This window comes from Paralichthys olivaceus, chromosome 23, assembly GCF_024713975.1.
Source record: "Paralichthys olivaceus isolate ysfri-2021 chromosome 23, ASM2471397v2, whole genome shotgun sequence".
Taxonomy (NCBI): domain Eukaryota; kingdom Metazoa; phylum Chordata; class Actinopteri; order Pleuronectiformes; family Paralichthyidae; genus Paralichthys; species Paralichthys olivaceus.
Genome location: NC_091115.1, coordinates 8,911,293 through 9,199,650, shown reverse-complemented (window position 1 = coordinate 9,199,650; position 288,358 = coordinate 8,911,293). Strand labels below are relative to the sequence as shown.

The window sequence follows — 288,358 nt, the reverse complement described above, 5'->3', positions numbered from 1 at the left end:
ATAAGCATTTGAAATGGGAAGACAGGTTATGTGGGGTGAGGCAGACGGGCCCCTTGTGATACAGTGCTTTCACTTTGGCTGCCAAAGTGGAGGTTTACTGGGTGAAGGTGACGCTGGGACGGGACGATCCAGTAAGAAGATAAGATGGAGGGAAGGAGAAAGAACTGTGTGTCGCCATGGATCGATGAAACTTGTTGCCAAATACAGAAACTCTGATATTAGAGAGAGACGTTAAAAGGAACACGAGCATGCTTGCATACTCAGGTGTGTGTCAAGCTTCTACAACACAGAGACACACACACACACACTGACACACAACTTGCAAAACCAACCCTCCCTGATTCCTAATGAAAGCTTTCATTATGTGTATATGGCCACTACTTAGAGCGTCTCGCACACTAATGATACCTATTTCCACAACTCTAAACTCTGACACCAAAGACTGGTTGTAAATCACTCGCTACTCATTGCGCTAATTAATAAAGCCGTGCCAGACTTTGTGACTCTGGGGGAAATTTAATGTTCACAGGAAAAAAAGAAAAGAAAACCTTCAAAGTCAAACTTGATTATTGAAACGAGGCAGTTTTGTTTTTGCAGACTCAGCATCTGTGGAGCACAGGAGCTCGGCAGGTATTTAAAATGGGGCTGCGTGTGTGTGAATGTGTGCGCATATGTTTGTGTTTGTGGCCTTGGGGGGGTTGCAGGTCTTCAACCCTCTCAGTGGGAATGCACCCTTGTAACTGCTGGGGTCAGCGCGTGGTAACCTCAAGGCTACCACAGGGTCAAAGGTCACCCGTCCTCAGGAGAACCAGTGGCGACACACCAGACCTACAGGCTTGACTCAACTGTTTGAACACCGCATCGAACTTGACAGCCCAACCAAGGAAGGGGGGGGGAAATATAATCTGATTCGTCTCAACAGATTTATTAATTGCATAAATTGCATTGTGAAAGAACAAGCGTGCTAATTAATCAGCTCTTTGGATGGACTCTTGGCCTCTGTGCAACTCACCCGGCTCATTTAGCCCACTATTAGCCCGAGGACATGACACAGACCTGACCTCAGTCCACCACAACCAAAACAAAGACATTCACAAGGTCACGTGTGTTAACATTAAACGGTTCTGAAATGATTTGGAGCAGAACAGAAATGACAGAAATTACTGAGGTGGCACTTTCCTGTTTTCCTGTCCACAGTTCTCAGTAAAAGAAGAGATTTAAAGGTATTTCTCCAACACAAAACAAAAGAGTTTGTATTGGTCTTTTATTTAAAAGGCAAGAAAGGGTTCTGAAAGTAATGCACTTTAAGTTATATGACAAAATTATTACAATACAGTTTTATACTAAGCTAGTGATGGTTATCCTTTTATTCTACAATAGCCAGTGATGTATTTTCATTCAGTAATTATCTCTCTGTATATTTTATTTTTATATCAGTTCATCATTACTGCACTACATTCAGTTTGCACAGACAATTCACAAGAAAACAAGCACGCATGTATTTCAGCACAAGTTACTTTATTGATTGATTATCAGCCTGATGGTTCACTACTCTCTGTATCTGGGATGTATCAATTACTACTAATGACACAAAAATAGTAAATGATTGCATTTTATTGTTAAGCAGCAACAGGAAATGTCTATTTTGACTTTTTAGTTTGGTCCATGTCCCATCAATTAACATGGAGGATGTGGGGTTTAACACCTATACAGCAGCCAGCCAGGAGGTGGAGACACTTTGGCTTCATGTTTGTGGAGCTGTCATATCGTCCATCACAGCCTATGGTTTGCACTGGAAAGAGAAACATCCGTTAGCATCAGTGGTAGTGGCTCAGTGCCTGTTTACTGATATAAGTAATTGAGCAGTAATTGACCAGGACTGAAATTTTATGCATTACAATTAACAGTTAGATTTATATCTCAACCAGCAGTGCAGCCTTAAAGTGGCTCATTTTAAATGACCTTCAACTGTCCAAATGCAGAAAACAAAGCAGGGCTACTTAATTGCCATCATTCCAAATTCGGTTTGGAAACGCTCCTATTGCAAAAGTCAATCAAATTACGCACCGTTTAAAGTGTTCTGTCGGACACTAAATGGGTTGGCTGTTGGTTTGATGGATGTGCATTTCCTGCCAACCAGCTCCCATTCAAACAGAAAACCATACATCATGTTTGATTAAGTGCCTTAAGGCTCTGACACCTCCGCTACTTAAACTGATTGCGACCAAAAAGTGTCACAATCATAGAACTGCTGCTTTTTAAAGTTCCATTTATGCACCGACCAAGAGTCTGGTAATCGCATCACAGCCTCCTAATGTTGTTACTGAGCCCCCTCCAAATCTGGTTTTTGAAGCAACTCGAAACAAGTTTTATGCATAGCTAATCTTGTCATTTTGAGTAAAAGGACAAGGTTTCAGTGAGTAATTCACTTCTGCTCCAGTCGGAGCTTAAACCAAGACCACCTAGGAGACATATTTCGAGTAGATGCTGCAGCCAATCCAAGTGGAATAAAGACACTATTCATTGACTTACTGGCCCCAATTTCTGTTGACTTAGGCAGTGGGGGCAGAAAACACCAAAACACATGCTGGTTTAGACTGCCTGACAACCTACAGCCTCTCGGAATTCATTTAAATCTGAGCCCTGGATAAGCTAAATAATGCAATTTGTCAATGCTATCCGAGTTAAATCAAAAAGCACAAACGACGCTTTCCTCAATGAGAAGATGTTGTTGAAGAGTGGTTTCTGTGTGTAATCCTCTTGTCTTTGACCTGCCCACTGTATGTTGTGATCGCTCCACTCCAGCACAGTTTGTCCTTCACACACTCTGAGCCGTTATTTACTGCAGATCATCACTTAATGCTCAGCTGTGTCCTGCAGAAAGCCCATGTTTGTTACTCACACCCCATTGATTCACAATGGATCAAATGTTGGGCTAAGCACAAGCAGCACATAGCATATAGCAGCACAGCCACTCTACAGGCCGGGGTAGGGGGGTTAGATATAGAAAGGAGGGAGGAAAATGACCATAAGGTACGGCCTGAATCTTTTTGCCCCCCGTAGCTCCGCATTATCATGTCATGTCCTGTCAGCTGGCACAACTTGAAGGAAGGAAGGTGACTTTGTAAAATAGTGTCACAACTTGCAGTACAGGTCACAGAAAAGATCTAAATGTAAAAAACGTTATGTTCCAATTTTGCTCTCGAATAATAATTCAGCAACACTAAACAACATCCTGGAATATTGCAATGATCTGTCAATATTTACTAAACTTTCCCTCTTGACAAACAAGAGTAGAATGATGGACTAACTTCCTCCCGTTGAATGAAGCCAAACTATCCCAGATACGGGTGCCTCCATCTTGTGCTTTTGATGTCATTTTGGAGCCAGAGTCAGGGAGGGAGTGATCGAGCTGTGGGATGAGGTTCCAGCGAAACATGCATACTGACATGGAGGAAGCAGGGTTTATGACCTATAGTGGAGTTAGTGATCAAAGTATAGTATATACTATATAGTGTATAGAGCATAGTAACAGTGGCCTCAGTTTCCCTGTTTAAAGCATATTTATACTTCAGCAACCCCAGATAAATCTGTTAACTGAAACAATAAAACACAATAGGTTAGTCTTCATCACCAAGTTACCTGACTATTGTAAATATGGACGTACATTTTTTTTTTTTACCTTTTTATTGATTGTCCAAGATATTGGGCTGTTATCCCATCTCATATTATCATATGAGAATTGTCAATATGCCAGGTGTTTTAGCTGTATTACATCTGTAGCCAGGGCCACAGTGTCCAGTAAAAGTAAACCACCATTTTCGTCTCACAGCTATTGTTCGCTTAATTAGCTAGGCAGAAAAACTATTTCAGTGGCAATATCATCCAATAAAATGTAGGGTTGCCAGCTAGAAGTGATAATCCTGCTTTTGTCCACACAAATTCCAGAAAACAAGAACCCATTGTGCTAAATATACTGAGAGTTTCGAGGGATAAATTAGCCACACTTGCAGTAAACTGCTTTACGAGACGTCGTAGTAAATGTAACTGAGGGGGGTAAGTTGTCACTGTATGAGAAGCAGCTAATTGTTTAAAGCACAAAGCTTTGTCAAAATGGTAGAGCGCAAGAGGAGGACACTCAACGACTGGAGCAAGTGAGGGGGGGGCGGAATCATGCGAGCTTGATTAACCCTGATTGTTTGATTGACTGTGACTGTGTGCACGCTCACATGGGCTCTCTCTTTGTGCGGAGCCCATGTATGCTGTCTTTTGTGTGCATGCATGTGTGTGCCTATGTGTGTAACTGCCTGCTGTTGCAGCAGCGTTTATTAAAGTGGAGCGGCCCCCTGCAGCTCAAAGCTCAACGTAAATATAAGAGTCCAGGCACTAACAGGCCTGTTTTACACCCGAAGACTTGAAGCTCCTCAGAAGTCTGCTGGGCTGAAACCGATGACGCTAACCGCACATCTATCACATCACGTGAATTTCTTTAGAAAGCATTTTTAAATCAAACAGGTTAATTATAAGGGCGCTGCAGATGATATCACCCTGCAGCCCGAAGGTACGTCAGCCAACATCAACCACAAAAAGTCATGTGGCTGAAGTGAGGCACAGTTCAAAGACAGTTTTATTACAGTGCAGCTCATTAACACAAAGAGCTGCTGCACATTAACAAGTGATGCTCCAAATAAAGCGCCCCAGGATTAGTCAACCCTTTGTTTTATAATCTGTGTATTCAGGATTAAGGCTGCTGTCCGTTATGTGGATCCTCTGTACGTTGAGTGATTAATCGGAGGGCAAGAACGCACAAAGACCTGAGCTGTTATGATGTTATTATTCCTGTAGTACAAACAAGAGCATGTGCAGTTTTCCCACCAGAAATATGGGTCACCACCACCACCGTGAGCGTTTAAATCGCTTTTAGGAAAGTGGATGACAATATAAATCACACAAGCAGCTTCCTTCTTTTCCTTAATACATTTAAAAAGTGTTAGGTGAGCTGGATTTCTTAAATGAGAAACCTGGGAAATCAGGGTTGGGGATTAAGAGAAAGTTGACACTCCTGATTTCCTGGTCATGTTTACCCAGGATTGTGAAAGGGGTTAATCTACATGACTTAAATAAAGTATGTCAATTAAAAGTAATTTTAGTGGTGCTGAATGATGATTCCCAAAGAAACAACTGAAAAGACAAGAAGTCGGGAAAATGTCCAGAAAAAAGGGTGCAGACATTTTCCAGAGTTTGTCTTTTACACATGCAGAAGGAGTGTCCTCATCAGTTGAATCCATCCCGTCACATGTTTATCGAGGTTAGATAATATCACCATGAGCACGATAAGACCAATCGATCCAACAGGATGTTGTTGATGACTCTCTCTCTTACACACAACACATCAACCCCAGAAGAGTCATTTTAAACTTACTTTTAAAATGTAGATTTCATTTCTAACAAATCAAAGCCCCACACCAAAGCTAAAGACGACTGGAAAGTTTTTAAGCCCCGTTGTTGGTTTTGGTAATACCTCCGATGTTTATGGAGACGGACAGATTGTTCTAAAAGACTGTATCTGTTTTACATTCTAGTGAGTTCGCCTAACCTTTTTAATTTGTGTGACCTTAGTGGCACTCGAATGCCAAAAAACCACTACAGTGTGGTCGTTCACTTTCAGCGGTGCCCTTTTCTTCATGACTCCACTGAGGTTTCATCATTATGCGGGAAAACACATCGATCATCTCCGAGCGAGACACGCAGTCAGCGAAACAGACAGATGTGTCTGAACTCTGCATGACTTTACCTTCTTCATCCTGAAGCGAAAGCCCATCAGTCTCAGCTTGTTACTGTCAAACTGCAGCTTCACTCAACCCCTGACATGTTGAAATACACGTGCACCTGTAGCAATGATGGTTTATTTTGACATACTTCAACCCGTTTCACTCCTCTAACCTCAGGCCGTAGATATTCTTAAGATATAATGTGATTTATGCTGAAATACACACCTGCTGTTATTAAAATGAGTAATTCTTCCACACGAGAGACACAGAGGATGTTTTCTATGTTTCTCATCCTCGCTGATTTATTGTGCTGACTGTGCATAGATGGGCCCCAGGGTTAATGCCATTTGATATATAATGAAATTAAAAATTCAAGAATACATTTTTCTTTTATTGCGTTTGACCTCGTTTCTGTGAATAGACATCTTGCATTAAGATAATGCGCAGACTCGTCTGACGACAGCGGCCTTTAAACAAATCATTTGTGACGGGTTCACCGGCCTCAGCGGTACGGATTAGTCATCTCATTACCATGTCCTGTGTAACAAAGGCTGAAATAACTGAATCTGGCTTTATTGGAAATGACAAAAATGACCAGGACCATGTCAGCTGCCCTCCTGCAGCTCTGCATCTGGGTTGTAAGAGACAGAAATGACAAATCACGTAGAGGTAGATGTAATTAAAGTACAAGAATGACACAGTTATGACATAAGAAGATGATGTCCGATCATAGTGACCGATAGATATCACCAGGGTGATGACTCCTCAGGTTCACGTCACCATGGAGACCGATCAATTATGTATGTTGCAGCGTGTTTGTGTTGCTTATTGACACTTTGGCAACAGGACACGGGAGGAACAGGCTGGCGGCAGGGATCAGAGATGTGAAAGCAATTATAGGTTTATGTGAAACTGCATATACACAAGCACAGCCCACACACACACACACACACACAATCCCAATGTTCGCATGACTCTGTGATACAAACCAAAAGAATGTTTATATTTCAACCAGCGCAGCTTTTCAAGCCTCTGCGGCACAGGAAACTCACAGACCAATTGCACGTTATACTGCTCAGCCAATTAAATCTGTGAATTCCAATAAATGTTCTGGCCAGTGAGTGAGGGAGAAACGAGAGAGATGAGAGAATAGAAGAGTCAAAGAAAAATAAGAAAAGTGAAGCTGTTCAGTTGGAAAACTGGTTGAGACTGTTAAGTCTTTTTCATTATTTAATACTTTTTCTAAAATGTAGCACCATATAAAGACTCACAATTAAAACTGTATTCATAATAAATCCATTCTATCTGGACGTCTGGATTTAGAAACTATTACATTATCACATCAAAGGTGAAGCTATTATGTGAAAATATATAAAGGTGTCATTAAAGGGTTCAGAGCCTGTTCTGATGCCGCTGTGGTTACTGTCAATCTGATGAACTGCTTTTATTCTTAGTGCGAGCCATAAAAGTTTTAAGGGGTAAACACTAAAAAATAGTGGGCACAGTCAATAACTCTTCCACAAGGTGGGGGAAGTTTCTTGAACTTAATTCCCATTTCCTTTTTACATGCACAGAGAAGATTTTCTATGAGTCCCTGGAGCTTTGCTGTCAGACATGGTGGGTCAAACAAAAAAAAAAAAGCCCATATCCCCCAGACCAACATGTGCTGGGCCCCACAGAACAGTTTTATCTCATGATGAGGGATCCACCAAGGACAGAAATGTAAAACCCCGTCTTCTCTAAATGACACACACTGTCACTATACAGTCAGTCTGGGAGTTCTCTAAATTCCTGATATACGTCTGGAGCATGAATTACCCAGGCAGATTCAGAAAAAAAGGAACTCCGCTTATTCATTTCCACTAATGGAGATAAATTGATGGAATAGTCTGTGTCCCATATACAGGAGCTTTGTTTTTCCTCACAATCACAGATTAGACAAAGAAAATGATCAGCCAGCGAGCGAGGACCCATCCTAACCCCCCCTCCCCACCCTCAATATCTTATATCTGTAATGCTGCGTCCGACTATAACTGATGGGCCACATCTTTACTACCTCATCTTATATTTTTCAGATTTTTCGACCTTTTTACTGACTTTTATCTAAAATTACTTGACTTCGCTCCAAATCGCAAAACTCCATATACATTAAGGCCGTCTATCTAATAACCAAACAGCCCCTCCCCATCCCTCCATCATTATCTTCCCTCATCCTAATAATATACAGACCGAGCCTTAGCCTTAATTTGACCCCACGTCGCACCCCAGCCCCCCTCCTCACCTCCGTCTGTACAAGTCCATACGATGTGGGACAGCTTGAGAAACAATAGAGAAGTTGTTTTTTTCCTGGCTCTGTCCGCGCTGTCTCTATTTGTTTACGCCCTCACTAGTTATGCAACGTGCGATAGGTCATATCTCAGTGTCAGAACAAATAAAGGTTCTATGATGCTGCTGTCAGCGAGTTTCTTAAAATGCCTTGACTCAAAAACATGATCATGTCAATGTTTTAATCAAAGTAAAGTCCAAAGACATCATAAGTATATTTAGGTCATTGTAGTTGTGACTAAAAATCTACTTCTGGATCCTGAGCCGTTCTAAATGTGGGCGGTCACTGTTTTCGCTGATAATTTATTTTAAAACTTCCACACAGAACTGTCAAACCTGGACTCAGAGTTAAAACATATCAAGTTAATTTCCCACTTTCCAGATAATATTCTTCCTAAATCCTTGAGAATGATTTATGTCGGACAAACGGATAACTTTGGTGGCTGCGTTCTCTCTCTGTAACACGGACATATATCTCTGCAGCCTCTCTGAGGACCCGCAGATTAACGAGGAGAGAGGCTGAGCTGGAGACGTTCTGGTGACAGCGCTCTCCGTCTCTGTCTCTCTCTACTCGGCCCCCTGGAGTCTCACAAAACTCAGAAGGGCCCCAGTTGGAAGCAGGAACTCTCTCTGCTGGAAGCCCATATCGCACACATGACACAGACATGCACGCCTTCTCTTTTCCTCTATCACACACACACTCCTCTTGAGACAAGTATATAAAATATTTAATTGCGGGCTGTTCTACACAGGGGGATTAGTCTTGAGCGCATCTGCCCAGCGAGGACATGTTTTGTGGACAGCTGGGGGATGAATCACAGGAGAGTGGAAAACTAATATGACAGGACAAAGAGAAAAAAAGTGTCAAGACAGGGGTCTCCTACATGTACGGATTAGCGGAGGGTAGAAGGTGAGACAGTTTTGTGAATGAATATAGAAGAGCTTCGTGTGTTTAGTTCGACTTGAGGCCACTTTGCCCTGACTGGAGTTCCTGCTCTAGACAATGTTCTTATCTGGGTCTATGTGGACAACTTTGGTGCAGATTGAAATATCATTGGAATGCAATGAAATTCAGAGATTCATTAGGTTACTGGAAACAAATGTAGCAGTAATAGATTAAACAATCTCAAACAAGTCATGAATGTGCAGTGACTATGTTTACAAGCATGCATGTGATTGAGTCTGAAGCAGGTAAATGCACATATGTGCCATAAATGCTTGGATACAGAGGGGGGGGGGGTGTTCTCAGGCCCCTGTCCCTCCCCATTCCTCTACAAGTCCACATGTGTTTTATTAGCAGGCAGGCCCATCGGTCTGTAAATTCCAATGGCGGGCTGGCCTGGGGATACGCACAGCCCCAGGGTTGAGATGGAAAGACTGCAGGGAAAAAAAGGGACACGCATGGGAGGATTCATCACTCTCTTGTCACTGTGTATTTTGCTTCTTTTCCTCTCAGCTCTTCTTTCACCTTGCTTTTGGGAAGTCTCTGCCCTTTGTTGCATGTGGATCCTCCCTCTTTTTTCTGATATCTGTCTCTCATTTCTCTCCTACAGTTCCCCTGCCAAGGAGGTTATGTTTTCATTTGTGCATTATACATTTGTATCGACATTTTATGCAGACTCATGACCTTTGAAATCGAATCAAATCATTTGAGTTTGAATGACACCTGGTCAAAATTTGAAGAAATTCCCTGAAGACTGAAAATATCCTATATTTGAGGTCACCGTGACCTTGACCTTTGACCTCTCAGACTCATGGATTAACTGATGTGAGTGAACATTTGTGCCAAATTTAAAAGGTTTCTCTGGTAACATTCCTAAGATAACACATTCACTGTGAGGTCACAGTAACCTTGACCTTTGAACTCCAAATTCTAATCAGTCCATCCTTAAGTCTAAGTGAACATTTGCACAACATTTTAAGAAATTCACTCAAAGTATTTTTCAGATATCGTGTTCACAAGAACGGGATGTAGAGACAGACGACCTGAAAACATGATGCCTCGGTATTTTTTAAGGGACAAATATTTGTGAGTTTGTTCAATCTGGTGCAGATCAAGTGAATTTAAATGTGGTTTAAGGAGAAGACTGTTGGGCCTTGGTGGATGTTTGTGCCAATCTGGTTTATTTAGTTTCGAGCTCTGGTTTGCAGGCAAATTCTCTCTGGCTCTTTGTCTTTCTGTCTCTCATTGTGTATGTGTTGTTCTCATATTGTCTCCCCTCTCTGCACTTCTCCCTCTCTTGCTCTCCACTTCCCTCCATCTGCCTTGCTGTGCTCCTCACTCTGAGTCTGTTTCTGTTAGCATCACTCTATGTTCTTGTTCTGTGACTCCAGAACCGCAGCATTCCCACAACAGCAAACACTTAGGAGACAAGAGTTGTGGCTTAAACAATGGTTTCCGTTTTCCTGGGGACGAAATAACTCACTCTTCTCCGCCCCTATGCACACACATTCTCTTTCTATCTCACACACACACAAACACACACACACCCACATCCTCGTACCTATCGTTAAAATGTATGTAAGATTGCTAATTTTCCAGTCTCTTTCCTCTCCATCAACATGACAATCACAATTAGAGCGTGACACGGCAGGTCGTGACCCGCACCCCTCCGATGCCCCCTGAACCCTGACACCCACCCTAGGGTGATTGGCTTACACATACACGGAGCCTCTGGGTGCAATGGAGGCCCTTCACGTTGAGAGTGTGTGTGAGGGAGGAAAGTGGAAGTGATATGGTTTAATCAGTGGGAGCAATGGTATTAAGTGTCACTTTCATCCAAGGGTAGCAAGATACAGCTTAACACTTATATTTACTATATAATATAACTTCAAGGGAAAACAAAGGAATGTGCTGACTTGCTTGTCAAGATACAAGTCAGCGATGAACATATGTTGAGTTGGGTGATAGCTGGGTTTGTAATGAGTGGGTGAAACCTTCCACGTTCCAAACTGACTCTTCTAAGGATATTGCTGTGTGAATCTTAATGTAAAACATAAGAAAGACTTGATTTAACATAGCTCACAGGGATTTTTGAGTTGGTATGTGCTTGTAAATGTTTGTGAATATCATAAATCTGAATTGTTACAACACCCAGTTAAGTGTTACACTGCTGCTGGAGCCCCCTGGAACATAACTGGCTGTTGTAGGCCGACATACTCTGCAAGACATGCAGTTGCTGGGCTCTGCCTCCCAAAACTAAATTGCAAGAACAGATATAGAAAATAAACACCATTTATGAGTCTGTCTGACGAGAAAATATGAAAAACAGTAACTTTATGAGGAACCAATCTATGCTGGCAGGGATTTTGTTGGTTCAATAACATAAATAAATTCTTGGCAGTGAAAAGTTTAATTCTTTAGTGTTCTGTATTTTAAATGATAGTTTTCAAGGGTTCTCATGAGGACGATAATAACCATTGACAAGAAACTAGAAGATGTTAAATTGAATCAACAGCAAAAGTGGTCAATGCACTTAATTCCTGCATTTTTCGGTGAACCTTAGGACGTTAATCTTTATCCAGGGACTTCCTGGGCATTACACTTCTTTTTCCACCCATGCACTCCGTCACCAGACTAAATTTAATCCCATTTTACAGATACACAGGAATTGATTGGAAAAGTAGGAAGAGTTAGGAGGTAAAAACTTCTCTTGAAGACTTTACAAGTGGTGACGCCATTGTGCTGTGCAGTTTAATCACCTCTCGACCAGCAGGTCTGGTTCCCATTATATCCTCTAACAGCCAGCTCTCCTCTGCACCGCTCTCCTCCCCGCTGGCTTGTCCTCAGTTGGCATCTCTGTTGCCACAAAAAAAAAAACTAATCTCAACAAGTATTGCACTCTGGCATTACTTACTTACAGTCCTAATGCTAAATGTCAGCCACAATGGGATACCTGCGTCGTGCAGCACCATAAACAACATTAATCGGAACCGTGATGCTGGCTCATGAGCGTTTTTCCATAAGACAAACTTGGCGCCGGGAGAGGTATTGCATACGTCGATGATGTGTTTGAAGCTTTAATTTTGACAGCGCCCTGGCGCGAACCCAGACGATGTTGAAGATGGACAGTGTCTGGTTCCAGCACACATGCAAGAGAACCAAACAACATATGCATGTCCTTTCTCTGTGTTTTTCTTTTTTTCCCTGCCTCCCGGCTTCAAAGACAGGATGTGGACTGAGTGTTGTACCGCTAAGCTAAAGACAAACAGCGATGAGGAGAGAAATCTAACCGAGGGGATGTGACACAGGCCGTTACTGAGAGAGAGGATGTGGTTGCTGCATTGCTGCTCTGAAACAAAATAGTATTATTCCGTACAATATTCGAATGACGCATTTATTGGCGTTTGCAACACTGCACTCTGGAAAATATGCTTTTGTTTGAAGAGTTTGGACGTTTGAGACAATGGAGAGACAATGGACATTTGTTTTACTTTTGAATGCATCGACCGATGTTGAGTTAGCATGATGTTACTGTGCTGAGAATGTGTCCGCAGCTGGTCACCCATTTCAAATGAGATTACAACAACTTTCAGATGGGTTGCCATTAAGTATTCAGTTTTCAAGTCCTAAGCTGCTCGCAAGGCAAACTCCAGAAAATGTCCGTACCCAATTATCCAAACTTTATCTGTGCTTAATTTCTGGAAAGGGCTCCACTGTGTTTGGTGAGACACAGATTGCTCTTGTAGTGCCACCTTGAGGCTGACATTTGTGGCCTTGATTAAAAGCTCTCAACAACTGTTGGTGGATTTCCAAGAATCTGTGTTTGTGATCCCCTCAGGATGTTTTTTAATGTGCATTTCTGATCCCTGAACTTCTGATGCTGAGTTTGATGACAAGGATTTTAACATCTGTGATCACACACATGCACATACCTCTGTTTCCCATTACATAGTCCGCTGGGGGGATTCTACCCAAGCAAACAATAAAATACTGTAATACAAAACTTTTATACAAAATGTTCCCATTGGTTAATACACAGGTTAACTGGCTAAAATAAAGCCGCAAGTTAATATGCTGAACAGTAAAATGTGAATAAAAACCCAGTCTTTCCAATTTAGCGATCCTTTTTGCACCATCAGCCAGAAAAAATGTCTTTAGGTAGTAGGAAGGGCTGGTTGCCAGTGAATCTTATTTGCCTATGTCATCTCCTGTTGCTGCTTTAAGAGGTAACACCACCCCTGTCTTATTACCTGCAGGGCTTAAGGATGAAGAGGATGTGGTCTGCTTAGCCAGGATTTACTTAATGTTTCCCCCCAACAAAGTGTGCAGACTCCAGCTTGGGGCACATGTGCTTTAGCATGTATGTACACACACACACACACATGCAGAATCACATGTGTGTGTTTCGCTCGTAGAATCACACACAGCCGTGCTGACCCAGCAGCAGTGTAAAGAAACAACTTGTTCACGGCAGGAAAACTCTGGGGAATATTCTGAGCCAAAATGTATGTTCACTTCAGTTCAGTGCATGTCATATTACAAGAACATTTTGTAATTTTGTGAGAATAAATGTGTAATTTTGCAAAGAATAGCTGTAATTTTGGAGGATTTGGAGGAAATTGCCCCTTATTTGGAGGATGAAAGGTTTGACTAAAATCATGTAATATTGCAATATATTAATATATAATTCAGTGTGACATGGCTCTTTTTCAGCTGAACTAAGTGGGAGAAAGACACAAAACACATGAAGAGAAATGAGGGAGGGCCGTGTGGGAAAGAAAGCCAAAGAAGAAAAGACAGAGATATGATTAGTGTGTAGCCGTAGTTCTTTTTGTGTCTTGTCCAGGGCTTCTTCTTCTTATCTGGATTATTTGTGCCACATTCCAGACAAATGCAGAGCTTTGTCTCCTCTGTCTCTGAGAGGCTGCTAATGTGGCCATTATCTCTCTGATTTGGTGATAGAGGACATCCAGCAACTCCCCTTCCAGTGAATTACAGGCTGGCCAACTTCAGCCAGGTCATGTGAAAAATTTAAAAGTTACTTCCTTTGCTATCAGTCATCAAATATTTCAGTACATATATATTTTGAGAGTAGAAGAGTCTAACGTCCAAGTAAATGCAATTCAGTAAAGAAAAAGCAGCACTCGATGGTATAAATTCCCTGGATCTGAATTATCAGCTGCAATTTGTCTGAGTTAGCCACAATGATGCTAAATTATGAAAAAAGGTCAGACATGCCTCGTGATGAATTTTGAAATAATTGACTGGGAGCTGAGTGGGAAATAGCATGAATACAATTACACTGGAGAGCTCAGCACTCATTCCCAGGAGGTAAAATGTAGCCATGGGTAGAAGGACCAACTTGACCCTGAAGTCGTCTGAGTAATTACCCAAGTGAGAAATGTCTGGTTTGATACTCGGGATGGAGGGAGAGGGGACTGACGATGAGAGAGGCAGAGTCAGATAGGTGGAGGCATACAAATTATCCACCATATGAAAATGATTAATGTGAAGGAGACGCTTAGAGAAAAAGAATGAGAGACAGAGAGAGAGATAAAGGACTAATGGACTTAGATGGGCTGTATAATAAGTCCGCAGGTAGGGCTGATACTATCTCTCTGTCAGGCATTTTCCTCACAACAGTACATCACTCACACTGACTGAGAAATGCCTGAGGACACTGGCCTTTCACAAATGCTAAATCTCATTACAATGTGTGTACAGGATAGTAACACGTACAGTGTGAGAGAGTGTGTGCTTAGCTGCGTATAAAGTTTTGAGTTTTGAGGAGGAGATTGATAACACGCTCACGTTTGTGCCACAAGTATGGAGGTGAAGCCTTGAGTCGGTTAGCTCAGCTTAGAACAAAGACAATCAAAAGGGCTAACATCAAACTGAGCTCTTCCCAAAGTAGTCAAATGTTTAGCTGGGCTAACTGCACGCTACCTGGAGATAGGCTCTGCATAAAGATGGATGCCATGAATGCTCCCAAAAAGGGAAGGCAAAATGTCTTAAGTAGCTGTCGCACCATAGGTCATAAAGCTTATATCAACCATGTTAGCGTAAAGGACATGGATCAACCAACAAAAAGTACATGTCAAATACATTTCCTCGAAGGCCATGTCTCAATTAAGAGTCTGCATCCTTAAGAGGAGGCATTCTACCCAGCCCTTGAAGACCTTTTTGGGCTGCATAGGCTGCGAAGGACGATTTGAAATGAGACGCTCTGATCTTTGGGGGACTTTTGTGATTCGCAACATCAGCTTGTCCCCCGTGTGAGACTCAAACATTGGATATCTCAGTGCTTGGTGGTTCCATTATCTCTTTGAAAAGTGGTTCCCCACTAAAGTGCCAGCCTGGAATAGGTTGGACAAGGAAGAGTCCACCCATTGGACCCTTCTTTTCTCTGGGATGGAAGGACGCAATTGTTAATGCTACTCCATCTGCCAATCGCTACTTCTCAGACTTGTCTCTGGCTCCAATTTCTGGATAGTGGGACGAAGTGCAGACACGTTGTCCATCTTTAGATAAAGTTTATGAGGCAAAATATTTCTGGGACAGGCACGAGAGTGATGACATGTTCACTAGATGAGTGTATTTTGCCAGAAAGATCACTTTACCTCTTTAATGGTTTGTTTTCACAAGAGCCACATCCAACATGGCATAGTTACATTTTGGAGTTCGTACAAATAAATAAAATGGTCTAAATGTTGATATACTCACTGATTCAGAAGTGTCCTCTAAATTTTAATTACAGTGCATTGTCAGTAACATTGTTTTCTGTTGTAAAAAGGCCAAAGCCTCAAATGGCTTCAATAAAATGTTTAACTGTTTTCCACTAGCTGAATGAAAGTTCCAGAGACAAATATCAAAAAAAGTCTAAAATCAAACCGGCTGCTGATGGGTGATTATCGTGAAAAGTTCAGTTTGTACATCCTGTTTCTTTCTGCAGTAACAAGCTTGTTAATGGTCCACACATTGGCTGAGTTTCCCCCGGTCACTCATCAAAAGGAAGTGAATGGACTTTGGCTGAATTAGTGTTGGTGTTGCTTGCAGTGAGAAGATGAAGTCCGGCCTTGTGGACACCAGCTGCCTCCTTTTTTTTTTTTTCTTGGCTTTAAAGCACTTTGATTTGCCTTGTGCCTGAGTGGAGCTATATTCATAAAGTTGCCTCACCTTGCTTGTTGGAAGTGACAGGAAATCAGTTTCAAGAGCAAATACATGGGAAAATATCATACATAACTCTTTTTATTGGCGATCTGAGGTGTTTGGACTGTCAGAACAACCAAAAATGAGTAAGTTTCCTCAATAAACAGAAAAACTTGGGCACTGCATAGAGATTCCTGTAATCGTCTCACTTGGGGTCATCCCACCACAAGCTCCTGGCTACACGTGAACACATAAGTTAATAAGGACCCAATTGGGTGTCCAGTGTTTTTTCACGACTTTTAGAAAATCACTGTGAAAATGTTTTTCACAGTGGCCCGGACCTCCTGCTGGTTTTCTGAGTAAGTGCGGAGAGGCTCATTGCAGAACACTTTGGAAGGCAGTATTTCTTCCCTTCAGTCGGCTGTGAAAGCGTCACTTTTCTGCCCAGAAACATTCTGGCTTTGTGTGCAAAATGAATTAATATGGAGGAGGTAGGTGGATGAAGACGAGTTGATTTTGACCAAGAAAAGGAGGGAGATGTTGACAAGAGAGAAATTTAAGTGAAAAATGCAAAAAAGAAGACAGTGAACTTTTCATTGCTTTGATTTAAGAGGCGGTTATCCGTCCAATGGGAGGAGGATGTGGTATTTAAAAGACGGAGCAGTAAAAGTGAGCTGGATACCCGAGAGCACTTTAAATCAATGAAGAGTTGTTTGTTACAGAGTACGGAAGATGCGGATGATAGGGCTGAGGACACGAACCTGCAGGATCATGAAAGTGGAGCCGACTGATTAACGCGTTCTAATTTTCCACAAACTGAGGCTTCACTTCGCACTTTTTACTTTGAAACTTCATCCTGTCAAATTCATCAGCAAAAGGTCATGATGCACAAAAAACAAAACTGTCTAGAAGAAATGAGGCGGTAAAACGCAGAACCATAAACATTGCAGACTGATAGTGGCACAACAGAAAAACACCATCTGATTCATGGAACATGGCAGCAGGCACGTAGCAGGGTAAGACATACTGTACAATGTCAGCTGCGCTCTCTCTCTCTCTGCACTTTACAGCTTCGCCATTCATCTTCCCATTCACACAACTATGCACGACCATTTGTCTTTGTTATGCTGGAGGATGTCATAAATCTGACCACTGAGAGTGCTGTGTGTGTGTATGTGCGCGTTTGCATCCTTGGCTTAAGTTACAAAACAGACACGAAAAGACTAAGTGTGTTTTCTCCGGTGTTTGGGGATCCTGTTTTCTCCACTTGCATTAGCTCTATCGACAGGTTGCCTGGCAACACCTTGGCAAAAAGCAGGATTATGCTCATTTGTCCTTTCACACACAAGTTTGCTTTAATGAAGCTGAGCCCATAATTGTTTTAAGATGCTCTTGTGCTTTAGCGGACATCTTGAGGAGCTTAACAACAAGGATCCTGCGACTTTTAAGGAGCACAGAGGGATTTGAGGATGGAGCTTTTTTTTCTGGAAATTAGAGAGAAACCAAATAAAGTGCTGCAGATCAGATGGATTAGTAACATGACACAAAAACAGATATTGGAATCTCAAGCCCAAGCTTGACAAAACTGCAGAACATCATTGATACTAAAAAGTAGTCATTTTCAGACATGAACTGAGATGAGACTGAAATGAGTTTGCCTTTCATATATGAAGAACGCAGCAGGACGAGTGTGACGCGTTCAAAACAACATGAGAACGTGCGGAACATACAGGCGACAGGTGGTGTCTGGGCAGAGCATGTGGGCGGCAGGACATAATGTACATGTGACATTGGTTTTGGCCAAAAGCTCTTGAACTTTTCAAGTCTTTGTTGACGTCGAGCATTCTTCCAGTTTCACACCAGTCACGTGTTTTAATGACATCATCAACATGCCCATTCGCTCACTGTGAAATTTCTTGCTGTATTTTCATATGAGCTCACTTGGACATATTTACTCGGGGTGGGCTGTAAAGGTTCTGCCAACCCCCAATTTTTAATTTTTTCCCTTAACTTTCTTTTCTCTCTCATTTGTTCCTGTAAAACATTTTCTGAATTGTATCTTTGTCTACATTTGCATATACTTACTTTCATTCAAAGAAAGAGGCAAGGAAACAGGATGGCAGGGATTCAATTTGACTTGGAGTTGATCTCACTCTCCCTTCTCTTGTTTGGTTTTACCTTCGCCTCTCTCTCTCTCACACACACACACACACACACACACACACACAGAGTATCTCTCTCCTAATCTGCGTGATCGTCTGGTATGGCAGGAATGTCACACATCACACACACACAGACTGAGTCGCAGCAGCCTTCACTGCGACCACACACTATCAAGTGTACTGTCAGTTGACAAGTGGATTATCAGACCTTGAGCTACAAGGACACTGGGCACACACACACACACACACACACACACACACACACACACACACACACACACACACACACACACACACACACAAAGCTATCTATTTGGAACATGAGATGAGAGGAAAATTGAGCTCCTTCCCCTTTGCTACCATAAGTGCAAAAATGAGACACCCTAGTGGGGGGGAAAAAAAGAACCAATCCCTCCTCCAGTCACTTCAGATGAGAACTGTCTCACTCTCAGGGCGCTTGTTGGCTCACTGTTACACCCCAGACACACAACCCTCGGAGCGGGTCAGCAGACAGGGGTCAAAGGTCAGTCTGTGTACCTAATGAGAGGCGAAGAGCGATGGAGTCACCGCGCCAGAGAGAGATAATCTGTATCGGTATGACATCGGAGAAACATGTCTCGGGGAAAGAATCTTTGATCTTAAAATCCAGTTTGTGAGACTTCAAGTCTCATCCATAATATTTAACGGAAACATGGACTTTTGTCTTTTTGTTTCTGTGTCTAAAAGGCCACCCAGGTAGAAGACAGATTTATTTTGTCGACATCATGGGGCTGATCGCAGCGTAGATATGTTGATCTTGGACTCAGCTGGAGGAAATGTCATCATGCTTATTTAACAGTTCACCTCCCTCGTGATGAGGTGCATACAGCCTCATACATGAGATTAATGTCATTTCAAGAGCTGCTTTAATAATATGGGTGTGGACAGAAGGGTCACGACTCCTTTGTAGCACTTGAGAAGGAGGAAAGAAAAAAGATACAAGAGAAAAAAAAGACAGTGAGCTAGGGGAGAAAAAACAAAAGACAAAGTGGAAAAAAGATTTAGCGACATGAAATGAATTGAGTGGGACAGTCACAGGCTTCATTCGAATGACAAACTGTGGCCGAGGCCACAACGTGACATTTAAACGAGACCATGAAAATGTTTTCCTCATTCAAAACTGACTTTATGGCTTTGTTTAATATTGCATTGCATATTTCCAAACTGCCCTTCTCTTTTTCCGCTGCACACCAACGACTTCATGTTTTTCACATCAGATGCATTCCTGTGAGCCGTGGGAGCATCATTTGCTCTTCACATTTTCCATTGTTGCTGTATCTGTTTAAAGGAACCCGACTGTGCTTTGACGAAGAGAATACACAAAGCATCTTACGGCTCTTAACAAACCACTCCACTGGTGATGAGGCTGACTTTAAGTGCATCAAGTGTACGACGACGTTGGATGTAGGTGTTGTTTTTGTATTTGTTTGTTTTTATCCTTTATTATAGTAATTGATTACAAACCTGTGAGGCAGCAGCAACATTTCTCTAAAGTTTGTGAGTGATAAGTATAAGATTTTGTATCTTATTCCAATAAGAATCTTGCTGATCACAGAATCATTATATGCATTGACTTCGTAGATAAAGGCCTTTATTTTGTAATTCATATAGCAGCCGAAAGAGAAACTGCTTAAAGATTTATTGCATGTGTTTTCACTGCATAGATATTTTTCATGCATTTGTCTCAACTCTGAAAACCAAACACACTCCGAACTCGCAGGAAGTGAAGTAGTTATTTCCTGATTTATCACTAAAAGAGCTTTGAAGTTGCAAAGCTTAGGAAAGAAAACAGTTTCATGTCTTCATAACCATTAACGTCAATGATATTATCAGTCATTAGAGCAATCCTGCTGCTACATGGTTATTGTGTCTGCCACTGACATAATATCCAAGGCCTCGCTCTCTGGCGGATTTATTACGATGGAGAGAAGGAGCGGAGTGCAGATTGAAAACATTCACACAAATATATATATATATATACACTATGGGCCTCTTTTCAGGGAGATCCCTGCAGTCTGTCTGTCATAAAGGAATGAGTTTAGACTGATAAAAGAGGAAGAGAGAGAGTCACATTAGAAGTCTTGTCATTATATCACTGGAGAGGAGCAGAGACGAGTCGTCGTGGGGGAAACAGGGGAAGGCCTGGGGAGCGGAGCCTGCAGAGGCCATGGGGCATATTCCTCAAACATCCATCAAGGCAGCAGCGTATGATTCATAGCATTTCCAAGAGTCTCTCTCCCACTTTAAACTACCACCCCACCAGCAGCAACAGGCAGACGGGCCAAAACCAGTCTCCCCATGTCTGTCTGTCTGTCTTACTGTCTGCTGTGGCATGGAAGAGCTTGACGGACAGAAACGGGTCGGAGGAAGAAAATAAAGAGTGGCGGTGGTTAACAACTGTACTGACAAGCTGAGTGACAGGGAGAGAGGTCAGACAAACAGAGAGCGTCACGGAGACATTTACGCTTGAAATCATGACTGATGAGATGACAGTTTAAACAGGCGAGGGTGCAAAAGGTGATTCAAAATGTGATTGTTTGTTAAAATACACAAAATGATAGTTCTTCTTCGTTTCAGTGTATTTTCTTTTCTGCCACTGAAATGTGTTTTTCCTGCAGAGGACAACCTCCACCATCTCGCAGTATTTTATTGAAGCCATATATTGAAATGTATATGCGGCTGTATTGAGTCTAAAGTAAGTAAATGTGTGTTCTAATCGAGGGGTTACGAGCTACATTTTCTCTATTTAAAAAACATCTGTTCCACTTGAAATTACATATGAATTCAACGAAGGCCCAGATGTCCCAGTTTTCCAGCAGTACTTAAACACAGCATGTATTTGTGGATGAGTGGAGCTGGAGACCAAGAAAAAAGTCTTGAAACTCCACATATTAATGTCACTTGACCCGCGTGAATGTTGAACATTTTACATTATTCAGTATTTACATAAATGTTTGCTCCTTTATTGTATTTCTACTTAATAATTATACTTTGTTGAAATTGTATAATATATATTCTCCTTCATTGCCTTTAAAGATGCATTGTTAAACAATAAAAACATTGCTCTATTTTATCTATTTTTAAATCCATGACGAATCTTCATGTACAGGAATGTTACAGTGACCACTGACTATTCCAAACTAAAACAAAACCTTGCTAACTCCTGCCAGTTTCTTCATTAGGCTTCTTATCCACTGCAAGACTGTGCAACTTTGCATTTGTCCTATAAATATTTATATCTTGGGCGTCTCCCTCACAAAGTGACCTACAGTAAGAGCGTCGATGGGGGGAGCATCATTTCTCACACGTCCCAACTTCTGTGGGCGGCCAGAGAGCCGAGAGTTCACAGAATAAATATTTCCTGCAAGATGGAGAACAAGAAACGAGCTCAATCAACGGCCCGATTTTTCTCCGAGTGACAGACGCCAAAAGATGGGGGGATGCAGAAGAAAAGAAAAGAAACACAAGAAGGGAGAGTTAAAGCGGGGGCGAAGCCACAGTCAACACAAACATGTTGAAATGATCAGATAGATCTCAGCAGACATCTTATCAATCAGGGACAGGAGACCGCAGCATGTGTGTGTGTGTGTCAGAAAGAGAGAGCATGTGATGTGATCTGCCAAGAGATGTTTGTCTTAAGGCTGAGCACAAAGAAATGCTAACAAATGCTGTGGCAGAGGTCCGAGTTGAGTGAACACAGACTGAAGCTCAGAGCACACACACACACACACACACACGTGCATGTACAATCACACTGAGAGACTGCTCTCTGCAGACTGCAAATTTGATAGAGATCTTGCAGATTCAGGGCACTTAGCATTGGCAGCTGAACAGACAGAGTGATTGCATCTGTGTGTGTGTGTGTGTCCATATGTGCATGTGTGACACAATGAAGAAAGAGAAATATGAATGCTCGCAGTGATCTCACCTCTGGGATCGTGCACGAAGCTTTTTTGTTTCACCTCCTGCTAAAGTTGTTCCTTTACTTCCACTAAATGCGTCGTCTGCCTCTCTCTTCAGAAACCAAACACACATCACTCAGAGGTGATCCCTCTGAAAGGATTTGTCGTCCGCTGGATCCTGCCAAGTGCTCTTTCTGGGAATCAATCACTCACAGCAAGAAGAGAGATATTTAATCCTCACCATCCATGGCTTTCATTTAGTTTGGAGTAGCATTTGGCCCAGCCTCTCAACCAGGAGTCCATTCTTCACGAATGGAAGCAGTTTTTAGGAGTGGATGTCTGAAAACGCACTGCAAGAAAACTCATCCACCTGAATGTCGTCGCTCACATAAAAGATCGAGATCACAGTGACCCTGAAACCGGAACAGCTAAATGAAAATAAGCCTTCATTCATTTTAATACTTATTCATACCAGACAACCGAATATTATATCACCATAAACATTTTGATATCAGTTGATATTGATTGAATTATCATGATAAGTGTCACGTTATTATTTTTTTCAGTTTAGTGACAGTTGTGGTTTAAAAACAAAACATTTAACAAATATGAGTTTGGGAATTATTTATTATAAGGGAGAAAGTGGCCATGAAAACTTAAGTCACTTGATTTAACTCAAACTTTTACCTGCATCTGTAGGATTTTTTATTTCTCAAGGTTAGATTTACATAAATTGCTGGTGAACAGTTTTTTTTTACCTTGAGATAATTTGTTCCAGCATTTGACGAATTGAGCTAATTAAATCTTTTTTTCTCACCCAGCATTTTTTGCCTGCATGTCGGACCATGTCTTATTGACGCTGCTGCTGCTTTGATAGATTTATTTATATATATGTCATTGTGGCATCCATACTGAGTAGATGGACTTAATCTCACACATGGCCTCTTGATATATTAGTTACGGAGACAAGCGGTCATCAAGGAGAAATGGAATAAAATTGCGACCTAGGAGGCAGACTAAAAAAATGAACCAGGGCTGTGTTTGTGCCGAGTTACAAATGTGCAGAGAATTCCAGCCCGGATGCCACAGTTTATTGAGGCCCGAGCTGTTGACACGATGCAGGACTGTGATCCGACCATCTGCAGACGGGGACCATCTTTATTTCTCAGCGCTCACGTGGATCCATGCACAGTTCTCTGCACACAGCTAAATGCACCCTCAAGAAAAACCCTGAACCCCACCACGTTGTCTGTCTCTCTCCCCCGTCTGCTGCTTGTTCCCCGATACTTCAGAAATTGCAGCCATATGTCTTGAGGGGGGACCCCAGGTTCAAACACACTTTGAGAAACAACACTATTATCCACAATTGACTTTAAAGTTTTGGAGAGGGAGCAATCGTTCAGGGAGAGGAGAGGTGGCGGAGGGTGGAAGGAGATAGAGATTAAAAGAGAGAGACAGACAAGGTTAAGAGGGGTGAGGTGTGTGTGTGTGTGTGTGTTTGTGTGTGTTTGTGTGTGTCTGTGTGTGTTTGTGTGTGTGCATTAGCCCCCTCCTGCAGTCGTCTAAATCCTGGGGAAGATTGATTGCCTTCCATGGATAATCTGTCCCAGACACTTGAAGGCAACCCCCTTCCTCGTTTTTTTCCTCCCATCCACTTGGTACTTCTCCTTCGCTTTCTCGCTGTCTACCTTCCCTGCCCTTTGCTCCCCCGGTCGCTGTAACCTCTCCATCCTGTCTCAGCACCCTGAGACTCTCCGCCCTCCCTTTAGTATCCCCTCTTGCCTCCCTTGTGATTTGTTGTCTTCATTTGCACATGCAACATAAGAGGAGGAAGCAGGAAAAGCATTAACCAGATCCTACATTTTTCCCTAAATCTTTACATGAAGCGTTCACATGTCCAAAAAGGAAATGTATCAACCTCCATCTTTGACTTTCTCACAGTCTGTTCTGCTGTCTCAAAAGAAAGATATCCAACTCTTTCCATGGTCAGTGTCTGTCTAATAACCCTCGATTTGCTCCGTGTCCAACCCTGAACCTATGTCTTAAGAATTTGTAGGACAGGCTGCGTAACAAAGTTCTTCCATCTGGATGTAAGATGGAGGATGAATAAAACATCTGACAGACAGAGAGGCACCTTCACGCCCCTTTGTCCTCTTCACCCTGCCACCAAGAAAGAACTGAAAGCAAGAGAGCACCTTAGGGTGATGCATAAAGTCAAGGTAGCAACTGATTCGTTGGGGGAAACAACACTAACATTCACACTTGCCATTTCAAGGCTCTTGTATCCAGATGAAACCCAGATGTGATTTTCAAGGCCATTTCATTTGCATTTAGTTACATATATTCTGATCTTGTTGGCTGAATCACAAATCCAGCTGCAATCGCAGGCTACATGCAATCAATCAATCGTTCCTCCAGTCCATGATGTTCCTGAAGCAAATGTCGAAAAGGCCAGAAAAATAATTTCTATGCTTGAGCAGTATTTCTTAACTCCGAGATACACTGTATTTGTTCTAAACTGATCATGGATCAGATTGCATATGCATTGTATATGATCGTATGTATAGAGTCAGGTTCGGGATTGTTTCTGTCTGAGCCTGAGGGAACATTAACTGGACCTAACCCAAACTTGACATGCATTCTGTTTTGTCCAAACCCGACCCAGTGGTTTCCGCAATTAAAGTCAGATGTATCTCAAACTACATCCACAGGTGTTTTAAACAACTAGATACTTTATTTAGCTCAGATAGTTACAGTATCTGCTCAAGCACAAGATGCATGGAGTGATTAAGTTAATATCTGAAAGTGTACAACCAAGCTAGCTACTCTATCAGGCTGCTGTACAAGCAGTGGTCCAGTGAGCTTAATGCTTATGTCAGCATGCTAATGATGACAAGTTTAACATGTTGGTGTACTGCCTATCATTTTCGCAACCTTTGTTTAGTGTGTTGCATGCAAGCAAATTAATGAAAACAGTCTATTTGTGGTTTATTTAATTGAAAAGTTAAAATGTATCTCTGCAAATGCATGTAAGCACACCCATCACCTGCAGACAGAAACAACAAACTAACAGAAACTGGTCGAACCAGCTCTCATTCAGGCACAATGGTATAAACACAGAGCTCTAACCCAAAAGCCTCTATCACAGCAAATAGCGTCAGCACTTTGAACACGGCTAATTATGAAAATGACACCCTGCTTCCCTTGAACTGCTCCTGAACCTGCTCACAGCGATCAAATGATGCCCCCGTGTTTATGTGTGACCCTTGCGTGGAAACAGCCTCCCCAGTTATCCTTGGAAAATTGCAGGGTAAGAGCAGAGCGCATGTGGCTATCGGCTGCCAAGGCGTCTGTGGGGAGAGAAAAAAAAACACATTGTTGCCATTAGCGTGTGACTCTGACTTTTAACAAACGGCTGATCTGTTGTGACACGCTCTTCCTTTTCCCCAGGAGATCAGTGACAGGGTTGCTGCAGGGATGAGCCGCTGTTGGCTCAGCACAGCGACTGTTGATGATGAGATTTATTAAGTTAATTTAAACTTATTTGATTAAGTGTAAGCTTCATGTTTTGCGCGACAACATTGCAGTCACAGGCTTGAGGCTTCAACTTCAAAAAGTGGAAGAACATGAGTGATTTTTTTCTCCCTTAACCTCTGAGTGTTTTATTTTTAAAACGTGGCACAATAATTATAACGGTATTTGTTTCTTATTTTGCAGTACCAATATGTACAAATACCCATTACTTTTGAACAATAACATTAAGCATGACTTATTAGTGGAATGTACAGCAGATACAACAGTAAAAAGTTGAGTTAGAAAACATGAGTATCAGAGAGCTCTTTGCTCGCGGTGCATTAAACTCCACATTCCTGGTTTGCAGGATGAGACACATGGAATGTATCTGTTGTTGATTTTGCTTCAAGATAAAAAAATTAATCCATCACTCAAATAAAAAAAAAATATGGTGACAGCCGAGCTTACAAACTGATTCATACCGAGGCACAAAATGAAAGCGCACTGAGGTGACTCGAGTTGACAAAGCAGAAGTTTTTATAGGCTGATGATAAACCGATTGACTAAGGTTTTCCTGAGCGTGTTAACTCTCACATGTGTTTTCAATCTTCCAGGAGATGTAGCACATTAAACTTAAATTAAATTACGCTGACGGATGTTTCCGTCCTTATCTCGTGTGTCAGGTGCCTTCAACTACACTGTTTGCTAATTCTGTTAAAGCACCTACTTTAATCCCGCAGAGTATTTTTGAGTGCAAGTGTCCGTCTTGTCAGATGCAGGATATCCCTTGGTATGTTGGCGGTATCTGGGTTTTGTCTAAAGTATGCAGCTTTGAACCAGGAGTCTGATCGCAAGATAAAGCCTTGTTTTGGCTCCAGTATGGAAAGCCTGCAGTCAGGATTCAATGTAAAAAAAAAAATGTGTAGAGAGCAAATTCACTCAATTTTAAAAGTGAAATAAATAATATTTATGTTGTTAGTGGACCAAACATATGAGATGTGTCAATTAATATTGATGAATGGAGAAATGTTCAGATTCAGATACCAGCATCGGAAATGTCTCGAATTCTGTCAAAAATGTCAAAACAGCGACGTGTCCTGTATGTAATACTTCGGTTTGGATGAATGTAGAAGTGTGGAAGTGTTCAAGTGTCTTTCAGCCCATTGTTTTTGTTTCCTGGTACAAACATGTACTGTTTTGGTTCACTCTATTCTTTCTTTCTTTTCAAATTAAAAGTATATACAGACTACAGAACAACAGAGACGTGTAAGAACAAAATGCTTCACTCTCTATATACTGTAAGGTATACAGCAATAAGCTTTGGCCCATCCCAATTCCCCAACACATGACAGAGCTTGGCAATGAATTCTCATATTACTGAACAATAACATCCATTAGTGATGGAACAATTAACGTGATACAGTTTGCATTGGCTGGCTGTGGCTTTCACATGGCCAGGGAATAAAAAAATGTCTAAGGGTAAAGAAGGAATAAGTCAGAGGCATTAAGGCACTATCACACGCTAATTTAGACGCATTTCACTAAATCCTGTCGTATGGAGTTAAGTCTGGGACATTGCTCAGGTTCTTTAAGGAGATTTAATCCAGGCTGAGAGTGATGGCCTGTGACACTAATAACAAGCCACCCAGTGACACGGACCACTACTTTGAAAAAAAAAAAAATCCTTGCACTCTTACCCGTTAAATTCAGATTGAATTTTTGCACCGGTGAGATGTTTGCCAGAAAGTGAGATCATTTCATTTGTTTTCCAGCGCAATTTGATATTTAAACTGTGGTTTTCCTCAGTTATTAGCGACCACCACCTAACTGCTCCGAGATGGAGTCACGGGTGGAGGTGAGCAATCAGGGTCATGGTCCCTCTGAGTTCACCAAGGGTCTGGTCACCAGCAATAAGAAAGTAATATTCTTTTTTATAAAATAGTTTCCATCAGATTTATCCCGACTTCGCAAGAGGGATTCCACGCCTCAAGACTGTGCAATACAATCAGTGACATATCAGTAACATACAGCATAACCAGCTTCTTGACTGTATTCCCCACAAAAACCAGGACCTTTGTGCTTTTTGGACTCTTTTTTTTTTCGTTAAACCCTGTCTATTGTTACAAACAGATCTGCCTGTGATCAACACTGTGCTCCGAGGGGTGGCTCAGCAGTACTTTTCATGATGAAATTCTATGCTCAATGGTAAAACCTCAAGCCAGAAACAATTAACATCACAAACACATGTTTGTTTACTTGCCAGCCAGCGCCGAACATGTGGATGTGGTGTCGTAAACCGGTGGTACAGAGACGTTAGTGAGCCTGATGCTTGTGGGAAATGGATTAGTTGCAGATTTAGTGTAAGTCCTTTTTTTTTTTTTCTTTCGCTCACACACACACGCAGTGACTAAAAGCCTCTACAATCTGCCCTCAAAGGCGTCTGTGAAGCCGTTCTTTCCGACTGTAAAATGGCCTTTTTCAGTCCGTTCACATGACAGTGGTGAACTTTGACGCTCATTTCTCACCCTTTACTCCGTCGACCTGTGGAACATGAGTCTCATGGGGGTGTTGTAAAAGCACGGGGGCATTTTTTTTTTTTTTACCACAAAGTTCGCAGCAGGAGCGTTCACATCACACAGGACCCCACAGCAGTGTGATCAGACATGTCGTCTGGCACCGAAGCTTTAGTGTCTGACATGTCAAAGACTGTTTACACTGTGTAAAAGGCTGAGGGTTATAGTTTAAGAAAATATGCCTATTTTCTTGCACGTTATATCTTGTTTGTTTCAGATTCACTGGATTATTTCTTAGGTGGTAGCAGTAACATATTTACACATTCACCTTTTGCAGAAGTTGAACAAAAAGGTTATTGTACTTTGTTAATAATCAAGATTTAGAGGTGCTTGTTACATTGAATCGAGCTAGGCTAGGTGTTTCCCCTGTTTTGAGTCATTGCACTAGGCTAACTACCTGCCATCAAACTTCATATATGTGAACTGCAGACAACAGTATCAAACTTAGTACTACTGTGTGAAATATTACTGTGTTAATATTTGAGCTTGAGCCAGAATTGTATCAATGGTATCAATCGTCAAAAGTCTCAACAAGGAGAACAAATATGCATTTTTCCCAGAATGTCAAACTATTTCTAAACAGTTTAAGATTGTTTTCATCAGTTTTTCTTGTTATTCTATTTCTTCCATTTTCTGCTTAGAAACCTTTTGCCCTTTTCCTCACAAGGATCTGATAAGCATCTTAATCAGGTCGACAGACTGAGCTGAGTCTTCTTTCTTATCTCGGCGTTCATGTGCGTATGTGTGCATGCTTTTTTTCATTTCTTGCGTATTTCACATGCTGCACACTCTTACAGTTCTGCACAATGACATTGCTGTGGATAATCTGCAGAGGTGCCTGCATCTCTATCTATGTGGGCCAGTTCTGACAGATGCAGAGAGGCAAGTGTTGGGCCAGATCATATGTTTCATCTCACCCACCCTAACCCAGCTCTCCGATGCCTGACTGGGAGTGTGGGAGTGTGTCATTCAATCCCATACCTCCAACAGGACCTGTGGGGACAGAGAAGGTAATGCAGCAGGATGGGGGGGGTGACACATCAACACAGATGGGAGGAAAGCTCAAGGAGTCATATTTTATAGGGTTATACGACAGTATACCTTTATGATGCAATGCATTGTAGTTCACAGCCTGAAAGTGAAGTTGGGTCATGTTTTAACAAGCTGAAACCAAAGATCCCCAACAGACGCAAGAACTTGGACTACGCATCAATTTAAATTCTTTATGAGGGGGTAACAGCTGCTCAGGTGCTGCAACCTGCCTCCTCAGCCTCAGTGGAAACACCGTCATGGCTGTCCCTGACATCAACCCAAATAAACACCACTGGGATCCTTTAAACCACTGTCACAAACTTTATTTGGAATCGAGGCCAAAGCATACTGAAGCTGTTTTGGCAGTTTGTCACAGCGCAGCACTCTATCAAGACACATATGTAAGTGTTTCCTTCAATTTAGGGATTTCCTTTTGTCCTGATCAGAAGGTCACACAGTTATAGTTTTTCCAGGGTGTAAGTGATGCAAACATAAAGCAATACAAGGTAATGGAAAGGCCTCTGTTTTAAAGGGTCTTCTATAAACCATTTGGTACAGGGTAGCATACAGTGGGTCAGTGGCGGATGGGAACAGTGGCAATGAGATCTGAGAGAATCAATTAAAACTGTAAAGTTATTGACCATAAAACCAAAACAATGAGCTGACAGACACTAAAATGCTTTATAGAGCGAACTGCAGAGTTAGACGATGGGTTTCTGTGGGGTTGTCCCTGAAAATAATCCATTTCACATGAGTCATTATATCCATTCCTCACAAAATAAATTGACTATAGCAACTTTAAGTATTGGATAAATGTCCATTGTGCATCAGAGCAAAGCAGATGGACAAAAAATTAGGCAGAGCTCAAATACTAGTTTTTCCAGACTTGATTAATATCTACATTAAAAAGAATCAGTTTGTTCAAGGTACCCCTCTGTGGATTCATTATGAAGTCAGACTTTCCCTCGTAGATGTCTTAGAGGAGTAATAATATCCACTTTGTAGTTCCGTAATGCAGATGTGTGACTGCACCTCAAAACCAGCTTTCCTGACCATCACATAGTGTCCAAACCACAGAGGTTTAGCTTTAAAAAAAAAAGAGAAGCCATTCATAGTCTATTAAGTCATTCACTTAGATTTAGACGGAGGAGAAAAGGAGGGAGAGCGGTGGGAAAGAAACAGAATGATAATACACAAAGAATAAAACAGACATGGATGTGAGTAAAACTGCACAAGCGCAAAAATAGACAGACACAATTGTGAAATAAAATCCATGATTCATGTTTAAAGTTATGACAACAAGTATTTTTGTATTTATGAAGTAAGCCAATCCCAATGAGCTGTTCACGGGAGAGAACAGGAATTAAGCAGAATTAAAGAGAGGAGTTACGTAATTGCTCGTAAGCACATTGTTTTTCTCTCTGTCTTACTGGCCACACCGATGAGATAATGTTCCTGTAACCGATGCATCTAAATATACCCAAGTAGGGCAGTTTCCCTTTCTCTCCTCCTCTGCCTTTGCTCCCAGCAGAGTTGCAAGAAAACACAAGAAAGGTTGATGCAGTGAGCCAGATGTGACAGTTGTGAGCAAACCTTTTATTATCGAGTACGTACAGTATGTACCCCAGCAGATGTTCACATGTATTAACTGTTGGTTCGAATTTTCCTCGAATGTCCGATATTCCTACAGAAGAATGTTTCTTTTTTTTGTACATTGAACTCTCAAAATCTGAGTAAATCCTGAGAGGCAACCTCAACTCCTGTAGAAAACCAACTATGTTACTCAGCCCTTATCTTGATAAATCACGTAGACTTGACAAGTGAGCGTCAGAGTCAACAGATTCAGCCCTGACTCGTTTCTGCTGTTTCCACCTCCTTACACGTGATTCAAAGCAGCATAATCTGAGGGGAATTTTTAAAATAGACATTAAATAAAGTAGTTAAACAATACATTTCACACCATGGTCTGTTGCTGCTATGACCAAAAATAAGACATTGACATTTCACTGGATATGTTAGAAGTTTAACAGGAAGCCATGGCGGGGAAAACTTAACTCTTTCTCCTCAGTCAATTATCCAGTCAAAAGACGACCCAGCGCCCTGTCCATGACACCCAAGGGACCTGCTTTTAGACAGGTTGAATACGTTGATGTAGGAGATTAAATCCATTTAGGATAAATTGGCTGTGACGGATGTTCTTGTGTCTCCCTGAGATGATTATTGAGACATGCAGGCTTTGTGCTTCTCCAAAGAACCATGTCAGTGACTAAAAAAGGAGGCCATGGCGGTCCATTGAGGCTGTGTATTTACTCAAATCATAGCAAGGAGCTGATGAGAAAGTTCAACATGGTGCTATGCATCAGTCACGGCTTGGTTGTGTATCTTGTAGCTGCAGAGCTGTGTTGTTTTATCATTCCATGCATCTAAACGCAATTTCATGTCTCTATCCTTGTGTGGCCCATTTTTTGCAGTTTTTATTCTAAAATCAACCACATATCATGGCATCTGTTGTGCTTGTTCTCAACAGAGCGCCACCAATTTAATGTTTTCATGTTCATTTATAATGATGAATGTCTTTGCTCATTCAATTTTTTTTCCTCCTAGCTGCACCAAATCCATTTCCTCTGCAAGAACAATGGCCTTTAAAGAACCACACGCACACATGCATGTCAGGTTTTTCCAGATGCCCCAAAACAATGTCTCCATTCTTGGCAAATTCCCCCCATAGTAAATTTAATTAGACATTGAACCGCTGCATGCTCCGTACTTTCTGTTCTGGCTCCGCGAGCCCTTTTGTTGTATGGCGTCTCTTCCCCATTTACTGGCAGTTTGTGTCATTTGGGTTCACAGACGAGCCATGTGATGCTCCGTTTGTCTGGAGAGCACATTTAGTAATAAAAGACTATTTATCAACTTCACAGATGAGGAGGTTGACAAGAAAGACAAGTTTCGATGCTGAATGTAACGTGGTTTGAGTCTGTAAGTCTGGATAGAATTGCAGTCCATCTTGAATGGATTCTTGAAGAAAAATAGTGGCTGCCTTCTTTGTTTGAACAAATTAAAAACATATTAAATCACACTCTTAAACCATTTTCTACCATTTCCCCTTCCAGGAGTGTTGGGTTCCATTTGTGCCACATTTCTAAACAATTTCGGTACATTCAAGTTCTCAATGAGGAAAACATGGACATCTGAGACCTAATAGCTGAAACTCCAAAGGCACAGGGAGAATCAACATTAATTACTTTTGAAACACATTGCAAAATAAAAGAATCGAGTTACTGAAAGCCCACAGAGCAAGAGACAAATATATCATATGAGGCTTATGAAGGTGTAAGATCAGGGCTGTTCCTCAGGCAGTATTAGGATTGATTTTCCAGCAACAGCACAAGACCTGCTTGCATTTAGATTACCATGTCTAAAACCAAACAAAATAAAGATGATTTAATGTTTTTTTTTGATGGATTCCTGATTTCAATCCATAGTTTCAGATTTGTGCAAGTTAATACTTTCCTTAAAATGAGCTTAAACCAATAAGGTTTGCCTGGAAGGTAGGAAGTCGATTTAAAACCCTTTGGTATGCATTGGCAGGCATTCAAAGTATACATGCTTTGTGGTTAATGGGCTAATAGAAGCTCACAGTACTCAGGGTATAATACTGAAATGTTGCCTTTCTCAAATGTAAAATATGATAATGGAGTTAGGATGCAGATTTGAGTTTCAAATAGTAAGTATCACATTTTATTATATTTCTTATTAATAGTAATAGTTTTTATCTTTTTTTAAGTAAAGAGTTGGACATTTATTTTGGCCGAGAATCAGTCTTCCGTTTGTCGTACCCAATTCACGGTTTTTCAGTTCTGTAAAAGTGTTCTGCCTCTTTTGCCCTCAACACAAACCATTTAGTAGGCGACCAACACCTTCTCAAAGCCAGTTTGATTGGTCGGACCCAAAGGCTTGCCCCTCACCTATAGATTCTGCAGAATCACAGGCATGTGTTCATAGAGAAAGGCAAACTTGCAAACTGTCCAGAACCAATTTTCCAGACATTTTCTTGACTTCACGTCTTCGTTCAGTTGTAGACCTGTGGCAGAAATGAAAAAAATGTGGGGTGAGAACAGAGGATAAACTGAGAGTACAGAGTAAGGGAGTGGACAAACAGAGGTAGAGATATATGTGCCACAAGCCTGAATGTTTGTACAGACACAGAGAGAGAATAACAGTATATATTTGCCATAGCCAATTTTAGCCAGCTATAATGGGCCTGTTAGCCTACATCTATGATAAATAGTGTTTTTACTTTCTTCAATGCATTATCTAATGGTCTAAGCATGGCTGGATGTGAGATACGGTGCAGATAATTTGGTGTATGGAGATATCAGCAGGCCGTACGTAAAACAATATCTGTCATTCCCTTGTAAAACAAGGGGGAGAGGGAGGGAAATGGGGCAGGGCGCTTCGTAGAGGAGAAGAGGGTGAAGGGATGGAGAGAATGAAACAAAATGCAGTCAGGGAGAGTTGGGGCAGATCGGAGCAGGGTATTTTAGAGCATCAGGAAATAACCATGGTCCCTCAGAGCTCCTCAATAACCTCCACCAGGACAGGAAGCTGTTCCATCAATCACCATGAGGACAGCTCTCCCTCTCTGCTCCTCAGGCTCTGAACCCAGCAGACGCACATCGGTGCAGCTGCTCCCACAGCGGCCTGCCCCCTATTTTCATTCCTATCTGTCTATGAGCACACACATACACATAGTTTGCAAATGCACACACACACACACACACACACACACACACACACACACACACAGCTGGGATTTAGTCTACAAGGTAATTACAGGGCTGCAGTCAGACCCCAAACCCAACAACACCACTGAGACACTGACTGATGTAAAAGAGAGAGGCTGATGGCAACGAAAGGCTAGAGGAAACCAAACCCCAGCAATGTGCTTCATGAGGTGTGTGTGTGTGCGTAGGAGAGAGAGAGTGAAACTGAAAAAGACAAACTTTTATTCTTGTTAGTAACACAAGACCATTCAACTCTGGTGGCTCGATGCATTCTTGGTAAATTGTTGGCTCCTCTTTTTTTTCCATCCCTCATTTCATTCAGCTCAATTTTATTTTATTTGCGTAGCTCCAAATCACAACATACTTTATCTCTAGGCACTTTACATATAAGTCGAGGCTTTACAGTATTTTAGAGAAACCCAACAGTTGCTACAACGAGCAAGCACAGGTCGCTTGTTTTGTTCAAAGTTTGAATTTGTCCAAATCGCACCATATTCAACTGTGCTCCTTCTGGGGCCCTTAATAATACACCTGCCAAGTGTGAAGGCAATAAGACAAATGGTTCTTGGGATAAGCGAGTCACATACAGACAGACAGAGATTTGTGGCATTCGTAGATGATATTTATCATAGTTACTTGAGGAGCTTATCTTGAGTGAACAATATTGTGTTTGGACTTTGTTCTAATTTAGCCCTGTAAAGTTATTACTCTTTCTTGTTGATATCTCCCCCATGTCTGTGTGCTAAAATCAGCACAGCCCCGTTCACACTGGACGAAAAACCCAACAATGTGAAAGGGTAGCGTCTGCATTCATTCCCAGGTCAAATGACTCAGTCGTAGTCATAGGTTTGTATCAGGAGAGACATAGGAGTCCTTGGGAGATAAACCCCTTCAAGAGTTCTGAGTAGAATAGTCAACAATTCCAAAGACAGTGGTTTTATGACACAGCTCCTCTCTGAAACAGCCGGTCTTCTGCTAAATAGGAAAAAACAACAAAGTCATCGTGGTGACTGGGACAAAGTTTTGAAGTAGTCTACGTATGTCTGTATGTGTGTAGTTTTTATGTTCTACTGGCCACTGAAGGTCAATGATTGAGCAAAGCTAGCCGAGCATTGCTGTTTGACATAACTTCAGGATACAGCAGATACTTAAAAAAGGTGTCTCAAGGCATTTCTGAGTTTCTGACTCTGTGATCTCCTTTTGATAACTTATGTAATATTTTTTCCCATCTGCTCACTGAGCCTCCTGTGAAACCGTTTCTAGCCCCTCTGGCGAAGGAGCGCCTCCCACCCAAAACATCTGGTCGAAGCAATTCAGGGTATATCATTACTGTGTAGGTTTCCCCTGAAATACTTTTCATCTAATGAGATAAAATCCTTAAAAAATCCTGGAAATGTATTTTAAATATTTGTTTTGCCAGCGGAGAAATGATGGCAATAATAACCCACTGCACGATCATGTTTCTTTGGCCTTTATATGACAGCACGGGGTCGGTGCGTGCATATGCGTCAACAAGGTCTCAGTGTTGTAGCCTGGAGCCAGCTAAGGTGGTATTATAGTTCATCTCGCTCTCTGCTTCTCTCTCCATCAGTGGAGAGACGCCATTAAAAATAATGAGCTTTCGTCCACCTCCCTCTTTGCAGCCAGTCAACAGATTCTTCCACTCGGCACAGAGTGCTCACTGTGCCCAGGCAGAGGGTTAACTGTTTTTTTCTCTAAACTTTTACAGTGTGAGAAAAATTCCCAGTTATAGCGAGGAATCCATTAATGGCTCACGTGCAGGCAGTTTACCTGGTGTTGGGCCTGAGTGTGTAAAAAAAAAAATTGGGTCACAAACGGGGCAGGAAATTGAGTTTTCCACTGACTGGACATTGTGACTGGTCCGACCACTTTTTATATTTTAGCAGCCAGATGTTTTATGATTTTTAGTTTATTCTACAAAAAAGGCTGTGTTGGATCCGTGCTACATTCATACTCAGAGATATAATTAACACTTAGTTTATGACTGTATCATAAAGTTTCCACACTGAATTGACTGTTTGCACCAAACTTGACAATGTTAATGACACAAAATTTGATGTATCCTTAACCTTTAATTGGGGCTCAAGCACCTGACATGAACTTGTCATGTTACGATTCCAAATCCTTGATCATGAACTTTGGAGGGAAGTTACACTGGCATCATAACAAACACTATGAAAGTTAATATACATTTTGAAGGATTTGTCAACTGTATAAAAGCTAAAAACATATCAGCCGTTATATTCTGTTTGATTGAATAAATACCAATAACATTTAGTTGTCTTGTGAATGTGACATCTCACAAACATCTTGAGGAAATCCTAACAAATATGGTACAAAACTTCAGGAACCCCATCTCAGTAGCTTTTATTTTTGAGGTTAACAATTGCATATTATATTTCTGGATAAAAAATTATGCTGACTGAAATTGCACTGGTTGGCGGAGGCATACAAACACAGGATTTGTATCTGAATAGGATGAATTTAAATGATGTGTTGAACGGGTTCATGGTAGATTGTGGTAAAATTCCTAATCCACTGTCACCAAACACTGTATTTATTCAAATATCAAAAATATTTTAACAAACGCTGATATTTTGTTCCAACCCTCGGACATTTTAGCTCTGCTGCGCTTTTCTTGTGTAGTTATTTTGTCATCATCTGTCGTGATTTGTTTGCATATTGTTGTATTGTTCTTACATGCAGATACTTATTGGCTTTATATGCATATGGGACTTACTTATTTAAGGTTTTATCACAACCTGCATTACAGATGTTTTAATTGTAAAATAAAAGGCTGCAAGTGTTGTACATTTGATTTGATGTTCTTATTATTTAAATACAGAACTTGGTGAGATTACTTTAGTTTGTGTATGAGTACTTTCTAAACATTTGCAACACATTGGTCACTATAATCATGATGCAACATTTTCCCAGTTTCATCTCTACACTCTGAAATCATGGGAACATTATGTCCAACTTTCACACGCTCTCTCTTTGTCTTCTGCTCTACATGCGCAGGATGTGGTGATGCTCCCAAAGCGCTGCAGCATTACTTCCATCTATTAATCAATCTCATTTCACATAGGCATTGCTTTTTTTTCCTCTCTTTTCCGCTCGTCGATCGCTGCGCTGCAGTTACCAGGTCAATGTATTTTCCACGTGCAGGCCTCTCAAATGTGGGACACTAGACTGGAGTACGCTAAGTGGGTGACAGAGCAGCCTCTGGGCAGCAGAAAGGTCCCCTGGTTTTATTGCTGAACGACACTGTCCCACAACGAATGGTTCACAGGTTAAGTCTCACACGTGTCTTGTGGGTTCAGCCTCGTGCACTTTTTGAGATTTACTTGTTCTTTTATACTTTCGTTTTTACAAGTAAGCTCCATTTCGATTTACAATCACTGTGAGCATTCGTAAAAAACCTGTGTGAGCAAATGTTTTCCAGCAGCAGAATCATCTATGGGTGAAATATGACATATGAAACATGTGGTAGAACCATTTCCGAATTATTCAAGATTTGAGTTTAAGTTTTACTTTCCAACAACTGTATCTTTGTTGGCCTAATTTGTTGCAATCAAAATGTCAGAATCCAACCCAGCGGCCTTTGTGCTTCTGAACTCTGAAAACCTTCACTGTCACTTCAGTGTGACAGTTAAATAAATCATGGCTCGGGTTGGTAACCCTGGAAAAGACAGCAAGTGCAGGCTACACTCTGGAAAATATGCAACCTACGCATCCGTCCCTCTCTGATCGTCACCCCCAAAACACATGAACTGAAAAACATGTGCACTGACTAACAACTGCTAGAAGACGACTTTTCTAAGTTGTTAAGGTTATCTCTGCTCTCTGTTTGAATCCTCTCCACCTCTTTGGCATGTGAAGACTCTGGTCAGGATGACGTTGGTTGGTGAAAGTCAGTCCTGCAAGGGCCAAAAACACCATCTGTTTTCTTTTTATCTTTTCCAGGCGACTTTATTTGTTGATGACTATCAGGACGTGAAATGGATAAAAAAGTGTTTCAGAAAACAACTTACCAAATCTTTCTTTGTGCCATTGTCAGACAAGACTGTGTCACACACTCCTGCTGTATTCTCACATGAGGTCATTTGGACATTTTACCCAGTTGCTGGAGAGCTCTGGAAAATGTCCAATGCCAATTTTGAGTTCTCACCTTAGGCCCCTCTGGAAAATTTCTAAAAAATGTTCAGACTTCAGAGCCTCTGTGAAAGCAGCTTTAGCTAAACACCTGCAATGTACGTGTATGAGCTCTAAAGAAAAGGAGGAAAGATTTGTCTGTTTAAAATGTTCAAACTTTACAGTGAAGGGTTGTTTTCTTTTCCTGATAAGTCAAAATACATTTGACGTTCTAACATCATGATTGATTGTGCTTATCCAACCCCTCTTGACCGTGCTCAGCCAACTTGTGCACACAGACTGTCACGTCTGGACAACGCTCGGCGGCGGCGGCAGCTCCTGCAGCAGCACGGTTGACAGGAGACCAGAAAACACACAGATACATACACTCTTTCAGTTTCTTTTCACAGGCACAGACAAGCTCATAAACACGCAACCACACAAAATGTCCACACACGTTCCCATATCACTGCAATAAAAACACAGTGAACTTGTACAGTCACTTGACAATTAAAAACAATACAAAACTAACCAGAAAATGAAAACTCGGACATGAATCAAACATAAACAGCTACCCTAACTGACAGAAACCATCTTTGACATCTACCTTGGCTTTTTTAGTTTCCCATCCACTAACATTGAGCAGGCAGGATTTTTGACCTATACTGCAGCCAGCCACCAGATGGTGCTCAAGACACTTTGGCTTCACTTTTGAGCAGCTGTCATGTCGTCCATCTTTATATACAATCTATAGCAGCAACATCGTGGCCACAAATCCTCAGTTTTTCTTGCAAACATTACAAATATTCATGACAAAATAATAATTATCATAATATGCTTGTCATAGTTTTCAGTGCACTGCACTGTGCTGCTTCCCTACTTCACGCTGCTTCATGGCCTTTCATTACTTTCATCTCCCTCCTCAACCCTTCCACCCCAGGAGAAATAACTGTTCATCCATGCTACATGTCTTTCATAACCCTTTACTTCGCTCTCACTCTACACCCTTCGCTCTGCGTCTCATCGAGGCGAGACGTGTCGTAAAGTTGTCATCTTTGACAACATTTATCTACGGCCGGCTGGAGCGGGGATGAGCCAGAGGATGAGGACGAGCCAGTCACCCAGGCACAGAGGAATCATATATATGAGAACTCCAGTTCTGACTATCTGCAATTGGAGAATCAGGCCAATTACTCCAACTACTGAACTGCAAGTGAACTGGGCCTCAGACACACAAGAACATTATAACTTGTCTTATATTTTGTGCAGTGGCAAAGGGAATGTTGATCATGAACAAATCTATATTTGGTGATGGATCATATTCACATTTTTATGACAAAACCAGCCAAAGATTAAAATTCTCAGCATATTATAAAGTCAGCATGGATTAGCGGAGGGAGACAGAAACGGGACCATTTAAAGATCTGAAATAAGATCTGGCTGAGATGAGATAAAGGCAATTTCTCAGGAGCTAAATTTAAAATGTCCTATTGATTTTTAACTGAGCTCCGTTAAGACAAAGACGAGAACTTAATTATTCTCCAAGATGCAGCACAGGACTCTTAAAGGTTCAGTGTGTAGAATCTAGTGACATCTAGTGGTAAAGTTGAAATGTATTAGCCTTCAGTTGCCTTCAGGGGTCCTCTCTACGGCCTCCGTAGAGAGGACCCCCCCCCCCAATTTTAATATAAAGGGCTCATTCTAGGGTTAAAGAAAACAGCAATTCATACATGCAGGTGATTATACACGAATGAAAACATCATTGTATTCCATTTCTGCCAATAGATCCCTCTCACCTAAATCTTACACACTGGACCTTTAATGTGAATATGTGAGAACAACTTCACCCTATTCAAGAATTTGTACATGTGATGATTAAGTTTAACTCCCTGAGGCGAGAATCATAAAAACGACTTTAACACAAAGTATAGGAATCAAACTGTAAGTGTTTCAATCTGGTGTCAGCTGGATATATGGTGTCGTTTTGTAACTAAATTCTTGAAACTCGTTACTGCTAATGCGTTTCTTCTGGTAGACAGTTTAGCTCACAGGCAGCCACTTTATCACACGGTGCTATGGCTCGATGACAGACTGCGAGTCAGAACCCACTTCCAGACTATCCTCAGTCACTTCTTCTTCTTCACGTTGCTCAAGGTGACGGATTATTGAAAACATCCCAGAGGTATCCAGTGTGAATTATTAATGAGGTGAAGTTTTATTATGCAGGTCTTTTAAAGTTCTCATCAAAAATGAGCAGATTTGTCACTGGAGGCAAAGCTGGCTCAGTTTTCAATGCTGCCCCTTTCATGCTTGATTATATTACATATACACATATATATATATATATATGTTCTTTAAATTGCTTTCTCACAAGGATGCAACTGTTTTTCACATCAGAGTTTATTACATGAACCAGCACAATGGATTTAGTCTCGGATTAAAATTTGTGAGTCATGTTCTGCTTTCCCTCAGATTCAGAACGTTAAATCTTAAAACCTTGACTATTATTAAAGTTATGGACAATTATGCAGCTAAACACTGGTCAGTTTAAACTATTTTACATTGGATTAGGAAATATGTGCCTGACAAATATTGTCATAGGTCTCTATCTAGTGGTGAAAAGTGAGACTACAAGTGCTGAGTGTTTTAATCCTGTTGTCATCAAAATTAATCAAACTACTAAACAGATTGCCATGAAATTCTGTGGAGGGGTGGAGCATGACCACAGAAAGAAGATTTTTTTTTTACTTCATTAACATTTTCGAGGAAGGGTAAAGACAAAATTTCATGGAAATCGGTTGAGTAATTTTTGGCGTAATCCTGCTAATAAATAAACATAGACGGCGACATAAGCTCCTTGGCGGTGGCAATAATTAAAAGTACAATGGTTTCTTATAATCAGAAACTTTTACTCATAACACAAAACACAAATACTGTTTTCATGCTTTAACATTTAGATTTCTTCACATTTGGCAGTGGCTCCTCGTCGTTGAAAGTTTTTATCATGGTATTATTCTATGTGTGGCCACAGTCGTCTGCTCAGTACAACAACAAACTAAAGGTCTACTCATATCATGTGACATTAAGGTCGAGTGAAGTTATAAAACGTTATTGGTTAGAAAAGCTGCCTCTTCTTCCTCACACACGGACGCACAACTTCTACACATCACACTTCATGATCTCTCTGAGGCAGATGGTTGCGTAGCAGGAGGCGTCCAGGTCGAAGTTTAAGGTGAGCGACGTCGTGTCCTGCTTCTTTTCTCCCATCACCTCTCCTCCTCCTCTCTGCAGCTGGTAGCTGAGGTTGCGTGGCAAGGCCAGCAGGGGGCGGTAGCAGCCAGGAAGGTTCAGTTTGAGGCTGCCCACTCGGAAGCGACAGTCGCCCAGTCCGTCTCTGGCCAGTCTCTCCTGGTACCAGGTCCCCATGGCGTTCTCTGGATATTTCACTGTGTTTCCTGGCATCGGCAGCAACACCTGAATAAAATAATTTTAAAAAACAGTTGTGAATTGTGTTGAAACATTTTAAATAAATATTTTCCACACACAACGTACTTGTCCGAGAGTGTAGACTCCACTTTGCTCCTCTTGGTCTGTCACCACATGGATCTGGGAAAGCAAAGAAGGAAAGGACGGTGGGAAATGGGAATTACACGTTACTTTAGCAGCTTGTTTTCTGCTAAGGGGCTTTGTATAGTTTCTAAACACAAGACATTTCCTTTGCACATCCTGACAGATGTTTTTCTATTTTCTGTCCCGTTACCTGAGTGGAGCTGCTCTCTCCTGCCTCTTCTGCTTTGCTTTGTCCTTCCTGCGTCCACACCAGGTCTCCTCGTCTGGCACTGTGGCCCAGAGTGCTCAACCTGTGAGCCACCGCCTCGTTCCACACCCTGACGACCACAAACAAACTCATTAGAGAAATGAATATTAAAGAATTAAAGCACTGGGATCTGGCTTTAATTTATTTTTAATTATTTAATGAAAGTTTTAGGGGGGCAATCCATTACATGTGAATCCCAAATCCAGCATCCCATTTTTGTTCAATACAGTAAATGTGTTCTACGACGTGTCATTTTTCAACCGTAACAGTCTCAATTTGGGAAATGGGTTAAAAAAATTCATTGTGCAGCAAACTTAATTATTTATAATATTTTTTAGAAGATGCTGAAAAGCAGTAACTGTTAAACACTGGGGAATTATATTTTTATTTTTTTATTTAATCGGATGAAAAATTTGTGATGCAAAAACTCGGACATGGTTAAACCCTGAAATCTGAACAGAGGAATCTAGCAGTGGAAAATAAATAAATAAACCAAATATTTATATTGGTTTCAGCTGACCTGCTGCAGTAAGCGTGTGGATAGAAGACTCTCATGCTGTGGGGCAGGCTGAGCCAGGCCTGAGCGCAACCGTCAGCGTTCGTACCGTAGCGGTTCAGTGCGCGCAGCATTAGCCGCTCCCTGGCCTTCGACAACGGCATCAAAGCCAAAGACTCCTTGGCGTTATCTAGTGTGGAGGAGCGGTAAAAACAAAGGTGAAGAAAAAGGTTTATATATCCAAAACTCACTTTTATGAAATAAATATTCTGCATTAGCTGTTCTCGAACACAATGAATGCATGAAGGACCTCAGTAGAAATTACTTGAGAAACTGGACTGCAACATGAACAGATATTCATAGTTTCTACAAACCTAGTTTAAAACAAATTATATTTGTGAATTTTTGAGGAAAAATCGGAACAGTCAGTTATCGTCCCAGCGTTCACCTGTCTGGAGGAAGTGTCTCTTCGCGTTGCTCTGAGGATCATTGACGTCCTCCGGAGTAAAGAAGAGACGCACAGCGCTCACCTGACACACACAAGAATATACTATTTAGAACCACAGCAATAAAAGGCCGACTGAAAGGACACATAGCTTCACTTGTCTTTTTGACTTATGTCTTTTACTTTATTTGTCTCTTCTACATATTTTAATTGAATCCATATTTGGCTTGACTCCTGTTGTTTTTGCTGTGTGATATAAGGACATCTGACTTGAATTTGCTGGGGTCAGTGGCAGCTCACATTCATTTAACAGTATTGGGTAACACTCACCATGTCTTCTTTAAGTAAAGCCAGTCCCACTCGGTCAGACTGAACGCTCTGTCCACTCCCAAACCTCTGTGGTCCGTAGTAGTTGACGAAACCTCTGTCCTGCAGCAACAGAAAGTAGCAGTTTGATCATACTGTTAGTGTTCTCTGGTATTTGATGGATCATCGATGTAGACTTTATCGTGTGGAAACGAAGGGGTTAAAATTCCTTAATAAAGTATCTGCAGCAGTGTCAGACAAAGCCTGAGTAAACTCTTTGTTCACATGTGTATTTCCAGCACAAAGAAAAGGACTAATACCTTGACGTTCTCCACAGCTTCCTTCACCAGCGCTGCCAGTCGAGTGTGTCTCTCTGCATCAGACGTGTGTGCGTCGCTGGAGCCGTGCGGTCTCAGGTCGCGCACCACCAGGTCAAAGTGGTTCCCCTGCAGTCGTCCCAGCCTGAGGGGCTCGCTGACAGAGCGGACTTGAGTCAGACGCATCCCCCTCTTCTCAAACTCTGCCCTCTTCTCTTTCAGCCTTGACATCAAATACATAAATTCAGATTTATGACATTAATTACTCAGTTGCAACCTGTTTTGGTTTAACCAGAAAAGAAACGCAGCACTACCTTTGAGGTGACACCTTCTTCACCACCATGGTCTGGTAGGTGATGGCTCTCTTATCCTTGATCCCAGCATAGGTGAAGTCCGACGGCAAGACGCCAAGAGCTGCAGCCATGTAGCTGATGGCCTCCAGGGTCTCCAGGTTCTCCTTGTGCAGAGTGAACGCTGACACAAGAGGACACACACAGCATCACACATCGCTGTTTCTTTATTTCATTAAACATATTTAAAGATATGAATTGGTATGTGAGTTTGATTGAGCATTCAGGGTCATCTTTTTTTACCATCCTACAACTTACCAGTGTAAACCTCTTCTTCCTTCCGTTCCTCTGAGCTCCTCTTCTTCGGCCTACCCCGCTCCCTCAGTCTCACTGAGATCGCTGTGCTCCCCTGGTCGCTGAAGCTCTTGGTCTCAACCAGCTTCCCGAACCTGCGGCTCAGAAAGTGGTGGACCGCCGTCCTGTGGTCCTTGTCGTCGTCAGGCCCAAAGGTGTAGGACGAGCCCCGCACTTTGGCGTCTATGAACCTGAAGAAGTCCTCCGCCTCGTCCTCTGTGACCAGCTGGGAGAGCTCCCTGTAGTCTGGGTCCTCCCTCACCCGGATTTCTGGCTGAATGGTGACGGTCATGAGGAAGGGGAAGCGGTGCCTGACAGCCCGGTGGACGTTTGCTCTGTGGTGCTTGTCGGCAAAAGATCCCAGTGACAGCTCCTGCTGCGTCGGCTTTTCATCTTTCAGGGTCAAAACAAACTGCTCAAGCTCATCGCTCACCGACTGGCCCAAAATCACACCAAGATCGAAACTGCCTGGACTCGGCAGAGCTACATCTATTCCACAATCAGCCGATACATACGTATTGTGTGAGACGAAGGAATGATTATTCTGCGGAAATCTTGCCGTGGTCTCACTGGGTTTATATGCAGAGGCACAACCTGCTGCGGCCTCTTGATTCACCTGCTGTCCATTAATATCTATCTCTGTCACAACAAAGTCTTTGATAAAGTTTTTGATGCTTCCCAGAAAACCTTCATGGCTGGAAATGAAGCACGCAGGGACGTTCACAGCATCACCGTCCTGCCTCATGGTCACTTCATCCAAACTCTGCAGGGAGTCGGCTCAAAGCTGAGAAACACAGAGGCGACATGTTGGAAAACAAAAAATGAAACAAAAGAAAATGGATATAAGTTATGCAGAACAATTTATACAATTTTAAGCTAAGAGAGAAAATATATATACAACGGTGACACAGGTATGAGGTGATAGGTGGGTGGATGACAGATGGATGGATAGATGATGGATGGATAAATGGGTGAATAGATGATAGATGGATGGACAGACGGATTGGTAGATGGATGGATAAATGGATGATAAGATGGACAGACAGATCGATGGATAGCTGTATGAATAAATGGATGAATAGACGGATGGATGGTTAGATGCTTTATTAATCCCAAACTGGGAAAATCCTGTGTTACAGCAGCCAGGTATCAGACACATAACACACTATATATGTTCAAATTATTTGTACAAATGTAAAGTAAAACTACAAGAAATAAGAATATATAAATGTATAAAATCAATACACAGAGATAAACACAGAGAGCAAGCACAGTATTAGGAAGATGCAAAGATATTTGTTGAAAAGTTAAACACAAAGACACAACATAACATTTAACGGAAAAAGAAGAAAATACGGTGTTGAATCTACACAAACGGGAAATAAGAGTCGGTACGAAACTAATAAATAATTTGAACATTCTTATACCGATGACATGATTTGTATTTCTGCTTATTTCTTCCTATTTACAGTGATTTCCGTCTCCTACAAATGAACCCTACCTCGACTGCCGCAGACAAAGAGCTGCGGCTGCTTTAGCGAGGACATTACAGAGCATCTCTGCCTGTGAGCGGGGAAATAAACGCGTTATTCACGAATGGCGACTGTTTGTTTACTCTACGAACCTGCATGTGCCGCGTAAACCAGGAGCTGTTGATGTAAACACAAGCACGCCGAGGCGAGTCCGGCCACTTCCGCACCACGTGACGCGTCAGGTGACGTTTCTTAAAGGGACAGGAGCAGGCGAGCGATCATGTTGGAAAACTGACTTTTCAAGAGGAGCTGTGTTGCCTTAAATAAGTTTAAACTAGGAATAAACTAGTCCTAATATTGAGCATGAGGTCAAATAATCAGAAGGGTAATAGCTTTATTTGTCTATACTTGTGCAGTGCCAGTTTAAAACCTGTTTGTTTACTCGTGTTTATGATCCGGAGCAGAATTTGCTTCATTTCTGTTCATGTGTGGTTTATATAGAAGTTTAAATATTCAATCCAATACTCTGCTGTTATGGTTTCATAGATTGTGTGTCGGCTATTTCTGTTGAGAAATCGACACAGTCTTTTCTAGTCGCTTTGAGCAACATCTGAGATTTTATTTCATAAAGGTAAAGACACAATTACAATGAGTAAATGATTCTGTGCCATTCTCTCAGACGATGTATGTTTTACACACACACACACACACACACACACACACACACATCAGGCCATGTATGTTTTATTTGTGTATAAATAAACACAAACACACAAACACACACACACTCATCAGGCCATGTATGTTTTATTTGTGTATAAATAAACACAAACACACAAACACACACACACTCATCAGGCCATGTATGTTTTATTTGTGTATAAATAAACACAAACACACACACACACAAACACACACACACACACACACACACACACATCAGGCCATGTATGTTCTTTTTGTGTATAAATAAACACAAACACACACACACACACATATCAGGCCATTTATGTTTTATTTGTGTATAAACACAAACACACAAACACACACACACTCATCAGGCCATGTATGTTTTACAAAAGAAAATAAAAACCCTACAGCCTTGACTGGAAATGATTCGTCGGGTTAACAGGAACACACATCTTGAGACTAAAGGAGAGTTACATAACTTCCTGCAAACTTTCCCTCCAGTGACTCTGGACTCTTAAAAACCACTCCAATAACAGTGCAACCAGTGTAATGATATATACAATATAAACATATGACTTAAAATACATATGACATTCTAAACTATGCCTGACCTTTCTTTAAAGATCCATAAATTATTCTCTCAGAATTCAAGGAAAATGTTGAGAAACGCTCACAATGTTAAAAAAGTGGAAAAGGAACTATTCGGGGATCTGCCCCCTGATCTAGATCTGCACAAAGATTACAATGGAAACTTTCCAGACACAGACTGCATTATTCCACTAGGTTTCATGTAACTGGTTCAGTAGTTTTTGCGTAAACCTGCTGAATACCTAACAAACAAACAAGCACTGATGGAAGCATTACTTCCTGGGCAGAGGTAGCTATGTCCTATAATGTTTTTTTTATGTAATTTTATTACGTCTGAATAATAGCTCACCATCGACCTAAATTGTATTGGATTCTGCTGCAAAAAAGTTTACCCCTGATACTCCTGAAGTGTTTTGTGGACTGAAACACTTCATCTATCCCTCCGTTGGCATAGTGGTGAGTAGATGATGAGTGCATTGTCATGTCTGGGTGAACTATCCCTTTAAAGTTTGGGCTTCTGGCCATCACTTCAAGATTCAAGATTCAAAGATTTTATTGTCAAATACACACGAGAACACACGTTTCCCTGGGAATTAAAAGTAAGACAAAAACAAAGGCGAAAGAGGTGAATAAGGTGAGGATAGTGCAAAACTGAGCAGTGCAAATTGAACATTAACATTAACAAATTAAATAAAATGTATGCAATATAAATGGAAACAGTACAAACGGAAATACTCTCTCAGATATAATCACAAACAGATGCAACGGGGCAGGGAAGAGGAGGGTCTCAGTCAGTAAAGCCTTCAATGAGATCACAGTGCTCAGTGGATGATACACACACTCACTCACACACACTCACACACACTCCCTCACACACACTCACTCACTCACACACACTCACACACACTCACTCACACACACCAGCCAGAGCTTTTCGTCAAAACAACTTGGGGCTCCTCCCTCATTTACCATTTAACATCAAGCCAGATTTGAAGTTTCTGCAGGAATCTTCTTCTTCTTCTCTCTCCATATATATTTTATACGTACAGCACCTTGGGGAAAATGGGGAAAGTGAACATCTGTTTGTATCGGAGTTACATCACCGTGGTTAGCTTCATCGCGGTAAGTGTTTTTTTTTTTTTATTCTTTGCCAAGTACAGAATAGATATTAAGATGATTACATTTCTTTTTTAATAAAATGAATAACGCCCTGTGTGCATTGCTGGTGTTGCAGATCATCAGTGTCATACTGTTGTCAGTGCTTCTGTTCGTCCACGGATTCCTCATCGAAACAGAAGAGGTATCACCCAAACATCCACGTGTTGCACAATAGAGTTAAGTGGGGTTTGGGGTCTGATGTGGCGCCCTGGTGAAAAGATGCCATGTGAAACTTTAGCTGCTATTGCCCTCAGCGTATTGTGTCACTTCCGGTGTTAGCTGGCGTCTGTTGTATCGATCTCTTCTTCGTCTCTCCCTTTTCTGTTTCTATTAATGAATCATCTGTTCGCTCATTCACTGTCTTACACACAAGGCCTGCTCGTGTCATCTAACGATGGCTTCTCCCTCTCTCTCTCCTGCTCAGTGTGCTCGATGTTTAGTTACTCCTCTGCCTCCTTTAGCGATCACGGGATGTGTATGTGCGAAATAATAATAATAATTCTTTGAAAATGTGCATAATTTGGTCTTCACAAACATTAATGACATGTTTATTTGCGTGGGAGGGCGTGAACAGACAGACAGCTGATCACTCTTGAGTGGATCCATTAGGACGGACTCTAACACCAGGTCAAAAAGTGAATCCACTCCAACCATATCATGCAATGTCGTATTTCATATCACCAGACAGGATAAAGTGAAGCTGCAATCAGTGAAAGTACTGGGATAACTCTGCTCTGTGTGAAGTGGGTGTTTATGTAACCTGACCTCGGCATTTCCACTGGTCCAGTTCTCTAAACTGCAGCTCCATACATGGCAGCATTCTGATATTGGATGATTTATATATTCTAATATAACACTAACTCAAACTCAAGTATTTTCCTTCTTAGTTTTCTCCACAGATGCGTGCCGGCTTCTTTATCCTGTATGTTATTTCCATTGTCCCTCTGCTGTTGGCCATTTTTGGTCTGGTTGGTGTCTGCCAAAAGAAGATGTGGGCGCTAATATTGGTGGGTAATCAAGTAGTAGTAGTGGTAAACAGCTCTAAAGTGTTGTTAACTGTTTTCCAGAATTTGATTGCTTATGCCTGTATGTTTGTGTGCCAGTTCACAGTTGGAATGATGCTGATTAGTCTGTTGATGTCTGTATCTGAAGTTGCTGCGCTGGTCTATCATTCTGAGGTAATACAACATTGACTTTAAAGTCTCTCTTTAGATTCATGAAAACAACCCTCCTATATAAACGAGGAGTTGAAGTTGCCCCCTTAGAAGAGATTCACATTGGCCCCGGATCTCTCTCCAGGCAGACTGCAGTGCTTGTATTGATGCTGAACTTTTTGTTCCTTTCACATCATTGCAACCCCAAAATACAACACTACAAACCGCATAAGCTAGCAGGGTGCATCAAAACTGCATTTCCATTGAAACTAACACAGAAACATAAAGAGGAAAAGATGAACGACATGACTTCTTGCCACCAGTGAAGCCAAAGCACCTCACCTGGTTCTTATCACACTGATGGAGTGTTTCATTTTTATGGTAACTTTGGTTTTAATCACTTATTTGGTGCTATAAATGCAGGCTGAAACACCATGATTGACAGCTGTGACTGATTCCCGATTGTCTTTGTTTTGTTGTGCAGATGGCTGGAGACATCGAGGACGAGCACTTGGCTATGGGACCACTGGTTAATACTAGTGACAGTTTTCAAGACATCTACAAAGAAGCACAGACAGAAGTATGTTTACATGTTCCTCATGCAAACACTAGTCATACGAACAGATATATTCTTAAAAAACTGAGATTCATTTCATTAAACTATCACAATAACAAACTTAACACAAAATGTACTTTAGCGATGCAACAATTTCCATTTTGGGGCTTCTAAGTTGTAGTGGAATTACAGCAACTCTTCGAAACTTAGATCAGGGACAAAAATCTGACTTTCAAATGATTTGCCAAACTCAAAAGATTTGTCATGTGACGTTTCACTTGGTTCTCTCAGGGTTTGACTTTTCTTCTTGTTTGTCTTATTTTTCCACATCTCATGTGGTTGTAATGTTTAAGAATGTTGTATTACTGTCTCTCAATTTATGGGCTACATTTTCTGTTAATAATTTCTAATACATAATTTTCTAAAACTTAAGAAAAAATATTTGAAGTCTGTATGAATGTGTATGTATGAGTTATCATGAATTTAATTGTCATAAATTATATATTTAATATGTTTATCCAAGTTTTTCCATCAACCCCAAAATATTTTGTACCTTATTTTGAATAGCAGACATTCCGTGTAAAGTCTGGCATGGGTGGCTAAAAGTGTTGGGACCTATACTATTTGTGAATCATGGTTGGGCCTACATGTGACAAAAGCCTGACCACACGTCTCTGTTGCTCTGAAGACAAAGGAGAGCTTCCAGAACTCATCTTCACACATACAGTAGGTGTTAAAACTGCTCCTGGAGACAACTCTCAACCACTACTGGAGTTTCCTCTCTCCTTTTTTTTTTTTTCCGACTGACCTCTCCCGGGGGAGTAGGTACCTCTCCTGTTCACCCAGCCAGGGAGACTTCCTCCCTACCCAATCAGAGTGACAAATTTGTTGTCAGTAATGTCATGAAACTTAATCAATAAACTGGCTATCCTTTCCCTTACACTTACCTTTGGAAAGTTATATCAATAACAGAATATTGATCGTCATTAATTCATGCATTTAAAAATGATTCCTCTCCCCTAGTATCAGTGTTGTGGAATGGACCAGGGCTACGTGGACTGGGGCTACAACATCCCAGAATCTTGCCTGTGCACTGACCAGTCTATGAAACCCTGTGTAAGCCTGAACTCAAACTCACTCAAGTTACAGCATCGCCTGTTTGCATTCAGCTAATATTTCCTACCTGTGTATTCCAGGTGGCAGCTCCTCCTGACAGCATCCTCTTTGACTACAGGACCAATGACCAGCCCATCATGGTATATGAAGAGGTAATGAGGAAAGTCTTTATTTTATACATGTACAGGTTGATGCATGGTTTTTAACTGTTGCCAAAGTGAAAACTGCATTTCAACAGTAGTCAAGGAAAAGTCTGCCGATGCTAAAGAAGGATAATAATAGAATAGTGAATGATTTTTTTCCTATGATGGAGCATTACAGCCACTTAAAGGGAACATAAATCTGAGATTTCAAGGATAGAATCATTCATTTTGGAGACTGAAGTAGTACTTTTTAAGATAATAAAGTTGTAATTTTATAAGAGTAAAGTTGGAATATTGTAAATTAAAAAAAAGGTTCAGTACTTTGGATCCAGAAGGAGTGGAACTCAGGTGAGCAGAGGTCCATGCAAATTTTTCTTTATTCTCGTAATGTAATGACTTTTTCTCATTTAATTGCAACTTTATTCTAATAATTTAACGCCATTTTCCTTATTAAATTAAGACTTTATTTTTGTAATGTCACAACGCTTTTCTCATTAATTTGCGATTTTATTTCTCATCAAATTACGACTTTCCCTTTGTAATCTCCTATTATTCTGACCAACAAACCTATTTTATGGTGATGATACCATATAATTTCTCTCTTTCAGCCATGCCTTCCATACCTGGTTGCTGAGGAATTAAATTTGATTTTTATTGTGTCGAGTGTGCTGATTGCTTTCACACTAATCTGGGTATGTACTGTCCATTTTGTGCTCATGACCTGCCCTCCTGTTTTAATTTATTCTCACTTCACCATCCTGACCCCAAGCTCTCTCTTCTTAAGACATTTCTGTCTCTAGTACTCCTCCGCCTCACATATCAATGTACCTTGTTCATAGCAGACCTGTGATGGTGAGAAATATAGATGTTTAACAGTATTAATGATGCTCTGTAGTCAAATGGAATTAATTAATGATTGATTTCTGTCTTTATTTCTGTTTTCAAACCTATTACCAAATTCCTGTTGTCTGTTGTTTCTGCCCCCTTCAGTCTCTTTTGAAGACTACAGCTTCCAAACAAACTATTGAATATGGAATAAATAAGCATGTCTGTCTCACTGTCCTTCAGGTTTTGTCGATAGTGTTGTGTATTTTCATCTTGTGTCGGATGAATCGGAGGGAGGACACCACTGTGATGTTCTACACCCCGGAGGTGAACTACTAAATGGGGGCGGATTTCTTCAGTTTTTATCTGTAGCTGATACTCTGATGAACGTGTATCATCATGTCAGCATATTCAGCTAAACAATAACACATTCAGCTAAAGAAAAAACATTGATAGCATGCAGTATTTGATATATGACAAGCTGCCTGTTACATACACAAGTATTTTTGCAGTATTACTTTCATTTCTAAGATGTCATTACTACATGCACAATGTATATGCATGTATTATAGTGTAGTGTATTATGTGTTATAGCATGAGAAAAAAAAACAAAGATAATGTGAAAAAGAAATAAAAAATTTCAAATTTTTTTGTAAGATTTTAATTTTTTCATAAACAAGAAAGAGAGATAACATTAAACAACTTTTTTTAACATATTAAACAAATGAAAATAAAAAGAGACGTGGAATATAGTGGCATGGTGCCACCAAAGACAATATATAAAGATGGCTGGCAGGACAGCTCCCCATAGTGACCTGGTGGATGGCTGCAGTACATGTCACAAGGTCTCTAGTTTCATTAATTCAAATTTAACATGGACGGAAATAAACTAAAGTGCTAAAATATGTCAAAATTAACAGGGAAAAAAAAGGAATTTAATCAAAACCTATATGTCAAATAAATGTTTCTCAAATATGGTTTCTGTCCGTTCAGGTAGTGTGTTCAAGTGTTAATTTTTTCAGTAGGTTTAATTGGTTATTTGATGCTATAAAAACGGAGTCAAATGTCATAATCGACTGCTGAGACTGACTTGTGATAGGTAGAGCGTGTGTATTGGTGGGAACTCCAATAGCTACTGCAATTAGGGGTTGGATGTCTCTGTCTCCAAATCTGCAAGATGGAACAGATCTGGAACATTTTGGCTTCATTTCTGGATTGTGGGAGACCGTGGAGACTACAGTATTTAAGGTTTCAAAATAAAAGCCAAGACATCAACGAAACAAGAATCACATTGTTTATTCCTATTTACAAAATATTACACGACTTCATTCCATAAATCAGAAAAACAGTGTACGACAGAAACAAAAATACCATAGTTTACAGAACATATACTGTATATTAGGCATTAATGGTTAAAGTGCACAGGTAGACATCGGATCCGCTGTATCTGATGAAACTCGTTTGACAGTATTTAAGTTGAGAGACGACATTTCGACTGCAGCCGGTTGTATTGGGGGCGATGTGGCGTAACGGTGTCATCAGTCGGGACCTCTGCAAATACAATGACGACACGTTTTCCCACAGGAGCCTCTCGCGTCAGAAATAACTGAGGATTTCCAGGCCTGTCTACTGAATGTGCGACCACACTGACTCCCCTCTCTGCTCACATATCATTTACTCACTACATGTGCTTTAAGGAAAAACAAATGGAATTAAGTAATGGAAGTTTTCAGATATATAATGCACAAGGCATCGAGACATTCTGGCATCCCAACGAGAGCGTGGACTCATTCCTTTTGTCTGACCTGATTATTTACCCGAGAAAATACATTGCTCCGTAATAAATAAATCATCATATATTTCAATCAAAGCACTTTTGTAAACACTGTTTTAAGAAAGATGCTACATTAGGATTATTAATATCAGATATTGGTTTGTTGCTCAAGTGCTGGAAATTCAATGCGTGTGCTTAAGACGAGTTGGAGACGTACGTTTGAAAGAATTGGTCCGGTTGACAAACATAAATGTTTTCCGTGCACATGGTACAGTAGATCTGATCGGATTTATATCTGGCTTTACAAAGACACACAGATGTGTCCAAATGCGAAGGCAATGCATATAGAACGTATATTATCAAGATGAGATGATGCTTAAGCAGCATTCAGAGGTGCAGTGAACTCCGGATATTCTCAGGACTTTCTCCAGAGGGGCTGTACGTGAGAACACAAATGAATGGGAACATAGCAGGAGATCCTCCACAGGATTCACCACGAGCGAGTGGGCATGTTGGTGAAGTTTCTAACACGCGATGGACACAAACATTTTGAAAACGAAAGGAATACAAATATCTCAGGATGAAATAGCGCCGCCATACACTGACAAAGATGCCAAGAGAGTTTTTGGTAAAAGGAGCAGACGCTGTAAACAAAAACACGTGATCTCCACAGTGGAGTTAATACGTTACGCCCTGTGTCTGAGCGGAGAATCTCCTACTGCGTAGAAAGTCCGGACCCATTTCTGTGGACATTCGTGTCTGAAAACAACTTAACTGTAAAAAATGAAATGCCAGAAAAACAAATGGTTGGATATTCATCGAGAACTGAATCTTAAGAGAAAGCATGTGACGATTATTAAAGATTAGATAATTTAATTAAACTGCATTGTTTTCACAGCAGTAAGGCAATAAAAACTCATTTGAAAACCATCTTATGCATGTAGATTATTTATCCATATTGCATACATGCATTAACACTATGAAAATCATAATTTAACATATGTTGCTATAGCATAAAATATAGCCAGGTTATGATATACAGCGTAATTTGTTTACATGTGCAAATTCAAACAAGATAATAATTGTAAATACGTATTGAAAGGTACGAGGTTACTAGAAGGCACCGGGGACGTATCTGTTAGAATAGAGGAGAGCCATGAACTCCTGTTTTCTCTTGATCTGCCCCATCAGCTTGATGCTCATGACAAGTAAAACCATCTGCAGGACGGAGAATGGAAGCACAGGTTGGATCGAGGTGAACGACAGGCACAGGCAAATATATGAATATGTGAAGGGGAAAAATGAAAACGTACCCAAAACACTCCGCTTCCAAACTGTATGGCCATCGTCAACGAGAACGCGAGCTTCAGTTCCGAGACGTAAATCGGCAGACAAGGCTGAGGGGAATAAAAAGAGAGGTTTGTAAGGTTTTTATAATTTTTTTTCTGCTCTGTGATATATTTCGTTTTCTTTTTTTGTAATTTGTTGTTTTGTAAGTTGTCCCTGTGTTTTGCACCACTCTATTCAAGCCTCTGTAATTTTCTAAAAGATTTATTTACCTCTTGGTAAACATACTGGTTCTTTGGCGCCCCGAGTGTGGCGCTGCCCCGTAGTCGAATCTGGTGAAGATTCACAAAATCCCATCACACAACATGACGAAAATAAAATATCACAACTAGAGGGACCTAACTGCTTACTCATTTTCTGTTTATATAAAGAGAGAAACTCACACATTTTCCTGGATACTGACAGTTACAGGAGGCAGGGATGAAGGAGCCCCAGTCTTTGTAGCCTTCAATGAGACCGCAGCACTCGAACTGGAGGTGACACACACACAGACAAACACACTAAATGCATTATACAATACAATGTCCGGACAATAATCTGTATCTTGGACGAACGTATACTGGACAAAATGACATATCCTCGAAGCCAAATCATCCTGATCTCCCCTGGCTGGCTGCAGTATAGGTCATACATTTTGCCTCCTCCATGTTAGTGGATGTTACCCATCAAATAAATGTTAATATCAATTTTCCCCATTAAGTTTGGTTTAAATTTGTTAGTTGATGCTATAAAAACAAGGAGAAACATGATGATTGACCGTTGAGAATTACTTGCGATTGGTCACAGTGCATTTATCTACAGGACCGTTACCACAGCCCGACCAGCTTTAACCGTATCCAAGATATTTTAGTCAAATGTTTGTCCAACAAGAAGTGGAGAGGCATTGTCCATCTGTATAAGCGCTCTATGTTCTGTACCCACATATGATGCATCCTCTCTTGAGCAGGTAATAAGAAGAATAAATAATACATTTTATTTCACCGCGCCTTTCTAGGCACCAAAGGACACCTTACAATGTGTCATAAATGAACACATGAATCATTTCAGTAAAACTAAGATCAGGTTAAAAGACACCCTCACAGTACATGTGTGAACACAAGTAAAACCCAAGGTCATGAATCTGCCACAGCAGCAGTGTGATGTCCCTTTAAACTAAACCACGCCCATTTGGCTAACCACACCCCAAATCCTATATAATCTGCAGGTGTGGCTTCATTCAGGTTTGATTGCCTGATTGTTGAGTGTGTTTGTCTGTGTTGAGGGTTACAGCTTCTAGAGAATTCAGCAAAATGTGTGTAGTACAGTGTGTGTCGATGTTCTTCTCCCGGCAGCCTCCTCAGATTTCTCTTCCATCTGTCCTCTTGTCTTTTTTGGGCAACTCTCCATCTTAGAACTGTGGGAGTTTGTCTCTTTCTGCCTCAGGAGGCTGAGACAAAGCCTGAGCAGCCACCTGCGTCAGAATGAATGCTCCTCATAGGCATCAGAACTCAAGTCAAATCCAAACACACATGTGTGATGCACATGTTTTTAGATTTGGTGTGATTTGCACACTCAGAGGAATTCATCATCTTCACTGTCAATTGAAAACATGTGCTTGGAAAACACTGGAAGAAAAGCTGCTACACAAAGCAACAAAACCTCACCGAGATCCTCATGTTTTTAAGTTGTCTTCAGTATCACAGTCTCCCAGTGATACTTGTCTGTATATGCATGATTATACTGTGTACAACAACTACTAGTAGCTAATTTGACAGACTTTTAGCGGTGCCTGGTGGCTCTGATTTAAACATGCTTGAAATAAGATGACTATACAGACAAGAAAGGATGTGTGACTTGAATATTATACAACATGTGGTAATCCTGCTCTCCAACACACAGAGGAAAGCTGACTAAAAACAACCTCCATGACTGAGGTTATGATGAAAATATGTTTATGATGTGGAGTTGGTGTGAAACAGTCATTTTCTAAAGGCCACATTTTGTGATATCTCATTATTCGAGATATATGTTGATGTTGTAAAAAGGATGTATGATGTATGTATAGATTTTATAGACACACCATTTAACTGGGTGGTGAAGAGAAGTTCTACTTATTTCTCAGCTGTAATTTTGAAGAAATATCGATTCATATTAAATATCATAAAACCAAACCCCATGTAAATAGCTGCTTACCTCTTCCTGAATACTGTACAGAAGAGTCCTGTTGGCTTTGCTTGTTGCACTGAGCGGCATCATGGACAGCAGCTTGGTCTCTTCACGGACCACCCGCTTCTGACGAGGGAGAAATCACACTGAATACAACTGTACTGTTTCAATAGTACACACTGTAAAAATACTGTGTTTCAGTACTGTACCTCATAAAGATCTTGGTAACTTAGTGCAGTTCTAACAATTATTGTTTGACTGGCTGCGGCCATCCCAGTCGCATACTGCAGAAAGTAAGAGAAAGAGAAGTAGAACACACATTTAAACACAGACACACACTTTTGTAAATACATCTAAGAAACAGTAAGGTGTTAAAATTGTGAGCACACACAGAAGTAACAAACCATAGACTGTATACACAGTTTGACAAGATGACAGCCACCTAAAAAGTCTTGACCGCCACCTGGTGGCTGGCTGCAGTGCAGGCAGTGTAACCCTGTCTTTTTCCATGTAAGGGGGTGAAAAAGTCAAATACATTTTTCTCAAAGATGGTTTCTGTAAATTCAGGTAGTTCTTATCACACAAATTTTTGTTTAAATTAGTTGTGGTGAAATGTCATGATTGACAGCTGAGACTGACTTGTGATTGGTCGAGCTTGTGTATCATAGACTCTGGCTCAAAATGCACAACAGCTTTTGTATGCAGGATATTTTAGCTTAATTTCTGGATAGCTGGAGGAATTGGAGACACGTCGTCCATCTTTATTTACAGTCTACATGCAGAAAAGGTCTTTCTGTTTTTTTTACCAGAATCAAACACCATCTCTTTCCTTTACAAGCTCCGAACACGCCGAGCACTGACAGCAGCAGGCAGCCGATCTCGATGACGTACATCAACACCACAGAGACACTGGACACCAGCTGTGGAGAAAAATTACATAAATATGAGCAAATGTTTTTCTTAATAAATTGTGGATCAGGGTTCACAAATAAAAATCTAAGACAAAAGGATCCTCGTCTTAGATATTCACTTACACTTTAATATAATGTTGTTGTCATGGACGTGTTGCTGAGATAGCATGGCTACAAAAAGGGTCAAAGGTCAGGGTTGGCTACAGAATGTTATATACCCTTAGCACGTGAAGATAATTCACTGTCTTGCCCAAGGACATTTGGAGGCAGAAGCTCGTTGACATGAGGGCTTGAGTTCAGCTCTTACACAGTAAATACAATAATATATAAGAAAAACAGACGCTAGAGCTTGTTCAGGTAATATTGATAGATGGAAGAGTGAGAAGGCCCATGCATTAATAATTTGCTGTTTTTGGATAATCCCTTTGCTCCGTTTTGACAGCACAGAGTTTATTTCTGGCCCCAGTGAATAATAATATCTGCTTTGGGAGTTATTCTTTTTATCCAATCAGAAGACAGTCTCTTACTTTGCCGGTTTGTACGAGGTCTCTGTGCCAAGCGACCGTCATTGTCAGCATGAAGAAGCACAGCGCCTTTGGGAGGAAGACGTGAAAGTGTTTAAGGTTACACACACAGTAGGCAGGAATATATACATACGTATTTTTAAACTCTTATTATCCAAATCGGTAATGTTATTTAATCAGGCCTCGAAAAATTATCCCCTCAAAATGTGGGAGCGGCCTTTTGGTGAACTCGTATGTGTACCGATCCAGGATTAGGGCTGGTAAATAAAACAATATCCTTCACAAAGGCCCAACAGTCCACTTACGAAACCACATTCAAATTCACTAGATCTGGAATTTATACGGATCAGCACCAAATTACACAAACGCATAAATATCAGTACCCTGAACATCTGATCCATGAATTACTCGTGGAGAAATCCACAAAAATGTAGAAAAACATCCCATAACCTTATCCACACCAAAATTGAATGGGTTCTTCCTCGGGTCACCCCTCGAAAAAAGTTCATGGAAATCGGTTGAGTAGTTTTAGCAAACAACAAAACGCAGACGAAAACCAAACTGCGTATCGGAGGTAATCATCCCAATATAAGTTTAATCAATAGAAATATAACAAAAGTCCAATATATACTGATGGAATGCTAATACATTCTTTGAGGAGGTGTAACATAAGTGCCTCATTTAATTATCTGCCCATAAAGAAGAGATTAAAACCTCAACACCATCAAAAATGAGTCTCTAAACTTAAAAATATAACAATGTGATAATTACTGATTAATAAGTGATATGAACATTTTTACTGAAATGATGTTCAGCCCTATAATCCAGGATACCTTTTTCCTACAGGGCTGTAGCATCACAACCAAAACGAGGCCTACACAGCACGACTCTCAACTCACGAACACACTGTAAACATGAGCATTCTGGGAAAAAACAGCTGGAGATGCATTGTGGGATAGAGAATGATGCTCATTCTGTGTGAATGCAAATACCAAATGATGCACATGGCGTGTTTTTCCTGCTCTGATATTCATTTGTGTGCAACCTTTCTAAATAAAGTGGCATAAATGATGCTCTGCAGACATCACAGCCCAGTGATGGAATGGAGGCGCTGCAGCATCCTCTCTGAGACGCACATCCTGTGCTTGGGTTAGTTCTAAACCGGGCTGATGATTTAGCAGCGATGTAAACATGTATATAAATAAACACGAGCTGTAAAAATCCATCCACAGGCCTGGAGGTTGTGCAGGTTGAACGCGCCGGGGGGATGCACCTACCATATGCACAGCGTTGGCGAAGATGAACGGCCTCTTCAGGGTGGTTTTGTCCGCCACCACGACCACCGCGCTCCGCTGCATGTCTCCGGGTCTCTGCAGCATCAACAGGGATCACGGATCTGAGGTGTTTAAAAGCTCGGTAAAGGACGAGTGTGGTGATGGAGCCGCACAGGACGTCACTGTGACGTCACCGCGATGTCCTGGATAACGATGGAGCCCTGCTGCCTTCAGGTGCATGCGGAAATATCGCACTCAATGGGTAGCTGCCATAATTTAAAAAAAAAACCCAACAACCTCGTAGAATCGTTAAAGGTGCAGTGGTTGGGATCATGATGGTCACTTTGATTATAAGTTTCCTATCTAGAAGGTTTAAATGTCATTTCTCATTCTTTAGTTTGGAGAACTCACACATTTACGTTGGTGGAGCATAATTTGAATATAAAGATGGACGACAGGGAAGCTCCCCAAAAAGTGAAGCCGAAGCATCTAGATCACCACCTGATGGCTGGTTGCTGCATAGGTCACTAATCCCACCTCCTCCATATCAATGGATGGGATATGGACCAAGCTAAGTAGTAGTACACATCAATTAAAGATTGTTTCATACCATGGCTCCTTATGACATCTCCAGTCTCATGGTAAGAACTCATACCAAGAACATATATTCTTATTTAATTTTAATGGGAAACCAGCTGCTGTAAGTCTATAGCATAACAGACTATATTTAGCTATAATTTATCCAACATGTTTTATTCATTTATTGGATTAAAAACAAGTTCATTCACTAAACATATTGAAAATATACAGTTATAAGTTTTTACCACGCCTATATTTCCTTTTTGGTGTTGTCCCTCAAGTAAACGATACTGGAAAAAAGCTCTCACCTGGTTTATCTCTACCTCTTCTCTTCATGAAATAACAAAGCTGACATCTCTCACTCAATATGTGAAAATATACTCAACATATGTAGTTCAGCTCAACAAATTAATCATCTTCTGTAAATCTTGTCATAAAGATCAGAATTTAAAGTTCTACTGTGTGAGATTCAACAGAAACTGCTAAACAGAGGCTCTGCCACAATGACTACATTTCCCAGGATCCACCTGTGACACTGGGGCTGGGCTACTGGCAGGACAGGTAGGGCAGGTTTCTATTGTTACCACAGGTGCTGGGAGGAAACACAGAGGAGGCTGTAAGACTGCGAGAACAGGAAAAGCGGATGAGAGGACGGCATAAAGAGAGAGAGAACAGGAAAGAAAACTGACGTTTGACAGGGAGCAGCAGGTGGATCAGACAGCTGGAGATTTTGTATTCTTTCAGTTCCTGTTTTATCTGAAGGAAGTTCATTTTTTTCTCCCTGAACAACACAAGGATGGGATGTTTGTTCTTGCTTTCTTTTGCAAAGTGGGTCAACCCCTGAGAAGGAGCACAACAGGAGAAAGGCCCAGAGGTGGATACAATGCTGGACTACAAGACAGAGGTGTTAGTATTTTAAAAAAGGAAAGGTTTTCAAATTTAAATTAATACTCAGGTGATGTCTGACCTGTGAACTGCAGCGTTTTTGCATCTCGGCAAACAAAGTCAAACCAGTTTTACAAATTCAACGAAATTCTGCGACTAGAAATTTAGCCTTGAAGGAGAAGAAGTGGGGTTTTCTACATTGCCTTTCCAAAAACCCAGCATTTTAAAATCCTAACCCAGCAAGTGCTTCTACACAGCACATAGGAAGGATCACCCCTTTCTTCCAGCATCACCCCTCTGTAACCTCCACCATGCAGACCCTAGGGTCCGAGCACGATGACTCCTTCGACTTCCTGTTCAAGATCATCCTCATCGGAGACTCCAACGTGGGCAAGACCTGCGTGGTGCAGAATTTCAAGTCAGGGATTTACGCAGAGAGGCAGCAGAACACCATCGGTGTGGACTTCACCGTGCGCACTGTGGACATCGATGGGAAGAAAGTGAAGGTCAGTTCTTCTGTGTGTAAAGTGGATCACGAAGGAGTTAAGTTTCACAAACACAGCAGCTGGGATATAAACAGCGTTAATGATTCATGCTTCAAAACTACAGGAAGTAAATGTTTGGTATAGGAAGTTACTAAAGTTAATTACAACAAGTCAGTTATGCAAATGACGGTCATATCAGCAGACCCTAAAAAAGCCATAAAAAGTCACTATCCATAGTCTGAACTATAAAAGCATTAAGTTTGGTTATAGACTGATTTCATGTATAACTGAGGGCTGTCACAGATGCTAGCTGCTACAGCTTATGAAGCTCACAGACTTTATAATAGGGAATTGTCAGCTTTTGCTGAACTTCAATGAATTTGAAGGGAGCAAACACATTGCTCCAGTCAAACATAATGATTTATCTATGTCTCTAAGAACTACAGTGAGTCTTCCTTCGCTATTTAAATTGGTTAAACATAGTCCAAGACAGGTCAGACGAGGTGCTCACATGAACAACTTGTCTGTCAGGTTTCTGTGCTGGAGCTTTTGTATGTGTATAAATAAAACGTCTCTCTGTGGTGTCATTACACGACATATAGCTTCAGGCCCTGAACGTTCTTGTGCCCTAAACAAAATGTATGTGAGCTCCAAGTGGCCCAAATATCCCAAAACAGATGTGGGCCTCTTTTGGCAAAAATGCGATGCTCTAGTCAAGGCGTAATCTGGATGTGAACCTGAATGGTCCATGTGGTAAATGGTGAATATGGCCCAAATAGCACAAATCAAATTCAGACCACCTTTCGTTGACATGCAGTATTTCTTTGGTTTACTTGTGGCCCAGATGTGGCCAACAAGAATGGTATGTGGACCAGACGTGGGACAAATCTGGGCCAAAACAATACACAAAGATATTTGACTATTCATATGAGAACAACAGAGCCCCTAGAGACGTTTTAATCTTCACCAAAGACCCACTTCTTCTCTCTGGCTTTCAATTCATGTCGAGTTTGAGACTTTGATTTCATCTGCTACAATGCAGTATTGTAACTCTCAGTTATTTAAGATAATCATTTCTATTTATTTCTAGTTTTTGAATATTCTATTTTTTCATTTTAAGCCTGTGCAGCACTTAAAAACTATTTAAATGGAAAATGAACAGTTAAATGAAGGCGTACACTTTCCCTTTCATCCCCAACTCACTGATAATGCATTTGCAAACTTATCTCTACTGATCAATGTGTTGTCAGTGTAGCTTCTGCCCCAAATTAGGCAGAAACTACAGGTAAGGAAGCCCAGAAAGGTCAAATATAATAAATCACTTTCTGTTTTCATAGTGCCATTTTTTAAATCATTTTTCTCTCTGTTTTATATCACTGTCTTTCTGGCAGTGATTTGTTTGTAGATTGCACCTGCATATAAACACACCTACAGCAACTGAATTGGTTTGTGGACAAGCCAGTTCGGTGACTGGAGGTTAAAAAAAAATAGTGCTCGGCATGTGTAATCTTCCAAACAAACATGATCAGCTGAACTTTAACACACCAGGAAATACTTAAATAGTCTGCGTCATAAACTGTGTCCAAGGTTACCGCCCCTGAATTATAATTCACCCAAAGATAAATTCTTTGATTTACTGGTCTCATTTAATGTAGCTCAAATACCTTTCTTTATTTTCTGTCAATTATTAATCCACAACACAGCGTCTCCATTAAGTTGTAAAAGTAACACCAGTAAAATGAATGACATGCGTGTTATTGACAGTGAAGCGTTCAAGAATCCAAACAATGATGAGCTGCAGGTTTTCCCTTTCACCTCAACTCTAACGAACGTTTTGAAGCCTGAGGCTGTGAAAAAGTGAACCACCTGAGACAGAGAGCGTTCACCTCTATTTCTGAGTATCCATGGTTACCTGTGGCTCTAGCTGTGTTGTTTAACTACTGCTAGTACTGTTACTTGTATTACTATTACAACTGCTGCAAGGACTATTACTTCTACTACCATTACTATTAATACTACTACAATTACAAATACTGCTATTACCGTTATTTGTATTAATATTACAACTGCTGCTTGGACTTTTACTTCTACTACCACTACAATTGCTATTACAACTACTACTACTACTACTACTACTTTTACACTGTTAGGTCATTTGTATGAGTCCATGTAGAAAAGAGATTATTACTTGGCAGAAGGAGTTATTTTTGTTATTTCTTTGTGTGTGTCTGTGTCTGTGTCTGTGTGTGTGTGGCTTTAGCCCATCATCTCATTTTGTTGTGTATGATCCATACAATATACACACATCTTTGTGTATATACAGTATATATTCATGGGTTTGTTTAAGTTGATTCACAGTTTGTCTGTGTGTGACAGATCCAGGTGTGGGACACGGCAGGTCAGGAGAGGTTTCGTACCATCACCCAGAGCTACTACCGCAGCGCTCACGGCGCCATGATCGCCTATGACATCACACGACGCTCGACCTTTGATTCTGTGACACACTGGATCAAGGAGGTGGAGCTGTACGGGGCAAATAATGTGGTGCTAGTACTCATAGGTAAGTGTGATGTGAACTTTTGAGAATATAGTGAAAGTTGGAAATAAAATACCTATAATCTAATTTTCTAACTTTAAACAGAGTTTATTATTTTGGTTGTGAGTATGTATGGAAAAATACTATCAAGAGAGTGAATTTAGACATACACACCAGTATGTGGATTCAAAAATTCCTAGATCGGCCTCATGACGCAGATCCACACCTACAATTTAAAGTGTCGCCCCACCCCTCCACAACATTTCATGGCAGCAGTTTTTGCTTAATCCTGCTAACAAACAAAGATGATGAACTTTCGTGATACAGCCCTCTGTTAGGTGCGAAGAAGAATCTTGAGTTTCCACCTCTCTGTGCTCTGATTGTCTCTATCTAGGTAACAAATGTGACATGGAGGAGGAGCGTCAGGTTCAGTTTGAAGATGCGTGCAATCTGGCAAAGGAGCGAGGTATCCTCGCTGCTCTAGAAACATCGGCAAAGGTAACGAGTGTTCATGCACACACATAAAACACAGAGGTGACGCTTGGAAGTTATTATATTTTTGTCGATCTTTTGTGTCCAGGAGAGTCAGAACGTGGCGGAGGCCTTCATGATGATGGCCAGAGAGCTGCTCTATCGTAATGGCCTTAACGTCCATCAGGAGGACGTGAATAGCACAAGTCATGTTCTCCTCCGGTCCGACTCCCGGCCGGTTAATGGCATAGTCGGTGCCTACTCACCACCAGAGACAGAGAAGAAGTCCTGTTGCTGATTTCGGACGTGGACATAACAGGGAAGATAGGGTTAAAGGACATTTGTAGTTGTGAATGTTGGAAAAGAGGAATGGAAGAAGATACGATGATGAGCGAGATGTGGACTCATGGACGCCAAGGTCTCCAAGAATTAGACAAATATTGGAAAGTATTGAACAATAAATTCAGTGTACTTTTCTGTGACGTGAAGAGAATAATTGAAGAGTGTCAATGTTACGATGAGGCATGTTTGCCATTGAGAGAATAAGAGACAGTGGTGAGTGGATGCAATTAGTGTGACATTTTCATTTACATCAACTGCATCTAGACTGTTTTATCTCCTCCAGTTTTTCATATATGCAGATCATGCTGTGAGACTGGCACTTGCTTTTTGTTGTATTAAGTTTGCACTAACGTCTGGAATCAAAATATCGGAATGTAAAAGAGTTAATACGCCACTTTCCACCAAAAGCATCGGCTCCACCTGCTGGCTGACCTTTAACCCTGTTACCTCTTACAAAGCTGTGCTGCAAGAACACACAGAATTCCATATCGACTGTGTTTTCTCACATCTACCATCCAAATATCATCTCCATCCTTCACTGAGCTGATACGTCTTTTCAGGGTCCCCCACCCCCGAACCCCCATTGCTGCTGCACTCTGGGTGAGAACGTCCTGGAGAACCTGCCACAAACCAGGAGACCGTGAATGGAAACACCTGTGTTTGACTATGACAGTTGTTTTACATCTTCACAAATATGTGTATTACACTCTGAATGTACTTTAATTTGGATCCTTATCAATTTGCATCATGATGCAGTAGGAAATAAGAATTTTTACAAGGAACAAAGAAACAATCCCAGTGCATCTTGGGTTGGTATCTACGATTCTCTTGCACTCTCCTGGAAGGTTTTACATAAAGATGCTTTTTAGTTTTGTGTGTTGATGACTGTGGGGGGGAGTGTTACCAGTCCAAACATCTCCTGTACTGCAGATCTGGTGACTGTGAAGGCCACAGTATATGATTCACTTTTATTCCTACTAATAAAAGCATTCAGTGACCTCTCTGCTGTATGTAGGCATCTGCATTTGTTGTGTTTTCCCACTCAACTACAACCCCCTCTACCTCCTGAGCCACACCCCACCTCACTTATGCAGGTTTTCTTTTAAAGGATCATGAGCCCTGGCTTAAAGGGAGGTTTGTTTGTTTTTTTTAAATCATCCTTGAGGACTACCTCATCCTGAAAACTAGGGGGCACTGTGTCCACACAAAAACATAACTACAGCTTGGGTACTCATTGCCCAACACAGTAAAGATCAACTTAATGTAAAACACATGTGGCTGCACTAAGGAACATAAATGCATCTCAGTAAACAGGGCTCAACTATGTCAAGGTCAGTTCCTACAAACCCAATGGCCAAACTTAATGTAAGCCGACAGGGCTCCCGTCCAGGATATAACCTTTTATTTGTGTTCAGTGCCAGGTTGGCTGTTCCTATTTAAACCAACCTGGAAGTCATGGAAGTCATGTAGCACTGATGCAGCCAATCTGGCTTGATTCTTTTATCCATTTCATCATGAGGGGAACAATCCAGATGGGGCCTTCATCCAAAACTAAAAATTCCAGTGTTAAAGCAATAAATGATCAATCAGTGACTGTGAAACCTTTTTTCTTTCTCTTGAGAAACAAACTTTATTTGAGTATGAATGAGTTCTGCTACAACTGTGTTTAACTCCTTCAGTGACTGCAGGAAATGATGGACCATGTTTAAGCACCTGGGACTTGGGAGTTTAATTAAGGGAACACACTAGGTGGCGCTAATCCACTTCGCAAAACTTCACGTTCAACTGCAAAATCGAAATCTCTGTCATTCCTTATCATTCAGATGTCAAATTAAATAAAGACTATGACGGCCCCAAGAGACACAGCTTGAGTTTATTCTTCTCCTGCTGCATTACCGCCATCATCTGAACTGGAGTGAACTCGAGTCTAGCCTCCATCCTGTCTTTTCCAATTATGTGAATAAAGCTTTATACCCCACATGCTCATGATCAATTTTAACAGTCCTCAATTTTTCTATAAACTCTCTTTTCAAATCTGAGATCAGATCATTTTTTACAATCCGGTATGTTTCTATGTAGTTATCATGTGGTGAATACCCAGTATATCTTTCATGTCCTCATTAAAGTTTCCAGTCATTTTGGTTGTCAACTGGTGTCGCGGTGGGTAACCAAGTTCTGTTTTTACATGCCTACTTTTGCTCTCCATCATGTCTGTGCAACATTTAGTAAAAACACATGTTCAGAAAAAATAAACACAATTTTATTCCCAGAAAACAGGTCAACAATATCATACATTAATTAATACAGGAAAGAGACAGAAAGAGAATTTTTAAATCAAAATTACTGTAACAGAAAAGAAGAGAGCACCTGCAATTTCATTGTGTTTGTAATTGAGAGTTGTTGTTTTCTTTGTTGGGGTTATTAGACCAGATACAGACTGGACTAAGAATGTTCTGCAAAAAGATAAAACAAAAGTTCAAACAGCATTTTCCAACACCTTTTGTTTAAAGGTAAACGTAGCAAGAAGACTTCATATCTAAAAATCTTAAGAAAAAGCCCAAATTCTGGATTTTATCCCAAAATTGTATTTCTGCTCATCATATTTTTATTTGAACATCAAATCTCATTGCCTTTAACAATCCGTCTTCCAGCCTGTCCACAGACCACTCTGTGGCCTCCTCTGTAAATTTCCCTCCATTCTAAACCACACCAGTCCACTGATCCACCTCCACTTTAACTCAGCCTGATGATCTCAAACCTCTTTCGCTTCTTCTCCCTCAGGTGCTGGAGCAGATGCTCAGCCTGCCCCTCGGCTGTCTCCCCCATCACCTCTTGTGCTTCATTGTCTGACCTTCCCTGTTCTGTCTGTCCCGTGTCCATCCCCTCTGTTTGTTTATCCTTGGGACACTCCCCGTTGTAGGTCTTGACGTAGTCCTCGACACGCCAGCCCCTGAACTCCCGTGGCTCGGCGCAGAACAGGCCAGTGTAAGAGACGCCGGGGTGGTGCTTCAGCCAGTAGATCAGGTAGTGGATGTTGTAGTCGCAGATCCACGGGTTGTTGGCCAGTGAGAGCTTCCGTAGGAAGTAGAGGTCCTCGAGTACACCGTACTGGAAGTAATGGAGGCTGTTGTTGGACAGGTCAAGCTCACGGAGGTACAGCAGGCCTGCAAATGCCGCTGGGAGAGGAAGCAAAACATCAATAATTAATTTATGTCATACTGCCTCTTAAGACTGTCCTCCAGACTCCAGCCCATCTTCTGATTTTAACAGAGAGGAAGACAGGATGGAAGGAGAAAAGGAGAGTGAACATATGATAATAGACATATAGCGAGAGTAAAGACGTCGCTGAGATAGAGACGTGAAGGAAAAAGAGAATCAGAGTGACCCTAAAGCCACTATGACGACAAAGCTCAATGTGGTCGGCAGTCACAGCAGGTTATTTAAAGAAGGCTTATTCTGAGACTGTTGGACTCTTCAGTCGCATGAGATGAGGTCTGCTCACATTATTTTAAGTATTTCTTTACGCTCCCTTTAACATTTCAACAACATCCCTATTCCAGCACTTCTAACATTCCTTACTAGTAAATTTAATTGTATAATTTGTTGAAAAACACAAGTCTAAATAGGTTGAGCCGAGCCAGGCAGACCGGCTGTTTTCTACTTTTCAGTCTTTTCCCTGAGCCTTGTGCTAAGCTAGGCTAACCAGCTGCTGTCTCCATAAATGTTTTTCCATCTGTTCCTTGTTCTAAACCTTGATGATCTCACCGTCCTTGACTACTGAAATAAAATGATGGAATAAATGAATGCAAGCAAAGAGACAACTAATCTCCGAGTATTTTAATCAGCCCTCTCTCCAGGATTGTGGCTGCAACAGATGCTTTAAACCGTGACATTACATTTTTCCAGCCTAAATGATAGATACATACATCATAATCACCACAGAGGAGATAAATTAATGCTACGACCCCCCAGGTTTCCCGTAATCTGGGTTGATCTTGCCAACAAAGCTCCATGACAAATTAAACACAGTTTTAATCTCTGAAGTCACCATAGTTACAAACATCAGTGTTGCATCTGTCCAACTATTACATAATTACATGCTCCTTCATCGTTGCCTCACTCACAGTAACAAAAAACGTTTTAGAGTATCTAGAATCTTTATTTTTTTCCTGCAGTGTTTCGGTTACAGAAAGATGGAGACCCCGCATTGTGACAATTCCTTAAATGTCAGCTTATTAGTCACAGGACTCTGCACCAAATTGACCTTCAAATAAACCACACTTCTCTGTAACTGTCTAAATTATCGTTTTGTCAATTTCAACTGTTGTCTTGCCAGGAAAGAAAAAAACCCACAACAACCTGGCATAAGACTGCGCCAAAACCAACAATGAAAGACTGTTCCAAAAAAACAGTGCATTTAAAGTATTAATAATAATCCAAGTGTGCCAGAGCCGTTTCATTCATGTTTCTTTCCCTCTCTGGTCATCGTCTCAATTAAAAAGCCTAAATAAACAAACCTTTTTGAAAACGATACTAAACATTTTTTTATTTATTTTTTATTTTTTACAAGAATAAAAGGAGAGATCATGATTGAGACAATATGTCTGTGGCTATCATGAGCCCTCAGAGCGTTTTCTAACTTTCCAAAAGTTTTCAACTAGTTTCCAAATAGTTGTGGGGCTGGAGCTGCGGATGATTGTTTACATATGTTGCAGGATAATAGGTGAGGTTTTGTAAAGGATTCCCCCTTGGACAGGAAGACGTGAGCACAAACATCATTAGTCTGGGAAGAATAATGAGTCTGCACTTTTTTATTATGGTGCCCCTGCTGAGGTGGAACCAGTACACTCCAGTAAAAAAACAAAAAGAGAAATATATACATGTGTTCAGGTGTATGTGAGGTAATTTAAAGCAGCTGTCTGTAAATGTATGCATCCTCTGTCGTAAGGCTTGACATATTATACTATCAAAATATATATATAAATGTTTTTCATTCTCCGTCCATAAAGAACATTTTTAAACGTTAAATATAAATAATAACAATGTGACATTAATTGTGAAAATTAACTGATACAAACATTTTCATCATGATAAGTGTTTAGCATATTGATTGTTTTTTGGCCACATGTTTAAAAAAATGTTCATTTTACGTTCATCACGTATCTTTATGGTCTTGCTTTTAATTAATTCAGCTGTCTTTTCCTTTATTGTCATCTTAACATTGCTTTAACCCTTTTTATATGTATCTTCTTCTAGCTTCTGTTCTTTTGTGTAAAGCACCTTGGCTGCATTTTATGCTTTAAAAGTGTTATATGAATCAATTTTATCATTACCACAGCCCAGGATGTTACATCTGCGTTTGGTTTGTGTGTGTACATTAGAAGGATAAGACAAAATCTTCTGGACGGATTACCACAGATCTTGGTGGAAGGATGTGGTATTATTTTAATTTAGGGAGGTATGCGCTCTACTGAGTTCCATTTTGGATATTACTTATTATTATGGAGGGTGGCTCCGGCCCCCCTGTGACCCTTAAAAGGATAAGTGGTGTAGATAGTAGACGGAGGGATTATGGAGGGTGGCACTGCAGTGTTACCTGTGTCTATATGGTGCAGGCTGTTGCTGCTAAGGTTGAGCAGCTTGAGGTCTTTGGACAGCAGGAACTGTTTGGGCCTGAGATGTTTGATGCTGTTACTGGACAACTCCATCTTAACGATGTCAGACGGCAGGTCAGACGGGATGTGATCCAAACCTGCGGAGGAAGAGAAACAGATAAACCAACATGAGGTCTTCAGAGGAGAGAAGAAAGATTAGTGAAAGTGTAAAAGGTTAAACTCATTCCCTCTATATATGACCACAAACAACACAGATACATGATAGGTTTACAGGATGGAGGCAGATGTGCTCAACAACTGAAATCAGTCGAATGCAGAGGAGATGTGGAAATCCAATCTGTCTGCATCTTTATCCATTTTCAAGATGTTGTGTGGGCCGTGTGCAACATTTAACATTTTCAAGATGACGGCGTGTATAACACTGTTGTGTGTTTCCTCCAGCTTCTGCACACACACACACCTCTGAAGACTCTAATGTATTAAACAGTGATTTCCCCACATATTCCCACGTCAAAGCAGATCTTCTGCTGAGCTTTAAATCAAATGTCCCACACTGAAGCAATTTTGAGATCATCCCTACAGTGTTGGGACGTTAAAATAAAGAGTCTTCACTTCCAAAAACTAAAGAGCTGAATATGTGGAGCTTCTATGCAGACGATAAATACATCCAGATTCCTGTTCGGACTGTTGTTGCACCAGTTTCTGAGATGAATACGTTTTGAAGACAATTTGAAGTCATTCATCTTTAAAAATCGTCTGCTCTGAGGGTCACATCTGTAACGTATTGATTTCTTGCATTGTTCTGAGTAGGTGGTCCGTTCAACCTGTATCACCAAAGTGAACAGGGGTGATTGTTTTTGAAGCGGTTTGCAAAATGGTTGCAGATGAAAGGAAACAAGTGACTGAGCCGATAACAAGCAAAGTTTTCTTCAATATGAAATAACTCCTGAGGTCGAGTGTTCACGTGGACCAGTTTCCTGCATACATTTATTTACACAGACGGTTTAATTTGTTCAGAAAAGAATGCAAACAGGCTCTTTTTACAATGCAGATGTTGCAGTCTTTACTGCCACAGAGGTTGTGGCCAGTTATCATGGAGGTATGTTACTGTACACGTACACACACATGTGCACATACAGTGTGCACACATACAGCCAGTACACTCAGGAAATGTATTTATAATTGTTCAATGATGCGATACAGAGCGAGCAGCGGGCAGAGACTTTTGCAAAAGCATGAACGGACTGTGGAGACCTTTAAGTTCCACGTTACAAGCCGTCAGTCGTCCACATCAAGAATGTCTCAAGAATGGCTGCATCCATACAATGTTTTTTTTCAAATTGATTTCTGTCCATGTAATTTTTGGCGTCCTTATCAGTGATTCCCGTGCATACAGCTGAGAACACATATCAGGGTGAGCGACGCTTGAGATAGATTATCCATGTTGCATTCTACACTGGGAGCTGAGGCTGATGCTGGTTGTTCTTGTTCTTCCAGTGTTGTGACCTAAAAAAAACAATCAGCAAGCGGTTGTAGGAGTCTACATCATCGTTTCCAATCGTTCCAACACATGAAAATGTGAAGCGGATATTGTGAGTCACCAGATTTGAACTCCAAGTGAAGCCATGCTGTGATTCGTTGCACCACAGGAGGCAAATGTTTGTTTTTATCACCAGAACGGATTGGAAGTGAACAGGAAGCAAAGGTTTCGAGTGATATATATTTATATATGTGTGACAGGCCCAAAGATACCTTAAATGGGGACAGCAGCATTTCCAATCTAATCTGTTTTAGCAACTTTAAAGCTCTGGTGTAGTGTTGACTGGAGGCGCATCTGTAGCAGAGTTTTCAAATGAAAAGGTAGCAGTGTGGATGTACGAACAGAGGTCTGAAGAGAATCCCATCCTGTCAAGATTTAGGTGTACATGTGTCTGCAACTTAGAAAAGCTGGGGGGGGGGGGGGGGGGGGTGTGGCGAGATTTCAGCTGCACTCAAAGACTCAAATTCCCAGGCTCCCTTTGGAGAAATCAAACTTCTGCTTTTAAAGCCAAATACAAGGCCCCTCTGTCCAACACAGATCCATCTGTGGTTTAGTGTGTTTTATAGTCTAATGAGGATAATCTCCCACTGTGTATTCAGCACTGACTATGGATGAGTGATGTCCACAACCTGAAAGTCCGAAACAGTATTTCTCTCGGGGTAAGAAAGAAAGAAAAAGGGTGGGCCAAAGATAGAAAGAGAGCGATTATCTTGTTCATTATCTTGATTTGCGATGTGAAGCCTTCAATCGCGTTGCTTCCTAGAGCTAAACGGGGCTGTCAGGAAGTCAGAGACTTTATCAGGGGCCGGGAGGCATCTTGTGATTCTTAACGTTTATTTAGAAGAGTGAGGCTCTTTCTTACTCTAACATCTGTTGAGTGCCTCTACTGCTGAATGAAGAAACATGCAGAGAGAGGGTGAAAGAGCAGGAACATGTCAGCAGAAGTGAAAGTCACTTGTTCATAACCTGGCTTTTTTTTTTTTTTTGCTGAATCTGCAGGAGTCATTACTTTGCTGTACACATCTGTCTCTCTCAGCGAGGGGGAGCGGGGGAAAAAGAGGGCTTTGTGCTATGTTTGGAAAACAGACTACATCGTATAGATTTAATTTGGTTGTTGAGCTGTTTAATTTCTGTAGAATTTCATAATTTATTCTTCAAAGTCTAAATTATTGTCCCTGCTTTACATTGAAGTGCCCGCCTGGACTCACTTAATGCAGCAATTAAGCTACTTTGCCAAAACATCCTATGGAAGTTAAACATGACGATGCATTAGTAAAACACACACTGCAGTAAATATACAGCAGTAATTACATGTTTGCATGATGTATTACTATGAATGTGCAGAACTTTAATCTGGACGTTTATCTATATGTCGTACCACTCCAGATGGTTTATGTTATGATGTATTTGAACACATAAGTTCCGAGTTTAAAAGTGGCCCTCCTTTCTCCCCCATGTACTGTTTTCCATTTATTTTTCCTGTAATATAAAGCCTCAGCTGCATGATATTGAATCTGTGTATATGGTTCATGATGTTTGGACAGTAAAACAGGAAGCAGTTAATGTTTTTAAAAGCGCAGACGACACTGAGGTCAGCTGTGTGCATTGCAGTGAATTTTGTGGTTTGGATTCACACCACAGACTTGAGAGGAGGAGTCTTTTCTCAAAGTGTTTTCTTCCTAATTTAACAGCTAAATGTGCTGCATAGTTGCAATTAAGTAAATTCTGTGTTATTTAACACGGGTGATACTTTCCTCTCTTTCTTTTATGCTCTCTATACCTCTGTCTCCCTCTCAAGTTACAATATTGAACATTTGTTTTCTGCTGACTTACTGGCCACTCTCTGCGAGCCAGGACATCCAAGGGAGAGCATGACATAATATCATGCATGAGGGCATGTGTGTGTTACTTGGAAGCAGCCAACACACCGTATACATGAATCTATTTTTGGCTGCCAACTCAAATGGCTCGGAGTTTATATGGAGGATTTATGGTACTTCTGAAACCTATGATTTTTTAACCTTGAGAGCACGGTCTTGTAGGCAAAGTCTAGAACTACAGGCCAAAAGAATGTGACGGTGTGGTTTGGGTTTCTGAGCAACATCATGAGATGAGTGCAAGCCCAAACAGGGTGCAGGGTTGACCTGGGCACACCTGGGGGCGTCACATCTGGGACACCAGAGGAGCAAAACAGCAGCAAACATGGTTGGCAACCAAAGGACCACCAGTCAAGTCGGAGCAAACAGTAGCCCATACGACGGACTCCACTTCACTTCCTCTGTGATGTCACTCTTGAACTAAGCACATACTGACCTGGGGGGCTTGGGGGGACACCCAACATACCTTGTTGTGCTTCACAGCCTGGCTAATGAAAGACATTGATAAGTTCGGACTCATAAATATGCGTTGGAGGCTTCAATCAAAATCCTGCTCCTTCCCTTTAAATAGGGTGACGTCTTGAATTGTCAGACTGCATTGTGGTTCCGTTGCTTCACTTTGCTTGCACTGCGCATGGAAGAAGTTGAGCTCAACTTTTCACGTGGCAACATAAGACCTAGCCAATCATTTGTGTTTGACTCTGAGCCATCCAATCCTTTATCCAAGTATCTTGTTTCCCACAGTGATATGTTGTGGTTTAATGGGGCTGCGCTGTTTGTTGTGTGATATCTATCTTTGTATTAAACTTCTTCTGTAGCTCCTGGCTGTATTAATCACTTTGAGTCAAAGCAGTGAGGCAGTAAACCTTTATATATTTTTTTTATGTATCATGATTAATCCCAGTAGATTATCAGTGTAAGGAGGTCATGACTACTAGCGCCAATCTGGTAGTTGTAATGGTGATATCATATAAACAAAGATGTCAGCATGTTTAGAAAGGGCTTCACGTCTGTCTCCATATCTTTAGCCAGAGTGATGACAGAGACTTTATACTTCATCAATTCCAAACAGGCCACATGCAAAATCCAGAGCCGAGAAAAACAAGAGAAGTTAATGCACTTCTTGGAAAACATCCCACATGGATAATGTGTGTGTTTTAAACAACATCTTGACTCATCTTTCCGATATTTGCAAAGTAGGAGATCAAAAAAAGATCAGGTGTAACAGGCATATGAGTAATTCATATTGTTACGAGAGTAAAAAAAAAACTTTTACTGTTATTATATGTGCAGACAATAGTCAATCAAATGTCATTAATATGTAAAAGGAGGCTGACACAGCTGTTGTGGGTCTGAGTTCCTCTAGTTGTGGATTTGAAGTGTAGTTGTTTTGGAAATAGCGAGCCAGGTAGAGGGTTGTTCTTCTCGCAACACTTACTCTTTATCCTAACATTACTTGTGTAAGTGGACTTTCTGGGCTGTTTGTTGATAGACTGGAACGCCACGTCTCGTCCTTGAGAAACGCAGCCTGAAGAGCTCCCATATTAACTCTGACCGCTCTGCGTAGCACTGAGCACAACGTGGAGCCTGAAATCTGCTGTGGTTCACCTCAGAGAAACAGTCTTGAAACCAGAGGGAGGGAGACGTGGAGAGAAAAACAAGAAGAAGGAAATCAACAAGAGGAAAATACTGGTTTCATAGAACCAAGAGATGTTTCCACTCCGTTCTGGGTTTTCTGCTCGTTGCTCTCAGTTCTATTTCATTCCACCCCCAGAACTCTGGTTCCTTTCAGTCTTAATCTTTTAGATCTTTCTTATATTATATTTTTCAATGTCAAACATAATTTCTTTAGTTTTAAAGCTGCCAGTCCTGGATGTATGTTGGACTAGATTACCAACCAGGTTTTCATACCTGTGAGGACTTTCTGTAAGATTGGAAGATATTTTTGACATTTTCACTGATTTTGCAGGGGAACAATTCATGGATCTTGAATAAAAAAGGCTTATTTAGTGAACTTAAATCTAAAAGTGATTGGTTTGTCCAGATCTACTGAATTCAAATGTTGATGTACATACCTGTAACTGCCATGTTTAGCTGAAATAATATGAATGAGGAATCAACATTTAATATGTCGTTTGGGGGTCGAGAAATATTTAATAAAAGTTCACGTAAAGGAGAGAAATTATTATTATACAGTTTCTTTCCTCTAGTGTGTAGAGATAGAGGGTGGAGGCTGACATTATCTTCACACACTGGAAGTGGTTGACTGATTATAACAGTGGGCCAAGACTGGGCTTTATCAAGGGGGGGCCTTAAAGAAACAGGAGCTGAAAGCGTTTCAGACAGAGGCTGAAAAGAGGAGCTGCAGCACTGGACAGTATTGAAAGTGATGTCTATACTGAACTTTGAGAAGTTATAAAGCTTAAGTAATAACACAAATTCAAATTATGAATTTGAATATTAGCCGAATGTGTCTCCTTTAAAGTAGATTTTTATATTCCATGTGTTGCCCCAATGCTTTGGAGGCCACATCACTGCCACAGCAAACTAAACTCTGCCAACATCTGTGAGCGATCACTGAACAGGCAAAAGGGAAGTAGAGAAAAAACATAATTATATAATCTACCTGTGATTAGATTTCAAGGTGATTGACAGCTAATACGACTAATAAAAACATTGCTGATAGAATCCAGCACAGTGAAAACCACAAAATTAAAAGCTGCCAATTGTCCAGCTGGTATCAACTTCTCACAACATGGGCGTCCTTGCAAATCAAAAAACCATGCACGACAGCTGTAATATATCAAGCGACATTCACACATCACATATTGCTTTCATGGTGGGGCATATATGGAGAGAATTATATATAATAAAAAAAAGAAGAATTGAATGATGATGAATGGGAGAAAAAGCCAGTGAGACAACAGAGGAACCTTGTAGTGGTTCAGATAAAGAAAAGATTCAAACGTCTTTCTGTAGAAAAAAACTAGGAAAATATGCAAAAAGCTTCCTCGTGCATTTTACACAACACAGACGCTGCATTGTGTGGCTTTGGCTTGTTGATTCTCCATGAAAGATTTCTCTGAAAGGCATTAGCTCCCATTTATAGCTGCGTTCAACTGCTCCGTTAAATCTGGGTGAAGACTTGAATTGACTAGCAGACAATCTTTCAGTTCATTGTGTTGACAGTGGGATGCTTTTTGGGCATCATTAAGAGTCGTGTTTATTGCTTTGAAGAAGACAGAGATAAATTAGTTTAATGAACGTCAAGATGAGGATGAAAGGGACAAGCAGAAGTAGAAAGAATGATGTGACTTTAGAGTGGAGTTTTTACACAGATGTGAAATCTGGAGGAACAAATTTGGCGGGTGCTTGTTTCAGTCTTTTTTTTCTGCAGCTCTCGACCCATGCTGACTCAGTGGTACTACTTAAAACACAAAGCGCCTTCTAAAATCTCCAGGAGAGCGCGAAATCTGCAGGAAATGAATGAATGCATGATTCAGATTAGCACTCGACAGAACACGGTGCTGTATTTGCAAAAGACCACACAAGGACACAAAATGCAGCTCATCAAATTACGTGATATGCAAAAGCCGTCACTTTGGGGGGTAAGGAGCAATAAACCACAACCAGCTCCAGATCCTGGTCCTACCCTCCCCCATTAGGCTGAGACGCCCCACGTGGCAAAGCTAATAAAACAAACACAACTCTGCTCAGCTCAGCCCGTTTGGAATCAAAACATTAGACGGCAAAAGTAATCCACATGCCCAGTTTCACCGGTTATGCAAGCATAATTCTCATCAAGAGAGTGCAGCGCGAAAAAATGAACAAATGCACCTTTTTATACGAGACGTTCCTCTGCCAGGGTCGGTCCATTTGTAAGTTGGTATGGTTATTGTTTCTGGCTGCATATGAAGAAATTTCTGCTGCAGGAAAAATTAACCGAGTCCTTGTGTGAGTGGATGCTTTCCCTGGTGTTCAGTTTCCCTCAAGTTAACCTACTTGTGTGAATACAGTAGCTACTGGATTTTTCTCTAGACTCGGTCCAGGAGAGGCAAAGGGTGAGGGGCTAAGAGTGTAGTGCTGTTATCAGAATATCCAATTGTTGAGAAAGTAGAAGTGATATTTCATTAAAAATCTAAAATGTTTGTTTCAAAAAACATTGTATTACTTCAGGGAACCATTCATCTTACTGGCTTCCCCCTCGGCATGTGTATTGTTATTGGTTCAAGAAAGTCTTTGTGCAGCAGCGGTGCAGGATTCAGGATTCTGTGGACTGAGTCCTGCAGCCGGATGTTACTCGCCATGGCTCAATTACTGCAGGTCACTTCTACAGTTTCAGAAACAAAAGCTGCAAACACCATTAACGCAGGCCAAACAAACAGCCCACTTCAAACAGGCAGGTTACGAGCGAGCGGTGCACTAGTTGTCTGAAAATAAAGGATGCATGTATTCTGATTTGATTGCTAAAGTTTGATTTCATGAGCTTTCATGTTCTTTCTTATTGGCCAATAAAGACTGAGATTGTGAAAACGTAGAAGATCGCCAAAGTTAGTAGGACTCCTATTCTTGTAAACATAAATATTTGTCATTATATTTTACTGCATTAATTGTGTACTAATCTAATTATGTGCTGGTCAGAAATACCATCCAAAATGTATTTATTTATTATATTTATATAGAATATTTATTCTAAAATGTATTGAATTCTTGCATTTTAGCATTTAATGACACAAATAAACAGAGCTTGACATCCTCTCACCTTTCTTGCTGCAGTCCAGCAGAGGTTTCGGGAACATGTAGGTGTGACACATGGACGTGGCCTCCGGCTTCAATTTAATAACCCCCCTTTCCTTGCCCCCCGTACTCCCGTGCACTTGGTTGTCGTCGGCACACAGCGAGTCCACCATCAGCTTCTTCAGCTTCTGGCCCTTCAGCGAATGAGGCTCTGCACATTTGGCGAAGTTGCCCAAGTTGCGGCTGCTGGGCACCTGCAGCTTCCTGACCAGGCTGTCCAGGGAGCAGTGGCAGCTCCAAGGGTTGTCGTAGAGACGGAGGTAGGTGAGGCGGGGCAGGGGCAGCAGGACCTCCTCTGAGGCTGTTTTCAGTCTGTTGTGCTGGAGAAGCAGGGTGGTGAGCTGCGAGAGGCCGCTGAACGCATCATCCTCCACCATGGAGATGTCGTTCTGCTGGAGGTCCAGGCTCTTTAGCTGGGTGAACTGGAAGAACATGTTGTCCCGCAAAACCTAAATGGTGAGATAAAAACGGTTAGAACTACCAGCAAAAAAAAATCCACATCTGAAAATAGTCCTCAACAAAAGCATCATTTCCTGTTCCTGAAACATTTGTTCAAAACTACAGCATCTGACTTTTCACTGAAAGTTTGAAGCACTTGTGACTCCTTTTTAAAGATTTACATTTTGAGAAGGAACTAGAATGGCAGTCAGTAGGGTGCGTACCTCAACAGCCCCCTTATGAAACCATATTTAAATTCACCAGATCTATATATGCATTTGAATCTGCACCAAATTGCACCCGTATCGCATTCTTCCACCAAGTTTCCCAGTAAACCGTCCTGTATTTTTTGAGTAATCCTGGTAAAAAAACACAAATGTAGATGAAACTGTAACCTCTTTTGCAGAGGTAACAAAAGTGCTGAGCATCACACAAGCTAGTAGATTGGAAGGAGGGGGTTTCACGTGGTTTTGACAATAATGTTTAATGTGAATAGAACATTCTTTCATTCAGTGGTTCATTAAGTGATCTTTAATGAAGATCTAAAAATAAAACTATTCACATTTTCCCTCACCGATCATTCAACAGAGCTTTGAACTTGGATGAACTTAATTAAACCAGTTTTTCATCAATCTCACTTGCATTTCCTTGGTATAAAGCATTTTGTTTTATTCTTCTCAGCACCTGTGACACACATCCTGTGTGCTCACTCACACACACACACACACACAGCAGAAATGTCTGTTTGATCTCCGGACCAAATGAATGGTGCCCAGATGCTTGTGGTATCAACAGGCTGCCTGCATTTAGCTGCAGTGTTAGAAACTTGAGACATTAACTGTTGCGTAAAACTTTACTAGATCTTTCTTAGAAGCCATTAATTATATTTTGGTGTTTTATCTGTTTTATCTCTGCCTGTATAGCAGGTGGTCCACATCTTGTTTCTTGTCTGTACACATACCTGAATCTTGTTTCTCGCTAGCAGCAAGTGGTGAATGTCTTTGGGCCAGTCTTGCATCACCATGGTCAGCTGCCTGTCCTGACAGTCGAAGTACTTCTCCCCTGCCTCCATGTACTCCTTGCACTCCTGAGTTTGCCGCCTCATGACCCCCGCCCTGCCTCTGCCTCGCACGTTGCCTATGCTACCCCTCTCCGCAGCCCCTGACCGAGGGCCTCTCCTGGGCTCGGCGGTTCGTAGGACCAGCAAGAGGAGGACGGTGGTGAGGAGATGCATGATGGAAAGAGGAAAGGGGAGGCCTCTCGGTAAACAGGTTGACCTCGAGTTGACGGTTGTTGGGTGATTTGTGTGACAGGACACAGGAGGCCGGTCACAGCTGTGTGTATCAGGAGACAAACAAAGAGGACAGGAAGAGGGAGGTGAATTTTTCAATGGTCTTCAGTGGCTGGTTCACACAAACGGACTCCCAATTAAACTAATTATAGATGACACTTGAGTCGTTGCAGGGGAGGTGCTGTAGAAAAAAACTATTTAAACCTTGTGCAAATTATGCAGCTTGCCCAGATGGATACATTTATGTGCAATAGAAAGGAAATGAGTAGAAAAAATAAGCATATTGGTCAAAAACAAACCAGAATGGCTATGGATTTATCCCCTGGTCCAGATCCAGCACCAAAATTTCATGGGTTTGTCCCTGACCCCCAATGCATCTGTCCACCAAGTTTTGCTGTAATCGGTTAAGAGGTTTTTTTCTTTTCTTGCCCACAACAAACCAACCATGAAACAAACAGACAACATAACCTCCTTGGTGTGTTGTGCTATATATATTCTGAGAGACAAAAAAAACAAATAATTTTTATGCACAGACACAATAAACTCTTTGGGCATTTGTCTTGGTGGCACATTCAGACATGCTGACAACTAAAACAGGGAACACTGCAGATGGTGAAAGATTTTGCCAAGAGGTAGGGCAAGAGGAAAGTTGGGAGAAGAAAAGGGAAAAGAGGTTTGAAGGAAAGAGTAAAAAAAACGTACGGGTTAAAATGTGGTTGTGGTATAAAGTGCTTTGGTTTAGGTATATTTAAACTTTTGGACTGTTCCTCTCTAAGAAAGAGTGCAGCACTTAACCTGCTATAAAATGAGAAATTATCAATTTTTTAATATGCAGCGAGACTGTAAAGCCAGTTAGCCGATAGATTTAAGTCACTGTGTTCTGCTGCTTTTGTTCTCCATGCAAACGCTTTGCATGCGGGCAAACAAACATGATTGGTAAAACTGAAAAAGGAAACAAGAAATCTTCCCCAATTCTGCTTATTCACATGCAGAATGTGGTTTCGAGATTATCTCTCCACCAAAAAGCAAATAAGCGAATTTTCAAAAATGTCAATCTATTCTTCTTAAAATCATCATGTGGCTTTTCTTTCCTGCCTTTCTGTCTCCTTCTTGCAGCCAAGCTCACTTACAATTTGTTCTGCCAAGCTGAAACTATCATGAGCCACAAATATAAAAATGCCTGCAAAGATTAATATTTATAGCCTAATAATAATGGGATGTTGGGGATTCTGTCCTTCTATCCGCCACACAGCAACTTGTTCTGGACTCCCTACTCCTGATTATGTGAATATGTATGTGGGTGTGTGCACACATTGTTTGGTCGAATACGTGAGTCATGGGTCCCTTGTGTGATCAGATGTTAAAAAAGGTAAAGCCCTCAGGTTTGACTAGAAGGACTGCACACACACATTCACACAGATACAAAACACACATGTGCAGGCAGACTCATTCCAACTGTACCAAACCACAGCCCCCTCACAGTCTTCCAGCCTCTCAACACAGTGGAACAAGCCCGTCAATGCAGATGTTGTAGCTCCATTGTGAGTAACAGACCGGGCATGTTACTGCAGTTACAGACAGAAACAGCTGAGAATGTATGTTTCCAGTCCGTTGAGCGGTCTTCACTGTCCCAACTATCAATCGTCTCAAATGAAGCAGACTTCAAACTTTGATTTCCAGAGAGCTTCTGCTCCAAACTCAACACAAACTGAATGAACTGGTCATTTTCAGCCACCAGCTGTTAATTTTTCTATGATCGAGTCTGTCTTTCATCCATCTTTATATTTACTCACATACATCAAACATACCCTCGTGGATTTGTGTTTGTCTTCGAACAAGCTTGGATGCTTTCAGCTGCAAACACATGTTCCTCTGTCTGTCCAGCGTGATTGCGCTGCTGATGAAAGACATATTTTGATGCAAGACGAGACTCGTGCCAGACCAAACAGAAGACTAGACGAGACTGAGGTGAAAGCCCAGTACTCCCAGGTTAGTCATTGGGTCTTGTTCAGGTTTTTGTTATGCACTACTGTGATCCAACCATAGACTGTAAATAAAAATGGACGAGATCTGGAAAGTGGAGCCAATACAGAAGTGCCTGATACCTGTATTCTTTCAAATGACCAGCAGAGGGTGACACCATTATTTGCAAAAATAAGTTTCTATAGAACTTCTTAATTTTTTATACAGAGTTAATGGTTTTGATTACTGGTTTCAAGTCTGATTCAACTCAGCATATTCATTTTGCAAAGACTATAAAGCACAGTATGTATTGGGGCATGCATGCCGTGTGATTGGCAGGTAGAACTGTTCTATGGGTGCAGATCGCAGATGTAGGTGTCCTTATAAAAAAACAGGGCTGCACTAGCCGAAATGCCAAACCTTCATATCGTTAGGTCAGCAGAGCAACATCCTCCTAAGCACACATCATTTAAAAAAGTGACAAACTAAAGGAAAAACCAACAGTCTAACACGCTGCAAACTCCGAACTCTGTCACACGTCTTTGGCAGGACCAGGCTCCAGAACTCAGGCGAAAGTGCTCTCTCTATTCTCTCTACTCATACACCCACCTCTTCAGAGCATGTGTGATTACTGATGTATTTTACGTTTGTAGTTACTTGCATGTATTTGCTTTAACCCATGTTAAGTGTTGCCTTGTTAAAAGTTCTACATTAATAATATGTGTTATTATTGCTAGGTTGGTGGAGATTGTGAATCTAAATGAGTTGAATCTTCTTTTTCTCCTCTTCCCTCTATAATTAAGAGCTGTCTCCAAACCATTTGGACCGGTGCTGGTTCTGCTCTGATCTTTTCCACATCACATCTGTTCTGCAGGAAAAGTCCGTCCCCTTCTCAGAAAACTACAGCCATGGTCAGACAGCAGTTACCAACACACATTCCCGCTGGGACCTCGACAAAACCCACTCGGCCAATCCCGTCCCTGCGGTTCACCTCATGTCCATACCAGCTTCTGAATTAGCTCCTTCGAGTCTTGTATTATTTTCCCGCCCCAGCTCCTGCTGGTCGGTCCATGCCAACTGAAAGAAAAACTGACTCCCTCTCTCGCTCTCTCTCCGTCAGATGTTTCCTCAGGGGCACTGCTCTAAATCTGTCAGTTTCTGCTGCCACCCTCATCTGTCCTGAACCAGAACAAAGTTTGGTCTGGACATAAAATGTGGCAGCAACGTGTCTCAAGCTTGAGGGAGGAATTAGGGGCCTTTATTTTTGGAGGAATAGAAAGTGGTAGATGATTGGTCCACATTGTGATTTTTTCTATTTCTTTCTATTGAATGAGTTGTGTGTTGTTGTGTTTTAGTTTGTTTGTCTTTTTCATTCTCCCTCTCCCTTACCTTGGCGCTGACCAAACCTGTGAATCATCTCAATCGAGCACCCCTGGGTGTCCTCCCTCTACAAGAAGCCTGCTCCCACTGCCAGTCTCCATTTGATTGTTGTTCCCTAGCTACTCTTGCTCACTCCAGTTAAAGTTTGTGTCTGTTATGTACCTTTCCTAAGGAAGCCATTCAGCCTGCCAGCCACCACACTCCTTTTTCTGACTTGTTTCCATCAAAAAAACTGAACTAATCTGACCTCATTGCTGCTCTGCTACTGGGATTCTGCCTAACATGTGACACTGTGAGCTGTGAATATGGAGAGCTGTCAAAGATGAAGCATTTCCTTGATCAATGTTAGGGAAATGTCAGTTGCCACTCTGCTGCATGTCTTCTAGTCACTTGACTAGTTTGGTGAACCCTTAATTTTGTTTTTATCTAGTGCCACCATAAGCTAACATGAAAAAGTTACTGTGATCACTGCAAACATTATCATTCCTGCAAATCAGCATGTTGTTTTGTCTTAATGAGCATGTTGGCATGCGAAAATTAACATTTGGCCTAAAGCCCTGCCACACCTGAGGGGGTGGCATCACTGTAATCCATAGACTGTATATAAAAATGGAGGGTGTGACCTGCTCCATTACGGGGTCATGAATCCTGCATCTTCCAGGTTAACAAATGGAACAGGGACCAAACTAAAGTTTAAAATTACTCACTTTTATTTTAGGTAGCTCTCATCAGGATCTGGCTCCTTATTTAATACTGTAACTCACAGTTTATCTTTGAAGGTCTTAATTCATTATAGCATTTGCAAAATGCACTTTTTATGTGTGAAAACCAAATGAAACAGACAAAGTGAAAATTACTTCTGTACAGATAATCTCATTAATCCAAAGGAGCCTTCAGTGCATGTTTGACCGACAGTTTTATTAGGTTGTTCACAGTTTAGAAAAGATGCTACTTGCTAACAGGAGGGTAGTGTAATGGCCTCAGGCTCACCCTGTCAGCAGTCATGTTGTTTGCTCTTTATATTTGCTGCTAATCATCAAGCATTGCAGCTCAGTTTTCAATACTTGCACTTTTTAACCACAGTAGGTGTTTTTTACAGAGAGACTTCAGAGCACTGCCAGAGAGAAATGTGTTACAGAGAGAGCGTGATTATGTCATCGTAAGCTCGAGCTCCAGTTACCAGTGTTCGCTGTGCAGACTCTAACTGTACCATCGTGTCTGAAGCTGCAGAACAAATGGAAAAATAATTAATTTGGTCGTTTGCTTTCGAATAGTCTTTGTAATCAAAACAGTTTAACGGATCCAGGACAGTGAGTGCTCTCTATCAAAACAAACCACAGAATAAATGCTTAAAGTCGGACTGGGAGTTGTTTTGGGAACAGAGTGGACTCATATCAAGCGTCTCCCTGTTGCGCCAGCTTTCGTTTGATTCTCTTATTCCTTACATAATGTTGATTCAGTGCCTGCACATACAGTAGGACTTCACAGACATTGCATTTATATAATGCAAAGTGGTTTGGGCTGCACAGTGCAGTGGAACGTGTACTTGAACCAGGTGGTTTGGCAGGGGTTCAGTGGCGACATTAGCAACTGTGAAAGGACGTTAAACCGCTCTGCCAAAGAAGCAGAGGTCAAAGTGCAAATGTGTGAATGAAAGAGTGGAAACCTCTACATAACACACATGCACATTTGAAACAGTAGAATTTCTGCTATGTGGTTGTATGCCTCTGCTGGCCAGTGCAGTTCCATCCCCTCCATGTGTTCCTGACATATTGTATTCACTACTCAGTACTAATGATAATATTCAGTCACCATGACCTTTGACCACTTAAATCTAATCAGTTAATCTTAAGGTTCATGTGACAACCTGTCAAAATGAGAAATTGAAGCCGGCGGGATATCATGTTCAAGTGGCCAAAAACATGTTTTGTGACCTTTGACCACCCGAAGCTAATCAGTTCCTCCCTGAGTCTAAGTGAACATTTGTGCCCAATTTGAAGAGTTTCCCTTGAAATGTTGTTACGATAACGCCTTGACAAGGATATAAGGGGTTTCGTGAGGTCACAGTGACATTTCATCCTTGAGTCAAACTGATTAGTTTGTGCCAAATGTGAAGAAAATCGTGTTGACAAGAATGTAGTGAAACAATGGACAACCCAACAGGATGTTGCTGGCACAGCAGTAAAATAAATCAACACAAATTCATGAAGATGGAAACAAAGTGAGGCACATAAATTGTAGCAGCCCCAGAGGAGACACCTGCGAGCCAGCCTTGTCTTTGTTTTGTGAACAGTCTCTCGGTTCAAATGGGTCATTTGGCCTCAGCAGACCAGAGGAAACACAAACTGGTTACATCGTCCACCTACATCAGGAAAGGGGGTGGGAGAGACAGTAAGAGAAATACAGATGGAGGCAGGTATCACATTTAAAAAACATTTCCAAAAAGTGTTTGAGGGAAGAGCAACAATTGGGGAGAAAGTGAAAGACAGAATGGAAAACAGGAAAACCAGTCTCAACGCACAATATTGATGTTAGAAGTGAACGTTGGAGGGGACACGGATTATCAAGATGTCAGCATGAGGGAAATTCCCTTTGGCAAAGAAGGTGTTTAGTGTCAAAAGATACTACGCTGCTTCTGTTAATCCAAGAAAAGACCAGAACACAATAACAATCCATAGAGACAACAGTACATGTATTTCCTGATGTAAATTTATGGATCAAATTATAGGATCTCGAGCGACATAATCGCCGAATGGATCCGTACCATGCCCCTACTTTTTTTCCCTGGGGATCATTTTCAGTTTTGTGCAGATTCCAGGCATAAAACCCAAATATTTATCCTGAAGGTTTTGGCTGTGACTGGTCTCAAGCTCGATTCAGTCATGAATCTCCTTTATGCGTACTTCAATTGTGAAAGACAAACTCTGAAAGATCTATTTTTGTCTGAAAACATCTATTTCAGGTTAGAAAATACTGCATGTGCTCCTGGCTTATCATATGCTCGATAACATGAGGACAGGGGAAGCAAGACTCACTCGCAGGCTGAGCAATAAGCAAGATCTGCATTGAACAATCATGTCATGATCATCCCTGTCTCTGCCTCCCACCTCCAAAGCTTCAAGGCTGCACAGTCTCTTCTTCCCTCAGAGGCCCTTAATGCTCCAGCAAAATTTGACAGGCCGCATGGGGATGGAAAGAGTTCAGACCTCTAGAGGAAACAGCTCAGAAAACACAAGGGCCACTGTGTTACAGGGAGAGAGTGAGAACAAGAAGGGGCGGCTGCAAAAACAAGAATAAGCCACTAGAATGGAACAGGCAGAAAGTCCATCCATTAGAGACCAGGGGGAAGCTTATAGGTGTTTGAAAAATTCTTTCTCCGCCAGTTAGCTTCACAGTAAGCGGAGCATTCCTTGTTTCCTTTGGGTTGAGTTTCCTTCGTGTGTGTGTGTGTGCGCCTCCAAAGGTCTGTGGTCTATGTAGCCCCACCACCATGCTAAGACGGGTATAAGGAAGGAATGATGGTAGAGGATGTAAAATAGGAGACGATGGAAAAATGAAGTCTAACCACAAACCCTATATCTTAAACCGGAGGACGAGACAGAGACGGATGTATATATGCCGTGTGTATTGAGAGCAAACACAAGAGGGAACGCTTACACATCCCTGAGAGCCTAATTGAAACCAGACAAGTTCATTTTCTGCCGGAGAGGAAAAGACAACTGGGACAGAGGAAGTGAAGAGATAAAGGTTGACATTTTGGGGTTTTCAGACTTCAGGGTCAGTCGTGGTGATCTCATGAAAACTGATGGAAACCAGCCAACAACAGTTACTGTTGTTTGTCCATGTGAATTATCTTTGTGTGGTTCAAACGTTCACAGAGGAAAAGCAACTGCACGCACTGACAAAGGTCATTGTCTCATGCATATGCATTTGTGTGTCCATCCAGCTCATGTGTTTTTGACTCGCAATCAGCTTTTAGATAACATGAGCATGCAGTGGTGTGGTCTCCCCTGCATGGTCCTCTGACTACTCCTAATCACACAAATCTGAAACAGCAAACTATGACACAATCGCCTCCGTCTGAAATACATTAAACAAGGGATTACAGGGGTTTATAAATTCTGTGACAGAAAAGCCAGGGGATTTATTTTACTGCGATTCAATAGTCTTAACTGTTTCCTTATCTGTTCTATTCTGTCACTTTCTATAAAGAGATCTCAAGTGTCTGGAAAAGGCTTCATTAGAATGAGGGCGTTAGAAAACTTGTCATGAGATGTTTCACAGAGCTTTAACACCGACACACACACACACGTCTTCCCCCTGCCAGCCAGCTATGTTGATTAGTTTGGTTTGGCGCCAGACACATCTGCACTTAACACACACACACACTTGGAGAGAGAGAGTGAGTGAGAGAGAGAGAGCGCTCTACTTACTGTATGTGTAACTGTGGCGAGCTGAAACAGCAGAAATCCAACATAAAGGGTCTCACACACTTTGTGATTAGAGTAGACTTGCAAGTCAGCACAGAATTCCAGAGTGAAACCACACGACACTGGAATTTTACTGAAACTTAAACAGGGGGCATGTAACTCCCCGTGTAGATGTCCACACACTAAACTTATAGTTTTTAATGAACCATGCAGCAGCTCCGACGTCCTTTTGAGTATTAAGTCATCTCACATTTTTATTTTCATTTCACAGCCAACACCAACTTCTCCAAACCCCCCACTGTATTTTATTTTTAACTGCCTGTATCCATTGAACATGAGTCATTCTGTACAAACACGGCCATCCAGTACAAAGAGGGTCCAAGTGGGTAAATCAACCCCTCACGCTGACACAAGTGTTTCTCCCCTATAGACTCTATCCACCGAGCCTCATGTACAGGATGTGATTATTGCATTAAAGTTACAGTGAACTCACAGGACTGGCACCTGTAGTTTCATGTCAAAAGCATCAAAACCTAAGTGAGTGCAATGACTCCCCATAAACATGAGCAGCTACAACTCAGTTTCAAAATAGACCTTGTATAAACTGGAGCTTAATCATGTTAAATAAATAAAAGATAAAAAACATGCTTCCCATCCCTGTGAGAAGCTCACTTCTGTCCTCTCACATCTGCATTGCAATGCATTCAAGCTCCTTCAGACACAAGCTGCACATATTTTAAGCAATGTTTGATACCGGACACGTGTGCAAATGTTGTGCTGCTGCAGTTTTTCTTTGAAAGCAAAGTTTTCTGCATGTTTACATTCATTCTTCATCTCTGCAGTGGATATGAGCGCATGTCAAGAAACAAAGGAATCACTCAAGAGAAGGAGGGACTCCCAATAATCCTTTGATTTTATCACATATTGTGAAACCTAATAACCAGTTCACATCAAGATTAGAATAATATGCTGTGTTGTGGAAGGCCAGCGTGAATCTCTGTTGCCAAACTATCCTCGCCAGAAAACTTTCTTGCATATTGAGAATTGTATCAGAAAGGATTGGGGGGGGGGGGGGGGTTGCAGGATTCTTTGCAGATACACTAATGTGATGGTACAGTGTTGAAGGTTTTAGTCCTACCTGTGCTGGGAGAGAGTCTGGCTCGGGCTCTTCCACTAGGACCTGTAGATCTCCGGTTGGTCCCGCGTCCCCGGCTCCTAATCCTGTCATGAGAGCTGTGTCCAAGCCAAAAAAAAACAGATCCTGCCGGGCCGCCTGTAAACTTAGAGCCTGGAGTGAGGCAGGAATGACTGGCTGCTCCTCCACTCTCTCTCTCTCTCTCTCTCTCCCTTGCACTCCCCTTCTCTCTCTCTCTCTCCTTCTCTCTCTCTTTCACTCCCTTGCTTTTCACCCACTCAGCTGGATTGCACTCTTTACAGTGTGAGCAGAGACAGAGAGAGAGCCTGTGAGCAAGAGAAGCAAAAAGAAAAACTGAATCTCAAAGGAGCCACAAGCACGAGGCTGTGTCTGGTTACACACACAAACACACACACACACACACACACACATGTAGGGGGCTGCAGATTTGCACTGTTACATCAATGGCTGACCACTCGGATATGATCACTAATTGTCCTCATGGACCAAAAGAGGATCCAGGTGGCACAGAGGTAAATCACTCTAGCCCCTCACTGTTGTGCTCCCTGCAGAGGGGAGGGCAGGCTTGTTCCAAAATAGCCAGAGTCCACATCCAACATCCAACATCTGCATTTGATCGATGTTACAGTGGAAGATCTCTCCTTTTGTTGTTAGGCCTTGGAAGACATTACTCTACATGTTGCACCAACAATTTGGCGGTTTCAGTTTTTTTGCTCAGTTTGCAACTCATCATTTGTGTTACATTGATTTCCAGTTGTGCAGGAGATGAAACCAACTACTTTTATTCATAGTCATTTATTTCTGTCCTGTTTAGTGTCTATGTAATGCCAACAGTGTGGCTCTAGAGTTGGCAATGTCATCCACTTTGGTCCAGACTAAAATATAGCAACGTTTGCATAAATGATCATCAATGTTTGTACGGACAACCACAGAGGGGTGCGGCCCAGGATGGATTTTTCTGTCCGAACCCAACAGAGCCTGATTAAAAACTAACCGATCCCGAACCTGACAGAAACTGATGTTTATGTTAACGTGCATGTGCAGCTTAAAAAATCAAGTAGATACCTCCTCCACCGTGACCACACCAGATTCAAAACCAGATATTTGGATCCGAACATGGACCAAACAGGTCCCAACAAGCTCAGCTTGGGTATTCACACCCTGATCCACAGCCCTGTTCAGAATGAATGGAATACATGTTTACTATCATTGCTGTATCATTTCAAAAGGCATGATTTAACTAGTTGTGAATGTGAATGGTAATTTGGCTCTATATGTCAGCCCTGTGATACGTTGGCAACTTGTACAGGGAATATTCCGTGTAAGATGTAAGATGTGTGTACAGATGAGATAAGATATAAGGTATAGATGATGAATGGATGAAGCCAGGTACATGAGGCTAACTGATAACTTGCTGGTTTTTGGTTATCATGATGAAGTGCTCCAATTTTTCAAAATAACTATTTTTTTGACCCAGATTATTTAAATCTGTTTCATCTGCTTCATTTCTTTTACACATGCAGTAAATCCAGTGCAGATCCTACTGTCTCTGCGGTGGTAAATTGTAGCGTAATTTTTTTCCAGTTGCATTGCATTTTGCACATTTACTCATTAGAAAGGGAAGAGTCCCACATTGGCTGGACATACGTCATCACTTGTTGCTAACATAAACCAGACAGCCTCTCTAACATGAAACAGCTCCTGCAGGAGTGGACTAGTGAAGGGCGTTCAGCGTAATCCTGCGGTGCCAGGGGACAGTGATCCCCTGATAACCAACATACTGCTGCTGCTCCTCTGGATCTACTGGGAGAGACACAGTTCCATATTAGGAACGCCACGCTGCACTGTCCTAAAGGGATTGTTTACTGCCAAACACTTCAAAAACCTTGAGGGCACTTGCAGCAGAGCAACTGTCCTCACTGAGGAAGAGGAGGAGCTGGGAGGTTTTCTTCAAAGGCTGTAAAACAGTCAGGCTGCCTGTTAACCAGTGGATGTACAGTTGCCTCCAGCACTTCACAAACATGCATGCATCACCTTTACACTCACATCTGCAAAAAGCATGCGTGCACATGCAGGATACTTGAGTGTATATTTGTGTGTGTGATCATACCCGGGCATGAGGAGGGACTGTAATCAATGTGCCAGGCCAGCTGCGGAGATGAAGGACGTTCGTCTTGTTAAAATGCTTCAAACACATTCTTTTCAAGGATCTGAGTGATCTTTGAACCCTTTGCATCCTGTTTAAGAGGTTTTTATAGCATCTCTTATCTTAATAAATGTATTAATAAATCTTTAATGAAAGGGAAACGTGTCTAATCTATACAGATAAAATTGTTTCAAGGCATATTTATGCTTTGTTATAACATTAACAATTCAATTTCTGCGCTAGACAAATCACACAGTATCTAAAGCAAGTGCATTGGAATGAATGAAAGCCATTGACTCCCTGTGAGCTAGTAAATCTAAATGTCTATATAATTTATATGCTTGGAGACTCCTTGTCAGTTATATAACGTAAACACAACAACTGCCCTCTAATTAGGCTAAAGTTGCATTTCCTCCACGGCTTCCATCCGCCGCCACAGGGAAAAACCATGTTGTGAATGGTGGCCGCAGTGATTTCCTGCCCATAGATCAAAAGAACGACTCCCCAGATCCCGTTAGACAAACCACACACGTCTTCATTCCTCTACTATCTCTGCCTCGGTCGTCAAGGCCAATGAAATGTGAGCAGACGGGGGGGGGTGCAGACCAAAGCGAGCAGATTTGGTGTCGGAGATGAACACCATCCAAAAAGTTTCTAATTTTATATCTAACCATATTTAAAGCTGCTTAAATGTAATATTTAGCTCATTGAGAACACAGATTTAAATCAACTGTTTCTTTCGGTTCCACAGATTCAAGCATCTTCCAACTCTTTCTAAAAAGTGTTAAGGTCTTGACCTTCTATGTAAAATGCCTTGAGATAATGAATATTATGATTTGGAGCTGGCTCCTCCATGTTAGTAGATGGGACATGGAATAGGCTAGTGAAAGTGATTATGATCATGTTTTAATGATGATAGTTTTGATAGGAAACTTCTCTATTATCAAACTATGTGTTGATTTTGCGCGTGGCATGTAGTTGCCACCAGGCTACTGTTGGGGGCAGGTTGTATGTAGCCTGAGAGACAAAACCAAAGGGTAAAAAGAATTGAATAGGAATCATGAACAAGCTGCAGAACCTTGTTGGTTTAAATGCACTTTAACAACTGAGGCTGAGAGCTTCTCTAATCTGTTGTGAAGGTCGGCTAGTAACCCTGCAAAATAAGGACTATGAAAAGGAAGGAGCGAAGTGAAGGAACATGATTTTTGTTGTTTGAAACCCACTCTTTAATTTAGTGCATCAATGTTTAATCCGTTATCTCAGCTCCTCTACGTCTGCTTTGCTTCTTATTTTCCATGTCCTTCACTGTTTGGCTTTCTTTCTCAACTTCTGTCCAATGACCTTCACGTCCCTCTTCTCCCTCAGTCAGTGTCCCTGTGCTTCTCAGTCTGGCCACACTCCAATACAGACTGGAAACACATCAGAGGAACACATGTACACACAAACACAGATGTTATGCTGTTATGCTATTTAGACAACCCAGATGACCCCATACGTCTATCTGCGAAGGCTGTAAACTTAAATCTGCTGAATCAAGCCCCATACACTGAATTCTTCCTGTTGAAGTCTGTAGCACTGATTCAGTCATCACACACATCAAGACTCTCTTGTATTTTTCCCTTTCCCTTGTCATCTATTTTTTATCTTTTCGTGTGTGTGTGTGTGTGTGTGTGTTTGTGTGTGTGTGTGTGTTTGTTCCCTTTCTACCCTCTTTCCACTTCATTTGGTGATTTATTTGTTTTGCATAATTCCCCCCTCTCTGGCTTCCTCTCTTTATTATTTTCTTCAACACTTCTCTGAGCCTGACAGGGGAGAAATGAAGGAAATTGGAGGAAGGGAATAAAAAGATTTATCATCCGACCGTGTCACAATCTGTCAACCCCTGGTGTCGCGTTGCATCGCTTTGCACAAATGAACTTTGCAATAAATAAATAATTAAGAAACACAGCCAATAAATCATTTTTGCAGGATCGGTCTTGCTTTACATAATAAACCGGGTGTTTGTTACAGTCTGTCACTGGGTGTCATGGCGGATTAGAGGATCATAACATATCACAACAAAGAGCTGCACAGACAAATGAAGGCTGGGTGAAGAAAGACTAAACAGAGAGAGATATTACAGACATTAAATAAGTGTCGAAGAAGAGAGTTCACGCATCTGTGCTGCGATGACGAGAAAATGACTTAACTGTAACTTTTTGAGAAATAACAGTTGTTATTCTTAAACGGGAGTAGTTGGAAGGAAGGTTGTTTGGACACATTTATCATCGACCAGTGTAATGATTTGTCATCTCGAGTGTTAGGACATATGAATGACTCCTATCATATAATTTACTGTAGGTCATCTGTCTGAAATTACTTTTGTGAACACAAGAGGATTTTCAAATCTGAACTGATTTTGAAAACACAGGAGACCAGAGACGTAACGACAGATGTAACCGGTTTTTAATGTTTTAATTGTTACACTACACTTTGGGAGCTTGCGTGATTTAAAGAAAGAGAATAAAAACAATCATGGAGGCGGACTGCTAGTGTCGTCAGCTGGTTGTGGTTGTTTGTCCCACATCAGTAGAGCACATACCTCCCAATCAAGCTGCACCAAATTGAACACACTTAGTAATCAGTGAAAAACATCCAGTCTCACAATGTTAAAAAAAATTGCTCAGTCTGCCACTTTGCCCCGATCCACACCAAAATGTATTGAGTTCTTCCTCAGCACATCTGTCTACCAAGTTTCCGGAAAATCAGATCAGTGGATTTTGCATAATCCTGCTGACAAACACATGCTATGAAATCATTACCTCAAGCTCTATTTTAGCCCCTTTCAGCTCATTGTTTTGGTCCTACAACTAACTTCTCATGTTGACTGTGATGGATGTGCTGATAGCAGCTGTATTTACAAACTGTAAACTCAATGCTTTCTCTCGCCTCTAATGACCATCTCCTGTTTCTGAGTTATCAGCATCACTGCTCAAAGCTTCTCTCCCTAATGTGATAAAACAACAACCCAGTGCAAATGTCTTATCTGTCTCCCTATGTAGGGAGAGGCTTCTCTCTCAGGACCCAAAGGGATAAAATTACACTTCACAGAAACAAGCTTTTTATTACAGAAACAGCTTTTGGGGATTAGAGGAGGAAAAGAGGATTAAATGTTTAGAAATGTCACCGAAGGAACATCACACCCCTGCCCTGTTCTTTGCTGCAGTACATAACATTTACCACCAACATTTTTTTTATGATTAGAATTGACCTCTATGAACCTGAACAAACAACCTGTAGGTCAAAGCCCTGCCTGCGTAACCCTTAGCAGACCATATGAAAGCTTAAACTCAAGTTATTTAGCCCACAGGCTATGTGGCTCCTCCCTGTGAGGGGTGCACCGTGAGGTCACCAGGACAAGTTATCCACCACCGGACATTATCCTGGGCCAACATTAGTCCAAGTGTTTTCAGTGCCTGGAAGGAAATACACACGCACTCATGTAAAACTCATTTGCATAGAAGAGTTTGGCTGCTTCTGCAACCTTGTGTTCAGCTGCCGAGTCACGTAACAGCTCCCTTAAAGCACAGTCGTCCGGATATTAAGAGTTTGTTACATGGTTGGTTTCACGTGACAGATACCAAACAAAGTAAAATTGAGAAAATGGATGGTTTTCCATTTGTTGCAGAACAATCATCTGTCTTCAGTAACTGTATCTTTCACCCGTCAGAGATGAAGGCTGATCAAACAGGAACATTGAGTACAAATCATATTTACAATGTAATCCAATCATTATTAACTGCAAATGTGTCTCTCACTGGAACCAATTTGTATTTATTATCCTCTACATTTTCTATTTGTGACTTTAAAAATAAGAACCAAATACTCAAAGTAATAATGCATTTAAGAAAGTGGAGTTTTTAATAATTCACATTTTCTGAAGATACAAGGACACTAAGGCCAATTGCTTAGTTAAATTGGTAGCTGTGTGGTAAGGTGTTGTTTTAGTGTGTTCAATTCAAGAATCCTTAAAAGATCACAGTTAGGTTAAGGCTAAGACAAATGGATTATGTCAGGGTTCAAATAGGTGCAGCCTTAAGTTTAGAGGAACTTTGTAGTGATGATGGTCGATATGATGATAATTAAAACATGGTTAAGGTTATGGATGTAAAGAAACAATGCTGAGTATCAGGGACACACAGGAAAATGAAAAGCAGCGGTCCAGGGCGATGCAATCAGGTGATGCTTTTAATATGTCCATTTCATAAAGACATCAGTACGGCGTAATTCGTCACAAATGACTGGTTAATCTAGAAAAGCTGTAGATTGTCTCTGCAATGTTATTGGTTGCAAAAGTTAATGTATTACTGCACTGTATGATGTCATCTTCTGACTTCTTAACAATGTCACATGTCAATGCTGTCAATAATCTTCCAACCGATATAGAGTTTACTTTGCGAAAATATTTTTGATAAAATTGATTAACCCTGACCTTTCAACAATCAGCTCCAAAAGTGAATCATCTGGAAATACTCTTCCAAATCATACTCTTACCAAGTCTGGTAAAAATCCATCCATGTTCTATAATATTGTACACAAACTAATAGATAGGGGCAAAAACAATACCCAGCCAGGAAGCTATGTCAGCACGCAAGGTAATAAAAGATGGTCTTGTGTGTTTCATTGACAAATCATTCAGCCTAGCCTCCTCTTACCACAGACTTTGTTGCGATATAGAGGTCACCTGACAACAGAGCGTAGTCACAGAACATGATGAACTTCTTGCACACTTGTTACAGGAGGAAAGTTGTGATCGTTTCTGCAGCTCCGCCTAAGGGGACGTGTGCGATCGCTAATATCTAATCAGCCTCTATTGCTTCAGTACACCTCTGTACGCTGAGTAAACCCATATGACAACATGCTGGAAAGAGAAAAAGTGAAATGAACCTCTTGGCAACTTCCCCCAAGCATAATTGCATTGACTGAGGAATCTTTACCCCCCTTTGCTGCAGACTGGATTCAATTAAAAATTTGAAAAACTTTCCAGTACCTCAAATTGTTTTCATCCCACTATACAGAGCCAATTTATATTTATCATAGATGTATCAAAGAACTGTTTCAGTTTTGAAAATGTGTGCGATGACATCTGTCCCCTGCTGGCTGAACCTATGTATTGCTAAGGTATTCAATGCAGGAACTGTTTTAAACTATAGCCAAAGGTGACCTGCAGGGTTTGGCTCAATCTGTATTTACTACATACAGATGTGTTCTCTGGCACTGACCTGTCTTTTATTTGAGATAGTTTCACCTCAAGGATCCTAAACTTGTGTTAGCCCAAGAACAATAATAAATACCCCGTGTGGTAAATATACGGTTCCACTGTTTCCACCCTTGCTTTCTGATGTAATGGCCTGTCCATAACAGGAATCAGCCATGAAATGGAAATCCTCAACTTGGCCGCTTCAAACAGTTGATTTAATTTAGTTAATGAAAAACAAATTAGTTGTGAAACCTTATGTGAGGATCCAGTAGAACACAAACCTAAACTGTCTGTTTGGCCTAATGTGGCACAGTGGATGGAAAATTATATCACTTTTTTCACTAATAAATCCAAAGGTTGGGGGCTAGGGTCTCAAAACTGAAACACAGTGGGTCAAACCAAACTGTGTCCTATGAGGGAGGAACTACTCATTAACAAATCTAAACAAATCTAAGGTGTAAAGTCAGGGAAAAACATTAGACCGTCAACAACAATGGCTGATCCTGAAGAGCTGAGCATAGATGCTGATATAGCATCAGTTACATTTAAAATGAAGAGTCTATCTTCACTAAAGGAAGACGAAGAAACAGCAATGGAGGATGCTTTAAACCATCTTTGGCAGTCGTCATAGACAGATGGCTTCAATTACCTGCCAAGTACTTTTCGAAAGCTTCTGTCTTTTGTCCAAACAGACAGTTTCCAAAAAAGCTTTCCATGGTGTTTTTGTGTGACAAACCATCTGGTGCGTCAGGTGCTTATCCATCCTTATCCATCAGAAGACTCGTTAGATGTCCCTGTCATTGATAGACAGATGGAGAAAGAAAAGTGCATACTGATATGAAGGAAGTGTGGAGAATAAATCAGAAGTTCCTCAGGGCCCAATACTGGGTTCCTTGTTTTTTCATATCTTTTCATCATTTGCTTCTTCTTCTTAAGGTTTCTTTTAGTTCTTCACCCATTAATTAGTAATGACTGAGCTCATGCTTCCTTTCTCTGGTTGTTTCATGTCGATGACCATCTGGTCTACTTCAGTGCTTGTCTTTTGACGGCTGTCATCTTCCAGGCCCTTTTAGGTGTGGAAATCATTTTTTATTTTGGAAGAAAATCCATTCATGTGTGGATTGCTCATTGCATTTTTGCCTGTGAGGGTGAGCAAGACTTTGATGTGTTTTTCTGTCTCTACTTGCTGCCAATTGGAAATAATGTAATTAGATCTTTCCCAGCAGCTGCCACCATTACCAGCACTTTTCCATCGTACTTTCACTCAATATATAAAACCAATATCTGATTTGGTCCGCTACATTTTCCAACCTCAATGTTTAAGTTATGTTGCTCAAGTTTGGCTTCATCTTATTTCTATATTTTGTGACAATTAATTCATTTCAACTTGCCTTTCAAAATTTTTGCATAAACCCTTTTACAGTCTGTCTAAAAGTCTTTAACTATGGACAACGGAGCAATGTGGTTTTTATCAAAAACACTAAACTCTGGCTAGAATCATCATTGGCCATTTATCACCATATTACGTGTAATAAAATAAGGTGCTGTAGCAGAAATCCCATATAACAGAGAGAAAAAAACCTGGACAAGACCATTCATCTGGATCTGCTCCAACATTTTTTGGGTTCTTCCTCAAGTCATTTCCCCCCTGTCCACAAATTTTAATGGCTCAGGTTCGCAAACAAACAAGCTGCAATATAAAATAACAACCTCTTTAGCAAAGGTAAGGAAACAACTGTCTCCTTGTCAAAGGGATTAAATATTCTTTGATGCAGCCCCAGTTCATTTTAAACTTATAATAATTATTGCTTTATGCCTTTTTACCACCAGACACCAGACTTCAAATTCAGTTCTCTCCCAGTTTTAGAACTGATACAGATATAGAAGGGTTGTGGTGACCTATAGTTATAGAAGGTTAGTTGTCAAGTTCTCTTTCCAGGAACATAATCTATTCTTAGTTACTCCACTGAAAGTCTACCCTCAGTCTCCTGATCTCTTCTGCAGCGTTGTGCTGGCTTTGCAACATTTACCATCTGTGTAACTGCATGTTTCTTTAATTGGATCTTTAATTTGATCTTTTATTGAGTCTCTAGTTTCTCAAACGGGTTCAATCTGTGATTTTTAATAGGACAACGGCACAGTAAACCTCAGCCTCTAATAGGGGCTGTGGTGAGTGTGTCACAGCGCTCTGATGCTGTGCCACTCTGTTAATGTCGCCAGCTGTTTACAGCATCTGTCAGACAATAGTGCACTGACGCATAAACACAAACTCGTGCAGGTATAGTGGAATGCTCTCAGCTGAGATGAGGATGTTCCCCCCTCGCTGTTATGAGTACTTTTAGCTGCTCAACATTAATCACACTTTAAATTCAATTTAGTTGCATACATGCATATTGGTTAATTTGCTGATTCATTTAAATTAAAAATTGCAACTAGCTAAAAACAAACTGCAGGAGGCTATTCATGTGATTTTACAGTCAACAAATCACCCACCTCTGCTGTGAATAGAAGCGTGACATTTTTAATATGCAAGTGCTTGAATTAACTTAAAGCTGACTGTGTCGTCAAAAATGGAGTTGGTAGATTTGAGATGCAGACCCATGCTGTTACTGCGAGCATGTCTAATTGCTCACTGGATTAAAATTTTAGGCCCACATTAATTTAATTTAATGGACCAACATTACATTGTGCCGAAGTGTTGCATTTTTTCCAAATAAATTTAATCCACTTAAACTTTCAGAGCATTATAGACTCTGCGGTCCATAAGAGCTGGGTTTGTCTGATTTGTAATCCAAAAACAATCATGTGTAAAGGGTTGAAGTGTAATACTCAAGTGTTGGACGTCTTGTAACTTGCCGGCGCCATCATGTCTTTGAAAAACAGGGTCACTGGAGGGCAATGAATTCTGGGATAGGGTGGGTCAGGAAGGATTCACCTGTTGTAGCTTTTGTTTCTCGGGGATGGAAGGACACATTTGAAGGAGCTTTCCAAATGGTCATGTCGCTGTTATACAATCGGAAGACACACTGCTTATGACTCCCACCCCCAACTCCCAGAATCCCTCACTGAAACCTCAGAAAGAAGCCCCTCCTCCCTGTTGCTGGATCAGCTCATCTAACCTGTTCTGACGCTGCTGTCCTCCTTAATTCACTCCTGCTCCCTCCTCAGCTTCCTGATCTTGCCGTGAGGAATTTTATCAGCCCGTAGATAGTGAAGTCTGCTGGGGCGGCTCCTCCTCCAGCTTCCCGAAAAGTCGTCCATCTTCTCTTCTTGTCATCCTTCCTATGGTTTTCAATGGCTTTCTTGTTAATTTTCTTTTTGCATGAAGAAGCTAATGAATCTGAAACTGACGTCCTGGGAGTTTTGAATAGTTCCTCAGGTTTCACCTCCTCCCTGCTGCAGGGACTTGACAAATGGATTTAGAGACAAGAGCTCCTCTTATCTGCTCTGAGCCTCCAACACCTTTCTCCACATTGAGGAGAATCCACTTTGTCCACTTGTATTTATATCAGATGCTTGTATCATATGTGTGTTATAATATTACACAAAATCATATTTGGAAGTTATCCTTGCACATTATTCTTTTCTTGCTTGATTTAAACTTGTGTTCTTTCCTGCTCAGTCCTCCTGCTACAGCTCAGTAAAGAACAAAGATGATATTTTTTTAGATTTATATCTTGTTGGCAGTTTTGCGTCATTTACTTCAATGAAATATGTCCCATTGTAATTCAAATTTTATAGCTTCAATCCGGTGTCTTTACAAGGTCAAATGAATGACTGATTATTTGTAAGGCTATCTATCAAAGCTGCTGCGTAACACAAAATCTCCTGTTTTAATTTATGTAACGTTACATTCATCATCTGCAGTAAAGCTGCGTGGCCTCGATGATCATTCTGAGCTTCATCAATCCAAGATTTTTGGACTTTTATTTAATAATCCAAAATGCATTTTTCTCCAATAAATAACGTCATGTCATATTTTTCTTATTTATTTATTAATATCTATCATATTTGGCAGTAAAGGAAATATGTGAATGACACTATAATATAGATGTGCTCCAGCAAATATTTGTCATCACTAACAATCTTATCCCACTGGATACGTATGTAAAACAAACAAAAGTTGCCCATCCTTGACATCCTCCATTGTCCCTCATTTAAGGACAAGAGAAATTCTAAGACCTTTGAAATTTAAGCACTAAGTAAATGTATTGTGGAGCTGGCAAATGTCCCTGTTTCGTAGCTAAAAATCCATCTTCTCTCTTCAATTCTTGGTCCAAATCTTGGTGATCGATGCTGCACTCTACAGTGCAGGTTTTTGTGAGTGTTATTTTGATGTGAACACGTCCATTGTGTTTCTAAAGATGATTTCCCTTGAAGGTTATGATCTCCCTGGAACATCTGCTTGCCAGCAGTGACTGGCTGAGACGATCACATGGATGTAGACATATGTGTGTGTTGTCGACCCTGAAGAGGCGCCAGCTTCACGTCTCGCTGTCTGTTTCGTCTATAAAGGAAGTTTCCATCTTTTGTTAACTGTCTGACAGCTCGTGTTTCTTGTGCTGTGAGAAATCTTTGCAACTTGAACGCACACCTCCAAGGCCCAACAGTCCCCTTATAAAACCGCATTAAATTCACTGGATCTGGATTTTGCATCAAATTTCACACACTCATAAATATCAGTCCTCTAAACGTGCCTGATTTTTTCTCATCAAGATCCATGAATCATTCACTGTGAAAATTTCAGGGCAAAAAAAACCAAAAACATCTTGCAATGTTAAATAAAAAAATAATAGATTTTTGGAGCCATCCCCTGATCCAGATCCACACAAAAGATTTATGGGATTTCTCTGTTTTGTGGATTTTGCATAATCCTGCATGTTGACAATCAAATGCCAGTGAAAACATAACCTTCTTGCCGGATACAATCAATCTTGTAGCTGAAAAGCTCAGAGCTGAAACAATAGATTAATCAATAGTGGAGCCACAGAAGTTATGCAACTGTTTTGATAAGTGATCACCTGATGAAGTCATTCAAGAACCAAAAATGCCAATCGTTCTGTGGCTCCAGATTCTGAAAAGAGAAGATTTAGTGTTTTCGATTTTTATATATTATTTTTATTCCATATCAATATTTTTCTTGTTGGTTGCTTTCTACAGACTGAATGACTAATCCCACTACTACACCCGACTGACTGGAATGGCTGTGCTCTGCTCGGCTCAAACCCAAACAGCAGGAAGTCTGTAAGGAGCTCCCTGCAGGGTCTCATCACAGCTACTCCACAGAAGAGAAGCTGATTGGTCAAAAGGTTACGATGATGTCCGAGCACAAGTTGTGTAATGAGGAGAGAGGTAGATCTAGGCAGAGGATAAAAGAGAAGGAATCTACAGTTGTTCTGCAAATATCATTTTCTCATTATGATATAACGGAGGCGTGTGTCCCATCATCTGAAGATCTGTCACTTATTTTAAAAATAATGTTTGAATGACAGAAATATCACAGAAAGTGCCTGAAAGGGGTTTTTTTTTTGCAGCACCTATAAAAATGGACGTCATACAATGAGACACAAACGTCTGCCCACAGAGAACTACAGTGTTTTTATAAAGTCCTTTATTTGAGCCTAGAAGCCAAAACAAAGCTCAATAAAAGTTCCTGTGATAGAAAAGTTGGACTCTCTGCAGGGTACATGTGTTTTTACAGGAGATCGACTTATAAAGATAAAAAAACAAAAAGAACTGGTCCCACGCTCTGATGAATCTCTGGTTCCAAACTCATGTTCTCTAATAGGATTAAATCAGAAATAAGTTAAGTTTGCAAAAAACACACACAGTAAAATCTTCTGGAATCCCGATCACAAAGATCAAACATAAGCTGAATAAACTTTCTGCAGGTGGGAAACATTCAGTTCATTGATTTGAAATATAACTTTGAGAGTCAATTACAGATATAATATGAATATGTTTTAATTATGATTTATTTTAAATTTAGACAGTAAGAGTATTTTCTTCACTAAATGGTCCCATTAAGCAAAGCTAAGATGTAAGTGCATGGTAAAATGTTTATATGGAATTTTCTACACAAACACATGCTGTCTGTAATGTGGTCTGCTGCTTGTGTACTAAAAGGGAATGTACACAATCCAAAGCCACTACATGTTTGGGCACTGACCGACATACCACACAGCTGAACGAGGGTTCAAAGGTCGTGAGGGCTGCACCCAAGAGCGGCTTATTTTCATTCCAGGATCTCGGCATCTGCTCCCCTTCACTCTTGAACTGAATGTGTCAGTACTACAGAGTATTAGGGTGTGTGAGAATATTACAAGAGTAAAGCCAAGTCATTGAGTTAAAAGTCATAATATTATGAGAACAAAGTTGTAATTTGAGAAGAAAGCTGTAATATTAAAAAAAAAAGGCAGAAGTGACAAAATAAATCATTACATTGCACAAAGAAAGTCGTAATGTAATGAGAATACAGTCATTTGTTTCACAATCTTTTCAAAAGGGTTTTTGCTATTTTTGAAACTAGTACATAAAGATAACGAAACAAAAATGCTCAACATTCCTCGTTTCAACACTGCTATCTTCTCATACCCCCTTAAAGTGGCCCTAAAACTCATGCATCCTTCAGTAGCTACATTTTTAAACATCCTCAAACATTATTCACATTTGGTTAAGTTGTAGGTCTACACCCTGTGTTTCCTTTTTCATCTCTCTGTGAGTTTTTAAGAGCTCATTAAACTGACCACTGGATAGAGGAGGATTTTTTAGATTTTGGGAAAGAGGACTGGGTCGGTGTGGGGGGTTGGTTTCCAGCTCCAGACTGAAATGACTTCACTGAGACAGACAAAGTGAGTCATGACCTCTTTAAGAAGAGAAGTATATGAACAGATGTAGACAAACACATACATTTTTCTTTAGTTTGTTCTTTTAACCCTTTTCTCTCACTTACAATAGAAAGGGGGCCAATCAGATCAGGTCTTTCGTGAATTTAAAAGGTTTAAAAGCAGCTTCGTTTTCCTTTAAGGGCACAGACATTTCCTCCACCTCAGTCGGAGCTCTCTCTCTCTCCACTCTGTAATTTTGGTTTCTTGGGTGTAGGCTACTCCCCGAGGACCCAAACCGAAAAAGTCTCCATACTGCAGAGAAGCATTTCCAGCCTGGTGCTGACCACAAACAGGGAAAAACACAGACACACAAAATAATTTATGGATGTAGCATATCATGCAATAAAAGCGAAATGGGCCTTCTTCAAGAGGGCACCACCAACCATGGAAAATTATAGTCTACTTCTGCGGTTTAAGTCAAACAGAAAACAAAACAAAGGAGAGACGTAGGGATTTTTGTATGGATTGGTTTGAATTCGGCAGAATGTTGTCTGATCAGGATCCGGAAAACTTGAAAGGGTTTAAATGTTAGATTACTGCATATTGTCGCAATGACTGTCTGAAAGATCTGAAACTTGGTTATATTCTTGTTCAAAATATGTTATTTATTTATATATTTCAAGGTATAATGTGTAAAAATTCTGCCTGACAAAATCGCTATCACTATCAATGATTTATCAACGATATTGGTTTTCTTTCTCTGCAAGATCTGATTGGATGTGATGTGGGAATACAAAACAGAAAAACAAGATGCTGTGATTTAATACTTTCTATAATAATCATTTGAAGGTATTGATGTTGTTATTCCTTCCTTTAAATGTCTATCCTAGATGTTCTGGGTCCGAGCTAATTGATACTCTTTTGAAAAACCCCATCATTTAGTTTTACCAGGAGTTATTACTGTATCACTGTGTGGCCACAGAGCTACACAGACTTATTTCCACAACACTGAACACTAGTTTTCCAGGAGGAAAGATCAGACATGGGGTTTTATAAATGAGCCTGAAAAATAAAATGTCGAATTTTCCCCTCTGAGATTTTTCTAGTAATCATTTATAAGTGGTGACATGTGACAACAGTGTGTGTGCGTGTGTGCGTGCGTGCGTGTGTGTTAGTGTGTGTGTGTTAGTGTGTGAGTGTGAGTGTGTGTGTGTGTGTGTGTGAGAGAGAGAGAAAGAGACACAGACAAATGGCATGCAGAGAAATATAAGGTAGACATCAGACTAGAAGTAAAATGACACAGAGTAAGTTTGACGTGGGAGATGATTTGTTTCTGTCGCCCCGACCATCGTTACCAGGGAGGGCAGCGTTTGCGAGGATGTGGCTGTCTGTGGAGCACTGTGGCTGGGATGAAAGGGAAGGAAGCCAGGCGGCCCTGGAGGATCCCTTCCTGGATCTGTGGGGAACACACACACACACACAGACACACAGACACACACAAAGCAAGCAAGCATGTATGTAAATGAGAGGCTATCCTCTCGATCTGGTGAACAGATGAAGTTAATTGTTTCCATCCTTCTCAGCAGGCGATGCAGCTCTCAGAGAAATTAAAAACATTTCTTTCTTGATTCTAGTAAATTGTTTTTATCCTGACCAAACTTGTAAAGTAGCTTTGTACTGAACAAATAAAGTTTGTCATTATATTCTTGGAGTTAGACAGAACAAAAAAACGATTAATATTAATTTAGAGAGGATTTTTTCATCTTTGCGTTTTGGATAGTCATCACAGAAGCCAAATATTTGGGGACAAGTGTTTTCATTTCAAAAAATGCATATTATTCTATTAAGTTTTTGGTTTTAAATATAAAATCATAACCTAAAACATATAACTATAGTTGCAGTTGAGTAAAATGTGAAATGGAAGTTCAGACATTTGGGATTTGGATGGCCCGAGGAGGATCCACCTGTTGGAGCCTTGATTGCTCGGGAATGAAACTATTAAGGACTATTAATTATTTCTACTATAAGATTTTTTATATTTTTACGAAATGATTGAGAGAATGACAACTGAGAGGAAGATTAAAGCAGAGGACAAAGGTTTCATATGAGCTTCAAACCTCAGGTATTGTGAGTGCATCATACTGACAGGGATTAGTTTAAATCCCACAGTGATATGAACAAAATGTGGAGGTTAAGTAAATCTTCTTTGAAACGATAGTAGCACTTAGATTAACTCTGGTAAAGTCTGTATCAAGTCAAACTGATCCTTTGTTTGTTTGGATCCGACATTTACTCCAATAAGCTCATGTGACCCGCGTGACCTCTCTGCGGTTCTGTGATGTCGACCATGAGATCCACACAGCTGTGGGACACAGTAAAACCAGATACAGGACCATCTCTTCTTTCCTCAGTGGAAACAGCACAGCAGTGGTTATTACTTCACTCTAATCCCCCCTGGACGTTTGCAGGGTGTCCTTGGATGAATTCCACCTCAGAGGTCAGGGGGGGTCACGTACCTGCGATCAATTAACTGGCTGCTCCGCTATGTTTTCTGGCTTTTCAAAACACAAACCTGGATTTTTACACATTTGAATTTATAAACTGCTTCTTGTTTGTGGCTCCACTTTGTTTTACTGGTTATAATCTAAAACCATTCATGTGAACAAAGACAGTGATTCAGGGGGTTCCAGTAAACTATAATTAGACTGGGCATTTAAGGTGAAAGGCAAAGTTGATTTAGGCTTTTTTGTTGAGCATTTAGCCTGTAACTTGTTTTTCTCCTCTTGTGATTTGTAATTGCTCTTTAAAGAGTATTTCCCTATTTATTTCATTCTTGAGAATTAAGATTTATATGAATTGAGTCTCAACGCCGAACCCTGCCATCTTGCCCATTTAGAAATTCAGTCTGCACGATCAGGCAATGTAGCCGTGGTGTCAAGGTCTGGCAGATACATGTGCTCGGCCAATCGTGAGTCAGCCTCAGCTGTCAATCATGATGTTTCATCCAATTTTGATAGCATCATATAACTAATAAAAACCAAAATTGGAGAAACCAGAAAAGGAAGACTCGAAGATACATCAAGAACTAACTGAAATGACAGAAACCATTTTAAGAAACATCTATTTGACATGTACTTTTTAATCTTTTCCCTGTCCCGTCCACTGACATGGAGAATGCAGAATCAATGACCTTGACTGCAGCCAGCCACCAGGGGGAGATCAATGACGATTTGGCTTCACTTTTGCAAATCTGTCATGTCGTCAATCTTTATATTCTATCCGTGTTGTATCCATGCAACAGTTGGTCATTTGTTTCATGTTACTGAACATGAGTCTGGTGAACAGGCTCGCCTCACATAATTAGTTACATACATGAGCAGCAGCACATTCGCTCAGAAGTGTCGAAGGCCGTATGAGCAACATGCTGCAGCAAAGACCACATCAAAGTTAAAGAGAGGATGAGATGCTTTTAAATACTGAGACCATGGTGAATCCATATGTGTCTACTTATACTGCACAAACAAGTACTTATAAACTCTATCAGAGAACGTGCTTCTTAACCACCAGAGACTACAAGAAGAATAGCTTCAAAATGACCAGAAAATGCGATAAAACCAACATGTTTCTTATAGCTCCCCTTTCTCACAAACCTCCCGAAGAAGGAAAGATACGAAACGCATTACTTCATCCCAGAAGCCTGCACTGGCAAATCTGAACAATGTGAGGTTTCAACTGTCAAACTTCAGCCAAAGAATTTGCTCCTAAAAAAACATGTTTCTTAGAAAAACACGCACAGACACACCCACTATATTTAAACAAGGTGTTGCTAGCATTGTGCTTAAAGAGATGTCATCATATAAAAATTCAAAAAATATTTTGATCCAATATTTTGATCTGTGTTGTACATTTCACAATTCTGTGTCTTTTTAATATGATGCAAACAATATATACATACTTAATGTGTTACAATTTAAAGAGACAGTGTGACTATGTGCGATGTGATCCAACGCAAAATGACACAACGTGCTGAAATGTTTTTATGAACATTTTAAATATGCAGAATAAATATATAGTGATAAACAGTGCAACATGTATATAACATTCTACAACATTCATTGGGTATATAAAGATGGACGACATGACAGCTTCCCAAAAGTGAAGCCAAATCTTCTTGATGTCCGCCCGGTGGCTGGCTGCCGTGAATGGTGAAACGTCATGATTGACAGCTGAGAATGATTCACGATTGGTCGAATATCCAGGATATTTTTGGATAATGGGAGGAACTTGAGATGTGTCGTCCATCTTTGTTTACAGTCCATGGTTCAAACCACATGTTGCTCATCCATCTGATCCAGATCTCTGCAAGATTCATTTATCAATCCCTGATAAATTGACTACAAACAAGTTTTTTTGGTGGGTTCAAAGATCAGCATTCGTTCCATATGAGTCAACACATCCTTCAGAAACAGTGCTCAGTTGTTAGGGGCTTGCACATATGGCTTCGGTTCACATTTCTGAGACTTGCTGTAGACACTGAAACAACAGGCACTGCTGCATATGGTTTTCGGAGTTCAAGCTGCAGGGGGCCCTACAGTCTGACAGTCGTGCCCAAGGGCCCCCACGTCTGCCCATTGAAACACAGTGAAACAATGCCCTGGACTCTCCGCAGAGAATGACATCAGAGCCACGGTTTCCCAAAAGCTCTATAAAAGATGAGTGATTTATGTTTTAGATATAGTCCAATAAACTTTGAAATAATTATACAGAATATAAATTCAGCAGGATTGAAGTTTGATCCAACTTTGATGAAGTTTCATGTCTGGTGAAACTATTTAATTACATGTCTTATAGTTATAAGAACCCATTCATTCTATTTTAGAACACTGTATACGGTAAAGATCTCTCCAAGATTTTATTCTAAGTGCACGGATGATTCAATCTGAGCTTCTATAAAAGTTGGTTTCAAGGTTTTAAGAGACTTTAAACATCCATTTATAAACTGTCGTCTGAGGCTTTGTCTGAAGGACACAGTGGAGACGAGAAATTGTAGCAGCAGATTATGTGTATGGAAAAATAACTGTGTGCGTGTGTGTTAATTAGAGCATCTAAAACAGTCTCCCAACATCCAGCCACACATGAAACACAGAAACCTTGGAGGTGAAGGTGGAGGGGGGGTGGATGTTGTAAAATTTCCCAAGAACCCCCAAAGTTGCGTTTGTTGTGACTACAAAACTTAATAAAAACAGAGATCTGGAAAGGACTCCCTGGGAGCGCGGTAACTTTTTCCGAAAGTCTGGTTAATGCAGGCAGTGGTGGGCTAACAAACACATGCACGACACACAGACACACACACACACACACACACAAACACACATACAAGAAAATTGTGATAGCCCTGCCTACTTAACACAGCTTTTTAAAAAACCATTGCAGCAGCAAAAACTATACTTAAAATCTGTAATGATATGATTAATAGTTGTGTGAGTTGTTTTGTTCTCTGTTGCCATCAACAATAGTTTTGAATATTTTACATTGTTAGATGGTGGATATCTATTGTTGAATACTTATTAATTCTCTCGGTTACTCAGCAGATCGCATACCTCTGCCAACGGTCCCCTTAAATTCAAATTAAACTGCACCAAATGTCACACACTCATAGATATCAGTTCCCTCAATATGCCTGTTTTTCCCCATCAAGATTAATAAATGAAATCTGGGAAAATGTGAAAAGAAGATCCCTGGATCCACCCCCTCATCCAGATCCACACCAGATTTTAATGGGTTCCTCCTTCACACATTTCGCATCCTTCCATCGAGTTTCGTGATAATCCGTCTCGTAATTTTTGTGTAATCTTGTTCACAAACAAACACTCTAATCAATACTGTACACTATAAGGATATGGCACCATAAAAGCAAAGCAATTAAAGTAAAATAAAAATATATAATCTAATAACCTATCTACTGTAAACATAGTTCAGGTTTTCAAGCCTGCTAACTGCCCTGGTGACGGATTTAACAGGCATCAACATCTGTTATAGATTATGGACCAAACTGTAAACTGTAGCAAAAAAAACCTGTGGCTTGACAGGAAGACAAAGTGAAACTCAGCTTTATTACACATACGGATCGATGACAAATCAAGGGAAAAAACAGAAAACGTCTGCAGAAACAAGATCACAATGGGCCAATTGGTATCAGTCACTGAATGGTTTGATGAGAATGAAAATGATGTAAAACACCGATGGGACATTTTTGGAAGAGTGATGTTCACTGCTCAGAGTTCAGAAACTTCAATGCCAAGCAGCACAAAGACTACGTGAAACTCCAAAACCCCTGGAAGGATTTCATCAAAACCTGGTAGAAAGATGCGCATCACTTACAGTTTGTTGCATATCCAACTAGGGTGATGCAATCTAGGATTTTCCAAACTCTTTCTTTAACATTGCAAGATGGGCCTTTTTTTTTTAACTCCCTCCCTTGATGAATAAAAAGAAATCTGGCATATTAAAGGGAATATAAGGGTGTTTACAATTAGGAACAGCATGATTAAATCAAGGAAACTGTTGGGCCTTGGTGGAGGTAAGGTATATACTGAGTGCTATTCTAGCTATACATACAGATGGGTGAAAAATTAAAAGCAAAACTGTAAAATCTTTAGATAACATGTTGATCAATAGGATGTGAGGAGTCCTATGCCTCTGCTGTTCTTCTTTAAATTGTCCTGTGGGCCTATAATCAGAAGATTTGCACTACACCGTCAATGACTGACTCAGCCTTTTTCTATTATTCCCACATACTTTTATGACTCCCACTCCAAAAATAGCTGCAAAACCAGGACTATGTGTGTATTTAGCCAAAAATGGTAACTCACAGGGGCATAGTCTAGTCTAATAAAGTTTAAATATGCAGACTGCTGGAGAGAATTCAAGATTAATTCGGAAACCTGAAACATAATTCCCAAAATGCACAAATGATTTGTTCAAATAGAAATCATTTAAAAAAAAGATAAATATTAGGTAAACATTTGGTTGAAATCATTAACAGGCTTAATGAGAGAGTGAGTTTTGGAAATCATGTGTCTGCTTTCCCCTTCAAGTCCCATTCCCTTTCTCTTTCATTCCTACTGGGTTAATTGAAGCTGAGTTCAGAAAGGTCAAGTGTATGTTTGCAAACCACAGACTGTGCATAAAGATAGAGGAGGCATTTCCACTTCCCCCCACTATCTGATGAAACAAGACATCTGCGATACCAAAGTCTTGTGCATTTACAGCCAGAGTCGGGGCAGTAGCGATCAAGGGATGGAGCGGTGATACATGCACTCGAGTGTCATCTGTCAATCATGATGTTTCACCACGTTTTTTGTAGCATCACATAACAACAAATTAAAACCTAAAAATCCACTCCCTAAAATGACAGACTTTTCTGTTTGAGGTGCATTATAGTTATACATTTGGCCCGCTGTCTGATATCATGGAGAATGGGGGACTTATGATCTATACTGTTGTCAGCCACCAGGAAGTGATCAGGATGCTTTGCTTCACTTTGGAGGAGCTAGCATGCCTTCCTTCTTCATGCGCAGTTAGAGGAAGTTTCCACATGTGTATTGTCTTTCCTCTGTGTGTGTGTGTGTGTTGTCACTTGCCCTGACTGGTTTGCAGCAGATGGTTTTGAGACTTTTTTTTGCAGACCATAATTAGGTTACACAGACCAGCCTTTGAAGCATGTGACTATCTGTGCAACAGCCTATAAACTCAAGGTAAATCAGGAACATACCTCGATGCAAAACACCGTCTGAACCTTCTCCCACAATGCATCATCGACAAAGACTCAAGGCTGCAGGAGAGGGGGGGTTAAAGCCGCCTCTCGTCTTGTCGAAGCCATGCAGCATATTTAAGGAGTGATATCACGTCTGCGACACAACATCCTAAAGCATCTCTACCCCTGTCATAAATATTATATGCTCACACATGTTGGCACGCACATATACATCGCTGAGATAACAGACCCCTGCAGCTGTTGCAGGGGGGAGGTGAGTTATGCCCAGCTCCCAGAATGCACTGTGGGAAAGAAGCTGATGGGAGAACAGCAGCGTTGCATCACCACCATCAGTTTCACCTTGGATTCAGGTCAGTTTGAATTCACTTTCATTCTCAGTGTGCTCAGCCAGCTGGACTCTGATGCTGCTCTGTGAGGCCAATGGAAGTCAACAGTAATTTACTACTTAGCGCCATCTTCTGGCCAATCACTGCAAACGTAGAGGGGATTTTGATAAAAATTATTGCACTTAAAAAAAATCTTTTACAGCTTTTACATACATTATTATATAATAATCATAATGTATATTTTATTCTTTTGTTATTGTTCATTTTTAAATGCATGCCCTCGCACATAGGACAGCTACCAGTGCAGCTCAGAGTAGAACAGAAGCGTAATCAGATGTTCAGTATTATTAATGGTTTCTAAATACTTTCAGATTACAATGATCAATTCTCCTCCTGTTGGCTCTTAAATATAAGAAGATCTTTTAAAAGTCAGATATTTTTTCAAATATTTTGTATTAATTCGTTTTTTTATATTTCAGCTTTTCCTTGTTGATGTGGATTTATTTCTGTCTTCTAGAATATAATGGCACCTATTATGATTTTAAGATGATTTTGTTTTTACATGTAGTTCTTGTTAAATCTTTGTGTGTCTCTTTTTTTTCTCCATTTGTTTTTGTCTTGACATCTTAGGACCATGTTGGAAATAAGTGTTATTTCACTTTAAAATGTTTTCCCATGGTTCTCCTCTAAATAAAAACCAATCAATTATGTTTGCTTCTTAAAACTCTAAGAAATAAAAACTTGATATAATAATAATAATATAAATAATATAACTAGGATGTTTTGTGATGTTAGATTCCACGTGATGTTTCTAGGGAGTCCCTGTTGCGTCGTTGCTATGGTAACCACAACACTCCCTTCACCCACCCCTTTGCTAACTTTAGCTCGAATCACAGACTTTAGCTCGAATCACAGACTTTAGCTCGAATCACAGACTTTAAGAAGTTGTGTATGAAATATTCAAGGCATGTGGGGGCTGTAGCTACATAAGACAAAGACGCGGAGTGTTGAAGACGGGTACGGACACTGAAGACACTCAGAAGTAAGACTTTCTATTTTTAGAAACGTGTTTCTCTATGTGGCAAACACTAGCATTTAGCACTTTGAGCTAGCTAGCGTGATAGCTAACTTGTGTGCTTTTGTGCAGGTGTTAATGTAGCATAGGCTAATGTTTGGGCTGTTTAAGCACATATTTCATGCACTTTTATAGGTTTAAATAGTTTTTTTGTGGCAGGAAAACGTCCAACAAGAGCTCTATTATATATGTATATGTGCAATTATTAAAAAGTATAATCAGATTTTAGCTACTGCAAATATAACAGACAGTTGCAAGCTTTAATTTAAAAAAAATGTGATTTATTTATTATCAATATGCCCCCAAAGTTAGTTTAGGTGTGGGATTAACCTTGATTATGAGTTCCTGCTCCACTCCTTCAAAATAAAAGTACCATTTTGTAAAATCTTTAATAATAATAATAACAATAGTCCCATTTTAGTTTGATCTGTTTTGTAATTGAAAACTAACTACAACACTGTCGACCAAACACTGAGCTCTAGTCAGTTAAATTTAACCAAACTCTTTAAATTCTAGTAACAAAGCATCTTTACTGTCATTTTACAGCCTGTAGTGGAAGTGTTGTATTGTCAATTTCTGTCTGTTCTCTGTTTTTTGTTAATGAAAATGTAGAGACTACATTTCTTTTGTTTATTTAAAAAGAAGCTGTCTCAGGAGACAGGGTTAGGGATAGAGTTAGGGGGTTAAAGCATTTCCCAGGGAGCAATATGTCGCAGATCATATCAGTATCAGTATTACTCTTCTAAATAAGAAATGTTAAACCAGTCTGGAATCCAAGACAGTCCTGTTTAGAACAGAATGGAGACCTGCTGCACATGGTCTGGGCCGTTTGTCTTCTAAAAAATAGCTTTTACAGAACTCAGGATGAATATTGCAGCTGCAAATATACATTTCATATTGCTTCCACCATGCATCCTGTTTCTTAACTGAATTTCTCTCTCTACCTTCTCTCTCTCATCATATCCCTATGTGCATAAATTGTTGGCTCTAGTGAGTCTATCTGAGCAGCAGGGCAGCAGAGGGGAAGTGGAGATGGGAGGACAAGAGGAGGAGGAAGAGAAGAGAATGGAGGAGGACGTCCCTCTATTGGCCCTTGCACCTGATGCTTCGCTCCCAGAGGAGCAGCCCTCTGTCAGTACTGATGTTTCTGCTAGTCCTGCCTTCTATTGCCTGGATGAGGTAAGACCCCTGAATGCTGTTAAAATGATTATGGAGGTTTTAAATGGAACACAAACATCTGATTAGATAGATGCAGCGACGGTATTTAATCTTATTACTTAAATCTAATAAGAAAGTATTATAAATGCTTTCAAAAGATTATGAAGTGTGTTGGAGAGCTTATGCATCTTTCTTACAAACTAACCATGCTTGTGTATGCCTCACAATTTTGACAAAAGAAAACTACTGTACATGGACTCACATATTTTATGATGTTCACCTTAAAACTGAAACAGTTTTTGACGTTTAAACAAAAGAGAATACTTAGAATTTGATGTGATTGCGTGGGTTGAGCACAATACTTTTTTATTAACTAGTTCATCACATACAGTGTACAGACATTCAATTAACCGCCCCACATGTGAAGTTAATATGAATTTGTTCTTTTGACCTCATTTATGGTGTGCATGCAGCACCTCATCCCTAGTTACAGGCATCTTTAATTCGTCCTGGATACAAGAAGCCAGACACTCCATTACTCCTCATGCTAAACTTGTATACATGTTTGTATACGTTTATTGAAAGGTGACTTCAATACAGAAGATGCTTTGAAACTAGGCAATAGGCATCAGTGATATTTAAAACTGCAAATATACACACCCTTGTTGGCGTGACTTTATTCATTTTTTTGATATAAAAAGTGCATTTTTTTTTTGGCATGACAGTTGAATATGAATGATAGAAAAGATCAATATTGTACAAAAACAAAGCTCCAAATACACACGTTATTTACGATGAATGGTCACAACAATGCAATGTCTTTATCACTGCTCGAATGTCAACATTCATTAGACTTTATGACCTATAATATAAAAGCTATCATAACCTCACAAAAGAAAATAAATACTGTACACATCCTTAAACATCTCTTCCTTCCCTACATCCTGTCCCCTTCACAGTGTGTATAAAATTTAATTGAATTAAATGAAGCTATACACCTTTCTAACACTAGGCAGCAGTATTGTACAAGTGGTGAGTCAGGGAGGATTTTTTTTTTTTTTTCTTTTTTCTTTTTTTAATGCATGAAAACTGGTGAATGGCATCAAGAGATGTGCAGTAGTCCAGTGCACCCAGAGCAATGGGTGGAAAAACAATTACATTTCTTTCCCTCTTGCAGCAGTGTCCTGCTCCGTGGCTGTTGTCGAGCACAATTTACTTAAACATCCATCATGCAGAATGTACTTGGGAATGACCCAAAAGAAATGTATCTCAGGCTACATATTTATACTGGGATGCTTTATATTGTATTGAATGGTGATACATTAGAGAAGTGTCCCAGTGTAATTAAATAAATGGCACAGAAGATATTAACTTCTTCGCTGTTGCCTAAAGAGTCACTTCCTGTTGGGGTTTTTTGCACAGTTTGACTCTGACCCCAGCATGAATAATTTCAGCACCACTCAAAACTGTATCATCAGCTCTCATATAACTCACTCGAGTGGCTGCTGTTAATTATGAAACCATTTGGAGTGGAGAAAAAATGATAGCTCATTAGTTTTTACTATGACGGTGTGCTGCACTGTGTCCGGGCCGGGGCTTTTATAGCTGGGGGAGGCGGCAAAACAGAACCTGGAAATGTCAGAGAAAAAAGGTGAAAAATCTCTCACGGTAACCCTCCGTGTAATATTACAGTCCCTGTAGGAGGCTGCCCTTTACACTGTGTGTTTTTTTTTATTAGTCCATCATCGTTAATAGTCCATCGTCTTTTTATTATTATGATTTTAATCCGGCCTTTTCTTCAAAGCCACACACACACACTCCAGTAGAAAAAAAGTAATGGCACGTTAAACATTTTTTTCACAATAATTTTTCTTAATACTGCATTCAAACTTCTATAGGGTTATAGTGCTTATAGTCTTTTTTTTCAGTGTACAAGTATGCATGTGTAAATGTGTGCAAATGCATGACTATGCGCATGTGTATGAGTCTACTTGTTCATCCATTTTCTTTGTCTTTCTTTGTATCCGCCCATCTATCTGTCTGCATGAATACACTCTTTACCTGGTCCTCTTAAGGAACGTAGTTCTTTGGCCGTATCATCATCTTGACGGTTTTGAAGGCCTGCCTGTAGTTGGTGGGGTAGTACTCCGTCGACATGTTGTGCCATGTCCCCCAGAAGATCCCGTTCCTCACCCCTTTGTACCGCTTGTGGTAGTACTTCCCGTTGAGGTTGGCGGACATGCAGGCGTCGAACCACCAGCCAGAGCTGTAGTAGGCGCCGCAGTTTCCGGAGGGGTACATGTCGTTGTCACGGTCAGGCGTGGAGAAGAACTTCTGGTCGTGGTTGAAGTGCTTGTTGAAGCTGATGGCGTTTCCAGCAGTCCCACTAAAACGACAAGTTGATTTATTAGATGTTGTCATCCTTTTAAATATTAAATCAAACAAGCGTGCACAAATCAAATATTATACCTGTATCCACTGATAGACAGCCTGTAGCGAAGGAACTCATTGGAAACGTAGAACTGGTCGTACTTTGCATACTCCCGCACACCCTCAAAGTCTTCCAGCTCGATACGCAGGATCATATCTTTGGCCTTAGTCAGCAAGTGCATGTGGTCATTGCCCAACCAGAACTCACCTCTGCAGGAGAGTAGAAGGTTGAGGGAGGAAGGGAAACAAAATAGAGGATAGGTTTTAAACAAAGTCTTTTGTATACACTTAATTAGAAGCTCGGTAGAGTAACTCAAACTGAGGCTGCACGATTACTCATAATAAAAAAGTCATTTCAATTCCCACCTTTATGCAATCTTATTTCTAATTGACAACAATTTTAGTTCAGCTGCATCAAAACAACAACTTCTACCTTTGCCCATAGAACAAAATCCGCCCATGAGGACATGGTCACACATGCAAAGCGAATGTCATGGATCAAAGTTCACCGAAGTTGAACTCCATACAAAGCAATGCTGCAGCTTTGCCACTGGAAGCAAATGTTTTATTACCTCTGCATGATGCTGAGTTGCAGAAAAAACAGCAGTGGAATAAAGTGAGTGACGGCAGCGAATGAGAGAAAAAGGGAGAAATGTTTATATAAAATAAAAATAAATAGATAAATACAATCAAATGAATCCAGAAGATGAGAAGCTGATAATGGGAGAAAAGTGATTCTCATATTTTCCCCAATCATGCAGCTTTAACTCAAACTGAATTGGACCTTAATGGAGAGGAAAGGAAGAGAGGCAAGGGGGAGTTGTGTGACGGTGAACAAAGGCTGAGAGGAGAAGATATGCTTTCAGTCGGAGGCGAAACTAGATCTGTAGATGAGGTAACCGTGTTTATCTCCCATACAAAACTCAATACTACAGTAGAAGAGAGGATAGGAGGTGAAATTTGAATCAAGATATAATGGAAGTACTGGATTTAAGCAAAGTTCAGAGTGAAAATACTAGAATTTATGTCCAAATGGAAAGTTTTAACTTTAACCTGTTAAATAACGTAATGTGGTGCACAGGTTTATTGGTTTGTGAAATGGTGGTGATGTGTGTTTGTTTTACTCGTTAGAATCTATCAGTGATGGAGAAAACAGGTGGTGAGCAGTCAGTGATAATGATGACAGGTTTGCATCATTAGGCTGTGAGACTGGGCCCTCTCAAGTTGTGGGAGGAAAGGGAGACCTGTTCTGTATTAACTGTGTTTCTGTTAAAGTTGGTGCACTATAGGTGCACGTGGTTGCCATATATATGTTAGAATAGTGAGCTGTGAAAGAGGAATATCATTAATGGTTTGTTTGTGAAATTGGATTCTTTGAAAGGTTTGTATCGGTCCAGCACACCCCCATGGCTGCCTGAGGACATGGTAGCTTCTAGCCAGGAGCAGGTATAAGACCAGTCAGTTGCAGGTAGAAGGTGTTTGACAGTGTGATGTTTGGTGCTCATTGTAGCTTCTAGTCTGACTCAAGGGTTTTAGCAGAGGTTGTCTTATTGTAAATGTCTTAGTATAAAAGTGTTTAATTTTGGCTCAACAAATAAAATGTATCTTTACCCCCATGCTAAACATGAACTTAAAATAATGGATGACATGATGAATCCTTAAAGTGAAGAGTGTGCAATTTGGTGCAGATTTAAATAAAAATGTATTAAATTGTGGTTATATAAGTGGAGTTGCGTCACCCGTCAATATATGTGCTTAAGACCCATTACATCTTTCAGAGAAACCTAAGGATTAAAGTCCAATACCTGAGGTTGCCAAAGCCCTTCTTATACTCGACCCAGGTGCGGTTGAAGCTGACAGACCCATTGAGCCGTTGCTGTATCACAGTCCATCCACCTCCGTAGGACTCCATGTCGCAGTACACCTCAAACGTCCCATTGCGGGGATCAGGGGTTACGTGATACACGCCATTCTTCCTCGTCTCCAGAATGTTGTAGTCTGAACAGTCCCGAGGGGCTAAGATGACTGCTGGGTGGCAGGGAGAGGAAGAGAAAAGAGGAAGAGGAGAGGGGACATTTAATGGGATTTTTCACAGGAGGACATTTGATAATGTTTTCACTTTGCTCTGGCATTTTTCTCTGCCCCGTCTAAGAGACTGTAATTGAAACAGACCCTGAGGCTGAGAAAAGCCTGAAAATGGAAAAGGGAATGAGATGTCTTTTTTTGCTCCTAGACTGTTCCCCTTCACTTAACAAAACAATTGCTTGTGTGATTCAAACCAAATTTCAGCATGTTGTGAAGCATAAACGTTTGTATCACTGAATACTATCAGTCTAGTCATTTCAGTTCATTCCTTTGCTTCTCAGCATGCTATCCCTCATCCAAGAATCATATTGAAGAGTCCGACATGAAAGAAAATAAGTGAAAGGGCAAGGTGCACTGTAGGAGGATAAGAGTCAGCAAACCTCCCATGTGCTGCACCACAGGTTCATTCACCAACAGCTCCACGACCTTCTGAGACCCCCTCCCACTCCATTTCTTTTTATACCTTCCCCACTTATTCCTCTACCTCTTGCTCCTGTCCCCCTGTGCTGCACCGCAGGCTACTGACCCAACCCAAAACCAAGGTCCAAAAGCTGCTGTCAGTTAGCATTTAGGGAACTGAAAGGAACAGACCTGTCAAAACGTGGGAAAGTGTAAAACTGGATTAGAGAGGCGTACCCCCTCCCTGCACATTCGGCACCTGCGGCCTAAATCATCCTGACACTGGGCAAGCAGCATCTGGACCCCTCCTGAGTATAGCTCTCCCCCATTGCTGATACAGTTTTGTCAAACTGTTAAATCTGTTCAAGGGTTTAGTTGATTATAATAGCATAGGAAGGGAGGCATACATAGTACACAGAGGGCATCAGGTGTCCTGAGGTGTCGGCAGGAGACGTCTAGACTCGAATAGTGTTTGTGAAGTGCAAGGCTAGACGTAAAAAGGTATGCAGTCCATGGTTGCTTCCATTCTATAAGCGTCTCCTGTATTTCACCTGTCAAGTCCCACAAAACACGTCAGGTGCAAAATGGCTGCAGATGGTAAATCACTCCATAAAGAGAGCAGTCTGGGAGTTGAGTGTGAGCTTGAAATGTATCCTTGTCACGTTAACAGCTTTGTCTGCACTTGGCATTCAAAGTATTGACCTGCATATTCTCTGTGTCTCCTTCACTTTGAAGTGTCTTGACTGTGGTTTTTCTACTTCATTTCTCCCTGTCTATCTGACAGGGCGGCCAGTGTCCCTAGACAGGCAAGAGCCATCTCACTCTCTCACTCACTCACTCAGTCCCTCTGGCACTGGGCCTGACCTAAATAACTCTAATATCAGCCACTAACCGATGCCCAAATGACTGTTTGCTGATTGCCTGTTCTCTTCAAAGGAGACATATTATTAACTCTAGTGTTCAATGTAGGTTTTAATGTAAAAGTTCTACAAAGTTAAAAAGCTCAAAGTAAGCTCCTGGAATGTCCTGTCTGTAATCTGGCTGATACTTCAGTCAGGAAGAAGAGAAAGATCCTTAGCAGCCACTTCTGAATTGTGACAATAGAGTTGGTTCTACCGACTCGTTAAGAAGAAGTAGATCCAGTAGTGATGTTGGTTGCCACCTGCCAATAAACTGAACTTCTGCATCTTTGTGATGTAATTTCACAGCAATTTCAAAACGTTTTGATTTGGTTTATGGATTGAATGACTTGCTTGCTCAAACTGGTGTGCAACAGGCTTCGAGGTGTGTTTTCTTTCGTTTGGTAGGTGCGCCAGAGGTGGGGCCCAATCAACAAAGACATGCATATGAACCTTGCCGTATTAAAAAGGTAATCCACACAATGGATTCTTAAGGGCCGAACAGATGCGGCAGAGGCTGCTTGGTGTTTGCATCAACTGGAAATGTTAGAAGCAGAGATTGTAACATTAAGTGTATTTTGAAGTATTAAACATGTATTTAAGATTTCTTCCACAAGAATGGCCGTCTCAGCTGCCATAGTAATATTGCTTATGTATCACAATCAAGCGTTCAACACACCACGATTTAGATTAAAATAACATTTTTGTTAGCTTGAAGATAGAACAGAGGCCAACACTTCCTTCACACACTAGTGGAGTATACAAGCTGGCCAATCGGAGCAGAATGGGAGGGGGACTAATCTAAGCCAAGTGTTACAGAGGCTCTGAAGAGGAGCTGCAGCAGTACAGTAAGAGAATTAGAATTATGAGCCTGAATATGAGCTAATGTCTCCTTTAAAAGCTGACCATTTAGATGACAGACTTACAGAACTGCCTTCACAGCACTAGCTTTATCTTTGCCAACTGAATATGATATTGCTCATTTGACTCTTGACAGAACAATGATTGACACAAAGGAAAGACAACTGCCTTATAAGATAGTGTGCCTTGTGAAAACCAGCACTCATGTGATATCAGCTCTTCTGATGGAAGGAAATGTGTTAGTAAGTGATAGCATAATTTTTTCCCCATAAAAATATTTCAAATCTGATATTGCTGTCACTTTTGATTTAGTGAAACTTTCATCAAAAAACAACACGCTTCCTCCAGAAAGTTGTGTAAACACATCGCAGGTGGTTCCTGACTATAGGCGTGTGTTCTCATTGTTTATAACTGAGTTAATGTAGCTGACAGTAACACGAATTGCTGTCCATTCACCTCAAGGCCCCAGCAGTCAGGAGTGAGAGTGAAGATTAGTGCTTGCAGCAGAGAGGGTGAAATAAATGCCCACAGCACTGAGAGATAAAAGCTCCTTGACAAACGTATTATCAGTCCTGCTTGATGGTGGAATCGCAATCCCACATTGGCCCGTGTTTTATAAGTTACAAGTTCCTCATCAGCTTTTTTGGGGTGGGTTTAAGCTTGGAATAAAATGGTGTGGATAAGAGGCTAAAAAGTTCAAATTAATTTTTTGAGTGTCCTTGGATGCTCTTTTCTGCACCCACTATGTGTAAATGTTTGGAGTTTAGCATAGCTTAATGAGCTGTACCAGTGTGGCTGCTTTCGAAAATCCCTGCGCATGTGATTGGCTAACATTTGCTTGCCAATGATCCATCACACCACAGCTCCCATCTAGACATAAACACACATCTGTCTCATATGGCATCTAAAAATGTTAAATCAGTTCTTGCCTTTCTTAAAATAAAAACTGAAATTTCATTAATTTGCTTCAACGAATACTTGAGTAAAAATGCATTGTTTATACTCGTACTACACATATCATTAGACTTTGTTTTATTCCCAGCTGTTTCTTGTCAACTTCTGTCCAAATAGTTTCAGACATCATCATGTTCTCCCTAAATTGTTAAAAGAATTTGCCGGCTCTTGAGTTTAACATGACAGATTGATGTACAAAGACAAGTGCTGCTGACCCTGCGCACCATCCGTGACTAATGTTGGGAAAGCTGCCCCCATTACTTCTTGTGTTGTTGGCAAGAGATAATGAGAGTTAGTTGTTTTATGCAGGAATGAGCATTCAAGAGCATGACCTCCAAAGGGAGAGAGGTGGGGGAGACGGAGACGAAAGGTACCGGGAATAGGGGATTAAAGAGAGAGAGAGCCCGTCTCTCTCTCTCGCAAGTTATGGTAAAAGAAGATAAAAAGTAAAATGGCATGTAACAGGAAAAGAAGCAGAAATGGAGAGATGGAGAGCAGATGCAGCTTGGGATAAATGCAAGAAAAAGTGCCATGAAATGAAGGAGAGTCTGAAGGAGAAAGAGGCAAGTTTGGTGGAGGGGAAATCAACCCAGAAGTCCGAAAGCTTGTATTCCCTTCACACCACTGTCCCTGCTAATCTACTTAGAAATAAGCTCACATCTGTTTCCACATAAAAAGCCCCAGTATGGTGTGACATTCACTCATGCAGTATAGGGATATTGTTCAGTTTCTGTCTGAAAAGTGGCCCTCTGCTGCACTTCAGCCATGCTCTCATCCAAATAAGCTTTTACATCAATGTAAAGTGGACTGTCTGCGAAGCTTAGTTTGGGATCTCTTCTGATAGGTTTTTTCCACCATTGACAGATTCCACTCCCTTTTTTAAGTTTAAATTTTAAATCCAACGTTGTACTACTGGAGCCAAGTATCTGTCTCCCTCTCTCTTCCCCCTTTGAGTTTCTCCATATGGAGAAAAGTGAATGTCAAGGCACTTGACTTAATTATATAGGAGGTAATTTGAATTGTCCTTTTGACCCCAGTACCCATATTGCTTGACTCTTGTCCAGCATGACCTCAACCTTAAACTATTTGGTTTTTGTAATGTTTTTGTTATGGCTGAAGTGAGTAGACAGGCTCTGCTGTCATAATGTTGTGGACCTTGGAAACCTCACCCTCACTCAATATTTTTTTTAAGCTGACATGGTTTTACAAATTTCTGAAAAATATGTAGTTGCATTCTTATGGGTAATGGAGAAGGTCATTGTCAACTTGAAAGATTTCATTTCCCAGAAAGACGAAGCTCATAGGGTGAAGGTGACCACCCAGAGTAAGATTGTTTGTCACTGTGTCCCTGGCATGACTGTACACACTCCATAGCAACCCAGACCACTGAATGGTGTATGACGGGGTTTCATTTCCATAACAACATCTGTAGTGCATTTGTGTGAATAGATAAGGAGAGAGAGCAGGTTGCTTGATCATGCTCGGAGAGATTACAGAAAAATGCATGAGAGGAGGAGCGTTGAGGCAACTTGAAATGGCAAAAGATAGAACAGAATAGAAAATAACACAATAGAAAACCCAGAAAAGGGGTGTTCAGAAAGTGAGAATATCTTCGTAAATACCTGCGAAGATGGTATAAACGTTTAAAGGAAAGGGTGGGATGGAATAGAAAAAGTAAACATTATAAAAGAATGCTATGAAAGTGATCTTTTTTGAAAAGCAGGCTTACACTGGGGGCTATTCCGCGCAGCACACTGGGTGGTGCAGGTGGAGCTGAGCTTGTTGACCACTCCGCTGATGTTTTCCACTCGTCTGTCCACCATTGCCTGCACGTTGTCCATGTTGAGCAGGTTGAGCCCCTCCATACGACCCTGCAGGGCTGAGATCTGGCTCCGGGCATTGCGCAGGCTGGTCGACATCCTGTTCAGCTTCACCTGGGAAGGGGCCAGAGCGGAGGGGGGAGCGGGGGGGAGTGGATTATTTCTGTGCACCGAATACAAAGCAGGTGGATTAACCGATGTCACCAGTCTCCTCCTCATTGGTTTTATACCAGCCAATTTGAATTTTCAGAACAGTAACAGAAACGAATCCGCGACGGAGTGATGGTTGGCCGTCTGCCAAAAGTGGCTGCGAGAGTCAACAAGCTTACCAGACAAAGCTAAATTTACTGCCATTGGGTCGGTGTCTAAAGCTGATCTCCCACCCCCCCGCTTTCTCTGCCCTGTTGACAGTACCAGGAATTTTCCCTGGTGAACTGTTGCCAGGTAGGACTTCATGGGTCCAGTTTACATTCCAGCTGGCTACATTTGAATGGGCATGTTTAGATGACTTTGTATACAGAGTGAGAACATTTTTTTTTCAGTTTGATTAGATCAGTGTCACTGGAATCTCCACAAGGATGACAATGATACTGGCTTACTGGGAATTTACTTGAAATGGAAATGTCAAGAAACTGGTGCAGCCTCACTTTTGCACTTTTTGCAGAGATAATTTTACAGAATGTGTGCTGAATTTTGAAGGATTTTACAGTTAAAACAACACCAAATACAGTTTTCTCCTTGTACTATTTTACAGTTTTCAGAGTATCCTAACTTGAATCAGACTGACACAGCATCCACTTAACTTATATTGACATAAATAATGAGAATGTAACAGTTCTGAAATAATTATTCTGAATATTGCCCTGGTTTCCTCTTTGCACTGAACCAAGAACAGCCTTCATAATCCTGAATTATTCCATGTAAAACTGAGACTCAGCTGCCTCTTACCTGCATCTCCTGCATTGTGCTCGGGCTTGGTGTAATTTTCCAAGAAACAGGACCTTGTCCCAGTCCAGCACCATCCACAGCAGCTCCAGGATCCACCCCATCTTCCCTCGCCTCTTGACTCGACCCACCTATCACCTCCTGTCCCGTCAGGTCCAGTCTCACTTCTTCCCCAGCATCCTTCTGTCCTTGGTCAGCTTGCTGATGTCCGCTGCCCCGTGCTCCGCGGCACTCCTGGCACCCGCTCCTCAGCTTGTTCACCACCTCCTTCAAGCTCTGCAGCTCCTTCATTGTCTTTTCCAGCAGCCTGAACTGCTTGGGCAGCTGGATGGTGAGAGGGGGCAAGGTGAGCTGGTATGGGCATTCCTCGCCCTCCTCTGCCCCGGCTCCAGAGCTCCCGCAGTGGCCCGAGGGTCTCAGCTTCATGGGGCAGGAGGTGGGGGTGCCGGATTCAGATCCCAAAGTGTAAGGTCCTCTCGAGTCCCATCTCTGGTGTGAGTTGACGGGGAAGTCCGCTGCCTGGCTGATGCTCAGGGTGGCCGTGAGCAGGAGACTGGCACAAACGCAAAGCACAATTGTCCTCATTTTTTCTGCTTGAGATATGTGAAGGAGAAATAAGTGTAAAGTGAAAGTGTCTGCAACTGCCTCTGATATAAACTCCAGCGAGTGCAAGTACGTCTAAAATAGTGTGTTTGTATGTGTGTGTTCAGATTATCTGTAGCGATGGAGTATGTGAATGTGTGTCCAGTATCCTATTGGTTTAAGAGTGTGTGTGTATGTGTGTGTGTGTGTGTGTGTGTGTGTGTATAAGCGCAGCCTGCAGGAGGGAGAGCGAGCGCAGGGGAACTGCTGCTGCCTCAGATAGCTGTGTCATTAATATCAGGACGAGTGAGGGAGGGAGGGAGAGAGGGAGAGAGAGTGCTGAGTTTGAGGGGATGGGAGGGGCGGCACTGTTGCGTAATGCAAAACACCATATCAGCAGCATTGTGAAGAAAAACCACAGAGATGAGGGGTAGGAGTGAGGAGGCGAGAGAGGGAGGTAGGTCCTCTGCCTGCAGTCGCTGCATGGTGCGGTCCTGCCTCATGCTCCAGTGAGGTCATTTCCCCGAACAGTGAAATGACTCATTACCCAGGAACCATCCACATTTAGCTGACATTTGGGTCATATTAGTTTTTTAGTGTTTGGGCACAAAAGTTTAAACTATTTGTCTTGACACAACTTCCGATTTGACTCACCCTTACCAGTAAGTGTCTAATAAGATTCAGGTGGACTGTGAAATCCACAGTGTCTGTGACAGACTTTGTCACAATGATAGTTACAACCACATAAGATGCTGTCATGAAAGTTAAAAGCCATAAGTATTGAGCACTTATGTTATAGTATAGTAATGACAGCTCGGCACTCTTGTAGTTTTGTAATGTTGACAGAGTATTTGCGTTACAGTGTAGTGATGACGACAGAGTACTCATGGAGTCATGGCTACCCAATTCTTGTGTCATAATGTTCTAGGGTTGAACAGACTATACCGATATGATTATTATTAAAAGCAATATTACAAAAGTTATTTGAAAAGTTAATCTTTAACTTAAAATATAATAATGTGACATTTAATGTGATAATTATTGATATTGACTGATATGAAAATGTAGTAATGAGAACTGAGTTCTCATGGGTCAAGGCATCATATTGACCAGTGCATAGTCTGGTGGGACCCCATCACAACCCAGCCTTTAGGCTTCTGTGGATTTATAAGACTTGCTCAGGATGTTGCAAATTAAGCATAAGCTTCATCAGAGATGTACAATAAATCAGTTTTCCCTGATCCACATCCTTGAATACTAAGTGGCTGCAGATACACTCTGTTCTCTGTCCTGATCTGATTTATGTTTTCTAACTTAATACACCTGCGGAGTGCACACCTCACTCTAGATGAAAATGAAAACTGTTATAAAAATGCCACTACAATGCCGTGAAAATAAATTCTTTCCAGACCTAGCATCACGTTACACTTTGACTCTTTCACTCTAGATGTCACTGTCCTTGGTGTCTTGTTATAAACTTGTTGTTTAATTAACTTGGCACTTGATTATGTGCTTGTGGGCCACGGCTATTGTTTCAGTACATAATGTGATTCAGAACCACGGGTCCTGTAATTGGATTTCTTTTCCCGAGGCATTATAGATGTCTCATGCACATGTCACTTTTCCACAGAAGTGACACAGTATGGGTAATTGATTTTCATTTCCAGAGGTGGCTCTAAGCCCTGATGGCGTAAAAGGAAATATTAAAGCTGGAGATACTTGTAACAACGTGATTCAATCTGGCTGCAGGCTCAACTCCTGTTCAGAGTGTGTAGACACACGCAGAGAAAGATGGTTCTCTCCAACGCACAGTGGAATGCAGCGCTGAGCCTCGTGGTGATGGTCATTACTTTCCCCCTGAGGGTGCAGAGCGTTAAAGCCCACAGCTTCTTTTTTGTTGCACACTTCACATACCAGCTGCACCACACACACTCGTATATATGTACTGGAAGGTTTTAGTGGTGGAGGTGTGAACTGACAGGTGTGCCTGCATAAATATCTTCCAGTCTCTATCTCACTTCAAAGACACACATGTGAGCCTCCAACATGGCTAGAGATAAGTCTTGGCACCAGAATTTAAAACCACTGCAGCTTCAGGCTGCTTCTCTCTGATAAATTCTCAGTGTATGGGAGAGGATGTCTGTCCAGTCACTGGTGCGCCATGTGTTCTGCTAAAGACACAATACTGACCTTTTTTCTGAGACATAATCCCACTTAGGTCCCATTTAAATTCACTATATCCAGATTTTTATTTTAATCTGCACCAATTTACTCTTAAATATCAGTCCCCTTAATATGCCTGGTGTTTTTCAATATGATCCATAAATGGAACTGTTCCAAAGTTTAATGGGTTCTTCCTTTGGTCATGCCCCACCCCTCCACAAAATTCCGCTGAAATCAAAGTAGCAGTTTTTACATAATCCTGGTAACAAACACACACAAAAACGCAGATGAAAATAGATTGGCACTCAAGACCCAAAAGTTGCCAAATCAAATTACACACACTCGTACACATCTGTCCCCTAATGGTTTTATTTTCATTATTGACTCAAATTTTGAGAAAAGGGCAAATATCTTGCCATGGTATGAAAGTGGGAGAAAACATTTCCTGGCTCTTATCCGTATCCACACCAAAATTAGATGGGTTCGTCTGTGGCCGTACTGCATCCTTCCACCAACTTTTGAGGTAATCCCTATCGTAGATTTTTACCTAATCTTGCCAACTAACTGACAAACAAAACAACAAACAAATGGACACATGAAAACAAGGTAACTGGGACCAGATGACTCGTAACATTTCAAAATGTGTGGGATTTAACTACACACTTCATGTAATGCTGGTCATGTGTTTTTCCTTGTAGTGTTGTGACCTTGTGGGCGTCTGATAATGCAAACTGGTGGGAAAACATTGGAATAAATAATATTAGCAGGAGGGCTAATCTATACCATTCCCAATATTTATATCTCTCTGTCCTTTCAGCCCTTGGAACGTGGTCTTGTGACAACAGTAAGATAAACATTTATAATGGAATAAATAAAAACATAATCATCTATCCCTAATGTTTGAAGTTGCGGGGAGATATCAGTCCGTGTGTGTGTCTATGTGATCGGAGCGTTTGTGTGTGTTCAGTGCTGTTAGATTACCTGCTCCAGTCTGTCCTGAGATAGACTAAGTCCTGCAGCTCTTTGATACAGTCATGGCTATCCCTCATTACTCCCCACTTTACCAACCTGGCTCTGCAGATAAGAGGGCAACAACACCTGTCCTCTGTTTCTGTAACAGTTACACCTCAAAGAGAAATCTCACAACAACTCTTACAGATAATTCACAGAAAACTTTTTACCCGCTATCTTTTTCTTTTGCTCTGTTTTCTTGTTTTGTGTTTGTTTTTACCAAGGTTTCTCAGCTGTGATCTTTTTTTCAAATCATTCAAGCCTAATGGTACTTTTTGTAATCTCAAGAAGTGATGTTTCTTATTATTATATATGGGCTATTTTCAATAATTTGTCCACTCTCTTTGAGATTGCAGATAGCTGGAGGCTTGTTTTTTTATGCTGATCGTGATAAGGTGTTCTGATAGTGTAACTGATAAACATTTATTCAGTCCAAAGTTGGTTTAAATCCCTTTCAGGGAGTGTGTTGTGGAAGATTGCACTTTGTGTCGGTGGGTCAAGACAGATATAAAACCCCTAAAACAGTAAGTCAGCATATTAGGGCAGAAACAAAGCAATTTTTTTTTTTTGTCAAAGATTTAACCATGATAAAATCCAAATCTCTTTTGGGGTCTCTGGTGATTTAGTTTTCCAGTCCTTAATTTGATCACAAAACAATATCAAACAAAACTGCCTACTTGTCAGAAATGTGTCTGGTTCCCAGCAAAACTGCCCCCTTGCATATTTTCGGCAACAACAGATTTCCTTAGAATGTGATATTCTATGAATATATTCGTTTGTCATACAGGCAGCTCTGGGTCAGATCAAACTGTGAAAACTGAGCTGGCACACTCATGCAGGAAGATTCATAGCAGACTTAGATGACTGAAGCCAAAGATTTTGGGGGTTGCTGTAATGTCTGGATTGTTCAGATGTGGAGGATTGACACGAGGAGAATTTCTATAATGTTTGGAAACATTTAATACAACCTCAGAGTATGGTCAAAACATATTTGAGTGCAAAACAAACATTGTGAAAGCCATTCTGTCATTTACTTTGCCACAGGAATCAAATGTTCTTTGGAAGATCTGTGATTATACATTCGTGTACGTGTGACTGGGCCCTCACAGTTAATAATGACCCCAAATATAACTAGCATGGCATTCAGTAGAGCACACCTCCAGCAAGGCCTAACACTTCCCTCAAACTCAATCAAGCTACACCAAGATGCATGAATTATTTTGCGGTGAAAATGTAAAAAAAAAAGTCCCAAATGTCCTATCTGGACATTTTAAAGAAATTCACAAATTTCCTGAATGTGGAAGGAAAACTCCTCCTTGGCGGAAGTCATTCACATCGGTGCATATTCTTCCTGAAAGAATGTTTTTCATGCCCATATTATTTGTAATATTACTGTTTTTTTGTGTGTCCCAGTTGTTGTCGTTGGGAAAAATCAGCCAGGCAAAAGCAGCAAGACTGAAATCCAGCTACAGACGTCTGAATAACTCTCTGAAGAGGTAGGTTTCTCTCTCTTCCTTCATGAAACAGGTTTGTGCTTGTTTGACTGCAGAGAAGCTGAAAGTACAACACATCCGACCTGACTGAAGCGTCCTTGAAAAATACTTAAAAACCTCCTTTTCACACCTAATTTTGCTCCTCTTACGTACTGCTGTAAAAAGTCGGTAGCATCTGTGATACAAGTCGCCAGCTTCTGAAGGGACATTTTAAAGCTTACATTACTCCTCGCTCAGTTCGCAGAACCAAAATTAAAATAATAATTTGAACAAAAAAAGTTGGATTTGAGCATGTAGCTGAGGCAGTACGATCAAGGTACACCCACCATGAATGGCTGTAATAGACTGAGGTAGCTGTCTGAGACATGCCCTGAAGCACATTTTCTTTTAAAGCTTTATTAAATCCATGAACAATGATTCTCATAATCCCCATCAAGGCACATAATGGAGGGTATTAAATTAACTTTTGAGACCCCAGTTTCCTGTGAAGACAAGGGGAAAAAATCTTAATGTGCATATTATATTAAATCAGCTCAGTGCTCAGATGGTCTATCAGGAAAATCAGCAGATTTAGGTATGTATTCATATAGAACCGCAAGGTTTGTTAAAAAGTTTTGAAAATGTATTCAGGCTTCTGAGATTTATAGTTACATTATTATTAATTTGCTCTATAAATTTTTATTGATTCATTAAGTTATTGGTTTTCTTGAGAGAACAAAAAATCCAGTTGACTGTAAATTAAATATTATAAGAAAAACGATTCATAGTTACGACACTAAGACAAGTGAATCTGCTGTCACTGTTACATAAGAGCAGGGTAAAATATTTTAATACATTTTCAAAAGGTTACTAAAAGTCAAGATTGATCAGCAGTCTAATTGTGTTGTATCTTATGCTTGTGATAATGACGCAGACTAACATCCTAATCTGGATTTGGTCAAAAAAGTAATTTTATTGTAAACATCCGTTAGTTTGTAGTGTTTGTACAACTGCATACCACACATCATCGTTTCATCTCACAGTGCCCAGGACTGTGAGCTCCAGCGTTTGGAAGAGGCTAAGAGATGCCATGCTGAGCTGGAGAGGATGCACGCTGAGCTGGAGAAAACAGAGGAGCAGAGCACCTCCGAGGAGCCAGAGAGTGAGGTCAAAGAACTGAGGCAACAGCTCCTGCGGGCATCCAACGAACTGAGAGCTGCCGAGAACACGCAGTACAAGACACAACTCCGACTGAAGTGGTGAGGCGTGTTGTACACACACAATCATTGCAATCAAGTTTCATTTTCAGACACGCGTGGAATCCAAATTAATCCAAGAGAGGAGAACTGAAACAAAAACTCCTCCTCATGTAGCTTCGTCTTTCTTAGAAAACGCAGCACTGACAGGAACCAAGTAACTGGATACTAAAGACATAACAGAGAAGTGAAACTAGTGGTCAAAGCAGAAGTTGAGTACAGTAAGTGCTTATATGTGGGAATGGACACATGGGAATGGACATGTATAGTATTGACACTGTATTGCTGATACTGTTTACACCAATGAATCTCTATGTTAAAAAATAAGTGTATTGGGTTTATCCAGAATATTTTGGGAGGAAGTGGGGACACGTTGTCCATCTTTATATACAGCCTATGGTTTACACACAGAAATAAAGACTATTAGAGGTGTATTACTGCCTAAAATGTTTCTGTGTCAGCAACCACATTCCCCCATAGATTCATCACAAGGGTTAAAGTTGTTGCACAACCAGTTTCAAATGGATGTTTCCTTTTCCTGTGACTTTATGAACACGTTAAGTTGTATGATCCCTTCGTACTGATTAGTGTTTTGACGTAAATCCTCTATTCTGCTTTCCTGCTCACTGCAGCCAGTTTTCCTCCTCTCTGCTGCAGGTTTCTTTTTTTTTTCCTTTTTCCTTCCCTGAACTCACTCAGCACCCAGTCAGCATGTCCAAAGGGTCAAACACACACACAGAGATAGAAAAGAATGCACTGTGTCAAGCATCTCTCTCTGCTCTGTACACAAACTTAACTTTTCAAGGGCCAAAGGAAGGTTATCGGAACATTGCTAGGCAACATGGTAACATACACTGGTGCTTCCCAAAGCACTCTCGTGTCGAAAGGGGGTTGCATAAACAAGACACTTAAAGGAGTCAGTTTAAGGGATTGAAACAGTTGATATGTCAATTTTTGATGCAATTAACATTTGTGTTGAATTTGAAGCACCAAAGATGACTTCATTGCAACATCCCACACAGTAAACATCCATGTAAGAATTTAACAGGGTGTGAAAGGACAGTGATACTGATTACTGATAATCTATGGAAGGAAAGTAATAAAAGTACAAATGGTGAGTGTGAACAAAGTTTAATCAATAGTGTGAAAAACTCAAAGTTCCTTCAATAATCATTTAGACCCATATTTTTTTTGTTTTAACTGCTCTGCAATTGAAAGATAAACCCTCGAAAGTCAACCACTTATATCACATAAATTCACGGCTGTATTGCAAAGATACAATCTATAGGATACGGTGATTTTAAGTCTCACACTGAAGCAGAGAGTTGTAGTCGCAGCGGTAATTGAAATATTAAATGGAAACACTTAAGGAGCATTCCCTGAGAGCCTATGTGTGTACGTCATTTCCAAGAGCTGTCGGTGACGAGTTCTCATCCTCTTCTTGTCTTTTTCTCCTCCTCTCATGCCTTCCATGCTCGCAAGCCTAATCTTTCCCCCCCCTCTTCCCATCTTCCTCCCTCATACACATGGCTACCGGTCTGCATATGACGAGCAGATGCTCACCACTTAAATATGCCTTTTTAAAATCTTTTGCGTCCTTCATCTTTAGCCAAACATATACAGAGGAATTCCTCAGCGCCTTTTCCAGTCGCATACTTTAGCATCCACACAGTTTTATGTGTAATATCCAATACATCAACCTGTCAGGGAGATATGATAAAACAATCCACGATATGATATGAGCTAAAACTATTTGATACAAAGCAGCTCAAACGGCTAAAAAAGCTTTTACCAAAGGGAAATAAGAAATTCTTTCAAATAATTTTTTATATGTGGGTTTGAACTGTGTTTGGCACATTATGGATTCATTATGTCTATGAATGAGAACTCCTGAAGTGTGTCTAAGGTTCAAATCAACATCTGACACATTTCTATAATCTGATTTTCTTTTCTTTTTCTTCTCTCACCTCACATCACCTCGACGCTGTGCAGTCTGCGGGAGGAGAAGCGGTACCTGGAGAGAGAGAATGAGACTCAGCTGAAACCTCCTGTAAGTTGCACCATCCGGGTCTGGTTTCAGAAATGTGGATTACCGCTGCAATAACTGTCTTCAGAGGAGATAAATATGAGTTTTACTATAAGCCTTCACCCAGGCCTAATCCTTCCATGTGATGGCTTGCCATAGGCTCTTTTTTAAGGGCCTGTTAAAGCAAAAAGAAGCTGAAACATTTTATATTCCACTATCCCCATCTACACAAAAATATGATGCATGTGCTAAATATATTTTGATCCGTCTTACAGATGTACTTAAAGCAGGAAAATCAAGTTAGTAATCATTTAAAGCAACAGATTTACGATAAGAAGATAAAAAATAATAATTTATTCATTCACTAATCCCAATAAAATCCCTTTATCCACTTGATTCTGTTTGAGTCGTACACCACAGTTGACTGTATCATGCTGCAGGGCATATTAATACTGTATTACTTTTATTATTCAGTGTGTCAGACATCTACCACAATGTAGAGACTTTCCAACACTTGGATGGGCAAGAAAGTCTCCAGCAGCTGATGAATCAGTGGCTCAAACAATCAGCAGTTGTGTCAGAAGAAAACCCAGAAGTGGAAGAATACAAACGTAGAACCCGTAGGGCAGGTGGGAGATTTACATGAACAAAACACCAACACCATTAAACTGAATTTAATTCTTTTCCAGGCGCCAATTAATGTTTGATTACTGATTGCAACGACAAAACATTACAAAGTTGCTTGTGCTCTGCTTTCGTGCCTCTGGCTGCGAATGATGGCGTTCATGAGTCAGAGAGGCTCATGGGTAATGACATTTAACCGACTTAATAATGTTTTTTTCAAATATTACATGAAAGCATACACACTTTCTGTAAAACCTTCTGCTCACACAGGAATATATAATCAAATGTGATACTTGAGAAAGGTCTACAAAACCTTTTGATGTTTGTCCACTAATTATCCAATTATGATAATTAATCAGTTGAGTTGAATCATTGAGTCCAAGTGACATTGGCCAGAGTGTGATCTCATTTGAAAGGATTCCATGATCCTGAGATAAAGAGGGATTTCTGAGGTCACAGCGACGTCGACCTTTGACCTTAGACCAGTCAGTTCTAAATCGAATCGGTTCATCCTCAAGTCAGAACGAAGGTTTCTACCTAATTTGAAGACATTCCTTCAAGATGTTTTTGGGACATCATTTTCACAAGAATGGGACGGATGGATGGACAGCCTGGAGGCATAAAAATAGAGCTCCCGTGCCCTGAATGAGCTGAATGTTATGAATGTTGAAATCAGTTGAAGCATGCAGGAGTTGTCGGAGCCAGAAGCCCCAAAATTGCAGAAGAAGCTTAATATTTCAAAGCGTAGTAGAGTATGAGGAGTTGAAAGAAGAGATGTGAGGACAGGAACGTCCTGAATAGCTGAATGTTTTGATGATGAAATCGATTTACGTATGCTGGGGTTGTAGTTGACCAAAGCCCTGAAAAAATTGGGCTATAATAAAGAAATAGGAAAACTGACTGCTGCAACTGCATGACAAGACATGTGGGCATGAGCCTTTCATTGCCTCTATAGACACACATCACACCCGAACATTGTACAAATGTACAATATCAGACCTGTGTGGTCAAATAATATTTAAGGAAGAGAAGAATGAAAGTGTGAACCGGTTGTATTGAACCAGCAGCATCAAGTGTTATGTTCAGTAGTATGAGCTACACTGAGGCCGGTTGTATTCTTCTCTCCCTGTCGCACACAAACATACTTGTCAGACGTGATTCATAAACTACGCGTTTCATCGCTGAAGTCTCAAATACATTTCTAATTGTTTTGCTGAGGAACCATAAACTAAATCTTTATGGCGCAAGACTTTGAACAATCTGAATTGATAACAGCTGGTTCAGTTGCAGCTGATTTACTTTAATGGTGATGCTTTGTGAAGTTAACTCAGCGTAATGCAACACTGCTGACTGACAAACACGTCTTTGTGGTGCAGAAAACGATGAGAATTAAAATTTTTGCATCAAACTGGAACTACTCAAAGCACCGCAAAATTGTTTTACTTGTGAGAAAGATGCTTTACTTCAGGTTCATAAAATTAACATTCAAGTTTTGAGTCGTTTAACGTGGGACTAAATAAAGTGCTGAATCTTTTTATTTTTCATCAAAACTTGAACCAAACAGATGCAATGCATTAAAGTGTTTTAAAAGAAAATATGCGAAGCAAAGACTTCACATGAAAACCTTGATATGTGATCTAATGTTGATGTTGGTGGGTCGTCCAGGAGCTGGAGAGCAGAATAAAAGCCCTGCAGGACAAAAATGAGGATCTGAGGAAAGAGGTGGCTCAGAGACAAGTGGAAGTCAGGTACCTCATGTCTAGCCCTCTTTTAATCCAGTTGGTGTTATTCCCCATGTCTTTTATTTGTGTTTCTTGTTATCTTTCCATTATTTGTGTGCTGTTTCTGTTTAATACAATAGGAAACACTGCAGATTCCTTTCAGTGCTGTTAATTAAGCATTTACTTGTGTGTGTGTTGCAGAAGTCTCACTGAAGATGTGGAAACCCATGAAGCTCAGATACTGAGAGAACAGAAAGAGCTGGAGGACCAGAGGGAGATCATAGAGCTCAAAGAGGTGTGTGTTTGTGTGTGTGCACTGACTGAGCATAACTTACAGCACACCACCAGTAAAACAACAAAGCATGTGCTTTCTTACATTTTTATGTGTGTGTCTCTGTGTGTGTCACAAGGCTGAGAAAGCCCAGCTCATCGGCGTACCCGACCAGATATTAGAGAAACGGGAAAGGAAACTCTCCAAGAAGGAGTAAGTACATTTAGTCAACTTTATCTGGAACATTTGTCAAAACACCAGGAAATAAAATCAGTGATTTTGGAGAGAAAACACAGTAGAAACAGAACAATTATCTTAAATCAAATATAAACTCTTTAATCTTCTCTGTATGAGTATAATAGATATGGATTTAACTGAAATAATCCTGAGTTATTATACTGCAGTATAATGCTGCTAAATAATAATGATTATATCTTTATTTATAAAGCACTTCTCAAGGTTATAAAGAGCTTCATGGATTAAAACACAAAAGTAATTAATACATACAAATTAAATAAAAACAAATAAAATCAGTCACAAAAGAAAGAAAACATGAAACGTGACAGTAATCTGATCATTTTAAGGTTTTATTTAAATTGTATTTTCTCAGTGTAAACTTTTTATTGGACTATTCATTTTCCTCCCTTTTCTGCAAAAGAAATCAAATTTCCAGTTCCATTTGTTGTTCAGTTTCTTCTCTGCAACATATCTTGCATAAAGGGAGAAAAATAATGCTGGCAATTTCTCTCTTTTAATAAAAATGGCAACCATATGTATTCGTTTCATATTACAGTTAAGCTCCAGTCAAAGCCCTTTAATCACTAGAGAATAGCTCCACTTGAAGCCTCGCTGCAGTCTCTTTTCATGTTTACTCCAAATTAGTATTGGCTCGCGAGCGATGCAGCGGAGCCGTCTGCATGAGCCATGTGAGCTCCAGTACGACTTGCAATCTGAAATTCACAAAGCTGAGTGGCACAGGGAGGGGGTGTGTTAAAGATGGATGCACATGCTGTTATTTCATAAGATCTTCACTCTTACAAAGCTTGTATGCTGGTGGTGGTGATAAACACTGTGTTGTACTTCTTTTGTCTTCAAAAATGTCTGTCCCTCTCCTACACCAGGGCCGCTCTGAAGGAAATAGAAACACTTAACGCAGAGATCTCCGAAACGGAGCAGCAAGTGCAGGGGATGGAGGTGCGAAACCGATCCCTCAGGATGAGGAGGGAGGAGGAGATGCAGAAGCTGGAGGCTCTCCAGGCCCAAGTCGAGGCCAGTCAGAGAGAGTGCAGACAGCTGCTGAAAGAACAGGAGGTCAGCAGGGAGGAGGAGGCGGAATTCATTGGGACCAGGTACAAAACTATTAAAACAGCCAAAACTGGATAACATGGAGAATGTGGATCATGAATATATTAAGATAGAAACACAATATTTGATATGGTTGGTTGTGGTTGTGATGTTTTCACTCGAGTTGCTGTGTGTTTCGTGTCACCAGAGGTATCCTGGAAATGAAGCTACAAAACGTCATGTGTGACAGAAAGCACCTGAGCGAGAGCAACTCTGTGCAGCTCAGGGAGAAGAATAGGTAAAGAATGACGTGGAACTGAGCTCGATCACACGTATCATAAACAAATGAAATCACATATTTTATGAAGATGCATTCACACAACTGAAATATACAGAAGGACAGTTGTAGTGCATACAGCTGCTAAGGCTGATCAGCCACTTAATCACCATATTGGTCAGGTATTAAGATCAGATACATCTTGGTCATTGTCTGAATCCTAACCAACACCTGTTTGAATTATTGTACATTAGCATAGTACAGATGCCTGATCTCTACTTTATTTATTGAGAGATTCAGAAAAACGTGCACCCGCATCTGCACCCTTAATCAAACTTGCTCCAGAGGTTAATGGATTCTTCCTCAGCCTATATGCCACACTTCCACCAAGTTAAACCAATAAATTAGGTTCAGAAGTTTGTGCATAATAATTAGAAGACAGATAAACAGCGATGAAAACACAACCTCCTTGACAGAGGTGAATATTCATTGTTTTGAAAGACATTGAGTCAAAGAGCTCGTAGGTTTGATCCCCAATGAATTGATTTTTTTTATTTACACTCCACAGTTTAACAAAAGACCAAAAAGTCCAAAGCATTTCTTTAGCTGCCTTCTCACCACAGTTAATCATCTATATAATGAGCCAAGTTTGACAGAGTGAGTTTCAGCTGATTAGTGCAGCAGACACAAGCTTATGATGTTGATAAATATTTAAAATGGTGTCTGTGTTCCTTCAGGCAGATGCAAGCTCTCAAGAGGATGGAGCATGCATTGACCACGGCCACAGAACAGCTAGGACACGTGCAAACGATCTACGATGAGCTCCAGGCCCAGGTGAATTGTGGGTTGTCAGCAGTAGAAACATCTGCTCAAATTTGGAGCAGTGAAACAACATGCTCGGAAACATCCAAATTGTGTGGTTAAACGCACACCCCTAATGGTTTCTGAGAGTGGGAACATTCTTTTAAAAATGTAAATAAAAAGCACAATAAGTAGTTCATCTGTATTTCACTGGAAGCATTTTTTTTTGTCCAGCTTCTTGAATTTTATTGATCAGTTTTTCCAGTGAAAAGTAGAGACAGAAAAGAGCAGAGGGAGGAGTCATGGGAAACACATCAGCACATATCACTGGCACAGAAACAGTATGAAAGGAAATCATTATGACACATTGGGGGATTTACACACACGTAGGAGACAAGAATACAAAGCAGTTGCTCAATAGGATTTATTCATTAATCTGCCAATCACTCTCACTGATAGTACTGATTTTAAAAAAAGCAAAGTGTTTGTTTTACTGCTGTAAAGCTTTATATGGAATAGAATATGATTTTTGTTTTAAAGATTGTGTCGACTGCTGAACAGAGCTCTGAAATACACATAATTTAGTTTGGGAACCTGTGAACAGTAACAAAGCAAATTCAGTTTCATTTTATGAAAAAAAGTCCTCATTGCAGATAACCAGGTTTGATGAACGCAGTTTTCTAACTTCACTCTGCACCATATACTGTTTATTAAAGCTCTGCACACAACGTCCAGCGCATAAACAATAAGATATGACAGTATATCGTAGAACTGTTTGAAGAGGACTCACTTATGACAAGGACAAATTCTGAAGTAGCTCAGGATCATTAACACAGGACAAGAGAAGTGGCAGGTTTAGAACAGGCACTGCACTAGTACAGCTTCAATAAGTGTGTTACATAACTGTATAAACCGTTAAACCTATTCATGTAGTTTTTTCCTATCTTCCGTGGACTAACAATCTTTAAATATGGAGCAGTGTAACTCATCCTTCTGAACACGAGGCCTGGCAACCCTGCAGAGAGGTGCAATCCCACACGCCCGGAGGCATTCATTTTTTATAAGCTTCAGTGAACACTTTTAGTGTCGCTGGATCTAAGGGCTATCAGAAAGGCCTCAGGGAAACTCTGATATATAGTATTAATTATTTTGCAGCCAGTGTTTTAATGTGGGATTGAATATGCACTGACCGAATTTATTATGAAGTGTGGTAATCTTTGTACCGGCTCCTTGCGGTCCTTCACTTTCATATCCCCCAGATTGTAAAAGTCTAAAGGACTGTAATCAGGGAAACAATTGATGCTAATGTATTTTACGTGCTTTGTCTAAGATTCAGGAGGGACCGTGGCAGATGTTAAGATCTCCTTTCGCTCGCTGAAAAGCCTGAGCGCACGTTTGATGTGTACGTTCTGAATTGAATTTCCAAGTTAGATGCTGTTCCCAGAAGAGAGGCCGGCGTTCAGCGGAGGATGGAGCTTCAGACGGAGGTGGACGCTCTTAAAGTTGGCTTTGAAAAACAGGTGGGAACAATGCATGTGGGGTTGACTCGATACCATTAGCAGCTCTGTTAACAGTCGACTGCAGTAGTCACCTAACAAGAGAAGACTCTACACAAAGCAGTGGATAAACCATATTTTTGTTTTAAAATACTTTTATGTTTTTTGTAGTTGTTTTAATGTTTTCTGTCTGTTCCATTTGGTATTTTTCATTTTTAGTCTTATCCAGACTTATTCCAGACAAAATGATATTTTCTGTTGCATAATACAGTTTGTCACACAAAACTTTAATGATCCCTTCAGGGAAAATGCTGCACTTTGCACAAAAAAGTTTCAGTATTCGTCTTCTTTATAAAGAGAGTTTTAGTCCATTTTCGTGTCTCAATCTGCCTTGAGTAACCTTCAAGTTATATCCAAATGGGAACATTCTCAAATTTGTCCCTCAACCAGCTTTCCACAGCAGAGGAGGAGAGCCAGAAGAAGCGTCAGTACGGAATGATTCAGGAGCTGCTGAAGGAGTCAGACCTCCTGAGAGAGGAGCTACACAACCTCAGATGTCTCACCAAGATCAAAGTTGAGGAGAGGGGCCAGAAGCACCGTGAACTGCTCAGGGCCGAGGTGCAACACAACACACACACAAACTTAACACACACAATCAGGTACATGCAGCTGAAGTCTATTTAAATCCAGTTCTGACACCTCCATTAGTTCATTTATTAACATATGCAAACATAGAGATGCATATGTCACATGAACATGTCAGAAACATCTAAGAGTAAAAGAAATGGGTCTAGTTTGATGAGATAAATTCAATCAGGAGAGAAACAAACGTAAATGAGTTAATTAGAATGAAATTAAATGTATTGTGAACAGAGAAACAGACTTTGGAGCTTGGACCTCAGCACACAGTAAACACAATGTAACCGTCCTATGAATTTAATGCTTTGGAAATGAAGATGAATGATAAGTGATCAGAGTACTGGACTGACTGCTGAATGACAGGAGAGGGAATGTTTTAAACTTTGACAGTTTACAGGCGAGTGGCTCATCGCAAGTGTGGAGCTTAGAGACAACAGGGACAGTGCATTTGATGTAGGAAGAACACTGTCTTCCTGACTGAACTGAACGCTTGGCTTCATTAAGGTGTTCCAATACTGATATCAGCCAATACATTTATACTCCAAAGAAACTGAAAATGATTTATCAAACCCTTTTGACATTAAATTAAATTAGATGGTTTAACCACAAGCTTTACTATAAACTATTATTTATACTTCCACATTTTTTTATTAAAATTGTCAATATTTTTTTACATCGTTTATTCTGTAAAATAAAAGTTTTCATTTCAGTAAACATAAACACTGATACCAATATGTTTGTGAGAGTCTCATATCAGCCAACCACAAAATCAGTCATGCTCAAACCAGGACAGCTCGATCCACATATGAATTTGTTTGTTCATCTATTCAGTGTCAGAACAGAAGCTTCCACTTCATTTAAAAAACATTTGCTCGCACAAATTGAAGGATGGTGTTTACAAGTACACACACACACATGATGAAACTGTAGTTGTATTCGTGTAACTCTCCACAGCAACTGCACCAGCACATCCAGCACGAGCTGCGAGAGAAAGACCTGATCATCATGGACCACAACAAACTGAATACTCTGCTCCAGCGCAGGTGTCACTGTAATTTTCTCCTCTCTTGCCACCTTTCATTAAAGGGGTGTGTGTGTGTGTGTGTAGCCCTTGATTACAGAGAAGCTACTAAGATGTTAATAGGAGGCATTAGAGGAAGCATTGTAACCTCTGTCACTGTCTTCATATTGTCTTGTTTTTGTGGAGATTAATCTTGAGATTTTACAGCTCAATTCAAGATCTCTAAGTAAATTACAGTTTCAGCAGTTGTAGGGTTGGTTTGTTTCTTCATCTCAACTTGAATACGCACAAAGAATATTGATGGAACCAATTCTTCAACAATCTGCGTTAATTGATTCTGTGCTTGTTTTTGCCTCCCCCCCGATCACTGTAGCAGCTGGGATCACAATTATCTCAGACGTCTGCACATGTTGTCTGGTTAGAAAACCATAACTGACTAATTGGTCATACTTCAGTGTTCAGACTTGGACCAATGCCTCTTGCACCACCCACAAAACCAAATAGGAAACTCGTACAGTGCAATATTATAGTTCACGACTACAGACTACAAACGGATGAGGTTGCACTCGACACTGAAGCTGCAAAAATGCACCTAAGTCTGGCAAAACAGACAAGGGTGGTAAAATATTTTCTTTCCTCTCATTGTTCACAGTCACATCTTGTAAATAAAGATATTAGGTTGAGAGTATTTGCATCTTTTTTACCAATGTTAGTTCAGATTATAACACATTAATATAAAGTTAAAATTTTATTTTCACCTGTCGTTAGCGATAGATATTAAATCTGCAATATATAGATTTTATAGGACCTAGCAAGATGCTAAACAAAGAGAATAAAGTTGCATGTTTTACAGCTTCTGATCTTGACAGTAGCCACCAGCCAGACTTTGTAATGCAGATGCTTCATCGCTTGTTTCAGTGTCTTGTTTTTTTACCCCTGTCAGAATATCACAGTATTCTAAACTGTGCAACATGATTATGGAGGAGAAGAATAAGTACGTCAAGCTGAAGCAGATCTCCTCTCAGTCGTTCACGGAGCTGACAGAGCAGCTCAAGGTCCTGGAGAACGAGACGGAGATCCAGCGCACCATTGTCGTCAACAAGGACAGGTGCGTGCATGTGCATGTTTCTTTGAGGAAGTGGAAAACATCACGTATGCAGAAAATACGATGCACATCCATAAAATCTGCATCAGTAAAAGTTATTATCACGTATTTACTTTACTTGACCAGCACATTTGTTACCACTGAAGCTACAGGATATTTATTACTGCATCCCTTTTATTCTGTAGAATATTTTTGAGGTATTCCTTTGCTTGTTTGCCTCTTCATCCCAGATTCCTCACAAAGGCTCGTATGAAGTTCTCCAACTGCTCCAAAATGAGGGACAAGCTGCGCAATGACATCTCCAAGGTCCAGACAGACACACACACACAAACAGAGATGTGATCAGTCAACACACACTGAGTTTATATAAACAGATTAAATATATCACAGAGGGTGATATGATTCAAGGAGCCCAGAGCTCAACAGACTCAGGCTGTGGTTGAGTTGTTTTGACTGAGTTGCAATTTTGAAGCCAAGTCCTTAAACTTTGTATTCGACCAACACACACTCAGCTTCCTCTGTGTTTCCAATTTTAGTGTCATTTACAATGGAATTCCTTTATTAGCATTATCAAGAGGAAGCATTTCATTGCAGTTAAAGTTGTATATGTGCATCACAACGTTTTTTTTTTACTTCATTTCCTCCAGGTTGCATGGAAGCATCATCAGATCAGTCAGGATAGTGACGACAGCAAACTTGTTCTGACGAAACTCACACAAATGATCAACCTTCAGGAGCAGGCACTTCTGGAAATCAACAAGAATAATGAGACAGCTGTGCAAAGCCGCAATTTTCTGTAGGTTACAAATTTGACAGTCTCACAATTTTACTTTTATGACGATCAAATAACAATGTTTGAGCCTCGGTGTGTGTGTCTTTTTGTAAAATCCAGTGGCATTCAGCTGCTGGAGCACGAGGAGGTGTTGTTCAACTACCACGAGAAGGTGAATGTCCAAGAGGCAGCTATCGCTAAGGGCAACGTGGCGCTGGAGACGTTGGAGAGGGAAATGAAAGATCTGCAGTCGGCCATTAGCGAGGAGAAGAGACAGATAGAGCTGAAGAAGAAGGAGGTGCCCCTGAAGAGAAAGCTGGAGGGAGAGATCGCCATGTTGCTGATAGAGGTCGGAAAGTCTTTTACCCTTACTCTTGTGCGCATCAAACACACACACACACAGACAACAGCAGTTTGTCAGCAGAAGATCAAGAACAATGGTGTGGAGTGTGTGTGGAGACTTGTGTAACTGTATCTCAATCTGTCTGTGAGCTATCAGCTTTGTGGAAGGCCTGAGAGAAGTGAAAATGGCCGCCTAACTTTGCAAAACCTCAGCTTAGGTTGAAACATTTTTTGTAGATTTCTGTACGCATCTGCAAATCTCTGCACATGTGGCTTTGCTAATACAGTCCCCAATCTTGGCAGATTGGACCTATAATAAACTGCTGTCCACATCATCCAATCTCAGCATCCTGTCTGCAATCTGTTTGACGTGTCAATTAAATAGAGTTTTCCTGGTGTGATCAGATTATAAAATTTTCCCTGAAATGGCAGATGTGTGTGCTGGCAAAATTGTCCTTGGAATCTTGAGAGAATTTATCCAACAGTGCCTCAGGTCATTTTGCAGCCGAGAGTGTGCAGCCAGGAGTGTGTGTGTGTGTGTGTGTGTGTGTGTGTGTGTGTGTGTGTGTGTGTGTGTGTGTGTGTGTGTGTGTGTGTGTGTGTGTGTGTGTGTGTGTGTGTGTGTGTGTGTGTGTGTGTGTGTGTGTGTGTGATTTATTTGATGTGAGTGTGGGGAATCCTCATAAGATCTCAGGAAGCAGATGATTGTATGTTCTTGTTGTATGTATCTAGGGTGTTTCTTTGCTAAGATAGGGGAACTCCAAAAAGAACAGTTGAGTACAAGCTCTTAGATTCATGCAAATACTTTTAAAGCTTCATCTCATAAACAAACACTCCAGTAAATATACTGCATCTGGGTTTTTTCTCTAATCTCATGATTCTAAAAATATTGAATTTACCATTCCTTTACTAGTGTACCATGACTTTGATATTTATTAAAGCAGTGAGTTTCTGAACCGATCCCCGCCCTTCGTGTTGCTCAGGTGAACTGAGTGAGGTGGAACATACTCAGAAGTTTGAACAGAGAGATAGAGACCAATATTTTTGGCCCCTCACGATCTCATGCAGAAGGAAGATGAGAACAAGATGAGACAAACAACCGCACGCTGCACACGTTTCACAGAAAACAGATCCAGACTCATGAATAAATAACACAAAAACACCAACATGTTCAAGCGAACTCTGAGTTACAAAGAGAATGACAGACATAGAAGGAGAGAGATTCAAGAAAAGCACGCGCACACTTTTTCCTGCCAGCGGCGGCGTCGAGGGACTGGGTGTGTTGCTGCTCTGGATCAGAGCGATCAGAGATTTTCACTCGCTGCTGGACCAGACTTTTCTCATCTCAGTCTTGTGCTCTGTTGGATGAATGCAGTGCTGGAACATACTTCACCATGTGCTGCTCTTCTGAATAACGCCCCTGTCCCTTTTCTCCATCTGTTTACTCCTTCTGCTGTTTATTATTTGCAACAATGGTGGCCTGTTGATGCCATTTCTATTCTTCTTCTTGGTTCTTTCTCTCATCATTAGCTCTTTACCCTTTTTTTCTGACCATTCCTTCTTTAATCGTTCCCCTCAAGGTATTCTCAAGGTTTTTGTTTCTCTTAGCATTACTTTATCTATTTATACTTCCTTCCAGTACATTTTCTCATGGCTATCATCCTTTTGTATTTCTTTCCTGTCGACTGACCTTGCATTTGGCAGGACATTTAGTAGATTAATTCCTTATTTTCATTGGTTTGTTCACCACCACAAAACTGAAATATATCTGAGCAACTATTGGTTGGATTGTCACAATTTAGACCTGTGTGGTCCCCAGAGGATGAACCCAACGTACTGTTCCTGCAGAACCATCCGCAGGTCACAGTTTCCACTTGTCCAGTGAAATATCTTCACATCTACTCTGGCTTCACATTTTGTCCTGACATTCATCATCCTCAGAGGATGTATCATAATGACTTTCATCCCCTGATATTTCTTTTAATGGCACCATGAGTTTGAGTTAAAGCTAAGACACCTGTGGTGCGAGTGTACGATTGGGTCATTGGACTTACACTTACACATACACATGATGCATTTTCTGGAACCTTCTAATGATTAACACTTCAATCCCCTATAAGTGTATTACTCCATTTATCTTTTCTTCCATTCTTCCATCCATCCATTCATTCTATATCTCTCCCTCTCTGCTGTGTGTAAATGGCAAATCATTTTCTAAATCGCCATTTTCCTCTCACAGCTATCAAGCTCCTGTCTGTGCAAAAAGACTCACAGGGGTCTCTCCTGCTATAGGAGACTTGCCAGCTCGATTCATTCTCCCCGCAAATTCATTTTCTATGCGAATTCAATCTCCATGCAAACTGCCTTGCTGCTGATTTATCATATATTGTGTATTTGTATTCATCTGTGAACAGTTTATCTGTTCATTGCAGAAGAATCTCCTCCTCCCTTTGATGGGAAATTTTGACAAAGATAGATCGGGCCATCTGTGAGACTATTGAAGTTCAATATACTCTGAGGCTTTCATTTGCACTGAGGAATTTTAATTGCTGCAAAATAAACAGAGGTTGGTGTTGGATTCTGAATTTACTACTTGTTTATGAGCTGCTGGCACGTTGTCATCTCACACACCCACACAGGTACACGTGCCTCGGCACACACACTGAGATCATTCATGTTACAATAACACCCTCGCAGCCACATCTGAATATTGTTGAACAGCCCTTTAATGACGAGCTTGACTTCTGTTATGTGCACTATGACAAAGATGCAGACAGAGATACAGTGTATTTATGGAGCTTTCAAACAGTGTCAGTCACGGAGGGAGATTTATATGAGGGTGGGGCTGATGACATTCGGCTCTGTCCCTACAGTGGTGAGTCATATCGCTCGTCTGTCTGTCTCTTAAATCTGTCCTGACCTGTCTGGAACTTATTACCATGGGGAAGTCCACCGTGAGTCGTGTCTTGATTGACAGCGAGAGGAAGAGTGTGTGTGTGTGTGTGTGTGTGTGTGTGTGTGTGTTCTGAACGTGTGAGAGGAGGTAGAGGAAATAGTTTAAAGTCATTTACTCAAAAATGACTCAGTCAAAACAAAGCCAACATTTGACTTTTGTTTTCTCCAACACGTTTCACATCGTGACATCATCGTAGATCAGTTAACCAATCCCATGTGTGTTCAGTATTCTTATGTAGAATTCAAGTGAAAAACATGTATTTTAAGGTCTAATTATAATATATCCTATATTTGAAAGCTTTACTGCAACTCCTGTGCTCACATGTACTCCCAATTAACCTCACATAACCTGATAATGATTATTTTTTTACATCACAGACTGCTTTCCCTTCCTAAGCCATTTTTGGGAAGTGCTATATAAATAAGGTCATTACTTCATTATTACACTGTTAAATATGTAGTGTGCCATCTATTATGTGGCTTTTTAAAGCCGTCATGTTAACCACGAACTGAGCTGAGATTATGTAAATTGCATGCAAATTTTATTCTACCCTGACGCTGTCATATATACAATGGTTTACACCATTCATGAGCCGAGAAAGCAGCTGCTCTTTGTGACTGTCAGATCAACAAAACAGAGACGCAGGCAGGCAGAGCAGGGACACCGACACAGAGACAGATGAATTCAAAGGGAAAAGACAAACAGCGTATATGAACAGAGGAAGGAGGAGGACAAGTATAAAAATGTTAAAAGCGAGGGCAACAAAGAGAGGGAGAGTAAAGAGACAGATTGAAGAGCGGAGAGGGGCAGAGGATAGACAGACGTGCTGTATAAACATCCATCATGTGGTGTTTGAATGGCTTAGGGTGGCTATGAGTGAAGGTGGATCACAGATCAATCAGACTCAAAAGTTAGGACTAGGCACACACTCATGTCCTGCGGATATTTGCAGATTTTGACATCTGAAAAAGTTCATCTTCATATAAAGCTTTGAAGTGTATGAAAATACCTTTGATACAGTGAGGTTTGTTTGGACTGAATCGAAGCATTCATCAGTTATTACCTTTTTAACCCTGACAGTCAAACAATAAATAATTAATTTCAGCCTTTGTTATGATTTGTGCACAGAATTTTAATTAGCAAAAAGAAGAAATTTATGTTTGACTAATGTTTGACAACACTCCATTCCCTAGTTTTTTCGGGTGGTTGGTCACTACCAGAAAATGTAGGTTTTTTTGTGACGACACAACAAAATCTCGAGGCTGCAACTAAAGATTATTTTCATTATCCCTTAATCTGATATTTATTTTATCCACATTCATTTGTGTGTTATAATCTCTTTACCAACACAATCGGTTGTCAGTACATTAATAGAGCTATGTAGGATAAAAGTATAGCAGAAAAGAAAGTTTCTAGTATCAACCACTAGTGAGGTGTCATGATCATATTTTAAAGTTACGTGACCTTCATATTGGCTCCGACCCCCCGCGACCATCAAAGAATGAGCGGTACAGATAATTCATTATGCATAGGTGGACAGATGACCTTCATTCATGTGTTTTATTGCTTAATTTTTAACCCCCTGCTCCAAATTCTCACACCATGAAAAGGATCCTGTTGTCAAAGTCATATTCTCTGTGACAGACGCAGACAGCCTTGATCCCAGTTCATCGGCTCCAATTCCTGTTTCTCAGCGTCTCTCGCCTCTCCAGTTCCGTCTTTCGTGTCTGATTTTACATTCGATCTCTCATTCCTTTTCTCACTCTTGGCTTCATGCTGTCTTGCCTTTGCTCCTCTGCACTTTATCTTCCTTAGTCTGTCAGTCTTTTGTCAGCCTCCGATCCGCTCTCATCTCTCATCTCATCTTCTCAGTCTATGAGCCCAGTGTTTCTGCCTCTCATGTTCTTTTTAATATCATCCTGAGCATCCGTGCTTTGAGCCTAACAAACACCTCGTTTACTCACATGACAGCCACACTATGAAGTTTAAACTCCAGCCATGTGATGTTGAGCAAGCAGCGTCGTTTTTTTTAACAGGCTCAACACTTTAGTCCGTCTAATCAGACCCGCTGTCTGTTTGCGTAAGCGCGGCTTCATTAATCTCATCCTCGACGGGAGGGGAAAAGGGATTCATCACTTTGTTCCACGCTGTTTCGGGGCCTGACACACACACTTTCACATTAGATACAGCCACGTTAACACCCACAGGTGCGTAGACGTGCGCACGCTGTTTGGATGAATGGCGGGAAGCTGCTGTTTCATAACCCAGGTCATGTTAGGTCAGACCGCCTGTGTGCAGCGTTTTTCCGCATGCTGTTTTTCTCCCCCACTTCCTCTCTTTACATTTTTTCATCTAACTAATCACCTTCTCTTCTCTTTATATTTGTTTCCCTTGCTGGAATCTATTAATATTTTCTCAACTATTTGAGATATATATATAATATACTTTTTTTTTTCCTCTGTCATTTGATTTGTGTTTTATTTTCTTCTTTCTATTTTCTGCTTACGTTCCTTTTACGGTTCCTGTCATGGCTCCTTGATCGTCTCAGCTTCATATATTTTTATATATAGACCACCTTTATTTTGTTGTCATTGGGTCCAGTGGGTATTTGCATTCATTTCCCTGTTAAGATTCTGTCACTGCTTTTAATTGCTCATTTCTATCAACACTCCCTGCACCTGACGTCTTATTCATCTTTGTCTCAGGATTTTTTTTGCCTATGAAATAGACTGACTCCATGAAGCAGTGACTCCATTTCATCTTGATGGTGGTTAGATTTTCTGGATCATTATTCTCTTTCAATTAAACTATAGTGCAGCGTTTGTTCTAAACCTGCCCATTTGGAATGGACTGTTTGCTCGGCCTGTGTTTATGCTCCGGAGCTACTTCAGAATTATTCTTTGTGATGAGTGAGTCCTCCTCAAACAGTTTTACAATATACTGTCACTTTTTATTTTTCGTGAGCTGGATGTTGTGTGCAGAGCTTTTTATAAACAGTCTATGTTGCAGAGTGAAGTTAGAAAACTTCAGGTTCATCCCAATTAACCCAGATTTATTCAATTAATCCCTTAATATTAACTTAATTTTCCCCTTAAGTATCTTTTAAAGCCTTATTTCACACTGACTCTCGCACAAAGATATATCGTATCCTAAGCTATTTATTGAAGCTCCATGACCTGTTTACACATTGTTTTTTTGGCTGCACCCTTCTAACAGCTACAAATAGTCTGTGTCTCATTTCCCTGAAATTCCATCCAACATATTTGGTATTCAAAACTTTCTCCTCTAGAATTTCAATGAACTTAACTTAAGGTTTGTATGAACTGTTCTTTTATGTTGACAATGTTGTAAAATGGTGTGTCAAAAAAACGCCTTGTGTACTTTCGGTCTAGGAAATATGCAGAATAATTTTCTTTCCTCATTAAACATTTGCAAAGCTGAATTCTTTTCTTAAATATTTCGAAACTGATATTGTTTTTTTGCTACGAGCTTGAATTTTTCTTCTCTCCTGCCTTTGCTGTGTCACTGCCTTTAATTAATGTCAAAGATGTTAATTTCGAGTGTTTATACACATAATTAATAAATCATGTCAGCTACAGCAGTTCAGTGTCAGCTAAATGTGCTGTCTCTCGTGTGAACATCATCTCTTGTCCTCCTGGCTGCATTCAGCCTCTTCTGTCTTATAACTTTTTGTGTTTTAAGTCATGCATCTTCTCTGCTGCTTTAAGGGCTGTCAAAAAAAACCCACAATACCTTAGAGTAATCCTGTGGTGTTTTTAAAATTTGGTTTCTCTTATCGCACTTTGCCAGTGACTTGTTACTGAGTGGGGAGTATAGCTCTCATATATATAGGCACTTTTGTGAAATCCCCAGTGAAATAAGTATCTTAAACGCCTGGAGGAGAGGACACTCGAAACACAGACAGAAACAGAGTAGTTGTAGATTTCCTGCTTTTATGCTTTTATATTGTTTACTTATTTATTTGCATGAAGTGTGTTGTCCTGTGGGAAATTACTGCATTATCTCCATTTCTACTCAGCAGTGACAGTGACTCAATGGGCACTATTTGTCCCTAATGTCCATTTTTTTAAAGTACAGATATTTGCTGATATAATTATCATAACTTGAGTACAGTGAGTGTCTCTAATGTCCTCAATGTCTCAGCTTTCAGAAGCCAGGGACAAGACACTTGAATGTCTGAATCAAACGATGGCTTACAAAGACCTAAAAGGCAACGACCCAACGACTATGGAACTGGTCAGGAAAATGGAGCAGGTACTCAACAGTCTTTGATTCTAAAACTGTTACATTTTTGGATAAGATTCTGCAAGGCAACAGTCATTGTGTCTCTGTACGTGTGGGTACTTAGCTCAAGGTGAATCTCGCTGAACGCGAGAGGCAGCTGCTGGAAAAAATGCTCCTCGTGGACCAGGTGACCCGTCTCTCGAAGCCGCTCAGCGAGCAGGCTGAGAACTGCCGACAGGACAGACTCTCGCTGGGGAAGAAGGTAGACGACAACATCCACTCATGCACAGAGACAACGCTTTTAATGCTGCACAGACACAAACAAACATGAGCTGCGACACAGATTGACACACTTGTTATATCATTTACACACAAGTGTGGGGTTTTACCTTTCTCTCTCCCACAAACACACTTGCACATTGTGTAAGGTGCGTGTGCGGCCCATGTGAGGAGCATGCAGAGCGAGCGTTTAGTTCACCGAGCATTAAAACTTCCTCGACTTGCTCTCTCTCTCTCTCTCTCTCTTGCACAAACTATGAAAAGCCTGTGGAACAAGGATTATTCCACGTAACAGCTTGTGGAAGCATTTCATAACACGGGTGCAGAATTAGTTATTATTATGATGAATGTGAGATGTGTTTGTGTGCCTGTGTTTTCAACCTCCAGCTGAACGAGATCCGAGCTCAAATAATCAACGCCACCCACCGACTGATGGCCGTCTCCGCTGAACTTTCCATGAAGCAGGCTGCTGCTTTGTCTCAACAGCAAGAGATCAAAGAGAGAGAGCTCCAGGTCAGAGGTCACGCACACACTCGCAGCACAGCAACAATGTGACTCTGTGATCTCAGTTGTACATTCTCCTCTCGGTTCTTCATGTAACCTTCCACTGAGGCAATTATAGACAAGATGAGTTTTCACTGTGTCACATGTTTCCCCTTGTTTATTTTGCTCATTTTCTCTGAAAAATAAATCTGGAGGTAGTAGAGAGACAAATGAATATCTTTTGATTCTTAAATGAAAATGAAGGAAACAAAGAAACTGCACAGGAACAAATAAACAAATGAGAAGTGAAGGTTGAATTCCAGAGAGATGATGATTCTCAGTTGAAACACTTTAAGACAGTGCCGGGTCAGTGTCTGTTTTCAGCATGCATTCGAGAAGACAGATAAAGAAGTGTTGAGTTTATAAAGCTCTCTGTGGGTGAACACAGCTTGTTTCTTTCCTTCCACATGCACAGACTACAGGGAAAGTATTAGCTTCTGCATGAGGAGACATACATGTCACAAAGGATAAATGTCCAGCGACTTGACCTTTGTCTTATTGTGTATCCTTAAATCATCATCCGCGGCACAGACCATGTCAGTGATGATGTCAAACATATGGAGATGATCATGAAAGCATAGCTGAAGCTAAATCTCAATAACTGAGGTAACAGTAATCAGAGATCGTTTAGCAAAGAACTCACAGCTCCTACTAGCCTGACTGCAAGAATGTATGTAAACTCTGTATTTAGTTTTGTGTGTTCTGGTTGTATAATAACCAAACTTTATTGTTATTTCTTGCCCCATTCACATTAAGATATAAAAAATAATCATCCACAATGGATTTCACAGACTTTAGGGACATGAGCTAAAAAATTATTGAGGCAACAATTTTTTAAATTGTGACTCTGGTTTGAGCAGAAAGTCTCACAACCTTCTATCTCAGTAAAATATGGAACTAATTTTTAAAAAATGAGAGGATTCCCCACATGCCTCGTAAAATGTTCCTGGAGACGCGTGTTAAGAACCTGAAGAGTCCCGGCAGCTGATGTGCAGCCCGCCGCAGATGCAGAAGTACAAAATGCAGAAGCATAACTATCGCCCAAATTCTGACACTAATTCGACCATCTGCTTTTTCGGGCGCAGTTAGACTCCAGCCGAGCCAGGAGAGCGCAGGGTGGAGGGAGTGATGGGAATACTAAGTGAGCGTCTCTCAATTTTTCCAGATGGACAGGTGCCAGCGGCGGCTGGAGCAGGGCCTGCCACCCTGCCCTGAGATGGAGGAGGAGTGGAGGAGGATGCTGCGGAACAAGAGGCGGCGGCAGAGGGACAAAGAGGAGAGAGAGAAGGTAAAGATCAGCGGTCAGGAGGCCATTAAAGCACCGAGCGGCGAGTATAGAAGACAGAGTGACCAAGAGAAAAGAATCGATTAAGATTCCGAGGAACAAAAGTGTCGCTGTAAACACACCCAGACTAAGAGAAGGGAGTAAAAACTATTAACACCGACAAGAGACAAGGAGGAACTGAAGTCTGCACATCACAGGGACATGAAGAAACAGAAGCTGTCCTCACAGACACAGGGATCAGTGGTGTCTGAGTCCAGCCGTCTGCAGCCTGTCTGCGGTTAAGCTCATCAATACTTTCTCACCCTATTCATCCCAACGTTGAGCCGCCGGCTCAAAAACCACCACATCAGCCCACGTTCACATCAAAAACAGGAAGACACGTGCAGAAACTGCAACACCAGTGCTTCTTACACTTAATATTTATCCTACATCTCATTTTTTCTCTTTAGAGGAAGATGTTTTTGTACGTCTTGTTTTATTTTTCTACCATTAGTGCTTGTTTTTCTGTGCACTCTTCAGATCACATGCCAGCAGATAAACTGTTCATACGCATGAGGAAATCTCCATCTCTTTGAAGCCCCTGTGACATTTCGGCTCAGTTCATTTCCATGCTGTAGTTAAATGAAAGTCAAAGGGGGAAGTGCGGTCCTGTCCACACTAACGTGGATATGAGTCTCGCTCATGCAAACAATGTTTTAAGTTGCAAGAACAGAGATTTTGACAAATTTCTTTTGAAATCGAGATTTAAAAACTCCAGTTTCGAGCAACAACAGTCTTTTTTTCTATATGTTTGATTAGCGCTGCTAGGTCTAATTACAGCCAAGCAGCTAAATGTAGCATCATTGCACCATCGACATTCACAGACCACAGCATTCTTTTCCGCTATTTGACCGATCTTTGATTTAGATTCTATCGCCACCTACTGGCCCGACCTGCTTTTGGAGTATTTTTTCGTCTGGACAAAGATATTTTTTTAAAAGAATGTCGACGTGCATGGAAGGAAATTCTTTAAGAGCAGAGGAAAAATATTCATTAAAGCAACTGTTACAGATTGATCCATCAGCCTCAGTGGGTTCAGCCACTGTTTCCTCTATAGTTCTACAACTGGTCTTATTATATTTGGTGTATTTTAGGCATATTTTCTTCTACCTCAGCCCTTTGACTAAAATACAACTTAATACATCCTGTTGTGTTTCAGTCTCCTGTGTCTCATCATGTCAGTGAGATAAATGAAAATATGCAGCGACAGTGTCTTGATGGTAGAAAGTGCAGTGTCTCTATAACCAGTGATCTCTCTAATGTGTATTTTCCTTGATTGAAGTTAATATGAAAAAGAAAGATTCATGGCTCAAATTTTAAACAGCCATGAGATCCTGAGCTCAACTGTTCAGCGATGCCCTTGCACTTGTCTTTAGATGTTGAAAAAAATTGTGGAATTAATTATTCCATTTGCGTGATTAAAATTCAAGGAAATTGAATTTTAACTATTTAGTTCAAGGTCGAGCGGTCTTGCATCAAATATTAAAACTGCCTGTGGTGTGTGTGTGTGTGTGTGTGTGTGTGTGTGTGTGTGTGTGTGTGTGTGTGTGTGTGTGTGTGTGTGTGTGTGTGTGTGAGCACAGCTGGCTCAAGAAGAAGAGTGGAACCAGTTGCCAAATGGAGAGTTCACCACAGCTGAGAGTCGTCCGAATGCGTACATCCCCGAGACCGACTCTCTCCCTCTGCCCAAACCCTACGGAGCCCAGGCACCGTTCAAACCCTCCCAGCCAGGAGCCAACATGAGACACATCCGCAAACCAACGCTCAGACCCTCAGAGATGTAAGAAACAATATGTGCACATTAAGGCCGAAGATATACTTGCTGTTAACTCTGCATACACATCATGGCTGCACTCGTTTCATGAAAGTGTTCCCAGAGATGTTTAATTTTTACTTGAAGAATCAGGGGAAATTAAGAAAATCGAGAATTTAACCTTTTAAATATATTTTCTAGTTCTTTTGGAAAATCAATAAATGTTTGTCTGCAGCTCCCTGCTCCTCGTGTGTTTTCAACCTGAACTCACCACTGCTATTTTGTCCTGTTTATTTACTTGTCGACGGCATCTGGTTACAATTTAGTTCCCTTTTGTTTTTTTTCACATTTTCCTGGCAGGAGTTTATTTGCAGTCTGCTTACAGTAACACAGAGTCCTGTGAAAAACAGGAAATGCAGGAGATTTAATTGTCTCGCTACCTTTCTTCTTCATTCCACACATTTCTACGTATTCCTTGCTGTCGTGTTATCCCCTCGCTCTTGTAATCTTGCAGCGAGTCTAAGCTGTAAGCTCTTAATGTCAGAGACGATGAAGGTAAATATGGAGAGAAACACGAGGCTATAAAGAGCATAGAGAATGACAAAGAGAGCGGAGAATTTAAATGAAGAGGAACAGGAGACGACAGCTGAAGAAAGGGGAGTCGTGGTGGAAAATGGATGAATGTGAGGTTGTAAACGGGGTGGAGGGTTCAGAGTGAAGACAGAAAAGTCTCTGAGCCTCTGACGCCTTCCACATTTACTGGAGCTTCGGGAGATCACAGCTTGTGAGCATGTGTGTGTGTTTGCCACCGACGTTATGCTCTGTGGCTGATCCTGAAGGTTCAAATAGTTGAAATAATTATAGCTACAGGCTTAATGGAAGAAGATTTTAAGTTATTCACAAAAAGAAATGACTCAATCATTGGTGGCTCGCTCCAGTATAGGTCATAAAACTGGTCTCCTCCGTGTTAGTGGATGGGACATGGACCATACAAACAATCAAAGTCAAAGTGATAATCTTTTAGTAAGTTTGCTATCAATTACTAATTTAATATTGAAAAAAAGTAGGTGACATGTCATGACTGACTCGCGATTGGTCAGGCGTGTGTATCTGTGCGACATTACCATCACCTCTCAATCACCAAGGTCGAATTTGTTCTGTGAGAAACACTGCAAAGAAAGAGACAAAAAGAAAAACCTGGATTCACCCATTCATTCGGATGGAAAATCCTTTCAATACGTGTTGTGTAATCCTGCAAACTAACAAGTAAACAAAGATGAAAACAACAGCTTCAGCTGGTAATAATTAGCAAAACCTACAAGTAACGATTTACCGGTTGAACAAACATTTGACAGCGATGATGAAGAAGTTCTTATGCTCATCTGACAGAGATGAGGGGACGAGTCAGACGGAAACATTAGGAAACCATCAGTTTGCACCATGTTGTGCCAGGTTTTACGATTCGCAGTGTTTGGGTCAACTTCTCACAGAGTTTCCAGAAGGCGGCAGCTTTGACTTCTATCTGATTTTCCAGCCAACCTTGTCCACCCAGCGGCGTGATGTGTGTGTGATGATCCATGGCAGGCTGATGGTGAGAGCTGTCAGATTAATTTAGCCCCCTGATTGTGCTTATTAGCCGGCTGCATAACACCGGCTGCATACCAAAGAGCGGAGGAGGCGATGGAGCGGCGAACGAGCGATTTGGAGGAATTCCCTTAAAGACAAATGATGTGAAGTGAAGTGGGTGCAGCTCGAGGTGGATACTGTGAGCATGTACAAAAGCATGATGGGTGTGTTCCTCTCTAAATGTGACTCGTCTGTCCAAAGCACACATCGTGATGAATGTGACAGCTCACTTCCTGTTCTGCAGAACTTCTTCTAGATCATTTCCCCATTTAACTCGAGTTTCCACTTCTTTGAGGTTCAAGGGAAATTCATCAGAAACAACCTGAGTCGAACTGTTGCCGTGTTTTTGGCAACGACAGAAAAAAACAGAGAACGTTTGAAAAAAAAAAATCTATTTATTCACATTTCATCTTACAAAACATTTTTTTTGTGTAAACATGAGAAACAAGAAGTGAACCCCCCCCCCACCCAGAAGATTGTTATGTCATTTCTCAAATGAAAGCATGACATGACATCTCTGGTATTTATTATTGTGTGGGCGTGCAGGGTCACCATCCACACACTCTGAACACACACCACACATTACAACCACATCTCAGGAATTTCTCCACTTACAGTTGGAGCTCGGTCGTGATTGACGGCACAAGTTAGCGTAACATGAAACAGATGTTTGTGTGTGTGTGTGTGTGTGTGTGTGTGCGGAGTGAGAGAATGATGTAAACGTCTCTCGGCTGTTGTTGACTTCTGAACCATGTTCTATTTTTGTTTGATTCCAGTTTGTAAATAATTTTCCGGTTGATTGAGTTTTGTGATGTCGTCATACCGCAACATAAAGCTTAAGTTTACGGGTTATATCAGACCATGTAGCACTTTAACATTTGTAATATTTTAATGAAGGTAACTTTGTGTGTGTAAGAACATGTCACTTTATCCTGTGAAGGAAAAATAATCACGTTTTATCAAATTTCAACGCGACAAACTTCATACAGTTGCTTGCGTTTGGACTAAGAATGAATTTAAAAACTTAAAATGAGGATTTTGTAGAAAACATTTATATTTTTTCAAGCAAGGAAAGTGTTGATTCTTCTTTTAAAGTTAAAATTTCTAGCTTTGAATAAGAATTTAGCGAGTTGTAGACGATCTTGTCAGTCAAAGTTATCGTACATTTGTTTTCTGAAGAATTAGGGTATGTTGTACTGAAGTGAAACGTGGATTAGCGTTAGCCTTAAACATTTTAAACTACACGTAGCCCTTATCGTCCATATGAAAGCCAGCGACAAAGTGTGAATTTCCCTAAATGTCTCACACATATCCCTGAAATTAAATGTAGTTACTTTTGGTTAAAGTATCAAAACTTGAAAATCATTTACATTTGGTATAAAGTAACAATCAGATTTGCCATTAAGGCTCCATTGTACATTCAGTTCACGATATCAAAATAACACAACAACTAAATCTCACTTTTCTCCTGCAGAGAATCGGTTTGACTCAGAAGCTTTGTGGCCCCGGTGCCTTCATACTTAAATCTGTCGGTGTGTAATCAAGTTGATTGGCTGCGGCGACATTACAGGAAACACAGGAGGATAAACAAGTGCGTTTGATTTATAAACGCAGAGCGCAGGATTTGACATTGATGTCCATAAATTGTGTGAGACACGGTGGAGAAGTGTGCGACTCACTGGAGAGAACAGTCGCTGCCACAGATATTGAGTTCGTATAAATAGCTGCCAGCAGTTTTTGATTTTGAATGAATATTACAACTGAAGGTTTAACTGTGTTCCCTTGTGTTTCCTTTTTTTGGTCCTGTTCAAACTGTCCCTCACAAACAACCAGGACGGATAAAAGACCATTTTTTCATCCTCCATTCCCCCCCCCCCTCCATCCATCAATCCCTCCGCTCCGCCCTCTATTTGTCATCAACCAACCCGAGCTTGTTTATGAGCGCTCTGCCTTTCAATCTCTCCGTTCATCCTTCACTCCTGGCCCTCCACCATCCACCCATCTGTTACTTGTCCTCGAGGCCCAGTCGATGATGACTGTGCTCTCAAACGCATTTTCCCCCCTCATCTGTTTCTCCCCAGATCCATCCATCCATCCCCCCCCCCCCCCCCTCCGCCTCCCTCCGCCTTCTTCATTTTTCTTCAAAGCCCATCAGTATCAGAGTCTGCTTCAGCGCCGTCTCCTCCACGAAACTGGCGTCCACGTTCTCCTGCTCCTCGAACGGGTTCAGAGCTGGAACACGGGACGAGGAGGAGAAAATGGAGCTTATTATAGAAGCTAAAACAGCAGATATAAACACACACAGAATACACATTCAGTCTTAATCCTCCTGAGACGTCTGTATCCGCACCAGGAAGGATATAGACACACATACACACACACACACACACACACACTACCTTGTTCCTCTATATCCGAGAGTATTTTTGCCAGGTAGGTAAGAGGCAGAAACTCGGGTGTGAGACCGGGCTTATCTCTGCTGGTGAATGCAAATCCCTGAGGAGGAAGGAGAAACACAAAAACAAAACCGTGGATTTCATCATGTTTTCTGCAGAGTCGAATCCAGGAACTTTTCATCTGAACTCCATTTTCTGTTACTTGAATAACGCTGGTTGCAGTTTGAGGCCTTTAATTTCGCACAAAATGCTGCTAACATAGCATGGCATAGTTAGCTTCATGCTACGTGAGCAGCACTGTTTTTAATCCACAGACTGTAAACAAAGATGGATGACATTTTCCCAAAAGTGAAGCCAAAGCATCTCGACTTCCACCTGATGGCTGACTGCAGTAGACCATACATCTTGCCTCCTCCATGTCAGTGAGTAGGACATGGACTAAACTAAAAAGTCAAAGTACATGTCGAATAAATGAATAAATGACACATTCATTCATGTTTTTCCACTGAGTTTGGTTTTAATTAGTTATTTGATGCAAAAAAAATGGAGTGATTGACAGCTTCAGTACAATTTTTCAGGATTTGTGCGTTACCTTGTTTTTGTTGCGTTTCCCCAGCAGAGTCCTGACGTACTCTCTGGAGATCGAGGCTGAACTGATGGGATGGTCCCACATATGGTGGATCCTCTGCTCCATAGGCTGATACACACACACACACACACACAGACACACACACACACACAGAGGAGTTTACATTTTAAGCATGTAGCTCATGTTGTCTAAAAAAAAATGTTCCCTGGTGGATGGGAACATCTGTGCTACTGTGTCGCCAACTGGAGCTGAAGACCGTCCCTGTTGAGCCGACTGCTAATGAGGAATTCCAGAGAAACCTTCAGTGTTGTGAAATGAACAAGTGGATCCAGAGCTGCTGAATCACTTCGAGATTGTGTGTGTGTGTGTGTGTGTGTGTGTGTGTGTGTGTGTGTGTGTGTGTGTGTGTGTGTGTGTGTGTGTGTGTGCGTGTGTGTGCAGTCTTGTGTGATGTGCTTTCTGAATCTCAAAACGCACCAAACAAATGTCTGATGGGAAGGACACAGAACGGAGACACTAAACACTCCAACATTCCTCTGATCGCGCGCTTGCACACACACACACACGCCTATAAAGTGCTATACTGTCTCCACACAGGAACAACCACCCCATCCTGAACACACACACACACACACACACACACACACACACTTACCAGCTAATTACACAAGTGATTTGTGATTGGCTTGAGGGAGATGAGACTCAAAATAACTTCAAACTCTTAATTGCAGCAGATTGGGAAGTTTTGGGAGAGAACTGTTCAAGTAGAGATGGAAACTTTCCCTCCTCGTTAACAGACAGGATGATGATACCCACATACATTATTTTTACTTCCATCCGTCCAAGCTGAGAAATTCACTCTGGACAGGGACCTGTCCTCCAGGTCGTCTCTGTCCTCCAGGCTTGTTCTGATAATATGCTGCAAAACTTCACTCCTCACCCTGCATTAAGAAGTGTCACACACACACACACACACACGTGGAAGTACCTCGGGCAGCCTCTTAAGAATGCTGAACTTGAGTCTCTCATTGACGTCACTGTTGTCCAGGTCTAAACACAAAGAAAACAGAGAAGAAATTAGAACAATGCTTTGGAGGCAAACACTGATTCTACTTTTCAGAAAGACTAAATGGTAAAATAAGATTATGTAATGGTCAGCAGAGGCAGTATGTAAACCTCTTCCTGCAATAACCCTTCCTCTAAATGCTCCTGTTAATAATAAAATGATGGTGAATGTTCACCATCAATAAAAACAAATTGGAGTGATGTTTTACTTTGATAGAAAACAGACCTTTTATTAACCAAGGCAAAATAATCGACCTGTCTACAGAGCCGATTAACACTGTGTCCAAATTCAGGGGCCAAAACCCTTGAAAGCTACATTTCAAGACCGATCGTGTCAATAGGGGGACTCAGCGGTTCCATTTCAAAAGTCTTCTTCAAATGTGGCCCACAAATGTGTTCTTCCATTCCTGGCCAGTGAAGGATCCGAGGGGTGGATCCCTCTCAGAATAACTTATGACACAAATTGGAAATGCTCTCTCTAACTTCAGCTCGGCCTTCACAGAATACTAATCCTTGTGGTCTGAATTAGGACGCAGCTAATGTGCCAGTACTTTGATGGCAGGTGTGTTTGCTGTGTTGCAGTGAGATCCATCCAATTAAAAAAAAAAGGAGAGCCCGTAGTCCTTTGGTCTCCGACTCCAACGTGTTCTCATCAGCCTCAGCTATTCTTTCTTGTTTTGCGCAAATCAGCAAAACTAATTGTAGATGTTAGCAATTAGCTCTGGTTTGATTTTACTTCTTTAAACAATGGACACGTGAGGAGTAAATCAAAAGTCCACACCCAGGCTACAGAAGACTGATTGGCTTGAGAGAAACATGAACATGTGAACATCTCTGTGTTTATTTGCAATGAGGCAAAAAGATCAAGCCCAGCCAAATATGCTAAGCCATAAAAAATAAACTTGAAATCATTTGGACTCTGGAGTTTAAATAAACTTTTCATCTTTGAGGGCCTTTGTCTGTTCTCTTCATGAGAAAGAGCATCAACATGATCAAGAGCAACAAGCAAAGCCTGATATTTTATTATTGTTGACATCCGTGCCAAGTCTCAGGGTTAGGCTTTTGAACACCGCACTCTCAGCTGTGCACACAGCGTGACCTCTAACCTCTCTGTGCCTATGACACTGGCTGAATGAAAGAAATAGTCCAATTAATGCCTAGTTCCCACGACACGATTTCCCATTCACTGACAAATCTGCAAAATGCATACGCAGTGATGAAACCAAAAGATCTATCTCTGCTGTATCACATGCGCGTGAATACATTTGTCGTTTCGGAACAACTTGTCAGTGCGTGTTTGTTTATAAGTTTCATTGTGTTAAAGTACCTGTCATGAGCCGAGACAAAAAGGTTTCGGTGAGCAGCAGGAAACCGTGATCGATGTACTGCAGGAACGTCTGATGAGGGAGGCAGCGCACAGCTAACACCACGACAAGGGTGTGAAAGCCTGGAAACAGAAACAGAGAGATGAGACTTTAGTTTTTTTGTTTATAAAGATGGACGCCGCGTCTCCACCATCTAGAAATGCATATAAACAGATATAAATGATGTCATCTTGCGCATCAATTCAGTAATTGAAACTAAACTTTGTGGAAAAATTAACACTCGAAGTGGCTATCGAGACGTTTTGGCTTCACTTTAGGAAGCTGACATGTCGTCCATCTTTAAATACAGTCTATGGCTCCGTTTCCTACTTTGTTATATGCACTAAACAAGACATTCCAAAAAAGCCACCGATCATTAACTATGATATGTTTTGACATTCTTATCAACTGTTGCAGTAAAGTGTTGCTGCTGTTGTAACAGTTTCACACCTGCAGCTTCAGTGTTAGCAATGTGCTGCCTTGCTTCAGGGCATTTCTCCTTCCCTGTCTCGCTCCCTGACAGTTTAGGATTCAAACCCCGAAAAAACAGTTACTCATAATGGACTGTAAATCATGGGGATTGTGCATCAGGGGGGTTTATGCCACAAACACTAGAAAATGAATTCAAATGATTGAAAATAGATTCACACTTGGCTTTACTCTGTGTCTGCACTATGCTAATGCTTAACATATTTTTGGTTACATTAGTGCAGAGGAGAGTGTGTCTGTGCAGACACGTGTTGTTATTCTGGGGGAGACGGAGACAGACTGGATTATAACAAGTGAAGGCGCGTGTGTGTGTGTGTGTGTGTGTGTATTATACCAGGTGGGAGTGGCAGGCAGAGCCCCCTCGTGGCTTCCACAATCCGAAACATGAAGCGAAACATGGACCACTCTGCTGGACTGCCCCGCTGTCTCCTGGAACACACAAACACACACACACACACACACACACACACAGAAATTTGGACGGGAAAGTTACATAACATCACTGCACACGTGAAGAGGGGTCATCAACAGTTTTCCCATGTGGACACACGCACACAGTGGGGAGGGATGGGGGTGTGGAGCACACATGCATGAAGGTGAACACACACATTCTGTCAGCGCTTCACGCTTCACACTTTACATTAGTTACAACTTTGAAGGAGACAAACTGACGAGGGAGGACTACTCACAAGCACAAAGCACGAGGGCCGAGCTTGAACTTCAGCCAGACTGACTCCAGCATGTGTCTGACGAGCTCCAGCTACACACACACACACACACACACACACACACACACACACACACACACACACACACACACACACACACACACACACACACACACACACACAAGTTAGTGCTTACGGAGGGAGATGCTCAATTAGATTCAAATGAAACACTTTCTTGGTACTGCAGCGTGAGTCAGAGGTCTGGAAATTTTGCACAACACATGCACTTCAGACTTTTTCTATTTTCTCGGGTAAATGAACACTTGCTCAATGATCAGTTTCCTCACTTCCCTTTTTTTTTTCCTCCTTCCCATTTTCATTTCCACTGGACAAGAGCATTAAAGTGGGAACACACATGCTCACACACACACACACTCACGCTCCACCACATAATTTCAACACACATCCGACAGCATCCGGGATCAGTGAAACGCACTTGACTCATCTGAAGTGTTCCCACTGTGTGCTGAAATACACACACACTCACACACACACACTCACACACACACACACACACACACACACACACACACACACACACACACACACACACACACACATCTTTCCACGAATGACCACTCTCTCCTCTCCTGTTGAATAACAGGAAGACGACCTGCCTCATTCACATCCTGAGCTCCGATGGGAAACCCTCCACCTCGTTCTCCAGTGACCCCAGGGTGGGAGTGTCAATCTGCTGCATGCTTTCAATTAACTTTCTGTAATGGACATGAGGTGTCGGAGAAGCTCCTCGGTTTTTTTGTCCTTCACTTCAGCAAGATCTTTTTAAACATCCCCTGTTAGTTTTATATAAATCTAAAAATGCTATCTTCAAGAGCCATCAAGTTTTATTTATATTTATTATCGTCTAATTTCCTTTGTTGGCTGTTTACTTTTTGAAGAAAATCCAGGTTTGTATTTTTATTAATCTCTGTAATGACCTTGTTGTGATTCGGCCCCTGTGTTGAACTTTTTAAGGATTTCTGATTTATTTGTTTGGAGTTTTTTGTTGGACACAGTGAGACAAAAAAACTTTGGAGCATGGCTGTCGCCTCTATGTTTGAGACCAAACCTTCCCCCAGGAAACACACGATACGTGGTGCATACGACATTCTCGTCTCAACCAAACCTCTAAAATTCAGAAAGCTAGCGGCTCTGGGCCTCATTCGGGAGCTTCCTACTGTTGTGTCTTAGCTAGTTTCCAATTTATACATTTTTACCAAAGTTAGTGTGAATATTACATCACATGGCTGGCGTGTGGGGGACGACACTCCTGCACTAGAGAACTGTACATTTGTTGTGAGAATGTGCAGAGTGAAAGCGGTATCTACCGAGTTTATGCTGAATCCTCCCTGCCTGCTGAACACAGTGAAATATTTATGTGTGAATGGTCACCGAAGCGGGTAGAAATTAAACCAGTGCTGCTGATGGTCAATCTCTAATGACAGATGGGCGAGGAGAGCGAGGCAAAGAGTGCTGTCTTGTTCTTTTCAGTGCCATTAGTTTTAAATTTTTAAAAACCCTACCATGAATCCTGTGATTTAGTTGTCAGTAGTAACTAAAGGACGCTGACCTGCCCTCACAGTTCTCTCTCTTAGGATTCTGGGATGAGAGAGGATGGCTTCATGGTTGTTTAAGTTTACAAGGGACGGAATCCCTCAACATCTAATTTCACCGGCTTCTTACAAATTTGCCGTCGCTTTGGGATCAGCCATTCCCGGGAAACCCCTTCTCAGTCTGGGGCCCCTGGCGATTGCCTGCTTTCCCTACACCCAGTTGCAACACCCATGGTAATGAGTGAAGCCCGACATGGTTGAGAAAACTCTCACGTTGGACTGAAGCTGGCCCGCTATAGTCTTCACTTGTCCTAGGTAATTGTTTGACCCCAAAGAAAGCGGTGTGTGGTCAATACCCGCTCGTCTTTTTAATCAGGCAGTCACAATAAATCAGTTCAGGCTTTGTAACTTTATACTTAACAAAGAGATGTGCTTTGCATTTTATGGGAATCCATTTACTCTCTGGTGGTCAGTGGTTACCTGCCCTTTGTCACAAGGAAACTGAGAGGGGGGGGGGGGTTATAAATTCTGGGATCTCCTTTTGTAAACACCATATCAGAAACTGCTCAAACTGCTTTTCCACTGGTGTGCTAATGGTGTAAAATAAATTATTCAAAGTCTAATTTCTTTCTTGTCCAACTAACACCTCCTGTGCTTGTTGCTGATGCAATCCAAGCTCCTGACAATCAGCAAATAGGGTAAAAAGATGTTTCTGTGCTGAAAAAACAAGCGGATTAAAGCCACAGATGACTCATGTGCAGTAATCCCCGTGTGGTTTCTATTAGAATAAAATCTAGAATCAGCGATTTGTCTTAATGAACCTGACAAAGGCATTTGTTTGGTGAGGGTCCCCTGCTGGAAAGAAAGTTGAATAACCTTGGGTATAGAATAACTTTTCTGCAGCATAATTAAAACTATTCCTGCCTATTTCAGGTCATTGCATTGTTTGTAATATGTAATCCTGCCTTTAAGTGATTCATATTCATAAGTTAGTGTGTTGTTCTTTGCTCTGACAGAGGCTGCGTTATTTTAAAAAAGGCATGTATCTCAGTTTTCTGTATAGCAGCTGGGACGGGAAATAAATAAATCCTACAATAATGTATCATGGAGCTGTAATCTATCACTGCAGAAGTTGCCTGGGTCTGTAAAGTTGTAATTTCTTTCACCATACAACTCCTCACCTGTGTCATCTCGACCATTCGTCTCAATAAGCACCAACAAGAGGGGGGGGGGGCATTCTTTTCTTTGCAGAAGAGTCGACAAGCTTTGAAACACTATACCACCCTGAGCTTTTAAAGTATGAGTCAGTTCCCATCGTCCCGGCTGGTGATTTACTCAACTGTTCTTCGACTGAGCGAAACATCCCTGAAGGCCGTTTCCTCTTTCCTTTTTGTGCGAGTACGTTTTTCAAATAAGTCCGAGAAAACTTTTTTACTCTTTATCCGAGTGGAACAGATTAAGTAACTGCCTCGTTACTCTCGTTGCGGGTTAACAAATAACAAAATGGTTTCAGAGTCGCACATTTCTATTACTCTCCCTCTGAGTCTGGAGGTTAAAATCTCCGGAGCCCGAGCCATCGACTGATCCTGCTGTGAGCTGGGACTTTCATTTTCAATTCCATAAAGTCCCAAAACGCCAAAGCTTTCTATTCACTCCCAGCTTTACCCTTGACCTGATTTGATACTGTTGTGTTGACATTTGCTGTATGTCTGCTTTCAGGGACTCGGAGCTGTGAAGGGATTTACCTCCCGGGAATACTAATGGCTGACTTTACAGCAGCGAGCGGTGACATCCCTCCACTTGGTTATGTAGATCCCACCTGCCTCTCTGTGGGAGGATAATACTGAGGGTGTAGGTTTGGTTTGAAGTGTCGGGCATGCAGAATGAAGTGGTCTATAAACACGTGCATTTAAATATATTTGAATTAATCTAGAAACATAAATGAATTGCTCTTGTGCTTTCTATGGTGACGTTCATGCTGCCAAAGCGAGGATTCTCTCAAGAACACGTTTACGAGGAGATAAGGGTTTTGTGAGGTCGTTCGTTGTTTGACCACCAAATTCTACTCTCTGGTCACTTCCTGTTTTATTTTGTAGTCACCGTTCACTTCCCACCATTATCTGTTTTCCCGCTCCCTGTTGATCACCTTCAGTGCGTCCACCTGTGTCTTGTTAACTCGTGTACTTAAGCCCTGTGTTTCCTGTCGCTCGTCTTGTCAGTTTGTGTCAGCGCTGCAGGATTTCCTGTTGTCATCTCTTGTGTGTTTGACTGAGCTTTGTTTTTGGACGTAGCCTTGTGTGTTTTTATACCTCTAATTGATTTTGACTGTTTTACCGTGTGAAGTCTTCAGACAGTAAAGACTGTTTTTATGAACTTTGCCTTGTGTCTGAGGCAATTGAGTTCTCACCAGTGTCCCAGTGTAACAGTTATGGTATTTGTCCTTTGCTCTGAACCCAGCAGCCAACACGGCACAAATCATTTTCTGTTTGAAAGGACCTTAAGACTATATGTATTTGGCTGGGAGCAGAAAGAAACTCAGAAGGCAAATAAGCATATTTTAAAAAATGAAAACTCACTCAAGTTCACTTTCTTTGATAGAGTCCTGACTGATGTTTCTGTTTGGGTCTGCACTTTGTTTATGTATATATAAGATAACATGACACCACACAGGCCTGCCAATGGTTTCATACAATTCTAAGTAAAACAACTGGTGTCAGAAATGAGAACTGAAACACACAAGATGATTGTTAGCAAGTAAACATGAATGTAAACTATGCAGGTTTAAACTCTTAAGGCTTGAATTGTTCCAAATGCCTCATGTGGAAGGAATTATGTTCAACTTTTATGTTAGATCTAAAGCAAGGGGCCAGATATGAAAATCACTGGGGACTCATGGGCCACAGAGGGAGAAGAAAGAGAATCAGGTTGAACAGGAGCAGATCACGTTGAGGTTGATCAGAGTATATGGCCGTTAGTTGAACTAAAGGATCCTAAACACTGAATCTAGAAGGAAACTCTGTTAATCTCCTGGATGCTTGTGGCTGAACAGCCACATCAAAATGTTCAGAGAGATTTTAGTAGAGGAAAATCAACCTGAAACTGAAACTAATGTGGATGGCAGAAATAGAATTTCAAGAAGCGGGTAGGGGAATACCTCTTACCGCCCACACAAACACACGAGTCCCCAGGTGCAGCTAACCGTTCGCTGGATACAGAAAGCTAGGTCACACATCTTCACAAAAGAGCTGATATATGTTTTGGAGGACTGAAGCGGCGACCTAATGCCTCCCAGCAACCTTTCTAAACTTAAAGCATCCCATCTGTGAGCTCTGTCGAAAAAAATTGCTGTGAGTGCCACTTTTTCATCCCAGAAAAAAAAGAGGAAGAAAAAATATTAAATAAAAAAAACCATAAGAGCTACGCAGCTTTAAAGAAAATGCGTTCAGAGGGATGTGCGGAGCTCCTCGTCCCATTTTTACCTTTTTTTTTTATGACAAACACAAAGTCACGTGGTACCTACCAGTTTGGCAACATAGCAGACAACCAGTGAGTCTATCTTCTTCTTCCCCAGGCGAGGCAGGTGTCTGTTGAGATGCTCTCGAAGCTTGTCAACCGTCTGTGATGCAAAAAAACAACACACACATGATTATTATTTCCTGGGAGAGTGTGTTAGTGTGTGTGTACGTGCTGTGGCTCAGAACAAACCCTTGTGTATGTCTTTTGTGCGTACTTTGCTGTGCACTCAGCAAAGGTCAAATTGAGTTCACCTCCTTTTTTTCCCCACACGACTACACTGTCCCCAAAAATTGATTAAACCATGGAGGAGCAGAGGGGTGAGGAGCAGGGTGAGGGAGAGTCCTGTGGATGTGAGAGAGGGAAAATCTACAGAGGATGAGTGAAGATCTACGCACAGTGTGAAGTTGACAGAATGATTTGATACCCTTCCGGGAGAGGAGGAAGAAGGGGATGAGGAGGAAGAGGAAACGGAGTGAGCAGAGAAAAAGTGGGAGAGAAGAGGAAAGAGAGTGATGGAGGGAATAAAGAGAGGGAGAGACAGGAGCAGAGGGTAACTCTAATAATAGCTGAGCGACTGCTACCATCTCAACTGAACTCCATTACACTGCAGCTATCTGCGCTTTACAAACTGTGCTGAGCGCAGGGGAAACTGGAGGTTATGAAATTGTCCATCAAACTGCGTTCCGTAAAAAAAAGAAAATACACGGCCGGGACCTTAAGATGCCCCCGTTTCTTTCTTGTGTCGACTCATGTGAAGCGTAACACCTTAAAAGATGACTATGGAGGGAAATAATCGACCGTCAGCATTTCACAATGGATCTTTAGTGGTGTGTTTATCAGTTTTAAAGATAAATCCACCTCCTGCAGCTCTTAAACCGTTGAATATCAGAGGTCAGGGATACTTTTACTATGAAGCCTTATAGCGTGTGACCCTATTCTCTTTACTATGCCACGATCACTTGATGGTGGAGAGAAAGTGCACACACGGTGCTTGTTCACAATTATCCAATCTGTTCAAAAAAAATCAGATATCAAAGCCAGTACGACGTCTCAAAAGCTGCTGATAAACAAATCAGGCTGCGGCTGATGTGTTTGATTCTTTTCTATTCAGCTCCTGCTGCTTGATTTTGAGTGTCAGGGTGTTAAGTGTTGTCTCTGTTGAAAGCTGAAGGATCCTGCTTTTGAAGCATCCGCATGTTTTTTGTCAAGGACTGATCCTTTTTAATGTAATGACTCGTTTGACTGACGGGATGCGTTTCAAGGCTTTCAAGAAGAAGAAAGCTGAAATAATATCCTTCCAAAAACTTTTTGAGTGGAATTTTATTTTGAAGGAGAGGACAGCCAAACATTCCAGCACATGCTCTTCGTGTAAAATGCAAATTCTTTTCTACACTTAAGAGGTTTGTCCAACTATCCAGAAATGAAGCCAGAGATTCCCAGATATGAACGCTGCCATCTTGCACCAATGACGTCATGCAAAGGCAGAATTCAGAACAGATTTCACATCAACATTCCTCCACCACAGAGATCAAGTTTTCATCCCTGTCTGTTTGTTTGTGAACTGGATTACACAATAACTGAAGGACGGATTTTCACAAAACTTGGTGGAGGGATGGTGCATCATCATTTTTTTGACATTCTCACCAATGTTCAGGGAACTCATTTGTGGATCTTGGTGAAAAAAAATCAGGCCTATTCAGGAAACTCATAATTTAAGAGTATGTGCAATTTATTGTGGCCTGATTTAATTCAAGGGGAGAGTTAGGACTTTGCAGAGTCTATGCTCCACTGGGTATCTAGTTACAACTGTGAATTTGTTTTGACTTAATTAAAATGCTGAGATACACTCAGGGCCTGAAAGATTTTCTGTTTCTGTTGCATAAGGTAATTAAAACCAAATTCAATGAATTTAGTACCAACGCTGTCGACTCTGTTATCATACCACCGTCTAAAATTGTCTTGGGATTCTTTCTCACCGCTACTCTCTAACCTGCTATCTGTGTGTGTGTGTGTGTGTGTTTCACACTCTCTCACCAGGCCTATGAGCACCCTCTGTTGATGGTCCTCCTCCTGAAAGAGGGGCACCAGCTTCTTATCTGGAAGAGACGAGGCAATGGAGAAAGACAGTGTGCACATAAAAGAGACGTATGAAGAAATCCTTGATGCAGCTGCTCCGCGAGGACTGAAGACCACAGGCCGCCTCAGGTGGGTCAGATTCAGTCCTATCTCTTTCTTTTTTTTATTAAAGTAATAAACAAGTCAGGATTTTGGGATCTTCTATTTCAACTGTTGATGATGTTACTGCACCGAGACATTTATAGATTCTTTAGGGTGGGGAGGGTGTATTCGCTTTAAAAATACATGCCAAAGCTCGGGGGTTGTGAGGCTGCAATCCTGCTGTGTGTGTGTGTGGGTGACACACGGGGGAAAGAGAGTGAAAGAGAGAGTGTGTGTCTGCAGTTGTTTTATGTCAGTCACACAAAAGTGGGCCACACACCAGCCTGGTTACTTCAGATGAATTATTACAAACTCACACACAAACACATCTTTTGAACACACATGCAAGACGCTGGCCTTTAATGTCGCACTGTAATATGTTACAGATATAAATAGAGCTCGCAGGGTGCAGCTGACTGACAGGGTGCGCTGCCAGATTCATTATATGCTTGTTAGCAAAATCAATTGCTTCCAAATTGAATTTAAACATTTAACCCTTTTTCGACCAGGGCTAGCATAGGTTGGTTTTAGGCCCTTGTTAGGGATCAGCACCCCTAAAAAATAATTCAGTCATCATGTCGTATACACACTCACAGTATGAAATACTTTAATATCAAATCAGTGGATTTAAAAAAAGCAATAATTCTATTACCCTCTGGTGAGGCAGGTTCTTGCACGAGCACTCAAATCTGTGTGTAAAGGTCGTTGCATATGAAAGTGATGGACCTGTAGTGCGCATGTGTGTTTTCAAAGTGAATGCGAGCGAGGCTGATGGTGCGTGAGATCATGCATGTGCATGAAATGAGGTAAGGGAAGGTCTCATGTTGTGTCTCGACACAAAACAGCTGCAGCAGACTCATGAGAGAGAGACAGACATGAAAAGAGAGGGGAAGGAAGTACCTAACTCCCACTGTTATATAATTGTAGCGTTTTTCACCTCTCCTCTTTTTTTATTCTTTTTCTTTCCCCCCTTTTTTTCCCTTGCTTCACCTCTTCTTCTCCTTTTTTTCCCTCAGCCTCTCCCTCCAAGATATATTAGAGTGGTGATTCGGCTCAGCTGAATTCTCCAGTGGGCATGAAGAATGCGACCTCAGAAGAGACGCACAAACCCAAACACTTTCACACACAATTTCAGGTTCCATTACAGTCCAAGGTTTTGTTATTTATTCTCTCTCCTTGTATTTTTTTTTGTTTATGCACCTTTGTGTTGCATCTATAGATTTATGTACATGGATGTTCAGCCGTCTTACCGAGACACCAGGTATCCACCATCGACAGAACCCTGGAAAATAAGCAGAGGAGGTTTGTGAGAAAACAGTCCCTCAAGCCAGCACTATATGAGTGTTCTACTTTTTTATGCTGTAAGCCGCTGCAGTTGGCAGAAAAAAACATATATATCAAAACTATAAAGCAAAAGAGTTTGTAAGCAGGTGCTGGAGTTTGGCCTGAAGGAAGAGAGGCTAATTATAATCCCTAGCATTACCGGACAAGAGTTGTTTTCATCGGCGCTGCGTCCAGGTACGTGCCCGTCATCAAGTCACTTATCATAAACTGCTGAGGGGCCGTGGTTGTTCTCTCGTTTTAATTCAGAGTGGATATTTAATGTTCAAAGACAGACTGTGAAAGCAGCAAAAATGTAATTTGTACCAATAAAAGGGATGGCACTGGATTTTAAAAGGGGTAGAGGAAGACAAGTCAATTTAATAGAAACTGAACTGTGACATTTATATCAGAGGCAGACGGGCTACAGACATTTCTGTTGTTCTCATCCACTCTGCTATTAGAAAGACTCAAGGCTCCCTACACGTCTGTAAAATCATGGAACAAGTTTTATTTTGTTTCAAGGAAGCATAAATAAAATATTATACTATTAAAAGAAATCAGGGACTTTTACTGATGTTTCCTTTTAAAATATAGAACCAGAAGAAGAAGACCCTAAAGGAGAAGCGATATACATAATGGATGAAAGATTTGATCCTCCTGCCACACATTGTCTGTGTAATCAAAGTGTGATATCCAGCAGTTAACATGTTCGGACTCAGTCCAACATGCAGCTGTAAATACTCACAAGAGCAACAAATGTGTATTAATCCACTACTGAAAAAATAGTCCCCAACCAGAGCATTATTTCCTCCTGCATGAATATCTTGCGCTAAAAATAACAGTGTCCACTGCACAGATGTTTAAGGAAATAATTTCACCTTTTATTTTTTAAAATGAACACATGATGATGAGACATTTAACATTTAAATCTCCAGAGACTGGAGCAGTCAGAGGGTGGAGTTTTTTCTGGGATTTATTGGGAACATTTTGATTTACACCAGTTATTATTAAGAGGAATAAATCTGAGTGTACTTCAAGTCAGTTTTAACTACAGATGTTTTAGGCATCTGTGTAATTTAAAAGGATGTGGTTGAGCAGCAGTTCTGCAGCTATTGTCTCTTGTTTATGAGAGTGAACATTTTATATGTTGCCAGACCTGAATCTGACATCCACACATAAGTTGATTGGCCAATCAACACCAAGCTAAATATACATCTCAACCTTCATAGCGACTGAACCTGTGATACTGAAGTTCACGGCTTTTCCAGGTTTAAAATGATGACGTTATAGACGAAATTATATAATCTTTCCAAACACTGGAAGACATTGCAGAAGTACAGTCACGTTTTCCCTCCCTCCAGTTTCAGGACTGTGTGTATCTGTGTGGTAACTTTTCTTAACAAAACTCCAGTGGGAGGCAGACCTACTTCTTTGTGTTCTCCTCGATGTGATTCATGTGGCTGGATGGCCTCCTCTCGGACCTCTGAAACGAGCCACAGCGTCATGTGAGGGTGGGAGATGTGTTACACAAACACACAAAAGTTTTCTCGTCTCTCACGTCAACTAGCAACCAGCAAATAATTCCCAGCGATCAATTTGACTTGCAATCCAGAAATGATGTTGATTTATGTTTATACATAAGTTGTTTCAGTTGACACACAAACACACACACACCAGTTTATCCCAGTCGGCCTGTATGTGTGAGGTTCTGTATCTGGGATCGGGAACAGTGTCAAGATATTTTGTCCTCTCCGTGTTCCACTGCAGCTCGGTCCAGAAACCCTGGAGACACGCAGACTCACACATAAACAACAAGATCAAAGTGACAAAACAAGGACACTGCTGGAAAACAACAGAAGAATAATTGCATCTCTGCTGCACTCAAGCAGACCCAGCAAATATAAAATCCTACTGTTTTGCATCTAAATGTCTTTTTAATGCCTGAATACAATGCACAAATGTAAATGTACCGCAAAACACACCTGAAACACAACACACACGTTGCCTCTATTTAATCTGCACACTGAAGTTTAATTTACTGATGGAAATCAAGCAGAATAGCGAGTTGTAATAAGACACTTGTACATATTGTAACTAAGAACCTTTATCATAATAAATGTGTTTTTCAAGGAACATGTAGTTACCTTCCCTTTTAATACAGACTCAAGATGCAGCTCAGTGGTACACACAACACCAGGGATCTCCAGCAGACACACTGGCACCTCCTAGAACACAGGAAGACAGACTCGAGTGTGTGTGTGTGTGTGTGTGTGTGTATGTGTGTGTGTGTCTTCTTTGTATTCCTATCCACACACAGATCTGTGTGCAGACACATGTATGTGTGTGTGGTACCTTCTTGTTGAATACAGAGGAGTATGGCAGGACTTTATCCAGGCTAAGAGACTTCTCATAGCTTATTCTGTATAGGGAGGCTGTGTGTGTGTGTGTGTGTGTGTGGGTGAGAGAGAGAGAGAAACAGTCAGAGGGAGTGTTCTGCTTTTAAACACACTAGAGTTTTAAATATACATACAAGACAAATGAGGCTCTCCAATTCATGTCCCACCATTATAACTTGTGATATATCAGCGAGCACAGGTTACAGATGCATCATTAATTAGGTCAACATCATGGACTGAACAAAAACATGAACACGACCTCTGCATCTCGGAGAAAGTTAAAGTCGTTACTGCCGCACCGATAAAATGCTAATTTATGCAGCAAGGTGCTAATGTGATCATCTACTCTCTGGGTGACGACTGTTTACCTACATGTGAAATCAACATCAAGTACTGTTCTCCTTATTTTATTTTAACAGAAACACTGGGACAAACGAGGTTTTGCAAAGACAAAGATGTAGGCAGTCTAGGAACCATTGAGGAGAAAGGAGGAATAAAAGGTAGAGAGAGAGAGAAGGTGAAGGTGAAGGACTATTAGCGAGATTAGAGTCTCCCGTGTTTTAGCTGCCACTCACCTAGAAGGAACTCCTGGATCTGATCAAAGTGCTCAAAGGCGTTCAGGTTGTCGCACAGCCATTCAATAATCTAGTTGGAACATAGAGGTGAGAGTTTATTAGTACATTTACATATAATGTTTGCAATTTACTCTGCAAAATTACTTCTTCTTTCACTTAAAAGCAAATCTACGGAAAATAGTTACTTTTTTTAAGAGTAAGATTTTCTAAAGGCACATGTCTGTCGACTGATATCTGGTTTGCAATAACAATGATAACAGCTCCAGCTCCTGATAACAATTTTTTTAGGAGGATCCAGCCGCAGCGGTGCCCCCGTGCATGGTTCACATTACAAAAATATGAAATATTAATGATGTGCTCAGAGATAGACCCAGCAAATCTTCCAGCCACGGCGCGTCAGAGTGAAAACTCATTTTCTGCTGCCCGTTGCTCTGCAGTTCGAAGAAAAAATACAGTGCATCTCTGCCACAGGTCAGACTCGGTGCAGAAATATTACAACATAACAATAACTATAACACGGAGAGGAACAAAGGAAGTTGAAGGACTTTTGCATGGGGTTCTTTTAAGATTACAAACTTCTACTGAGCACATATTAACAAGAAATCACCTGTGTTAAAGCCGATACTATTTGTGCTGCTGGCCTCATTAACAGACTCGACGGAGAATACAAAAAGTTCTCAGGGTGTCCAATGTCCCAGCCATCGCTGCAATAATGAAGCTGGTGACTCATTTAACCTCTGAAGACAGAATTTATTTGAATCTATCAGAGCAGCTGGAACATCTTAATTTAGGTGTACCACTAATAGAGGCTGAGTCATCGTTCAGCACTGAACCCAAACAAAATATCTGTTCCTCTCTCTCCGTCTTTCTCCCACTCTGTTTGATCTCGTTCCACTTGTCGTCTCCACTAAGCTCATCTTTTATTTCCCTCGCTCGTCTTTCTTTCCTCGGCTGACTCTTTCCCTCCATCTGTTCGCTCCCAACACAACCAAATTCACACAGAGGTTCAGGACAGCTGCCATCTCTCCCGTCAACATGTACGTTCTCATGTGAATAGCAGCATTCTTTTCTTTTTTGATTTTTGAACTCAAAGAGCTCTTAGGCCTGGTATGAACATCCGTCCTGACTCACAAGTAATCAGCGCTCAGTACAGGCTAACTTTCCTGAGATCTGATCGCTCAGACACATTGGGAGTTGGTCTCTGATGCATGTGGCCACATTCTTTTCACCATGTGAACGCAATTGCCTCCTGGGCCACATATGAAGGACCACCTACTCAACTGACATCCTCTGACCCTTTCCTTTTCCTTCACTGCCACATAATGCAACATAATGATTTCAAGTTTTTTTTTTTTTTAAAGGCTAAAATTGTTATTTCAAGGGACTTTGGGGGCTCCTGGCAAAAGGGAGGTCCTTTAAGGTGGTCCTACAGAGTTCTTGTTGCCGTCTCTGAGGCCCCTTCTCAAAGCGATTGCCTGCTTGGCCTACTCTGTTGCAGCGTCCCTGCTCAGTCGGATCACTGAGGTGATGTTAACACCAGGTCTGATACTGAGTTGTATAAAAAATGTTTTGTGGGCTCAAATGATGTGAAGAGTAAATTTGCATAAAATGTCAATATTCCTCTCCTGGCTTCATCTGTACCTTCAGCTCCAGGTTTGGGTCGTTTCCCATGTAAACCAGCAGGCAGTGGAGGGCAGCCAGGTGCTGGGGGGGAGCCTCACTGCTGGGACACCTTGGATGGAGGTGACATATCATGAATTCACCTTTATGCAACATAAGCATATACAAACAGGAAGGCAGAGGCAGACAGCCAACACTCAGGTACTGCACAGTGATGCATGTGCTGCTCTAAAAATGGGCTATAGCTTGAAAAAGAATGAATATATGAATAAATGAAATTGAATAAAAAACGTCCCAAGCTGCATTGTTATTGCGCAAAATGGTTAAATCCAAGGTGCGTTCTGGCAAAGACTCAAGAAGCTCAATTTATTTTTCAAGAAGGATCTGCAGGTGTAGGCACATAAAAATAACCTTTTAGAAAATAACTTCCCACCTGTACGCCTTCCTAGTGCCTACCTACATTCTCCTACGCTCTCTCTATAGAAATATGTGCATATAGGTCCTTTTATTCCCAGCGAAGGTTCACCAAACTCACCTGGAAGATGTGTGTGATTGCAGGATCTGCAGCAGGTAGGCGGGGCTGAGCTCAGCACTGTAGATCTTCCCACTGGCCACATCCAGCAGACTCCCACAAGGCTCCTCCTCTGTATGCAACACTGTGACGTCAGCTGACTGACACTGCAGGCCCAGGTCCGCATCATGATCTTAGGGGTTGTACAGACAGACAGACAGAGAATAGCACATGGATTAATATTGGATTCATATGAGAGCCACCTTCTTTTTCTGAGAACAAATATCAACTAGTGTGGAAATGTCAAAATGCCCCAAATCTACACAATAAAATCTAAATTATGGATTTCCTGTTGGGTTTAGGTTATAGCTCCAAGAGACATTTTTATAAAGCCTTCAAAATTTGATTGATCTTTCTCCTCCTGTATCCCTGATTTTCATCATGATCCATAAATTATCTCTGGTAAAATGGTAAAAATGTCAAAAATACCTTACAATGTTTAAGAAAAACGATCCTACGCCCACCCCTTTGTACCAAAGTCCTTTATTTGCCAATGTCCCATCTTTCCTCCAAGTTTTAATAAAATTGGTTCGGTAGTTTTTGCGAAATCCTGCCAAGACACAGTCACTGAAAAAATAACATCCTTGGCGGAGGTAATCGAGGGACTTTAACTTTAAAATGCTTTGAAGAGTTGGGGGGCACAATGGAGCCGTTCTGCAACACTGATGTGTGACACATAAAATATATAATTTGGGGGGTTTTGAGCATGTTTAGGCCTTTTTAAATAAACAAAACATATGGAGGAAAAACATGAGCATGTACTGTTGCTGAGAAAAAGAGAAAACCCAACAAACAAACAGTTTTACAGCCATCAACAAAAGCCTGGTCTTACCAGAGAGGAAGAGCGAGTGACAGAGCATCTCCTCCTGCCTGGTGTTGATACAGTGGAGGAAATGATCCTGCAGATACACCAGGATGTAGTAACCTACATACGAAAATAACACAACATCATTTGTCTGCTGTATGCACACTAGACTGTGTGTGTGTGTGTGTGTGTGTGTGTGTGTGTGTGTGTGTGTGTGACTGACCCATGGGGATGAAGAGTGGATGGAGCTTTGCGGCTTCCTTCTCGCCGCTCAGAGAAACTCTGAACGTCTTGCTGCAGTCTGCGGAAAGCAAGAAATCTGTCGCCATGTGCTCAAGATAAAAACATCACAGTAGATTATTGGGACTACACAACAGCAGATAATACACACACACCTTTGTGAACTAAAACCACAGTGTACCACAACTCCTGTTTGTCTTTTTGAGGCTGGCTGTAGCACACACACATGCTTCCTAGAAAGAAACCACAGGACAGAGCAGTTATGGACACAGTCAGGGAACTTCCATGACAACATTCGTGATAGTCAATGCAAAATTACATGGTTTGGTATATTTAAATGGAGAATAACAATTTAATATCTATCACTACCATTTGTGAAAGTGTATCAATGATTGAGACAGAAATTTAGATTTTTGGGTTGGAAATCACAAATTCAATCAAGATTTTTATCAAACTCAAACCCAGGAGAATCAAACTTTTTAACCTAGTGGTTTATATTAATGTTTAGATCATATTATTTTAATGAACAGATTTAAATGTAATGTAAAATGCATATGTTGGATTTGTGGAAAAAAGGTAACGGTGATGTTCATGGATCAGCACTTTTAATAAAATCAGCAATCATATAATCATTCTGATTGATTTCCTGATCAGATTTCTAAGGAGTTGTTGCATTGTGTTACATTGTGTAATCATATCTCATCAATATGCATTAAAGATTTTAATATAGTTCCTAACTAATGACAAATACTTACTCTCTTTTATTTACATAAAGAATTAAAAAACACACAAAAGTACATTAGTTTTAAATAGTTATAATAACTCAAGTAAAACTACTGTGTATATGTTATATACATTATTCATGCAAGTGTGTGTATGTGTTACCTATTCGGTTTGTGAACACCTTCATGCTAACGAGCTCCCGTTCTGGTCTCTCAGTGTGATAGTGGTCGAAGCCCAGGCTCACAAACCTGTCGGCCCCACACACACACACACACACACACACACGCACAGATACATAAATAAGAACAATAAGAATGTATGTGTATGTGTAAAGCAAACTAATGAGTTGCAGTGAACAGGATGTGAACAGAATTAATTTTTGTTTCTTTAATTGTTTGTTTCAATACCATCCAGCAGAGTACAGCTGAGAAAACACATGTCTGATACAGTAGTAGTAGTAGTAGTAGTAGTAATATAGTAGTAGCTGTTGCCTTACTTGACTGTGCGGAAAGGGTTAGCAGGCAACTCTAATGGGAGCTCCATCTGTTGGAGAGCGATATAAAGCAAACACAAACGTTAAGAAAGAACAAATAACACGAGATGAAATGGCAGCAAAATAAATATATATATTAAGTATATTATATATAAAAAGACATAGGGTTAACTTACCACAGTTTCACAGTTATGGTTGGGGTAAAATTGAACACATCGTAGCAGGAACTTGTCCTGTCAAAGACAACATGTGAGACTGTCAAATGTGCAGCTTGTGTGTGGGACATTGCCGTGATTGTGAATATTTGTAAGTGTAGTCATTCGGATCCGTGTGTGTTTTATAGATTTTATATGAAGCTAGAGGACGTGTCTCCAGTTCCTCACACTATCCAGAAATGATGCCCAAATGTCCTGGATACACACACCGCCATCTTGCCATAATGACGTCTTTAGTATAACATAGTGCCCCAGCATCAAATAACTAAAGTCTAAAGTCTAAAGTGTGTCTGCATCACCTTGTGTGTGAGATAGTAGAGTCTTTGTGTGTGTCCGTCCCACTGGACCCAACTTAGATCCTCCACTATCCTCTCCGCCGTTTTGACCAGACGCTCCGGATTCGCCATCACCTGTATCCACACAAACATATTCACACTCAGCTTTGCATATCATGAATTCTTAATGCGCCGCTCCCCCCAGGAAGACGAGAGACAGCGTATAGTTTATAGCCTGAGAATGAGGTCGAATATACTATTTTGCACTGGGTTATGTAAATACATTCAAAATGTTTTACTTATTAATTGCTATATATACGGACGTCTGAAAGGAATCTATGCCTCTTAAAAATGCATAAACCCACCAGCAATGAACAAAATGACCATGTAATTTATAGTTAAGCTTGGGCAACTATCCAGACATTTTCTTCAAGTAGGAAAAAGAGGAGGCAGTCGGGTGAATGTCGACTTACCACTCTATAACCCTCCTGTTTGGTCAGCAGAACATGGTACAAATCCACATCTGAAACACACAGAGGATACAGTATGTCTGACTACAGCTCCTGAGTGTGCAACTTGATGTGATCTCCATGTGCGTTTGTTTGTTGGTTGGTTTGCATGTGTGTCTGTGACCAAGATTGCTCAAGAACGAAAAAGATTTCCACAAGACTTGGTAGAAGGATGGGACAGACAATGAAATTACATTTTGGCGCAGATCGGGACAAAAAGGTGGACCCAGGAATTGTTTTAACACGAGCATAATGACACAAACTCACATCTATCTTCCGTCAGCAGGAGCAGGTGACTCTCCATCACTGACATCCTGTTAGCGTCCTGGTGGAGGAACTGGGGAAAGCCACAGGGAAACACAAGTCATCATCTGACTGAGTGGTTTACAACACTTACCATGAAGATTTTTAGATGTAAGTGCTGTCATCAAAGATTCTTGATGAATCTGTAAACGTGTGGTTTGACAAAATTGTGGGCAACAAACAGAGGAATTCAGAGTTTATAGCCAGAGTAGCTTTATAATACAGATCCTTATATTTCCTCTATTGATAAAATGACACACACAGATCAGCCACAACACTAAAGACAGTAACCTTTTTTAATGTAGAGGCCAAAAGAGAAATAAAAAAAGATGAAGTGGATTAGAAAAAGAATGGCCAGTGCACTTCCAGCAAAGCTTATAAAATAAATAGTCTATGGCACTTTGTCGCTGTGAGCTGCGACGCTCCATAACTGCAACGTCAGCTTGTGGCTGCAGTAAAACCTGCAAGAAAGCAGCCAAGACAGCACACACACACACACACACACACACACACAGACACACTCTACCTGAACTTTGACCCTGCAGTCAACTGCCTTGAGGACCTTAGTGTTGTTGATGGGATGGATCTCAATCAGGAGTGTTAGACACTTGGCTACTGCAAACACAGTTATAAAGCCGAGATTGAAAACGCTTGCAAGAGGATTTAAAGATACTTTTAAAGAGCTGCACGGTTTTATGTTCTGGAAATGAAATTGAGAGAAATGAGATCTGGGGTGTTACTTGGTCTGAGGCGCTCTTCTCCTCTGGTATTTTGTGCCAAGCTGACAGCTGAGAGAGAGAGAGGAAGAAAAGAAAAAGTGAAAGGCGAGGTTGAGATGTGATTTAATATTCACATATTTTCCACAGAGACAACACCAGCTTCTATTAAATCAGTTTTTTTTTCTAGATGAGTCTTTGGCACCTCCGCAGTCATTAATCTACACTCAAACTGTTTCCCTCCACTTGTTCTCAAGCGTCCCCATATTGCAGGATAGTAATGTTGTAGAAACGCTCCTGTACTGCTCCCTAGACACTGATGCTTATACTTGATATTGGGCCAAGAAACGCAGGAGTGTTAACAAATGTCTATTGCAGAGAATTCATTATCGTGTACATTACAGGCTCACCCAGCAACGTCTCCTCCTTGTTCAGGGAACAGCTGCTGACACACACCTGCTTGTCAAATGAGTAGAGGAGCTGTTGCGGGGAGAACAAACACAGCAGCATGTGAATGAGTGCAGGGCTACAGCAGCACACACACACACATACACACAATTCTGTGCATCATTGTAGTCTAGTGACTAGACTACAATGATGCCCAGTATTAGTCGATCATCTGTGGGTTTAGCATGATGCAATGGCATCTATCTATGCAGCAGGGGGCGCTGTTGTTATTGACAAGCAGTTGACAAGTCGCAGTTGTCATGTGCGTCTTAAAAACGTTGTTTAGATGGATAAGAATCAGCAAGTGCAAGAGCCGAGAAGCAACGTGACCACATCTGGATGCTCGACTCAAATCAAAAGTGTTGAAATACAGATAATACCATCCCCTGCAGCATTTGTTAGGCTGTGAACGCTATGCATAGCTATCTAAAGCTAATCCCGCTTACTAGCTGTAGATAAGTTAGCAAGTGGAAGCGTCAACAGCACGGACTACAACTGGAGAATTCTCTAAACATGCAATCACCGACCACGAAACATCTTTCTCACACACATCGATAAGAGTCGGAAAAGATACAAGTCTCCTGCGATTAGTCGGCTACTTTTTGGGAATAGCTGAAAGGCCTAAAATGTGGTAATCATGAATGCCCGAACATACACACACACACAAGGAGAATCTGCAGCAGTGAAGGGGAGGAGAAATGGGGCACACATACAAACAATACCTTGTTCTGTTTAGTGTCGGAGTTGTACTTCCCTATCCTGGTGGTCCCTGTTGCTCCCTGTTGGAACACAATAGAAGAGAGTATTTTATTTAGGTCATATGTCATTTCATCGATCAATCATATCCCTGTGCCGACCCATTTTCCCACCACGGCGACATGGGTGGAGCATCGTGCTTGACCTCTCCATTACCTCGGCCGACCTCGCACCTAATCCTGACAAGACCTGCTTCACTTCAAAACAGGCAATTTGCCAAGAAAAAAAAGTTCGGTTCAGGAGAGTTTAAAATAAAAGCGAGTCTCTTCTCTTCCGAAACCCCAGCCCACAGCCAGGCATGCATGAAATTGTGAACCTTGCACTTAAAAAAAGAGATTATTTTATTTTTGCAGGCTGCACACTGTCTTTAACCTCTTAAACCCACAGAGTCTTCGGTGGGTCCGTCATTAAAAATTGATCTTGTGCAGAGAAACGCGGTTCAACACACAGAACCTCATTTGAAATTCTTCAGAGGATGCAGAGGTCTCTAAAAATACCAAAATAAAAGACGTACAGATGATAAATGTGCTTTTGTTGTCCATCTGAAAAGGAATGGTGGACAAAAAAACAATTTAAATATTTATCTTACTATAGGAGTCACATTCACAGCATGTTGCGCTGACTATACCCAAATTAAAGGGATGTTACTTTGGAAACACTTGAAGAGCACTCAGTTTGTCCCCGTCAGTATTCCAGCGTTTTCCTTGTGATGATTCATTATGTGTTTTACCAGGTTGAATCGTTGCCTGTGTGTTTCTTTAGGATGCCACTGCCCACCTGTAAACCTAACTCGTATGTCTCAATAAAGACGTAGGAGATAAAGTCTTGAGGTTCAAAACCGAACCTTCCCCCAAGAAACACATCATATATTCTAGTCTTCAACCAAATCTATAAAACTATGAAGCATTTGCCAGGAAGCTGGTGGTATGGGGCCTTGTTGCGTTGTGTCTCTACCAATAAGCGATTTGTTAATTTTTACCAAACTGGATTTTCACCAGAATTGGATTGAACATTACTCTGGAGCGTTTCTTTAGATGATTGACTTTTGGAGCTGATCGATCAGGGTGGAGGACGACTCCCTGCACTAGAGACCTGTATGCTTGTTGTGTGAACATGCACAGTGAAAGCAGCATGTCAGTTTATTTTGAATCCTGCCTGCCTGCCGAAGACAGTGAAATATTTATCCCTGAACCGAACTCGATCCTTCTGCCAAGTGTCGTGGTAATCTGTTCAGTAGTTTTCGCGTTATCTTGCTTACAAACAAACAAACACAGGGGTGAAAAAAACAAACATGATGTTTACACTGTGGCTCTTTCATATAAACAGTGAAATGAAGAGACAGTGAAAAGCAGGTAGTAATCCAGCTGGCGCACTGAATTAATATGGATTAGGGTAATCACACTCACTCAATGATTATATGCAGTGTAGGAAACTCATAATAAGCCGTGCCTTCACTGTGGACTTACCTTCCAGGAGTAAAGGATGCCTCCATCACTCTCAATGTTCAGGATGCGAGCATCCACCGCGCCCGAGTATTCTGCATACACAGCATCATTATTGTGAAACCCACATGACTTATCTCTAAACAACACTGAACACAGGCTTAGTAACAACTGAGGAGTTCATTCATTTCACCCACTGCTGTGAACACCGATGAGAAACTCAGCCACCTTTCATCAAACATGTGTACAGAAGATTTTTCTTCATCCATAGTTGAATAATTTGACAATAATATGAGTCTTAATATCATAAAAGAGAATGAAAACACAGGCTGTCTGTGAACTCAACATGGAGATGAAACTGTCTGTTTTGATCATTTATTGGTATTTATAATTGCACGGAAGCTTTACAATATTTAAAAATGTGAAAGTATTTATTTTCCGTCTCTGAGACAGAAAATGTAAAGAACGTCATCTGAATGCATTTTAAACACAACATGGAGTCTCCATTCAATTAATATTCTGTACAGATGTACTGTGTGTGTGTAAAAAGTCATTAAACAGTAATACATACTTTATTAAACATTAATAGTTGGTTTTTAACATATTAACACCTATTCTTCTACTTTGATTGTGAAGAGGTCAAAGAGACACCTCATCAGTTAGTGATCCATGTCCCAAAAAACTGGAAGGGAATAAAAAAACGTAATAATAATAACATAATAATATAAGTAAAGATGAAGGACAGTGTTGTTTAACTTGCTTTAACTCCACGAGGTTTGTGAAGCTGCTGTAAATGAATGTGCAGAGCAAGCCTGTGAAGGGTGAATAGCGCCATCTAGTGCTGACCACGTAAACACCTGTAACTCCTGCATCAATCCATATTTTCCTTGAAGCTACATTAGCTTTGATTCCCACACAGTTGGTGACGTTTTCTCAATAATCTCCACGGTGAATTGGAGCTTGAATAGAAACACGAGTGGATAATAAACGTAAACGCGCGTTGAATTCGTTAAAAGACACTTTGGAGAAGTTGTGTTGGGCAGGTTGTTTCTAAGCTAGCGCTGTTAGCTAGTAGCTAACGCCCGCCTCACCTGTCACCCGGCAGACACACGCCTCCTTCCTGCGGAGATCGAGCTCCACGTCCCGGTGCAGGTCGAACCGACCCTTCACCTGCAGCATCGTCCCCCCTTCCTCCTCCAGTCCACCTGCTTCTCCGGGGTATTCTTACTAAAACAACCCTGGCTGGACAACAACTTCCTCCGCGGAGTTTCCACTGAGGCAGCTCCCTCCAGCTGGTGTCCGCTCCGGGCTCCGCGTCATGTGAGCGAAAGTCCCGTCAGCAGCATGAGGAGGAGAAGCAGCAGCAGGTAAACACACGGTGCTCTAATGTTCTTCTTCCTCTTCACAACTTTAACTAACCTGCTCTCGGTGACATGTTGCCTGACAAAAAGTTAAAGGAAGCTCCTCCTTCCGCACACTGAGGCCGAGGAGACCCGCTGCCACTGGCCGAGGAGAGCGTCAGTCCAGCGGCTTGGAATCTCTCACCACCCCGCTGTCACCATCCAGGCTCAGTCAGGCACTTCACACCTGAACGTTAAGACTCTTATGTATAAACTGACAGAACCAACAATCTAAAGTAATAATGAACTGATATTTTAATTCTCTCATGTGCAATAATACTTGATTATCTATATTTATCCTATATAATGTATTTTTATCCTTTAGTTTTAGATTCAGTTGTTTAATTGTTTTTATTTCATTGCATTTATTAGTTTTTAGATCCTCATATTCTCTTCCTGTTTTGGAATGACAATAAATCTTCTTGAATCTTTAATATACACTCTATAATAATTAACTTTATTCGTGTGGCACTTTTCATACAAGAGATGCAGCTCAAAGGTGTTTTACATACAATGCAGATCAAAATAAAAACGTGTTGATAGTATTAAAAACATGTGAAAATAAATACATGTTAAAACGTGATTCATATAAGAGAACAGGTTTTGAGTCACATATGAAAATAATGCATAACAACAGAAAAGAAAGAAAGTGATAGAAATTATAAAAGCGTGGGCAAGTGCAAGATCTAGTTAAAGGCTGAGGTAAAGAGAAAGTCTGTTGCATAACTTTGGAGCATAACTTAAAAATGCTGCTTCTCCGATTTGCTTTCAGCTCTTGTTGGGAACCTCTCAATGATTTGCTGCAGATGATCTCAGTGTTCTAGAGGGAACATGAGTCAGCGACTCTGTAAGATGCATATAAAGTATGTGGCAGGTGAAGCACATGGTTTGTGGTGCTGTTGTCCAAACAGAGACATTTAATGGCAGCAATGACAACTTACTTACTTATTGTTACTATATCAGAATGCTATATATCCTCCTGTATGCTGTGCCTTTCTGATCCATCAAGTGATCTCCAACATTAACGTGTTGTAATCAAACACAAATATTACAGTATTACATTGCTCTGCAGTAAAACAATCAATCAATGATTAATGCAATATCATTTTCAACAGTAACAATAGAGCAAAGGTTCAATATACATAAATATATTGCTTATGCACTGTGAAGAGGTATCACACATAACTTTCACTCAGGAGCAAAATTCTGTCCTCACACTCAAAATAAATTATAATCTAATATAGAGATTATCCTGGCTCTAAAATCTTGCAAATGAACCAGAAATACATTGTATTTATGTAAAAAAAATAAAATAAATAAGTCTTCCGATGCCTTAAAGTCTCTACACAAACTGTGGGTATACACACACACACATATTGGGAATTAGGTGTGTTGGTGCATGGACTTAAGTGACCTCAGCAAAGCCCTGAGGTCTAATCAACCATGACAAATGAAAGTACCTGTATTAATGAGGTAATGCAGGCAATCGTGTTCCTCTGACTCCCACAGCAGCTGCTGGAGCAGTGACAGCCTGTGAGTCAATGTATTCACACAGTAACTTTCACCTCAATGACCTCAGAACTTTCTCCTCTGACGAAGAAGCTGCATTTCCCTGAGCAACACTGCCCCCCTCTGCTGGGAATTATAAGTGCATGTAATTGTGACTCATTGCTTTTCATAACCTAAGAGGAAAATGTGGAACCAAGATCATTGTCTTATACTATACTGTAATATACAGTACTTTTATATACCTTACTGTACTGTAATATACTGTAGTGTCATATACCGTACTTTGTTAAACTGCACTGTACTGTTATATACTGTGCTGTACTTTTATATCCCTTACTGTACTGTCATATACCGTACTGTACTGTAATATATCATACTGTACTGTACCATACTGTACTGTACTGCTATATACTGTACTCAACTAGACCATACTCTACACTGTACTGGACTATACAATACTATATTGCACTCAACAATATACTGTCCTCTGTTACTTATACAACATCATGATGTTTGTATAATAGCAGTGATATGAAGATTATGAAGATATATTGGTATTAGCAGTGTTGTATATGTTGTAGTATAATGCACCTAATGCTTTCTTTACATACTTATTACTTATATTTGCATTTCTTTCAGTTACCCACTGTTGAGGTAGCCACTTCCCATATCTATCCATGTGTCACTGTAAGGGAAGAAAAACCGAAAGTGCAACTGAGAGTCAGTAATTTTATCTTCTTTGCAGAGGTTCACTTTGTAAGATTAAAAGTGAAAGTATAAACCTGAGAAATAGCAGAATGCAGAAAACATGTGGTCTGATGTCACTCAAGAGGTGTGCAAAGGCTCAAATGATTCCATGGGTTTAAAAATAAAAGCTGCGTCAAAACATAACCGAAGGTGGTGTGGTCACAGGAACAGCCTCTCAGTAAGAATGGAAAAACACTCATCGTTATAAAAGAAATTATTATTATTATATTCTTTTTATTAAAAGATTTATTGTGTTAAAAGTCGAAGATGAGTCGCAGCAGCAAAGATGTAGAGTTATAGTTTTATTTATATACTCTCATAGAAGCCCAACAGATCTCTTATTAAACCACATCTAAAATCACTGCATCCATCTCCACCTCATAAGTTTATATGTTTTTCACTGAAGTCTGATATGAGTCACAGATACTTTAGATAGAAATGTGAAAATATTGATATTGAAATATGAAATGATAAAATGATGGTGTGACCTTAGATTTCGTAAAGTAGTTAGATTTGATATTTTATGTTTATTTTTGTAAAATTAATAGAAATGTGTAAAACAAAATCAAACAAATTAAAATTAAAATAAAACTTGTTAAATAGTTCATTTGATTTAATATTATACGTGTTTAAAGTAGTAAGTGAGATCCTTTACAATAAAAATGTAAAAATAAATGTGTGTTGAGTGGCTCATCCTGTCCTTAAACACGATCTTTGCGCTTCCCCCCCCCCTTCACGAGTAGAGCCGAAACGCAGTCGGGGCTTTCCGGCGCCTCCGTGACGTCATCGCGCGCCGCCTCTTCCCCCGCCCGGTTCCCTCCGCTCGTCCTTCCCCCTGAAGAGCGACTCTTCTGGGGCTGGAGTCTCCGGCGCTACACGGCACACTGACAGCTGCGACTGACTCACCACCGCGGGGGCAAAAGATGGAGCACAGAGACGCCGACTTCAACATCCTGCTGGCCACCGACTCCTACAAGGTACCGTGCGCATGGCGGCTGCGGGCCGAGGGGGGAGGGAGAGAGGGCGTCGGGGAACGGGCAGGCGGATGAAAAATCATGCCGAAGTCAAGGTGGTTTCATCAGCGGTCCCAAGGCCATCACACCGCTCGCTGTGGCCGGTCTCTGCAGGCCATAACGGGCTGGAGGAGGAGAAGGGGCTGGACCGGGGGGAGGCAGGTTACCGTATCCAGAATGCAAGCATCCCGTACCCGGGGGTGGCTAACAGAACCAGGACCGCTCGTTCTCCCGGAGCCAGCCGGTGCATCACCGGTGGTGTCCGGCTAGCTGAATTAGCTAGCTCGCTAGCTCTTCAGTGGGCGCCTGAGGCGGACGGAGGGGAACGATACAAAAAAAAAAAAAGCTAGTGTTAGCCATACAGGTTAGCAAGTGCTGTGACGGCAGCCCGGTGGACCTCACAGGGGCTGAAATGTCATTCTAAAGCCCGGCTAGGCGCCATGTTAGCCCGGGGTGAGCTCACCGCTGCTCGCGTTCATGCATCACTGCAAAGGAAAAGAACAAACGAAAGTTAAATGAGTCATTTTATCTTCTGTGATGAAAGTGTTCATTTACACAACCAGGGTTCTTTTACATAAACAGTTCTAGTGAGTAAATATAGTGAATGGTCCTGATGCTAATGACTGCAAGCAGGACAGATACTGGTGGTGGGACTGGGAGGAGGTTAATTATGTAAGATCAAAAGTGAAAGCATCAAACTGAGACTGAAACTATCGAAATGAAAATTGATCTTTGAAATGTAGCCTCGTGTCACCAAAGAACGGGAAGTGTTGCAATGTTTGCAAAGGTTGAAAGGATGCATGTCAATATTTAACTAATGAACTGAATCAAAGCATAACTGAAAGGAGTGTGGTCACAGGAACCACAGTGGAAAGAGATTCAGTCCATTCCTCGTGAGTTTAAAGGCAAAGGTGTAGAGTTATAGTTTTATTTTCGTTGTCTAACTAGAAACATTCCCTTCTTTTTGAAACCACATTTAAAAACACTACACCTGTCAGTGTGTATTTATTGTGCTGATCGTCCGATAGAGTCGCAGAAACCGAGGAATTATACTTTTATATCTATATAATATATCTTTTAAACTAGAATGTCCCTCAGAGATCTCATACCTCCACCAACAGCCCCCTTATGAAGCCATTTAAATTCATTAGATCCAGGTTTTTTATTTTGATCATTGCACATATTCATTAATATCAGTCGACTAAACATTACTGATTCATTTCATCGTCTATTGCTCATTGTCAAAGAAAGTGGGGGAAAAAAATTCCTGGATATGCATCAAAATGTTATGGCTTCTTTCCCGGTCCACCCGAATCCTTTCAGCAAGTTTCGTGGGAAATCTGTCCAGCAGTTTTTTGCACAGTCCTGTTTACTAAAAGACGAATATACACAAAAACACACTGTCCTTGGTGGTGGTAAAGATGCTCATCATCTCATCTCATTCATAAAATCGATTTTTCAAACATCATTTTGAGTTTATTTTGTAAGTAGTAGTTTTTTTTCTGAAATTTCAGTGAGATGTTTTTGTTTCTTTTTCAGTTCCTGGATTTCCCCCCTGTGTTTTATTTGCAAGTGTCAGTTTTAATTTCTTGGAAGAGAATACTTAGGGTTTCACTTTCATGTTGTTTCAGTCATATTTATACTTTTATTACAGTTGGGGGAGTTTAACAAACTGAACAAAGTGTTAACTATGAGACACCACTGTTGGTTTGTCTTGAGTAAAGAAAAATCCCATGACTCCCTGTGGATGTGTACTTGTCTTAAATATGTTATATAAAAATAACTGACGGTTTATTAATGAAGGGACATTGCTGCTGTTGTTTATCCATTAGTTGTAACCTGCAATTTGGTTTTCAGACGCATTAGCTATTACTATTGTAGGTAATCATATATAAACGTAAAAATCTGCAAATAAATAGATATCAAATGTCATAATTGAGTGGCACAAGTCTAGTTAACCATCCTCTTTGGAAGGAAAGGTGCTTTGTTGTACCAATAATACAAATTTGCCTGAACAACATATTTTTGCACATGTGATAAAGATTTTTACATTGATTTTAATGGTATAAACCTTATTAGAATATTGCTCATTTTCATGTTATTGTAGTAGAAAACAATAATAATATCAATAATGCACTACAACAAATGCAAGTTACATCCAAGTTTTTTTGGTCCACTTGGTCAGATGTATTCAAAAGTTCATGCATCAAGTAGAAGAAGTAGAATATGTGGTCATGATTTTTCCCTTTATAGAAAAATAGAATTAGGTTCTATGTGTTGTTCGGAATTCTTAAAAAATGACTCGCCCCTTAATGTTCCATAAATTCTGAGATGGCTGCGTCACCTCCTGCTGGGGATGTGAAATTTAAAGCAGAATTTTGCACTTAAAGGTTAAAAACAATAGTTTTCAACGCTCAGGTTAAATGAACGCTGAAAACTATTTGACTTGACTCAGATCAAATTGCATGCTGTGCCTCTCAAATTGCATGCTGTGCCTTTGCCCAACGAAGTGCGTTTTTGTTGCCATGCCGGGCTGGAGATACCGTTATTGTCCCACCTAAATCAAACAAAAGGCAAACCTTGAACCACAACATATTACCTGTGCAATGTCGGTTTATCCGCGTTCACTTTGTTTGTGCATCCACTCTTTGCTTCCCTGAGAACGTCTTGTGTGTAAATCTTGCGTCCATGCGTGAGATAACCCTCTGTAAAGCGATGAGTAAGACCCACCAGATGCAAAGACTCAGTTCACTGGACTTAAAAACAAGCTACACCTTAATGCCTTTGTGTTTCGGATTTGAACATACTACAGGGTGTGTACAAATATGTCACCGTAACGATTTTCCAGAGAACTACAGTGACTAAGCAAGAAATGGTCCAGTATTTCATATTAAAGCCTTTCTCAATGAGCAGAATTGCGACAGTGAGGGTTGATCCTGTGACATTTAGGTAATGAGATGGCACCATTAAGGGTTTTGCCACACAAGCAGCTGCTGCATGCTTCAGATGTTGTCCTGCTTGGAAAGATGGTCAGCACCTGAAAATGTCCTGTAGTCGCCACATTAGTTGTTTGTTTTTTTTGTTACTTCCTTGACACAACCACTTAGTGCTATCTCATGTTCGAGGCACAGGTGTGAGTTCTTAAAGGAAGGATGGAGAAATAAATGGAGAACTGCTGACTCTATTTCAACTTTCTGAACTGAGCAGCTGTGTGTTTTGTGTTTGTAACTTCCGTCATTGTATTACCCGCTGAATAAGATCGCCATGGTTTTAAAGTGAAGCCTCCAGGAGGAAGTTGGTTTAATATTTCATTGACAATAAAAGCTTAAATTACATTGCGTCAGCTGAGATCAGATCAGATTTAACTGTATTTTAAAAGAAACTTCCGCTCAGGCAAAAAATTCAAATCTGTCTGTAAGCTCATTTATGCTGCCTTCACATATGCAAAGAGATATGTCCATTTAAAACGATTTGACCGTCCTTACATCATTGTTGTTGAGGAATGCATCAACCAGAGGGCAGCACAAATTCAAGAGTTTCTGACAACAACAAACTTGATGACGGTGGAGCAGATTGTAATAAGGTGTTTGAATAGTTTTGAATAAACCAAATCAGTAAAGTTGTGGGCTGGGCCCGGCCAGAAACACCAACCAACAAGATTAAAGATGCTAAAACCTTTGATAGCGCTGAGGGGAACCGCTGGTTCATTATTACCATCAACTCCATACAAACAGCTATTTTAACAATTATTAATGTAGACATATTAATTTGTGCAGCATTAATGACTGGTCTTGATCTGCCAATAAATTTGTGTCCGTACTAGACAATGGATGGATTTCCCACTGAAATATGACTGAACTGCCTGAAGTGGAGCCACATAATCAAGACTACATACTGTATAATTTATAAGCAGATACACTGTATGATTTACTATCTATTGACTGACAGTCTGGCTCGTCTTTATTCAATAATAAATTTATGATATCCTTATCCTCGAATGATTGCAATCAAGTGCTGGTGGTGATGGTGGGTTTGTGAAGTTAATACAGTGTTTGTGTGTATACATTGGCATGCGCACTCCTGCATGTGTACACACACACACACACACACACACACACACACATGGTCCGGCCTAGTGTCATGTTGTGTGTCTTGACTCTATTTTGAGTCCTCAAACGCCCCTGAGGAAAGGACAGAGACGGGTCAAAGAAACTGAGCAGTTCATTGACATTTATCCTCTTCACTTCTCTTCTTATTACATTTTTCACCCTCTTGTAATTCTGTTTTCCAAGGTTGTAGTCAAATGAAGGACGAGCCCATGACCTGTATTACACCTTGTGTTTTCCTTTTCTCCTGAGGAAACTGATAAATCACTTAATTCTTCTTCTGAAAGCAGATAAGACTGAAAGTTTATGAATCATTCATATCCAGTGTTATACTACTACAGTTTAATACTTTAGCATGTATAAAGTCCAGTGTAACCACTGTGCCCTTTATGGTAGCTAATATAACCCAAATGACAGCTATGATACTTTGACGTTGTGCTGAGTCACCAAACTTGGCCACAGTCGAATGTTGCCTGCTCCTTATTTCTCCACTCCACTAATGCCTTGAAAGATAGGTTCAGTGGGTATAAGCAGTTCCGTGATGAGGGTTAAATCCTCAAATGCCCCAGTGTACTCCAATTAAATCCCAAATTAATCCAGGGATTTTCACGAACGATGGGTGGATGCAGTTCATGTGCACCTTCTTCCTTTTTGTGAGTTTTGTATCTTGCCTGGACAAGTCTTACGAACTTTGCTTTTTATTTGGAAATGTCAGTTATCTGTCAATTGATTAGAGATTAGAGGTATTGAACCTGAATAATTATATACCATCAGGACAAGGGAGGGCCTGTCTGTTTGGGCACATTCAGACTCTGTGGTTGTGACACTTTAGCATGACTTGAGTCATGTGTCCTTTGCTGAACTGTAATGTTTCATGCAATCACAGCTAAAATACCACAACGACATTTTCCCTTAAACTCTGTGTCGTAGCTCTGAAGAACTCTTTGGACTGCAGCTTTGCAGAACTTCAGTTCAGTTGATTTGCTCCTTTGAAATGTTTTATTATACTACAACTATACATACCAAACTTGCTCTGACATTACACTTCTCTATGTAATTGATCAAATTGAAAAGTGGAATGTGTGATGTGATCTTAAAGGTATTTCACAATCTATGCAAGATGTTAAATTAGTAGATACCACTAGTATAGTATTATTGTGAGCGTGTATTGACGAGAACTTGATACCACAGCTCCATCCCCCAATTACTACTGCATAGACTCTGGCGGTGGCGTTTGCATCCTGGATATTTTGGCTTAATTTCTGGATGGGGGTGAAAATGGAGCCATGTGGTCCATCTACTAGTCTACGATGTGATGCTCAGCTATTTAAATATAGACCTGGATTAATCTCTTGTTCACTTAGCATCACTTCGTATGTGTGTTTGGTAAATTTGTGATGTTATCCTCATCATTCTAACTTTTCCACTCTTGCCGTTTTGTTCCCCGTCTCTCCAGGTTACACATTACAAACAGTACCCTCCCAACACGAGTAAAGTGTACTCCTACTTCGAGTGCCGTGAGAAGAGGACGGACCCCACCAAGAGCAGGAAAGTCAAATATGACAAAACCGTCTTCTACGGCTTACAGTACATCCTCCACAAATACCTGAAGGGTGAGTTCTTGACTCGGATTTAAATATCCAGAAAAGTTTTAACATCCTGTAATATGCTGTGTAAGTGATTGAAGTAAAGTGTCCTTGAGGAGGACACTGACGCTTTGACCTCCAGCCCAGCAGGAGCTCCACTGGCTGCCAGACTTAATAACTGTGCAGCTTGTAGGGTTGACAATATGAAACACCCCCCTCCACTGACAACTGTTCGGGGTGTTTGTGTGAATAAGTTGTTTTTGTCACTGTTTTCCAGTGAGTTTCATTTTTTAATCACGGCACACAACCTGTAAGTTTTCACTAAATGTAGATAAAGTCAACACAACAAGCTTTGTGGAGCCTTTTGTGATTCTTTATTGCTCCCTGTGGGAGAGATTTCTCCTTTTGTCTCTCCCCTCTCCAGAGCAAGGTCAGAGAACAGGGTCAGCATGCGCGGAGCTCCTCTGGATTTAGCGCAGTGCTCAAGGACACATCAGCAGGGAAGGTGCTTACCATTGTGTCCCGCTGCAAAAGTCCTTTTTTACTCACTTAAAGAAGCAATAAGGTTACGATGTACTTCACACAGACTTTACAGAGCATAGCACAAAGCCAAAGGTTAACAAGAAAAAAAGAGTAATTAGGAAAAGAGGCAAAATGCTAATAAACTATGTGCTCTAATTAGCGCAAGTTAGTAAAGGTGAATGTTGAAATTTGTCAGTGTGACTCTAAGGGGCATGAGAGAGAGCGGGAGCGATGGAGAGAGAGAAGGAGTCGAAACAAAGAAAGAATGCCTCTCCCTCACGTTCCCCTAAGAGGATTTCACGGTGCTGTGGCAGAGGTACGGGGGAGACATGAAGAGGCAGGGGTAACAGAGGGAGAGGAGACAAAAGCACAGCTGCTCTTTAACCGTTTGAGGGAGAAACGCAAGCTGTCCGCGCAGAGCGTCCCTCTGAGCTCACTGATGAGGCCAGCCATTCGATGTGTCCTTGATCCTCAAACTTACGGAAAGCAAAAGTTTTCAGCGGGATTGTTTTAGAGTTTCGTCAGAGAGTGAACTTTAATCCTCTCCAACTCTACTTTTTCAGGTGACTGACCTCTCCTTGCGCAAAGAAAGCATCATTGTGAAAGCAGAACGTCTGGTTACAGCTACCCTATTATAAGAGGCTACTGGAGAGTTCACGGAAATTCTCACATTCAATAGTTTCACATTCTTTCTCTGGCCGAGAGTGAGCACGTGCTCAAAACCAAACCAGGTTAATGAGTTTAAAAAAAAGTTCTTGAAGAAAGAGTAGCGTCTGACACTGTTACCGTGTTTGGCTGTTTATGAAAATGTTTATTTTGTCTGCAGACTGCTCGTTGTCACCACGAGTCAGCTGATTGAGTTACTGTAGCGACTTCATTTGTCTCTCGCTCTCTCATTCGTCTCGCAGTTATTTCCTGTGATAGATTTGCTACCTGATTTATTTCTGCAGTAATACATTTTTTCATTTGTCGTGAATTTATTTTCTCTGTGGTAGCAGACCATGTTATCACTTCAGAAACTGCTGCTTGTCAAAGCTTGTCACGTTGAACAATCTCAAAACACAGATGGAAACAAACACAAGCAGTTAAGTACATTTATAAAAAACTGGTTCTGCAATTTATGGCGATTTGTTGTGTGTAACAGTTTCCATGGTCTAGAAACTGGACAAACTTGAAATGACACAAGAAGGTGCGTGTGCAGAAAAAAACACGTTGTCAGCATGTTAACCCTTTCTGTCTCACACTCTGTGCGTGAGTGTGTTTCTCCAACATCATGCTTCATACCTTCACATATTTCAGTTTTCTTCTTCCTTCTCCTTCGTCCTTTCTCCCATGTAGGAAAGGTTGTGACTCCGGCGAAGATCCAGGAGGCAAAGGAAGTATACAGAGAACACTTCCAGGATGATGTTTTCAACGAGAAAGGCTGGACTTACATTTTGGAGGTAATAGACTGTTAAAACTTAAAAATCTTTATTCTAGATGACGCTCTGCCATTCCACAAAACACATTTGAACCAAAGGCAAACAAGTCTGTATATTTTTCAAAGTTTATTTGGCCGTGAAAAACTATTTTTGTGAAAAGGTGTAAGCATGTAAGCTTGCATGCTAAAATAAATCAAATTTTTGACCATATCTTGTACTGTACAGGGTTGCCATGGTAGTCTGTCAGGCACATACGGATTACATAACTTGCCCACTGGCCACATCGTCTGTTTCATTTTTTATAGACATAAAACCTATTTGTGAATCACTGGTAGCACTAATATTAATATAATGAGGATGATGAAGATTCGACGGTAAGGGATGTTAAACACTTGGTCAGAGAGAGAGAGCAAGTGAGTGAGCAAGAGACCTCGATGCGGAGCGCTGTGCACTCTACAAAGAATTCATTTTATAAAGAGATGTGGACTGTCACAGTCTGGGTAATTAATAACTTAAAAAGCATCAGAAATCTGAAACTGCCATCAGCGAAATCTTACTTAGTCTTTACTTATCAAATGTCTGGCGTAATATGTAACTGAAATAAAAATGTCCACACAGTTGCATCCCTGTTGCTGTGGTCGTCCATTAGACAAGAGAAATTCTGTAAAAAAATAAAGTCAGATTAATCAGTGAGAGGTTCTGTTTCAGCACCATGGAGAGAGCACGGCGCTCTGTTCCAACAAAGTATTTTCTCAATTGAGAAAAAATGTTAATGAAGTTTTTTTTATGCCGTCAATTCTTAGAATTGTTGTCAAAGCCCGTTGTCAATCTGCCAACAGTCTTTTTGTAGAAATCACTGTATTACATGTTGAAAATCTATAAACACAAATCCACATCAAGCACAGCAATGTTCCTCAGTTTTGAAGGTGGTATGTATTGTAATATAAATTACAGTTTCTTTCAGTCAATGGATATTTGATTCTTTTTAAATTTTAAAATACATTTTCTTCAGACCAGGTTTGAAATGAAGGAATTCTCTAAGTTTTAACGGAATCATTTCAAGATATGATTTAAATAAGTGATTGATTGAAAAGGCTCAGAAGCAAATGCTTTTATATGCCTGCCTATATTCTTATCAAATCAAGCTACCCTCCAGTATTAAACATTTAAAAAATCACCAACAAACTAAACATTTTGAAGTTTACACTGACATTTTCTTCTCAGAATCCATAAAATCTCATAACATTAAACACAAGCCTCAGATAAGAATCTGGAACAGTGTCGGTAAATGGAATATTTGTGAATTTCTTGTCTTTGTGTTTACAGAAATACAATGGACACTTGCCCATTGAAATCAAGGCGGTGCCAGAGGGCAGTGTCATTCCCCGTGGCAACGTTTTGTTCACTGTGGAGAGCACAGATCCTGAGTGCTACTGGCTCACCAACTGGGTGGAGGTGAGTTTGTTTTGTGTATATGTATCCTCCGGGCCCAGGGTGACACAAGATACACGTGTATTGTTCTGTCAGGGGCCCTCTGCACTTTAGGCCCATTATTTTACAAAATTTTGTGTTGTACTCTCACCTATCACTGAAATGTATAATGTTTTTGTCGTTCTATGAAAAGCCTTTGATACAAACATGTCACAGCATTGTTTTTGTAAGGCCTGGGAATTTAATCGGTTCAGTGTTGCTGTGCTTGGATTGTGAGTAATGTAGGAGCCAATGTTTTTTTGGGATCTTGACACATACTATGACCTAAAAGTCAGTATATTTCACCTTTGCTACTTTGATTTTGACAGTTGTTATTTGTATTCAGTTCCCGATCTTTAACGAAGCGCAGCAGTAAATTGCTGAACTGTTCCTTTAATGGTATCCATCTCCAGTTGTGGATTAGCTTTGTCAGATTAAAAGCAGTTGTAAATTCCCCACCCCTATACCCTCATATAACGTATAAATGTTAATGTGCTCCTCGTATTTCTATCCCCAAGCTTATCAGTGGGATTTAATGTTTCACTTTATTTGATTATTGATTAAAGACAAAGGATATTAGCAACATTTATGCCCCTTTTATTACACAAGACACTTAATAGTTTTTTGAAAGCCATAAAGTATATAGGTTGGCAGTAGGCCCGATGACACCGCTTATCTCTGCTTCAATTCGCTGAATTACATTCCTGTCATGGCTACTGCTCAATCAGCGCTCGGAGACGCAGCAGCAAAGAATTTCATGCAGTACTGAATGATAAGATCAGAGTCGGATGCTAGAACAATCCTTGTGTTTGTTGAAGTGAACAAAAATAATTTAGGTCCTAAATCAACGCCTCCCTGGCTTTTAAACTTTGCAGACCGTTTACTTCAATGAAAACCTATATAACACACAATGAGCAAAACTGAACATATCCCCTTTGGACAGTGTGAGGCAAGCCTCCTATTTCCAGTCTTTATGCAGAGCTAAGCTAACCTTCTGTTAGCTCCTGCGTCATATTGACTTATTAAACGTGAGTGCCGTGACAGGGGCCAAGAAAGCAAATAAGCTTACTTCAAACAAAGCCAAAGTATGTCTGTAATCATCATAATCATCCATGAAGACAAACATGTAAAACACACAAACAGAGCTGTTAAGTAGACTGTGATAATTTAAACAACCAGTGGGTAGTTTTCACTCCATGCTCCTCAGGACATTACACTGATCTAATGCACGACACGAGTCCTTCCTGGGATCATAAACTTAAAGCTGCATGAACAGACTGTCGACAGTGACTCCGCAGAACTAAATCCATTTAACGTGTGCAGTAACGGCTCTCTTTGACCCATGCTTTTGTCTGTCTGTCTCTCTTGTGTTCACCAATATCTTGTTTGACTTCTCCCACAGATGACGATAAAGTATTTCTTAGATCACGGTGGCTGTGGGTCCTTTTTAAAAACTGTTAAATTCAATCTTAATATTGAATGACCTTAAGGAGTTTCAAAATGTCTTAGATTTGGATGGGTCTTCATTATTGTAGGCATGTCACCGCAAAGGTTCACAGCAAAAAGCTGTCTACTCTGCCAGGCTTAAAGACAGCTGACCCAAAAATAAAAATTCACTCATTATCTACTCACCACTCTTTGAGGCCACAAAACACTTTGGAGGTTTTAGGAGTAAACAGCGTTGCAGCCAAAACCAATACAATTGAAGTCAATGGTGACCACTTCTTCAAAGTTAAAAAAGGACAGAAATGCCTCCATACTGCTCCTGTGGTGTCCTCCAAGTGTCCGTAAGCCCCGAATTCGACTCAAATGGTGTCATTTACACAAAGTTTTTAGCCTAAGTGTCCACTGTTATCCTCCTCATGAGAATCTCAAGAACATGTGCTGACTGCAGTTACTGCCGCAGTTTGACGTCATGAGCAGCGACTTTTTCTGGCAGACAGAGCACAGTGCCATTTATCTGATGATAATTTATCTGCACCCATAATTATCATGCATAGCCTCTTTCCAGCAGGCCTGCTAGCTAGTTAACGAACATGCGTCTATGATATATTCGGAGTGTTAAGTCTTTAATTTCACTTCAAGTGGTTTCAAAAAGGTCTGAAAAAGTCCATGCTGCATCTACAGTGGAACAGATGTGAAAGTCTTAATTACAATTACAAATAGGCCGAATGTTTACTGACTCTGAAAACATATCCATGCATAAGATGATGCAGACAACAATGATACACCAGTAAAATTAAGGACTGCTCGGACACGGATCACGCACAGCCAAGAGCTACATGATAGCACACACACTGTAACTCCCCTGATAAATTTGGAAACACGCACACGCACACACACACACACACACACACACACACACACACACACACACACACACACACACTGAGTCAGTCTCCACGGCCGATATAAATACATCCATGAACTCGCACACATACACACACAGTCATCCTTCACGGCTGATGTAAAATTAGCCGTAGCATTCAGCCTGCTGTCCTTGGGCTGTGTCATTAGGTCAGTTTCTCTTTCTATTTCTCGCTCTCCCTCATTTCTATTATTTATTTTTGTCATCTTTTTTCTCTTTATCATATCACATTCTCCCATTTTCTGCATCTCTTGTTTTTCCTCTGTCGTCCCTCATCTCCCTCCATTTTGTTCTGGGACGATGACCGGCGAGCTATGCTGGCACGCAAGTGTGTCCTTAAGCATGTGTGTGTGTGTGTGTGTGTGTACTAACACACACTCCTCTCGAATGTTGTTTTTACAGTCCTGTCCCATTTTAAATGCATTCTTTTATCATTTCAACTTATTAAGATTATTATTTTGGTGAAAATTAAACTTCAGGACCACATAGTGTTATATTACGTGTTAAATGTAATCACATATACTCAAGTAAAGGTCAACACGCAGATGAAGCCACATGACCTTATGTGTGTGTGTGTGTGTGTGTGTGTGTGTGTGTGTGAGTAGGTGTGGTGTGTGGACACTGGCCTTGCTCTGGCAGTCACGAGTCCATATTATGGTTTAGATTATGATTAGTCAAAGGGGGCATGTGACCTGCTCAGGGTTACATGGTGAAAACACACACTGCATAGTATTAGTCGTCGAGTCAAGGCCAATTTCTTTTTATCCACTATTTGTTAAAGCCCTGGGGGAGGAAGGAAACATCGCTCTACATCTTAGTGTCATGCTTGACTTTATGCCAATGAGATTCGATACACATTGATTTGGCTGAGAGTCATATTATTCACACATGGCTTCATATGAGACGTGAAATGTTTCAAACACATTTACAACTACTGCGTTTTAGTAGTTGTCAGCTATTCCCAAAAAGAAGTCGACTAATCACAGAGTGAGCGATAGTGGTAAACGTTATTCCATATTATGCATTTACATCAACTCTTGGATGCGTTACGTTAATTTCTCAGGACGTGTACAACTGACGCAGTATACTTGAGGCAGCCATGATGGATACGCAGAGGTGAAAGCAAATATATCTCCAGCTTAATGTCAGGCATGACAATTCAGCCTATGACTTGTCCATTACTTTTCAACAACAGCACCCCCTGCTGCAAATCTGCTGTAGATGCACTGTCGCTACTGTATTACTGCACCGTGCAAATATCACATTGAACGACTGTTTTGATTGTTAACTAGTTCAGTGGTCTGTAAAAGCCCTTTGGTAACACTGGTTAATGGTCAGATATTAATATTGCTTAAATTATTACTGCATCTTATACTTGAGATGAATTTCCAAAATGTCGTGTCTGTGTTTAGAAAGTGGAACGGACAAAAACATAGCTCGACTATCACAGACACGTTTTGTATGCTCTGCATTGTGTATTTGACAAATTTTCCAGGTGTTGGTGGGCAGCACAGATAAGCCACTTGTTTTCATATTGAAGTGTACGACTCTGGTTCAGAGTTGACATGCGGCACAGAGGAATGTTGTTTTCCCCGAGTTCGTCTTGTGTGAAAGCTCAGCAGCCTTTTGATCCCTTTGAGCCTGTTAGTTATGGGTTTTAGGACGAGTTGAACACCGGTAAGCAGGACGGTCGAACCAGACATTCACTTGTCCATTCATCACTGAAAACAAAACTCTCACGTAAAGTTGTGCTGTTTTAGAAGTTATACTTAAAATAGCAGAATAGAGTTATGATGCTACACTGACTTGGAATAGAGAGAATGGTGTTGCTTTCATTCCCACGTCCGTTCTCGTAACCTCTGTCCGATCCCCTGTGAGAAGTGTGTGACTGAGGAACAGTCGCAGCTTAAATCGCCCGAATCAGGTCCAGGAAGTTCAAGAGCAAAGCTCGGAACTCTTTATATGCCAACATTTAAAACACTGAAGAATAAATACACTGAGTTTAGTGTATTTGTGACAGCGGCAGATCTTCTTGTTTATGAAGACGTGGATCATGGCTAATGTCCACCGTTCAGTTGTGTTTCACTTCAGTGAGTGAGACAAGGCAGTCAGAGATTGGTTTCTTTTGTCTCTATATGAAAACCATTTAATCACGGAACGCAGGAGAATGAATCACCACTTATTGCTGCAGGGGGCGCTGTTCCGATTGAAGAAGAGTCTTCACAGGTTGAGAAAACAGTGGTGTCATTTGTCTTTTTAACAGGAGGTGAAGCTTCGCAATGAAACAATCTATCACTCTAAATATTCAGTGAACTGGACAAGACTTAATTTCTTCTTTTCTCTTTCCATCAGACAATCCTGGTTCAGATCTGGTATCCCATCACTGTGGCAACCAACTCCAGAGAGCAGAAGAAGATCCTTGCCAAGTACCTGTTAGAGACTTCTGGAAACTTAGAGAAACTCGAGTACAAACTACATGACTTTGGCTACAGGGGCGTCTCATCACAAGAGGTAACCTTATATACTATACACAGTATACAATATTGTTGAGGCATTTTATCTCTTAACTTAACTCTGTTTTTTTAAGCAAACCAACTGAAAACTAAATAAATATCACTTTTAAGACCTTAAAAAAACAGTAGTTTGGCTTCACAATCCCAATTTAAAATCCACTTACCAGCTTTCCCCAGAGCTTTTAACCACATCACTCAGATTATTCTGAGTATTTTTTTCTGTGAAAATACTGAATATTGTAGAAATAAACTACAGCCAGTTTAAAATATAATACCCTAAATAAAAAAACTTGTAATTGGACGTCTTTGCTCTCCATCTTTGCTATAACCCTTCCCCCTCCTGTTTGCAGACTGCAGGCATAGGGGCCTCCGCCCATCTGGTCAACTTCAAGGGCACAGACACGGTCGCAGGCATCGGTGTCATTAAGAAGTTCTACGGCACTAAGGACCCCGTGCCAGGCTTCTCAGTGCCTGCTGCAGAACACAGGTACGCACATACACACACACACACACACACACACACGTTGTCAAGGTTTTATTAATTGAATGTGGCTTATTGAAGCTTCGTCCTTGCTAGGAGACAGAACATCTCCCTGTGTCGCCTACTTTCCTCAGTTGTAAAGTATTTCCTGGCTTCCACAGAAGTTGTAGTGGCACCGTTTTCAGTGTGATATAGGGCATCCACTTAAATGATTACACCAGTTGTGTGGGCGTCTGCCAGAGTGCTCCTCGCTCCTCTAACGCCATAATCAAAGTTTGCAGAGACTTTAGAATAAATGAACAGAGGCTGCTGAATTCCTGTGCGCAGCGTTAATTAACAGCTTAGGCTCTGTATTCACATATTCCCAGAAAGTAGCAGTGGGTGCCGTCGGACAGTTTTGGCTCGACTCATCTCGCAGCGTTGCCCCGGGCGAGATGGTCCACATTTTGGCTGAGAGCCAGTTGTAGAAGCAGACTCGTTCTTCCTCAAGCCAAACCGACTTTCAAAATAGAAAACTTGCTTTGAACAATTACCATGCGGAGCGATGATGTGCCCGGCACTTGGCTGAGGTTGGTGTTAATTTGCTTCTCTGATTAAAACTCGGTCACCCTCGCACATCATCTGCTTCGTCTAACTCAGTTTGTGAACGGGCCTGTGATTGGCCAGACGAGGGGGGGGGTTTCATTGGCCGCAGCCCTGACGTGCTCATCCCTAACGTCTCTGCTGTTTTATGGCACTGATCCATTTATCCTGCACACACGCACACTTTCATCTTTTCCCTTCTCCCTGACCACTGGGGCAGTTACTGCTGCTCCGGTGCACCTTTCTTTTCCACACCAGTGCATTATGGGATGGTGGCAGCAGTCGTCATAGTAACCTGTTATGTAATGGCCTGCTCAGTTTCCACCTCAGTGGGAGAAGCCACGGTGAAATTCCACTTTGATGTCGCTGTAGAAGGGAGAGGGAGGGAGGGAGGATTCTGGTGGAGGGGTGTGTCGCCTCCAAAGCTCGTGTGTGGAAAAAGCTGAGTGTGCACAATTTTCAATGTAACACAGATGTCTTATGAAGAAAAATCAAAACTTGAAAACATAGATGAACACAAACTAAATGTTTTAATCTTTAATGTCCAATTTTACTGACGAATAAATGGTCAAATCTGTCAGAAGCAAAATTCCAGCTGCCGTCATTGTAGTTTGGGATGATGCCTCCAGGTCTCAGCACATAAACCTGAAACTATCATCAGGACCAGATTTGTCTGATAGACTAATCTTTTCTTTCATCATTATGTTCATGTGATTCCTTTTAACTGTGTTCCTCTTGCTCTGATGCTTTACTGTATAACTGTAAACCATAAACTTCTTGTGTATGAGTTGGTTCAACCATTGCTGAAGAAATTCAATGTGGTCATGTCTGGTTTCATCCAAGACTAAAATCTGGAGTGCATCGCCCTCTTCTGGACAATCTGTGGCAGTGTCATCTGATGGAGAGAATCTCTTTACTTTAACTGACCTCTTCCGTTGCTCATTTTCTCTTTTGCTTGGGTTGAGAGGCATAAAAATCAAACCAGCCGTAGAAGGTGTCTACATCATGTTATACTGTTGTTTGATCAGTTGTATTTGAAGAGAAATTATTTTTCCTCCGCAGCACGATCACAGCGTGGGGAAAGGATCATGAAAAAGATGCCTTTGAGCACATCATCACGCAGTTTCCCAACGTGCCCGTATCCATAGTCAGCGACAGCTATGACATCTACAATGCCTGCGAGAAGATCTGGGGAGAAGACCTGCGGGGGCTGATAGAGAAGCGCAGCGCGGATGCTCCGTTGGTCGTTCGACCAGACTCAGGAAACCCACTCGATACAGTTCTGAAGGTGGAATCATGTGACCTTCTTACCTTTTAACTAGCATCTTAACGTGAGTTAAGTTACTGACGTCCTCTTCCTCTCTTCTACTTGTGTCAGGTTTTGGAGATCCTGGGTAAAAAGTTCACTCCGACGGAGAACTCCAAAGGTTTTAAGGTTCTCCCTCCTTACATCAGAGTCATTCAAGGAGACGGAGTTGACATCAACACACTGCAAGAGGTAGAGACACATGCTCCTTCGTTTTCCACCTGACACCAGATGGTAAAAAGATTTAAAGGGAGAAATAAACACACGTCAGCGAGTTTTGAATGTGCATATTTTCTTTACAGATCGTTGAGGGTATGAAGCAACACAGGTGGTCCATCGAGAACATAGCCTTCGGCTCCGGAGGGGCTCTGCTGCAGAAACTGACCAGAGATCTGCTCAACTGCTCCTTCAAATGCAGCTACGTCGTCACCAATGGACTGGGGGTGAGGACGCTGCACACTTCAATTAAAAGCTGTTAAAATGCAGCCATTATGTTTTAGTGCCATTTTGTAATCGTGTGTTGTTTAGCAGGGTCTTCAAAAAGTGGAATAAATGTTCAAATGTAGCATATGAGGTTTTAAATATGTTTAGGTAGATCTTAATTATGTTGAAATTTAATAAACAAGAACAACTCTACATGTTCTTAAAAAGTCTCAAATCCAACTTAGTGAAACTAGCAGAAAAGCTGGTTTTAAAAAGTCACATAAATAATTCATAATATAACAGTTAACCATGATTTGAAATTCTTTCTCCTTAAGTGAGGTTTTGTTTTATGTCTTGTGATAAAAGGTGAACGTGTTCAAGGATCCAGTGGCCGACCCAAACAAGAGGTCAAAGAAAGGTCGTCTGTCTCTGCACCGGACGCAGAGCGGAGACTTTGTCACCCTGGAGGAGGGCAAGGGCGACCTGGAGGAGTATGGCGTGGTAAGTTCAATACCCCAGTGGATACATGGAAGTAAAGGGGAGTTAATTTCACCAGCACTGACCTTCCTTTTTTCTCACGTTATCTCTTTTCTTCTTTTCACTTCCTGTTTTTCCCCCTCCTCCCCCTCCAACCTCAGGACCTGTTGCACACAGTCTTCCAGAACGGGAAAATTGTGAAGACGTACACATTCGATGAAGTCAGAGACAATGCTAAGCTCAAAGAGAAGGAGCTTGAAGAGCTGCTGTACTGAACGCAGCAGCACCTCCCCAAGCCCCAACACCCAGCCCACCCTAAACCCAATACAACCCCCACCCCATCCAACCCTTTCACCTTTTCATCTCCATCGTCATCCCAGAAAAATGGAGGAAGCGAGCACTGCGAATAGGCCCCCCCCCCCACTCCCGAAGCCTGAGAACCCCCTGAAATGTTCCTAACAACCCCCTGAAAATTCGAGGAGCTTAACCCCTTTGTTCTGAAAATGCTGTTGGTTGGTTCTCCACTGGAGGGGGAGGGGTTTGGAAAATTCTGGATTAATGGCAAAACCCCTGTTTGAGTGTGAGCTTGTAAAAAAGAGAACGAATAAAATGTGTGCGAGGTTCAGTAAGCGATCTGATTTCAATGACGAGCCGCAGGTTCACGTCTCCATGCCGCTGCCGCTTCTGTCCCCAAATTTGGACGGTGGCACGTTGCACTGATCGGCTGCACATATTGTAAACGTAAAGATTGTGAGGCGGCTGCTGATAACGTGTCGGCAGACATTTCCACAGGCAGACAAGGAAGCCAATACAATAAGATTGTAGTTATTCTTTCTGGAATGAGCAGCTGCATGAGCGGTGAACGCACGGTGAGCCAAAGTTTAGAATGTTCCTGACTGAAAAAGACATCCACACCACATCAGTGACCGCGCCCCGTGTATAGAAATATTAAGTAAAGAAATCGATGTCTGATTCTACTTAGCTTTGTCTTTTATGTGAAGGATGCAGAGGATGATCATGAAATATAACGGTGCACCTTTAACACCCACCAGTCACAGCTGAAGCCTGGGCCACACTGAGTGCTTGTGCAGCGCTGTGTCGCTGATCTGTTGCGTCACGTCTTTGTGCGTGTCAGCTACAGAGCTGCTGCGCGGGGGCTCTGACTGCTGTTTTTCCTCGGATAAAAGTACCCTATTACTCTACTAAATGCCCACAGTACCAAGCTGTGAATCCTCCTGATCGTTCAATAAAAAAAATAAAACCCTAAAAACAAATGAAAAGCATCAGACAAGAGAAACGCAAGTGTTTGAAAATGGGTACAGGAAGTGCTGCAGATTAATGTTTGTGACGTATTCGGCAGATGAAAGATCATTTTCACTGTCCATTGTGTTGTGAACTGCACGCAGACAAAATAGGAGCCCCCCCCCCGACTATCTTGGACACCGAGACGACGAGCGAGACATCCTGTGATGCTAGCACAGCCCTCAGGCATCCAGTGTGGCCCGGGTGTCAGACTGTACGGGTGATGGAGGAATCCACCCTCCCATCTTTCTTGCTTTTAATCAACAGTTTCAAGAGGCCAACATCAACATCTCTTCTTTACTCTGCTTCACAAAATGTTACGGGTGCATGTCCACAGTTATAGAAAGGATCATCTGCTGCCCTCAGTGCATTCACATCACGATGGATCAACTCCTTCTCATGTAGGCAACCTCGAAGTGATGCTCTTGAATTTCAAATACAAACGTGTAACCAATGGCAGAAATCGTCTCCACCGGAATGAAGACGATTTAACTAAGTGTTTATTGAAGATTAAATGTTGGCTCTGATTTTGTGTGTGTGTGTGTGTGTGCGTGCGTGTGTGTACGTGTGTGTGTGTGTGTGTGTGTACGTGTACTTTCTTCCTTTAAAGGATAGTGTAGTATTCCTTTATGCAAATGTACTCATTGAACAAGAGAGCAGAGGAAACTCTTCCTTTTACTTTGACCGTCTTTTATTCTGAAAGGAAGCACAGCATTGTGACAAGACGTTAGTGTGTGTGTGTGTGTTTGTTTTTTCTTAGGGGTAATATAAAAACCAAACCAGAGGCAGAACAGTGAGACTCAATGACACGTACCAGCAGTGCTTTGGCAGTTGTTGGAGCAGAGTTCCTGGATCACTGCCTCAACTCTAGATAAACTAACACAGAGATAGAAGTGGGGACGTGTGGATGTGCACAGCGACGCCACTTTAACTCCTGTTTGGATCTGTTGCCCGGGTGTGATGGGATCTGGTTCGTGAATGCCTTTTTTTTTTTTTAGTTTATCTTTGAGAATTTCATCTTCCTGTTCAGAGCACCTGCTTGGAGTGTCACTCCGGTTTGCATGTGTGTTTAGTCACGTCACTGAGTCTGCCCCTTTTTGAGACTGAAAGGATTTTTCTGGCGACGAGCTTTGAGGGGTTTAAAGTAGAGCGAGGAGCTGGTGACATCACAAGAAACCAATGTTTTTCTTTAAGGCAAATCTCTGGCTGCGGTTTGAGGGAACTAAAAGTAATGGAACTCTTTTGGTTTGAGGGACGTCAGTGTCGACTTTGGTCCAGGCTGAAATATCTCAACAGTATATAAAGATGGACGATGTGTCCACAGTTTCTCCCACTATCTAGAAATTAAGCAAAACGCAGCCATTTTGCATTTTCTGATGTTTCTGTTTAATAAGCATCAAATCATGGATTCAAATTAACAGTAGCATTGTCCACATCTTCATTGGATCAGCTAGCATAGCCGTATCACACATTAGAGTTTCAGTCATTATTCTTGTTTCCCCCTGGACACTAACACCGCCAGCCTTCCGTAGTTTTCCAAAGAAACCTGTGATGTCACTGACTCCCACCTCTCGCCGTCGCCTCAGACCAACTTGCTCAAATTCAGACAAGCTGGTAAACGCCACCGTTCAAGGTTATTTTATTTTGTTTATATTTTAACTCTTCACTGCTGTTATCTGTCGAACCCTTTTGTTAACCAGTTGTTTATTTCTTTTTCAACAATGGGGTGCGTTTTAGTAAAACTCCGGTTTTACTATTTTGATACTGTCTCGGTTCTTACCTCAAGAAAATTTTTATTTTGTACAATGAAGGGAGAAAAAAACATAGTAGACCAATGGCAGAAACACCTACTTTACAAACAATGCGGCCATACTGCCTTCTCACGTGTACATACGACAGTTAGTTGGACTGGAAGCAGAGAGGGCAGGTTAGGAAGACGACCTCACCAGATAATATTATTATTGTTATATTATTTTTGTCTGAATGACCATTTTTGTACCAATGGAAAATATTCAAAACTGCTCGACTAAACCGGCAGTATGACTGTTGATTTTGTGACTGCAAAGCTAATGGCTTCTGTGTGTGTGTGTGTGTGTGTGTGTGTCGTCCTGTGTGAATGCCTCATGTGTAACAGATGAAAAAGTGTTTGTGAATACTTTTCTTTACATTGTTGTTGTTTCACTTGTATGTATATGTTGGTTGTCCTGAATTCTCTCCCAACACAACTGATATTTTAACTAACATAAGTTGCTTTATTGTCAACAAAACACTGATTAAAGATGCCACCCTCTCAGTTTGAAACGGTTGTTTTCTTATGCTTATTTTTATACAGGACACATTTAAATGATTAGATCACCTCTTCAGTTTTGCTGTTTTCAGTTCCTGATGTGTGTTTCTTTCCTCTAGTGAGTTAAAGGCCTATAACAAAATATAACAAAGTGTAATGAAGGTCTTGAAAACGTGAACTCTTCATGAAACTACACATTTGCAGGTCTGTACATTTCCAAGAATTCCTTAGAAAGTTCCTATAAAGAACTAAGTAAGTTGGTAATTCTTAATTGGGAAGGGGTAAGAGGACAGTGTCTTTAACAGTCTTGTCAGGCATATTACTGACTTTCAGTTTCACAGCTACACTAACCTGCAATTCTCCCTCTTCAGGTTTGTTGGTTACCCCTGCAAATGGGTGGATGGAGATGTGAGTATGTTTTATTTAAAGTCCTTTCAGCAGGGATTGGAAGAAACAAACAGTGGTGCCACTGGAGAATTTATTTTAAGAGTGGCGTGCACACAACCACCAGCCGATTCTCCCCTGCTGGTCACATTGTGAGATGGTATTTGACTTCATACTTAGAATAAGAGGAGAGATATGTGGATTTCCTGATCGAAAACAACTTGAAGCTGAAGTTAGAGGCACAATATGTCAAATTGTAGTATGCACTTACATAGGAAGGTGCAAAACTCATGAATCAATATTTGTTGCTGACTTGACTTCTTCCACACAGTCCTTGTGCCTCATCGTTGCAGATCCAGGATCACGGCTGCGGCCACATTGTGGATGGTGGCAGCCGAGCGTGGATTACGATTACAACTAGATACATATACAATATGTGTTATATCAGGCAGGACCCAAACGCAGACACAGACAAACTGGGTTTTAAAGTGAAATCAAAGAGTATGTTTATTACTCAAATGCCAGGAGACAAAGAGTTTCAGGTTTACTTGAAGTTTCTGTGGTTTGGCAGCAAATCCAGGCAGTGTGGTTGAAGCTGGGGAGTGGACAGGCAGGTTAGTTCTTTGGCGACAAACGAACAGGATCTGAAGAGACGGAGGACAAGTACAAATTAGCAAACGGGTAACACTGTCACATGGTTTTTTTTCAGTGTCGTATACAAAAGAAGATAAAAAACAACCATCAATCCCTGCAGGAGTGGGTTAGATGCAGTCATTCAAAAACAAAGTATTCCACTAAATAAAGTAAATCTTTTGCAATTTAAAATATGTAACATGCACTTGCTCACTGTGCTCATCATACTGCCAATCCTGCAGGACATTGACTCCACTGGCATCTCCAACCTTCCTGTGACAGAACAGAAGGAGGAGTATTTAATCAAAAACTCATTCACACTTTTCCCCAATAAATGTTTGCTCGACAACTTAAGTTGCAAGAAAAGACTTGTGCTCCTGTTTGTAAGTAAGCCATCGTATAGTGAGACGTCAAAGTATAGTAAAGTACTGTAAGTTAGATAAGAAGGAGCTTTAGCTGGAAAGCTAACATGGGTGTTATATCATGGTATCTGATAGGGCCAATGGCACCAAGTCTGCGAAGATGGTGAACTAAGTAATTGGGAAGGTACGACAACTTTTAGTGACAGTGAACGTTGTTGAATTTTGGATTCGCAGTAAACCTGGTCTTACTCAAATCACTTCATGATTTTCAAAGTTATTCATGTAAAGAACAAAAACTACTGTGCAAACATATTGTGCAACTTATTGTATTGTGAGGCATCAACAGCTAATTACTGGCAACTCTGGTTTCTGTTATTTAAATAGAATACAAGAAAATGTTATAAACTAGATTAAAACATTATCAATTGTTGTGTTTCTGCTATAAAACCAATCAAGTCATTTGTTTAAATGATTAATATATTTAAACTGCTCCGTGGCCCAAATGATTTAACTGAACTGAATACCTTTATTTTGTTTGTGAAGCACTTTGTAACTTTGTTTAGATAAATGCCATACAAATACAGTTATTAAATTATTATTACTAATATTAATAATAATTCCTATATTTTAGTCAAGTTTTTACTACAATTTATCGAAAGAAAATAATATGCAATTAGTTTTAATTATCATATATGGGAATTATTACAGGCCATTATTATCCCAGTGTTTTTGCCATATTTGGTCACATGACGGTCCTTAGGATTGATCTTGTTATGATACAAAAACTTTTGGATAATAACTGTTTCTGGCAAAATAAAAACTCACTCGCTTCCTGGATCTTGAGATGAGAAGCTGAAGCAAACTCTGCAATGGATGGAAATCATAGCATGGTAAGATTATTTCACTTTTACTGTCCATTCCACTGTAAATGATTTATGTTTATTATTATTTATGTTTGGTCTACAGGTCAAATACATGTTCATAGAGTTGGTTGAGTTAATGCATCACAACTGGTCCTTCTGCTGTCCAGTGAGCCATGTTCATATAAACTGAACTTCTACAAATCCAATGTAAACAATGTGATTTCTTTAAATAAGATTTGATCAAAGATGCAAACAGGAACAAACAGGAAATAGTGATTTTTGTGGTTGCACTTGTGTTTGTTGTGCACACATTTTCAAAACAGTTCAGAAACTCTGTAATCTGAGTAGAAATATTGAATGATAATGTTTTTATCACAGCTAACAGGATAAAATAAAATACCGACATCTTGGCTGCGAATTAGCTTGTGGGGTTAACAGCTAACAGCTAATAGCTAACAAGTTCCGGTGTCAACAAGTGTATTTCCGCGCCAGGTCTCCGTCCTTCAGCTCGTCTCACACTGTTTACTCTCCGACGAGTTTCTTTATCACACGAATCCAAAGTTTTTTCACAAAAACACAAACAACGACACTTTTCTTCATGTTATATTTTGTCTAAGCTACATTAGCAGCTAGCAACAGCCCATAGCAACCGCATTCAGACGTCGCCAACACAACTACAACACCTAGCGACTCAATTAGCATTTTTCAAAAAACACACATAGTGTCCGTAAACAAAGCGCCTGCAGCTAATGCTCATGCTAATTCATGCTAACGACACAAATAACATGTCACATGACAGCTGAGCTTCTGCACAGATCTGATCTCAGGTCAGTCTCACCTTTGGTTTTGCATTACTGCCCCCTCCTGGACGCTTCTTACTCCTACAATGTCAGATTTTAGTGTTGAGTTAATAAGAGGATAATAAACTGATGTTAACAGTGATGATATGAACTATTTTATATAGTTTGTAACGCCGGTAAACATTTAATTTATATTATATTTTTATTGTTATATTTTATTTCTTTTTTACTAAATGCACCTTTCAGTGGTAGCGGCTGTAATTCCTCCATGCTTCATTGTGTGATGACATTCATTCTATTCTATTCTAAACAACAGTGTGTTAAAGATCAGCTGGTGCAACCAGCCGTCACTAACAACTACAGTTAAACACTCGCAGCACTTCTGTCACACTTTGGTTTTAATAGGATATGCATGAATATTAGATGTGGTTACATGTTAATCTTTCCAGGACACCTATCTTCTGAGGAAAGTATGTGTATATGTTGTGTTAAAGTGGGAATGGAGTTTTAAGTATGTTTTCTTTTTCAGGCTGTTCATGGCGCCAACGTTACTTCTCCGAAGTTCCTTGATGCCGGTGGTGCTTCTGCAGCGTCAGAGAGACTTGGTGGCACCAAAAGAAGATGGCAGGTCGACCAAGACAACGGGCCTGTGATGAAGAAAGCTTGTGGAGAGGTTCTCTCTCCAGAAAAGCTCAAGACGATCTCCCTGTCAAGAAACAGGCTGGAGCAGTGGTGCCACACCCCTTTCTTTTCCACCGCCGTGACTGGCTGCTTCGTCAGAGTAGCTGTCAACGACAGCAGCAGCAGCAACCCTAGTCACTGCATTGCTGAAATTGTGTCTGTGGTGGAGATGGAGCAGACCTACCAGCTGGGATCCACGCAGACTAACCTGGTGTTTAAGCTCAGGCACGCTGCTAATGAGCAAACTGTGACACTCGGGTCTGCATCCGATGAGGAATTCAAAGTAACTGAGTTCATGCAGTGGACACAGGCGATGATGACTGCTGGGATGCAAGTCCCAACTCCAGACAAAATCGCCATTAAGGAGCAGTCCATCAAACAAGCCCTGAACCACAGCTTCACCCAGAAAGACATGGACTTTATTGCGGCACGGATAAACAAATTCCAAGTTGCACCTCTCAACATTGCCAAGAGAAAAATAGAGTTATTGGGTCAACCGGACTGTAAAAGAACGTGCAGAGATACTGGCAGGGTCAAAGAAATCCAGGATGAGCTGGTAAAGTTAAATGAGCCGACAAAAGAACTCAACAAAGAGAAGACCACAGAGGTCAAACTGGAGAGAACACACCCTCCCAAAGTCGTGTCCAGGAGAAAAATACCTGCAAAAGTGTACATTGATGAGTATGAGGGAATAAACCCTTTCGTCAGGAGAAAGACTAGACCCATCATGATCACTACACTTAAAAAAGAATCAGTCCGTAAAGCTGTATATGCTGAGCTGGACTTGAGGTACGGCTGTGGGTCCACAGCAATTAACACCAGCCCTTAGGACTGAACACCCCCCAACCCCACCTCCACGTCCTCCTCTCTTCCCCCTTCCCACCCTTTACCCACGTCCCACCCCTTTCTCTCCCAGCCCTTACCTTTTACCCATGCCCCAAAACAAATCCCCCATCCCTAAACCTCTTCCCCGGAGTTTCTGTGCTCTCTCATCCAGGAGGTTCTCATGGATCATGGCTGCTCCCGGGTCATGGATCGTGGTTGCCACTACAGCCATGGCCCTGCCTGACATACAGATTGTAAAGCCCTCTGAGGCAAAATGTGTTTCGTGAATTTGGGCTATACAAATACAATTTGATTTGATCCGTAAATATATCAACATTTTATTAAATATGATTCCATTATCAATTGAATGACATCTGCCTGTGTGTCTTTCTAAATATATAGACAGTCAATTCTTATAAATGAAACTCCTCTTTACCAAATCCTTGGTTCACTATTTTGATTTGATATTCTGCACAACGTGACTGAATGATTAAGGGAGCTAAAGTGCAGCAACCAAAACATTCTATAAAAAAGAGGAGACTCCAGGACAGTGAGACCAGGGATGTCCCAGGAGGTATTGTGTGTGAAGCACCGGCGGGGAGAGCCATGCAATTTGCTTGCATGGAAGACCAAGACCAAGGGACATTCATGAAGTAAATACATCAAATAACAGAGTGAAATAAAGCAGATGATACAGGGTGTGCTCAGATACTGACTGTTTTATACACAGTAACCTCAAAAAGCTTACGTGGTCATATCCTACAACAGTGAACCTTTCCTGGGACAAGTGAGCATGTTCCCTTTCCTGTACATAAAGAGTAACCATACCCACATTTTTTAAGTGAAATAATGCATATGTAGTGGACAGGAGATAAAGAATATAATCACGTGTACAAAATTAAAGACAAAAATTGACAAATAACCATGGTTGCATATGTGAAGTGCCTGGGAAGAGAGCTCTCATAACCAACATTCAGTATCTCATCAGCTTCAGCCGACTACCTGAAAGCAATATCTGAAAAGTCTAAAGTCCTGGTTGTTGAAACGGAATGAAAACACACTGTTAACACTAGACGATCCAAGAGCTTATGAGTTTGTTACTTCACTTTTGTGTTGCCCCTAAAACTTTTTCTCAGTCGACCTCCAGACGCTGAACTTGTCTCCTGTCTTGCTGCACTTACAGATTTACTACATAGACTTGTACTAGTATTACACTAATAATTCATCTTTAACCCAAAGAAATACAAATGTAAAAATTGATTATCATCATATCATCAGGCAAACCTCTTAATGACTATAATTAATTATAACAAACACATCCAGTTTATTGTCTCCTGGCTGAAATGGACTATGTGCTGATTTTTTAAAAACTCATGGCTGCAATCTGGTCTCTTGAAATGAACCTCCATCTTTTTCTTTTTTTTTTTTTTTCCTTTCCTGGGTTGAAAGAATTTTGAGAATCCGGGTTTTGAGAGTCATGAGACCCAGACACCAGCAGCAGCAGCGGAGGGGCTTTAGTTTCACAGGGACTGCGCACTCAGCACACAGGAGGCAGCGGATGGATCCAATAAAAACGCAGTAGGACACTTCCGACGCGCATTTTTGTTGTTCGTGAAGAAGCGAGTGAACTGTAAGTGTCGTGGGTGTTTTTCAGGCCTTTTAAAGGTAAAAAAAAAACTTCCCTGCGACTCCTTAGAACATATTAGATAATGCAACTGTTGCTTTCTGCATCTTTTTCCCTGTAGGTCATCGAAAGCAGCGCGTAATTTGGCACACTTTACGCTCTTTATCCGCTACGTCGCCTGCGTAATTACGCATCACCAAGCGGCGCACAAGGACCTCGCTCGTTTTCCGGCCACACTGCAAAAAACACGTCCACCCCAACTCATCCCTTTTCTACATCCACATCTGCTCCTTAAAGCAGCTGCTGCGCGTAAAGCTGCGTTTCCAGTAAGTAGAGTTTATCTCGCTGTGATGACACAGTTTCATCGACTTTCTAGGACTGTGAAACTCCCCTTTTCGAAATCTCGGTGTGGTCATTTCTTGCAGCGTTAGCAGCAGAGGACCCACGTCATTCTGTGAGACAACTCCCCCTTTTTTTCCTCCCCTGCCCCTGGCTGGAGCTCAACATCCACAGTTTCTGGAACAACTGGATAAAAAAGAGTTTGGAGCAGGAGTGTTAACATGATGACCGGGTTCAGGCTCAACTTGTCGCCGCTGAAGGAGCCGCTGGGCTTCGTTAAACTGGTTGAGTGGGTAAGTTAGATGCGTATAAGTGTGTGTGAAAAGAGAGTGAAAGTGTGTGTGTGTCATAACCAGAGGACAGGGAGGATCAGTCCTTTTCCTTGCTCCTTGGATTTTCCCTTTTCTTCCTGGCGTTGGTGAAAAAACGAACTCTTAATCTGTTTCAGGAGGAATTTGTTAAAACAGCATATTTATAAATCACATAAACAATTACATAAGGTGATCAAACATTTATAGAAAGATACATCAACTTCTATTTATGCTTTACTTCCATCTGCAGTTTAGGGATCTGGCTAAATGTGTAATCTGACATTTAAAAGTTTGGATCCAACTCATGTAATCCAATTTAATTAGTTTCTGACACAAGAATAACGATGAAAGAAATTCCTCACACACTATAAATTGCTATATCTAAGGTTTAAAGTGAGAAATAAACTTAAGATGATGAAGAGTGAGGAAAACCAAACCAAACCAAGAAACCAAACCAAAAGTACATCCATCATGACAGTAATTATGGTTTCCTTGAAAATATTTTTATTTCAATCTTCTATTTGCATCCTCACAAACTTTAAATTCAGATTTTGAAGGTTTTAAGTAACAAATAAACTTTGTTTGATGAAGAAAAGTTGGTTAAACTGAGAGAAACCAAACCAAAATGTGTCAATTATAATTTATTTGTCATTAAAGCAGATTTTTCCTCTTTAATTTTCTTTCCTCACACACTTTAAATTAGGATCATTAGGATTCAAGTGATGAATAAACTTTGAGGAAGAGGAGATGTAAAGTGAAGGAAATCAAAATTGGTCCAGTGTGACAGAAAAGAAGGTTTTTCTTTATTTTACTTCATTAAAGTTGACTTTCCTTCTTTTATTTGCTTCCTCACAGACTTTAAATGTAGTTTTTTTTTAGATTGAAAGTGACAATTGAACTTTATTTGATGAAAAAGAGTTGGTAAAAGGGAGAGAGACCGAACCAAGAAACCAAGAAACCACGAAACCAAGCCAAAAATGGGTCACTGTGACAGAAATTAAGGTATTTTCATTAAACTTCATTTTGCTTCTTCCATTTGCTTCCTCACACACTTATATCTTCAAAATTGAAAGTGAAATATGTATCACAAAAAGTGAGTGTGCTGAGTGCAGAGGTCTGCCCTTCAGATGACACAGTTAGAGATTAATGCATCTTTCACCAATAATTGACTTCACTGCAGACAAGAGAAATATTTCCCGGCTACTCATATACACACTTGTGCATCATTCCATTAAACAGTTACTTATGGAAAGTCCAGTTCAGTTCTACATAACTGGGTCAGAGGAATCCAGTGTGGGTAATGCAGCTCTGCTAGTTTCTCTCAGCCGGTCTGTTTACTTGTAACACACACACATGCAGCAGCAACCAGTCATCTGACTCAGGACAAGGCTTTGTGTGTGTGTGTGTGTGTGTGTGTGTGTGTGTGTGTGTGTGTGTGTGTGTGTGTGTGTGTTGGCCTTACATAACCCTTATTTAACACAACATATTTTCTTATTCACGAGGGGCTGGATGATTAATAGTGCGCCTGGACTGGCTCAGTTGTTGCAGGGAGCTTCCTCTGTGCTGTGACACCGGAGTCCTCGTCACCCACACAACAGCACTAATGGCCACAGTAAACATGATTAAAAGGCTCCTGATGTTTGGAAGCATCAGCACAAAACGTAGGAGCTGAACAAACACAATAGTTTGCTTACAACAAAATATCGCTCGCTAAATGAAGTTTTTATCATAAGGCAGCATTTGGTTCCATTGAATTATCTGAAATGATGATTTCCTCATCTACACAAAGACCTAATGATGTGTTACTTACGTTGAGGTGACTGCGCCATGTTTGAGAAGTCATCGCACTGATACAGTTTAAATTTGTCATTTCCAGGTCTGCGTGAACACATTTGTTGATTCACTCATTTCATGCTTTACATTGGAGCAGAAATAATTAACCAATCAATAGTTTAGTTGATTAAAATAAATTCCGAATGTACATCGATATTCAAATAATGATGCTAGCAGAAGAAACAAACATTACCATGTGAAAGAAAGTGAAAACCATTGGATCTCACCCAACAGGAAGGAAGGTTTAGGAGAAATAAAACGCTACATGTCTGCATTTACTCAACGTGCTGAATAATGCTGATGAATCGGTTTCTCTGTTTCTTTTCTCTTCTCGTGACGATGTCGTGTCCCCCGGCCTAAAGAGACAGAGCCAGATTTGCGAGGGAAACCCAGTGGCTAAGTCATCGGCACATGTGCCCGTGGCTTTTAGGGGGAATTGGGCCTGACTGAGCTGGACTCAGTGCCCTCTGACAATATTCATTTATTTCTGCAGCTAAACTCAGATAACAGTTCCCTTTGCCCCCAGAAGCACCCATTCTGTTCACTCCTCATTGTTTGCATCTCATCCAGGAACCTGTGACCGCGCTCCTTTTGCATATTTCGAGTTCTTCTCGCCATGTTTGCAAAGGGATTGATTGTGAGCGAGGACTTCACTTTATTTGGCAGCCTTGGGAATGTTCCCAGATTGGTGCGCAGGAGTTTGCAGATGTCTGAGATGCCTGGGACAGAGGTCGTGGTGGCGGAGAGGTTCTGCAGAACGAAAACGAATGGTGATACTGGAAACTTGACAAAACACATCCCAGAATTCATGCTGTGGAAATATGAGAGCATAAAGAAAATAACGTTAAATGCTGATGTGTGGGTTCGGTGCAGGCCGGCTGTTACATTTGTTCGGAGTCTGTGAGGCGGGAATGTGCGAAAAGTAGCTGTGTGTGTAGCCAGAAAAACAGGAAGTGGCAGCCAGTGACATCTGGAGAAACATGTGGGAAGAGGCCTTAAGGTGTGTGTGTGTGCATGTGTGAGTGAGTGGGTGAGTAACAGATGTCCATTATGTGTATGTACGTGTGGGTCTCTAAATCTAGATGTTGACCTACCCCTGTTTGTAAGCACTTTTCACTTACGTGCGTGTGTCCGTGATACATTTGTGCTGATCAAACAGAACCGAAGAGACAGTGTTATTTTTAAATTGTGGTTTGGTTTTGTGTGTCTTGGTTAAAACAGATTACAGAGTGTGTTCTTAGGTTGCAACGTGCCGTGTCGTTCTTTTCTAAGAGGTGATCGTAACTTTAAAGCTGCTTTAACCATTACTCTTGTATTGACAATGGATCAGGCGACGACGTGTAATGTGAAACGATCCACAGAGAATTATCACCTAACTCTGAAGTTCTGTCACCGCACAAAACAGCCAAGGCTCAGGAGATGGAGCGGGTCATCCGTTAAACAGAAGGTCGGTGGTTCGATCACCAGCTCCTCCAGTCTGTTTGTCCTCGGACAAGACACTGAACCCTAAATTGTCCCTGTTGGCCTGCGTATGAATGATATATGATTTGAAAATCACACTTTATTCATATAAAATAGAAAGTGGAGAAGTTAAAAGCCAGATATTTACCTCAACATTTGGTGCAGAGCCTCTATTGTGGTTGTCAGGTGACGAGAATCCCGGATCTGAAGTCATTTCGTGTCTGGTAGATGTGCAAATAAGCCACCGTTTGTTAGCATGTTTAAAATAGACATGAAAAAGTTGATGTGGCAACTTTCGAAGGCGACATGTGGCGTCAGTTACGTTAAGTACAGAAGAGAAACCACACGAGCTTGGAAAGACGGAACACCTGCAGTCGCTTGACATTTCAACTTTATTCTCCAAAAATCCCTGATTCAGACTTCAGACATTTCAACTTTTATTTTTGAAGTGCAAAGGGGGAAAAAAAAAAGTCTTGTTTTTTATCTTATACCCGAGTAATACTCTTCCTAAGTTTACAGATTGAATAAATGAAAACAGGTTTAAGATGTTTCTGGGAAACAGGGATATTAAAACACGACTCTGTTTCTTGACTTTTATTGACTCCTTTAATGGAAAATCCCCTTTTTTATATTCTGCATCTTCATCCAACAGCTGCTGAGAAATACCTGCTGCATGAAACAAGATGTTTGATTAGTTACGATGTGCAGAGACGTGAAACTGTATCCGTGACGACAACGTGTGAAAGTATGTAACGTCAGATTTTGAGCAGAAAAATCCATATTCTCATGTATGTGTTGAGGCACCCGTGATGATGGTGTAAGACGATATCAGTGAGAGCCCGGACGAGCTCCACACACAGTGAATTACACCATCAGAGTTTCTGCTGAGAAGAGTTTAGTCTGTGTTGGAGTGTTAGTGTCACATGGTCGAGACCCTGATGCGTTTGTGACCCTGAAAGAAATAATTCAAGACACGCAGTGTTGGTCCCATTTTTAATTAACAGATCAATTAAATGATGTTATAATGTACTTGACTTTATCTTCACATAATAAAAAGGCCATAAAACTTTTTTACATACAAAGCTAAAGAAAGTGAATAAAACAAATAAATTAAAGAATTGTAATTGAAATATCCAGAAAAGTAAATATGTTTTTTCATTTACAAATCAATATCGTTTAACAAAAGTGTTTTTGCTCTTTAGGATGAATAGAAACAATATTTAAAATCTCCAGTATCTTGGTTTTCGTTTTTTTTCCCCCAGAGCTGAACAGTGTTTTCTCCCTTCTCTCAACCATCTTCCTCCTCATCTCTCTCCTCATCTCTCTCCTCATCTCTCTCCTCTCTCTTGTGTCTGTCCAAACAGCTCACGGCCATATTTGCTTTTGGAAGCTGCGGCGGCTTCTCTGGGAAGAACATCGTGTCTTTATTCTGCGGCGACGGCAGCAACGAAACGCTCACTGCCAACTTCCACTACCCATTTAGGTGAGAATCCTCGCTGCATCGCTCGGTTAAGAAAACGCAATGGTAAGCAATAACATTCACCGACCTCCGTCTTGTTGCGGTCAGGTTAAGCCAGTTCCCGCTCATCGAGGGAAACGACACTATTTGCAACCGCTCCGTCACGACAACGCACTTGGTAGGAGACTCTGCGTCTTCGTCCGAGTTCTTCGTGGGCATCGCTGTCGTCTGTTTCCTGTACAGCATGGTGGCTCTGCTGGTTTATTTAGGCTACATGCACGTCTACAAGGACTCTGACTTTGGACCCATTTTCGTGAGTACTGATGTCATCGTCTTTGTTGACATGATAACTTCTCAGACAAGCATCTTGTCTAACTGAGCTGTCCGTCCTTGTTCCCAGGACTTTGTTGTCACGGCGATCCTCGTCTTCCTGTGGTTGGTGTGTTCCTCCGCCTGGGCAAAGGGCCTGCAGAACGTGAAGGACGCCACGGACACTGACGGCATCAGTGCCACGCTGGCGCTCTGCAAGGGCAGCAACGTCACCTGCGAGGTCACAGAGTTCGCCAACATGCGAACCCTCAACATCTCTGTGGTGAGACAGAAAAACAGAGGATTTTAAAGGAGATGTATCATGCAGACCGTTGACACACTAGAGGAAAGAAAAAATTAAAACCTTCATATTTCTCCTTTAAGATTTTTGTTACACTTGCACCAAATTCTCTTCCGAAGGGGAAATTCATCATTTTCATGCAACAAAGTCTGTTCATGCATTAGCTGTGTAAATCCTTTGGATGGAGCTGTGTGACAAACTGACTGAAATTTATGTTGCTTTGAACTCTACTGTCATTTCTATTTCTAATGAAACACATCTGAATGATGAATTAATCAGTGTCAGCATTTTTCAAGCTCCCTGCTTTGCTCTGATCTATGAATCCAAACATGTGGCCAGTGGACACATTCGTCCTACTAAATAAATAAATAAGACACAGCGATGGCTCCTTTTCATGTAATATGACAACAGGCAGCAAGCAGCCTGACTCACAGTCATGCGACACTGAGCTAAAGCACTTCCATTTTCTTCATGCACTCTTGGCGTCCACTGCAAAACACTTTCTGTATCACAAAGCAAATTTATAATTCAGTTTTGTCATTCTGTTGTGAATGTATTATCACATATTTCTTCTGCTTGTAAACTATAGTTTTCTTTCTGTCTTTCTTCCTCCAGGTGTTCGGTTACCTCAACATGTTCGTGTGGGCAGGAAATGCCTGGTTCGTGTACAAGGAGACTCGTTGGCACTCTCAGAAATTCTCTTCCCAATCTGGACCAGGGAGGCAACAGGTCCCTGCACCCATCTAACACACAGTACACGTACAGCGACACAAGACACTCGAAGACACAATAATTGGCACGCACACACCACTCCCACACATTCAAATATACATGCACAATACATGCATGGAGAAATGTGCACGTAGACATAAATACACTTAGACACATGCATACAATTTTCTTTTAAGGTCATAAAGACAGACACATGATTTTGTAGGTAGTAAACAAACTGGTATTTTGTAATACAAAATGACTATATGTCCCATAATCCTTTTCACATTCATTGCATACTAGAACTGAATGTACAAGAGATGAACATTTCCCCCAAATATTTCTCTGGGGTCTAAGTGACTGTGCAGCACAAAGATGTCCTCAGGTTAAAAGGTGCTACATGTACGTATTTAATTTAGAACATTTAGAAAAACTCATTTGGAAGAAATAATAGTTTTGATGTTGCGTCAAAGACGTCTTAACGTATTTTAGGGATGTCCACTTGTTAGCATGCTAACTAGCCAGTCACAGCAAGATAGGAAATGTTGAAGCGTCGTACCAGAGGTTTAAAATCATCGTAATTTAGGGGAAAATAAAAAAAATAAACCATTTGCCCAAGTTTAGAAGAACGAGGATTTGTCCCTGCCCACAAATCTCGCCAGGTGAAAAAAAACAAACATGCTGTCGTGAGTAAAAACTTTAAAACTACAGCTCTCAATCACTGTCTGTGTCTCCTACATCCTCCGTGCCCACTGTGATTGGCTGGACAGACGTCACGTGAGAAGAAATGCGTAAAAAACGGACCCATAGTCCATATTCACGTAGATCGTCATCACAATCAGTTAGTAAACACAGACATAGGATCCATACTGATTACTTACTGATGCATTATTGGCATTATTGATCGTACATCCTACAGAGGGGACAAATTATTGTACATATACAATAATTATCAAACATGAGGCAAAGCTGAGCCCCAGTCCATCGTGTCTCATAAAAAACCTTTTTGTCTCAGGAGGCAATAGAGAGTCAAAGTCCGTCCTCAGTCCAACAGTAGAGGATGAAGCGTAGTGCCTCCCAATTTAAGTTATTCGCAAATCAAGGAATTAAGTTTGGTGCTGATCTCGACTGTTTAGTGAATAGCTATAAAGTGATAGTTAACATACAGCACCTTTAATGTCCTCACATGTGCCTTTAGTTTTTACCACAAGCTATAGCAATATTAATGCAAATAGTGAGAAACGTGCCTTCTTCCAACTATTCCGAGGCGGTTTCTTATGCTTTAGGAAGTGATATGTGCACAATGACCACATGTAGTAAATCTATAAGACGTGATCTATAGCAGCGTTGTTGCTTGTCTGTATGAAGTGAGGGTTTCTTACTTCTCTGGGTATTATACTTGACTACATGCTGATTTATGAAAGGTACTTTAGAGTCATGTCGTCGCCACAATAAGGACAGCGTGATGAAGGTTTTCAGGGTAACACAGAGGCTGGTAATATTACAATTCTGTTAACCGTTCAACCATTTCAGATAATTACAAATTTAAACAGTATTTCAAAAATTAATGGCTGTGAAATTTAGTCATACATTTGCCTTGGTGTTAAATCCTGTTTTTTGCACTTGTATATTTTTAGATACCAAAGCACTTGTGTATGCAGAGAGTGACTCACTCGTGTTCATTTATTCTTTGCTTTTCTTTCATTGGAGTCCTGTTTGCCACAGCGCAGGTCAAGAAAGACCAAACTAGGATTATTCAATTTCAAAACTAATGGACGGAAGTCGTCTTTTCTTGTATTACATTGAAGAGGTGAATCTCTAAAAGCTGTTATTCCGAAATACTTTTCTTTTTTCGACTAAATCAATGCATTCAAGCTGACACGTTACATTTTTAAGCTTTAAGATGCATAAATTGGCCTCTAATCCAAATATTATGGAGGTTATTTGTACATTTAGTGTTAGATTTTCTTTTCCCAAAATGCTTAATGCACTCGAATGGTGTTTAATATGCTTTTACATCCTGTCCTTCGAAGCACAGTGAGAGTGTTAAGTCATAAAGAATACTTGACTGAGAGTTATTTAGTTCACATTTCACTGTGTATGTGTGCAAAGTTTGAAATCTTTCAATGCCTATGATGGCTTTGTTGTATTTAGCGTGCACCTCAATGTTGGTTGCCATCCGCCAATAAAACCAACAAAGAAGAAAGATAAAGAAAGATCTTTTCAAATGTTTCTTTGTTCATTTGTTATTTCGTATCTTTCTTATTTCTAGTTTCTTTGAATGGAGACACGAACAGTGAGATATGTTTTTTTGTTTTTTACACCTTGTTTCATTTTTCATATTCAGTGTGCGTAGATGGTTAGAATGAGTCTACTATATTTTATTTTTTATCTGTTTCCTGTGAAGTGAAACTGTTACGTTGGACGGTGTCGCTGATTCTCTGAATGACAAACGGAAATGTAACAGTGTGTAACTCTGTGTGTGTGTGTGTGTGTGTGTGGTGTACTGGTTATGCTGCTGCACTCTTGTAATCATCACTCAACACGCTCATAGCTTTGTCAATGATTCCAATGAATTTAAAGGAGACCTATTATTCTCGTTATCCTCACAAACTGGTTCCTACAGGAGACTTTGGCTTGGTTGACTGTGGAGTGTTTTGATTTAACGACAGCACCAAAAAACAAACCTTAACTCTCATTACAAACGCTGCTCGCTCCTCCTCCCTCTCTTGTTACCTAGACGTGGGTCGGAAGCATTAGAAAAGTTTTAACCACTCTCTGTGTTTACTGTGGGAGAAAAGAGCTCCCTCTGCTGCGGACTTTGGGATTTGGAGCCATGCACACTTTATACATTCACAAAAAACATGGGCAACCCACTGGAGGACTGAGAAAGACATAATAAGTCTCCTTTAAACTGTCTCATCCAAGAGACACACACTCTGTGACATGTCGAATTTCAATGTGCATTTGTTCTTTTTCAATAAAAAAATATGATTTTTATCATAAATCCCTGTGATGAACTTCTTATTCATCTGTGTGTGTGTGTGTGTGTGTGTGTGTGTGTGTGTGTGTGTGGTTGTACATGTGCCTGTGGTTCTCAAACCTGGGGAGGTTGTGAGTCACAGGTGGGTCACAAGATGCCCAGATATCAAATACAATTTAGAAACAATTTAAAATAATATATTTTAGCCACAATTATCTCTAAAGCTAAATATATACTTTCTGTCTCTCCGTGTGACAGCTTCAGCTACAGCGGTTCAGTTTACAGCACCATATGGATCAATATATCAAATATATCAAATCAATATCCTTTGGGATGATGGAGCTCAAAAGTCACTATGTTTCACTCTGGTTGTTTGTGAAATTGAAGGTTCAAAAATATGAAGACGTGAATCATCTGTGACCCGTAAACATCATCATGACCACGAAGAGAGAAGAGAGAGAAACATTGTGCTTTGCGTTTCCCTGATTTCTTCTGCGACTCTGACTTGTCCTGTGAAATCAGTGATCGAGCTGTGATGGACACAAACGCAACATTGTGGTCGAGTCATTGTGTGTGTGTGTGTGTGAGAGAGAGAGCGAGTGGACAGAAAAATGTGCTTGTGTCTGTATGAGAAAGACAGGATGGACTGTTTTGAACCACAGATTATTTTATGAAGTGTGCATGGACTGACGTGTGTGTGTGTGTGTGACCTGCATACCTCAGTGTAACCTTGTCATTTCCTTGCTGTCACTTCTTCAGACTTCTCGGTCGGCTGAATCTCCTGTCTTCCATTTTCCCTTTCTTCTGATTCAACGAAGGAAGAAAAAGATGAGTTCATGTAGCATCATATCATCATGGGTGTGTGTTTAGTTCCATTTAGTTGATAGTATTGTGTCTTGCACAAAGTGTGACATTTACATCATGTATGCATAAGAGGGATAACATTTAATCCAATTAAACCCTTCATCGGTTTATTTAAAGTTATATATAATGTTGTATTCCTTTTCTTTGATGACGTCTATGTGAACTTGAATAAAATCTGACATGTGTCTTTCTTAGCTTTTAGCTGCGTCTTCTTTGTGCTTTGTTCATTTTGAAGCTGAGATAAAGTTGTAAACATTGTGAAACTGTATCACATAACTACTGTGTGGAATCTGTTGAAGTGATGATTTAACATGAAGTGTCTCGAACCATGAGACGCAGGTTCTGTCTTCAGCCACAAGAGGTCAATGTAGTGCTATTGGCTGGACCCACTGATCCACTGGGTGAGGCAAAACATTAATGGACAACTTTGTGTTCAAGAAACAGGCTGACAGGGAGAATTCATGTGGTTGGTTTCAGGGATTCAGCTTCTTTGGTCGTCAATACGCTAGTGGACATCAAAACCCGTGCAGGGGTGAGCAGGCTAATAATCCTCAGTGCAACATTGTATGTGTCCATATTATCAACATATATAGTAACATAACTGTATAGATATATTTTAATACCACATATATGTTTTTAACATAACATAATGTCTCTTGAGCTTGAGGACTAACCCCCTGACTTGTCTCCATCTGTTGCTCAGCAACCTCTCAAACAGCACAAAGACTATACATATATACACACACCTATCTATCCATTCAAATCTGTACCTCTCACTCTCTTTACTACATGTTCTCATGTTAGATGCATCCTTTGAATAAACATTCTGGTGAAGAAACGTGACAGAGAACTACTGTAGGGTGTCTGATTTCTGGAGGGATGAATCGGACGTCGTCTTCCATGCAAGAACAAGTGCAAAGGCAATTTCTTGATCTTGTTGCAGATGAAGTAGAGGCTTTTTGAATCCATTGGGATACGCATGATGCCATCGTACCAAAGTTTAAGGCATGAGAGTTTTATTTTGTCTTTCTCTTTAATTTTCTTTTATGCAGAGAATATTCTTCTTTTTCAGATAAAGTTCTGAAGGTTGCATTTCAGATCACAACACACGAGCTCCACTTCTATCAGGTGGCTCATCATTTTCTAGCAGTTCTAGCTTGATGGATGGATGATTTATCCATCTATCTATCTATCTATCTATCTATATATCTATCTATTCATCTGTCTTTATCTACCTGTCTGTCTGTCTGTCTACCCATCTGTCCGTGTGTGTGTGATTGGGATTGTTTTTCTACCATTAGAATTATAGAATAATTTTAAAAATTGGGTTATATTAAAAAGTATATACAAAGTGCTTGTTTTATATTATAATATGTGATGCTATATTATATTATATTATAATATGTTCAATTATATTAGATTGATGTATTATAAATGTTTGTGTATAAAAACCTCTGTGGCTCTCCGACAGTTGCCGAACCGAGCCGAAGTTCACCGACGACGACGTCAGCGTGTCTCGTTCTGTCGTTTTTCGCGTGAGAGAGAGAGAGAGAGAGAGAGAGAGAGAGAGAGAGAGAGAGAGAGAGAGCGAGAGCGAGAGAGAGAGAGAGAGAGAGGACGGCTCCGAGCGAAGCAACAAGAAGGAAGAAGAGCAATGGCGACACTGGATCGCCCGACACCGAGTCCGGACAGCTTCCTGTGCGAGCCCTGGTCCTCGTTCGTCGGCGCGGCTGCTTCACGTGTCGTTGACAGTAAGCTCACCGCCGTCGTCGCTGTTGTTGTTGTTGTTGTTGTTATTGTTGTTGTTGTTGTGGCGGACAAAGTGTCGGGGAAGTGCGTGGACCGACAACTGTCTGTGATTGAGTTGAGTGGAGCTGCTCCTCCTCCACACACACACACACACACACACGGACAGGCAGCGTCAAAGTAACTGTCACAAACACCACCGACGGTTCACGGTTAACGGGATGCAGCCGCCGCGGCTTAGGCTCGGCTATAACACCACCGTCCCCGTCCGCGGTAGCGTTAGCCTCCGCCGTCCCCAGCTGTAAGTTTGTTAGCTCTGACAGCTCCACTGGATCCAGCGCGCACACACACACACACGGGCAGAGGCTAGCAAGCTAATGCTAAGCGTGCAGCCAGCCCCCCTCGGACCCAGCATGGCTCCACGCGTGGCCCCCAAAGTTTGTTGTTGTTGTTGTTGTTGTGGCCGCAACTCGGTGTTTGTAAAGCGGCTGTTTTCTCTTCCTCCACTCGCACGCAGACTTGTCCCCGGACGACAGAGACGAAGAGCTCCACCGCCTCAGAGAAGCTGCTCAGCTCAGCCAACAAGGTGAGGAAGTTACAGGGGCAGAAGACTCAGGTCCGCGGGGACAGGCTGGAGCTGGGTGTTGTTGTTGTGGTGGTGGTGGGACACATGCAGGATATTTATTTAGCTCCCACCCGTTTGAGTTATGAGCTTTGTCTGGATCACACTCCAGTATGCATCTTGTAGCCAGAGCTGGGATCATTGTTAGTTTGTTTTCTTCATTAATGTTTTATTAACTGCAAAAATGAATGATGGTTTCCAGTTGTTATCTTGTTATGAAGATAAAAAAAAGGGCAGAGCAGTCATATCGATAATTGTCAGGGTAAATATTTATTATTGTCGTTGGACAGGAGAAGATGTACTTTATTGTTCCCAGGGGGAAATTTGCTTTTGGCACTGTCCAGCCTGCAGTTTCACAAAAAATACAAATACAATCTCTGACACTACTCCATACACATGCCACATTTCACATATAAACACACACATCTGCTGACAATGACGACATATTGCACTGTGGCATATCGCACAACCTTTTTATTTTACTTATGCCCAGCGTTATTTCTTTTAACTTTAAAGACAGATTTTAAGTCTGAAGACATGATAAGTCTAGAGCTTGATCCTGAGTGAAGGTTGTGGTTTTGAACTTTTCTTCATGGAGAGAGAATCGGTATCGACCTGGTGTTGCAGTACCTCCAGGAACGATGCCACAATGATGTTAGTTTGCCGCGATGATTGATTTTGTTCTATCCCCCGGCCCTATTTCAGATTCAGCTGAAGTAGACCAACAGTCCCTCAGAAAATTCAGCTAAGTACCGAAAGCAAACATAATATTAAATAATAGAATCACATAGTTTTGCATTCTTTACTTTCACTTTCAGTTAGAATATGACTGATAATTTCCAGTCAACACTGTTTCCTGTCTTCCAGCTGTAGACACCCATGCTCAGGCATAAGTGGCAAATGTCTTAAAATAACTAGAATTTATGACCATGGACCAACTGTCACCATAAATTCAGTCAACCTGCGCCAAAGTGCACACAGTTGTGGTCTGCACCAAAATTTAAATGGTTGTTTCTTGGCCCTTGTATCATCCTTCCACCAAGTTTTGTGGAAATCAGTTCTTTAGTTTTTGCATAATCCTGCCGAAAAATCAACAAACCATTTGTTCAAAAGTCAGCTTCTCATTTAAACAGTCAGGCATTTAGACTGCTGTGTTTGTAAAGCCTGGCGCTGTGTGAAGTACATTTTCACTGCTTCTTTTTACTTTCAAGTTTAAAGTGATATCCCAGAGAGGATATGTGGTGTCAGAATTATAATTTTTATTTAAGTGGTTCATTATCAGTGGAAGGAAACTAGAAGTGCTTGTTTTGGAGGATATGTTTGTTCATTTGCACGTAATTAGAGTTAAAATGAGCTTTAGTTATGTATCCAGCTCGTCATATGTCTTATTCATTATGTATCATAGTTGCACTTGGGGTTCTTGATCAAAAATATTGCACATAATGCATCTAAGTACATATGGAGGAGGCTGCTCCAGTGCAGTGAGTGGGTGCTCACACCCTCCCCCAAAGCCGCCTCCCCTCGGGGACAGAGCCAGAGGAGTTCCTCCACAACTCAGCACGTATAAATACCCACAGGAACACGCGCTGCACGCTAACACGCTTGAGTCATCCCTGAAAGTTAGAGTGAGCGTGCTCCGGCCCTCGTAGGAACACACAGGCACGCACACACGCATACAGAGCTGGGGAAACTCTTCTCACTGTCACTGGTTCAATTCCAGCCCTCGCCCCCCCAACGCACACACACACCCACTCACATGCCTCGTCTTCCTCTCTCACAGCAGAACACAGAACTGCAGTGGTGTTTCCAGAATTGCTGATCTGCTGGTAACGTGACACTCAGGCCTGCTGAGAGTGATACACACACACACACACAGCCTGATAAACCCACAGGTAAACACTTCTTAAAGGCTTTAACTGCTATATTATTTGAACGTAGCATAAACTAGTGCTACTACATGTTTTACTCTCTTGACGCCTCAATGCAGACACCAAGATCCCAGGTTGGCAGGAATCGTTGTGTGGTGCAGGTCATGATTGGTATCTATGTCTCTGTCTGTCTCACTCTCACATACGTATACACTCAGCAGAGATGATGACAACCGACTGCAACTTAGCCCGACATGAGTGGCAGCGGCTGTCATCATCCCACTCGAAATAGGCAGTGCTGCTATTAGTATGTTTACAACTCATGGTGATAAGTGAAAAGCTTCTGATATGTTCTGGTCTTGATTCAGTGAATATCTGCACATATATATTTCGGATGTGTATTATTATTTTAAACAGACAATCCACCCGACGGTGTGTTGCCGAGGACACATATGCTGGGAGGATAAATGGAGGATAAGACGCAGCACACAGTGCAGGCGATGGTACAGTGCTGTTGGCAGCTTATGTGCCGTTCACTCCCGTGAGGATATGAAACAACTCTTGTTATCAAGCAGACTACTCAAAATTAGTCATTCAGTAAATGGGGTGCCGCTGTCTGCGTTAAAATGGTTGGAGCTAAAATTAGCCACATTACCATGTCAACCATCGACTACAGTTCAACAAAATCATATATTCCGATACTTGTCGTTCCAATTGGCTGTAGGGACTGTGAAAAATTGTGATATTTCACATTTAATTGAGCAATTAAGAAAATCAAGTATCATTTCAATCCAAAACTTGTTGACTGTCCTTTGACTTTGTGCACATGCGGAACAAAACAATTTACTTTTTTGCACAACAAGGAATATACTTGGTTTGGAATAGCGTGATCTCAAGCAGTTTTTGTTTTTGTGGGTGAGTGCAAAACCTTCGTGTCACGCGTGTCTGCATCTTCACAACCATAAACAATGAATTGGGTTTGTTGACGTACATGTGTATGGCTCAGCAATGGGTTTAACTCACAGCAAACTACAATGATTCACAGGATTCACAGGGTTTGATTGAAATTGCGTAAAGACTGAAATGCTCATTTATTCGTCGGATTGTTAGATTATAATTGTAATTTTAAATGTAAGTGATTTGAGGAGTAGGTGTAAATTATAGTTCATTCCTAACATATCACAGCACTGGTTCACTTTCTCTTTGCAACATGCCGTCTTTACACCAACTGTTTTGAAATTTCAAAAAACATTTTGTGGGTCTACCCAAGGTCATGCTCTTTTAATGTGACCTGGAACTATCTTTATACAAGATCCAAGAACCATTTTAAATTCTCAAAGTTTTCCTCAGATTTGTATCTAGGGCGTCTTTGTAATAAACAACAGATTGGTTCGTTTCTAGTGGAGTTTTTTTGCCTGGGTTCTGTGAGAGAAGCTTGCCGCCAATCGCTGATAAGCATGTTTACTCTTTCTGGTGTGTTTCTTCATAGAATAACTTCAGATGAAGCTGCTGCTGGGGCTCATGGCCTCCTCTGGAACTGTAGTGGCACAATAATTATCAAAGAGTGATACCTATCCCCAATAAATGTCCTAAACACCTCAACTGATAGTTGATATTGTGCCTTGGTAACTGTTGCATTTGTTACTTTGCACTGGATTGTCGCTGCTTCCAGACCCTTTTGTTTAAGTGTCTTTCCAAACTCATTCACCAATGGGAAGTCGATTTACTTGTAATGTAATCAGTGTCCAATGATGGATTGTTTAAGTGGCTCCAAACATGCTCATTCACCAGTGAGTGATTGTTTTTTTAGTTCATTTTCTGGCTTGTCAGTCATTTGGCAGACGCTGGCAGTTGGCTTCCAAACTTAAGGCTGCAGAAGTAGGCTACACACTTTGTTTTCACTTGACTTGGCAGATGCAGAGGAAATTACATTCTTGCCTTTTTTTCAGTTCTCCCACTAAAGTCATTTTCTGTTGCAGTAAACTTTCAGAATTTCTCATTTGCCAGCGAAATATTTCCCATCACATTTTTCCCTGATTTGTTATGAAGAAAATGTGCTAATTTCCTCTAAGAGCGATGACAGGAAAGACACAAACTGTGGTGATGCCGCTCAGCTTTTTGAAATGAAACATTGGGAGTTTCCAATGTCTCCTTACAAAATGATTAATCCTTACTGCTTAAAAAACCTGTCAGCAGCTTTTCAAACTTACTGTAGCCGCACCTTTCCATTTGTGTCTGTATAATTATCACCACCCTGATCACACCGCTTTCAGGCATGTCACAAAGACAAACACTGCAGGAAAAGAAAAGCAGTTTTTCCTCAGCAAACATGAGAATCCGAGAGTTTGAACTGCGGCTTTCAAGAACTGATGGCCCCAGAAAGTGAGAAAGAAATGATCTCCTTTCATATTGACAAGGTGAACCTGGCAAACATCTTAAAGTTAACTACTTCTGTGCTGCAGCTCAGGAACTGAAAGCAAGACCTTTTTCTCTTTTGCAGTTTTAATCAGATTCAGTCGTATCAGCACCTTTTTTAGAAGTTGGGAAACCACCTTAAAAAAGGTATTGACTTCATTTCCATTGGCAGTCGAGGAGATTGTCTTTATGATTTTGAGTCACAACTCTTAAGTCATGAAATATACCCACCAGTAATTATGACAGGCTCAATAGGTTTGTGGCCTTGAAGACTTCATGTATGAGGATGAGACCACACACACACACACAGACACATGCACGCATCACACACATGTTGTCAACGAAGATAAACAGTACATAATGTGGTACACATTGACCTTGAGTGACCTAGTAAATCATATATCTACCTTAAACACACACACACACTCTCATGGAGAGGCATGAGCACTTGTCTCCTCTGATTTCTAAGCTCCCTAGCGATGCAAGGTCACAACGACACGCACCCGTACAGTGTCTGACACCCACAGATCCTCCTCATGAGCCTTCACACACATGCCACCTCCCCCTCAGTGAGTCTGGCTGAAGCCCTGTGTTAATAAGTGCTGTGATTTCTGTCGGCAGAGCTTGTTTGGGTGCAGGGAGATCAGGTTCTCAAAGCTTAGCCAAAGTGATAGTTGCTGATTTCTATCGGACATTGCTTGTTTGTGAGCACACTGTATAGCTTGTTTGTTTGAGAGGACATACCAATGTGACCAATAATAACTTTTTTCATTCTATTATAAGTAATCTATACCGCTTATTGTTGTAAGTGTTATGGGGTGTACGAGACCCTGGTAAAGGGAAACATCCCAGTTTTTCAGAAATGATAATGTATTCATCTCTGATAATGTTCGACCTGTGTTTGTGTCTTTCTCCTGTTTCTCTTTTGTGTCTAAATTCCGGTCTCCTCTCTCTGTTTGTTTCAGAAATGTTCATCGACAGCCAGTTTCCAGCACTGGAGGATTTTACTCTTGTTGTGTGCCATGTCTGCAATAAGGTGGTCACTCCTCAGGGCATACTCACACACTATGGTAAGACACACACAGTCAGTCCTCAGGCACACACACACACACACACACACACCTTGTGGTGTCTTCAGATGTGGCATAGAACAAACAGGGTGGCTCCCTTTTGATCAATACAATAAATTGTATCTATCCCTGAAAGGCACCTGAACTCCTTATTCTCCACATCAACATGCACAGCACGGTTATGCCCACAAATACCCTGCAGGCTGACAACAGCTGAAAAACACTAAATAATTGACAAGATAATCGACTGGATGTAGCCTTGTTCTCAGGCCTTTTTATCCAGTAAGTGTGTGCTTTGAATACAGGATGATTTTTCTTTTCAAGCAGATCTTCTATTCAAAAACAAACTGATGGTCGGCTTAAAAAATGAAAATATACACCTGCATGTTAAAGGCACTAGATTTGACTCTTTTTCTCACTTGAAGATATAGTTTGCAACAATTGTTCTGGAAAATGACTAGACCTATGTTATATATGTTGTTGACTTGTGATATAGGGCTTTAGTTGCTTTTATATAGAAACCCCTAGTAACACAAGTTTGTTTAAAAGTCTCAAACACCTACACTGTTCAGATGTATATACTCTTTATACATGTTTGCTCACCATGATTTCGTAAATTGCGATGTGTTGCCATGGAGACTGTTATCTTCACCTCTAAAACTTAATGCTTTAATTTGAGATGTCGCTCAGCCGCACACTAAATGAGAAAATTCAGATGATCAATATTTTTGATTTTTGAAAAGGCACATGTTGGGACACAAGGCAGTATTCAGTAGAGGAGTAGAACCGGGCTGTGATTGGTCCTTCGCCCAGTCCATCTACCGCTTTGTTTGTTTTTGACTGTGGCTCCACTGAGCGCGCTCGCATCTGCCCACTAGCCGCTGCTTCCTTCTGTTGGCGACACGTGCACCAGCCCGAGCCGTCTGTTTGGGGGTAGGAGGGGTGGGGTGGGGAGGGTGGATGACACGTGGTCGTGCTTAATGAACACAACACACAAACACTTGACCACCACAGACACACAAATGCTGCTTCTGCCAGAGCGCGAAGAGGAGAGAGGAGTGGTAGGCACACACATTCTCACTTTCTGTTTCTCAGCAGAAAGAGGTCAGCGGTATTGTCTCTCACACTTACACACACGCACTCCTGGTAGCCCCTGTTGTTTTGTCCCTGCTCTTGCCCCCCCCCACCTCTCCCTTTGTTGGCAGTATTTTGCGCTTGCTGACACAGAGACAGTCAGGTAACAACAGGTCTAACACACACACACACATATTCACATTCAGGAGTGGGGAAGCTCCCCTGAAAAACAATAGAATAGAAACCTCAGGCCTCCATATGATTAGCAGGCTGCTGTAATTTGTAGTGGACCAGTGGGCCAAGTCACATTTTCATGTTGTGTCATAATTATTTATGTGTACGATTATTTTAACAATTGCAAAGTGACCCAACAGTCACTATCCCATTAATAAAATTGATTCATTGACTTAAATTTAAAGCTTTATACACCCAACTACTCGTTGTCATGACATGAGAAATGCTTCTCCAGGAACTGCCCCTGTTAAGTTATTCTTACTCTGCTGTTTGCATTTCCTTCCATTGTTGCATCATGTCACTGTTGTATCCTCATGAGCATGGTGCAATTGTTCCCTACTGGGGATTCTACTTTAAATGTGTTAACCCTGAGTAGTGTTCTTATTCATTGCACTGGCCTTGTATTGGCATTTGTGTGCGTATCCATCATGGGAGGGAAAAGGGAGGGGGCTGCTTTCATGCTTGACCTGTGCATCAAATCACCACTGGGGCTTTACATACACAGAATTATATACACTCACACAGACACACACGGGGGGGGGGTTGGCACCCTGAGGGGCCAGTGTTTCACTAGTAATGCACGCGCAGTTTGCTGCATGTGAAGAAGAGAGAAATGATAGAACATAAAGCAGGCATTAGTATTATTTTTATATAATATCTTTGATATCAGAAAAAAAAAATGATATAATCAATTTCATACATCAAAGACTTGCTCCATTTAAGGTATTTGTTTATTGAAATCTACCCTGACTAAGGCAAGTATGTATATTCTTAGCATAAGTGGCCCCAGTAGGATATTAAATGAATCCCTCATGGTTGCAGTGTTAGTGCCATGTTTTCTGCAATGAGTTATAAAGACCGAATGTGGAAAGAACTAGTTTTTGGCTGAACTTTAAGCCTCAGTACAGACAGAGCCGAATGTTATAATGACATTTTCCCAATGCGTTCACATTTGTATCGAAACATTCTTTCATATCCATTCATCCATTGTCTTCCATATATGCGTGCCCAGGTTGCGGAGGTTACCAACCAAGTAGAGTATCCCAGATCACCCGCTCCCTAGCCATGCTTTCCAGCTCTTCCTGGGGGATCCCGAGATGTTCCCTGGCCAGATGGGATATATATATAGTCCCACCAAGGAGTTCTGGCTCCTCCTGGTTGGGCGTGCCCGGTAAACCTCCAAGTTTGCCCAGTGCCCAGTTTGCCCTGGAAGTTCGCAGAGATGGGCAAAGCGGGTGTGATGCTATCAAAATGCGACCGACATGAAACGTCCTGTTACCTTGAATAAAATTGGAGATATTATTTGGGTTTGAACACTTGGAAAAAGTCTCAATAATTCAGTACACAAGTCAACAAAACATACAACATAGCTCTCATCATTTTAACACATTTTAATGAAGAATTGTTGCATATTATATGTGTAAGGTTTTTTATAATGGGTAGTATGACTGGTGGTTTATTTCATTTGTTGGCTGTTTCCTTCCCTGAACACAAACTTGAAAATATACAAATAATGATTAGATTTTTATGTGTCGGGCGTCTCTGGTTGGGGGAATCTTCCCTCTGTGGCATGTTCAGATATGTGAGTGTGTTCCTCTCAGTTCTCTCATCTCAGTGTGTGCGTCTAACCTCTCCCTTGCTGGTGGCCCGCTGTGAGTGTGAGCAAGTGGAGCGCATGATGAAAGGTTCATGTTGTTGCTGTTGGTGGGAGTGTCTGTCTCTGTTCCAACTTTTCTCTGTGATGGTGGATTAATTGAGGTCTGAGGCAGGTCAACAAAATCCTCAGTTTCCACCTATGTTGTTTGTTTCACGTGATGTTTGGCTGTTAACCACAGGAGTTCTTCTTGGCTTGGTGTACTGTGGTGTTGCTCATTCATCTGTTGTGTTATAGTTACTGCAGCGTGGTTGTGTGTGAACCATTAGCTGAGGGTTTGGTCCATTAAAAGGCTCTGTGCTTTTTTTGTCTCAGAGGTGGTTTCTCTGCTCTTAAGTTTTCTCGGCATGAAAATAGATTTTAATTGACATTTTACACACATACTGAAGAAGAAGTTTATATGAATAATAGTTGAAAGCTTGAAAACTGAACAGTTAATATGGATACAACAATATTAGTCCTATACAGTCAAGTGCCAAGAGAAAATGACCCAGGCCTGACCTGAACCAGAGAGGAATTCTGTTTTTTTGTGTCTTTCTTCGGTTCTTGGGAATTTGTGTTCCTGTATTTGACGTGCATGGTTATTGCTTGTTTAAGAATAGAATAGAAGGGAATAAAAAAGCTTTTTACAAGGACTACAACGAAATTACACGTAGTACTTCTGAAAACAACTCAATTACATCTTGAAATGTACTTTTTGACACAGATTTACCGATGTACATTTAATGATGATTTAATGATAGGACTAAGATGCTTTCTAGAAAACTAGTTCAACCTGCAACTGTGAGCCGCTGTTACCTGACTTAGCTGCAGCCTAACTGCATATTTTCCCCCTCCCCCCATGTCTTCAGTAGTACGTATACTAGAATACCACTTCTTTTTTTCTGTACTGATATTTCCCCTGCTTGCTTTTTTTTTTTTTTTGACTGTGAGCCTATAGAAAAGCAGCATGTCTGTGGCTCTTCACAGTCATTTCCTCACATCTCTCCTTCTCGTCTTATGTCCCCCGGTGTCCTCTCAATGTAAACAAACCCAGCTGAGCTCCGAACGCCCTGGCTTCCTCGTCAGGCAACAGCTCCGCCCACAGGATGAGTCAGCGGCCAATTGGCATCCAGCTGGGCTCTCAGCATTGCCATAACGACAGGCAGGCAGGAGAGCTTAGTAGTGAGAGTGCCCTTGTGGCTGAGTGGCTTAGTGACCTTGCCTGGGCATTCGTCCATGTATTGTAAATCAGTAGGGTTAGCTCGCTCACTCACGGGAGGACAACCGAGTTAAAAACACAATATATCTGTCAGAAAAATAAGTGCATCTTTCATCATGTCTCACTGCACAAATATATATACTGTTTAGAAATGGATAAATCTCTTAGCCAAGAATATAAACTGCCCTTTGATGATGGAGAAATTACTATCAGTGGTGTTTTTGTTTTTTTTAAATGACAGCAGTTTCAAACAATTATTGTTAATTGAAGAGCAGGTCAAGTTAGATGCACAAAGTCACAAGCACAGGATTTATTTCTCTTCTAATATCATATTTCGTCATATTTCTTATTTCCCTTATCCTGCATGGATGACTAAGAAAATGCTGAATAGAAACTGTACACGTGCGTTTTACGAGTCTGTTTGTACTGCACACATTCATTGCACTGTATGTTTGAGTTGCCAAAAATGATGCATGTCCACAGTGAGAAATTACATTACTTTTATGTGTGAAAGTCGCCTTGTGTTAGGTGCATACCTGCAAACGCGGCTCCGGACTTTGATCCTGCTACTGTGAATACAGCTGCCTCCCCGGTCCTCTGCTTCCTCTGGCCTATTTACACACCTGCCACACATGCTCGCATATGCAAATTACACTCTCTTGCATAGCTGTTATATATAAATATATACGAACTGCCCACAGATACATGCATGCTCTGCACGACCCGAGATGTTACTGCACCTAAAGCCTCTATCTTGAGCTTGAAGATATATTATATTCACCATGTTGTATCGTACCCCACACACACCTGTTATACTTTTGCATGCAGTGGATAATCTCCTCAACAAATACACGCACTTTGCACACAAGTTGCACACACGCACACACTCCCCCGACGTCACCTGCAGCGCACTTTGCTGTGCACTTACGCACCCGAGAGCAAACACACAGAGTCGGTCAGTCAGTTCTTCCTGTCTGATCAGCTCTGCTGCAGACTGCTACTACTACACCCATTAACAGGGTTGTACAGGTACTGCATTTTGACACACACACACATGTACTATGTAATACCTTCTGCTGCCTATTGATTGTCCACTAGTGTAGCACTTTAATATCAACACATTTGTATGTGCTACCTGTGCTTTAGTTTGCCACTGGGTGAGTTTGTTTTTGTGGTTGGATCAGGGAGTTGTTTTAACTTGACCTTGGCTTGCACAAACCACACACTATCTGGTATTTTAAGGCAGCAACTGAAAAAAGATGTTTGTGGACACTAGAGTTTTTAATATTTGCTTTTAGTCTGTCTTATCATGACTCTGTGCAGCTGTCCATTTGCACCCAGGTGTAGTTGTGTGTGTTTGTATATGTATATCTTAATCAAATCTATACTGTACTAGTCTAGAGCTGATATCGTTTCCTTGTATGCGCCCATATGAAAACTTTTATTTATATACAATTAAGAAAATGCATGTGCATGTTAAAATGCTTATTTTCCAAATTCATGTTCTATATGCAGCATTTGGTTGTACCTCTGTATTTCTGTTTTCTTTATTTACAGGTTCTTAAAATCACATTTATATTTAAACTGTAAAATCCTCAGGCCTCAATTTCTTATATCGCCATCATCCCCAAAAATACGTATAGGTTGAACTCTATATCTGCATCTGCTCTTCTTCAAATTTCCTGTCAGCTAGATTGTGCAGATTCTGACACAGCACCTGAAATGAATACTCCATCATTAGCCCAAAACACTCTGGTGCACTGTCTTCTCCACCTCTTCTCTTTTTTACGTTCTTCATCCCTCTGTTTCCACACAGGTAGCTGGGGTGTAGTTTCCCTGTGAGACAGACAGAGAAACAGAAAGTCCTGGACCACACCCCCCCTCCCATTCCCTCCCCACCCTGCTCCCACAAAGACATGCATAGCAAAAACCGTAAGTGTGAGCTCCTCTCCTCTCCTCTCTACTTTCTCCCCCACAGCCTTGTGATTACTCCCCTCGACGTTTCTGTTCCGAGTCTGATCTGATCTGGGTCAGAAGTATTAACAACTGTTGGCTCTAATTTGAACTTCACACGGCAACTCCTTGGCAAAGTTTATCACACAAGGACACTTCAGATGGTGTCGGGGAAGCTGCTAATTAGAGAAAAGGCTTAATTGATTTGTAAATACTACTTTCCCTTTTTATTTGCATAAAAAAAAAAAGTTTTGCAACAAATTTGCTCTATACCGTGTTACAACAAAACCATCTGGCACCTAAGCAGTGTAAAAAAAAAACCCACACTGCTTTACATTTAGAAGAAGAATAGCACTCGAGAGTTTTGATCTCCTAAGTGTATGTGTGTGTTTTTTTTTTGTGTGTGTGGCCTCAAACAACTTTGTCTCCATTACCTGTTTCAGAGAAGCGTCACAGCTCCCCTGTCCCCTCCAGGAGCCCCCTGGTCCCCATGAAGCCCAAAGCACCGGCAGTGGCCCCCGCTGTGGCTCCCAGTCCTGGAGACACGCTTCCCTTCAGGGTCCCCAAAGATTACCCTCACTCCCGCTTCAGCAAGGCGCCACTTGCCGTCTATCCACCAAAGGGGGCACGGAACAAGACATGGTGGGTTTTGTTTTTTTACTTTTATGTCATGTGATAAAATACTTCACTCTGCTCCCAAAGCATTTATTTAATCATGCGACCTTTTCATCTTACTCTTCTTTTCTTCTCTTCCTTCTTCTCTACAGCGTATCGCTTCCTGTCGTAACCTTGGAGAAGATGCCCTGCCTCAGCCGTGCCGACTCGGCCTCACATGTGCGCCTCGCCACCTCCTCCTCCTCCCACTCCCCGTCCTCGCTCAAACCCTCCTCCCTCACTCCCTCAGCCTTCCAGCGCTCCAGTGAAAAGCTCACGAATGGTCGAGGCACCGGTGGGACGCCCACGCCACGCTCCACCACGCCCCCATCCTCTCTGGACCGGCGGCCCAGTCCAGCACGCTCGCCACTGGACAAGCGGCCGTCGTCTGCACCCTCTCCCTCCCCGCTGGATCGAAAACCCTCCCCGTCGCCTTTGTTCTCGCACAGACCTGTCGCCTTACCATCATCATCAACATCACTGTCGGATAAGAAGCAACAGAATGGGACTAAGACCCCCCCCAAGTCGCACAAAAGACTTTCAGGTTAGTGCTGATAATTTATGTTTTAATGATTTTGACCCTGCAGGTCTCTCACTAACTCTTTTATTCCACTGACATCCATTTGCAGGAAGAGCTGAATATTCTTCCTTTGCTACTTAAATTCCTTTCATAAGCCTTATACAAAAAAAAATACACACACTTTCACAAACTCACACATGTACTTTTTATACTATTTATCCTTATAATCCTTGGAGAGCCTCCAGGCTTAATGTTTGGCTGCAGAGAGGACAGTGGTGGAGTGAGTTTGTTTTTAAGAGGGAGAGACGCCTCGCTATAATTTCACATACGTTTTCTTTATTCTCTTAGTATTCTCCTGACATTTCTGTTTTTCTCCTCTCTGTCCTCTGTTTACTGTCTCGTTCAAACCTCAAAACTCAAATTAAACATCAACTAGTGCAGTGCCTGTTGTTAACCTGCCTGTTTGGAACGGGCTCTTCTCATGGCCTGTGTTATTATTTCGGAGCTATTTCAGAATTGCTCCTTGTCATTAGTGAGTCCTCCTCAAACAGTTCAACAACATACTGTCGCTTTTTATTGTTTGTGTGCAGAGCTTTTATAAACAGTCTATGGAGCAGAGTGAAGTTAGAAATCTTTGTCTTCATCCCGACCTGGATTTTTTGCAATGAAAATTTTGTAATTTCTCAATCACAATCTTCAGACCCAAGTTCAGAACCTTTCAAAATCAAAGCTCTGTGTAAAAGGATATAAAGCTTTACAGCAACAAAACAAATGTCGTGCTGTGACTTTGAAGACAAACTGCTAAACAAGAGGTGATTCTGTGAATGCTGCTGCCATGACACAGATCAGCAACGACAGACATATGTTTGTAGAATTAGTAGGTAGATGAGTTAACCTAGTAGTCATCTCGAACTAAGAGATTTTGAAATATGCATTAGAATGAAGCTACATAGATTTGTGATGGACGCTTCAGGGTACGGATGATCCAGCTCTTCCTCTTCCTCCCCTCCTCGTCTTGCCGCTCACACCCGCGTGTCTACTGCGCTCAGAGCGTCTGATTTACACCCTCTTATTTACGAGCTCCCACTGCCAAAAAGCTGCTTGTCTTCTTGAGAGATTTTCCCCACCTCCTGCGTCCCTATATTTGATCATCCTCTCACTCTCCACCTCCTGCCACGACCTCCTCCTCTTTCTCTCTGTCACACACTCACATTCTGTCCTGATTCTTTTTTTTCTTCTTTCACACACTGCCATCTCCTCCTCTTCTTTCTGGCTGTCTCTTGCCGCTCATCTTGGTCATGTTTCTCACTCATCATGTCCTTCTCTTTTCTTTCTCATCATCTCTCCCCCCACCAGACTTCAATTGTAAAGTTTGTTTGGGAACGTTTCTTTTACATCTAAGAGCACGTTCATTGCCGTTGTACATTTAATGTGTGTGCCTGCCGCCCTGTGTACGTCGGAGCTGTCCTCTCTTACTGAAAGATTACAGGGATTATAGCAAAGGCCAGCTCAAGATTACAGCCCTGTGACAGCAACACTGTTAAAGATAACCTGCTGACTGGGGGTTGTTGTCGTCGTCCTACTAGTTTGTGTGTCATTTATTTAACAGCGTAGACAATTAACAAATGTTTTGTTTGAAGGATTTAAATTAGATTTGACATTCATCACGTTTGCAGGTACTATAAACTTAAATACTACTTTTAAACAAGCGTATTGCTGTATTATACAGTATATAATTGTGATTTTTATTATTTTAGTAAATGGTTTCGATATAATTTATTTCATGTTTTAATCTTCTCTTACCAGGTTTCTGTGGGGGAAAGAAAAACAAATCTAAAACGTCAATGTTCATTTAACGCTACTTCCATCACACATTAAAATAAAACCTTTTCAGAGAAATAATTTGGTGGCATGCATAGTTTAAAGTTTTTTCTCAACGATATTAGACAATAACACGCTGTAATAAAACTACAAACAAAACCAACACGGAAATGTTAACTGATAATTACAAACACCTCAGTAAGAATTTCTTTGATAGACTCAGCTCTGACTGTAGTCTGTGAGATAACGTGGCATTTCAAGGGTTATTCTCTACTCATCAACTTCACCTTATCTTTAATTATGAGGAGGTACAAGTACTAATGGGACTGTATATATCAGGATATTTCTTTGTATCTGTCATAATTGCTTAAATTTGATTTACCATGGCCCGACAGTCTTGAATTTAATTTTTAGAAACCCTCAAAAACACAGTTTTGTTTTCTGGCTGTTATTTTTCGCTGTTTTCTTTCATTAAACCTGCTGAATATTTGTTATAATATTAAGTTTCAGTTTTTGGCTCTGATTAAGTCTGCACAAACTCCTGAAGGTGATGTTTGACTCTGAAAGCTGCTCAATGGTCCACTGTGTGTGTGTGTGTGTGTGTGTGTGTGTGTGTGTACATGGCGGGCGGAGTACGGCTGCTCGCTGTGTCTGGAAACTATGCTGATTAGAACTTGATTAGGACGGGGGGGGGGGGCTGAACAAGCACAGCTAAGTCGCAACGTAGTAAACTTAAGCAATGAGTCAAAAGAAAATGTAATAATATATGTATGATATACTCCATAGAGCTAAGGGGAACTTAAGAGTCTGGTGATAATTTTGTTCCGACACCAAAACGCAGCAGCTTCTGATTTGGTTCTTTCTAAATCCACAGTAAGAGAACATATTACTGCGATTCTTGTATGGAAGTGATGATTGCTGTCATTATTGTATGGCCTGGCTCCGGTTAAACCCTTTAAAAACAAATACATGCAGAAAATGAATGACGAAGAGGTATTTCGGATCAGAGGTATTTCCAATGCTGGTATTTGTGTCGGAACATTTTTGATAATTCTTGGTGGAGACACCTTTCATCCACATGGAGCCACTTGATCCATTTCTTGATAAAAAATACTCATTACAGCCTCTTCACAAATATTCGTGGACATCTGTTGCATTAACTTAATATTCCCCTTTGCAATGTGTGTGTGTGTGTGTGTTTTACAGGGAGAGTGTTTGATCCTAACAAGCACTGTGGAGTCCAGGACCCGGAGACGAAACGGCCCTGCACGCGCTCTCTCACCTGCAAGGTAACGCAAACCAACGCACACACGAATACAAGATCATTCACGCCCCCGTGGAGACAATAATAGTCTCCGACCCTTTTTCCTGCTTCCTGCCTCAGGGCCGTCTCACCAGGAAAGCAGCTTTGTTTGTTGAGGATAGTAATAATATTAAGGGGCGCTCTAACATCTGGACTGCAGCTATGACCCTGTCCGCCTCCCTGTCTGTCTCCTGCACGTGTAGAAATAAGTGTAGTATTTCTCCGTTAGGGCTGAAGCATCACAGGGCCTGTATTTCCCTTGATTAGGTAATTATAGATGTTGGCCGAGTCTATAACATCTTCCTTGCAAAATTTTACTGCCCTCTAATTACCTCCAGTAGGCTTCACTAATCACTTCAAAGTGGTTATTAAGTAATTAAAGATGCATCAGATGAGTGTGGGGGTGTTTTTTTTGGAGTAGTTGGTGAGAATAATTTGTACATCTCTACTCTGTGTAATTGTGTGTTTAAATTATTATTGTTCTGTTCTGGTTGTCCCGATAACAACCATGATTTCAAGTTTCTGATTTAGGAAATGACTCAACCCTCGGCCAGTAAAGAGGTGTCATAACTTGCTATCTTTGGGGCATGGACATCTGAGCAATACAGCAAGTATAGCAAATACTTTAATTATTCAGTTTAGGGCAAAGTTAGGATTTTATTCACCCACTTTTTGTCTCCATAAAAATTAACAGTCCCTGCTATCAGAGTTTCACAAAACCTGTAGGTGGAAGGATGGAAAATGGACCAATAAAGAACACTTCAATTTTAGTGCAGATCTGAACTCAAACATTGTGAGATTTTTTTTACATTTTGACCAATATCCCAGGGACTTATTCATGAATCTTGGTGAATATAAACTAGTGCAATTAAATGTGGTTTCATTAGGGGACTGTTGGGTCTTGGCGGATGTATACGCTCTAGTGAATGCCATCTTAGTTTACCTTTTAATAATGTTACTATTTTCAGCAACTGGCAAAATCAAACCCTTTTGGACCATTAAGTCCAAAGTGCCGCTGGTGGATTTGAGCAGTCTTAACTGCGCAGTAAAATACACACAGACATGAATATAACAAGAGATGGTTCAGTGGTTGAAGTAGTAGCTTTAATCAAACTTTGGATATAGTTATTTTTAAATATGAGGATGCGTCGCTTCATCGATCGGCTCTGTCAGGAGCTGATTTTGATGATTCTCTCATTTTCTCCTTCAGGGTGGATGTGAGGTGTAGGTTTACTCAGTGGTTTCACAGTAACAGCTGAGTCCTCCATTCAATGCCACTCTTAAGTCAAAAGGAGCAGACTATAATTTGTCAGCACAGATTTTAGTTTGCAGGTATGGTCTCACTTGCAATATAATATACGTCTTAAAGAGCCCGCCACCTTCAAAAACATTTTTCTTTCCACAAACCATAAGACCTGCTTAAACCTGTGATTCCAGCAGCCTCAGACACTCTGTGTAAAACCAAATGTTTGATGGCTGGTTACCTTCCAAAGTCGCTGGAAGGGTAGACAAGCTTACCACGCACAGGTAATATTGATTTGTGAAAGCAGAAGCAGAGGCATGAAATCTCTGTTTTTTGTTCCAGACTCACTCCCTAACCCACCGCCGAGCCGTCCCCGGCCGAAGGAAAGACTTCGACTTCCTCCTGGCCGAACACAAGGGGCGGGCAAAGGAGAAGGAGGGCGCGAAAGAGAAGGAGAAAGAAAGAGACGCTGCTCAGGAGAGTCCCAGCAAGCCTCACTGCTCTAACGGACGTCCGCTGTCCACGCTGAAGCTGCGACTGGCTAATGCACACATACCCAGGTAAGACAAACACACACATTCATATTTACAATGAATAGAAACAAAATAAAGCCATAAAAAATCTCCTAAGCAGCTGAATTAAAAACATATCTGTTTAAACAGGCATGATTTATGCACCAGGTTGTTCTCTCAATGCCCTGAACTAGACTCTGTAATATTCTTTTTATTTTGTATGTGTGTGTGTTTGTTTTCAGTTTTTACATTTGTATGGTCTAACTCCTGTTTTAAATTCTTTGACCCCAGTAAAGCGCTTTGCGAGTCCTGTTTGTGAAAAGTGCTAAACAAACACACTTTCCTCACTTACTTTACCACATGCAACTGATCCAAAAGTCTATTCCATCCAACAAAAATGTGTTTTCCCACTGCAACCTGAGTGTGATCCAGACCACCTCTTCAGGTCAGATTACATTGTGGACTAAGGTGCTTTTCACAAGTTATTTCGGTTCAAGATAAACTGAAAAGCCAAAGGTGTGGACAAACAAGGTAAATGTTACAGCACCTCAAGTGTAATTAATTCTGACATTAAAATACAGTTAAAGTCGCAGCAGTGCTGTATATATCTTTAAAAACCATCTGAGATTATTATATATTATATTTAAGAGGTGTGATTTCAAAATCAAATGACCATGCTATCTTTTTAACAGTTTTCCATCTGATTGTGTTGTTTTTTTCATAAGGAAAAGCAACATTTACTGGACAAAAATGTGTGTATTTCCCAGAACGTCCCACTGTACGACCGAAACGGATGCACGGTCGGTTCATGTTTGCCTCCACCAGGGGGAGCTGTAAACAAGAGAATGAGGAAGGAGATAGAATTGTAAAAGGATGTCAGAGCTGCTGTTGTCACAGCGTTATGAGAAACTCATTTCCTCTGTTTGAAAAAGGAAGTTATTTGGGGTTTTTGTTGCTGTGACACTTAGAGCCACACTGATTACTGCGCAGATACGACTCCAGCTCTTGTGTTTATCTGTAAAGACTTTTCTGTCATTTTGTCTCTCGTTCTTTCTTTCCCCTCCACTCTGCCCTTTTCTCTTCTTCTCCCTCTCCCACTCTTTTCTTTTAATTTATCCTTCTTTCCCTAATCTCTGTCCTCTCTCCCATCAATCTTTTTCCTCTTTCACTTCCTTTCTATTTACACTCATCTCCCTCCTCTCCTTGACTCTGTCCTTCCCTCTCTTCATCTCCACTTGTCACACCCCTTTGTCTTATTTTCAGTTTTGCTCTGCGCCTCCCTTGCTTTGATTTTCTATCTCACTCATTTCTTTTCCTCTTTACCCCTTTCCCAACACTTCTCTTTGTGTTATTCACCCATCGATCTTTCTAATATATCCACTCCAGGGCTCCAGGCGGCTCCACCACCTCCAGCCCTCTGCCCCCAGCACCGGTCCCCGCCCCAGCCCCTAACGCCGAGCTGTCCCCTTTCAGCTGGGTGACGACAGTGGGAGACGGCGGTCGCCTTTCCAGCGACGAGGGAGAGGCCGACTCTCCAGAGGACGCTGACAGACCTGCCTTTCACTGCTCCAATCACCACCCACGGCCTTTAGGGGTACATACCAAAACCACTAACGGACATATTCATTGTCCAAAACCTCAGGGCATCAAAAATAAAAGTATTTTCCACTGTTAAACCACAGGGTGTGCTTTTAAATGCCATTCAGATGAATTATTTGTGTTTGTGTTCTGTCTCAGCTGAAGCTCTTGTCCAGTGTTTTATTGCAAAAAAAGGTTAGAGCTCAAACACGTAGCTCAAGCTCTTGGTTTCACAATCAGTTCATTTAGATGCTGCCTTTTTGTGGCTGCTCACTGTCCTATGTGTGTATTGGCAAGTTTTCAGTTCAAAAGTCTTTATCTCATTATCTCAGTTTTTAGGGAATGCTCAGTTTTACCTAAGATTTTCACAAGAAGATTTTAGCCGTGTTTGTGGAAGATAATCTTTTATATCTATCTGTAATTGTAAAAAAATGTCTCCTCCTCTGTCACTTGATACCTCTCTCCCCCACGCTTGCATCTGCCCATTATTCCCTCCTCTTTTTCTTCTACATCCTCATCACTTATCGGCCCTTCCCTTCCTCTACTATCTTTCTCTCTACCTCCATCTGACATCCCTCCTTCTCTCCTCCTTTTTATGCTCTCCACGCCTCACCTTCCTCTCTCTCTCTCTCTCTCGCCATCATCCTCCCACTTCCTGCCACTCTTGCCCCCCTCCTCCCTGCAGTTTTGCGTATTCAGCAGCAGGCTCATGGGACGGGGCCATTACGTGTTCGACAGGCGGTGGGACAGGATGAGGCTGGCGCTCCAGAGCATGGTGGAGAAGCACCTCAACGCACAGATGTGGAGGTGAGTGTCCATAAACATACACGGCGGGCGATCTGGGGTAGAGCTGTTTCATTTTAAAGAACATTTTTCAGAGGTTGCAGTGCATCTCCACTTTATGCACACATGAGTAAGTGTGGGAATGTCTTGCTGTTTTGGGATTCCACACAGAAACACTGATCAAATGGATAAACACATTTTTGAGAGAGCGTGAGATTTGCTGTCAGTATGAGCTGGTGTAAATATGAGAAGAAGCGATGCCTGCACTTTTTTTGAGAGGGAATAGAAAAATATTGATTGCTGGATAGACGGAAAGTTACATTTTTTTATGTGATGTAAATGTAAAACAAGTAGCCAGTTCATTTAAGGTTAAAATGCAGCAGAGAGAACATCACACATGAAAAAGAGAGCAGGAAAATGGGCCTATGAGTAAGTATTGATTAGAGAATAATAGATTGGTAAAGTATTTTTTGTATCCTTTTGATAAAATTGTGGAAGGAGCAACCGTGGTTAAAGGTCCTGGATGCAGAAGTGCAAGAAAATCTGTTTGCGGACTTAAACTGAAATATCTGGAAAATTGGGTCTGGACATTTTCTTGAGTTTGCTTTTCACATATGAACGCAACAGGAGGTTGTCCAGGTCAGTCTCACTGTCTTTCCAAGTTGATATCTTCATCGGCGTCTTCTTTGTGTATGACAACTCTTCTTCCAGTTTCCCGTCTGTGTCATGTTAGAAATCTCATGATTTGAGAAGATCTCATGACATTTTCCTGCCAACTTCTCGGAAAATATCCGGAAAATGTCTGAAGCAGCTCACTCAGACATTTTGCGTTCTCACATACAGCCCCTGGAACATTTCCAAAAAATGAGTGCATGCGTGAAAGCTGCTGTACTCAGTTCCTCAATTTATATAAATAGAAAATGATAGTCCAGTATAACAGTGGATGTCACAAATTTATTGATTTGAAATGTTCCCTTGTGTTGCAGGAAGGTGCCTCTGGCTGCTGACAGCCTCCTCGATTCCTCTTGTCCCTCCTCGGTCACGTCACAGCAGACCTCCTGTGTCACCTCCCCCTCCAACTCCCCCTCCTACACCGCCACCTTCCCTCAGTCCACAACCACGGCCGGGGGGTTTAGCATCCGAGACGCGGCGGCACAAGCCCACGCCCCCATCTCTTCACCGGGCAAAGCCAGTAACGGCACCCACAAAACCAGCCGCCCATCCAAAGACACGGACACTGACTCCGCAGCAGGATGTAAGAAGAGAAAAAACTCTTCATACTTTTCCTCCTCCCTTTCCTCTCCTTCTTCCTTGATTTTGACTGTGGATAATCACAAGAGGAATGGCAGCAGCTACCATCCGACTTCGCAAGGTTCAGGGGGGGCAGCCGCCTCCCCAGCCAGGAAAAAGGGACTCGGGCGCGGGGGGAGCGGGCTTTGGCGCAGCGGAGATGACTGGCTATCGAGATCTGAAGGGTCTCAAAGCCTCATCTCGCAGAGCAGGTGGGTCACGGTCTGTTTGAATTTCAGACTGTAGAAAATCGATTTTATCTGTTCAAGGTCATAAAGAAATTAATATTGACGAGTTGAGATGTTCGTCTTTCTTTGCAGGATTGAATGACAAGATTTATGCTTTAAAAAATCCCCTTTTTCCAGAAGTTTTTTCACTTGAGAAGATAATGAACACAATCTGATCACTAATCAAGATTATACACAGGACACACTGGAATATAATGTACTCAAATAAAAAGCCTATTCAGATTTTATCAGTTCGGATTGTAACCATGGTTAAAACCAACACAACGTGGGCTCAGCATATGACATAGTGCAGTATGCAGAGAAACTAGTCTATGGGAGAAACAGATGAGAGCGTTGGTTCATTAAAAGTAGAGCAGCGTGTAAACGGAGGGGACAGTGCCAGCAGTGCAAAGGCTGTGATGACAGGTGTTTGGCTTTCACTCTGAAATATACGGCACTGTAAAATCTGCTGTGAGGATTTTATCCACACCTAAATATATCTTAGTGTACAGTGAAGGCTGAGGTGGAGCTTTCTGTGTCATCAATTGCATTTTTGTGGTTCTCTCTAGTCACAGTGTTGGCACCACCAGTGTACCCTTCTCATCTGGGGAGCTCGCCTCCACGCCTCATCAGCCCCTGGCTCCCCCCTCTGCACCCCTGGCTTATGCTGGAGGAGTAGAGGGGAGGAAGAGGAGGAGTCCCACTTCTTACAGAGGGAAGGCGAGCAAACTGAGCAAGCCGGGTGGACTTGAGACCCTCTTTGGGAAGGGAAACGACATCGGTGGGATACTGGCGTCAGGGCCAGAATCTCCAAGACAGGTAGATGTTCACCTGCCGTCTTTTCATTTTCCCCGACTGAAAGAATCTGAGACTGCGAATTCCAGTGTGTCTTCTGAACTGAACACCGCTCTGGTGGAGAACAACGTGTGATCTGGTTAAAAATTGCTTTACATGCAGCGAACTCATACTGACAGTTAATAAATCTCTATCCTGCTCTGTCTACAGGCCAAGTTACATCACTGACAGGAACCCGTGTCACGGACAGAATGTTGTGCAGCTGTGGAGGCCACCACCGCTAGTGACCTTTGACCTCGCCACTCTTCCACTGACGCCATCGATCAGACTGCTTCTTCTCGGCGATGTCAAACCCTGTTTACCCAATGACAGTTCAGTTCGGGACTTTGGAATCTTTTGCCTACGGTCGGTCTGGCAGATAACTTCGACTCTCCATTTTCACTATGGAAAGCTGCCGCGCATCACTGTGGTCGTGGTATTTTCAGAACAAGACAGTGGAATCCAAAAAACATTTCCTCTGAAAAGGGAATTTGCCTCACAGCGTTTTTTACGGCATAGTTAATCTTAACACCACTGTACAATCTTTGGGAAAGCATTTAAAAAAACAATCAGTTAATTTTCTGGTTGTTGTGATCATGTTCCCGGTTGCTGTGTTAAGTCAGCGGACAAGGAAAGAGGTCTGTGATTGTTTTTGGGAGTTAGATGGTTGAAGGACCTATTGACACATCCACTGTAGGACTCTGATTTCCGCTATGCCACCCGCCTCCCCCTTCACCCTTTCCTCTGTATTTTCCTCCTTCTCAAAAATGGAGGAGACGGCAGCCGTTTTAATCAGGTTTTACCTTTTCCTTCTCATGCTTCTCTCCATCTTTCAACCTCTCCTTAAACTTTCTGCCCCCTCCTTCCCTATCCATCCCAGCATGCCCGTGTTCAAAGTGCACTTAACTGCTTCCCTCTTCGCTGACTACAGAGCGGTCCCCAGCAGTGCCACACTAGGACCTGTTCTCACAATGGAAGAAAAAACAAAATCTTCTGTGTTACCAACCAAGCTTTGTAATTTTAACAGAGGAAGAAATTTAATTTTGAAGATTGTTTTGTTTTTATTCTCAGTTCTACTTCTTTAAATGTTGCAAGAAACACAAACTCCTGTCTGTGTGTCAGGACTTGCACCAAAAAAAGGAATTATTACCACGGTGTTGGATGTTTGTTTTTGTTGGGTTTTTTTGTATATTAATTTATGTACTTAAATGTTTGTTTTCTAAATGACCATCAAGGATTGAGCTGCAGAGATATTTTAAACAAAAAAATTATCTCTGGCATTTTGAAGAAATGTTGAAAGTATTACGTTCATATTGTTGAAAATGTGTACATATCTGTTATTTTTGTATTTATTAATAATTGTCCCCTTTTACTAAATATGAGCTAAAAGAGGGAGTATTTTCCCTCTTGTTCTGTGTTCAATGATGATTAGATTGATCTGGTTTCTCGAAATCTTCAAAGAATTAGCAAGTTTTGAAATTCATCCTAATCAATAGTGCAGAAGACGCCAGATAAGAGCTTTAACTGTGATTTCAATTCATCTCATCTCCTTTTAGCTTTGTTGCCAAGTAACAACAACATGTGGTCAGTCAAATAGATTGTATATAAAGATGGACGTCACGTCTCCTCCTCCTCCCTCTATCCAGAAATGAAGCCAAAATATCCTGGACACGGACGCCGCCATCTTGTGCCTTTGGAGTCAGAGTCTGCGCAGTAGCGATTGAACGACGGAGCCGCAGTATCAAGGTTCTGCCGATACACACGCTCGAACAATTGCAAATCAGTCTTAGCTGTCGATCATTAAGTTTCACCCTGTTTTTATAGCATCAATTGATTAAAACCAAAGTAATCTGAAATATTTAACACTTCATACATTAGTATGACAACAGGTACCTAAAATAATAGAAACCATCTTTAAAAATAATTATTTGACTTGTACTTTTCATTTTTAGTTCGGCCCACGGCTCTGTCTGCTTGCATGAGGAAAGATTTATGACCTATTCTCAAGCCAGCCACCAGGGGGCGATTCATGTCGTCCATCTTTTTATATAGTGAAGTGGACAAACTACAAACTATTTAATTCAGGTAAATTCTAATAACTACCATCATGTTGTCTGACAACAACAATCTGGATTCAATCTCCACTTGTGCAGCTTTCATCCACACCTCGTCTGCCACGTCCCAACTCCATACTAACTGTACACAGTGCACATCACTTCCTAAACATACTGTACTGTTCTTGCTGTGAGTTTGCAAGACATCCACATATTAAGTGTTACATACTAACAGACAAAATACTGTCTCCAAAGATTAAATACTTATTTTTTCTATTTGTTTTTTCTTGAGCTGTTCCGTCACTTCCTGCAATTAATTCACATTATAATCCTCCTCCATCTCCGATGTGCTTTACATTTTCAGCACACTCAAAAAAGTGTAACATGCACACAGTCCTCACTTTTCGACATATACTTAAAAACTTTGTAGAATTAGTGTGTAGGTTGGGACGGCGTTTGTCAGCAGATTGAATCATGGAGAAAGTTGTAGCATGACCAAAGTATTTTCGTCATATGATAACAGGTGGTCGTATATTGTTGATTATTTATTTCACAGGTTAAGAATCACGCTCAGTTATTTTGTGTTTTCATTTAGTGAAACTAACCATTTACACAGAAAACATGTCCAACGTCACAAAATGCTCCGTCAATACGGTCGGTTATTCTATTCATAGACCAGAAACAAAATCGTGCTTGCGCCCAATGTCCAGATCAGGATATTTCCCCCTATTTAGCTCGTTGAAGCAGATTTAAGAATAAAGACAATCTATTTATATGCAACCACCTATAAATGTGAAATGTGGCTGCACCAGATGTGGAAAAGGCCGACAGCCAAGAGTCCCATTTCCCAAAGATAGCAACAGAATGCATTTTCAATTTCAAGACTTAATCATGTTTGGTTCTTCACGTCCTGTAATGTAGATAAGATGGTCCAAAATGTCAGTGGACACTTCTTCTAGGCTTCTCTTCAAGTACTTCTTCATATTTCAGTGGATACACGCCAGAACACAATGTGCACCTGATGTACGCAAATGAAAACATTTGGCTTTTGCGAAACCAGGCAGTCTTTAGCATATTTAACCTTAAGGGCCCCACATTCCTGTTTTTTTCATATTTCTTCCAAATTTCAAAACAATACTTTTAAATAGTCTTTGACCCTCAAAGGACTAGCAGTTCCTAGAGCAGTTCAGCGACACCGGCTCTGTGGTCTTTATTTTAATGTAGATACACATGTATTATCTGGGTACTCAGTGTTTAATTAACATGCCTACAATGACATGTATTTTTTTCGCTTTTCTCTCTTGAGGCCTGTTACCGCCTGCCGTGCTCACACGTGTTTAAGTCGACAAACTTACGATAAAAGACCAACAGATACACTAGTGCATAAATGGTTCATGTTGCTTTACCAGCTAATAAATCCTTGCTTGATTTTCCAGCTCAGTATATTCTTATCACGAGTATCTACAGATCAAAGATGATGATGATAATCTCTGAGCTAAGATGTTTTTGGGAAACGCCGCCGTGTCTTAGCGTTGATGGTAACGGAAATGAGAAGTTACACTTTGTTGCAGCTAAAATTCAAAATGAAGCTCTTGGATGTTTATTTCAGAGCAGTTGTATATTTTTCTTTGCTGTTGAATTATATGGAGGTGTTAACAGGTATTTTATAAACCTTTCCCTTTATTTTGTTTTTTTTGCACTTTGTTATAAAGCCCAGATCTCTAAACAACCTATTTATATAAATATTTGAGATATATATTGAAAGAATCTGTATATATTTTTTGAAGTGTTTCTGGCAACTACAGTGAAAGAAGATGAACAGTTTATTCTCGGTGAGTTGGCCCCGAAACCAACCCATTTTAAAATATTTTTTTTGTATCTGATCCTAATTGTGGTGAATGTCAAAATGCCTTTGTATTATTTTGGGGGTTTATTCAGCCTCAGTGCAGTTGGATCAGAAAACAAAATCCCATCAAAACAATTTAACAATTGCTGTAAAAAAAAAAGAAAAAAGGTTCTTATATCCAAGCTTTTATTAAATGATTTGAAGTGGATGCTGTGTTATTTGTAAATCAAAGCTGCAGCTTTTATATTTGTAAGTGAATCCCACTGCTCATTGTTTTTGTATATTTCTTTTGTCATTATTACAACTTGCGATTGTCGAAGCAGCTCATCATTTGCGGTGTGACGTGATATTTTTGTACTGCTGGAGTAGAGAAAGCTTTCATGATAGTCAGTGTTCATATTTTGTTACTTTTTGACACATTTCTATGCTTAAATTTTTCCTGATTCATCTGAAACTCGTACATTCATTATTGAAAACTGAACTGTGCTGAGTCCCGTTTGCTTCCAAGTAAAAACGGACTTTTGTTTTGAGTTTTTTCTCATACAGGGGAGGTTCTGGTGATGGTGCTCCAGATTGAAATATCAGCAGCTACTGGATGAGGAGGATCAATCCAACCACTGGTCATCACACTGCTTTTGAAAAAACAAATTTAATAAAATAATAGAATTGAATGAACCCTAATGCTTTGGTGATCCCAGACCTTTGATACAGCGCCACCAGCAGGTAATTTGGTACATGTCAATTTACACTAGATAGACCCAATACATTTTTCAATGCAGACTAAAGGGCGGATCCAGAAATATTTTGTCTTTTATATTTTCACCAGTTTAATGGATCTTAATGACAAAAATCAGGCATATTTGGGAAACTGATATTTGAGAGTGTGTGCAATTTAGTGCTGCCTGATTGGATGTAAGGGGACTGTTGGGCCTTGACGGCGGTTTGTGCTCACCTGGGTGCCATTCTAGTTTTTCATATAGCACCATTATCGTCATCAGAACTTCGATTTCAAGCTTTATGGACAATATGTACGTGAAACAGTATTGCGGTTATGTTTTCATTGCCGTTAGCAGGATCTTGGAAAAAACACTGGATGGATTTTATTGAAACTTGGTGGAAGGATGGGACATGGGCTGAGGAAGGACGAATTAACTTCAGAATCAGATACGATTAAGGGGGCAGATCCAGGAAGATTTTTCCTCTTCCTTTAACATTGTGATACAGGGTATTATTCAACATTTCTATACATCTCAAGAAATCAGGCAGAGATCTGTATGAAAAAACACATTTTTATCATTTATTATTTAGAAAAACATTTTAATCACATAGCGCATGTTCTTGGTAAATATTTAACATCTTGCAGCATCACGTTAAATCCCAGTCTTATTCCTTGTGGTTCCTGACATTTGACCTCCATGTGAGACAGTAAGATGATTTCCCTTCAGCGATTGATATTTCCTTCATTTTACCAGTTCCACACAGACCAGCTTGTCTCTTAACGGTGATCTCATCATAAAATTGGAGTTGGGAGTCTGTTCTGATCTGATATTTATGGCCCTTCTCTCTTTATAGCACTAATTTTATGTTCTAATTGTTGTTGTTACAGTGGAAAACAGCTACAGAGCCGTCATCTCTACTCTGTTCAGTCACTCAACAAAACTCCCACTCAGCCGGAGAGAGGACATCCCAGGTCTTCAGCTGACATTCACCCAGCACTGAGCATTCACATTCTCCTCTGCTTTGCACTTGTCATTACCTGCGAAACTATTTTCAACACGGTCAATCTTCATTTACAGATTTAGCTAAAGCAACTGCTCTTCTATGCAATTAGATTGAATATTATTTGTTATCTTAACTTGAAAATAACTGAACTAACAAAGTATATACATCCATTCGGATGTATATACTTTGTTAGTTTTAAACAAAGCTTATCTTAATGTTGAGTTTACTCATGTTTTGAAATAGCAATTGAACTCAAGTTCTTAGTTTGAACCACCTTGATAATTTTATGTTTTAAGCAACGAGCAGATTAAGAAAATAAGATAATAATAACATCTGAGGATAATGGTGTTCCCTGCCTCTCACCCAGTGTCAGCTGGGAACGGCGATGGATTTGCAGACAGCAATGACTGAGGATTGTCTTCTGTTCATCCCTTTGCGAACGCTCTTAGTCACCGCTGTGGAGAACGGCTAATTTGTCCTCAAGACTTGAGTCAAATGTGACTGTTGACCCCCAGAGATAGGTTACAAGAGACTGAGCCAAAAATAAAGAGGTAAATAAATAAAAAATAAATTTGACTATGCAGAGACTGAGAGTAGCAAACAGAGAAGAATTACACCTGCTTTTTGGAATGAGCATGTCCAAATGTTGAAATTATAAAAGTCCCTGTTTTACAAGAAAGATTTTGACATTGTTACAGTCCATGAAATTTCCACTAAAAATGTTTTTCCCCCAGTATATGGTTCAGATTGTTTTTCTAGGTCTTTGCAAAGAGACTGGTAACATTACACGTCTCACTCAAGGGGAAGTCTCACCCCCAAGTCTTTGTGAAACTTGGGTTATTGCAGGAAGACAAAGGAGGAAACGTGAGATTGAGAGAAAGAGATGGAGAGAGGACTTTGGATTTTACTAAAACTATTATGGCTAAATCCTTTTCTGATGTTGACAGTGTCGATTGAGCATTTTACTTCAAGAGTTGCACCGACTTGTTTGAGCCGGAGTACACAGACCAAGAGCTCCTACAAATTGAAGAGAGGGAGAAGCAACAAGCAGAGGTGGAAACTTCTCTTGTTCCTGTTGTTGCAGTGACCCAATGCCAACAGTGGAAGAACAGCTATGCTGTTTTTTCCACATTTTCGTGGACTGTCGCAGTTGCCCCATAAGATTGTATTTGAGCAACTGCCACCGGAGGCTATTTGCAGGACAGATTCCCAAAAGTATCTGTAAGTAGCATTCATTTACACGCCCACGTTTATAAACACCACCGGAATTCATCTTTAATATATGGAAGGGAAAATGTCAGGAAGAGGGAAGTGTAGGAAAAGCTCTAACAAACTGCTTTTCCTCACTCTTCACTTCAATGTTTGCATTTGAGCCTGGACTTCGACAGAGTTCTCTCACAAAATGAGCCGCCACATTATTATTTCATGATCGCTGTTACTCTCAGCGCTCTTAAGATCTCGCTCATATAAGCAAACAGGGTTTTTCTTTAACAAAAAGGAAATGAACGATCGAGCCCAAAATGCACTGTGTATTGTATTCTGTCTCTTTTATGTTGGGCAGCGCAGTGGATATAGTTGTGATTCAGTTTAATATCAAGGTTAGCATTTTTGTAAGAGCATATCTCGCTAAGTAAGGGGGGTAAAAACTGAGAGTGTGCATAAATCTGTTTTTCAGGAAAACCACTGGAGAGATTTGAGCATTTCAGGGGGTGAGTACAAAAAAATTACAAATGATTATTGTTAGTTTTCTAATCATGATGGGAGCTCACACTCCCTAGGCTGAAACATTGCATGTAAGGTCTGTAAACTGAAAGCACTGAAGCAATGGCTGCAAGCACATGTCCATTACCATCTATTACCGCTCCCCACACAAATCACTATGCGTCCAATTAGATTTATTTGAGCAGGACATCCCAGCAGGACGTTTCCTACCCACCACTCTCTCCTCCATGCTTTTTCATGGATGGAGGGGAACGACACAGACGAGTGAAATATGTCCCCCACAACATTGACACCTTGTGGCCAGGCTACCGCTCCACACAAGGCCAAAATGTCATCATCCGCATATTAGATCAGCAGCAGCACTCAGGAAGACGTTCAGTGCCGAACAAATAATCTCAGAAGTAATGAACTCCTCTCATTGAATCTGTTATTTATTCAGACGCTCCTGCTGAGGATGAACAATTAATTCACAGGTTGTCCTCTGAATTCAGAATTAGTGCAGTTTCCATTGATGTCGAGATGTGAGGAGGCCAACTGTGGTAAAGAAAAGGTCAAATATTTCATAAAAGATGTTTGCATTTGATTAGTGAGAAATCAGATTTTCATATTGTTTCACATTCATCAGTAATAATATTTTCCTTTATTGACAAATCTAATTGGAGGAAAGACGGATTTTATCAGTCTATTCTTCACCCTGTTTGTCTCTTCATCTCACTGGAATCCAGTTTCACCGCTCCCTCCATTCAAGTGCCACTTGTAGCTCGGCATCATAAACAGCCTATTTAAAATGACCAGCGTAAACAAATGATTTGCCAACAGAAAAGTGTCCAAACATGTCACTGTGCGCCGCGATAAACGCAGCCTGCATGTAACCGAGAAGATAAAAGCTCTCAGCTCTATTCGGGCCGCGGCCATGAATGCCGAGGAGTTTCTCCCCCCATTGCAAACAGCATTCTTATGATAATGGAATAATGCTGGTGCTTTAGTTAATTGTGTAAAGGCGATAGTGGTGGGCACCTTTTGTTGGGGGCTCTCGTGAGTTTAAAGGAAGGAGCTGGCAGGGATTATAAATTCCCCCCCAACAACTGAACTTTATACCCACTTTGCATTGAGTGAGTTGAGTGTCTTTCTTGATTTGATGTTTTAAGATTTTTGTGCTTTGTATAGAGCATTTTTGAGATGAGATAACTAAAATGTTGCCTAACCTGTTGACTAAATAAGAAAGTTCTTGATGAATATCTTAAGAAGTTGCTGAAGGATGTGTCATAACAGGTGTCGCACAACAGTTTATTCACAAATTAAAATGGAATCCTGTGCTGGATAAAGGAGAACAGCAGCTCAGTTTAAGCTGGACTTATCTTAACTATACTCTTGAGGCAAACTCTGACGGGGGATATTTACTGGCTTCACATTCTGTACTTCAGGGCACTCAGCTGATCTCACTGCAGGTAGGGTTTGATTGCCTTGCTCATGGGCTAGTAAGACAGAACTTGTGATGGGCTCGTCTTACAGCTGCCATGAAACACTATTAAGTAGAATGGCACTCAGTGGAGCGTATACCTCCACTGAGGCCCTGCAGTCCCCTTAAATTCAATCAAGCTGCAGCAAATTCCAGTTTCAGATTTAGAAAACTTTATTAATCCCAGAGGGGCAATTCGTTACACCGTCTAACCCATTCATGTAAATGCAATGAAAAAGAGTAAATAGATTTGTAGCCACAATCAGACATCAACATCCAAATGACCAGTGCACAAATCAACAACTTGAAGTGTTTAGAAGAAGGAATGAAGGAATCAGAGCAACAATTTGTTTTACGAGGTGCAACATAATAGCTCTCGCTAAGACAGAAACTTCCCCCAAGAGTACATGATTATGACAGCTAATGTTTTCTGGACCACCCGATTCTTCCAGAGGGAGCACAGGTCTTTTTGCTGGACGCCAATGATCTTAAAGCAGATCTTAGCAATAGAATTTAACAGTGTTTGACCTGAAAACGATAAAGGACTTTTGATACAAGACTGATAAAAGTTGTTCCTACAGGTACAGATATGTCCATTTGCAGCTTTTCTCCAGGTATGATTCTGGCTTTAGGTTTGACGCTGTACTTCTGAAATGTCACACACTTGTAAATATCAGTCTCTGAGTACTTTAATCAAGGTCCATGAATTATTCTCTGAGAAAACAAGTAAAATGTTTTAAAAAAACCTCCTTATCTTGCAATGTTGAAGAAAGTGGAAAAGATCCTCAGTCCGCCCCCTGATCCGGATCCGCACCAAAATTCAATGGCTTCTTTTCTTACTCGTCCTCCACACCTCTACAAAATTTCATAGAAATCTGTTGAGTAGTTTTCTGTATAATCCTCCTAACTAACAAACACCAAAACAAAACCTCCTTGGCAGAAGCCCACAACCTTGAGTTTCCAAAACTAACAGTAAAACAGAAAATACAGAAGTATAACAATGAGGTGATGAATTTCAGATACACCATAAAAAGTATATCATTGGTTAAATGTTGTTATTTCTTGAGGACAACTTGCATTATTGTTTGGGAAATTTGGTTTCAGGCCACCAAAACTGGAAACAAGTGTTGCTTTTGTACCACACTGTGAAGCTTCTGTTATACTAAATGCCTAAAAGTGTTGTATTAGATTTCAGAGTAGTAGTCTATTAAGTATTACTTAACTTAGTTAAACTTATTTGTTATTTATAACTATACTTAAAAGTGAACCTCTGTGTATTATAGAACCTCACTAGTGCCCATTTATGTAATTATTATCCATAACTGACTTGTATTTCTCCTCAATGTCTTCATATGCTTAATAGTTGTGTAAAATATTATTTGAGTGTGGGCGTCACCCCATTAGAGTAGATGTCATGTTTGAGAAAAATGCTTTGCACTGATGTACAGTGTTGATGCACTTATAAGGTTTCATAATTTTTTTAAATACAGTCTTTGATTTTTATTAGAAGCTCCACATTCTACCCTTACCAAAAAAAAACTTTTACTTAGCGACTGCAAACCCATCTTTCTCGATTTTCTTCCCAGAATTCACCACAAGTATAACCCGTTTCTCTGAAGCGCCATGTTCTCACCAATAACACATGTTCTCCAGATAAGATAAGATAAGATTAGATAAACTTTATTATCATGAAGAAGATGATTATGTCAGCTCGCTCCAAGATCACAGTAACAGTACAACATGCAGTCGAGTACAATAAAGTAAAATAGACTGGGACGTAAAAGTTTATTACTGACAATAAAATATAATCCTCACCTGCACCATCCTGCACTTACCTGTACAGAGCCAACTGACCAGGGTTGCCATATCTGCAGTTTACACACCGAACCGTGCCACTTTTGTCGAGTGTGCGTTTGTTGAATTTTCTTACATGCTCTGATTTTACATAGAAATTGAAGACGTGAATCATGTTTTAAAATAAAAATCCATATTTTAACAATATTATTTATGAATACACTGATCATACCGAACCAGATTTCAGATCACAAACCTGGCAACCCTGCAGGTGGCACCAATTAGCTTAACTACCCTGATAGCAATAATATGGCTAAAGTAAATTAGCCTCATGTTTAATTCACATATTGAATCACTGCTCTGCTTGTTTGTTAAGTTTTATTTATTTGACATGAATTAGATTTCAATGACTTCCAGCTGAACTGATGAATTCTCTATTCTGGAAACAAGGTAAGGGTTAGCATGAAGAGCTTGTTTTAGCAGCTTTACTGTAGTTGTTTGATTCATAAATCATATCTGTAAATTCGTATCTTTTTAAAAACACAATGGAGCTAAAGCTAAACAGTTGTACCACCTCTCTTTGTGGAGAAATAAGAATGCTAACCCAGCTGTTTTGTGTTTGCAGCAGTTGCTGACCGAGGACTCTGCAGGTAAGCTAACTAGCTTTGGAGAGAAATGGCAAAAAGTTTAAAAGAATATTTCCACAACTGTAATTTGTTTAAGCAGAAGATCTTAAAATATTACTAAATTCATCGGGTGGTAGTTTTGATAAGTTGTAAACTATTTTTACGCTTAAAAAAAAAGTTAAAGTGAAGCTAAACACTTGATGTGAATTATAAAGCTAACATCCTCTCTGCTAATGCTAAATTGACTTACACTGTTGACATTAGCATAAAGTCCACTTTGTAAATAAGACATGATTAGATGTTTGTTTTGAACGGTTGTTTCCGGTGCAGTTGTGTGTGCTCACACTGTGACTTGATGAAGATATAACCACGAACAAATAGTAAATTACAATTGATGCTATTCTCAGTGTTTGGTCAGTTTGACTCAGTGGCACCTGTGTGTGCTCCAGATGTTTGGAAACGAGACTGAAACCTCTGGGGTCAGTGTTAATGGAGACGATGAATCCATCATCACTTGTAACCAGAGTTAAGTGAAGGGTTGTCGGTGGATTCACAGTTAAATGAAGGGGAAGCCATCACCATTCATTTCCATGCTCTCACTGGCACATGGGCAGGAAGTCATGTTTGACATGTTGCACATAATAAACCTGTTCCTTAGTACTTTTATAAGAAAATAAAACGTCTCAGATAATAGTTGATCATGCTTGTAAACCCTCTTTTATTATAGCCATATATTATAGATACAATACGTTTTTTATCTTTAATCAATACAAGCCATCCATTGTTGACGCATGTCTGGCTTTAACTTATGGCTGAGTCTTTTAATAGTGACTCTGGTGGATGAGTATTTTATTAACGTGTTGGTGAAAAGTATTTTGAGCGTGGCGTTAAGTTTTGGGAAGGTGTAACCACCCCCTGGCTTTATTTGGCGTTTGCGTCGTGGACACTCGGTGGAGAGCTGTGTGCACCGCTGCGCGTTTTGGGTCAAAATCGTCGCTTTAATCGCAGCATTTGATTCAAAGTTTAAAAAATATACAACTTTTCTTTGTCGAACGAGGTCGATTCGTTTCGTTTTGTCGCATTGTCGCGCTAAATCGTCCGTATTTCCCGTTGGAATTGGACGTAGAGGGTGCACCTTTGCGCAGAGACCGGTTTAATGCTGAGAGGCTCCTCTGGGTGCACAAAGACAGCGGCTCGCAGAGGAACTTGTTCAGAGTGAACCGGGGACGCTGGGAGGCGAAATAAACAAGCTCCGGACCAGAAGTAGCCGCCGCCGCGCAGTTCTACCCCCGTAAACACACGATCCATCCACTCGTCAACGATACACAAGGTAAGGACTTGTTTTTGATGCGTTTTGGTGAGGCTGGAGCGCTGCGGAGCGGACTAAACCACCTTCGCTTTGGCTTGCCGAGCATGGTTGTTTTTGCAGAAAATGGCGTCATCGCCCTCTTGTTTCTGCTTGGCCGCGGCGGGGAGAGGAACACTTTCCGAGACTTGTAGCAGCCTCTACGTGTGGCGTGCACACCCTGAAAGATCAAATCTGTTACTCAGATGTGTTTTATTCAACAGTAAATCGCCAAATGTCAGATAGCGCACGATTTCGCTCGGTAGAAGGACGCGCAAAGATGGAAGGGTCACCGGTCCTGTGCGCCAAGCTGCTTCTTGGAAAAGGTGGCACGGAGCCGCAAAACGCAGCGTTTTACATCCATAATAATGCCATCCTCTGCGGCTTTAGGCTAATCCAAATGACCGAGGATGGTTTAGTGTTATTACCAGAGTGGTGATGGACGTATTTATGGGAGTGCTGCACCTTGTCTTTGTGTGTATTTTATTCGGGTTTGCTCGTTTTTACGCCGCACTCCCCTTCCATGCTGCAATCGTTATGAGGGGCCTCTCTTTCACGGCGTGAAAGGTGCATTTTATACTTGGCTTTTTTTCCTTTGATCAAGTTAAGCTGGCCCTTTGTTGCCCAAAATAGTGGCGTTTTTAGGCTGACAATATAACCGTGTAAAAAGAGATTTTCGGGGATAATGGGGGCGATGCAAATCGTGCCATGAGAACGGCGACTGCCCTGCGCTCTGGTTCGCTGCTTGCCAGACGAGGACAGGCTGAATGAGATAGAAAAATAAAAGTCTTTTGGACGAATCACATAGTTTGCACAAAACTGGGGAAGTCCGGCGCTGCGCAATGATTGTGCTGCTGCTTTGCGCAGGGAGCACAGTGGCAGCTGCTGTAACCGCCGCCACCATTTCGCCGCGATATTTTTTGTGTGTGTTGGCCAACCTTTTGTAAATAGTTGGGGAGTCTTGGATAAAAGAGCACAATAGTATTCATGCGGGCCCTTTATGGCCTGTGAATGCGGTCTTAAGTCCCCACTCTGGCTGTCCTGTCTTTCCCCGTCAGCTACGTGCATGCGTCCTAGCACTGGCCACCACACATCCACCACAGCGAGGCCACTCCGCTCCGAGTGCAATACGCTCCGCTTGGTTCTTCCTGTGTCCAAAAGTCGAGAAGCGATCGTGCGCTAGGTGTCACGGTGCAGGCCATCACGATCAAATCGAAACAACAAGGAAACATCAGCCCACGGAGACGGCACATCGCTCGCTCCGTGCACATTTTCATTAAGTTTCCTGAGTTATGCAATCGCATCCCCGTAGAGCAAACTGCTTATCCGCCTTTATTTACCCGTCACCCCCCATCGCATGGATAAATCTGTGTGTAATATCTGAATTGGACCGGTCCCCGCGGCGGAGGCACGGAATTGGGAAGATGTGTCATTTGCAAATCACCCAGTGCCATTTGCGTCACAGCCCGCGGCCTCGCACGCCCATGGGGGGCGATGGAGTTGCAAATGGAGACTGTGTGTGTGTGTATGTGTGTGTGTGTGCTGACGCTGCCCCAGCTGAAAGGGAACCAATAGACACGGACTCCGGGCGGCAACAATCGCCGTGCGCCTCCACTCTCCAGCAGTGCACCGACTTGGGATTGTGTGTGAACGCGGAAGACCGCGCAGCTCGTTCGGGATGGTGTGTTTCCATCACACTGCCTGGGATGCGTAAGTGGACGCGGACACACTCTGGTTAGACCTGGGCTCGACAGGCCAGTCGGAGAGGAGCACCACTCCGTCCCTCATGGTGCTCGGTCCATGTGGCTATTGTGGAGTCGCTCATGTGTGGATAACTGTCTCTCGGCCGGACTGTGACGATAGGACCGTAAAGCTTTTATGAACAGCGCAGAGAATAAGGCTGGATTATGATTCGGACACGGGATAAAAACACGTCGTGTTTGTTTCGCCCGCAGCGCGCCACGCGTTTGTGGTTTGGAGATAAGCAGGGCGTTTTTATCCAGGAACGTCTTGTTTGTTGCTGTTGCGCTTTTGGGCACTGCGCATGGTTTCATTTCACCCAGGAGAGTCACTCACACACCTCTAACAAACAGGCAGAAAGTCCTGAAAATCACATAATAATATAACGTGTAGATTATGTTATTATGCTGAATATATATATACATGTATGGAGACAATATGGGGAAATATGTCCACTTTCTGTACTTTGTTAAAAGATGATGTGAAATCAATCAACCAGGTAGTGAATTGGAGGCAGGTATCCTTATGGCTGAGATTAAAAAAGACACAAAACTAGTCAAGCTGTAGAGATTCCTCCCTGCACCTTGACACACATTCCCTAAGGTAGCGATTCAACCCAGATGGCAGCAGGTAGCCTGCAGCTATGGACTATTATTTAATTATTTAGAATTTAAGGTTTTCAAATTACTGCACAGCCAAGTGCCGCTTTGAACCCACACTTGGCTGTTATTTTTAGTCTGTGATTGAGTGATAGGAAACTTTACAGAAACAGAACCTAACCTGAACAGATCAGCCCACCAACATCCACCTGACTAACTCAGAACATGACTGACTTTGACAGAGTGGAGATGGCCAGTCTAACCTTGAGGAGGACATTGAACAGAAAACTAGGACATGGGTGTAGATAATAAAAAGTGGGTTATAAGGAACTAAAAATGCCATAAAAAGATGGGTCTGAAGTTTACATATTTGTCCTGCAAATAGTTTGTACTTGCTCCTTCTTGAATTGTATGTGTTTTCCATCTATTTTCATTCAACCCTCTTACAAGTCTTTTGCTTGCTGGCTGTTGTCTCGGAGATTAGTCTTTCCTTATTAGAACAGCACCTTTGATTCTTCCTGGCTCTCTACCTTGATTAAGTTTCCCAGTCGTCATTGGTTTTTACCAGAGCGGATGCCGACTGCAACCGTTTAATGATGTCAGTGTGTGATTCAGTCACTGTAATGATGTATGGTTGTGTTCAGTCACTGAGTCAGCTCATCGGACCAATGTGCAAGTTAACTCCGTCAACAAACCCATTAACCCGCCCGTCACATAACTAGTTAGGCAAACAAACAGGGAGGCGACCAGGGAAATGAGTGTCAGTAGGTCGGTCAACTAGTGATGCTGAAGTGTGTGACCTGCAAACCAGGAAGAGAACAGTTGCCATCACTTGATACAGGTCATACATTTCTCTACAGTTTTAGAAACTTGTTTTTCATGAACATAGGCTGCATTTCACCACCTCGCCTGAAAATGCCCACACATCTCTCCGGATATCAATTTGGTCTGTTTTAAATCAACACTATTTAATGCACTATGGATAATTTCTTTTCATATCTGATCTTTTTAAGTATCAGTGCTACTTTTGCCAAATCCATCTTTTGTGTAGCTGCTGTCCCACCACTTAATGTGTCCAGATTTGATTGCTTGATGAATGTTATCACAAAGAAACAAGTGAAGCTTATAGCAGCTTTTAAAACAGTATATTTATTTCAGCCCTGTGAACTTTGTAGAGCAATGCATGCTGGACAAAGACTGAAATGTTGCTGTTAAGGGGACTGAACACTATTTCTGTAGTTTGGGGTGTGTGTGTTTGGACAACTCTACTGTATGTGAGCTCTTGCACACCTCAGGTATTTTCCCATTTGCAAAGAAATCCCTGCAGAGAATAATTTGTTGGTACAGTGTGTAATGTTTGGGAGTTTCCTGATTTAGTTGTAAGATATTTCTACACTTTCAACAACTGGTGTTTATGAGGATGTTACATTCGCCTTTACAAAGATCATATTTTATGTATTTTAATGTAGTGTCCCTTCTTGCTGCCTTTACTTTTCTTAATGCCCCCCCCCCTTTTTAATTTACACCAAATTTATTTTTACAGCTGTCAAATCCATCAGTCCGCTAAACTAAGCATGTTTAACTTTTTCAAGTGTTGTTTGAAATTCGTGTGCAGTTCACACAAGTCAGGACGCCAGACGTCACTCCCGTTACACTCGTGCAAGGCTAAATTTTTTTCTTTTGATGACTGCATTGCATCACATCTTCATCTTTCTCTCATATAAACTCACACAAGCTTTAAACATGAAGTTTAATGTTGTGGCTGCACTTTTTAAGGGTGGGATCAGTAAGTTGTTTCTGAAACACTTTTCATTGTATTTGTTGAATCCTGTTCACATCCTGAAAAAGAAAAAAAGTGTCTGTGCCCCTCGCAGGGCCGAATTAAATGATTGGATGTCTTCAGCCAGGGAGTCTGAAGTAGAGACGAAAGCCAGAAGTTAGCGAGGAAGTCACGAAAAAGTCAGCTTCTAGCTGTTGTCGAGGGGGAGTCACTCTGACAAAAGGGCTGACAGGAGGAGGTGGGATGTATCAGTTGCATATTTTCAAAGTGTAGCCTGCTCTTACTATATTTTCCAGGATTATCAACTCTAGCTTTAAGTTACGTGGTTTTAAACTTATATCATCTATTTTTTATTTAAACTACAGAGCCTTAGTTAAATTTGCCTTCATTAGAAGCTGACAGAGTACAATGGGAAAATGAGCTCAATTTCCAGCATGTGGAGCTCTAATACGAAAGCAGTAAAAAATCAGAGCAACAGAACACGGCCTCTATCATTGAGAAATACTGTGTGGAAGATGGACAGAAAATAGAACTGGGGAACTCTGTCAGTAGGCCACATCATTGTTCCCACCCTCTCATGTGGTCAGGTGGCATCACTGGTTTGTCTGCTGGCAGTCAGCATTATGTCAGAATGTGGAGTCCCTCCATTAGCAGGAAGTCCTGTCAGACCGCGTTTGTACGGCCACTGGGAATAACTGCGAGGAGGCAGGAACTGCTGCTAAACATTTGTTGGCTCTAGAGCCATGCAAACATTTTAACATATGCATACAGAAATATGCTGTATATGCATATATGTCTGCACTCTAACACGGTGATAAAGAAGCTAATGTTTTTTTTATTCATGCAGCAAATATGTTGAGGTTTCACAGAAATGAAAGTTCAGCTCTCCTGACATGGATTTACCTCATTTATTGGCTCCCGAAAGGGCAAACGAGGATTTGTATCCCAAAAATAAGACATGCTCCCAAATGGGAAATGCTTTGACAAATTGATTTCTGGCTGGCGTAAACACAATTCACTATGGATTATTGTGTGAGATGAAACTTAAACGTGTTTTGAAAACATGTAACAGCGGAGAAGACGGTGTGTTTGTGAAATATCGAACGGCGGATGTTAGATAGCTTGTTCTGCTGAAAATAGATAGTTTTAGAAAATAACTTTAGATGTGTGAGGACCCTGGGAACCTTGCAGAAGGAAATTTTAGATTTTGTGAAACAGCGATTCATGGGATGAGTCATGGGGTCAGTTACCTGGTAGTGGTTGATATATTCAGTTGCATCAGAGGAGAAGATAGTGTCTTAGTTTTTTTGTTTTCACCATAAGTAATCACTTCTCAGTAATGTCTGTCTCAGATTTTTTTTCCAAGCCCCTCAGGCAGTTTGGTCTCATCTCACATTTATTTTTAACAGAGGATCACATTCATCCCTTTTCTGCAGTATTTAGCCATAGTTCCAGTGCTACCCTCATTATCAACAGTTGTTTATCCTCAAAATCTCAGTTGGAACTCAGCACACCTGAGCGGGAACAAGAGATGCAACCTCGACTGTCCTACCGCAGAAACAGGAGAGTCCCTCGTGTGTGTATTATTGGCGCATGTGGGTACGGAAACTTTTCTTTAAAACCCCTACAGTATATCTAACCCCTTTTAAAAGTGACTTAAGAAAGCGATGCAGCCTGTGTCTGTGCCCCTTCTCCGACAATTGTCCACACTGGGGTTTTTAAGCGTGGGTCAGCTCCGGCAGACTGCAGCTTGTCAGGTTTTAATGAAACACTCCTCAACAAAGTAATTAGGCTGCTGTTGGCTTTGGGTTGGGATTTACAACCTTCATGAAGCCGCGGCACACTTAAATTAGTCTCCCGATCCCAAGATAAACCCATCTGTTGATTACCATATCAAACTAATGCGGTAGATGTGAATGACCGCAGGAAAGTTTTGACTCTTATGGAGGCTCAAAGTTTTTGTGTGTTATTCAGGGGAAGCATTTGTCTCAAATTACTTATATAAACACATACCCCATAACGTCTTATTCCTTTTCAGACTGAAAGGGTGCTAGAGCCCATCCCAGCATGCTTTAGGTGGGGCGCTGAGAAATACTGCAACAGGTCTTCAGGGGCCACGTGGCTAACAGACTAACACATAATAGTCAATTTCACTCAAACTCACGCACACAACTCTGACCATTTTGACGGGGCCTTGCTCGAGCTTGTTCTGTGTAAACTGTGCAGGGAAAAGAACATGTACCAGGAAGAGTTTTGCTTTGAGAAGAGGAGGGTAAAAGTGGGATTAGTCTGCTTGAGTGTGAAATTGATCAATGCCGTTGAGTATTATATCAACTGAAATTAACTGTATTTCTTTAAATAAATGATGAGGTTCTTTGGAGGAGGTTATTTCTTGACTTCAGTCGTCTGTAGGGTCCGAACTTCCCATGATAGTGATAACCCCCTCCCTGATACAGATAAAAACCAGAGGAGGAGCATACTTTATTTATATACCTGCCCTTCATTTTGCTGGAATATGCTTTTTTTAATTTTTATCTAATCACTCTGTTTGAAATTAAATATCTTCATTACAGTTAAATCTCCACAAATCAAAAAGTGCTAAAGTCAAAGGACTAAAATCCCCGGATCATTTTCCACCTGTAGCATCTCTCCTGGGATGTTTGCTCCCACAGAAGCCTGTGTAGAAGATATACTACTAAATTCATATAACATGATGTTCGCTCATAGGGTAAACTATGCAGTTTCAAATCTGATTCTAACCCTGAGTCACGGTTTGCACAGGTCTGTGCAAAACCTTCACAGGGCTGTGGCTTACACCTGATAGTGTGTGGATTGTTGTGGCCTCTTATGTTTTTTCTGCCTGAAAACATCTGTTGTCCTTTTTATGGATTAATGCAAAAAAGAAATAATCAAACATAAATTCTTGCCTGCAATTTGTGGAAATATTTTCCTTCCGTAGTTTGAGCTTGTTGACCATGGAGAATTGATTGTAGAGTGTGTGACTGTGACTTGTGGTGATGGTGACTGTATACATAGATTGATAGATATTTGGTCACAAATAGAAAAAGCTCTAAACTTTGCTCTCCTAAAGGCTGCCATGTCAAAAATATAGTTGAACCAGTATAATAGACATAGCTAAATTTATGTGACGTGTTTAGTTGCAAATTATAATCATTCAGTCTTAAACTGCCTCTATTCAGATCCAGTGAATAGAGAAGGCTTGAAAAACTTGGGATAAAATGCATGAAGTACGTCCCCCGCACACTCATTATTAAGCAGTTTCAAGTGCTTTAAGTGAATTTGTTGAAACAGATGTCCCAGCCGTCGTCGAGTCCTCACACAGGGGTCACAAAATACAGGTGCAGACTCACTCTGCTTTAAATTTTCACTGGAGAGCCCCCCCCCCCCAATTACAGCGACGCTTCTGTGTTCAGCTCCATACCTGTGTGATAACATGATTTACACAGCTGTCGCATTGCAAACGTCTTAATTTCCCATCACGAGACCACAAGAGCAGTTTGACCTCTCGCTTTTCATTGATAAATTGGTTTGTTGTTGACATAGTTCTGGCAGATGATTTGGTTTTGTGTTGCAAAGTTCTTCCCTGCTCCTCCTTGCTTCGATGAGTGTACCTAATTGGTGTACATGAATAGCAGTACCACTAAATCGTATCATTTGTGTTATGATATTGCAAACATTGTTTTTGGGGGGACCCCTCTGTGGGGCCCTATTTTTGTTCTCAGTGGTTTGTCTTTGAGAGACATCGCAGGACTACACAACTTTTCAACTAGAACTGTACTTCAAGTGACAGTTCAAGTGCACTTTGTCTCCCTCTCCTGGAGTTTTAATGGAAATACAAACGCATCCATATGGTAGTATGTCTGTGCATGTGCACTCTGTTATTTGCTGCACAGAGGAAGCCTCAGAAGTCCTTATCATTTATTTATCACTATTAGTATCGTTATATAACTTAATTTAAGTGTATGCATCAACTTCACTTTAATTTGTTAAACTTTAAGCTGAAAAAAGTTAAATCTTGTTTCCATTTTTGTCAAATCTTTTCATTATTTCAAATCTTTTGTTTCCTAATTGTTCTGGCTATTAGTGTATGGATTCAATGCTTAATGAGTTAACTGTAAAATCACACTTTACAGTTATTTTACTTTATTAATTGGCCCCAGGATTTGATGGATTTTATGTAATTCTCATCAAAAATCAATCTTTTCTTTTCACATATTTTGTACAGTTTAGTATAATTTTGTTGCCTGCGTGTTCTTTTCTTGTTGTGCTCTCATTATCTGCTTGTTGTCCTCTTGTTGTCTGCTTGTTGTCTTCTTGCTGTCCTCATATTATCCGCTTGTTGCCCTGTTGTTGTCTGCTTGTTGTCCTCTTGTCCAGTTGTTGTCCTCTTGTTGTGTAGTTGTTGTCCTCTTGTTGTCTGCATGTGTCAGATGTTCATAAGTCTGGGACACCCACAGCTTGTCGTTTCCAGACTTCATTAAGCGTCTGTAACTTGCAGCTCATATAATCCCTGTTCAACTCGTGGGGCATTTGAAGCTCATCCAATGACAAAATGAAGTCAATTTTCTAGAAGTCTCCTCTAACTGTGACAAATAAGGCTGCGCCTCCTGTTGCGAAGACATATCGACAAGGATAAGGAATCAGCAAATGACAGGGCCGCTCAGCACGCCACAATGCTGCTGAGGCATATTATGCCAGCCAGTGGAAATGAGCATTGATGTGGTGTCAGGTGGCTGAGGCTGAGTTAGATCAGTTTTAACATGGACTGCCACTAGAGGGAACCAACCAACGTGGTTTCATCTTTGATGCTTTCATATAAATAAAAGAAAAAGATAAGAGTTTTGAAAGTGACATACAAGACTTTGCTCCCAGGAAGCTTATTTATAGTACAGTGGGTAATGCAACAAAATGAAAACTGATTGAAATGTATTTTCTAATTTACCATAAACATAATTATAAAAAGGCAGTATATCAGCAGGTTCCCACTTATTCCACTTATATATATATATATATATATATATATATATAAGTGTGTATGATCTTCACAGAGAACCTCTCAGTCTTCTGAACTGTCGTCACAAGGACTGTGAGGTTCTCTGGGAAGATCATATATTCATCCAGTAGCATCTAGGCTACTTAAGGGAAGTCAGAGTATTCATTTTAAATGCAGTGTGCTTAGTGCAGAGTAATAGTTGTAATGTTACAGGTAAAATTAGTTAAATATGACTCTGGGCTGAATTAGACATTTTGAGAACCATTACCATGGCCTTAAAAAATTCAATTCTGTTTTATATTTAGATCTAGTTTGTGGCCTGGTAGTTGCTGAGCACTCTGCAGGCAGTAAACACATCAAGCTGTAATGTTTCCTAATGCATAATAAATGCTTTCACAAGAAATATCAGCATAGAGAGACGTGCTGTGGGTATACAGAAGTACTTTTGTCAGTGACTTTAACATATTCGTTTTGTATTGTAAATAAAAAGTGAATATAATCATTGCACATGTGGGAATCAGAATATAATAAATAGTCAGTTTTCTGCTCTGATCAGCGCTGGGTTTTTGTTCCATTGCAACACACAACATGCCATGATGTGGAATCTGCTCGGCAAAGTTTATTCAAAAACTTCCAATCTCTGCATTTAAGATTTGCTCGTGTACTCTTGTATTTGCGTCACTTTAAAATCTTTTAAAAAGCATCTCATAAAGTGAAATTACTGTATTGATGCAGCAAATTTCCATTATTATTCCCAATCGAAAATGTTGAAATATAAATGATGCAGCCTTTTGGTTGTGTACAGTCAGATGTAGGGCAGCAGTTCTTTTTGTGTAACTCCTGACATTTCTTTTAATTGTTTAATTTAAAAAGTTAACCTAAGCTGGAGATGTAAACATTTTCTGTGTTCGACGTGCAGTGAGCAGCAGTGTTTGTGTTGTTGTTGCAGGTTACAGGTGTGAGCCGGTATTGAACGTGAGGTGGAGCAGGCCAGGCTTGGCATCATGGTGAAGTCCCATAAGTCAAGTGGGAGGAAGAGCTCTCACAGCCTCCGCAGACAGGTACTGAAAAACAACCACAATGCCTGGATGTTAATGTGAATGGATGTCTGTCTCTCTGCACTGAAAACTGAAAACACATCTTTTGTTATGTAAATCAATCAACTATTATCATGTAATTGTCACATTTAAAGAGAGGAGTGAACAGTATATCCCAATTTACACATCTTAGATTACCAGCACCACAATGTCTTCTAGTTCACCACACACTGTGCTCTACGTTGCCATATATAGCCACATCACCTTGGATTAAGTCAAATGAGAAGAACAACATGTTTTCTGGATAAGGATTAAAGTCAGTTCTGGACTCATAAAATGTTTCACTGCTGAGCTTTTATTTTAGTCCAGAACTCAACTTAATCCTTTTCCTGAAAACCACCTCTGTTTGAGTTTCTCTGAATTTATTCATCTGTTCTCCTTGAGGAAAACACACTTTGCACTCTCGATGACACCGTCCTTCCCTGCATGACCCACACAGAGATTGGGGTGTAACACCACAGGAAACAATTAAAGTCATTTTATTTGAAAACCTCACATAACATTACTTTAAATGCCAGAAAGCGGCGCAGAGATTTTCCCACAGTTGCTCGAGAGTACCTGATGAGATCATTATTTGATCCGAGCACATTTCTATCCATATGAATCATCTTAAATAATAATTATAATCCATTTACAATTCAATTGTCCATTTTATTGTTCATCCTTCCTTGTTTCATTGAGCAGTAATTAAAATTTTAAAACAATTATAATAACATTGATTGACTAATGTTAAAGCAACATCATGCACCTTATTTACCTTGAACGAGCAGCTTTAAAATTAGTTTGATGGTTTACTGACTTGGAGTAGAAAGAATGTTTCCTATTTCATTCTCACTTCTCGCCGCAAACACTTAAAAGTGTTCTTGCTCTATGTAACTTCAGTGAGCAGGTACAATCTCCTGTGGGAAGAGTGTATCTGACAGCTTCAATTGTCAGAATCAGGTCCAGCTTGTTCAAGAGTAAAGTTGAACTGTAGATCAGTTAAAATGGTTTAGAAGTCTTCAAAAACCAGCGTTTATCTCCAATATACAACCAGGAATTATTTTCAATATGGAGAACTCTGAACAGAGTTTGGTTTATTTGTTACAGTGGCAGCTCCTCTGGTTTAGGAAGGTGGGGATCATGGGTGACATCAGTTTAGTGGGTTTTGTTTTTTCTCTACATGAAAACCACATACTCTCGGACACAGCACCCAGAAGAATTACTTACCACATACGGCTGCAGGGGGCGCTGTTGCGTAGTCTTACCTTAAGTGTTTTATTGCAGAAGTAACTGAAGTATTTGGGTTGAGGTTTAGCCTCACATCACACCCACTGTTTGAGATAAATAAGGATTCAGTGGTAGCAATTATGCTTATGTGTGTCGGACTGCACAGATGGCTTCACTGGGCATGTTCGACTCATCAGCGGTCATTTAATTATGCTGTGGTGAGCGCAGTGTTTGTGTGTGTGGCGGGTGACACAGTGACAGAGTGGCCCACTTGTTCAGTGGAGATGTGCTGTCGGTGCCTAAACGGTGAAGTCATTTATCCCTCTTCAAGGGCAGCGGGGACACTGAGCGAGACAGACAGAGAGAGGAAATGAGGATAAATTGGTGGGTGGGAGAGAAGAAAGGATTGGGGACTTCAAGAAGAAATAGGTCTGGACAAGAGACACAACTACACACAGACACACACATCACACTTGCACATACAGTGTAAACACTGAAGACCTGTGGAGTCACTTATCTGCTGAAGGGTGGCTGTGTTCAACAAGGTAATGTCTGCATGCTCAGGAGACATGACAGCAACACACACACACACAGTCTGCTGAGGTGACCCCACAGTCTGTCCAGCAACAGGTATTATTCTAATAATAACAGATAACTATTGCCTTAATTACTTCTCTTCAAGTTTCTATATTTGAACTATAGGACTTGATGTGTATTAAGTGGTTTTAGTAGTCAGTGGGTAACTGTGTCCTTGTCTAATAAAGAAATTGACAATTATCTAGCAGTTGAAACTTGAAAAACAGATATTAGAAAAAAATAGTGACAAAACCGAAACTGAATTAGTTGATAAAAATGGAATAAATGGATGGGTTGATAAAGTGTAACACCCACACCAGGCATTGGTTAATATTAACTTTTGGGGATTTGAAAAATTCTAAATTGACAATAATGTTGTTGTGACTCATGTACTATAATATTTCATCTTCTTTTATGATTTTTGTCTCCTTGTTTCTGTAGCTAATGTCTAATGCGTGGTTCTGCTCCCACAGACTGGTGGCCAGACAGAGGTGGAGGAAGGTCAGTCCCAGTCAGACACCCAGCATCCACCACAGGAGCAGCCCCGTGGAGAAGACCACTCCTCTGATCATGCCGAACTCCGGACCTCTGCATCAGCCGAGGCGCTGTCTGAGAACTGTGACCAGAAGGAAACTCCCATGGACGTCCAGGAAAAGGGCGACTCCAGCCAAGCCAAGCCAATGTGGAAACCCATTCCCCCTCTGATGCCTGAGCCCGAGGACCACGGGAGCACGACCGGTGAGACCAGGGACCAGAGCTGTCAGACTGACGAGCAGCTTCAGCAGATGAGTGCTGGCAGCGAAGGTCATAACGCAGGTTAGTAAACCACCACCGCATCACCTGCTGATTCATCCACCCACAGCAAGACTTTTTCCACCGGTAGTACCGACGCTTAGGAGCACCAGCAAAAATCTAATCTCTCACAGTCCTGACCTACAAGCTAAAACAGTCTGTCAGGTCCCTGTGTAGCTTCACTGCCAGAGATGTTTATGTTTTGTTCTCATGAAGAAATTGGCAGTCGCAAAGAGGAGCTGCCTTTAACTTTGGTGACCACGCGTTTGCCTGCACCATCATACATTTTTGAAAGTTTTACTTGGAAGTTGATTTATCACGTTGGCTTTTGTATAAGTATTGTATTGTTTTAATGGAGTTGAAAGTCTTGTCTGCTGGTGTAGGCGCCAATAAATCAACAGAACAGGCCCATTAACACAGTGGGAAATTGGTCTGAACTGGCCCAAAGGCTTGAAAATGCATTTTCCTCTTCCTTGCACAAGAATAAGAGTAAAAACCTCAACTAGAAAAAAATCTTGTCACTTCTGACAGGAGTTGGAACAAGGACTCAAGAAATTATCGTAACACGGCTTCAGGGATTTATTACATAAAAACATGGATTGAAGAAAGATTCTTGAAAGATTTGGTTTCAGTAAAAACATTTTCTGATTATTTATGTTCAGTTTGAAATCACTGTCCCCCAGAAACCACAGGGTGTGATTAGTTCTCTTGGCAGTTAGCGTGTTTCCTGACCCTAAAGCCCAGCTAACCATTGATATTGGATTGTAAAATGTGGCCTTTCAAAGCTATCGTTGTGTTAAAACAAATACTGTTTGTTTCTTTCCCCTTTTTCATCCTCTTGGGTTACCTCAGCTTGCCCCCATCAATTCGGTGTTCTTGTTTCACGCTTAAATCTCGATGCCTTGAGTTCATTTTTAACTTTGTAACTCACGGCTAAAGGAAGTAGTTTGCGACGAGTGACATTTTTTGATTGGATGATCTTTGACCCCCCTTGCAGAGGGAGGTGCGAAGGTCGGCGGGTCACTGACCTGCCCCGCTGGGATTGTAACGGTCTGCCTGTGAGAGGTGTGTGTGGCGGGGGGGAGGGTAAGAGGGCATGAGGAAAACACACTCTGTTGCACATTAATACATAATCTCCATCTCGCTCTCTGTCAAAACCTCTTAACCAGACGTCATTCACGTTTCCAGCTCTCTTTTGTCTGCATCTGTCTGGGTGTGTCAGTGTGTCTGCTCGGCTCTTTAGCTTCTGTCTGTCTCTCACTCACCTACACACGCACAAACAAACGCACACGGATCGGCTACGTCCTACTGATTACCATGTAGTATTGCTTTGTGTGTTTGTGTGTGTGCATTCAAGCGTTTGCAGAGCCAACCAAGCTTAGAACATGCAAGTTCTCAACATGCTTTCTGACCAGAAGTAACTTAATATTGGGAAAAAAACAAAACCACGAAAGACTAAAAATAATCTGTCCAGTTAAAAAACAAAACAGAAAGTGATCATTTGATATATGTATTCATAAAGTGACACAACACAGCATTGTCCGCTGACACTAATGCATCTTGAATGATATAAATTGTAGTTTGCAGGCTGTAATTGAAGAGTGTGCTTCAGTAACAAGCAGATTTGTCACACTGAATGCGTTTTATTTGGAGCGTTGAGGTTTTACACACTTCTCTCTTGTTGTAGAAATGCTGCTCACCGTCCTTCATATCAATACAAAGTGAGAGTTGGGACATGTGGGGTGATTACAGGGTCTATGACGGTGTTTGTTAGGGGCTCTTTTAGCTTTTTACACCTCTTTTATGCCCATTTCTATTCAAAACATGTCGGGACGTTTCATAGCGCTGATATAACAAAGTTGTTGAAACCAGGTAGAATGAAAGCACTTTTCCTCCTCACAGTCCATCTCAGTAGCAGGTCACGGAACCATAGTCAGCCCGCATCAATAATGCAGATACCAAACTCCCCTCCTGGTATTTTATATTTAATGTTTTATACTAAGGAAAAATAAAATAGTTCTGTGGCACTGAGATCAATGAATACAAATACACCCGAAAGACATATTTGTTAACATTTTCCTTTTCAAGGCAGAAATGTGTTTTTGTCTTTTAGAAAAAATGGAATGAGTCTGTTCTTGCAGTATTTTAATCCCACCGGTTAAAGATTTGGCAAAGTAAAACCTGTTTTGTGGAGAGAACAAACGACATGCAGATTTTGATGCTCAAATACATTTCACATACATTGTGTTACTCAGCACATATTTTTATGGTTTTTAAAATGCAGGCATTCACATTAGGCTGTTCAGAAAAAAAAATGATTGTGAAAATTGAATGGTTAAAAGTAGAGACCAACCACCATGATATTTTTGGGGATGATTCCAAAACCAATGTATTGGCTATTATACATATTTGTTTTGGCAGTAAAAAGGCAATTCATATAGTTTGTTAGTATCGTTCGTGCTTTTTAGAAAAAGCAGTACTGTTTTAAAAGTATGAATTAAACACTGGCTATCTGACAAAACCCCTAAGGATAACCTAGTTAAAACTTGATTAAAATGAAGAAAGTATTTATGCAGGTGAGTTAATCAAACATAACATTAATTCCCTACCATCATCAGGTCTGTTGTTTTCCTGCTGGCCCTGCTCCCTTTGGTGATTGAGTTTGAGCAAAAGCAAAAAACATTTTTAAAATACACATCAATACACCTCCTCCTGGTTTTCTTGTTCCTGATCGGGCGGGTTAAAGTAGCACCGGGTGACACAGAGGCTGAAGTATCAGATGCTGCACTGGCTCTCACCTCTGTTGGAATCTGCACAAAAATTTGTCACCAGCTTGCCACCGCACCCTCCACTGCATGTTTTCCGACAGTCCCACTTGAGCTTTAGTCTTCTGAACAAGCGTCGCTGATTTGATTTGTCAGGATTGTTTTTCACTCAGTTTCTGCACCCTGAGTTTCCTTTCTCACATCCAAGGTTTACCGATCTTGGAGGGAAAAGATAAATGGCCTGCTTTCTCACAGTCATCGCTGAATATGTATATGTTTGCACGCGTGTGTGTGCTACAAGGTAACAAGGTCTCATGCAGACCTCATTGTCTGACTCTGATTGTGTATCCCCTTTTAGCAACACTGCAATACTTTGTGTCTTACCAGGTGCCAGGAAATCCCAGGTGCTGCTGTATTACTCAGAGACAAGTCGTACTCTGATGTGACACTTTGCTTCAGATTGATCTCTTTCTCTCTCCAGGTCTCTGTGTTGAGCCCGGAGATCCTCCTCTCCTCCAACAGCCTCTGCAGACGTCTAAGTCTGGGATTCAGCAGATAATTGAATGCTTCCGTTCAGGTTTGTGTATCTTTTTTCATAGTTTCCTCTCCACTCTCTTTTGAATGTGTCTGTTGATTCAGTTGATCAGAGCACAGCGATGCAGGAACGACACAGTTGCTTGGTTGTTTCTTAGATTGGTGACATGTTAGAGATTTGAGGTTCCTACAATGTGTCTGCAACTTTGACCGCTGGCATTGGGCAAGAGGCGGATTACAGCCTGGAGACTGGACAGTCTATCCCCTTGCTAGACTAGTGACCTGCTGTTGTATATTGCAGCCTCAGACTAACTTTTCATTAATAATACAGACTGTGTCCCCATCATAGTCTAATTTGTCCCCCAACTGTTTCATAATGAACCAAAATACTTGTGGTCAAACACTAACTTGCTCTCTGCTGAGCTCTGATCTCTTTCAATATATGAGAATATGAAATGCATGTTCTCCATTAGGTCATCTGCATTGTGAGGTGGACACACGTGTGTTGCAATTGCTCCCTCTGCCGATGCCACTTTGAAACAGTGCATTTTAAGATATGGTGTATTTTCATTGTACAGGTCTTATTATTCTCACTGAAATCGCTGCGGTTAATCATCGCTGCTTACCTCTGTCCCACAGGCACCAGCCAGCTGAGACACATGCTGCTGAGGGAGGTGGATACCATCTTCGAGTGTAAACTGTGCCGCAGTCTGTTCAGGGGCCTGCCCAACCTCATCACACATAAAGAGTACTACTGCCTGTCACGGCTGCCTGAACCCGACGGTTAGTGACGCAGCATATTAGCATGCAGACACATACACAACTCTAAACACGTCTGGAATATTTAAACATAACCTGTTTCTAATCACAGCCCTGCTCTCAAAGTCCCACAGTCAAAGCATAAAAGATAAAAAACACAGATGCCCATAAACTCAATAATAAAATCAAAAGGCGGAACAGGTAGAGCACAAACTCCCTCAGCTCGGGTCAGAGCCTTTGTGCACGCTGAGGACATGCAAATGCAAACTTGTCGAGATAACACAAACAGCGACTCTCGAAATGAGTCTGGGATCAATCTTGACTTCAGCACTTAGTTTAGTTTACACACACACACTCAAAAACAAAACCCATGTAGACTGACGACATCAACGTTTCCTAAGGTGGTTCCACATTTTACTTTCATGTTCTGTCACTCCAAGGTTTTCACTATCTCTTTCACACCATCTGTCTCCTGCTCATTATTCCCGTCTTATCTCCTCTTTTGGTACACAGCCCCATTTTTCTCTCTTCCACACCCATTACTGTAACGTCTTCTATCCGTCAATCATTCATCTTACACAAAGTGAAGTCTCTATTCTGCTCTTCCCTCATATCACGGCAGAAAGTAACTTTGATCTTGCACCATTAGCGTTTTATCTACTGCTCATTAGCCACAGTATGTGTCCATATCTCTATTCTTTCCTGCTCAGAAGCGGTCGGGTACCCGGAGGAAGCCCAGCAGACTCTTCAAGTAGTTTCTCTGTTACCTAACTCTCCTCTCCTCTCCTCCTAAAAGACAGATCAATCTCATCACAAGCAGTCGGTTTTATTTTGCTCATTTCTATCCACTGTAATGATCGCTGTCGGAAAAAGACGACTTCATCACAATCTTCTCATCATCTGCTTGTGGTCTTACTTAAGTGGTTTCTCTCATAATGTTTTTTCTCAATCAACAGTCCATTACTATAGGCTGTAAGTGTACTGTATTGTTATTTTGATAAATGACCTCATCAGTGTTTTTCACCATCAAAGTGCTGGAAGTTAAATGTGAGGTTACTGGATAAACACATTTGATTACATTTTTCACCCTTGAGCCCCGACAGTCGACTAATACAGTCTCTATTTGTGGTCCAAGTGCCTAAAATTAAAATCTGTATATTTCCTATTGTGAGGAATTCTTTAAAAGAAAGTTGCACATTTGCTGAAAGAATAATATCAACATCACAACGGTTGTAGAAGAGAAAAATATTGACTGTTAAAACAAAGCTCAGAAAAATCATAGACTATATACAATATATCGAGGCCACCCTGGCGGTTGGCTGCAGTATTGTGAATCCTGCTTCCTCCATGTTAGTGTATGGGACATTGACCAAACTAAAAAGTCAGACACTTATTCACATCCACTTACACATCAAATAATTTTTTTCTCAAAGATGGTTTCTGTCATTTGAGGTAGTTCTACACTGATTTTTCTGCATGAAGGTTGTAATTACTTATAAAGGATCCCCCCCTTTGTCCAGAGCAAAACTTAATGGAATCTTAATTGGAAGTATTCCTAAAAAAAGTGAGCTGAACCGAGTCTTCCTGTTTGAAAGGGCTGATTGTGAATGTGAATAGTTTTGACATGAGGAAGAATTATATTTTGTCTCTTTAATGTTTAATTTAAATATTAAAATTTTTTTTAAGGTTCTTCGGGGGATGACAGACAGAGTGTAGCCATGAAGGATTTACTGGACACCATATATCCCAGAGCCGACCGACCAGACTACGTGGTCCGACTGGAGCCCATTCAGACCACTACCAAGGCCGTGTTCCAGTACCTCACCACAGAAGAGGATCTGGCCAGATATCCATCACACACACCCAGGTTGGTAGTATACTGATGGAGCGAGCTGTATTGTAACTCAATGTGTGTGAGTGATATAGCTAACGCAGTGTAGCTGGTGTACACTTAAGTTTGTCTTTCGTCCTTGATATGATATTTTAATGAACCTTCCCAGTGCCAGAGAGAGTCCAGTAGCATGGGAAGAGCCAGCGGAGGGTGGGGACAACAGCCAGGCGAGCCAGCGAGGTGGAGCAGAAAGCCACAGCAGCCCGGGACCCAACCAGGGGCAGAAGAGATGGGAGGCTGAGGAGGAGGCCAAAGCAGAGCAGCCACCGCCTGAAGAGGAGGGCTCCACTAGCGGGGTATGTATCTGAGGTATCTGATTTTCCAGAAAGCCTCGTTTGCTGCAGTCCTTCACTTTCTCTTTTCTCATTATTCTCTCTTCGCCACCAGGTGGAGGACGTGACAATCTCCTGTTGTCTGTGCGGTCAGGACTTCAACTCGCGCCGCAGCATCAGGCGCCACTGCCGCAAAATGCACAAGACCAAACTGGAGGAGCTGCGAAAGTTCACAGAGACACGAACAGTTCCCACGAGCCTGCTCTCTATGGTGAAAGGTAAGTGTTGATGAAAAGTAAATATAGTAATTTATAAACTGATCAGTATTATAAAGTATTGATTATAGCGACAGGAGCTCATATACTCATATAAACACTGCAATAAACTAAGGAAATATAATATATTTGTACACAGAACTGAATGATCAGGTTGGTTTTCTAAATACTTCATTTGCTGACGTTCCAAGACAGACTGTTCATCAACTTGATTAAAAGACAAAAATCTAATTATTATTTTTGAGTGAAGCCTACATGAGTGATGATGATTTATTTTCATTAAATATGTATATAGATGAAATTAAGAACATTTCTAACTGGTCATTCAGTACCAGCAGTATGTAGAATCAGCTCTTTAAATGTGAATTTACTATTTGTTTTATGAGGTTGATGCCAGTTTCATATTTCAAAGTTAATTATAAATTGAAATAATTATTATTCTCGTTGATTCTGGAGGTCGGCCAAGGACTCTCAGCGCACCATCCGGAAAATCCTGCCTCGTGTGCCTCAAAACCTTCGCCACCAAAGCCAATGTGCGGCGTCACCTCGACGAGGTGCACCGCGGTCTGCAGCGGAATCCCAACACACCCAGCGTCCCCCCACGGCCCGCCCAGCCCAACACACTGGAGGCCACGCCTCCCCGGAAGAGCAACAATTCCTCTCCAACACGTAGCCACAACTCCAAGTCCACGCCTGTGAACACCAAAACAGCGTCCTCAAACCAAAACCAAGCCAAACCTCAGACTCAGCCCCCGGCCACTACCCAGGCAAACCCGGTGTCATGTCGCTGCACGCTCTGCAAGAGGATGTACAGCTCTCAGGTTGGTTGGTTGCACGAGGAGATTGTGGATCTCTTGTAGCCTTTGCTGTGTTTAAATCAGGCCTTAGTAGCAATTAAAGGTTCTTATTTATGTTTCTGCATTTAATCTTACATGGGTTGTTTTTAGCTTTGAGAATCAACAAAATGTCTGGAAAATGTACAACCAGCGAGTGGAAGTGTTGATGTTTCTGACATGCAGAGGACGCAAAACTGAAAAGTTAAGAATAGAAAAATTTCAGGAGGAAAAAAACTAGAATATTCGCAGACATTTTCCGTGTCTGTGTAATTTCACATGACATTTTAACTGACCTATGATTTTGTTTTTGTATTTCAGCTCATGTTGAAGAGACACATGCGCATTGTCCACAAAATATACAGTGTGAAAAGTAACAGGTCGGCTGCCTCAGCACCCCCTGCTACTACAGCAGCGACTCCAACCAACAACAACACCAGCAGCAGCAACAACAACAACAACAACAACAGCAGCAGCAGCAGCACAAACGTAGCCTCAAGCAACAATGTCCGGGTGAAGGAGGAAGCAGTCGAGCCCTCGGATGACGAGGAGGAGGAGGAGGAGGAGGAGGAGGAGGAGGAGGAAGAGGAGGTTGACAGTAGTCCTGCCCCGTCTCCGAGTGACAGCACTGGTACAGCTAAAAGTGTTTCTGTGGCACCCAACTCCACGAAGGTGAAAGAGGAGGAAGCCCCACTGAGCCCAAAGACGATGCCATCGTCCTTATCTTCATCGTCATCCTCCCGTACCGGCAGCGCCGTGTGCGTCGGCAACAAAATGACCAAACTGTCAGTGGGCTTTGACTTCAAGCAGCTCTTCTGCAAACTGTGCAAGCGACAGTTCAGCTCGCGTCAGAACTTAACAAAGCACATCGAGCTGCACACCGACGGCAACGAGATCTTCATCAAGTTTTACCGTTGCCCCCTCTGTCGCTACGAATCACGCCGCAAACGGGACGTCCTGCGCCACGTGACTGTAGTCCACAAGAAGTCGTCCTCATACCTCGGCAAGATCATGCCCAAACTGGAGAGCAGGGCGGTGAAGAGGCTGGCCGAGGCCGTCCTCAACAGCTCGAGCCCCAACAAAAGGACAAGCAGCAGCGTCAAAGAGGAAGTGAACGGACGCCACGCCTCTTCGTCGTCCTCCTCTCCTTCACCTCCAGTAACACGCAAGCAAGAGTGTTCCACAGCTGCTCCGGCCTCCTCTTCGTCCTCCTTGTCCTCCTCCTCTTCGTCCTCGGCCCCACCTCCTGCGCCCGCCACTCGGAAACAGCAGGATCTCTCATCGCCCCCTATCTCCTCGCCCTCCCCTCCTGTCACCCGTAAGCAGGAGAGACAGCAGACTCACCAGCCTCCCCCCATCAGCCCGCCGCTCACCCGCCGCAGTGAAAAACACACACACCTGCGCAACTCCACCTCCTCCACCACCGCCTCGCCCAGCAACCAACCGCCAAACACCCGACGGCACGAGGCACAGTCGGAGAGCAGCAGCACAGGGACGTCCTCCACTGAGGTCAGGGTGACCAAGAACTTCTCGCTCCACGCTTGTGACCAGTGTGGACGAGCTTTCGCCAAGAAGGTATTTGATTTTCATTCTCACATGCATCGAGATCTAGAGTGGAAATAATTTACTGTGTTGAGTCTGAGGTGTCAGTGAGGTGCATGAAGTAATCATCACATATGTGTTGCTTTTAACCAGCCTTGAATTTCTCTGGACTGTCTTTCACTTTCATTGATTAGGCTGAAATATCACTTTCTAATTTATCTTGTGTGTGTGAATCATTTCTTCTCAGCTGTACCTGGAGTCTCACAAGCGGAGCCATCGCAACGCAGTGACGACAGCAGCCAGCAAGAGGAAAGGAGTCAGCACTCGCTCCAAGTCACTGGTCTGGTGAAACACACAGTGTAAGAACAACAAGGGTTTGCCTGCCGTACGAGGCATCGCCATGTCTTCATTTGTCCTCTTCGATTTGCTCCTTTTTTCTTTTTGTCCTGTTTTGTATTTTGTCCTGCGCCCTTTAGTAATCAAAACCCCAAAAGAAATGTGGGTCTCTGTGTCTTTGTTGCAAGAGTTGTGTGCTTGTTTGTAGAAAACCTTCAATTCACTGCTCAGCTGGCACTCAACATTATTTCTTTTGTCTATCACTAACAAGAGAAATCCTCCATCTGTTTCCGACTGTTTCTCTTCTTTCTCTTCATCATTTCTTGATAGTAACCTCTTCCTTCCCTCTCTCACCTCAACACCTTCTGCATTCTCCTCTTTCTTTTCTTTTCCTGATTCTCTCTCTCTCTCCTCACAGTCCGCTTGTGGAAAAAGGACGGGCGAGCCACTAACGATGTAGAAGACATTCAAGACTTTGAGTTTGAAAAACAATGGATGAGTGGAAGTAGCAGAGATGCAGAAAACGACGGAGCAGGACAAGAGTGAAGTACAAAGGATTTTTCCTTCTTTTGCCTAAGAACCAAATATATTGACGGACTATGACGTAACTTTTGTATATTTTCACGATGAAGCCCGTCAGCTCGCTGGACGGTGGCGCTGCTATCCTCGAGTAGACTGCTCACTACTACTGCACACGTCTGTGTTTACTTACCGCAGTACGTAAATATGGATTCATGTGCAGACGACTGACTTGTACTGCTGTGCTCTCCGTAAACAGAAGGATGAAGTGTAGTTATGTGTGTGTGAGTGAGTGTGTGTGTGTGAGAGTGAGTGTGTGTTAGAGGGGGTGAATAATAACTGGAGCCACAGGAAGGAGAAAGGAAAACTTTTTCTTTTGGAACATTTTTCTTCAGAAGAAAGCAGACTTTCATTTGGCCTTCACTTACACAGAGTGACATATTTCACTATTAACATTTCATATCAGTTCGTCTTAATTTTTTCTGAACATTCACGTTGACTGAGGCATCAATTTGTTCCGCTCGCTCAGTATTACGACAAATCAACGGAGAATACACTTTCAACTTCCCGCTAATTATCCGTCCCCCTCTTCCCCCCCGTATGTCTAGCTGCGTGCCTTAGAGTTGAACGTCACCTTAACCTTCTCACATAAAGATTTCCTCCCTCATCTTTGTTGGATTAGTAATCCTAGCAGCCCGTAGTGTTATTTAGTGACCAGTTGTAGCAGGATCTATCGCCCAGGTCTTATATTAGTTTATCAAATGTCTATTAGTTACAGGGTTTGGTCAAAATGAGGAAGAATCCAAACTATATTTGCAGTTTACCCCAAAAATGATGTGTGCACTTTTCTGAATTTTCTTTGGTCACTGGTGTTTTCTTACATTTCCTTTATTTTGTCTTCCCTTTTTAGACTCCTTGCATGTTTGTGGAGGGCGTTTCCTTTACTTTGACCACACCCTGTTTTACCTCTGTACATTAGCAGTGTTATCAGGCTCAGAAATAGTCTGGCTATAGGAGAAGCATCGGTCACAGTCGAACTGGCTGTTTATGAATTTTCTTTCCGATATCATTTATTTTAGAATGAAACTGATCAGTTGAACTGTTAACTCTGAAGTTTGCTATAACACGACTAACATGTTACTGTGTGAGATGCTCTGCACATATTTGAGGGGTAATGTGTGTTTGAATCATAGTTTGTAAAGATGGACGACATCACAGCTCCTCAAAAGTGGCTAACTGCGGTATAGGTTATAAATACTGCTGCCTTAAGGTAGTTTCTATCATTTTCTTATCACACTGATGTATTTCCAACTGATCATTTTGATTTTAGTTTTTTGATGCGATAAAACGTGTTGGAACTTATTGATTGACAGCGCAGACTTTTAGCTGAATTTGTTGTCGTACAACAGGACGAAGTGGAGACACGTCGTCCATCTTTATTTACAGTCTTTGCTTTGAACATATACTTTTGCAGACAAACTACTTTTGACTTTAGAAACAATTTTCTGTTTTCTGAAAGGTTACGATGAACAGGAAATAATATGAATTGTGCCGTGTTTGGCCGATCAGAGCTGAAACCAAAACAGACGTGGCTCTCTCTTTCCGGCAGCAGCAGCAGCAGCGGCTGTAGCAGCAGCGGCTGTAGCAGGTCTGAATTGACAGGGTATCCTTTTGTTGATGCTGAAATTGATCATAGATTACCCAAATATCAAAAATGTTAAAGCGAGGGGCCTGTTTAAACATACTCTGTGTCTTTCTTTGTCTCAACTTTTTAACTTCACCAATATAATCTCCATTTTAAAAAAAAATGTTTTACATGGACTAAATACTGCATCAATTCCTTTCAGAATGAGCTTTCATGTCCTAGAGCTGAAGCGGGGGCTGCGTGTGTTTGATCGCAGCTCCTGAGGTAGTCTTTGAAAAAACACTGGCACACGGAGAGAGTAAGAAAGACCAAATGTAGATATGTCTTAATGTTCAAACAGAAAGCCATGAAATGGAACAAAACCAGAAAAAAAGGAAAGACCAAACTTTATTTTTGTAACTAAAAAACACGACAGTCTTGAAAACGTGTATATATGGATTCATCGTACACGAGTGGTATAAACAATAGTTCTAATAGTCACAATAGTTACTGACATGTACTTAACTGTTGGTTGACCTTATGCTACAAACATGTCCGACTAGTTTCTACGTCACTTTGTAATACTGAGGCAAGTTTTGCGTTGTTCCACGATTAGTTGTCTTTTTTTGTTTTGTATCTCATTCCCTTTTCGGACGAGGACATTTTTGTTGGGATGGAATCAAAACCTCAAAGAGACTCTTAGGACGTTTATTTTTCCAATTTTTCCTTTTCTTTCGTCAACAGTCGTTCTATGTTATTAAGGTCACAGTCTAGAGAACCTGAGAAGAGTTAGAGAAGCATTTCAGATGTGACGAGAATGTTAAAAACCAACCACTTAATGAATAAAAATGTACTGCTTCAAACCTCAGAGACTTTTCTGTTGTGTTTCTTTTTTTTTCTTGTCCTGCGATACAGCTCCTCCATCAGTCATGATTGTTTTCTGTAGTTTTCAGACAGGAGATTTCATTCGCCTTCACAGAAATTGCTTCTTTGGACATTTACATTTTCACTTATTTGTTTTTGGGGAGATTTCTATTTTGCTTTCCCCGCATTATTTCCTGAGCTGCGACACGTCATCGCCT

General features: G+C 41.1%; 13 protein-coding genes and 2 long non-coding RNA genes across 30 annotated transcripts; 9 read left to right on the top strand and 6 right to left on the bottom strand.

Moving 5' to 3' along the window:
• Positions 1-41,239: 41,239 nt before the first annotated feature.
• pus7l (pseudouridine synthase 7 like) lies at positions 41,240-46,113 on the bottom strand. 2 transcript variants are annotated; one of them, XM_020092060.2, is made up of 10 exons: positions 46,001-46,113; positions 44,341-45,160; positions 44,047-44,206; positions 43,736-43,955; positions 43,440-43,538; positions 43,113-43,194; positions 42,689-42,854; positions 42,112-42,238; positions 41,904-41,957; positions 41,240-41,825 (listed from the first exon to the last, which is right to left on the bottom strand). In XM_020092060.2, exons 2-10 carry the CDS (start codon positions 45,119-45,121, stop codon positions 41,511-41,513), a joined length of 2,004 nt encoding a protein of 667 aa, XP_019947619.1. In that variant the 5' UTR covers positions 45,122-45,160; positions 46,001-46,113; the 3' UTR covers positions 41,240-41,510. The 2 variants fall into 2 exon arrangements, with proteins under 2 accessions (XP_019947619.1, XP_019947620.1); XM_020092061.2 differs by having other exon boundaries at positions 45,878-46,030.
• Positions 46,114-47,924: 1,811 nt separating this feature from the next.
• Positions 47,925-52,727, top strand: LOC109632681 (tetraspanin-8-like). 2 transcript variants are annotated; one of them, XM_020092104.2, is made up of 9 exons: positions 47,925-48,248; positions 48,361-48,426; positions 49,172-49,291; positions 49,388-49,462; positions 49,923-50,018; positions 51,018-51,110; positions 51,191-51,262; positions 51,862-51,945; positions 52,322-52,727. In XM_020092104.2, exons 1-9 carry the CDS (start codon positions 48,189-48,191, stop codon positions 52,415-52,417), a joined length of 762 nt encoding a protein of 253 aa, XP_019947663.2. In that variant the 5' UTR covers positions 47,925-48,188; the 3' UTR covers positions 52,418-52,727. The 2 variants fall into 2 exon arrangements, with proteins under 2 accessions (XP_019947663.2, XP_019947662.2); XM_020092103.2 differs by having other exon boundaries at positions 47,965-48,248; positions 48,361-48,460.
• Positions 52,728-53,358: 631 nt separating this feature from the next.
• Positions 53,359-60,265, bottom strand: LOC109632683 (tetraspanin-8-like). 2 transcript variants are annotated; one of them, XM_020092106.2, is made up of 9 exons: positions 60,057-60,265; positions 58,783-58,848; positions 58,151-58,264; positions 57,554-57,628; positions 57,372-57,467; positions 55,583-55,669; positions 55,412-55,471; positions 55,166-55,249; positions 53,359-55,070 (listed from the first exon to the last, which is right to left on the bottom strand). In XM_020092106.2, exons 1-9 carry the CDS (start codon positions 60,156-60,158, stop codon positions 54,966-54,968), a joined length of 789 nt encoding a protein of 262 aa, XP_019947665.1. In that variant the 5' UTR covers positions 60,159-60,265; the 3' UTR covers positions 53,359-54,965. The 2 variants fall into 2 exon arrangements, with proteins under 2 accessions (XP_019947665.1, XP_019947664.1); XM_020092105.2 differs by having other exon boundaries at positions 57,372-57,470; positions 60,057-60,264.
• Positions 60,266-61,217: 952 nt separating this feature from the next.
• On the top strand, positions 61,218-66,361 carry LOC109632849 (ras-related protein Rab-19-like). Its single transcript, XM_020092343.2, has 4 exons — positions 61,218-62,023; positions 64,379-64,562; positions 64,933-65,036; positions 65,119-66,361. The coding sequence occupies exons 1-4, from the start codon at positions 61,829-61,831 to the stop codon at positions 65,305-65,307; spliced, it is 672 nt and encodes a 223-aa protein (XP_019947902.1). The 5' UTR covers positions 61,218-61,828; the 3' UTR covers positions 65,308-66,361.
• Positions 66,362-67,589: 1,228 nt separating this feature from the next.
• Positions 67,590-90,057, bottom strand: lrrc17 (leucine rich repeat containing 17). The gene is made up of 5 exons (XM_020092342.2): positions 89,820-90,057; positions 80,580-80,952; positions 79,146-79,629; positions 70,948-71,103; positions 67,590-68,527 (listed from the first exon to the last, which is right to left on the bottom strand). Exons 2-5 carry the CDS (start codon positions 80,850-80,852, stop codon positions 68,085-68,087), a joined length of 1,356 nt encoding a protein of 451 aa, XP_019947901.1. The 5' UTR covers positions 80,853-80,952; positions 89,820-90,057; the 3' UTR covers positions 67,590-68,084.
• A 22,997-nt stretch (positions 90,058-113,054) lies between these two features.
• On the top strand, positions 113,055-154,975 carry ccdc146 (coiled-coil domain containing 146). Its single transcript, XM_020092451.2, has 23 exons — positions 113,055-113,194; positions 114,219-114,406; positions 129,948-130,030; positions 131,050-131,265; positions 133,255-133,312; positions 135,578-135,660; positions 135,835-135,928; positions 136,044-136,117; positions 137,026-137,253; positions 137,397-137,486; positions 138,203-138,299; positions 139,694-139,786; positions 140,213-140,380; positions 141,356-141,444; positions 142,366-142,530; positions 142,758-142,833; positions 143,175-143,323; positions 143,420-143,648; positions 150,762-150,872; positions 150,967-151,104; positions 151,509-151,634; positions 152,830-152,952; positions 154,572-154,975. Coding segments are annotated over exons 1-23 (2,880 nt in total). The 5' UTR covers positions 113,055-113,193; the 3' UTR covers positions 154,773-154,975.
• On the bottom strand, positions 114,716-125,828 carry fgl2a (fibrinogen-like 2a). 4 transcript variants are annotated; one of them, XM_020092452.2, is made up of 6 exons: positions 124,782-125,828; positions 123,743-123,947; positions 118,621-118,840; positions 116,855-117,025; positions 116,447-116,771; positions 114,716-116,014 (listed from the first exon to the last, which is right to left on the bottom strand). In XM_020092452.2, the coding sequence occupies exons 1-5, from the start codon at positions 125,361-125,363 to the stop codon at positions 116,456-116,458; spliced, it is 1,494 nt and encodes a 497-aa protein (XP_019948011.2). In that variant the 5' UTR covers positions 125,364-125,828; the 3' UTR covers positions 114,716-116,014; positions 116,447-116,455. The 4 variants fall into 4 exon arrangements, with proteins under 4 accessions (XP_019948011.2, XP_069376105.1, XP_019948012.2 ...); XM_069520004.1 differs by having other exon boundaries at positions 118,621-118,843; positions 124,782-125,662; XM_020092453.2 differs by having other exon boundaries at positions 114,716-116,771; positions 124,782-125,677.
• A 1,773-nt stretch (positions 154,976-156,748) lies between the features above and the next one.
• Positions 156,749-184,926, bottom strand: gsap (gamma-secretase activating protein). The gene is made up of 32 exons (XM_020092476.2): positions 184,785-184,926; positions 183,718-183,788; positions 182,218-182,274; positions 181,459-181,528; positions 181,073-181,120; positions 180,859-180,947; positions 180,297-180,366; positions 179,994-180,043; positions 179,545-179,655; positions 179,207-179,263; positions 179,034-179,080; positions 178,700-178,785; positions 177,970-178,047; positions 177,798-177,875; positions 177,602-177,694; positions 176,734-176,902; positions 176,220-176,310; positions 174,579-174,648; positions 173,960-174,039; positions 173,752-173,832; positions 173,282-173,389; positions 173,035-173,090; positions 171,535-171,566; positions 170,102-170,163; positions 168,072-168,167; positions 162,960-163,030; positions 162,605-162,699; positions 161,745-161,864; positions 160,341-160,402; positions 159,356-159,460; positions 158,767-158,863; positions 156,749-158,599 (listed from the first exon to the last, which is right to left on the bottom strand). The coding sequence occupies exons 1-32, from the start codon at positions 184,870-184,872 to the stop codon at positions 158,499-158,501; spliced, it is 2,589 nt and encodes an 862-aa protein (XP_019948035.2). The 5' UTR covers positions 184,873-184,926; the 3' UTR covers positions 156,749-158,498.
• On the top strand, positions 170,139-173,740 carry LOC138406790 (uncharacterized). The gene is made up of 2 exons (XR_011240165.1): positions 170,139-170,272; positions 171,301-173,740. It is a non-coding gene; the product is annotated as an uncharacterized lncRNA (long non-coding RNA).
• nampt1 (nicotinamide phosphoribosyltransferase 1) lies at positions 184,920-209,220 on the top strand. The gene is made up of 12 exons (XM_069520005.1): positions 184,920-185,060; positions 188,093-188,326; positions 193,925-194,081; positions 195,915-196,018; positions 197,324-197,452; positions 202,188-202,346; positions 202,699-202,835; positions 204,474-204,699; positions 204,790-204,909; positions 205,020-205,160; positions 205,507-205,641; positions 205,779-209,220. The coding sequence occupies exons 2-12, from the start codon at positions 188,273-188,275 to the stop codon at positions 205,890-205,892; spliced, it is 1,476 nt and encodes a 491-aa protein (XP_069376106.1). The 5' UTR covers positions 184,920-185,060; positions 188,093-188,272; the 3' UTR covers positions 205,893-209,220.
• A 646-nt stretch (positions 209,221-209,866) lies between these two features.
• Positions 209,867-211,550, bottom strand: LOC138406789 (uncharacterized). Of its 2 annotated transcripts, XR_011240164.1 has the most exons (4): positions 211,411-211,550; positions 210,438-210,496; positions 210,139-210,234; positions 209,867-210,007 (listed from the first exon to the last, which is right to left on the bottom strand). It is a non-coding gene; the product is annotated as an uncharacterized lncRNA (long non-coding RNA). The 2 variants fall into 2 exon arrangements; XR_011240163.1 differs by lacking the exon at positions 209,867-210,007 and having other exon boundaries at positions 210,072-210,234.
• LOC138406788 (RNA polymerase-associated protein RTF1 homolog) lies at positions 211,346-214,122 on the top strand. Its single transcript, XM_069520007.1, has 2 exons — positions 211,346-211,475; positions 212,778-214,122. The coding sequence occupies exons 1-2, from the start codon at positions 211,455-211,457 to the stop codon at positions 213,756-213,758; spliced, it is 1,002 nt and encodes a 333-aa protein (XP_069376108.1). The 5' UTR covers positions 211,346-211,454; the 3' UTR covers positions 213,759-214,122.
• Positions 214,123-215,244: 1,122 nt separating this feature from the next.
• Positions 215,245-225,109, top strand: sypl1 (synaptophysin-like 1). The gene is made up of 7 exons (XM_020092055.2): positions 215,245-215,384; positions 215,500-215,704; positions 215,804-216,010; positions 220,687-220,805; positions 220,890-221,094; positions 221,182-221,373; positions 222,007-225,109. Exons 3-7 carry the CDS (start codon positions 215,939-215,941, stop codon positions 222,136-222,138), a joined length of 720 nt encoding a protein of 239 aa, XP_019947614.2. The 5' UTR covers positions 215,245-215,384; positions 215,500-215,704; positions 215,804-215,938; the 3' UTR covers positions 222,139-225,109.
• A 2,403-nt stretch (positions 225,110-227,512) lies between these two features.
• On the top strand, positions 227,513-254,905 carry atxn7l1 (ataxin 7-like 1). Of its 5 annotated transcripts, XM_069520001.1 has the most exons (13): positions 227,513-227,700; positions 228,213-228,281; positions 233,566-233,670; positions 239,650-239,765; positions 240,230-240,428; positions 240,554-240,984; positions 243,988-244,070; positions 245,670-245,887; positions 247,226-247,433; positions 248,103-248,224; positions 249,187-249,702; positions 250,287-250,536; positions 250,723-254,905. In XM_069520001.1, exons 4-13 carry the CDS (start codon positions 239,750-239,752, stop codon positions 250,738-250,740), a joined length of 2,061 nt encoding a protein of 686 aa, XP_069376102.1. In that variant the 5' UTR covers positions 227,513-227,700; positions 228,213-228,281; positions 233,566-233,670; positions 239,650-239,749; the 3' UTR covers positions 250,741-254,905. The 5 variants fall into 5 exon arrangements, with proteins under 5 accessions (XP_069376102.1, XP_069376103.1, XP_069376099.1 ...); XM_069520002.1 differs by lacking the exon at positions 228,213-228,281 and having other exon boundaries at positions 227,535-227,700; XM_069519998.1 differs by lacking the exon at positions 239,650-239,765 and having other exon boundaries at positions 227,541-227,700.
• On the top strand, positions 254,905-288,144 carry znf800b (zinc finger protein 800b). Of its 5 annotated transcripts, XM_069519995.1 has the most exons (17): positions 254,905-255,174; positions 256,058-256,141; positions 256,541-256,724; positions 257,258-257,394; positions 257,849-257,882; positions 261,774-261,798; positions 273,202-273,313; positions 275,608-275,950; positions 279,173-279,268; positions 279,865-280,008; positions 281,671-281,851; positions 281,985-282,171; positions 282,263-282,425; positions 282,879-283,243; positions 283,577-284,830; positions 285,045-285,156; positions 285,552-288,144. In XM_069519995.1, the coding sequence occupies exons 7-16, from the start codon at positions 273,257-273,259 to the stop codon at positions 285,144-285,146; spliced, it is 2,892 nt and encodes a 963-aa protein (XP_069376096.1). In that variant the 5' UTR covers positions 254,905-255,174; positions 256,058-256,141; positions 256,541-256,724; positions 257,258-257,394; positions 257,849-257,882; positions 261,774-261,798; positions 273,202-273,256; the 3' UTR covers positions 285,147-285,156; positions 285,552-288,144. The 5 variants fall into 5 exon arrangements, with proteins under 5 accessions (XP_069376096.1, XP_069376095.1, XP_069376098.1 ...); XM_069519994.1 differs by having other exon boundaries at positions 254,905-256,141; positions 257,121-257,394; XM_069519997.1 differs by lacking the exons at positions 254,905-255,174; positions 256,058-256,141; positions 256,541-256,724; positions 257,258-257,394; positions 257,849-257,882 and adding an exon at positions 261,488-261,598.
• Positions 288,145-288,358: the final 214 nt, after the last annotated feature.

Coding starts and splice junctions, on each gene's coding strand:
- lrrc17 (XM_020092342.2), bottom strand. CDS start 80,852: ATGCATCTCCTCACCACCGTCCTCCTCTTGCTGGTCCTACGAACCGCC. Junction 71,104..79,145: donor GCTGGACTGCAGCAAGAAAG/GTGAGAGGATGT, acceptor CTTCCTCCGCAG/GTTTGGATCACATCCCGTCT. Junction 68,528..70,947: donor CCTGCACCATATAGACACAG/GTAACACTGCAG, acceptor TTCCTCTCCCAG/CGGCATTTGCAGGCCTGCTG.
- fgl2a (XM_069520003.1), bottom strand. CDS start 125,363: ATGAGGACAATTGTGCTTTGCGTTTGTGCCAGTCTCCTGCTCACGGCC. Junction 117,026..118,620: donor AAGGGCTTTGGCAACCTCAG/GTATTGGACTTT, acceptor ACTCTCCTGCAG/AGGTGAGTTCTGGTTGGGCA. Junction 116,772..116,854: donor CTGTCTATCAGTGGATACAG/GTATAATATTTG, acceptor TTGTCGTTTTAG/TGGGACTGCTGGAAACGCCA.
- LOC109632849 (XM_020092343.2), top strand. CDS start 61,829: ATGCAGACCCTAGGGTCCGAGCACGATGACTCCTTCGACTTCCTGTTC. Junction 64,563..64,932: donor TGTGGTGCTAGTACTCATAG/GTAAGTGTGATG, acceptor GTCTCTATCTAG/GTAACAAATGTGACATGGAG. Junction 65,037..65,118: donor CTCTAGAAACATCGGCAAAG/GTAACGAGTGTT, acceptor TTTTGTGTCCAG/GAGAGTCAGAACGTGGCGGA.
- LOC109632683 (XM_020092105.2), bottom strand. CDS start 60,158: ATGCTGCAGAGACCCGGAGACATGCAGCGGAGCGCGGTGGTCGTGGTG. Junction 57,629..58,150: donor AGAGATGGTGTTTGATTCTG/GTAAAAAAAACA, acceptor TACTTTCTGCAG/TATGCGACTGGGATGGCCGC. Junction 55,071..55,165: donor TTGGAAGCGGAGTGTTTTGG/GTACGTTTTCAT, acceptor TCCGTCCTGCAG/ATGGTTTTACTTGTCATGAG.
- pus7l (XM_020092060.2), bottom strand. CDS start 45,121: ATGAGGCAGGACGGTGATGCTGTGAACGTCCCTGCGTGCTTCATTTCC. Junction 43,539..43,735: donor AAGCTGTGGAGAACGTCAAG/GTATTAGTCCTT, acceptor CTGTTGCTGCAG/GACAGAGGTTTCGTCAACTA. Junction 42,239..42,688: donor CCACACGCTTACTGCAGCAG/GTCAGCTGAAAC, acceptor TGTGGTCGTCAG/GGTGTGGAACGAGGCGGTGG.
- LOC109632681 (XM_020092104.2), top strand. CDS start 48,189: ATGGGGAAAGTGAACATCTGTTTGTATCGGAGTTACATCACCGTGGTT. Junction 51,111..51,190: donor ACCAGTCTATGAAACCCTGT/GTAAGCCTGAAC, acceptor TGTGTATTCCAG/GTGGCAGCTCCTCCTGACAG. Junction 51,946..52,321: donor TTGCTTTCACACTAATCTGG/GTATGTACTGTC, acceptor ACTGTCCTTCAG/GTTTTGTCGATAGTGTTGTG.
- znf800b (XM_069519995.1), top strand. CDS start 273,257: ATGGTGAAGTCCCATAAGTCAAGTGGGAGGAAGAGCTCTCACAGCCTC. Junction 279,269..279,864: donor AATTGAATGCTTCCGTTCAG/GTTTGTGTATCT, acceptor TCTGTCCCACAG/GCACCAGCCAGCTGAGACAC. Junction 284,831..285,044: donor GACGAGCTTTCGCCAAGAAG/GTATTTGATTTT, acceptor ATTTCTTCTCAG/CTGTACCTGGAGTCTCACAA.
- gsap (XM_020092476.2), bottom strand. CDS start 184,872: ATGCTGCAGGTGAAGGGTCGGTTCGACCTGCACCGGGACGTGGAGCTC. Junction 182,275..183,717: donor GCATCCTTTACTCCTGGAAG/GTAAGTCCACAG, acceptor GTGTTCCAACAG/GGAGCAACAGGGACCACCAG. Junction 174,649..176,219: donor ACCCAAACCTGGAGCTGAAG/GTACAGATGAAG, acceptor TGTTCCAACTAG/ATTATTGAATGGCTGTGCGA.
- nampt1 (XM_069520005.1), top strand. CDS start 188,273: ATGGAGCACAGAGACGCCGACTTCAACATCCTGCTGGCCACCGACTCC. Junction 188,327..193,924: donor TGGCCACCGACTCCTACAAG/GTACCGTGCGCA, acceptor CCGTCTCTCCAG/GTTACACATTACAAACAGTA. Junction 197,453..202,187: donor GGCTCACCAACTGGGTGGAG/GTGAGTTTGTTT, acceptor TCTTTCCATCAG/ACAATCCTGGTTCAGATCTG.
- ccdc146 (XM_020092451.2), top strand. Junction 137,487..138,202: donor CAGCTCAGGGAGAAGAATAG/GTAAAGAATGAC, acceptor GTGTTCCTTCAG/GCAGATGCAAGCTCTCAAGA. Junction 151,635..152,829: donor TCAAAGAGAGAGAGCTCCAG/GTCAGAGGTCAC, acceptor CAATTTTTCCAG/ATGGACAGGTGCCAGCGGCG.
- sypl1 (XM_020092055.2), top strand. CDS start 215,939: ATGATGACCGGGTTCAGGCTCAACTTGTCGCCGCTGAAGGAGCCGCTG. Junction 221,095..221,181: donor CTGACTTTGGACCCATTTTC/GTGAGTACTGAT, acceptor CCTTGTTCCCAG/GACTTTGTTGTCACGGCGAT. Junction 221,374..222,006: donor GAACCCTCAACATCTCTGTG/GTGAGACAGAAA, acceptor TTCTTCCTCCAG/GTGTTCGGTTACCTCAACAT.
- atxn7l1 (XM_069519998.1), top strand. CDS start 227,604: ATGGCGACACTGGATCGCCCGACACCGAGTCCGGACAGCTTCCTGTGC. Junction 245,888..247,225: donor GCTAATGCACACATACCCAG/GTAAGACAAACA, acceptor TATCCACTCCAG/GGCTCCAGGCGGCTCCACCA. Junction 249,703..250,286: donor AGCCTCATCTCGCAGAGCAG/GTGGGTCACGGT, acceptor GGTTCTCTCTAG/TCACAGTGTTGGCACCACCA.
- LOC138406788 (XM_069520007.1), top strand. CDS start 211,455: ATGGATGGAAATCATAGCATG. Junction 211,476..212,777: donor TGGATGGAAATCATAGCATG/GTAAGATTATTT, acceptor TTTCTTTTTCAG/GCTGTTCATGGCGCCAACGT.